At 37.9% G+C, this 288,358-nt stretch overlaps 11 protein-coding genes, 2 long non-coding RNA genes and 1 other non-coding gene across 28 annotated transcripts in view; 4 read left to right on the top strand and 10 right to left on the bottom strand.

The window, feature by feature from the left end:
• The window catches only part of gcdhb (glutaryl-CoA dehydrogenase b), a 7,350-nt gene extending 2,469 nt beyond the window's left edge, over nucleotides 1-4,881 (top strand). For all 3 annotated transcript variants that reach the window (XM_046866773.1, XM_046866772.1, XM_046866774.1), the window contains exons 5-12: nucleotides 1-45; nucleotides 252-422; nucleotides 891-1,020; nucleotides 1,595-1,811; nucleotides 2,111-2,214; nucleotides 2,411-2,536; nucleotides 3,561-3,721; nucleotides 4,220-4,881. The exon at nucleotides 1-45 is cut by the window's left edge and continues 18 nt beyond it. In XM_046866773.1, the coding sequence (XP_046722729.1) occupies nucleotides 1-45; nucleotides 252-422; nucleotides 891-1,020; nucleotides 1,595-1,811; nucleotides 2,111-2,214; nucleotides 2,411-2,536; nucleotides 3,561-3,721; nucleotides 4,220-4,293 (1,028 nt within the window). In that variant the 3' untranslated portion in view covers nucleotides 4,294-4,881. The remainder of the gene's footprint in view (nucleotides 46-251; nucleotides 423-890; nucleotides 1,021-1,594; nucleotides 1,812-2,110; nucleotides 2,215-2,410; nucleotides 2,537-3,560; nucleotides 3,722-4,219) is intronic.
• Nucleotides 4,882-7,371: 2,490 nt separating this feature from the next.
• syce2 (synaptonemal complex central element protein 2) lies at nucleotides 7,372-10,736 on the bottom strand. 5 transcript variants are annotated; one of them, XM_046866412.1, is made up of 5 exons: nucleotides 10,658-10,736; nucleotides 10,102-10,198; nucleotides 9,874-9,968; nucleotides 8,800-8,995; nucleotides 7,372-7,803 (listed from the first exon to the last, which is right to left on the bottom strand). In XM_046866412.1, exons 2-5 carry the CDS (start codon nucleotides 10,180-10,182, stop codon nucleotides 7,609-7,611), a joined length of 567 nt encoding a protein of 188 aa, XP_046722368.1. In that variant the 5' UTR covers nucleotides 10,183-10,198; nucleotides 10,658-10,736; the 3' UTR covers nucleotides 7,372-7,608. The 5 variants fall into 5 exon arrangements, with proteins under 5 accessions (XP_046722368.1, XP_046722367.1, XP_046722369.1 ...); XM_046866411.1 differs by having other exon boundaries at nucleotides 10,614-10,725; XM_046866413.1 differs by having other exon boundaries at nucleotides 10,666-10,718.
• An 11,459-nt stretch (nucleotides 10,737-22,195) lies between these two features.
• Nucleotides 22,196-31,151, bottom strand: farsa (phenylalanyl-tRNA synthetase subunit alpha). The gene is made up of 13 exons (XM_046866743.1): nucleotides 30,690-31,151; nucleotides 30,072-30,209; nucleotides 29,654-29,752; nucleotides 29,410-29,528; nucleotides 26,646-26,738; nucleotides 26,308-26,436; nucleotides 26,066-26,181; nucleotides 25,905-25,989; nucleotides 25,339-25,438; nucleotides 24,656-24,824; nucleotides 24,429-24,506; nucleotides 23,389-23,503; nucleotides 22,196-22,827 (listed from the first exon to the last, which is right to left on the bottom strand). The coding sequence occupies exons 1-13, from the start codon at nucleotides 30,834-30,836 to the stop codon at nucleotides 22,722-22,724; spliced, it is 1,494 nt and encodes a 497-aa protein (XP_046722699.1). The 5' UTR covers nucleotides 30,837-31,151; the 3' UTR covers nucleotides 22,196-22,721.
• Nucleotides 31,152-38,164: 7,013 nt separating this feature from the next.
• On the top strand, nucleotides 38,165-55,727 carry ilf3b (interleukin enhancer binding factor 3b). Of its 3 annotated transcripts, none has more exons than XM_046865754.1 (19): nucleotides 38,165-38,280; nucleotides 42,544-42,625; nucleotides 42,780-43,009; nucleotides 43,338-43,518; nucleotides 43,610-43,757; nucleotides 45,142-45,233; nucleotides 46,199-46,294; nucleotides 46,849-46,960; nucleotides 47,043-47,140; nucleotides 48,700-48,811; nucleotides 48,926-49,039; nucleotides 49,140-49,345; nucleotides 51,245-51,418; nucleotides 51,619-51,756; nucleotides 51,965-52,102; nucleotides 52,552-52,678; nucleotides 52,851-52,898; nucleotides 54,226-54,639; nucleotides 54,868-55,727. In XM_046865754.1, the coding sequence occupies exons 2-19, from the start codon at nucleotides 42,623-42,625 to the stop codon at nucleotides 54,996-54,998; spliced, it is 2,562 nt and encodes an 853-aa protein (XP_046721710.1). In that variant the 5' UTR covers nucleotides 38,165-38,280; nucleotides 42,544-42,622; the 3' UTR covers nucleotides 54,999-55,727. The 3 variants fall into 3 exon arrangements, with proteins under 3 accessions (XP_046721710.1, XP_046721709.1, XP_046721711.1); XM_046865753.1 differs by having other exon boundaries at nucleotides 38,165-38,311; XM_046865755.1 differs by lacking the exon at nucleotides 38,165-38,280 and adding an exon at nucleotides 42,313-42,456.
• Nucleotides 55,728-58,006: 2,279 nt separating this feature from the next.
• On the bottom strand, nucleotides 58,007-64,682 carry ptger1b (prostaglandin E receptor 1b (subtype EP1)). The gene is made up of 3 exons (XM_046865756.1): nucleotides 64,356-64,682; nucleotides 62,239-63,130; nucleotides 58,007-59,661 (listed from the first exon to the last, which is right to left on the bottom strand). The coding sequence occupies exons 2-3, from the start codon at nucleotides 63,085-63,087 to the stop codon at nucleotides 59,395-59,397; spliced, it is 1,116 nt and encodes a 371-aa protein (XP_046721712.1). The 5' UTR covers nucleotides 63,088-63,130; nucleotides 64,356-64,682; the 3' UTR covers nucleotides 58,007-59,394.
• Nucleotides 64,683-105,077: 40,395 nt separating this feature from the next.
• On the bottom strand, nucleotides 105,078-107,059 carry LOC124397048. The gene is made up of 2 exons (XR_006927880.1): nucleotides 106,799-107,059; nucleotides 105,078-106,666 (listed from the first exon to the last, which is right to left on the bottom strand). It is a non-coding gene; the product is annotated as an uncharacterized LOC124397048 (long non-coding RNA).
• Nucleotides 107,060-119,137: 12,078 nt separating this feature from the next.
• Nucleotides 119,138-125,556, top strand: LOC124396517. Its single transcript, XR_006927788.1, has 3 exons — nucleotides 119,138-119,236; nucleotides 121,062-121,130; nucleotides 125,288-125,556. It is a non-coding gene; the product is annotated as an uncharacterized LOC124396517 (long non-coding RNA).
• Nucleotides 125,557-139,445: 13,889 nt separating this feature from the next.
• Nucleotides 139,446-177,845, bottom strand: wizb (WIZ zinc finger b). Of its 6 annotated transcripts, none has more exons than XM_046865869.1 (17): nucleotides 177,377-177,845; nucleotides 176,634-176,788; nucleotides 175,103-175,262; nucleotides 169,872-169,956; nucleotides 169,598-169,743; nucleotides 167,028-168,533; nucleotides 161,798-162,316; nucleotides 160,541-160,909; nucleotides 159,050-159,157; nucleotides 147,721-148,305; nucleotides 147,014-147,490; nucleotides 145,054-145,545; nucleotides 144,391-144,927; nucleotides 144,016-144,227; nucleotides 143,515-143,749; nucleotides 142,098-142,263; nucleotides 139,446-140,487 (listed from the first exon to the last, which is right to left on the bottom strand). In XM_046865869.1, the coding sequence occupies exons 2-17, from the start codon at nucleotides 176,733-176,735 to the stop codon at nucleotides 140,124-140,126; spliced, it is 6,063 nt and encodes a 2,020-aa protein (XP_046721825.1). In that variant the 5' UTR covers nucleotides 176,736-176,788; nucleotides 177,377-177,845; the 3' UTR covers nucleotides 139,446-140,123. The 6 variants fall into 6 exon arrangements, with proteins under 6 accessions (XP_046721825.1, XP_046721823.1, XP_046721826.1 ...); XM_046865867.1 differs by having other exon boundaries at nucleotides 167,028-168,536; nucleotides 177,377-177,844; XM_046865870.1 differs by having other exon boundaries at nucleotides 167,028-168,506; nucleotides 177,377-177,844.
• Nucleotides 177,846-181,987: 4,142 nt separating this feature from the next.
• pglyrp6 (peptidoglycan recognition protein 6) lies at nucleotides 181,988-186,513 on the bottom strand. Its single transcript, XM_046866235.1, has 5 exons — nucleotides 186,360-186,513; nucleotides 184,032-184,856; nucleotides 183,437-183,647; nucleotides 182,191-182,485; nucleotides 181,988-182,074 (listed from the first exon to the last, which is right to left on the bottom strand). Exons 1-5 carry the CDS (start codon nucleotides 186,418-186,420, stop codon nucleotides 182,060-182,062), a joined length of 1,407 nt encoding a protein of 468 aa, XP_046722191.1. The 5' UTR covers nucleotides 186,421-186,513; the 3' UTR covers nucleotides 181,988-182,059.
• A 1,636-nt stretch (nucleotides 186,514-188,149) lies between these two features.
• Nucleotides 188,150-193,710, bottom strand: ddx5 (DEAD (Asp-Glu-Ala-Asp) box helicase 5). 2 transcript variants are annotated; one of them, XM_046866482.1, is made up of 13 exons: nucleotides 193,520-193,710; nucleotides 192,757-192,943; nucleotides 191,859-191,955; nucleotides 191,640-191,773; nucleotides 191,494-191,559; nucleotides 191,271-191,412; nucleotides 191,034-191,194; nucleotides 190,761-190,933; nucleotides 190,458-190,568; nucleotides 190,315-190,376; nucleotides 190,149-190,208; nucleotides 189,066-189,287; nucleotides 188,150-188,883 (listed from the first exon to the last, which is right to left on the bottom strand). In XM_046866482.1, exons 1-13 carry the CDS (start codon nucleotides 193,558-193,560, stop codon nucleotides 188,459-188,461), a joined length of 1,881 nt encoding a protein of 626 aa, XP_046722438.1. In that variant the 5' UTR covers nucleotides 193,561-193,710; the 3' UTR covers nucleotides 188,150-188,458. The 2 variants fall into 2 exon arrangements, with proteins under 2 accessions (XP_046722438.1, XP_046722439.1); XM_046866483.1 differs by having other exon boundaries at nucleotides 188,697-188,883; nucleotides 189,053-189,287.
• Nucleotides 193,711-196,991: 3,281 nt separating this feature from the next.
• On the bottom strand, nucleotides 196,992-234,574 carry smurf2 (SMAD specific E3 ubiquitin protein ligase 2). Its single transcript, XM_046865825.1, has 20 exons — nucleotides 234,031-234,574; nucleotides 217,847-217,885; nucleotides 216,225-216,333; nucleotides 212,639-212,772; nucleotides 210,935-211,000; nucleotides 209,753-209,837; nucleotides 209,517-209,600; nucleotides 208,147-208,349; nucleotides 206,929-207,013; nucleotides 206,157-206,315; nucleotides 205,658-205,702; nucleotides 202,408-202,606; nucleotides 201,299-201,402; nucleotides 200,788-200,902; nucleotides 200,315-200,493; nucleotides 199,880-200,017; nucleotides 199,631-199,751; nucleotides 199,303-199,504; nucleotides 197,871-197,946; nucleotides 196,992-197,767 (listed from the first exon to the last, which is right to left on the bottom strand). The coding sequence occupies exons 1-20, from the start codon at nucleotides 234,080-234,082 to the stop codon at nucleotides 197,668-197,670; spliced, it is 2,295 nt and encodes a 764-aa protein (XP_046721781.1). The 5' UTR covers nucleotides 234,083-234,574; the 3' UTR covers nucleotides 196,992-197,667.
• Nucleotides 234,575-235,090: 516 nt separating this feature from the next.
• On the bottom strand, nucleotides 235,091-239,839 carry kpna2 (karyopherin alpha 2 (RAG cohort 1, importin alpha 1)). Its single transcript, XM_046866928.1, has 11 exons — nucleotides 239,739-239,839; nucleotides 239,511-239,620; nucleotides 238,828-238,968; nucleotides 238,413-238,498; nucleotides 238,027-238,295; nucleotides 237,829-237,923; nucleotides 237,214-237,477; nucleotides 236,653-236,886; nucleotides 236,138-236,320; nucleotides 235,868-236,017; nucleotides 235,091-235,330 (listed from the first exon to the last, which is right to left on the bottom strand). Exons 2-11 carry the CDS (start codon nucleotides 239,574-239,576, stop codon nucleotides 235,241-235,243), a joined length of 1,578 nt encoding a protein of 525 aa, XP_046722884.1. The 5' UTR covers nucleotides 239,577-239,620; nucleotides 239,739-239,839; the 3' UTR covers nucleotides 235,091-235,240.
• A 7,261-nt stretch (nucleotides 239,840-247,100) lies between these two features.
• Nucleotides 247,101-276,774, bottom strand: bptf (bromodomain PHD finger transcription factor). Its single transcript, XM_046866689.1, has 32 exons — nucleotides 275,822-276,774; nucleotides 273,191-274,016; nucleotides 271,612-271,841; nucleotides 268,118-268,318; nucleotides 267,834-267,968; nucleotides 266,635-266,820; nucleotides 265,998-266,146; nucleotides 265,443-265,780; nucleotides 265,064-265,195; nucleotides 264,562-264,691; nucleotides 264,199-264,334; nucleotides 263,495-263,735; nucleotides 261,499-263,331; nucleotides 261,232-261,356; nucleotides 261,008-261,136; nucleotides 260,700-260,850; nucleotides 260,451-260,571; nucleotides 259,401-259,638; nucleotides 258,694-258,864; nucleotides 258,220-258,356; nucleotides 257,903-258,017; nucleotides 257,553-257,767; nucleotides 255,964-256,243; nucleotides 253,848-255,790; nucleotides 253,582-253,664; nucleotides 253,259-253,484; nucleotides 251,051-251,337; nucleotides 250,645-250,818; nucleotides 250,357-250,549; nucleotides 250,172-250,256; nucleotides 249,630-249,816; nucleotides 247,101-247,882 (listed from the first exon to the last, which is right to left on the bottom strand). The coding sequence occupies exons 1-32, from the start codon at nucleotides 276,273-276,275 to the stop codon at nucleotides 247,846-247,848; spliced, it is 9,888 nt and encodes a 3,295-aa protein (XP_046722645.1). The 5' UTR covers nucleotides 276,276-276,774; the 3' UTR covers nucleotides 247,101-247,845.
• A 2,589-nt stretch (nucleotides 276,775-279,363) lies between these two features.
• trnas-aga lies at nucleotides 279,364-279,445 on the top strand. Its single transcript has one exon. It is a non-coding gene; the product is annotated as a tRNA-Ser (tRNA).
• The last annotated feature ends 8,913 nt before the right edge of the window (nucleotides 279,446-288,358 follow it).

The raw sequence follows: 288,358 nt of genomic DNA, 5'->3' as shown, positions 1-288,358 counted from the left end.
TGAATGAGATGGGTGAGCTAGGAGTTCTGGGCCCAACTATTAAAGGTATGAAAAATTCTGATATGAAAAAACACTCTATAAAACTTGAATACTCATAAAATCATGTGACTCACCAGGTTGTTAGAGGAATAAACTTTGTCATCATCACCATTTAACCGGATATTTTCCTTGAAGTGTGTTTTATATGTTCAATTAAAAATTTCTTTGCATTTAGTACATTTTACTGTATTCTTGTTTCTTTCTGCTCCCAGGCTACGGCTGTGCTGGAACGAGTTACGTAGCGTACGGACTTATTGCACGTGAGGTGGAGCGAGTGGACAGTGGGTACCGCTCAGTGATGAGTGTGCAGTCCTCTCTGGTCATGCACCCGATCTACGCCTATGGCACAGAGGAGCAGAAGGAGAAATATCTCCCCAGACTTGGTAACACTGCAACTCCAAAACACTGTATTTGCAGAGTGGGTACAGATATACATAGACCTCTGGATCGTATCTGTAATTATAACAGGAAGTGCTGGAGAAAGATTTGTATTATAAGTGTTATGTGTTGTCAGCAAAAAAACGAAAGCAAATATAAATCCATTTTTTTATTGTTGTATGAATAAAAACAATATGTATTATTTATTGCCTGTTATATTTTTTTGATAGTTTCATTTCATAATAAGGAATTTCTTATTGACCATCTCAGTTGGTGGGCTTGAATATATTATAGATTGCATTGAACCAGGCAATTAGTTTAAAATTTTGATGTATTTTGTTGCATATTTTTTATATTGTTAATATATTATTCATTCAATGTAGTCTCTTTTTGCATGGGAGAAAGGAATTTTCTTTTTTTTATGTTTTGCATTCTTAATAATAATAATATTAATCTTTTTCTGATTTTGGCAGCAAGGGGAGAGATTCTGGGCTGCTTTGGCCTGACTGAACCAAACCACGGCAGCGACCCTGGCGGCATGGAGACCAGAGCCAAGTACAACGCATCCAGCCGCACCTTCACCCTCACTGGGTCCAAAACATGGCAAGTAAAATCTTTTAATACCCCCAATTGTGCCATGTTTATATACACTTGCATCATTCAGTGCTATAAAGACAAAAGCGCGAACCGAGCAAAGGTCATTGCCGTAAACCATCAGCATCGCATGTGTTTTTGTCCGGCGTATAAATAGACTGAGGATCGTATTACTGCCTGGCACGGCACAGAAACTTTAGACAGAAGCAATTCAAGTGTAGCTCAATGTTTCCACTTGGCATTCCAGACTGTTGTAGATCATTATGTAGATTCATTTAATGGAAATCGCTTTGAGTTGTTTGAGTCGAGTTTGAGTTGTCTTAAAAACATGCTGGTGTGATGCACTAAACACCATGTATACGTCAGTGAACTTGTATTCGGGTCACCTTGATGTTTTTTATTGCCCTTGTCCACTTGAGGGCAGTATTTCCTGGTGCTTGAGCTCCCTTGTCCTGAGCACTTTTGTTTTGATGTTTATTAATGTGCTGAGGTTTTAGAAGAGCATCCTTCATACATGGAATATGTTAAACAAATTTTAATTATTATCTTGTGAGTTATAGCCTCTCTCTCACTATATTGGCAGGATTACAAACTCTCCTGTGGCTGATATTTGTGTGGTGTGGGCCAAGTGTGACGATGGTAAAGTGCGGGGGTTTATTTTGGAGCGAGGCATGAAAGGTCTCAGCACCCCCAAAATCGAGGGCAAGTTCTCATTGCGTGCCTCCTCCACCGGCATGATCGCCATGGACGACGTGGAGGTGCCAGAGGAGAACCTGTTGCCCAACGTGTCTGGACTCGCGGTGAGCACCATACATTGTGGAAGGGAGCTCTTAAGACATGCTGTCATATTAATAAGTCTCTTTTCAAATCTCTCTTCTATCTGTGGAATTAAAGAGATACTAGAACATCTGTCACTCACATCTGCAGTCTTACAGGAGTGGACAGGAATTTTAAAACATTTTCCAGTGATAAAAAAGAAATTATTAACCTTTTTCCGACAGACCAACATGAGAAAATGTAATTCCCAAGCAATTATTAAATACATCATTGTACTCTGCTATATATAAAGTGATTATACCACATTTTTGTCTTTATCCAGGGTCCATTCGGCTGTTTAAACAACGCCCGTTATGGGATCTCCTGGGGAGCACTGGGAGCAGCAGAATTTTGCTTCCATGCAGCACGTCAGTACACACTGGACAGGTAAGACTGGTTGCTGCGGTGTAGTGAATAATGCTGGTATAAACTAGTGTTAATGAAAAGAAAAGGAAGCATGGCCGACTTTGCTTCATTCAGAACAAGACACCCTTCTACACACATAACTGTTCAGCACAAAGACTATTATCATCAGGCTTATTTTTAATCGAGATCTTAAATATCGTGTGTTCACATTCTCAAGGATCCAGTTTGGGGTACCACTGGCCAGAAACCAGCTGATGCAGAAGAAGATGGCAGACATGCTAACCGAGATTACGATCGGCCTGCAGTCCTGTCTGCAACTGGGCAGACTCCTCGATCAGAAGAAGTATGTCTGTCTTTTAGATTAAACACTTTTGTAAAGATTTTAAAAGGAAAACATCCTGAAACACAATGTCTTTACACTGAAATGAGTTGTGCTGCTATATTTTCAGGATTGCCATGAGAGGATCGTGATTATCTGTTGCTTTGTTACAAAGATGTTCAGTAGGAGAACAATGGTTTTGCTGTTAACACTTACAAACAAAACAGCAAGAGCTTCTTTTCCTCTTTCACAATGTATAAAGTCACATCAATAAGAAATCCACTGTAGATGTTGAGATCGCATTGGGTGGACTTTAAATCCCAGGATGCAGTGTGGCAGTTTGGAGGTGTTCACCCCAGAGCTACAATGAACCACTTAGCTAGAGTGCGAGTTATGGCAGGGGTTTGGTATCAAGTCACGCAGAAAGAATTAAAAAGGTTTAAATTCTTTTTATTTTATTTCTATTGTATTGAGTTTAACATATTTCTTGCACTGTCATATTTTTTTTCATTTTTCATTGATAAATTAAGCTCCCACTGATTCTGCATTACAGTTGTTACATTTTCATTATATATATGTAATAATTAAATAAATAATTAAATCATATCAACACCAAACATATTAAATCAACATAACATTAATATATAGATTATTACATTCAGTCATGTGTGTGACCACTCACCAAACGCCCACCTCCGGTCTGTGGGGAAACTGGTCTGTGGTGCAAAAAAAAAAGGTTGGGGGCCACTGATCAAGTTGACAGACAACAGTGGTGTTAGAAAGTTGAAAACTGATCTTTTTAGAACTGCTGCATTGCTCTCGCTATCCCATTACATCATTATTAGTAAGATAAATCAGTATTGTGGTTCATGTAGGAAATCATCAGTGAAAAAACTTGGACACCATTAAAGAGAAAGTGTTAATTATAAAGATTTATATGCAGGTTGTTCAGGGCTATTTTTCTATTCAGTTTTCCTTTTCCTTCATGTAGGTTGTATGTACAGAAAAAGGCTTGTGTTTAAATTGTATCCTGTTTGACTCTCTAAAGAGCAAGTCCAGAGATGATCTCCATGCTTAAGAGGAATAGCTGTGGGAAGGCCTTGGACATCGCCAGACAGGCGCGAGACATGCTGGGTGGTAACGGCATTGCTGACGAATACAACGTCATCCGCCATGTCATGAACTTAGAGGCCGTGAACACCTACGAAGGTCAGTGAATATTCTCTACTCCTTATCAGACTGTACATCTGTACAGCTCATGACTGTAGATTAAAAATCTTATTCTACCAACTATCTTCAAAAATCACCATACTGAATTCTCTGCATAGCATCTCTTGTTAGTAGAATATGAAAGAATAAACCGTGCATGCAAACTGTAGTATCTACATATTAACTAAAACAAACGCGGCAGTTTTTACCCGAACAGCATGTAAACCCTGTACCCCATGAGTGGGACTACACATTATTCCTCTACCAGATTAGGATCTGGTGCTGGACAATATTTAACAAAGCCTCATACCTCCTTTACACAGCAGGTCCCATCATGTTTTACTCCATTAAACCCAGCCATATGCCTTTGTTATTCCCAATCCTTTATTACCTGTACATTCTTTCACATACCACTACTTCTTGTTTCCACATTACATGACAAATACTTCTTTGGATAATATAGTTGATATGCCTGATTTTTTGCCTCTGATTTTGCAGGTACTCATGATATCCATGCTCTGATCCTGGGCAGAGCCATCACAGGCCTGCAGGCATTTACTGTGGAGAAGTAAATCACTAATCCACCGCCCACAACAGTACAGCACTTGTACCACCTAGAAAGCTACTGACTTGTGTAATGAAAATGAAGCTAAAGGATTTTTTGTTGTCTATTTAAGTAATTGACGTTTTCAAAATGTAATTATCTCCAAGTTCCTCTTTATCTTCAGAAGACATAGACAATATTTTTGTACTATAAACAATCCGTTTACCCGTTGATTTTGTATATAAATTATAACGTCAATTTAGAACCGAGAGAGAAGACGTGGTGTTTTAATATCAGTCATAATCTGAAACAATAGAAAAAAAATTGGAGTCGCGTGAACGTGTGATAGAGTACGCAGTAATATTTGACTCTGGTTTTGGTTTTGTTTAGGATACAGGAAACTGACAGCGGTTTAAAAAATGATTTGTATATTTCCATGTTTCCGTTATTCTGGCACAGTAAACTTCTTGTTTTTAAATTACTGTAAGGTTTACCCGTTACGTTACGCCACTTATCTTGGAATAAAATAAGCTAAAGCCAAAATACATGCATAAAGAGTGATGCTATATCCCAGTCCTTTGGTTTGTAAGAAGGCATTAAACATCCATTGAAATAATATATTGTGGTTTTTTGTTTCCCCATCCCCCCCCCCTTAATGAAAGCCTTTTGAAAGGAATGTTTAAAAATATGAAACTTAACAAAAAACCCACCTACCATTAAATAAGTGCGGTATTTGTAAGTTGGCCTGACACATGGCATTTGCTTGCCAGGACATTACACTTTTTTTGTGATCACTGACTCTGGGTAAGAAGATACTCATTTTTTTAATAGTGACAAATTAAATCCATACAACTCACACAACTCTCTCTGTGAACTGTCATCATCCTGAATTAGACACATACCATTTGGGTAGAAATATTTCATCACAATACTCAAAACAAGTTTATGGTGGAAGAACAAGTTTGTCCAGAGGGATAAGTGAAACCAAACCATGCCAGCTAAATGTCTCCCAGAATATAATGAATCCCAGACCCCTGCACCACATATGCATTTTTCTCCATTTCAAAAGAATATGGTCAAACACTCTTACCATGTTTTCTAACAATATTTTTCTGCAAGCCACAGAGCATGTTACCTTATATGGCCAAAGATATTTGGCAACTGACCTTTTCAGCCATATGTGGGTTTTTTCCCCCCAAACTTTCACAAAGTTGACGGCACATAATTGTACAGGATGTTTCAGGATGCAGTAGCATTGAATTTTCCCCTGCCCCTGTACTCTCAGAGAGCTGTTTGAAGATATGGTTGAAGTGGAGTGGAGTGGCCTGCTATAGAGCTCCTTAACCGTTCTTAACACTTTTAAGATGAACACCATGGTGCAGGTGACAAAAGGAACAATCCCAGGTTCCTTTTCAGTACAGTAGCTAAATTAACAATAAATCAGGTATCTGAAAAATGTTTCCCAACACAGTTTAGTAGTGAGGACTTTATGAATTTCTTCACTAAAAAAATGTATAGTATTAGAAAAACAATTGTGGCCTTTTTTCCCCTCATATGCCGAAACAAATTTAAATGACTTTGACTTGAATCGTACAGATAAGAGCAATACATCATTCGAATATGTAAAGGGTCTACTTTTATTATAAATAAAACAACCTGAATCTCAGTGAATACTTGCCTCACAGACATAATAAATATATTAATAGAAAGCTTGAAATGTCTACTGTTAATTAAACAAATAATCTCTAATTAGGTAATCCATATAAAAGTTGGAAGAGGTACAGTTTCTCTGGGGTCACCTCATTAACCGTCCGTGTGGAAACATAGCAAAGGTTCAGTTTGGTGTCCTGATAATTTACATAATTTAAAACACAATAATTACTTTAAAACCTAATAATACTAATTCAAAATTCACTAATAATAAACATACATTTGCATAAAGCATCCATGATTAAAGTATTAAAAACGTATTATTCATTTAAGGTACATTTAGAACAGATAAAAATGTATGATTAAGTTTAGTTTAATGTTGAGTTAACTCATGACAAGCATGCCATGAATCATGATTAAATGTTTAATCGATTGACAGCCCTAATATTAACATGAAGTGACGTCCAGTTACCAGCGCGGCAGTAAAACAGCCAGTAGTAATGGCTACTTTTTACTGAAGTACATGTCAGAGCCCAATCTTCTTTACTTTATCTTGAGTAAAAAAGTGTAGTACTTCAGCTTTTACCAGAGTATATTAAAACAGTATCTGTACTTAAGTGAAGGATGTGTGTACTTTTGCCACCATTAAGATACAAGCATTCATTGACAATAAACATCCTATGAGGAAAAATGTGACTTCAAGTGTGACGTCCATTGTTTTGTTTTTTTATTATTTCAGGCACTGCTGATCTACTGGGATTTTCACACAATAGACTTTAAGCTGAATAGTGCATTATTTGAGCAGCACTTTGTAGATGTTTGATGTAAGCATTAACTGAAGGCACCTGTATATACTTGATTTTGTGCACTGGGCTGCTGCCAAGTAATTGGATGGCTGGTGGATAACTGCATAGATCTGCAGGTGTTTCCAATAAACTGGATGGGTAACGAATATCTCCTCAATTCACATTTATTCTAGAAAATCTGATGTTTTTTATGTTACGAGCATGCAAGAGTACATGCAAATCTACTCTCTTCATCGAGTATATTTCTAATGCTGCATAGCAAGAGTTATAGCTTGAAAAAAATGCTCTGTTGTCTGCTTAAACGTGACATTTATTTAAAAAAATAATAATAATTTTGCAGTTGCAGCTGATGCATAACTGTGTACAAAAATATTTCATCACATGAAATTAAGTGAATTCAACAAACTCATAGGGTTCAGGACCAAGAGCATGTGTTCCAGAAGGAATTGCAATTTGCAGCTCAAAACATTTTAAAGTGTTAATATGTGTATATCAATTATCTGGACTGTTAGAAAGACATCTGTATTCCCTTTATGTTTACTATACTATATCATTTGTATACTTTTTTGAGTTAAGTATACTGATATAAAAAATTATTTGGTCCTCTTTGTAAAAAGGATTGTTACAAAAATTAAAAGGAAACAAATAAGTTACAGTGTAAATAGGTACAGCTTTAATCAAACAAAATCCAAGTTTAAAACACAAGGTGGACTAATATATCTTTTTTGTCTTTTTGACAGCACTGTCTAAACAACATTTTTGTTTTAAACATGTTTACCTTTGTAATAAGCTATTTTTATTATATCAACAAATGAAACTACAGTATCTTAGCTGCCATATGTCTGGTGCTATGGAAGTGTTTTAAGCACTGTGCGTGTGATTTGGAACTACTGGCCCGGAGTTTGTAGCAGCCCTTTGTTAATAGCTGCCAGCGTCTGGCTGGCTCTCTGGAGCTCAATGCTGAGCTGATTGCTGCGCTCTAACACTTCTGTGAGCTCTGTGAGCTTCGTCTCCATCCCTCGGCTGTGTTTGTCATAATACTCGAACATCTGCTCCTTCACCTGCTGGCACATCTCACTCACCTACACCATAACATACATCAGCACAGTGGAAAGAAAGAAATCCTACTTGGGTAGACACGTAGACTATGCTCTGAATGAAAAGACATGACTTTTGGGCAGATTTTACTTTTGTATTAGACCACAAAGCAGAGTTACTGTACAAGTTAGATCGCTATGCTGAATATCAGAGGAACGCAAACGCACAGAAAAGCAAAACCCCTCCGAGCATGTGCACTCTGTCTGTGGTGGACGTTTTTGAAAAGGCAGGAAGTTTCCCAGTGATATTATTGTATCTTTAAGCAGTTGCATTTGTTCTAAATGAACTTTGTTTTTATGAAAGAACATATTTAATTGTACAACCTTTCAGCAGGCCAGAGGGCCTGTACATTATTATTCAATGCACACATGAGTGCATTTAGGTTAAACATTTAAGACTAAATTTTAATTTATTTTATCCTGTGCATTGTTGCAATGTGCTATAAATAAATATTTTAATAATTTGTAATTGATTAATTCTTTGAAACTTTAATATTAATTTATGCAATTGAAATGCCTTGATTTTAGTAAGGTTAGTACACAGTCATAGACATAAATGCAATGGTAATAATAATTGCCATAATTTCTTTCGATGTTTCGTTTTTTTCGGTTTTCGGCCTTGCTTTCCTCCTTTTTCGGTTTTCGGTTTCGGCCAAGAATTTTTATTTCGGTGCATCCCTACCTTATATTGTGTTTAATAGCCATTGATTTGCTACTTCTGTCTTTAAATAATGTTTCACAAAATCTTTAAGGTCCAACTTGCCCCTATAAATGTGTAATGAAGCATTAACAAAAGAAGACTGCAAAGTAACATAGAAGACCATGTACTGTATGCTTCTGGAGTTTCAATATACCTTATTGCCTGGATGTACAAAGCAAACTCTGTAGTACAATAATACATTAAAACGCTAAATATTTTACTGGTGCAAGCAGAAATATTTCCTGAACATTAAAAATGTGGATATTATATTTGAACAATACCTGCTTCATAAGCTTCTCCTCAAAGTTGTTCATGAGTTTCTGGTCCATTGCCCGACTCTGGTTGATTCTCTCTATAAGGTCTTGGGCTTTCTTCCCAATGGCATCTATTCTTGTGTTGGTTGGGGTGGAGGCAACACCCTCATCCACCTCATGTATTGGTGAACTTCTTTGTGAGACGCTAAAGCCTGAATCCTCACTTTACAAACGTTGAAGAAAGAGCGAGAGAAGGAAAGAAATCAATTATATTTAATATGGTCAATGTCTAAACCACCAATAATAATAGCTTAATTCATATAGCAGCTGTTCATTATAGTGAGTTAGTTACAATTATAATGTAAGAAATAAGACATGCTAGTCATTATATACAAATATATATTTGTTTGTTTTCTCACTTCCTTTTAAAGTTATTCTAAAAGAAATGCAGCTTGTTAATTCGAGCTCATGATATACTCCATCCTGAAGATTTGTTCTGTATAGGAAACCTTAAAGGAACAGTTAACTCTTTCCATAAAAATGAACGTTTCCTTACAATAAACCTTTCCAATGATTAAAAACACAAGAATGAAACAGAATTATTAGCCCTAGATTAAACTTTTATTATAAAGGTCCCTGAGTATTAAGTGTCACTACAGAAAAAACATCATGTTACAGCCAGTGCTTTAATATAAACCTGTGATGTGACTGGCACTACTTCCAGAACTGAAAAATAATCACCATCCAATGAGGAACTTCAATTTAGAAACAAATCAATAAATGCTGCTGTAAGATTATTATGTTTAAAGTATTTTTCTAGCAGGAATGTACCTCTAAATCTGACCCACAAACTAATAGAAGCAAACATATTCTGTGAAATTAACTGGATGGTCGCAATCTGAGATAATTCTGGGACTGTGTGGTCAAAAAAAACTAGGGCAAAGGCAATTCGCATGAATGTTATAAATCTGAAGTTTAACTTTCAATCATATCCATGTCATTATCAGTATTTTTCCAAGTCGATCCGATAGATAAACGCGTCCCAGTGATGCTCACAAGCGCTGAATTATGTGGCACGTTTTTCAGCATCATAACGTTCACCTTTGCTGCTCATGGCTGTCATCCAGGGACACAAATGGCAGTGTTTCACCAGATGAGTCGTGATCTAAACTATGTCCATAACCTTGTTCGGACACCTAGAAAACAGTAAATGAGAAGAAATAGCACTTGACTTAGTCATGTGGACATACAGTGAGTCTTTGGGTAATATTTTGAATAAAATTTTTTCATGTTTTATTTTATTTTCATTAATTTATGTCCAATGTCTACCTTTGCAGACACGTGGTGATGAGTCGCTTTAGTTGTTGAGTGAATGGTAGAACCTGGTTGTCCAAAGAAGCGCTGAGCCATAGCCTGTTAGACCTACCTGGATACAAAAAGAATAAGTTTAATAACTAGTTAATACAAAAACAAAGCTCAGTTAACCTCATAATGTTTAACAAAATTTATCTGGATACACTTGCTATGATATGTTTTGTAAAAAAACCCTGATTTTTCGATATTCTTACCACCAAAGCAACCAACAATAAGTTTCCACCATTCGGGATGGATATATATATATATATATATATATATATATATATATATATATATATATATATATAACTTTAATAAGCTAAATCTCTAGTTTAGCTAGTTAAATGGATCTAAATGTGCATGCTAACAATTAGCAATAATTAACGAGCTGGATAACAATAATGAAACATAATTTACATCAATCCGGCTAACATAAAATCTTAATTTAGCATTATGAGAATATATTTTTTCAATAACTAATATACCAAAAATGTTCACGATAATATTAGCGTGTAGTTGTAGTTCACACCGGGGTACCGTTAAACGCATATCCAAACGGCCTCGCAAAAAAAAACCGCGCGCGCACACATCCACTCTGGTTGAAGTGTCGACTCTGTAACTCGCACGAACCGACTCTTTCTGGAAATTGTTTTGAGCGCTTCTAACACCAGCACTTTCCACCCCAAGCTCCAGTAGGCGAGTCCATTAGGAAGCTTCTTTGTTAAAATGGTCTAAAAAGAATTCAAACCACGCTTTAAATAATAATGAAATTCCCTTCTAGATCAGAACAGTCCTGGTTTTAAACATTTTACTGTATATATAGTTCACAATATACACGTATATATGTTTTGCACACCTCTTTTGGAAATATGTGATGCTCTTTATTGAGTGTAAAGGTCATTGTATGTATATCAGTGCCAGGCCTAGGCCTTCAGGTCTTCAAAACCATCAATATTATAGAGAAACACAGTGTAACAGAGTGCTGCATCACAGACAGGTGTCTCATGCAGTGAGAATGAATGCCATTACTAAAACAAGTAAACCAATTAGCACAATTCATCAATCTCCTTTCACTGCAGCCACAGCTGCACCAACCACATACATCATCTCTAGCAGAAGCATCAGTACTAATCTAATGAAATGATCCCATTTTTTGTGTGCATGTTGGGGAATTTTTTATGTGCATTAAGAGAGACTTGAAATGAAGGCAAATTGTGTTTTTTTTTAATGCAGACAATTATGTATGATTGGTATGCTGCAGTCACCCATAGTGTTCATTTTTGAAGGTCTCGGTTTTTGACCCTGGTAAGAGTGAATCTATGGCTGAAATGGCTGTTTGAAAACACCTTCTCCTTCAGTGTTTTTTTTTTATTTTTATTATTTTCATTGTTCATTGTACATTAATACTGAGGACATCTAGATTATAAAGCAACATTCATAATTCATTCAACATTTAAAGAACACAAGAATTCTGTAGTAAGGAAAACATTTTAAACAACCAGAACATGTTGAATATTTTCCACATGTATGTCCAATGTAGCTGCATTTAATTCCAGCTTTGCACACTCTTTGTTCTCTCTCATTAGATTTATTAGGTAGTCATCTGGAATGGTCTCTTAAGGAAATGAGAATGCCCAGAAGTGTCCCAGAGGTGTTAAGTACTCGCTAATTTTCCTTTATTTTCAAACCATCTCAAATGGATTTGGATAAGATGATTGTGGAGGTCAGGTCATCTGATGCAGCTCTTCATTACTCCTTCTGGGACAAATAACTCATAGAGTTTATGTTTGGGGTCAACAAATGTCTAATAAAGAACATGAAAACCAAAAATCTTAAATTTGGACACATCAGACCAAAAGACAGTTTTCCTCTGATCTAATGTCCATTCCCTGTATTTTTTTAGCTCAAGCAAGTATCTTCTGCTTATGATTCTTCTGAAGTAATAGTTTATTTGCCTTAATTCTACCATAAAGGCCTGACTCACACTGTCTTCTCTGAACAGTGGATGTTAGAAAAATATGTGTGCCACTTGAACTCCAAGAAGCATTTATGTGGGCTTTATCTGAGGTGCTAAAATCTGCAGGTTCTGAGGATGGTAATGTTAATAAACTTATCCTTTGCAGCAGAGAAAGCTGTTGGTCTTCTTTTCCTGGGACGGTTCTCATGAGAGCCGGATCTGTACAGTAGCTATAGTAGCACCGGCCTATTGACTCTGTACTCACCCTTTTCTCTACACAAGACAATTGATGGTCTAAAGTATATTAAGAAGGCAAGAAACTGCCTTTTGAATCTGATGAGAGAATGCCATGAGTGTGCGCTGTTGCCATCAAAGCTAAATGGAGCTACTTTGGGCAATCTAAAGCATAATACATATTCTGAATTGTTTGCTGCATAATTCCAGTATCTGTGTTCATTCATAGTTTTTATTTTTTCAGTATAAATGTGCAATGATAAAAATAAATAAAAAACAATGAAGGTAAAGGTGTGTTCAAAACTTTTGACTGCTGTATATAGATATATTGTATATTTCCTTATATTCTGTATACCATTGTGTGTTGCATTCATTTAAGTACAGGAAGCACCTATAAATCACAATACATTTTCATGCATGCAAAATCTCTGGCAAAAATCTAATCACATTTTTTTTCCAGATTTTTTTCTAAAGTGGGTGCATGTATGTGACTGCTCAATGACAATAAGTGACAATACGCCAGAGATGTTGGCCATCTTTGGCAACTTGTAAGTGTTGGTATTAATGTTCCATCATAAACATTTTCAAGAAAATAACATGGCAGTAAGGCATTTTGAAATCCTACATCCTACATCAAGCATTTATTGATGATATAGTTAATTAATAAGGATAGACCTAACAGTTAGGTCATGTGGTTTATCACCACAAAGGATGCATTTTTAGAAGAAATTGAACAATGATAATACATATAAAAGTTACATAAATAACTTTTGAATTATAGACATATAATTATTGTTTCTAGTATTAAGATTTTTTAAGATTAGCATACAGTGACTATTATACTGTCATCCTTTTTCTTTGTATTGAAATAACCTGAATGAGTTTTAGAGCTAGCTAATATAAATGGGTTATTTCAGCAGTGCTTCTTCAAGAGTTATGTAATTACATTACGATATTGCACTGGGAATTTGAAATACTTACACTCCACATCTGTCCTTACCATCCACAAGAAAGTGGACATTTCCATAGGAAGTGCATACCTTGCTGGCCCTAATGTGCATTTCTGGAATATAGAGAGCAGTAATCCCTAAATGGACAAAGCCGTGTACTGCTGTGTTCATGATAATACATGACTTTAATAACAATGAGAGAATCATTGTGCAAAACACGGATAATCCTCCCTGCTGTTCAACTGCAGAAGCATCCATAGGAAGTGGGATGAGGAAAGGACATTTGAGGAAAATGGTATTTTAAGGTAATTGGGACATTTAAAGGTTCTGGCCCTTGTAGTATTTAATGAAAATGATCGCTCAACAGGCAAACACGTCTGTTTATCCAAACTAAAATTCACATTGTCATGGTGGTTAATCAGGCAATCACAAAAACAACCACATGCAAAAGGTTTCATATCATAAACCCACTGTATGAGTCCCTTGCGATAAATGGGTAAAAAGACTGTAGTAAAGACATGGGCAAGGGCGGACTGGGCATCTGGCAGATCGGCCCAAAAAGACATACTTTTTGGGCCGATACATCTCATTTTGCTTTTGTCTGATCGGCCCATAAACCTCTTATCAGCCTATTTTTTATTCTGCTTAATTAATTGATGGCGCTGGGGTCTTTCCGGTTGTGTAAAGTATTTATCAAAAAAAGATTTTTTTTTTTCTCTCAAACAGACCGGCCGATGAGACATTTAATCAGCAGCCCATTAGTACTTTTCTTAAGTGACATTGGACTGGCAAATGCTCGAATTGAGCCCCCCCATAAGGCATTAGGTACCCCCTATGACAAGTAAAAAATAAAGGGGTCCCCAAGATTATTTTAGTAAAAAATATATGAATTACACAACAACTAGGGACCCCCATAAGACTCAATTTGAGCACTGGGTCTGGCCCAATCACATCTTTAAACAACTCCCCTTTTGGGCTCTGTCCGTGCGTGCAGCATCAGTGTGTATCTGTCAAAGTAATTTGGCTTATTACACTTACAGTATGTCTTCGGGAGTAGTAGCCACATTATAACGTCTCAGTGTTACCATAAGATGGTCAGAACAGCTAGTGTACACATTGTGCAAGCTGGCTAAGACAAATAGCAGATCTTTAAGCTAGTTTTTGATGTTTCCCTGTTTAGCTAAAAGACAGGTCCTGTGTGAAGTGAACACCTAGGTACCGGAAACTGTCCACTCTCTCCACTGGGGTCCCACTGATGTTTAGCGGTTGGTATGACCGCTCCTGCTTCTTGCTGAAGTCCACTATCAACTATCATTCACTATCATTCTTCTTGCACCATCTCTGCAGGTTTTTAACCTCCTGTAGGTAGGCCATCTCGTCATTGTTGGAGATCAGGCCCACCACAACAGTGTCGTCAGCAAACTTGATGATGGTTGTGGAGTTGGAAGTGGCCACACAGTCGTATGTGTACAGTAAGTACAGCAGGGGGCTCAGAACACAACCCTGGGGCGCTCTAGTTGTGAGGGTGAAGGTGGATGAGGTTATTATTTATGAGATAGGAGTTTTTTGTCCCAGTCCAGTCCTCGACATGAGTGACAGACAAAGTCAAGCTAGAGACCAAATTTCACTGGAATGCAAAAACTAAAATAGAAAGCAACAAGAGGAACAGGAATAGAGGAGGGCAGAACACAGTAGGGATAGAATAACACAGAATGGATATCTGAATAGACAAAACCTGATATTTACATAACAGAGAAAACCTCACTGCTGACATAAATAACGTCAATTAAAATGCCCTCTCTTTAGTGTGTAAAGCCTGCTCTATATGTACAAAGCCTTACATATCACTATACCTTTTGAAAACAAAATATGTTATTGCTGTGTTCTATATTTTTGTAATTCTTATTTAAAATTTGTGCTGGCATTTCTCTTGGTTGGTTTGTAATGTAACACTCTAAATTAACTAACTGATGTTCATTTAAAATAGGAATAAAGAGAAGATATTTTGGCATGAAAAAAATTAAATCAAACAATTTGCCACAAGCATTAAACCTTATTGGAAGAAGTTTAATATAACACAGTAATAAACAAGGAACAGGATAATAGACTGTCGCAAAAAATATCTCAACACATAGAAGAAGGTGTCTAGGAGGGTGAAAGACATGTTCACAGGAATGAACAAGGCTTCCATCTGAGCTCCATGTGAGCGATGTTTATAAAGTCTGTGGCTGACAAGTTCCAGGTGTTATAAATCAGGGTAGGAAATGTGATGATCCATGACAGTGCAGATCTGTGACTGAGGTACAGTACATATTGCAAATACTTCACAGCTCCAGAAATCAGGGGTTCAGTTCTGAGACCCCTGGTGCCTATCAAGAATATATTTTGGTCTTTTGGCCACTGTTTCTGCAGTAGTTTTGCAAACATATCTGTTTATTATTTATCAGGCTATTCAATCATTCAGTCCTTCATTTAATGTACCCACATTATCCTGGTCAGGGTGTCTGGAGACTATCCCAGTAGAAATAATTCAATTTATTCTAGCCACTCCACCTGCCTGCATATTTTTGGGAGGTGGGATAAATAGGAAACCGAGGTGAGAGTTAGCAATGCTTAATGCTTACAGTCAAGAGATAGTGGAGGATCATGTCCCCAAACACTCAATAAAGTGCAATCTAATTTACAAGCTTTAATGTAACATGATCAATGACAATGTAATGCACAGACAGAATTATTACATTTAAAGCAGGGGCCTAACTCCAGTCTTGTCGGGACAGAGTCCAGCCAAGATTATAGCAAAAGCTCTAAAACCCTTTTACTCTAAGTATCCCTTAGATATTAATGATGTGATTTTATGCAGTCAGTTCTGACTTTTAAATAGCACATAAACCGAATCCTTTTCTTCAGTATTTCCATAAAAAAACACAAGCCTATAAAAGAATATCTAAATAGAGATAAAGCTTTGTACTGGTAAAAAATAGAAGTTTGCATTATTGAGGAATTATTAAAAAATATATATATATATTACAACTATTGTTCTTAATTAATCCTAAAATTAAAGACTTTATTAAAAAGAATGACCACCAACAATTAATTCTCGCTTCTCCACAAATAAATTTAGCAGGGTTTTAAATCCACTCCCAGACTGCTTGGCCTTTAACTCCTAAAAGATCATCTCCTAGGGATTCTGGAGTGGCCCGATCTACAATAATATGGGAGAAATCCATCAATCCAGTAGTGTGGACTGAAAGAGATCCTTTATCTTTTGAGTAAATCAATCACACAGTATACTTTTCATCCCTGCCTTTGCTGTTCTCGAACAACCAAGAATGAATCAACCTCTTTTATATTAGACATACTGCTCAGAGCTCAGCTGTCACTTAATAGCTAGCTCAGACATGATAAGAGATGATGGTTAATACATAAGCAAATAGCATACAGCAGCAAATATTCTTTGCTGATATCTGCTGGTGCAGCAGCATTAGAAGCAGTAACATTAGGAAAATCAACAAATCCATCATAAACGTTAGCTCAATATTAAGGACTTCCCTGGAGTGCTTGGATTTGGTAGTGGAGAGTAGGACTCTACCAAAAAATTAATAGGAGAACACCACACCTCCCCTCCACAACCTAATGGCTGTACAGAAGAGAAATTTATTTTATTACCTTTATTACCATTTTTATGTGTAAAGCTGCTTTGAGACAATGTCCATTGTTAAAACAGCTATGCAAATAAAAATTAATTGAATTGACTTGAAATTTTAGCAGGAGAATACTTTAGCTTTGTTGTGATAAAAAACGCTACAGAAAGTCTTTTCTGCCAACTGCAATTAGATTTTACAATAAATCTGTTCTTTCAGGAGAGGTATATCCCTCTCTGACATCACTATCTTTCTATTCTGTATTTATTAACCAAAATGTTATGGATAAATATGAATGTTTATTATTGAAACCATACTCAACACAGAGCAACACAGAGACAAAATATTTAGATTTTTGTATTTTTGTTTTAAAGTAATTATGGTGTTTTAAATTACGTAAAACATCAGGACACCAAACGGGACTTCTGCTATGTTTCCACACGGACTGTTTTAATTGCCAAATGTGTGTATCATGGCGGCTTTTGGTGCTGACTGGCGCATCAGTAAAAGAAATGTTTACTAATTAAAAATAATTTTTCAGTATTAATTTATTTATTTATATTAATTATTTGAGTAAAGAAAGGACGTCGTGAATATGTTGCGCTGAAGGGTTTACTTTTGTTTTATTTTTATTTATTTATTCATATTTTTATTCAAAATGGTCAAACAGAAATGCACACTGCATTCATCGCGCGTTAATAAAACCAGTGTCATTAAAATGAATTTGCATTTTGACAGCCTTAATTAATATATCAATACAAAACGAATAAAAAAATGTGTTACCTAAAGTATGTATCCAGGCCGAACATCCACCATATAGAACACAAGCAGAGAGGAGATGATGATGATCATCAGGTGATCAGGAATGTCTGTTCTCAGTCGAAAGAAAGAATATTAACACTTCACCAAATAGATTAAAACTAAAGTAACGAGCCTGTTTTGAAAAGAAGTAAAAAGTACAGATATTTGTGTAAAAATGTAATGAGTAAAAGTAAAAAATTGTCTAAAAAATAAATAGTGAAGTAAAGTACCGATGCCAGAAAAATCTACTTAGGTACAGTAACAAAGTATTTGTACTTCGTTACTTCCCACCTCTGGTGAGGAGTACCAAAAATTGTCTTGACTACAGTCAAGCATGGTGGTGGTAGCATTATGGTTTTAGACTGCATGAGTGCTGCTGGTACTGGGTTCACTGGTACGACCCCAAACACCGGCTAGATGACAACTTCCTTGCTAAGGAAGCAGAATGTGAAAGTGAGAGTGGCCAAGTATATCACTTAACAGCACTGATATGATTTGTACTTTTATTTTTTTATTAATATTACAACTTGCTGGTGCACCTTATGTACAGTTACTTAAGTTATATAAATCATCATGCACATAGAATCAGTATATGCTAATAATAGTATATTATTATTTTGCAAAGTTTTACCTTTTTAATGCACCTTAACGTGATTTCCAATTGACCGCACTGTTATACAATTTTACCCTCTTTTTCATTGTGATCTTTAAATTTAAAGTAGCCTTAATATTCTTCTATATTCCTGCTGCTTTTACTGTGTTGTATATATGTGAACTGATTGCTGTAACAGGACAATTTCCATTTTGGATTAATAAAGTCTTTATCAAATCATAAATTACGAATATGATAAAAACATAAGCCGTTTATGTAAAAGGTAGTTTTGTTCACTAAATTGTTCATGGTTTCTGGACACAAATGGACAAATTGATTCACACAGTATCTTCTAAATGGGTCATGATTAGCTTTACCAAGCACCGCTTTCAGAAGGATTAGTTAGTTGAGTAAACAGATGCCTAAGGGAAGAAAAGCCTCAGTTCAGAGAGACGCCTCTTGTGGAGTCCACTGCCTAATTAGAGTCCTGCGCGTTACCGAACGCGCGTCCCTAGTATCCACTGCACATGCGCAGTAAGGAGGCGCTCTGGGCGCGCACAAGAGGCGCACCAGAGGACAAGCAGTTCGCACTCTTAAACAGTTGTGCGATATAGAAGAGCCATTCACATATCTTCAGAAATTTATCTTCAATTTTTGTTTTTTAATGATTAGAAACAGGATGGACAGGATGATGCTTCCATTGCAGGTAAGATCACAAATTGATATATTATATTTTATATTATATTTTATATTATGTTATATTATATAATTTAAAGTGGAAGTTGAGTCATAATGGTCTGACAGAATATCTGTAAATATCTATAGATTATGGGACTGACACTGCAAGGAGTGCATTAGTGAGGAGTAACAAACATAGAAGAAGCAGTTTTTCTTGGGACAAGACAAGAAAGCCTGATGTCTCTAAACATGACCAGTTTCAACATGACGGATGAGATTGGACATGCCTATCAGTACTCCTTTCCTGCTGAGGATGCTTTATACAAGGAATACAAGGCACCAACCCGGGACTTGATTCCACTCCCCAAAGCTGTGCTCTATTTGTTAATGGCTGCTCTGGTGGTGGTCGCAGTGGCATATGCCATAGTGGGACATCTGATCAAAGACCTGGCCAGTGATGTAGTAGGTAAGGAAACTTGGTACATGCAGTGCTGTCATGATGTCCAGGTTTTTCGACATGGGTTTAGAGAAGGGAGGACCAGAAAATGTTGAGGATTAAAGCTTATCTATATAACAGCAACCTTTTCAAAATATCTTGTTTGTTTGGCAACACTATGGCATTACTGTTTAGTGTCACAGTTCCTATAATTCATCATGTTCCAATATTTAGGTCAAAACTTATACATTTAAAAACTCGTACAAAAAAAATCAAGGTATATATGATTCACTGATCTGCATAAATCAAACACAGGACTTGTAGAATCCTGTAGAATGATCCTTTATGAATTGATCAAATACATATAAATCCTATTTATATAATTACATATTTGATATTTGTATATATTTGATATATCAATATTATTATATATAATTTATATATTTTACATGTGAAAGTTAATTGTTACCTGAAGTAGTAATCACAAATGATATGATAAAATGTAATCTTTTTTTACATTAATTAAAACGATATAAATACATTTTATCATTTTATATTGTATCCACATGATGTTACAAGTTCATGATACAACATGACAATTAACAAAAAAAACCCCAAAAATAAATAAATTAATAAAGAAATTAAATTAATAATCAGTTGAAATCACATAACATTAAATAATCATGTGTAAAGAAAACTATATAAAAAAAAAAAGAAAAACATTAAAAATAAATAAATAAAATAAAATTCACATTTGAAAATAAATGAATCATGCAAACATGAAAAATATATGACAATAAAATTCATTATGTATAACCCACATGAACCCCTCTGTGTAAAACATAATGTCAAGTGTGTGTGGGAAAAAGCATCTTTTCAATAAGAAAGACAAAAAGCTTTAATATTGAAAATATGACCTATTAAACATAGTTTAATAATTTTATTTGCCTGTATTACAAATATATTTAACTTCATTTTTATTTCATTAGGTTAAATTATTACCTACAAACTTTGACTCTGGTTGTATGTAATAATAGTTTTATCATTATTATTATTGTTGTTAAGAGTACAAAACAACTTTCAATTGCAATTTAGCAACCACATACTGTATATGTTTACTTTTTCCCCTCTAGACTGTGCACTTGGCCCAAATGAGGATGAGCTGGAGAAAGAAAATAATGTACGAAGCACCAGCCCCAACCCTGCACTGTCTCTCTCCCAAACCAATGCCTTCCACCTGTGGGACCAGGACGATGTTGTGATCCCATTAACTCCGAAGGAAAGCCCTCAGACAAGTCCTTTAGTGCTGACTGCTATCCCGTACATCCCATCCTTCTTTCCTCATATAGGACATTCGCAGCTCCCCACCTCTCTCAGTACCACTAACAGTCATGAGCAGCCCCCCAGCCCTGGCTTTACCTGCTCTATTCCACAAGATCTATAAAAGACCATGGAACCAACAATATTTTTTCACAACTAGTGTGTTTTGGGAAGGAAATGGCTGTATAATCTGAGTACATGTTGGACTGTAAGCTATTGGCTAATTATGATGGAGTTTCCAAAAATGGAGCATCCACACAGAAAGAGCAAAGAGTACCAATTTCAACTTTACCTTCAACAAATAAATTAATTTGTCATCATTCATATTTCCTGGAATTCCTATACCTGGATCTATTTAATGAAAATAGTCACTGTCATTTTGGTTGTTTTTTAAAGTTATTGATCCAAGATTTTTTTGTGCAAACTACCCATTAAAACGTTGCCAAATAAGTAAGGATTAGCAAACTGATTTAATTTAAGACTTATCCTTTAAATGATTTTCTTCCTTGTGCTCTCATTGGTGTGTATCACACAACCCCAAGCCTGACCTTTCAAATGGGTGTCATCTGTAAACTTGGTCAACGACTCAGACAAACGCAAAGAGAAATCTTTTTACATCAAGGTGTCTTTAGGATGATGAGATCAACTTTGTCATCCACTAGTCAGGTCTCTATCACATGACTACCAACTGGAGATGGTGAAGGCTTGAACATGCTTCCTCCAAGATAAAGGAAAGTTGCCAACCATGTATTTTTGAATATATGCATGCTGTGTAACACACTTGTAATTAAGGGCTTTCTGCCCTTGTCTGCAAAAAAAAAAAAAAAAGCTCTCAGATGCTGGCAGTTGGCTTTTGTCATTGTGATTGACAATGGTATGCCATCACTCCCACCTAGAGAGCACCATTGAGATTCAGACTGCTCATGAGTCTTATAAGTGTTTTTAAAATGGTAAGAAATCAGGTTTAAACGAGCTCCGTTCAAAGAATGGGTGAGTGAAAATCAGAGATTGCAACATATCACCTAAATTTGCAGCTATGTATTCACTTGTTAATAAACATGTCATTAGCAGGATTATTATTTTTTTTTTTACCTGAAATGGTCAGATATATAGTCAGGTAAGGAAAAAAATACCAGCGAGAAGTGTATTTTAAAAGCTAAAATTTTTTTTACCTCAGCATTACCCCTGTCTTGTAGGTCAGTATCTATGTCTTAAAACTGTTGATGGATGTAAACATTTAAGATAAACGGTCACGCATTAAGCCATGTGACGGCTTGCATCCCTCAAGCAAACGTCACCAAACACACTAAGCTTCTTCAGATGTAAAGACATTGACAGATTAGAAGGGGGATATTTAAGCTCTTTAATTACACAAGTAACCTTTAAGTAGAAACATTCTCTCTCTCTCTCTCTCTCTCTCTCTCTCTCTTTCTCACAGAGCATACAAAATCATTAAAATTCCATTTTTTAAACAGTTTCAATTTATTATTTTTACAACATAAATGTTTCCCTTTTAGCTGGTGTATTTGCAATAATGACCTGTGAATGAATATCAGCATTATAGTTACGAGACATGGGCCAGAGCAAATAGTACTTCATTAAATATAAGCACTAAATCAATAATAAAACACATACAGACATGCTGCTGACAGTCAGAATGCTAATCAAATAATCAGTATTAACAGTAACTCTGAGTGCATGCAGTATTGAGAGGAGAACTGCACCGTATGGGGAATATATATACGTATATTTCATAGCTGACAGCTTTACCTAAAGTGTGTCATTTTTTTTTTTTCACTCTCAGAGTCAGAGCCCAACATAGTCTCTTAATCAGTGAGATACTGAAAGTGGACCCCAGCAGAGTGTACGTCACTGGCGTGGCAATGTGGACTGATCCAGGACGATTGGATAAATCCATGAGATTTGTGAATGAGAGGATTCTAAGAGACAGATTTTCCTTCCTGTGATTGTTCCTGGTTGCAGTTTAAGAGTCCAGACGACACACTGGACTGTCGTACACCATCTGCAGATTTACTTTGTGCCCCACAAGCTCACGGATGTTGTTGATGCCGTACTTGATCATGGTGGGCCTGTGGTGAGAGGAACCAACTTCAATTTACACACACAATCAAACTCGAGTTAGAGGACATAGCGATCCCTGTCTGAAGCGATTTCAAAGTAGGACAAACATGTTGGTGTTTTTGTGTTCTTGAGATTGTAGGAGTGAAATCAAACACAGCTGGATTCTGTCAAGCTGCCAGACTCAAGTCTGATTAGAAAATGTTACATGGTTATATAGGGGGTATATATGGATCTTTCTACTCTTAACAAAGCAGTGGACCAATCAAGAATTGTATTATACATCTTATTTGTTAATTTAAAGCTTGATTGCCCAGTCCCATGTTAATCTATTATGCTATTAAATATAAAAAGCAATCAAAATACTGATCCTGTTTCATCCAGAACATCTTATTTGCTTGAGAATAATTTCCTTTTCCAAATCCAATTTGAACTTTTTGCCTTTTACAACAGAATCATATACCTGGTACCACTGCCTGATATCCGATCTATTTTTTCTTTTTGCGCTTCTCCGCCTGACACAGATTCTGGGTTTAAATTTCAGATGTGTACCATCTCTAGTTAAAACTCACCGCTCCAAAGAAAGTCCCCAGGCGATGACTGACACATCCTCCGGTAAACCCATAGGCAGCAGCATTTCGGGTCTAAAAACCCCAGAGTTCCCAACCTCTACCCATTTCTTCAGACCTAATTGTGAGACAGAGAGACAGAGTATCAGCTTTCTGCAGGACTTACTGGGGTGGGGATACTTGCATTGATTGCTGAAAAGCAATCTTCCCATCGTTGTAAAACTAACAAGCAATTACAAAAGCATGTTTTATATCAAACTGGAGTGTCAAGCAAAAAATGTTGAGTGCAGTTTTTTTTTTTAACATGCGTTTTAATGGTACCCTGCTCAATGCAATCAGTGAGGGCTTATAGCGTGAAATTGCTCACGTTTCTGCAACGAATTTAAATCTTAACATCATTTTTGTGAAACAAAGCAAAACCCATAAAAAAAAAGCAATCTTAAGTTGTGCTACTTTGCTGCTTTGTTTTTGCCACAAAATGAAATATCAAAACCATTTCACAGTTTGCATCACTGGTCTATGCAGTGTGGAGAAAACAGGAACTGATTCTACCATTCTGTTTAGTTTTAGTGTTTTGTTGTTTAGTAAGAAGAAACCATAAGCATGTGTGTTAGTCAGACTAAGACCGATAACATTATTAATAGCATTAATAAAAAAAAATTTAATTACCAAGCATGAAAAATTATTTAAAATAAATGATTCAATAATTTTAAAAACGATTTATTTTTATTTTGCAAAACACCATGTATATTATGATGTATTTTTACATATTATATTTCAATTCTTTTCCATTCTTCTTTTTCATTGGGCCAGACTCAGAACACTGCATTCTATGCAGCACTTTAGCTCTTTCTTATGGCTCAGTTTGCATCTCGGACGTCAGTTCAATGGGTCATATGAAAAAATTTATTTTTGCCCACAACTGAAAATACATGGCACATTTGGTTCACTTCCTGCAATTGGGTCGATTCAGGGTCGAATTGCTGTCTGGCTGTAATTGAAATGTGATAGAGTACACCTGGAAACATTCCAGTCTTGCTTACCTTCATGATAGCTGAACACCTCCATGCTGGGCTCAGTGTAAGGGTTGTAGGCTGGCTTAAAACGCAACTTAGTGATTCCTGAAAGATAGAATGGCATGACATTTTAAATACAATTTTTAAAGAAGCACTGCTACTAAATAATAATCTGATCAAGTTCTAGAACTCGCTCCTGCATTTTTAAATAGCGGCCATTCAGCTTTTCGGAGAGAGCTTGAAGTAGAACTAACCGAGTTTGGTGAAGAACTGATGCAGAATCCCCATCAGGTCACCCAGGGTCAGGCCGTAATCAGCCACCACGCCCTCAATCTGATGAAACTCAGCCAGGTGAGTGGCGTCCAGAGTCTCGTTGCGGAACACGCGGTCTATAGAGAAGTACTTCACTGGTGTAAATTTCTCCTGATTAATGGGTAGACACAAACGACATCTGAGTATAGAGGTTTAACATTAAACTGAAACAGATCTAAAACTAATACAATTTTAAACCAGTATAGAGAAATGGTATAAAATATTCTAAATCCTTTTAAAACCCTAAACACATGACAAGTCAAGAACATCCTTATTAGAAAATATCAAATTTCAAAGAATAAAGTCTCTCTGATATAATGCTGTTATATTGATCATTTTACTATGACAGCATGACCTGCAGTTTTATTCTTCGTACAAGACAGAACCATGCCATACTTCTTATAGTTACAGTTACAACCTATTGACGCTTTAATTTGTAGCAATTATGAACTAGCAACACCTTCTATACGATCAAAATTGAGAATTCAACAATGCTGTTTATAATATAATGCACTAATGTAGCTCACACACACACACTACTGTGGTTTAACCTTATTCGTGTGAGCGTTTTGAAGAACGGATATAAAACTAAGCATGTGGAGCGTAAATGGGAATGAGTGTTTACCTGCTGGGCTAGTTTGTAAAGCATGCGTGCGCTCACAGCTGTCGTGTGTGTACGGAGGATGTTCTTCTGAGCTTCTTCAATTTTCCAGTCATATTTGTACCTGTCATAGTTAACATTAAGTGGGAGAAAGCTCATCAACCCACTGAAAACAATATACAATTAAACAGGAAGTCAAATTAGTTAATTCATTACAGACCACATTGTGATGTTTTCTTTTCTTCCTTCACTTGTTTTATGTATATAGCTCAGCTTTATATATATATATATATATATATATATATATATATATATATATATATATATATATAAAATAATATATATATATATATATATATATATATATATATATATATATATATATATATATATATATATATATATATATATATATATATATATATATATATATATATATATATATATATATATATATATATATATATATATATATATATATATATATATATATATATATATATATATATATATATATATATATATATATATATATATATATAGGTCAGTAGGTATAGGTACTAGTTTTTTATAAAGAATACATAACTCACCCCTGTGATCCATATCCTCCCTCTGAATGGACCTTCTTCACCCTTTCTAGGTATTCTTGGGGAAATTTATGAGCTACTGCTGGATCTGAAATCACAGTTATTTTAGTCATTTGGTCAATCAGCATGACCTACACTGAAACAGATCTAAATAGAAATCCTACCAGACAGGAAGAAGGTGTCATGCTGATCTCTAGCAGGGTGCTGCTGGGGCTGGAACAGAGAGTCAAAGTTCCAGAAAGAGCTCTCGATGAAGTTATTGGTGGGCATCTCTGTGAACCTGCAAACAGCAGTTTATTATGTAAAATACTTGCATTACAAAAACACTTGTAGGACAATTACAACAAATGTAAAAGGTAACAGAGTATACCCTGACTAAAAACAAGCAATCTTTGGTGGAACTGACCCCATTTCCAGGAAGATCTGTCTGAACTGCGTGCGCACCTTCATCAGAGGGTGCAAATGGCCACAGTCTGGAGCCACACCCATTGCCTCGAAGTTATACGGCTTGAACTTTTTGTCTTTCCAACTTCCACTGAAACAAGAGAGAAATAAATGCGTTTTGAATAACATGCCGGAACCCTAGTTTATGGTCATATTCTTAGATCAGCTAAAAGTGACTAAAACCAAACCAAAAAAGCAAATAAATTATTTGGTTGTTTTTCTTTTGATCGCAATCACTACAGCAACAACCACCAAACTGATGTATTCTTCTTTTGTGATGTCTGATGGTGAACAGCTCACCTAGCAATCATCTCTGGAGTGAGTTCAGTCTCCTGTTTGGTGATAGTGGTGCTGAAGTTGCTGCCTTTGGTGATCCAGTAGGACTTTACTGTCCTGAAAATCCAAACGTATTAAACATAAGCTTATCAACCAGGCCAATACAGATCAGTGTATCTAATTTGAGGCTTAATTCATGTATTAAGTGCACTCATTCTCTACACAGACATTCATGCTGTACAAGGACAAGACCATGTTCGAGGAATCTTCATACTAGCAGAAAGAAGACCAATTCCGTTTGAGCACAACCAACAAGCTTATTTTCATATATAGTACCCGATGAACATAAGCATGGGGAACATTTTACACATTTACAGAAGAAAATGTTCTATGCCTACATCAGAAATGTACTTAATCTCCTAATACAACTACAGCACATCATAGTATGCACACAAGAGCTCGGTCTTCATTACAATGAGAGGACTTTATCTAAAAGACCATACAAGATGCAGTTCACAGTAATGCCATGGACAAATTGAATCAAAAGAGCGACCTGTACTCTGCGGTGCATCCATTTGCGATATTAAATTTACCAGAGCCAGGCAAAGCCGTGCTGCTGGACCAAAGCCAGTTAGGCCACACACACACACACACACACACACACACACACACACACAACAAACAAAGGCTTGTTCCTACTCTTATAAATCTGAGCTACATTTATTGTGCCTTTAAACTTAACGTATTACTGAAATAAGAATATATTGAGTATATCAATACCTTGTGTAAATGATGTATCATTCATGTGGCATAACAAAAATACAGTTTGTACCACATTTACATTTATTCAAGACAAATAGGTGAGCTGGGTTGTTTTATATGCAGCAGTCAAGTACAACTCATATGGGCTGTGATTACTTTAGACATAAAACAAGAGGTGGAATCATAAAATAATAGAAATAAAGCACAGGTAAATGCATATAAATGTTGTGTAACATATGAGATAATACAAAAACATGTTAAGATCCTAAAATAACTTTTCATGAAATTTGATTAGAAATAATACTCCTTAAAATAATAAAAAAAAATACTACTTTCTGCAATTCTGCTACATATGCTTATGGTAGTACACATTTTTAAGCTAAACAGAGAGGATTTTTTTTTTTACCTTAACTTTTGGGGCAGTCTACTGTACTACATTTACTTGACGTTTTAGTATGCGACACAAGATAAGATTAGCGCCATCTGCTGTCTCAAAACTATGAGAATATGCAAACAATACTTCTACAATCTAATAATTGAAACTGTTGCATGCACGCATCTATCAAATTACATATATGTATATAAATAAACAAAAAGCTAGTACACCCTCAAATTTCAGCAACCATTTTAATATAATATTCTCAAGGGACAAGACTATAGAAATGTAACTTGGATATATTTTAGAGTAGTCAATGTGCAGCTTGTATAGCAGTACAGATTTACTGTCCTCTGAAAATAACTCAACATACAGTCAATATTGTCTAAATAACTGGCAACAAAAGTGAGTACATCCTACATGAACATGTCAAAACTGTTTAAAATGTCAATATTTTGTGTGCTAATCCTCCTGGGCATGGAATTTACCAGAACTGCACAGGTTGTTGCGCTGATCCTCTTCCACTCCTCCATAATGACATCACTGAGCTGCTGGATGTTAGACAACTGGAGCTTCTCCACCTTCCGCTTGAAGGTGCCCACAGATGTACAATAGAGTTCAGGTCTGGAGATGTACTTGGCCAATCAATCACCTTCACAATCAGCTTCCTCAGCTAGGCAGTTGTCATCTTGGCGGTATGTTTTGGGTTGTTTTTATGATGGAAAACTGCCATTCGGCCCAGTTTCTGAAGAGAGGACAGCATTTTCTTCTTCAGTACATGTTGGAATCCATGCTTTCCTTAATGAACCTCGGCTCCCAGTACCTGCAGCACCACCATGCTTGACTGCAGGTAAGACACAATTTTCTCACCAGGGCTTATGGCATATGGTCTGAGCACTGACAGGCAGACCTTCCGCTTCTGCAACCTCTAAAGCAATGCTGGCAGCACTCATGCGTGTTTTTTGAAGCCAGCTTCTGCACGCACAGCAACTGGACTCAACTTCTTTGACCGACCCTTGTGAGGCCTGTTCTAAGTGGCCACTGTACTGTAACTGAGTTTTAGTGTGTTACCCTTCTTCTTATAGTACAGGCCGTCTTTGTGGAGAGCAACATCTAATTTTCAAATCCTCAGAGAGTTCTTTTCCATGAGGTGCCATGTTGAACATTCAGTTGTCAATATGAGAGACATGTACTTAAAAGCACCAAATTTTAACTGCTCTAATACAAGATACATGATGTATGTTGGCAGTTATTTTAACAATAATGGCTGTAGGTTGAGTTACTTTCAGAGGACAGTAAATCTGTACTGTTATACTAGCTGCACATTGACTTCTCTAAAATATATCCAAGTATTATTTCTATATTATTGTCCCTTGAGAAGATTAAACTTAAATGGTTGCTGAAATGTTGGTGAAAGGTGTACGCACTTTTGTGAGATAATCTGTGTGTATATATATATATATATATATATATATATATATATATATATATATATATATATATATATATATATATAAATTTTTTTTTTTCCAGATCTAAAAAAAAAAAAAAAGGTTCCAAGAATATATTATTTTCTATATAGATAACTATATATCTATCATATATCATCTATCTATATATAGATAACTTTGGGAGAACTGTTCCACTTACACCTCAGTGAGCAGCTTTCGTTTCTTCAGTTCATTCTTTTCCTTCTCCTCCAGTTGAGATGACTGGCCCTTCTGCACTAGCTGCAGTTTCCCTCTCACAGAATCCTCGATGCTTTCCACCTGTAATATGCACAAGCACTATTATAATACAGGCTGTCACCACCTACCACATTCTACTGAGTGGAAACTTGCAGCAATTGCTGTCAGCTGACAAGATTTTTGTATTAGTGCCAAAACAAACTCGCCGTCCTGAAGACTCTGGGGCCTCCCTCATGACCTTTATCCACACGAATCCATTTGTTGGACATGGCCTTGCTAAAGCCCACTTTCCCACTGGCCAGTTTCTGTAGCAAGAGAAAAAAGAAAGTAAGAAAATGTGTTTTAAAAAAAAAAAAAATGGTTTTTTTTTTTTTTATTTAACACAAACTATATGGTCAAAAGTATGCAGACACCAGACCATCACACCCAGTGACTGAAGGGGAAAATTCAACACTTCATTACTTAGTAGAAAGGCTTCTTAAAAGAGTGTATTGTGTATATTGAGGAGCAGTGTATATTTTATCAGAATGCCTGACTTGACCATCTCTTTGTATCTCTTTGTCACATGTAATGTATGTATCTATGATTGTGGTGGTTCATTCAGTCTTTCCACTCTTTGCTCACCATGAGCTGACTCTGAGGCAATCCTTCTTTGGGGATGGCGTTAAACACCCGGGCTTCATGGCTTCCCTGCTCGGCTATCTCACTTCCTTCTCCGGTCAACTCCCAGTGCTTGGAGGAGCGCTGCTCTGCATCAATAACCTGCAAATACATTGACACCAAACGTTACAGGCCTAAGCAAGACAACAGCAATAACACATTATACACTGCAGTAGTTAGTTAAGCTGCCATAACAAAGTAATATCAAATGATGTGTCAGTCAAGCTGATAAAAGAAAATACATAACTGCCTGAGACAATGTACATCTGAGCAGAACACAAACCCATCACTGACTGAGCCCCTTCAAAGGGGATCTCATCCCCTTTAATTCAGTGCACATACAGTAAACAAAGCTGTGAGGTACACAGGTTAATCACTACTGCTCATCACTATTAATAATTATACATTATTGCTTTACCTATTAGTCAGTATACAGTTTTTGTTTTCCCGGAAGTGATTGCCACTGCTTCGTAGCACACGCAACTAATGAATCAAGGCATTTGCGCAGCTATTGCATCAGTCCATGAATGAAAGCATGCTATGCTAGCGTAGCTTCCTTTAGAACTCCATAGGGAAACGTACCTCTCCCAGAGCCTGAATACTCTTCACGGCCCCAACAACGACCTGGTGGTCCACCGAGAGACTGACCGCCACGTCTTGACTGTCAATACCACCGTCAACCTTTTCCACCAGCCGCAACAGTGATTCTAATACACCGGTGTCCGCCATGCTTAAAGCTTCCGCTGCTTCTCGGGGAGAGGGAGAGACCGGATGTGACGTCGACGGGGCACGCTCACGCACACACTTCCCAAAACTGTTCTAGTTTTCTTCTCAGTTCAAAAGGCATTCAGTACAAAACAAGTATTTTAATTTCCACTTAGAAACGTCGTTTCCATTTTCTAATTCTAGTTTAAATGCTGCTTCGGATAATTAAATTATTCTTTTAAATAGTTTGAACTGTATACACTGTAACTAACTCTAAGAAAATAGTAAATAAGGTAATCCTTTTGAGCTCCATTTTGTTTGATCTCTTCCGCCCCCATACGGTATAGTCCTTTAACTCCGCCCCCATACGGTATAGTCCTTTAACGCATTAATATATGCATTAATATGTGGGTTAATCTATTTAACTGTGAAGAAGTGTTTTAATGTGTTGTTATCACTTATGTCATGTGATACGTCAGTGTCACATGACACTCACATCTGTGACATCATTGTGTGACATCACAAAAGGGTTTTCTTATAAATGGCCATTCGTGTTTGTTTGTAAGAGCTGATTGTATTATTTGTTATTTATCTGTTCTGTAGCTCTTACGGTGTTTCACTAAGAAAAGGTTTTTCATCAAGGAAAGGTAGATTTTGTGTTTCCCAAAGAAAAGGCTGACGGCTGAACACAAAATAAAGGCTTTTTGAAACATCAGTACGTTTCACCATTGTCTGGCTGGGGGTTTGCTACATACACACTGACCACTTTATTAGGAACACTAGAACTTTTGCATATTCATACAGTTATCCAATAGTAATGTGTGTAATCACCAGTGTATTGGATGTGTATAATGAAATGTGTAATCTGAACATAATGTTTACAAAAAACAAAAGAATAACAGAAAAGAGTGACCTCTGTGGCATTGTTTGGCATGTGTCAGATGGGCTGGTATAAATGTTTCAGAAATTCCTGATTTGTAGTAATTTTCACAAACAACAGTCTCTTGGTTGATAAAAAGAGATAAGGGTAGAAAGCCCAGACTGGTCTCAATTACCAAGAAGTAATTGTAACTTAAATAGGCACTTATTACATTTGAGTTAAACAAAAAGGTATTTCAGAACACATTTCAACCTCCAGGCATCTTAATCAACATAATCCACATAGTGTTCCAGTGTCTCTCAGTGTCTCTCAGTGTCTCTCAGTGTCTTTCAGTGTTTCTAGTGCCTCTGGTATCTAATGTGGTTTTATGCTGTCGTAGGTGCTTTTTACCTTTTAACCTTTTTCATTCTTGTGTGTTTTTTTGATGCATGATGATATATTTTTGTGGTGCACAGCCAAGTCAATATATTCAAAGAGGTGATTAATGCTGGATTAGAATCAGCACACTTAGAGCAGTAATGAGAACAACATATCTTGTTCTCAAAGGGTGAAATGTCAAGAGTAATAAATGTGTGAAAAGAACAGATTTGAAGTGGTGGCTAGGAGAGAGGGTCATGAAGCGGCCATATGTGAATTACATACGACTTTTTTATTTATTTATTTATTTCTATAATGATGAATGCATCATTATTGGACTGCATCATTATTGGAAAGAGTCTGGCCATTCAGGATAATGATCGCAGATAAAATGTTTGGGGGAGGGGGAGTAGTATATCAAGACTTTGTGTCGAAAGTCTTTTTGGGTACCTCCAGGGGACTGTCTGGCTTTATTTCTGCTGAATAAAGTCTTCTTTTTCATTCTATCTTTTTATTTCCTTTTTTTGGAAAAGCATTTACAATTGTACAAAACTTGTATGTGTATATATATATATATATATATATATATATATATATATATATATATATATATATATATATATATTACACATACAGTGAGGAAAATAAGTATTTGAACACCCTGCTATTTTGCAAGTTCTCCCACTTAGAAATCATGGAGGGGTCTGAAATAGTCATCGTGAGAGACATAATCTAAAAAAAATAATCCAGAAATAACAATATATGATTTTTAACTATTTATTTGTATGATACAGCTGCAAATAAGTATTTGAACACCTGTCTATCAGCTAGAATTCTGACCCTTAAAGACCTGTTAGTCTGCCTTTAAAATGTCCACCTCCACTACATTTATTATCCTAAATTAGATGCACCTGTTTGAGGTCGTTAGCTGCATAAAGACACCTGTTCACCCCATACAATCAGTAAGAATCCAACTACTAACATGGCCAAGACCAAAGAGCTGTCCAAAGACACTAGAGACAAAATTGTACACCTCCACAAGGCTGGAAAGGGCTACAGGGAAATTGCCAAACAGCTTGGTGAAAAAAGGTCCACTGTTGGAGCAATCATTAGAAAATGGAAGAAACTAAACATGACTATCAATCTCCCTCGGACTGGGGCTCCATGCAAGATCTCACCTCGTGGGGTCTCAATGATCCTAAGGAAGGTGAGAAATCAGCCCAGAACTACACGGGAGGAGCTGGTCAATGACCTGAAAAGAGCTGGGACCACCGTTTCCAAGGTTACTGTTGGTAATACACTAAGACGTCATGGTTTGAAATCATGCATGGCACGGAAGGTTCCCCTGCTTAAACCAGCACATGTCCAGGCACGTCTTAAGTTGCCAATGACTATTTGGATGAGCCAGAGGAGTCATGGGAGAAAGTCATGTGGTCAGATGAGACCAAAATAGAACTTTTGGGTCATAATTCCACAAAACGTGTTTGATGAGTACCATCCCAAGAACACCATCCCTACTGTGAAGCATGGGGGTGGTAGCATCATGCTTTGGGGGTGTTTTTCTGTTTTTCAAAATCCCTCCTGCAGTGTGTGCAAACCTGGTGAAAAACTACAGGAAACGTTTGACCTCTGTAATTGCAAACACAGGCTACTGTACCAAATATTAACATTGACTTTCTCAGGTGTTCAAATACTTATTTGCAGCTGTATCATACAAATAAATAGTAAAAAAATCATATATTGTGATTTCTGGAATTATTTTTTAGATTATGTCTCTCACAGTGGACATGCACCTACGATGACAATTTCAGACCACTCAATGATTTCTAAGTGGGAGAACTTGCAAAATAGCAGGGTGTTCAAATACTTATTTTCCTCACTGTACATACACACATATATATATATTGATTGAGATGGTTTGGACATGTGCAGAGGAGGGACATAGGGTATATCTGTAGGAGAATGCTGAGGATAAAGCCACCAGGAATGAGAAAAAGAGGAAGACCAAAGAGTAGGTTTATGTATGTGGTGAGGGAAGACATGCAGCTAGTTGGTGTGAAAGAGGCAGATGTAGAGGACAGGGGGGTATGGAGACGGATGATCCGCTGTGGGTACCCTTTTAATGTGTGAATGTCCGTCAGCCACCACTGGAGACCGTTTTAAACCCATGGAAAAACCTTGATTATATAAATAAAATATAATGTATATTTATGGCTAATTGCAAATGTTGCATGGCAAATAAACTGTTCAAGTTAAGAAGCTTTTATTGTAATTTCTACTATATATAGTTGACGCAGTACACAGTCAGATGAGACAACATTCCTCCAGAACCCTGGTGCTACATTAAACATCATAGAGCTACAACAGACAACATAAAGCTAAGAGCTAAGGACTAAAGTAAGTGGTCTTGCCACATAAAGTGCATCGTGTGCAACCAAGTGCAAACAGTTCAGTTTGTTTTAACAGTATTTTAATTTATTTGTAATGCCTATTATAATTATAATTTAGATGTTAGTATGCTGTTTGTATGTTTGTATTATTTTACCTATTTAAATTTTCTACATTTTGCCTTGTTTTGTTCTAAATAACAGTAAACAAAAAGAAATTGCTAACAACCTATATGTGATGCAAATTTGACTTGATTTTTATTTTTACTGTATAAAGCAAAAAAAAATGCAAAGATATTTAACCTTTTAACTAGTTCCTACTGTTGGTTGGGAAGCCATTTTGGCCTTATGAGGCATCTTACCCTATTCTACAATGGGGCAAAATAGCACTGTGAGAATAAAAATCAATAGAGCATTTTGACACTACCTTTGTTTTCTCTCTTCATTTTTCAGATGACCGCTATACAGCGTGTTCTTGAATATTTCTATTGTAAAACATTTGTAATCTACCTCTTGAATCTTTGATTTAATATTTGTAGTTCTCAATCCACAGATCCTAAATAACTTAATGGTTTTATTTTATGGAATGTCCTGACTAATTATTTAATTAATACCTTAATGTTTATTTTATTGATGGGGCGTGAAGAGACTGGGCATGGACCACAACAGTGCAAATTTTCTTTTAATGACTAGAGATCTTACTAGAGTTCTTACTGATTATTCTAAAATTTGAATAATATAAATCAAATAAATTTGTTAATATAAAATTTATATAAAAGTGTTAATAAATTGTTGCGTGTGACTGTTATGTTAATTTAAAAAAAATTTAAGTTCCTTAACATTTACTTGAAAAATGTTCAACTTTTAGAATTCAAATATATTAAACTAAACTTTGTAATGTTCTAAATGAATGTTCTTAGAAGGTAAATATTCTGTTAATATGGTTATTAACAAAATGTTATTCTGTTAATCTTGCAGAAATGTTGTACCAACCTTAAAAATGTTTGGTAACATTTTTGAATATTCTAAAATAACATTCTTAAAATCTTGTATTTTTAAATAATATTTAGGTGAAAAGAACATTGCAGGAATATGTTCACCCTAAAATAACATTCCAGCAACATTAAGCAAACTGGACATTTGAACGTTTTTGGAATGTTCCAAATAAATTTACATAGAACGTTGTATTTTTGATAAAATTTTAAGTTGAAAGAACGTTGCAGGAATGTTATGCTAACTTTAAAATAATTTTCCAGCAACGTTAAGCAAAATAAACATTTTCATGTTTTTGGAACATTTCAAATCACCGTTCCCACAACCAAAAGAGAATGTTTTGAAGAAAACATTCTCAAAACTTAAAATTGTTAGCTGTGTCCCAGGACTTCTTCCATGGTAAAGTCTACTTTTTTAACACCACAATCTTGAAAATAGTTTGTTACTTTTACTTGGTATTTTACATGTGTTATTAAATTTGTTACTATGGATAATACTTTGCCATAACACAGAAAGCAGTAAAGCATGGTGGAGGTTTCCTGCAGGTTTGGAGTTGCATTTCCGTGAATTGAGAAATTTGGTCAGGATGAATGGTGTCCTGAATGCTGAAACATACAGGCAGATACTTATTCATCATGCAATACCATCAGGAAGACATTTGATTGGCCCAAATTTTAATCTGCAACAGGACAACAACACCAAACATACAGCCAATGTCATTACAAACTATCTACAGCATAGAGAAGAACAACAAGTCCTGGAAGTAATGTTTTTAGCACCCATAGAGCCCTGATAACATCAAGTCTGTCAGGGATTACATGAAGAGACAGAAGGTTTTGAGGTAGCTTACATCCACAGATCTATGGTGCCTTCTCCAAGATGTTTGGAACAGCCAGGTTCCTTCAAAGATTGTGTCCAAGTGTACCTAGAAGAATGTATGCTGTTTAGCAGGCAAAGGTGGTCACATCAAATATTTATTTAATAAAAATTCCTCTCCTGATTGTTCACTTTCCACTTTGTTAATTGATAAATATTAATTATCATCTTACTTTTGAAAGCATTCCCACTTTTACACTTTTGAACAGTACTGTGCATTACAAAGAACAGTGGAACAGATGCATTATCAATTAATTCATTGCCAAAACAACAAAAAATGTATTAGCTGTATGGATCACAAACTATCTACACAAAATAGTAAATAATATTCAAACACATTTAGTCAAATTAAAACACTAAGTTTTTGAGTCAATAATCTTATAAAACTCTTAAATGAGAGAGAGGGATTTGTCAGTAGTTGAGTTTATGGGCCTGAGCATATTGCTTTAGATTTACAGCATTTGACAGATGCCCTTATCCAGAGCAACTTACATTTATCTCATTTATACAACCAAGCAGCTATGGAGGTAAGGGCCTTGCACAGGGGCCCAGAAGTGGCAGCTTGGTGTGGCTGGAATATAAATTTACGACCTTAAAAACTAATGTCTTAAAAACCAAACTACCACCTGATATGTTATCCAAGCACAACTCTCCAGGCAAAATGGACCAGTAAACAAAAAACATCACACTGTGACAAGAATGAGAGACAAGTAAGAGAAAGATGACAGAAATGATGCACCACCCCAATGCTTTTTTTCTTTTTATGGAAAAAAAAGTCTAGCTTTTTTTCCTCAATACAGTATTCCCCCGCTTTACCGCGGTTCGAATCTCACACCCCCAGTTTATTGCAGATTTATAACTATTTTGTGTCACTGTTAATACTGTACTGTACATGTACTCACTATAAATGTGATACCGTGTACTGTATTTCTACAAATTTACACAAAATACATCTCGCTATATTCTTGCAAATGTTTTCTGTGTGTTGAAAGTGTGTGGGAGGATGATTTACGGCTTAAACAATAATAAAAAAGGCATTTTGGAATGGTGTCCGTTTATCGCAGCTTTTTGTTTAAGTACACATTTGAACATGACCAGAAACTCATATATATCGAGACTCTGCTTTAGCACCATGCTATATCTTATTCCAGAGGGAAAAGAAATTGACAGTAGGGATGGGTGGATTGATCCTAAAGCATCTGATGATATTTTCGATACTGGCATAAAGGATTGATTTTCAAAAAGAGGTATTAATCCTGGTTTTTTTAAGCATGTAAGTTTAATAATAGTAATATGCTATATAAGTAACGATCCTGTTTTAAAAATGTAAGAAGTAGAAAGTACAGATATTTGTGTCAAAATTTAATGAGTAAAAGTTAAAAGTTGTACAAAAAATAAATAGTGAAGTAAAGTACTGATACCAGAAAAATCAGTGCAGTAACAAAGTATATTTTATGTTAACTCCCACCTCTGGCTATACCTTACACTGTGCAGATATGAAGATATTACAGTATTCCATGTGGAGCAGAATATTACACTGCATATGAGTATAAATATTTCAACTAGACATTTTGTTTTACATAGTATGATTTTTATTAAAACATTTCATACAAATTACATAGAAGTATCGGTATCGACATTGAAGATACTTGTCTTGAAAGTACTTGGCATTGGATCGAAAAGAAAATCATTTGTATCGACCAATCCCTAATCGCGAGAAGCTATTTTAATGCGAGATTACACAAGATTACACGAGATGATCATCAACTTTCCACAGCGACAACTATTTTCGTAACAAGGCCATGAGGGCAGCACAGCAGGCTGGTCCTGTGAGCGCCATCTACGGCTGCGCAGAGAGGAGTTAATGATTAGCTGAGCTGCTATCACGTGATTACGTCTCGGGCAATCGCGTACGCTGCTGTGGAGCATCTTGTCCCAGGGGTAGCTGCAGTATAGGCTGTGCGTTTAGCTGAAGGTACATATTACACCCACCGACCACAGTACTGGTGAGCTGGAAATGGTTTTCAATCATTTATAATTACTCGATGTAAAGTCTGGATTTTGTAATTGCATATTTATATCCCTGCCGTACGTGTTATTTGCCTACCGCTGCGTGCTAACGCTAGTGACTTAGCACGCGCTCACAGCTAGCTCTCGGCCTGCCTTTGTTTAGCTATAGAGTGTGTGTGTGTGTGTGTGTGTGTGTGTGTGTGTGAGAGAGAGAGAGAGAGAGAGAGAGAGAGAGAGAGGTGTGTTAGCATGCAGATTTGCTCATTGCGTCTGTTAGCCTATTCTGCTGTATATTATAACTATAAGAATCGTTTGTAGTTGATGAATATGATTTTTACTACAATCTCACTCGAAAGCAGTTTGTTTCGTTGTTGTGATTCCTGTTTCCGCCGATTTAGAAGCTCAGTACAGTGAATTAAATGTGTTAAGCGACTGGCGCGCATCAGAACCCCATCAACACCCGGGACCTGGATAAAGAGTTTATTAGTAGTGTGGGATTTTTGGTGTGTGTGATTGGGATTTGGCCCGCTGTTCAGATCAGCGGTGTAAAAATGGCCGCTTGATTGTTAATCCAGTGATTTTCAATCCATCGTCAGGTGTGCCGTGCGAAACTACAATTCAGTTGCACTTCTTTGGTCCAAAAGATGATCATTTATTTACTGGGAATTATTTGCCAAAGTTGTGCGCTTTTGATTGCTATGTAGTGACTGGCAGAGTCGTGTAAATACTTCTCCACGCCAGTAGGTGGTGGTGTAGGTAGCGCAATACCGACCTTGTTAATTAGAAAAGAGTGAATGATGAGCGGACATGTAATAGAGAAATATTTGATGACTGGGAAGTGGTTACTCAGTGTTTAAGGCTCTTATTATTAATCAGAAGGTCAGAGGGTTCATCCAGAGTATCACCAACCTGCCACTCTTGGGCCTTTGAGCAAGTCCCTTAAACCCTCTGCTTCAAGGGTGCAGCAAAATGGTGGACCCTGAGCTCTTAGCCCAATTGGCGAACATCGCTGGTATATGCAAGAAAAAAATTATTCCTAAATTATTATTAAACTTAGAAACATGCACAAAAATGCCAGGGGTAAAGAGTTAGTGCAGTGTCACTATGGCTGCTCACTCCGTCCTGGAAAGTTTTTTGTTGTTTTGGGCATGCATGAAAACGCAAAATAATTTATAGTGTTAGCGATATGGATTCTTTTGCATTCTGACATTTGTTAAAGTATGCTTGAGTTAAGTAGATCATATCTTTGGATAATGAAGTATTAAATGTAAAACACACCCTTACTTACATGCGTAACCCATTCGGAGTCTAACAGTCTATTTAATTATTCCATTTATTTATTTTTATTTAACTGATTTCATTTGTCTAATAAATTGATTACTCAGTTTGATCAATCAAATACATTTATTGCATTAATTGTATTCATATAATTTTGTTTTGTATAAAATATTATAAAACATATTTTATATATACAAATAAAAAGAAACCAATATCATGTTTTGGATTTCTTCCTCCTAACCGTGCTTTTAAAACCGCGGTACGCACTGAACTGTCAATTTTCTGTTCGTTGCACAGCTTATATCTATCTATCTATCTATCTATCTATCTATCTATCTCTCTATCTCTCTTTCTCTCTCTCTCTCTCTCTCTCTCTCTCTATATATATATATATATATATATATATATATATATATATATATATATATATATATATATATATATATATATATATTTATTTGTCCCGTGCCTCGAAAAACACTGCCTTGATCAATTCTGAGTTAGCATTATTGGAGAGTCTTTGATAGAACACTACTGGATGAGGGGGAGCAGTGCAGGTGTATACCACTACCACGTTGTGTACCCTTACCTGCTTCTGCTGTGGTCATGCTGCTCAGGGCTGTTTTTTTTTTTTCTTTATTTAATGTCGAACACATTTTAAGGTTATAAATCTGAATTCTTACATTAAATTTTCCTGATACCAGAGTGTACAGGTGAATTTCGGAGCAGCAGCTCATGATGTACAGTATTTAGCAATATCTATAAATTTGTGTAGAAGAATAAATAGGAAATCGACTAATGCCCCCTCCCCCCTCCACAGCAGTATATTTTAATTAAGTGTTGTTTTTATGTAATTTTTCTGCAAGATTGTTCTGGTTTATCTATGACAGTCTTTCACAGATAAAATCTTATCTGATAAGCTTTTTCCTTCGCCATCTAATCTGTAGCTAACGAGCATCTTAAAACGGATTCATTTACTGGTACCAATCTCACAAGCAGTACAAATGGTTGTATGGAAAAACACAGAATGGTTTAAAGCTGATTTGTTTTTCTTCTTAACCATTCTAATTTTGTATAGCACATCTTAATGTTATAATTGATGGCAGTTTATTGCTTCTGACATGTACTACTGATTCTGTTTTTGGATAATTTCTAGCAGAAAAACAGAATTCCCTACCATTTCTCAATGGGATTCAAGGGTTGGCGGTTTACTACATGTTGAAAAATGGCAGATGTGCTGTAGTCTTTATTTGTGCAACCACTATCTAATACTAAGCTTTTAAGAGTCAGTATTGAGATTTTGATTGTCAATTTTCAATATAAGTCTCTCCTGAGATTACATGCTGAAGTAATTGGAACATTTGAATTTGGATTGTTTGCATCTAATGTCTCCTTTTTTCCATTTGAAAGGATTTATTTGGTCAGTAGAGAATCTTTAAGGGTTAGTATAATACACCTGGCACATTCTGGATGTGGCTGCACCATCGAAGTCAGCATTTTTGCCTCCATTTTTAATTCTTTTTTGTTATTTCACACCAGCTTCGTTTGAATGCTGTGCATGTTATGTGCTTCATCCTTATTTTCCTCCAGGCAAGCAATTTTTTTACTGCAGTTACATAGCTGAACACTGGGCATGTCTGTAGTTACACTCTTACTTGAGCACATTATATAATGCTTCAGTCAATGTAGAGCAGGGCAGTATGTCCTGTTAATTAAATCTCTGATTGTTTGAGACACAATTTGATTTTAAAAAGATAATTTTTTTTATTTGAGCAAAAACATTATAACCAAACATGAACATTTTTTTTTTTTGTATGTTTATTTTTTTTACTAAAACCGCAATGTGCAAACTTACTTTCGCTATGTTTTCTTATTTTAGAAAAACAATAATCTATACAACATAACATTTATTTTTGGGATTAATAAAGTGCAAACGTTCACTAGTCTTTAAGAAAATAATGTAATATAACAAAATACGAGGGTTTTGTAAAGTGAATATACAGACTTAAATCACTTTTCATGAAATAAATACTATATAATAGTGTATTATCATTTTTTTTGGGTTGGGTGTCTTGGGGCCGCCGCTGTCTTGTTTAGCTCGCAGCGCCACACACGCCTCCCATTCAACAACGTGGTTCTCATTAAGGTGCTGGAATAAATTGGCCGTGCTGCGTCTTTGAGTTGCGACGAACTTCAGACAAATTTTACAGCGTGCTTTGGTTTGTTTAACGTCTGAATTTGCAAACCCGAACCATTTCCACACGACTAAAGAAATCCATGTTGTATTATGTATTTCCCAAGTGTGAAGGGGGGTGGGGGGCTGAGAGCGAAGCAGAACGACGGAAGCCCACTGTGCCAAACTGAAGTGAAATTGTAAAATCGTTTTTCCCATCAACGTAAACCATAATTTGGAATTAATCGATAATAACGATTAATTGTTCAGCTTTGGTTCAAAACAAGCAAACCATTTAATGGTGTTTTTCATCGAATAGTGAACAAAGGTAACGCCACATTCCTCACCAGGACATTTACTGAATTGCAGGTTATTTTTACCCTGTATAGCTGGGCTGTCTCTGTGAAAGAGGTGACGAAAGCAGTGGCGTTGCTACAGAGATGTGCTGCATAGTGCCGTGCAGGCTGAGTCACTCGGTGATGATGCTTTCCTAAAACCGCACCAAAGCTGCTTGTGTCTGTGAGGAGGCATTTAAGTATAAGTGGGGCGATCAGGTTCTAACAAACGACTACAGACCGAATGTCCGGGAAAGAAGAGGATAAATGAAAGACAAATGATGATGACCAGATTTTTATGGATTTCTTGCTAAACTTCGGTTTCTCTTTGTTCAGGGTTTCAGCTTTGTATGAGGTCTCAAAATTACACGCCACTGCATGGCTATTGTTAGTTTGGTTGCAAAGGATTGTAGTGCATTAATCTTTTTGATTTTATTTTCAGACAAAAGTGATACTTCCAGCTGCCTGATCTGAGATCAACACAGTCATTTCCAAACCCCAAGGACCTCATAGTTTCAGCTATGGTAAAAGTCAATACTGCTGCCAATTCCTATTTTATTTAAGGTGTATTTTGAAATTGTTCAGCCTAAGACTGTATTACCACTCACATTGCTTTACATGGCACATTTGCTGCTGACACCAAATATAATGTTTTTGTTTTTAAATCTCTCTTTGAAGCCGCCTCCACTACGTCATCGCTCTATGCGGATCTTCGTGAACGATGATCGCCATGTTATGTCCAAGCACTCCGCTATCTATCCCACACAAGAAGAGCTGGAGGCTGTGCAGAATATGGTTTCCCACACTGAGCGTGCCCTCAAGGCTGTGTCTGATTGGCTGGACGAGCAAGAGAGGGGATCTGCCAAATCGAATCCTGTCGATGGTGCAGGAGATGCACATAAAGAGATGTGAGTAGGAGAGTTTTCTGAAGCATTGCAACTGCAGCTGCAACCACCCAGAAAAAAAAAGCATAAGTGAATCAGTTTCTTCTTGTTCTTAATGTTTAAATGTGAGCTTTGCAAATTAGTTGTTTTTAGCATGCATTTAGTTAAAATTTTCTTCATATATTAGGGAAGCAATGCAGTCCTCCTAACGTTTCTCTTTTTCTTTCATCTGTTAATTCTAAAAATTATATTTCTGTTGCAATATTCATTCATTATAATTCTATTATATAATGAGTTTTTGCTTGAATATGAAATGACCTTAAATATGAAGTTCTGTTGCTCTGAATCGCAGTGAGCCCAAATCAGCGGAGCAGACGACACGCTCCCTGCGTGGTGTGATGAGGGTGGGCCTGGTGGCCAAAGGCCTACTGCTGAAGGGGGATCTGGACCTGGAGTTAGTGCTTCTCTGTAAGGACAAACCCACAGCCACACTTCTAAAGAAAGTGGCTGAGAATCTCAGTGTGCAGCTCAAGGTAGAGCGCATCATAAATACATCATAAATAACATCACGTTGTGCGCATTATGTTTTCCACAGTGCAAAATGTTTTGCTCGTCTCCTTTCAGCTCATCACGGAGGATAAGTATGAGGTGATGCAGTTTATCCGTGACGCCTGCATCATGATCAAAAACGCCAAGCAGCCCAGTCTCAATCTCACCATTCACCTGACGTCACCTGTTGTCAGAGAGGAAGCTGAGAAGCAGGCTATTGGAGGTAGGTTTACTCGTTTTAGAGACAAGACAACGCAAAGAAATGCAGTCTCCGCTAAGCCAGGAAATACAAATAGACTGGACTAATAGAGACAGAGAGAGAGAAAGAGAGAGACTAAATATATATTGTTTATTGGGCCTTCAATGGAGCTAGGGGATGTTGTGTGGCACATGTTTTCAAGACTTGTTTATATCTACTTAGAGCCTCGTAGTTCCATGTAATGTACATTTTTGATGGCCCAATATACAGTAAATTAATTAAAGGAGAGCAAACAGTAATGAAAGGATAGGAGGTAAAAAAAAAAAAAAAAACAGCCCCTTTTAAGGGTTCAATGAAGGCTTACTGAGAATTAAGAAAGAAATCACAAACCTAGTTGTTTGCATGTGTATATATACTGAGAAAGAAATGGAACAGTTCGCATTGCAGCAAAAATGAGCAGCGAGAATTTCCGAAAACTCTCTGGTTGCTAGAACCAGCAGTGACTGTTGACTTTGCCATTCTTTTAATAAAGAAGGGAAAGGGGTTATAGATAACGCTAGGGCCATTCAACTCCGCACCGTAGGCGTTAGTTTAGCTGAGAAATTTCAGAATATACGCTGTACGTCAGTAATGACCTGGTGGTGGTAAGGTGCCAAGGATATTTTCAAAGAATTGTTGAGCTTCAAGAACTGGGGTATTAATCCCTGCTGTACGATGAACCGGGTAGTTCAACATAAAGCCTAGCCCTATCTATGATCCCACTTTTAGCCAGGCCTGCTTTAAGGTCCAAGAAGCCATCAGTTTTGCTGCAGTGTGGACTCGTTTTTTTTTGTGCATCTCACTACTTCTCACTGTGGTTCAAAATCTGATTCTCTCTGTCAAGCCTTCTAGTCTGTCAATTTTAGGGACGCTGGACCTTTGACCAACTGGACGCTCTCTGTCTCGGAAGGGGCAAGGCAGCAATCTAAAAAAAAAAAAAAAAAAACCATAATAGAAGGGGATGGAAGGGGAGGGGTTTTGCCCCCCATGGTACATAAATGCACTCAGCCATCTCTAATTTCACTGAGGCATTACCTTATGCTTTCAAACAAACACCACAAAACCCTCGAACCACATGCTTACTCCCATGTACATTCCCGCATTCTTCAATTACTCACTGGGAGTCATGGGGTGGAAGTAGCCACTTAGATTGGGGAAATACAACAAGCCCACAATCTTATAGTCTAGTAGGCACCTGCTTTCTTTTATTTTTTCCACCAGCATAGGGAGGGCTTTTGTTTTAGTTGTTTCCAGTGGGGGAAGTTCCCCTCCCCTTTCTCCCCCTGCTGCCTCCTCCCCCTGGCCGTGAGACAGAAAAAAAACCCCTTGGTCAAACTGTACCTTGTCTTCTTATCCCACCCGCCAATAGAAACGCTATCAGTCAACGATCCCCCGGATGTACTGGACAGGCAGAAATGCCTGGCTGCCTTGGCGTCTCTTCGCCACGCCAAGTGGTTCCAGGTTTGCATCTTGTCTTTATTTGTATTCTATCTATTAGTCGAGTTTTCTTTTTTTTTTGTTGTTGTTGTTTGTTTGTTCTTTCATGTTGTGAATACATTGTTTTGGTGTGGATATTTCTCAGCCCCTCTCCTACATACACACACACATTCTTTGCTATATAATACATTTTGCTAGATGGATTAAAAAAACCTTTTGATGGTCTCATGTCAACATCTTATCGATTTAACTTGTATCGATGTGTCAGTGTCCAGATTTTTTGGTACAATGCCACATCCTAACTGTCTCATGTTTGAGCATTCCCAGAATCGCAGCTTTTTAGTTTTACATCAAATGGTTTGTATTGTTCTTTTACAGAAGTCTCATTTTTGTTGCCAGTATTAGATTTGCATTTAGGTGGGTGCAATATTTCTAAGTTTGTCAATCCTACATTTCTCACCCTTTCTCTATTTCCTTTAAGAGAAATTCATTACTTCTAGAGTCGCAGTTATGCGTATTGTCACTTTAATGCTTGCAGAAATGAGATTATCTTTGTAGTCATTTTTCCAGGACATTTGTATACTAATTATAGTATAGTAACACAAATATCCCAACTCCTCTCTATTTACCCCCTTCCTATACCCAAAAAGGAAATATTGCACCTCAGCCGAAATTTGGTGTAGCTATTACTCTTTAAACCTTTGTGTCAGATTTTTTGTTTTCCTTGTTGTATGTGTTGAACGAATTCTAATTCCCACACTAATTATCACAACTGCAGCCGTATTTGTCTCCTGCTGTTTGGCCTTACTGGCATAATCTGCTATTTTTATATTATTTTCCATAAATGTGGCTTGTTTAAGTCTCCTAATAATTTTGTACTTAACAAATGTTACTTCACCACAGCTATACAGTGTCTCTTTAAAGTGTGTTGTGATTCATTTTTTGATTATAAGGGGGTGTAATCTTCATTCACCTGCTTGTGTGTCTAGGCCAGGGCCAATGGGTTGCGCTCGTGTGTGATTGTCATCCGGATCCTGAGGGATCTCTGCACCCGTGTTCCCACTTGGGCCCCTCTTAAAGGATGGGTAGGTTTCTGAATGCTTGCTATTCATGTATGAATTAGAAACAATCAATGAATAATGAATAATTTCCATTAAATAGTTATTGAAATCAGCCTACCGTGCTTACATTATTAAAAAAAAAAAACTGGCTCATCGTCTACTTCAGCGGTCCCCAACATTTTTTGCGCCACAGACCGGTTTAATATCGGGCAATATTTTCACGGACCGACCTTTAAGGTGTGGCGAATAAATGAAACACAATAAAATGATAAGACCGGCATAAAAACAGGCATTTTCTAAATATAATAATGAACTTATATCCACTGTGATGTTTTTTGGTCATGTGACCGAGGCATCTTCACATGCATCGAGAGTGAGTCATAGACAGATGTGGCAGAGAGAATCTGGTAATTTTCCAAACTAAAACCTCGTTAATCAGATGATAAATATTGTGAGGAATATTGTTGGCTCTTATTGTAAAGAATACTAACGTAATGCTACATGCTTTTGGGTGGCATGTTTTGTATGTCAAAATTTAAATGTCACACTAATTCCTACATTTTGATAATCTCTTGAAGCCTCTTGAGCTACTGTGTGAGAAATCGATTGGCACAGGGAACCGGCCAATGGGAGCAGGAGAAGCTCTCCGCAGAGTTTTGGAGTGTTTGGCTTCTGGAATCCTGATGTCAGGTAACTGTGACCACTTTATTCTCCCACAGAATAATGGACCTCATTTCTTATATTTAATTAAATATGTTGGTTAACTGAATAGATGGTTCTGGCATCTCTGATCCCTGCGAGAAAGAGCCGACTGATGCCATTGGTCACATGGATTTCCAACAACGAGAGGACATCACCCAGAGTGCTCAAGTAACTTAGCAATATAAATATATATATAAGGGTGTAATGGTACACAAAATTCAAGTTTTGGTACAGGGCTGAAACGTTTCGTCGAGTATTTCGATTATAAACATTAATCGAGACAAATCATTTTAACTACATTTAACGCCATTTAACTACACACGGCGCACCGTGTTTCTTACGGATTATTATCATTGATGCACCACCACAAGTTTGGGATCATTTCAAACTAAACCATAAAGAAAACACAATACAGTGCAGTTACTGTTTTTAAAGTCATTTGGAGTAGATTTTTATATTTTTATTTATATGCAGTTCAAAAAGTTCCTCCACGGTGGCGGCACAGAGCAGGTAGTGGAGCAAGTTTTTAAAGATGGCGATTAAATACACCGATTTCGTGTGTGGAAAATCTCAAGCAGCTTTTCCGGAGACAAGAAAACCACATCACGATACTGTGCGAGATTTAATAAATAAATACATGAGTGAGAATACTAGTTTCTTTAAACGAATATCTTCCTATAACCTGCTCTACATGGCTGCTGCGACAGGAATTTTTGAAAACATTTTTTGCCTTGTATTTGTGTTTTGATGTAATATGGCAATTAAATACTCTAAATGGGGTTAGTTTTCACAATTATATTAGTATGCAAATTTAGCTATACAAATTACTTGACCCGTCCTATTTTCTCTTGTATATTTAGTATTGTAATTTTATTAAAGAAAAAGTACTTATCTGATAACGTGATTAATAGATGGAATAGTCGTTAGAATACTCGATTGCTGAAATAATCGATAGCTGCGTACCCTGGTTTTTAAGCCATTGTTCGATTACAGTACAATTAGGGGAAAGAAATTCAAAACATACAGTCGCTTGTCAGTTTTTATTAACGCAGTATATTAACATTTTGTGAAAATCAACATTTTAATTTTTTTTATAAAATTCCTGCTTGGTTAAATAATATATAAAATAATATTTTATAATCATTTATAAAAAAAATAAAAGCGAATACATCAAATGAAGCCAATAAACGTTTATATTAAATTGAGTAATAAATTGACACAAAATAAATTGATTAATGTAATTTTTTATTTATTCAATTTTATTTAAATAGTTTACATTTGTTAGACCTGATGTGTGTAATACAGATGGGTATATATGTAATAAATGTGTGTTTTACATTTAATATTTAATTTACTAAAGAATGTTCAAATCAACATACCACAAATGTTTCTGCGTATGTCGTATTTCGGTACTTTTTTAATAATATACCGGAATTGACTGTATTCATGCGTAATACAAAAAATAAAATAAAAAACGCCCAAAGTGTGAGGCAGAAAGTAAACAAACTTGCAGTCCACCACATAAGTTTTTTATGAAACTCAGATTTTAACTATGTTCCTCATTGCATTCGTTACACACGTGCACTGAACCAAAAGCCCTTTGCCTAAATTTTTCGGTATGAATACGTGTATCATTACACCCATAGTATTGTATGATTGTATGAAGAATGTGTAATTTATAAGTTATGGAATTTTTTTTTTCTCTTCCAAATCTTTTGGAATTACAGCATGCTCTAAGGCTTTCTGCTTTCGGGCAACTTCACAAAGTACTTGGAATGGATCCTCTTCCTTCTAAAATGCCAAGGAAACCTAAAACTGAAACCCCGATCGACTACACAGGTTTGCTTAGTGTGCTGTAATTCAAAATGATATGCTTTTAATCCCTTTTTCTTTTTTTTTTTTTTCTTTTTTTCTGGGGTACAGGTTGACATGACTTTTCACTTGTATTTATAGTTCAGATTCCACCAAGCACAACCTATGCTCCACCCATGAAACGACCAATTGAAGAGGAGGAGGGTGGTGATGACAAGAGCCCTAACAAGAAGAAGAAGAAACTTCAAAAGAAATGTAATTTTATAGTAATTATGCTTGCAGTAGTAAATTGAAGTAAAGTTGCAGCTAATGTTTGCTTTGCCTAGAATTGAAACTGATTATCACCATGTTGCAGCTCCAGATGAAAAGTCGGAGCCTCCTCAGGCCATGAATGCTCTGATGCGGCTAAACCAGTTAAAGCCTGGTCTCCAGTATAAGCTAATTTCTCAGACTGGACCTGTTCATGTGCCAGTCTTCACCATGGCTGTGGATGTCGATGGCAAGACTTTTGAAGCATCCGGTCCGTCAAAACGCACTTCCAAACTTCATGTAGCAGTTAAGGTGAGTGTTTTACTGCTTGTTATGGCTGATAAAAAGTGCTGACACAGGAGACTAAAAATCTCACAGAAAACCTGACCTTATTACATGCTTCATGCTATATTTGTGCATTAATATATGTGATTAATATATGATTTACCTTGTTGTCACAGCCACTGTCAGAGCACTGCTGTGCTATTGATTGAACACCTGACTTTTCAGAATTGGGAATTCAATGTCAATGTAGTATAAAGGAAAATTTGGAAAACTGGAACTCGACAGTTTACGATGTAGCAATTTTGTGTTGCAGCCTGTTACGACAATCGTTTTTTTTCCCCTTTTCACTTATCTACACTCAGTACCCCATAATGATAGTAGTGATAAAATTCTAGAAATATCTGTAAAAAAAAATTGAAAAAACCCTAAAATATCACATGTATTCAGTCCCTTTGCAACAACACATGAAAATTAGCTCAGGTGCCTCCCAACTCTCTTCATCCTTGCTGATATGTTTCTACACCTTGATTAGAGTCGACCTGCTGAAAGGTTTTTTGATTTTACACGATTTGGAAATTCACCACACCTCTATAGATGGCCTCACAACTGGCAATGTATGAGGTGGTACCAAAATGTTTCAAGACTTGCTCTGTTTACAAGAAAATAGTTTATTTATCCATGTTTACACACTATTGCCTTCAAAATAGTCCCCTTGCACTGCAATACAATGCACCCAGCGTTCCTGACACTTCTGGTACGTGTCCTGGAAGTCTTCTTTTCGAATAGTGTCAAGCACCTTCTGCTATTTGTTCTGGACCTCTGCACCGGTGTTAAAACGGCGTTCTTTAAACTGGCAAGTTGGGTGGGTGCTGAAGCAAAGTGTTGTTTCTGGTGAGAAACTCACACGTGAGGAGAGGTGACATGGAAAGCACAACTCCTTATGTACACAGTACGATGTCTTTTGCCGCACTGACTTATGATGGTCAGTGCTCCCTGTGACTGTGTATGCAGCCTTGTGCTGCCATCTGTTGGCGTGCTACAAAACTAGTCTTGGAACCTTTTGATACCACCTCACATATAGTAGTAAAAACCAATCCTTGTGCTCAGAGGAACTGCCTTCGGCGCTCAGAGACAGGATTGTTGTGAGGCACAGATTTAGGAAAACGCTACAAAAAAATTCCTGCTGCACTAAAGATTCCCAAGAGCATTGTGGCCTCCATAATTCTCAAATTGGAGTGTGGCACCAGCAAAGCTCCAGAATGGCTCCAAGAGCTGGTCACCCTGGCAAAACTGAGCAATCACCCGGGAAAGAAAGGCCTTGGTAAAATAGGTGACCAAAAAAAATCAGAGTGTCACGCTTACTGAGCTCTGAGAGGCTTCCATGGTTTACGGCTTTTTAAAAAAATTTCTAGAATTCTGTGTTCACTTTGTTATTATAGGGGTAATGAGTGTAGATTAATGAGGGGGGAAAATACATTTGAACGATTGTTGTCAAGCTGCCACATAAAATATTTTGTGAATGCAGTGTGCGTGTGTGCGCTTATAAACTTTGCTTTAATCGAAAAACCATTACACGCACTTAGATTAGTATAAAGTTGGAGACATGGCATTTGTTTCACGCAGTTAGACAGCTTCACATGGTGCTAGACAGCCTTCAATATTTGTTGGTAGTGCACCACATGGATGCATGTTAATTTCTGAAGACACCTGTAAGTGCACATGTGCCAAATGACTGAACTCTAAGCATGTTGGCCATTTTGCGTGCATGTGCGTATAATTAACAGGAAGTATAAATGAGCCTTAAATGTAGTGGTTTGGAATATAAACTGAAATAGTGTAAAAGATCCACTTGGTTTACACTGATATGCTGATGAAGTTGTGTCCAGTGGATTGATACAAACCCTATTAAACCAATGTTTGTGGTAGGTTCTGCAAGACATGGGCCTTCCCACAGGAGTGGAGCAAAAGGTTGCAGAACCAGTAAAAGCAGAGGTGGTACCACCCACTCCGGAGATGGAGGTGAAGACTCCAGTCCCGCCAACTGAAATGGAGGCTCCAATCGATGTGACCACAAACTCTGAGCCTGCTGAGAGCACTGAGGTAATGATCACTGGGAAAGTTCTGAGGTTAGGCTCTGAAATCTTGAGCTAAATTAGTTTTTAACTAACAGTAACAATGTTGTATTTATGGTGGGGTGTGTGTTTGTGACACAGTCTGTCTCAGCGGTTGCTTTTGGTCCTTTGGTTTTGCAAATCTGTTTATTATAATTAAAAGGCTACATTTATTTCTTTTTGTCACAGGGCGCACGGCAGCAGGGCCCCATTTTGACCAAACATGGCAAGAACCCAGTGATGGAACTGAATGAGAAACGTCGAGGTCTCAAATATGAGCTTATCTCTGAGACTGGTGGCAGCCATGACAAACGCTTTATCATGGAGGTATAGTTATATAGATGGATCACTTTATTTATTTTTTTATTAAACTCCTGGTTTGAAAAGGTTTCAGTAAGCATTAATGGGGTTAAAGGTTTCATTTGTTGATGCTCGTGTGCTGTTCTTTCTTGAGATATATTGAAATTATTTTAACTGAATGGTTCTTTGCCGCAGTTTGGTATGTGTTTAAATTCTTCTTTTATTTATTCTGTAGGTTGACATAGATGGACAGAAGTTCCTGGGTTCAGGCTCCAATAAGAAGGTGGCAAAGGCATATGCAGCTCTGTCTGCTCTGGAGAAACTATTCCCAGATGGCTCCAACTCTGAAGCAGCCAAGAAGAAGAAATCAATGGTAATGAACCTTCATCTCTTTCTTTCACAAGGTCATAATAGAGAAAGAGAAGGGCTTGTTTGTGTTGATTTGGCTTGGTGTCTTGACAGTTTTGAGTTGCATTGCAAATTAAAGACTTCAATTAGTCGTCTAATACTAGCTGTGACATTTTTATGCTTATTTTAGCCAACTATGTTGGTTGGGCAAAGATAGTTATACCCTGTCTAAAGGTTTCCTGCTCAAAGCTTGATGAGGTCAACATTAATATTGTACTAAAGAGAAATCTACTTTTATCATTGTGGGCTGAGAATTATTTTCAGGATTTGGGTGCAATGTAGAGCTTTATAAAATATGTAATTTAATGTGTCAGGTGTAGAAGTACTTCCTTTTCCAGCAAGCAAATGTTTAGCTTTTTAGCTCAAGTGATTTAGTCTGACATTCCTAAACTTCTGTTTTTACATTTCTTTTAGCACACACCAGGATTTGGAATGATTAGTGGAGCGCCTGCTGATCCAACAGCCAATCCCAGAGGTAGAGGACGAGGGCGAGGTAGAGGCAGAGGGAGAGGTTTTAATAATGGCGGCGGATATAATCAAGGTATACAGGATATAATCAAGTATTAGGACTTGCATCATTTTTAATGTCCTGATTAGGTAATAATATTAAAATGTTGTGCAATTATATTATTTTAGTAACAGTTTTAATTATTAAGTGTTCAAGATTTGTGAGCTTATTTGAATGATGTGCTTTCGAATGTGTCTCTTTTTAGGTGGCTATGGAAGTTATGGATATGGAAACAATGCTAACTCTGGCTACAGTGAGTACTTCCCTGTTTCCCCCTGGATTTATTGACCTTTTTCTCTTTTATCCTCCCCTTTGTTACTTTTCATTTTTGAGAACTACATGACCAGAATTTTAGTTATGGATTTGTCTTTTTTTTCCCCCTCTTGTGTATATATCATTGTTGATGTATTTTATATTGTTTTGTATTTTTGTTTTTTTATTTATGGTTTTGTGGGAATAATTCAAGCAAAGTTTCTTATGTTCTATCATTTACGTTCATGCATATTGAGATTGTCTGGACTGAATGTGCATGTGAAGTTTGTTCACTTTAATTAAGATCAAATGTTATGTTACATTTCTCTCTCTCTCTGTATTCTCTCTTTTTATTTTGTTGGTTTTTTTTTTATTATTTTATGTATATTTCTATCTGTAGAACATGTTACCTCTGTGGCAGTTTTTAACAAATTTTGGTGCAATGCACTTAAATAAACCCTAAATATTATTCCATGCCATATATTTGGTCTTCATACACCTTGAAAATCTGTAACCAACACTGGATTCAGCTGGGACTTAGCTGCTGCTGCACCTCTGCAAAAGCACAGGAGAAAGTCGTCACTTAACAACTGGATGATATGCACAGGCCTCAATTTTGTTTTAGATTTGCATTGCAATGATTAATTTTGTAACAGTGTCTCAAACAACAGTCAGATCCAGATGTTACATTTTATTTCAGTGTTATAATGTATAATGAAGACGTAATGTGCCATGCGGTGAAATGATACATGGTGACATGTTAATGTTCTATGTTTTCCTCTTAATGTGTATTTCCTAATAAAATTTGTGCTTTAAGCTATGCTTTTATATTTAATAATTGAAATGCTGCATCATTTTTGGTTGGTGGTTGGATGAACTGTGAATGTGAATTGTATTGAAACAAAAAAAATATTTGTTTTTTTGTCAGTGAGCATTGCTAACTGTTATGGTTCACTTAAGTGATTTTAAATGTAATCAAGGCAATTGCTTTTATTTTTATTGTTTTAAAACAGAAATCATTGCACACTAATCCTGAACTGCAAAATCTGATTGTTTTATTTGATGAAATTGTTGGGAAACAGTTTGGGAAATTTCTGGTACTAACTCCTGTTTCCCTTTTTGAATGTAAATATGAATAATCACACTTAAAGGCAAACCTCACTGTTGAATATATGATCACTATGTGCCCTATTTACCCTAGTCTGCCTATACTAAAAATAAAAATGTCAGGGTATATATTAGTTGTACTTTAAGTATGTATTTGTCCTAATTGAATCACTCTTGGCATTATTTCACCGTTTTAATTTCCACTGCTCGTTCCTGTTCAGATTACTACAATAATGGTGGAGCTAATGGGGGATCTTCAGGAATGCCTCCTGGACCAGGCCCAGCGTCCAGTGCCTCAGCAGGTGGTCCTCCAGATACAGGTGGCTTTGGCTCATATTACCAGAATGACTGCGGTTACTCCACCCCAGGTTCAGTGGGCAAAATCCCTGGGAAGAAGGTTCCAATGCACCAGGGAACTAAACCTCCAGGCACAGGAGCAGCTCCTGTAACCTACCCAAACCCCACGGGCCCGGGGCAAAGTTCCTATGGCCAGTATGGGCAGAACTACGGCCAGGGCAAGAAGAACTTTGGCCAATCTCAAGGTGGCCCCACAGGTGGAGGTTACGGCAACTACAGCACAGCTTATCCATCCCAAGTGACAGGAGGTCCAGGGTCTCAGGACTACGGCTATGAGGGTATGTTCTTGTTTGTTCTCTGCTTGTCTGCATTTATCTCTTTGTTCTCGATGGTAAAACACGTGTGCTTCACCAACCACGAGCTTATGCGAAAAACGGAAGAGAAAGTTTGCATTCATATTGTTTGTGCATTCAATTATTATTCCATAAATTTGCAAATAAACGAAATTATGCTTTTAAAAATATGTTGCATTCTCCAGAGCTAATAGACATGTCTGTTTTCTTTAGGTTATAGTAACCAGTCAAACTACAGCCCACAAGGATCCAATCAGAGTTATGGTTCCAATCCTGGACAGTACCATAATCCCGGAGTGGGCTATGGCCGTGGTGAAGGCAACATGAACTACCAGTACAGATAGAATAAACCTGACACTCACACGCTCTTCATCAGCATTGCGGTTTTTGCTTGGTAAACCATTTCCCAAGTAGCAGCCACAGAATTGTACTTTTTCAGATGTTCTCACTGACACCATGTAGTTGTACAAGATTAGGAAAAGTACTTGTGTGGGGTATTTTTCGTGCAAGTGTGCTTTTTTTTATTTTATATATATATATATCTATATAGATCCTCTCCTTAAGGACAAAGAACCACCACAAGCATGTTGAGACCCGATTTTGAATTTGACTTGGCAAATGTCATTTTTCCATAAAATTTCAAAGCTGGGTAGTTAGACATTCAAAGCTCGCACCCCCACTGTGTGTTTTTTTTTTTTTTTTTTTCTCTTTAATGTTCGTTTCCCCACCCCCCCATCTACCCATTTTTAATGACGTTTTATTTAAAGGTTTTCATTTTATCCCCCTTCCTTAAATGACTTTTGAATGTTTGTGTTTATTTCCCCGTCATTGTAGACATTTAATAGTGTCCTTTTTTTTAAATTACCTTTGCTTTGGATAAACTTGTGAAAGATGTGAAGTGTAAATTCGGCTCGTCTATAGCTGTTTTGTGTGTTTTTGGGGAAATTCTATTTTTTAGGAACAATGTCCTTCACTGTATATTGTAACTACTCCTCATTTTGGAAGGAAAGAAATTGTGAGGTCACTGGACTGTCTGGCTTTTGTGTCTTTTAATATACTACTCTTTAACACTTTTCCATGTCTTAAATATATGATGTCTTTTTGGGACAGGTGGCTGTGCTATTGGCGGGAGTGGGCGGGGTCATTGGAAATATGAGTTAAAAATGTGAAAAATTGAATTTAAATTTTTTGCACAAATTTATAAACCCTTTCCTTTCTGCCACTGAAGGAACTCAGGAACAGACAGCTTACTCCCGTTTCCTTCAAAGAGCCTGTTCTTCCTGTACACCAACAGTATGCATAAGGTTCATGTGGGTGGTCAGATTTATACGATATAGACTTTTGTCTGTGATGTGTATTTTTCCTCATCTTTTATAGTTGTGTATGTATGATTGTATGAGTTTGCATACAAGAGCAATTTTCTTTCCCCAGTTGTGGATGAAGTACACAAACCATGTAATTGAGTAAAAGTAAAGATACAATAGGTAAAATATTACTTCAGTAAAAGTAACTTTTCAAAAGAACTCCCTTTAAACTTTCACTTTATCTCTTTAAATAATCATGAGCCCAAAATTTCTACAGCTACTTAAAAAATTTCACACAAGGACATGGGTGTTGTGGCAAGTTCGAGTCAGGAGTTTCTTCATCATTTATTCCTCTCAAAATGTTCTGCTTGCTGTTGAACGGATGCTGAACTGTTGATAAGATACCACCAAGCACCAATCAAAACAAGTTCAAAACAGCGCAATCTCTACCCTGATTGGTGCTTTGCTGCGTACCTGACAGTTTTTATCCACTCATGAATAAAAAAAAGAACTGATTTCCATAAATGTAATTGAGTAAATAGTAAGAGATTTTATTTTGAAGTTAAGTGAAGTTAAAGTTTCCCCAAATAGAAATACTTCAGTAAAGTAGCCTTGTGTTGTATCTGTACTTAAGTACACTAACGAATACATTTACTTGGTTATTGTCCACCACTGGCTATCTCTTTATTTTTGTATAAACACTATTTTGAGGCTAAGATTTGTTTTTATGTTTTAATCATAATCTTCTAGCAAATAATTAAAGATTAGTTGGACTGTTATCTAACCTAGGCTATAAAATGAGCTACAGACTAGTCCAGTACTCTTGTTTTTTCAAAAGTGAGCGCTTCTTATTCAGTATCCATGAGACTGATGTTTTGTTTCATAATGTCAACATTTAAACCCTTAATTATAGCCACATACTTCTCACTAGTCTCGTTGGGGCAAAAAAAAAAAATCCTTTTCTCATTGAAATCCTCTGCATGAATGCAATTGTTTTTTGAATCTTGGCAAATTGATGCAATTGTATACAATTTATGTTGCTGGGTAGGAAATTGCATGGGATTGTAGACAGACAATCATATGGGTCATACTTGGGTTTACCATATAAATCATTCTGTTGCTAGATAGTGGGGAAAAAGTCTCATCCATGACCCTAACACTGCTTCAAAGATTAATATTGATGCGAATTTGTCTTTTCTTGATGAACAGGAGTTTTATTTGTTCAACACGCAGCTGCAACAATAAAGAAGCACTTCCACTTGGATCCTACTGAGACCAATGGAAGAGGGATTCATCAAGGTTTGCATAAATGTTACATCCCCCACCCGGATTGCCTTTTTTCCTGAACCAGTTTGACAATTAAATTTTCCCCCACTTTCTTTATGTATGGAGGATATAACATCATAAAAAATATTGCTATACCTAGCAATATGTTATTGGAAAATTAAATATTTTCTTACAGTAAGAAATTCATTGAAACGGTAATATAAGTTGCATTCTATAGTCTGTTAGCCTGACACTAGTGCATAAAGTGGGAAGAAAGGTCACACAATAAAGTGCTCAGAATGATCAGCTTCACATTTTGCATAATTTATGAACATTTTAGTTATTTATATACATTTTATGTAGTCTTGCTATTACTAATTTTAATATTCATTAAAAAAAAGTTAAAAGGAATTCAGTGTTTAGTCCAATGTTATTCATGAACTTATGACAGAATTTTTAGTCAGTAGTTATTGATCTGACCTTGTGAAGATCTGTGTTACATTTAGATATGACCCCCCTGAGCTATCCTCGTGCTACCTACAGACAGCAGGGGGCGGTGAAGCATAATAAAAAGCATAATAAAACATCTCTATTAACTCTCCACACACACACTGACTTGATATTTAGTTAGCATTTTTATCCACATCTGGATCAAATACAGCAGGTATATGGTTCAACATGTACTTAAAGGTTTAAAGCCAGTGTCAAGGTTTGTAAACATGGTTAGCTTGATTCAATTTAATACGTTTCACATTGTCATAGGTAGTTCACAGGGCAGGGCATCATCCTGTAATTGCTTTATTCAGGTCTGGGTTGAGTTGATTCAGAGCAAATTCCAGTAACACTGGGAAACAGAATAAATTTACTTCAGATGCCAGTCAATCACACAGTGCTGTGCATATGTGTTCACACACAAACAATCTAGCTGCAAACCAAAATAAACTGCATGCAGTTGGTTACCCGAGTTGAAAGCATGTTTCATCAGATTTAAGATATGATTTTTAGAACCTATACTATCAATTCTGTTTGCTTTTAAAAGCAACACAAATTCTTCCTTTTTTTACTTTCTGGAGGCAAGAAATGTATATATTTGAGATTTGACATTTGTTTAAAATTTGTTTACTTCATACTACTAGTTCAGACCACACTGAATGACTGCACAATTGCTGTATGTAACTATCCTCAACATATCTTCCATTTAATTTATGGCCTGAAAGGATTTCCTGATGTTTGTTTGTGTGAAACATTTGACACTCGTGGGAAACAAAAAAAAACAAACAAAAAAACCAAAGAACATAACACATTTCTTACATTCAATACATTTTATAGATAATTTTTCAGGTCACATAATTAGGGAAACAAAACAAGCAATAAATACAGACATATAAACATCTCACTGTGAATACACTTCAAGTAAAAGCTCGGCCATTACTTTGTCACTAAAAGTATATTTACAATATTTAGACCTTGAAAAAAGACAAGCATCTTCCAATTTAGTGTCAACTTCTGTTAAGCTTCCAGATATCCATGTGAATGGAAATATTTGGTAAAACTGCAGACATCTTTGAATGAATATAAGTGTTTCAATTGAAATGTTCTTTATATGGATCAGATCTAGTCAAGGTCATTCATTCTTTCAAGAATTTTATTAAGCATGTCTGATATTAACTTTATTAGCTTTATATAAACTTTATATTAAGTATGATATTCATTTTATATTTTCATAACTGTACTTACACCGTTATGATAATAATAACTAGTCACAGTCCCTTAACGTGTCCTCTTTTGCATGTTAGGGACATTTTGGGAAGCATACGACTCCATGTCCATAAAATGCAAATTTTCACATTTGTTGAGACCAACATTGGCCTCTATAGTCAAGGGACTGAAAAGTCATTATAAAAAACAAATGTGAGACTAAACCTTTGGCAGAATTCTGGATAAACATTTTTATTTATCCATAAAGATTTTGCTGTTGCAAATGTAGTGTGTGTCTCAGTGGCAGTCCTGTAATTTGAACTCAGGACCAAAACTTTTCAGTGACACCTCAGATTCTGTATATTCTCACTTCATCTGCTTTGGCAGATGCACACGGCACAGACACTGTACAGCACATGAATACAATTCAGATGCTGTCTATCATATTGACCATCTTTTGTCATCCTCTCTGTTAGATCCGTTTGATGGTGTTTTTCTCAGAGCTCTGTAAAGAGCTGATCTCCCAGCGGCGGAAAATACTGCCTCTCGTATCATTACGGCCCGTGGTAAGCTGATAGATCTTTCTGAGGACAGCTCGCCGCAGCAGGATGTACACCCATGGGTCCAGGATCTGGTTACATGAGGCAAGGCGTACACCCATTACCATCAGGTTCTTAAAGTACATGTCTTCCTCCAGGGAACCATTGTGGCGATTTGTGACTGACATCAAGACGAAGATCTGTAACACAGAACATAGTAGTGCTCATTAGACTGTGGTGGAAAACCATAAGCCACATATACTTGTGTGTAGTCAATTTGGCCCTATTTAAACATAAAGCCAATATTCTGTTGTTTTTTATTATTTTAAAGTAGATAACAATAAATGTAATACTGTCTCAATCTCTTTTTACACTAATTGTTAAAATAATTAGGGTAATAAATAAAGAACTTTTTTCAATCCTGTCTGAACATAAGCATCACACTCAAGAGCATTGGATAATGTTCTTATCAAGCAGAATGTATGCTTAGAGCGTGTTGTTTTTGGTGCCAGACAGGCTGGTATGAATATCGTACAAATTGTATGAACCCTGGGATTTTCACGCAATCTACAGCAGTCTAAACAAACGGGGTAAAATTCCTTGATGGAAATCAACAGAGAAGAATGGCCGAACTGGTTTGAGCACATAGGAAGGCTGAAATAACACAAACAACCAGATATAGTTGTTATGAAAAAGAAAACTGAAATCTATAGTGGGCACAAGGTGACAAACGGAATATTTGAAAATTGGTAAATGGCACAGAGTATATTATACACCATGTGTATATAACATTAAGTGGGAAAACATGTTTTAATTATGATTTAAAAATAAACCAAAATAAAGAGCAAGTAAGTACACTATATCGCCAAAGTGTGCAGACATGTTATGCTGATGTAATAACCTCCATATTTTATTAGATGTTATAGTATGACTGTGGGTATTTGACCATTTAGCCCCAGATGCTTTAGTAAAGTCAGGTGAGAAGACCTTTAAATATTTTTTGCAGTTCATCCCAAAGATGTTCAGTAGGGTTGAGGTCAGTAATCTGGGCAGGCCGTTACTATACCTTTATCTATAAGGATTTCACTTTGTGCAAAGGGCATGGTCATGCTAAACAAGATTTTGGGCTGCTTAGTTCCACTGAATCGAGACTATGCATATAATATAATGCAAAGAGCACACAATGACACATAATTGTGTGCTTTCAATTTCAGGTGTCCACATATCTTCAGCCACATAGTGTAATGGGTGATTTCTATCCTTAAAACAAAAAGGATTAATTTCAGCCAGTTTTAACAGTTTCAGCAGTAAATGAAACAAAGTGATATTAAATGATAGACAATAATCACATTAAAAGTCGACTACTACTAAAGCCTTAAAAACAAACACATTTGGAAAGAAAAAAGTTAACCTTATGAGTCAGTGTTTCCTGAACCTGGTCCTAGAAATACTTCATTGGTGCACATTCTAGTGTTTTTTTACTGCTCAAGCACAGTCATTTTAAATGAATGAAAGTCTTGTTAGTTAGCTGAGCTTATAGGGGGTGTGTTGAAAGCAGAGAAGAAAACACCATGTACAGTGTGGGGTAACAACAGGATAAGTAAACACTCTTGCTACTTTCCAATCTAAACAGACAACAACAGCCTACTAATAGTTCAATATTAGTCATAGTTACACATTTAGCCCCTAATTTGTAGATGATAAATAAATAATGCATTCCTTTCGGCAGCACATTTAGTGCAATAGAACTATTAAATCAAACATTAAAAAATTCAGCCAGGTGTCTTGTTAGTGGTCTGGCAAATCCTATAAATCCTTTGCACACACTCGGTGATGAGTCACATGCATTCCACCAGAGTGTGTTCTAATCAGTAACTGGAAATAGATATTCAGTCTGGTAATCTTCACATATTGCAAGATAAGTAGAAAACCCTGTTAAAACTGGTCACAAAGCAAGAGAACTCAAAGATGGGAAACCAGTACCCCCCTGGGCATCTAGATATTTATTATCACAGTGATATCATTTTAGATGTTCTTGTTTTTAACTGGTTATTTCATTGCCAGTTCTACGCTTTAGATCCCTTTTAAATTAGATGACCACATTTCCAGATAAAGTTCCATAAAAAATCAAAGACGCTGTTACATGGTTACAGAATGCCAAATAAACTGCCCGTTATTTCACACGAACTGTTTTTTTTTTTGCTATGGAGCACTGATTGACAAGTCATGTTAGTAGATTCTGTTAACGTTCTCAATTTTAGTGTCTATTTCTGGAATGTAAATGCAAAAATAATTTCTACTTTTATGCAATGATGTCATCCAATTAACAACAGATATTTCTGTATAGTTCTTAGATAAGATTACTTTCCACATCTATGGGATAGACTCCACTGAGGTTTTATATATAGATAGATAGATAGATAGATAGATAGATAGATAGATAGATAGATAGATAGATAGATAGGTAGATCGATCTCATCATTTGATTCCCATATGGTATCATACTTATATATAAACAGGCAGGATCAAAATATATAAAAATTGTTCAAATGTAAATGCAGTCTATGTGCTCATCTGTATTTAGTGTGGTATTTCAAAAATCTGTTTGTATTAGTTGTCCTGTCTTTTTAGTTAGTTGTACAATCTTCTTCGGTTGGTTTTTAATGAAATTCATTATCTGGTTTTATGTATAAGTAGGATTGTGTAAATACGGTAAACAATACATTCTAGGCTGTTGTGTATGTAGATCACACAACTCTAGAGCTACTCAAACTTACCAGCAGGGGGCTCCAACAAATGCAGGACGTGATCATGATTCCCAGGAGCTGCGCCACCATCTCTATATCATGCGATTTTGCTGTCCTGCGGTGGCAATTCCTTCTGCGCAGCCGTGCACGCACCAGGGTGATGCCGCTAATCGTGTTGCACACCAAGGACATGGCTAGTGAGCCCAATCCAAGTGCTGAGAATAACAGCATGAAGGCCACATCTGTGTTTGTAATTCCCCCTAATACTTTCATAAAACACCAGGTCCTTGGGTGCTGATAGATATATTCTCCCAAACTGAAAGCAGGCAGCAAGGCCACGGCAAGTGCTGCCAGCCAAATTAGCACCAAGGTCAGCTTGGTGCGAGTCCCTGAGACAAGACGAGCATGTAGAAGGGGCTGTGTGACACCCAGGCAACGCTCAGCTGCCATTGCGCTGCCCAGAAAAAGTGGACACAAGCCAAAAAAAACCATACTGCCACCTAGGAACTGGCAAGTGGCATCAGTATGGGTAGGAGGACTCGGCCCCACACCGTTCGAGTAAAAGCGTAACACAACAGCACCAGGGATGATATGACCAGCCAAGTCTGTGGCCACCAACGAGCTGGCAAAGAGAAGGAAGGTGGCCTTTGAACGTCTACGCAGTCGTGCATATGCCTTGGCCAAGATGAAAAGTGCTATGATGTTGGACAGGACACCCAGAGTCATGGAAAGGCCAGCAACCACAGGGTTATGGGTCGCGCTGGTAGTAAGGTTGTCCTTATGACTGACGGCTGCTACTTCCACCACAGCCTGGGTCTGATTGAAGAGGGGCGATATGGCACTGGGCCCCGAGAAGTTGCAGTGGTGCAGTGATAACATCTCCACAATGAGAGTGAAGTTATGAATCTCAAGAAAAACACAGCTAGGGAAAAAAAGGAACAGCACAAGATCAACACACAATCCCAGCAGCAGGGTTTGAAACCGAGTCGTTCAGTAAGATTAGGTAATTCGATTATACAGCTTTTTAATACACCATTCATTGTCTTACATTCATTCGTTTTTTTTTTTTTTTTTTGTGAAAATAAGTGTTAAGTTGATGAACCTTGCTTTAAAATTATATAAAAATTAACCAACCAAGACACAGTCAGGAAACTGCTGCAATCTTGCGTTTGCATTTGCATTTTTTCCACGTTCATAAATTCACCTACGTCTACGTCTTTCCCTCAAGAATTATTTCTTCTTAACAAACTAGATTAAAGCTAAATAAAAAGATTAATAAAGCATGAATCTTAAATGTTAGCCTCACAGGGTTTTTTTTCTCCACACATCAGGGCTACATATTTGTTGCAAGAGAATATTGTAATTCACTGTAACCTAGTAACTTTAGGTCTCCACAGATTCATCTTCTCAAAAGAAGTTTCTCAAGTTTTAGGCAGCTCCCGTCCCCACGGTTGACTGAACAGTCACATTATATAGGGTAGATTATTCTTTTATATGTATTGCTTTGGGGGTAATATTTAAGCATGTAATACAATATTTCTTAGACCTTTTTGAACTGAGTGTTCATTTCAATACTGTAAGACATGCATTTAAATTAATTTTGAAAGTATCAATTTTCATCTTGTTGTTTCATCATTTTCATTGTTCCATATAAATCCAAACTCTATTGGAACATCTCGTGCTTGCTATCGGGCCATCAGTCAAAAATGCTGAACAAGTTTCAACACCTCAGTGCCTTGCTACAGAGTACAACCTGGACTCTCTGAAATTACATTTACAATAACAGATCTGAATACTCGCTGTGTCTTTGCAAACAGATGTCTGCACTGTTAAAACTCTGTTACTACGAGCAGCTATAGGAACATATTTAAGGCAGTTAACCAGCATGATGCCTCACACCAAAAGGGTATGTAGGCTCTTAAGTGTCCAAGTGTCCAAGAAACTGTTTAGATTAAGCACTGAAAAATTATTGCAATTTATAGTGACGTCTAGACATTGTTCAGAATTACGAAATGGTGTAATTCGGTTTCACCACTGATTTGTTTGTTTGCTTATTTTATAGAGTGCACATTTGTACCGGTAAGTATCCAGAAATCGCTTGTATCTTATGATCTGACAGATGTAATGAAAAATCTATTTAAACCTACCATTTGTGATATTAATCAAGTCCAAAACTTCATCCCACCTGCAAGAACTTGAACAAAAATCCCACCGTGTTTCTGTTGTTAAATAAAAATAAATTAATAATGTCCGATTTTCTTTAATCCGTTATATAAAGTCCATCTTCTGGAGAAAAATGCATTGGGAAATGAACGAAGCGTTCTCCTCTGTAAAGCGATCTTCATTTTCGGGGAAATCTTTGCTTCTTCTCAAACAGCGCGATCCACAAACGAACCTTCAGTAGAACAGTTCAGCGGGTTCTCCTCGGCGCTCGTGCTCGTGCTCGAGCCGCGCGCGCTGTCCAATGAGGTGCAGCGTCACGAGCTCGAGCGCTTTTATACCAGCTGAGCAGAAGCACGTTATATATAATGAGTAGTGCTGTTACACACTAATGGTCCTGGCATGCATAATCGAAATACTATGAAAAAAAATAGTAATAGAGCTAAACTTTGAGCAGCATCTTCAAACCGGAAATAGATTAGGTTAGTAAAATAAAAACATAGGTTTTTTGTCATATGCACTTGCATGAATACACACACACACACATATATATATATATATATATATATATATATATATATATATATACGTGTGTTATGAGAACAATGTGTTTGTGATGCATGTATTTTTATTCTGAGGGGAAAAAATTTACAAGCCACTCTTTGTTTCTGACATTTTTTTATTAAGTTATTAAGAATATTAAAGTGATCGTTATTATCTCATTGAACTAGCCACTTGAGCCCAATGAGCATAAATTGCCTTAATGCATGGATTTTAACACTTGAGTTTCAACTTTGACCTAATGTGTCTAGTTGAGTCAATGATTTGAAATCAAATCTCTATGGATTCAATAAATAGCCACTCACAGGTCACAATATTTGGGACACAAATGCACATCTGCATTGTACATTACAGAACATTCATGCAAGTTGCTAGCCAATCTTATGGCAGCAGTGCAATACTTAAAATTATGCAGATCAAGAGTTTCAGTTTATAAATAAGTGAGTGCAAACAATATAGTGTGATACTCGGAAATGATCAGAGAGGAAAAAAAAGAGAGAAAGCCAGAATGTTTTGAGTTGACTGTCCTAAAGAACTGAAATAATTATAATACTGAGCTGAATTATTCTTTACAGCCATGATAGGCAAAAAAAAAGTATCTGGGAACGCACAACATGCCAGAAGAGCAGAAGACAATATCATTTCCTGTCAGCAAAGAAGGCTACAGAGCACACAAAATCAACAAAATAGAACAGATAAAGATCAGAATTTTCCAACCTTCAAAAGTTCAGTTTCTTGACCTGTATCTGCATGAGTTTATTCACTGCACTGCTGTAACATGAGCTGATCAAATTGAATGAGCAGTCCTTTTAAAGTTCTATGAAAATGAATGTTTCTACAACAGTTAAACAATTAACCTAATATTTGAATATAGATTATGCTCATTAAATAATTGTTTTGCGAAGGTCCATAGAGCTTATTTTACAGTTTAAGATGTCCTTGCCTGCAAAAGATTCAGAACCTCAATTTTACTACATATCAGTAGTAGTATGCCTCTATGATTGATGAGACTATTCAGTACTCAGTGTTCAGTAAAAAAAGGAATTAGGAAAAAAAATAATGTTCTTTTCATAAAAGCATGTACTGTAAGTGTAGAGGAGGAGCAGATGGGTATCAAGAGCTGGGAAGGGTTTTTTCCACTAGGTCAAAGGTAAATTGCCCAAAGGACTAAACTAGAAGCAAATGTGTTGTGAAAGGGAAGGATTCTATCTATGTAATTCTTCCATCTTTTTAGTGTGATAGACCAGTCACACAGGGATTAATGAAAACCAGATGTGGCTTTAAAAAAAACTCAATCTTCTTAGTTTGTCCACTGATCATTAATCACACTTATTCAGCAGAACTGACTACATTACAAAAGGCCGGTTAATATGACCTTTTCTGAAATGCTATGTTTATTCTCACCCTGTGTTTATATTTGCTGTTCTGCACACCCTTTAGCTAGTTTTATTTAACAGCAGGTTAATTAACATTATGGATAATGCATTCTATTCTCCTACAATCTCACTTCCGGAAATTAATTTTCTTAATCTGAGTCTACACAACTAGACGTTTCATTAGCCTGATTTTTTTTTTTTACTATTGCAGTACATCTTACAAACTGCTCGTTTATACTGTATGAATGTAGAGCTAATGTAATACAATAGCTACTACAACATTAAATCCAAAACAGATTTATTTCATACAAGTTATTAATGCATCACAAATCATAATCAACTTTTGGATGTCACTTTAACAGCAAAAAATGTTTATACTGTTTTATTCAAAGGTCGTTTGCGTTTTTGCCTTTGCGAACGCACAGTGACTGCCAAATTTCAAATGGAAAACCAAAGCCAATTTGCAACTGTATTTCTTGTGTCTAACACGAGTCTTATTAAGTTATGACTATGGCATATTTAAATAACAATATTATTTACCACATTTGTTTTTCACTTTCTCTGTGTTGCGTATGTTGCCTGCCAAAACTCAAAAGGAATCGCAAGTCTTTTTGCATTTGAATTTCCAAAGCCCTGCACGGTTTTGCGTTTGCATTTCAGATGCCTTGCTCTGAAAGCTGTCAATCAAGTGTCAGGGGTGGGACTATATTATTGGGCATGTTTGTATTGGAAAGTGACATCACTCACAGTCTATAGGCAAATAGAAATGGCAATAATAAAAATAATAATAATAATAATAATAATAATAATAATAATATAATAAAGCAATAGAGCTTTGTCATGGCAGCAACAGTAAGTAAGGACTGTAAGTTTTTGCAAAGGGTCAATTGCTTATATATTTATGAAATCTGTATTTATCTTAATCCGAGCATTAACTTGTAGCATGAACATGTGAACTGTGCAAGGCTTTGGGAATTCAAATGCAAAAGGAATTCCATTTGAGTTCTAACAGGCTTCATACGCGATGCAGAGAAACTGAAAAAGCAACCATGGTAATTAATATTGCTATTTAAATATGACCGTCATAACTCATAAGACATGGGAAATACAGTTGCAAATGGACTTTGCTTTTCCATTTTAAATATGTCTTCTCTGTAGATATATTCCACTCTTCGCCTATGACGACAGAAGGCAATCAATGCAGCCAAAGGTTCACTTTATAACTTAATTAAATATATTGGAGTCAGATTTTAAATTCCCTGACTCCAACAGTATTTTATCTGAAACAGCTTCATGCACAACTATCATTATAAAATGAGATTTTGATATCAGAGGCTTTCATTCAGCCTATTTATTAAACAGATTTTATCCTAGACTGCCATAGTGCCACATCTAACATGCTGAAACTTTAGATAGGAAACTATTTCTACCAATAATATAAATCTAACCGCTCATACACTTTTAATGCACTATACTCTCTTTGCAGTAAAATCATTGCATAATTTTTTTTAAGAAGAGACACTGTATTTTATGGTGGGATGGACCCCAAGCTGGGCAGCTCACTCTAAGGAACCTCATGTTAAAAAGGTTTCTGAGAATCTTATGAGTCCAAAGTTTGTGGAAACAAAAGCAAACCATATCGTAAACCTTACACAAATTACTGTAACACTTTCCATTTTTCCTACATTTTCCTTTTGTTTATTCCATCTAGCTGGCTCTTGAGAGCTTGATTGCTAATTCAGCTGAAAGTGTTGGTAGGTGTAATGACAGGAAAATCCACACCACCAGTGACATAACAATACAAAGCCCCAAAATACTGAAGCTGACAAGGCATACTTTCTACTTAAATGCTTGGCTTATTCATTAATGGAAACATGTACGGAAATTCAGGTGAGCAAACAAACAGGAAATATGATGGGCAGGTGGGCACCATGTACTTGTACAGGCCAATCATGTCCTGGGGTCTGAGTGAAACCTGGAGGTGAGCTAAGATCAACATGTTTCAATTAAGTTGTGGTAACAGGGGAAACATTGGAACTAGAGAGAAAGGGGGCTTTTGTGGGATGTAGTTCTGACTCCTGAAGCAGGATTGCATAAAAAACCCAGACATCATGCTTAGCAGGCATAAAGATTTTTGTTTATACAGCTAGAGAAACATTTTCCTACAGAATTTTATATTCCAAGTCTGAGATCATATACATAAAACATAATACTACATCTCTTTAGTTTAAAATGCTCCAAAAGAAATAAATCCACCAGTTGTATAACTTCTTGGAACCTCTGAACCCTGTATGGATGCAAAAATATGAATGCATTCAGGTTAAACCTATGGTTCAAACCCAACCCCTTAAGACCCCGCATCATATATGGAAGAAACTACAACTGCCAGGTGTCACTGTTTTGTGTCAGACAACATGCTTGCCTATGAATCTTAAATTACAAATAATCGACAATGCATTGTGCATATATGTCACATTAGCTTTATTTAAATAATAACCTCTGTCCAACATGAACACAGAGAATGAAAATGGCAGCTTTCCTCTTAAAATATATAATTTTAGTACTTCTGAGGACATTGGATGTCAATCCCTATCTCATAATATAATTCCCCTTTTGTGAAATAACCTCAGCCATCTGGCATCCTTCAAGTAGTATTACTCCAACCCCAAATCCAAGTCTTTGTCAAATCCAACTTTGTCCTGTGACCTTTTTCTGAAACAAATTCTTCTTCTTCTGTGTAATTGCTTTCCTGAGACACTTTTTGCTATACACACCCCTGACTTTAACAAAATCTGTTTTGCCAATGCCGGCAACAGAATACAGATAAGCACAAGCAGGTTATTTATGAAGCTGGCCCCTATTGTCTACTCTGTTTGAACAGCTGAAATCAGCTTGTTACAAAAACCAAAACACATTCTTTTAGGGATTATTTTAAATATTGAACAGGCAATAGTTAGGCATGTGACTATATTGAGTTGTGTTTCTTAAGCTTAAACAGTACCACTGCTTAGGGGGATGTCTTTGAAAACAATGTGTTCTCCAAATAAAAAATGTAATTTTATTATGGGTAAATGAGTTTTACATTATTTAATTATTCTATTTGCTATTTTTAAAGAAGGTTTCCTGTTCCTGTAAATAAACGAAACAGTCTGCATAATAATTGTTAATTAGAGTCTGCAATCTAATTATTATTAAATATTACTGCTATTTAACTTCTATCAATATACAGTTCAAGGGTGGTCACATTCATTTGCACACACTCCCTGAGCACATTGTGAGAACATGAGAAAAAAAATATCTTTCCCTTTTAGCAGTAAACCCAAGGCCTTCTGCAAACAAAACCACAATGACTACACTTTTACCCAAACATCCTTTTATAGATTTTCAAAGCTCTTGCTTATCATCTTTTGTTAATGACTGTTGCATTGAGATCTGGTTGCTTTCTATTCCTGAAACATTTATTTAAGATTATTCCCAGTAGCTGTCATTGGTACACAAGAACAACTAACAAGACAGTTGGCAAAATAGAGAACCATCATTAATAACAATTCAGCTCAAAACTCCATCTTAGTAATACAAATAAAAAAATTGTTAAAGCAACACTAGAGGCAATCATGGATTTTGCCAATCAACAGGCAGCATGAGTTGGCAAAAACAGGAATTTTTACATTAAAGAGAAAACAGGGACATGGATCCAGGGAAATATCAGAAGTCAAGATGAGGAACGTCACTCAGAGGCGATGGCACTCGTAGGAAGACTCTGAGCCTAAGGCACAGCGAGAGCAAATCAAAACAAAACAAACATATCTTGAACTAACTTGAACTAGGAAACTCAAATTTGTTTCTGCATTTCAATGCCCCTGTGCACAAAGCAAGCTACATGGTTGATTACATGGTTTGGAGTGAAAGATCTTGAGTGGAATCCTACTGAACATTTTTGGGAGTAATTGGAATGCTGACTGCACCCCAGATCTCATTACACTATGTGAGTACCTTACTTTATTAATGGCCTTGTGATTGAGCACAAATCTTCACAAACACACTTAAACATTTACAATATCTTCCCATAAGAGTGGAGGTTGTATCAATAAATACAGATCTTATGTTTAGGTGTCAAAAAACTTCTGTCCATATGGTGTAACTTTAACCATCACTGTGCTTCTCATATATCACAGTGTGAAGGTTCTCTGAGGAATGATTTAGTGATTGAGTCTTAGTGTTTTGCAGTTGATATCCTTTAACATATTAACAACTGAACTGAAAATCTTGCAGTTTATTTGTGAAACACAGTATGATGAAATGTCCTGAGTTGCCAAATCACAATGGACGAAACAAACATATCAGTTTTTGTATATCTAGAAGAAAGGGAACAGAAATACGGTTGCCATTGCTGCAATGTTCCTCTTTGAGGTATTTTGCCAGGACTACCCATTTTCTAGCAAATTGGCTTTGGTCTGACAGTTTGTGTAAAAACAAAGTAGCAAATACTATGTACACATACTAAGATTGGTTGACATGTTCTGGATTTGGCTAGACATCCAGCCTCAGAGTGTAATCTTATAATGTAGAGGGTATAAATGCATGATTTTTCTTGCATAATACTACCCCAATTCCAAAAAATCTGGGACACTGCATAAAATGAATGCAATGATTTGCAAATCTCATAAACCAATATTTTATTCACATTTAAACATAGAAAACATTACATGTTTAAAGTGAGGAAATGTACCATTTCAAGAAAAAAAGGTCATTTTGAATTTGATTACTGTCTCAAAGGGCAACAAAAATCTGGAAAAATTATTATTAAAATTAAACTGTATTATTCCGTTTCAGTTGTTTTGCAAGTGTTTAGCTAAATTGAACAGAATAGTAAAATGATAAATATTATCTTAGAGTCAAAAAAATTTATTTGGTCAGATTAATTCAATTCAATTCATTTTTATTTGTATAGCGCTTTTAACAATGAACATTGTCTCAAAGCAGCTTTACACAGATAATGTGGTGATTAAACGTAAATATGTTCTTTGTAAGTAAGTTTGTCCCTGATGAGCAACTGATTAACAAAATTTTTATTTCTTTTCGGAAACCATGGACACCAAATCCTCTGGACTAAAGAGGAGAGGGATCACCTTGCTTGTTATCATTAAACACAGCATTTGTGCCTGTGGAATTACACATTTGTAAAGGCTCCATCAATGCTGAACGGTATATACAGGTTTTAGAGCAACAAATGCTTCCATCTAGAAAATGTCTTTTTAGTGAAGGCCTTGCATATGTGAGCAAGACAATGCTAATTGCATACTGCATCTTTTACAATAGCATGACTTTGTAGTAGAAGTGTTCAGGTGCTGAACTGGCCTGCCTGCAGTCTCGACCTTTCACCACTTGAAGACATTTGGCAAATCAATAAACTAAAAATACAACAAAGGACACTCAGAACTGTTGAGCATCTACAATCCTGTATCAGACACATATGGAACGACAATCGTCCACCAAAACTTCATCAACTTTGGGAATTGGGATTGTGTATAAGGACTGGTTTTTTTTTTAAAACTGAACAAGTTCTTTACTACACTTTAAATATTAACGGTCAGAAAGGACAGCAAGATTCATAGCATAATCCCTAGTAAACTTAGCAAAATACGTGGTCTGATACTGTAAAGAAAGAAAGTTATTCACAAGTGCTGTTTCTGTACTTACTCTAAATGCTGATATATTTTTCAATTGAGAAAATACTCTAGGATGCTTAACCACCATGATTCTTTGCATTCCAGGATACAAATCAGAAGTTCAACAGCTTTTAGATTTCATGCCAACTTTCATTCATTAGTCATTTCTATTTATACTTATTGTTAAATTTAGTCCCCTAATCTCTTTGTTGAACATTCTACCATGCTACTGTTGACGATTCTATTTCATAGTTGTTTCTGATCATCCACTTACCCTAGATCAGAACATGCCAAATGTACAGTATTTAGAATGCACTAATAGTATGAATTTTATAGGTTTATTAGAGTTTTTAAGTACTTAATATCCACAAAATTAGCCCAATCATTAAGGACACTGAGGTGTACAACTGCACATTTGCTGAGAGGTATGCAAGATCATGGTTTGCACCCCTCCCCCACCCAAATAAGAGAGGTAAATACAAAAATTAATACACTACATGCAATGATGCCATTTTAGACAATTTTTTTTTCATTTATGATCAAATGTTAAAAGTTAAATCCTCAATTTTATAAGTAACAAACTAAACAATTTAATGGTATGAAGATTTACACTGAGAAAATAAATATATAAAGGTACTTAATTTTTTTATTGAAAAATCATCCCTTAGCATGAAAAAATCTTTACACACCCATGGCATTTAGACATTTCTTTTCTCCAAACACTCAGCTGACATACTTTACCATGCCTTTTGTAAAATCTGGCAAAGGTGTTCTTCACTAGCTGGATAATTATTTCTGACTTTCATTAGGACTTCTGACTTCATCCAGTTCACCCCAGAGCAGTTCAATAGGATTTAGGTGTGGGGACTGGGCAGGCCATTCTCTGAAAAATAACACTCCAGTCGACTGTTTGCTCTCCAAATAATATTTACAGAGCTTGGACATATGCCTTTTCTCATTGTCTTGTTGTATAGTGAAGTTGAAAGTATAGAATGGTAGTGATATTGGTTCAGTATTCCATTTACCCAAAATAAGTCTCCAACCTTTCCCGCTCCAAAACAACCCCAATTAAAGAAATTTTCACCTCCATGTTTGACTGTGAATATGAGGAAGTCTGGTAATGTATTCTCTTCTGTTCTCTGTTTTACATAAATCCTTCTGTTAGAGTCAAAAATGTCACATTTAGACTCCTTCTACTCCTTTCTTCCAGCCATTCACTATCCAATTCTGTTTTTGCCTGTTGTACATGTATATTTACATTAAGCAATTAAACAAAACTGCTTTGAAAATAGTAAACATTTAATACTAGATATTTTTAATAATTGTGGTCCTTTTGATACAACATTAATACAGGTAACATTCTTTGTTATTCCAAAAAACGGATGTCTTCTTAACTCTCCAGTATTTTGTATCAGAATGGACTAAACATTTTCAAAACCTTTCTCTCTTCAGAAGCAATGCCAGGGTTGCCCCTGCCCTTGGACTTAAAGGCCATTAAGGTTAAGTTTGTTTTTCAAGAGGTACCTAATCTATTATTAAATATCACAGACTCCCTTAAATTCATCATATATATAATATTTTCTAACTATTTTAAAGATTGCCTCGGCCCGATGTTATACAGTTGAGCAGCTAAGGTTCCAAAAAAAACTTATGGTATTATGTCAGTCTTTAATTTATTTTTTGATCAGGGACCTCATCTCATTTAGTGATATCTCTGCCAGATTTTTGTTGCCTGAATCTTGCTTATTAAAAATTTTCCCAATATGTATCTTTGTTCGTGCCTACTTTAATACTTTTTCTAATTTACCCCAGTGCTCACATATGGGCAGAATTATCATACATACAAAAGGTATTGCCTTCATCCTGTATTACTTAATAATAGCATCTGAATTGCAGACCATGGACGTATTCTTAGGAGCAGCTTGGTCTCATTTTGACCAAGCACTGTTAAAAGGTAATTTATTTAATGCTTGTCTTATGTTCAGTTAAAGGATCTACATAGATCAAATCTAATTTAATCCAAAGAAGGTAAGCTGTACCTTTACAAATAAGTCACCTGCAGCCAACACGCATACACACACAAAAATACCTTGTCCTAAACTGACACAATATCATCCTTTTTGATAATATCTTCAAATATTATTTGAGTCTAATATTTTAGACTTTGCTCTTTAATTGCATGACATTTATATACATTTACAAATATATACTGTAAGGCATTACAGGCTATTACTTCAAGATGGCATGGCAAACTTTCTTACCCATAGCAGACTATTTAGAGCTATGTTCTCCTTTGACATCAGATTGAGCAGCAGCTTCGTTTTAGGTGAGGAAATATGTTTCTATAAAAAAGAGGTACATTTATCATATGCTGATTTGCTGTGCCTTTTAATAAATTAAACAAAAAAATAGACTCATTATATACACTATTAAATAATAGATAAGACTGTTCAGTCAAGAATAATGGATGAGACAGTCTTTGGATGCTTTTAGTTTTCTCTCAACCACATGATTCTAAGCAGCTGCACAGGAGCTTTCAAAGCCACATGTGGTCTACCACACACAACTGAAAAAATGTGTATCTTGAGACTAGAGAAAGTCTAGAAAAAAATAGATAGAATATAAATGGAAGTTTGGATCAATGATTTTGGGTAAATTGCTGAAACGGAATGTTAGAAACCTGGCTGTTTCTATATGCACTCTCAGTTGTAGATGTTAGAAGATTAGAAGACTTGACTGCCTTGGTTAGAATAACATTAATGGCAAGAGATAAAGATACAAGGTGGATTTAATTAATGCTACACTTCCAAAACGAAAGTACTACTTCTAATACTAAAGGAATGTAAAGTAAATTGATTTGATAAGATAAAGTAATCTTATTTAATAAAAAAAACAAGCAGATAGCAAGAAAATACAAAACAACTGTTTTCAGCCAAGCAGTACTAATTTATACAATTACATTACTAACGTTTAATATTAAAAATAAAATATTTACATATTTCTATCAATGCAGTAGTTCATAATGCTTTTCCTAAAAAAATCAATAAATAAACTAATTTATAAACAATAAAAATAAGGAACAATAAAGATAAAGTTGTATATTTATCAGAAAATCACAAATATATTAATCAAATTAATGTGTTTTACCTTTTCCGTATCACTATTATTTGCCACTAAACAATCAACAATAAGTACTAAAACAGAAAGAAGGGTCTCTCATTTTTCCATGGTAGTGTACAACACAGGAAGAGTGTTTACGTACATAGAGAAAAATGTTTTTCCAAGCTGATTTCCCCAGTAGATCAAGATCAAGGTTGAAAATATTTAAGCCTTTTCCCTTTGCTTAGTTAGCCCTGTGTGCACTTCTAAATGCTAAACCGAGGTTCACATTTAAATTGACTTTAAAGCCTTAATTTAGTTTTTGCATTAATTATATTTAAAATTTAGAATGAAAAAACCCCTGTGTCAATATAAACCTTTTTAATGAAATCATTTAAAGAAGAGGTCTTACACAACTTCAGAGCTAATAATCTAGAGTCGAGAGCCTGATAAAGGATTTGTGTAGTTGCCAGAAACATGCCAGTACATTAGGTGAATTTGACTAATCTAAATTGCTGCAAGGTTGAACGTCTGTGTGCACGGTGCTCAGTCTTAGACTGGTGTTCCATCCAGTGTATATACAGTACATTCGAAAGTATTCACAGCTCTTCACTTTTTCCACATTTTATTAGAGCCTAATTCCAAAATGGATTAAAATGCATTATTTTCCTCTAAATTCTACAAACAAAACCCCACAATGACAATGTTAAAGAAGTTTGTTTGAAATCTTTGCAAATTTATAAAAATAATAAAAAAAAAATTCACAGCCTTTTTCAATACTGTGCTGAAGCACCTTGACACCAATTACAGCCTTGAATCTTTTTTAGTATGATGCTACAAGCTTTCTCCCATTCTTCTTTGCAGAACCTCTCGAGCTCCATCATGTTGGATGGGGAGCGTTGGTGGGCTGGGCTCTGGCTGGGCCACTCAAGGATATTCACAGAGTTGCCTCAAAGCCATTCCTTTGTTATCTTGGCGGTGCGCTTAGGGTTGTTGTCCTGTTGGAAGATGAACCGTCAAACCAGTCTGCGGTCCAGAGCAGGCTTTTAATCACGGATTCTCTGTACTGTACATTGCTGCATTAATCTTTCCCTCAATCCTGACTAGTCTTCCAGTTCCTGCCACTGAAAAACGGATGGTATTGGCCAGGTGATAAACGTTGTCTGGTTTCCTCCAGACATGATGCTCAAGCTTTGTTTCATCAGACCAGAGAATTTGGACCTTTTCCCCTGAACGCTTAGTTTGGCCTAGGACTGGTGGTTTCAAACTTCTTACATTTACAGATGATGGAGGCCACTGTGCTCATTGGGACCCTCAATGCTGCAGAAATCTTTCAGGGGTATTGTTTGTAGAAATTTAAGGAAAATAATTATTTTAATCCATTTTAGAAAATGTCTGTATATTTATACCTACCTTTTAACATACCATGTGGGAATTGTTATCACATGGGTTGAGTTACTGGGTTAGAAGGTTGTGACTTTAAATCATGTTGGTACAGCTAAACTGCCTCTGTTGGGTCAGAGAACAAGTTCCATAATCTTTATTATTATCTTAGATTAGATTAGATTAGATTAAATTTAACTTTGTCATTGCACAAGTTACAGTACAGGGCAACGAAAAGTAGTTAGTATCTTTCTAGAAGTGCATTGGTAGCAGTGTAAATTTTTTTTACATATGTACAGGTTGGTAAGGCTATGATATATGATACCTAAAAACAATGACATAAATGAACAATACAAATGAGCATTGAATATAAATAAACAGTACACAGAGACATAAATGAACAGTACATAGAGAGGCGATTATATACAATGTTTATGTGCAAAATGATATGGAAAAAAAAGACTAATATATATAGTGGGTGCAACATATGTATCAGTTATTATAGTACAATCTTGAGTATTACAGTGTGCATAAGGTATATTATGAGCAGTGCAACCTAGAGCAAGGTGATGCAGTGTATAGAATTCAGTTCAGTGCGTGTTTCTGGGTTGGGTGGCGTTGTAGAGAAGGGTGGAGGGTAAATGGTGCTCCTGGGGTGCAGAGTTCTGTGGGCTGTGAGCTGTTCATCAACCTGCTTGTCTTGGTCTGGAGGCTCCTGTAGCACCTCCCAGAGGGCAGATTGCAAACAGTTTATGGGCAGGGTGAGAGAAGTCCTTTGTGATGTTGTAAGTTTTTCTGAGACAGTGTTTCCTGTAAATGTCAACAGTCTTTGGGAGTAAAGTTCCCACAATGCATTAAACAGTTCTCACCACCTTCTGAAGCACTTTTCGTTCTGACACAGAGCAGCTGGTCAGGATGCTCTCAATGGTGGAATGGTAGAAGTTCAAGAGGACGTCTAAAGAATGATGGTTCTTTTTCAGAGCCCTCAGGAAGAATAGGCGCTGGTAAGCCTGGTGACTGGAGCTGTTTTTTGTCCAGGTAAGGTCCTCAGAGATTTGGATACCCAGGAATTTTTAGCTGGTGACATGATCTACCACCTCTCCATTGATATGGATGGGTGTGTACGCCACCCTTCTCCTTTCTGAAGTCTATGATGAGCTCCTTGGTCTTTTTGGTGTTAAGCAACAAGTTGTTGTCAGTGCACCATGCACAGTCATCACTCTAGTGCTAAGGATGAGGGTGGAAGAGCAGTGGTGGAATGCTGGAGCCTGTTTGTCAGAATGTCACAGTAGCCAGTTGCAGAGTGATATGCTAATGCTGAACTGAAGTCAAGGAACATAGAGAGTGCAGCACTATGGAAACTGTGTCCTCTGTGCTCCTGTTCTTATTGGTGTGGGTCCAGGGTGGTGGGAAGAAAGGTTTTGAGGTGTGCCAGGATCACCCGCTCAAAGCAGTTGGTAATGATGGGGGTGTGGGCTACTGGTGGTAATCATTGAAGCACATTGAGGCGGAGTGTTTTAGCACTGGCACGAGGGAGATGATCTTAAAGCAGGTGACCACAATTGCTTGGGCTTAGGACAGGTTAAATAAATCCAGTAAGACCCCCGCCAGTTCGTCAGCACATGTTCTGAGAACACATCCGGGAATGCCAACAGGCCCTGCAGCTTTCTGTTAAATGCTCTCTATTGTCACATCTGCTAAATGAGTAAATATAAATAAATCAGACCTTGGTTATGGTATTTTGTAGTTGTTTTCTACAGGAAACCTACTGTAGATACATTTGTTTGGTTTGTTGGTAGGTAGGTAAGTCAGCCACTTTATTCATTCCAGAGGGAAATTCACTTTATAACCTATTTAAATAATATCTACTGTTATATTGTCACAGTGATTCTAAGCAAATTCAGCACACACTTGCAGAGACTCTTCATGACTTCAAACAATGGCACAAGTTCAAATATTTGAAATCCTACTTGATGCCTCTGCCCTGTTGCCTGGAATGAAGCATCAACTATTATTTAGAGCAAGAACAAAAAAACAACTTGCTGGAAAACTTTCATCACTGCACGCTCAAAGAATGGGCAGTTATTTACAGTCAATAAGCAGGAGCATACTAAAACCCTAAAACCAATTTCTTATTATATACATCCCAGAAATCTGAATAATTTGCCTAACAGAGTATAAGAGCTTTCCCTAGACGTACCATCTTCCTTTTTATTTACAGTGGGCACATATGTCTGATGACGAAAACCATGACACCTCTTTGCTTCAAATCTAATGTTTCAGTCCATGACTTGCTTCTCATGTCTGAATAACGGGTCTATGGTTAAGTTCTATGTTGAATATTCAGTACAGTTTTCAAAAGACAGAACTTTATAGGAGGGAGGTGAAAGACCTTTAAAAATACAATAAACAAAAAGTAGTGTAGCTCAGCAGAATTAACACAAACAAGACCCAATCAGGCCCAGTATAGGAGACTTAGAGAGGAAAAAAAGAGCCAGTTGATAATGACCAAAACATTCATCTAATTCAGCACACAAATGTTTGTAGGGAAAAACTGTTATATCCTTTTAAATACATTTCACATGGATTACATTCTGCTACACTTTTAAATCAATTTGGATAAATCTGTGTACCAAAATATTGTCATATGAGCTGCTGTTCTACAGCCCTTTGGACCACTATTCATTGTTTGTTGCTGTAGTCAAGTCAAGTTACTGGAACAATAAACTGGAAAACAAGAAGTCATGGCTATGCAACAAACCATTTAAATGGGTTATTTCTTGCTGGCATAAAAGCCCCACTGTGCTGATTTGGCTTATAGCTGTAGAAAACATTTTTGTTATTGTACTACTTTTATATTGTACAAAATTGCATCAAATTGAAGATCTTGACTTCTATCTGTATGATTTTATGGATTGTGCTGCAGTCATTTAATTGCCTGATTAAACCGCATAGATGTACAGGCTTTCATATTAAAGTGGATGGTGAGTATACAGTCAGAAATACACCCACCAAAACGTTTCATTTCAGAAAACACAAGAAAGACCACAAAATAGCCAGCAGCATTTCTCTGTGGATAATAATAAGACAGTAAAATCACAGAATATTTTGTAAAAATCTAACTCTCAGGGCTGCAATCTAAACTATTCTACCCCTGCAACAAACTAAAATAGTGAAGTAAAATACTTTTACACAAGTATGACAATACTGTTATACTGTTTTGCAATCATGTTTCAGGTATTCAGAGGTGGACATGCAAGAAAGGCAACAGCTTTATCATGCACTGTAGGCAGTGTTTGCCCAAGGTGTTTGAACCTGCAGCTTATTTAAAACTTGACATCAAACCTGCACAAGCATGTTCATGTAAATTCAGCTGGCTGGCATCAAGGGGGAGAACTTGCTGCCAGTGTCCCCTAAAGAGGTTGTTGTGCCCCTACACAGATTTTAATTTATCGAATAGATATCAAGAATAATTGAAATAAATTCAACATTGAAAGTTTTATTTTGAATGTAATAAAAGATAGAAAATACAGGTACGTGTTACATTTTTTATGAAAATAAACCTGTTTCTTTGATTGGTTGTATTGCGGCATCTCATGCTCATTGGTATGTCTTAAGAATATTAATGTGTACGTGGAGTAAACCCTTAATGATAGCAACATGTTTTTTTCCACAGCATTTCATAGATCATGTCAAAATATGGATATAATTCAATTCAATTCCATTCATATTTATTTGTATTGCGCTTTTAACAATGAACAAGCAGCTTTACACAGATAATGTGGTGATAAAAATGAATAAGATGTTCTTTATAAGCATAAGTTTGTCCCTTATATAAGAAAATGCCTTGTCGGTTCTGCTTCTTTAAGCTCTTCTTTAGATTTAGAACATACTAGAACTTACTCTTCTTTCATAGCCAGCACCGCCTACTCTACCTGGCATCACGCTAACACCTGTTGGCTCAAACTCAAAGATTAGAGCTAATCTATAGGCTGTGGATCAATTAACCTTATCAAGTAATAATAAAGCAGTACCCTGCATGCATATTCAGTGGCAAAAACGTGCTTTTGTCTCTGGTTGGTACTAATCAAGACTGGCTTGAGTACCATGTAGAAGCTGATTCTGCACTTTGCTTTTGCTGTCATAAATTTTATGTTGGCGCGAGCCGTGTAAATGCGTGTAAACGCTGGCTAACCTAACTGAAAAAATGCAAATGAACAGAGAGGATTTTACAAAGTTAAGAGTTTATTTAATTTATGTAAGCTTAAATGTGACTATTAGAACGTTATCACAGCATATATTCATACAATGTTTTGATTTTGTCGCAACGTGATCGAGGTAACATTGTTTTATTTGTAATTTCCGTGTTCACTTTACAGGAAATGAGCTGACAATCTGTACCAGTTTTATGAGTGTGCACTTGCACTGTATTGGTTGTTTTTATGCCCTGTATTTGCAAGTTTTTGTTGCTAATTGAAAGCTTCGTTGGAAGCTGCATGCCGACCTGTTAGTTACGGTCTGGCGCCAGGTCTGTGTAACCACATAATAATTATATCTTTAGTTTATATAATTGTTGTAATGTTGCGTTGCATAACTGCATGACATTGCTAATGTTTCCAACCTGGGTTGGAAATGAATGGGGAGTTGGGGCAAAATTTTCAATGCACAAATAACCTAGCTCTATTACCAGTGTCACGATTTAATTATCATATAAAATAAATGAAAAATATTATATTTTAGAGTAGATCTGCTCATGTTGTATTAGATTATTTTATAACCAGCATTATTTTATAACCAGTTTTTTTGAGAATGCAGTGTTAAATCAAAATGTTTTGATTTGTCACTAAGGCAAGGATTTGTTCAATGCATGCGTTCACTGTCTGAATACTGAATCTGCATTTGCAACTTGTCTCATCGTCATAAATGAGATTATAACAGAAAAAAAGTCACATTAGACTAAAGTCATGGACTGTAGTGTTTATTTTATTTATTTAAATTTTTTATTGCACTTCAATTACAGTGGAACCCGGTTATGTCGATGTCCTAGGGGGTCGCCAAAAAGCATCGAGATAACCGATGATCGAGATAAACGAAAATCAAAATGGCGGCAATATATTAACGTGCTTGAAATTTTTTATGTACATGATGTGCGTTAATAAATGAGAATGTGCATGCATGTGTTTTTGAAGGGTTTTTTTACACAATAGCGTTGCCGCGATTTGTTTGATGAAGGCATGCTATAAAAATACATACAGTACATGTTTATCTGTCAGGAATCCACCTGCCACGCCCCCTTCGGCCCCCTTCAGCGTGTCAGGTGCTTTCTCGGCCGCTTTCTCTGAAGCTCCCGGCTTCAATCGCGCACATATGGTGCTCGTTTATCATCATCACCAGCTCCTATTTAAACTTCCACACTCTCATTGTGCGTTATTGTTGGTATATGTTGGTTCACGGCGGTCGTTGTTATCGCTCATGCGTATCCCGGTACGTGCCTTCCCACCGGCACTCTCTCAACGGCTGCTCTTTTCTTCCCAAAGCGCACCGTGGATTCCCCCCAATCCTGCCGGTGTTCATTCTATGATTTTGGATGGTCATCACACATTCACATGCACTAACTAACAGCAGAGATTCACCAGTATACAATACAACACCTGTAGCATCTGTAAGGCTTGATTTTTCCGCCACTTCCGCGAGTTCTTCTGCGGCTGTTAAACCGACGTTAAATGGCAAATCTTTCCCCCCTTGTGCTCGAGATATCAGGGTTCGGCGACATAAAAAAAAAGTCGACATAACTTATAAAAAAAATGTTAAGACAAAGCGAGAATTTGGCGGTTCCACTTCAAACACGTCGACTTAATAGGGTTGTCGAGGTAACCGAGGGCGAGATAACCGGGTTCCGCTGTACAATGTGTTCCTTCAATTAAAAACAACTAGTTTGAGATTTATATACCCTTTTTAACTACTTTAGAATCCCCCACCTTAACTCTGAGTAAATTTTAAATGAGCCACTTTTTCTTTCACTTGAGTAAAGAATTAACTAGCAAGTGTAGATATTCGCTATAAACCTCGGTTCTTACAGTATTTAAAACACTTGGCACAGAAATACAGAAACAAAGAAACAACTGCACACATTCCCTGGAACTGTGAAGCAGCAAAATTACCTGCTGTGCCAAAGTGCCACCCTAACAATAACAAGAATATCCGGCAGATCAAGCATCACGCTCCCTGTTTATGATGTATAGCACAACACAGCAGTCAGTAAGGGGATACAACACTGCTTCAAGCACTCATCTCTAAATCCTTTTTCTTCACTCTAGCTCTTGGTGCCTAGAAAGCAAATAAATCTTACCATGCTGTAGGTCCATGATAAACAGCTTATCCTCACACTGCAGTCATGCCACCACTCAACTTAAGTGTCTCTGTTGACAGTAATGAGAAACAATGGGTGATCTTAATGAAATGACGTCATACAGATGACAGAAGCAGTCACTTCAGAGGCCATAAGGCCTCTGTGTGGAAACAGATGGCCAGCTTGCACAAGACTGGAGCTAATTCACAATTCTCAGACCATCCGTATTGCAGTGGAGCTCATTTTGGCTAAGATTATTCATTATAGATTTTAGATAACATTTTGGGATTAACAGGCCATTCCATACTTTGGGAGTTAAAAAAAAAAAACAGCAACCCTTTTGTGGTTCACTTAATTTCATACAGCTTCATTAAAAATAAAACTTTGGCATCTAGACTAAACTGTGAGATGGTGTTTTTTTTTTTACACATTTTGTTCCCACATGAAACTCTCACCTAAAGTCACACAATTACATTGACAGTTTTACTGTTTACTTTTTAAAGATTAGCAGTGGACTCAGGGGAAATATTGTTAGGCCTAATTATAAACCTTAATGGATTTACCAGTTATTTAAAAGCATTCTTCTTTGTCCTTCCTGACAATAGCACACTGCTATTCATGCCTAATAACAACAACAACAACAAAAACAATTAGCTTCCTCTATGCACAATGTAACAAAAATAAACATATGTCAGAAATGACATGAGACAAGTCTAAACGATAAACCACTGGTCCATTGCTTTAGTGATTATAATTTAAACAGAATTCTATTTATAAATGTTCGCTAAATTCAAATCTTTATTATGCCACCAGTTGTTTGTAATGATCATAGAGCAAACATTTAGACTTAGTGACAGGCCTTTATAATTAATTAAGTAAAACATGCACATTTGATTTGTATGATAACAACTCAAAGTTCTGTGCACTGTTTAGAAACTGAAGAAGCTCCTTGTCAAACAATTCATTTTTAAGGGCAAAGGATAGAGAGGAAAGACTACATTATAAGCAGAGTCAAATGGACTCCAGATGCAGAATGTTAATATGGGCTCAGTATAACTCTGTTAATTATGTCAGATCTGGGAAGTAGATGACTGAAATCTAACTTAAGCTTTAAGTGTGTGGTTATTTAACTATTGTTCCATGCCGTGTAATGGCACCGTTTGGTTGACAGGTTATTACACTATTCCAATTTACTTAAACCCAAATCAGTGGTCTCAAGTATGTGTTTTCATTTAGTACAGTAGGAATCTGGGTTTAATATGAGTGATATCAGCAAATCAGCCGAGATATTACAACATCTGGAAAATATATTTAGTTTAAAATGTACCGCAGATTCGCAGTAGAAAACGTGGAAAAAACGTGGAAAAAATAAAAATAAATAAATAAGAAATATATATATATATATATATATATATATATATATATATATATATATATATATATATATGTAACCCTCTTCGCCGGTGTGCTCCCCCAATTGTCTCTGCGTTGTGTTTGAATAAGTGATGAACGAGGAGGACACCACGATTGTTGAGTCAAACAGAGCAGCTTTCTTTAATTAGGCTTCTTTATCCGAATCAGTCACTTTCACAGCAGAACCAACACTGACACCGCCTTTTCACAAAGGAAATAGAACTGGGGGAAAACAGCTCCACCCTTGCGAATAAGGGTTTATTCCACTAATAACAAAGAACACACAGCTCCCTCCAAAGGCAGGAAGAGCAAATTACACTATCCCTACATCCACCCCCACCTTAAATGATGTCGTCCCAGTCATCTGTAAACTCAGGTTAAACCTAAATAATTGAAATCAAGCAAATTTAGAACTTAAGACACTATCAAGTATGCGCATGACTAACAATGTTGCTAAAGCAGGTCTTCCTGGCCTTGGCAGCTTCCGACAATTTTCTTCCTCTCTCTAACTTCTCCTGGTCACTTTCACCATTTATGGCATGAATGTCTAAAGAGAGTCTACTTGGTGGGCACCTTTTCCGGTCAGGATATCTCCTCTCTGGACAGCCAAGATCTGAGACTTCCAGTGGTGTCTGCTCATTTTGCGCTGTCCTTTCTCCCACAATCTCTTCCAACAGACTCTCATTCTGTTTGCACTCTTCGTCCGCAATATCTGGCAAACCCACACTTGTGCACTGTGTAATTCTGCCACTTTCTCCACTCTCGCCAGTTTCCACCACTTCCACTTCTCCCTCAGCATCACTTGAGTCTATCCCAGACACTTCTGCAATGTCCGACTCATCTCCAGCTAGGTGCTTTGAGCCCACCGGGAAAAACATACACTGGGCCAGAAGATTTCGGTGGATAACTCTTTCCCTGTCACCATCTTCTGAATGAACCACATACACCAGAATGTCTGGCTGTTTCTTTACTACAATATATGGATGTGGTTCCCACCTGTCAGCCAGCTTCTGTTTTCCCTCAACATAACACAATTTCACCATCACTCTGTCACCAGGTTGAAACACATTACTCCTGGCTTTCCTATCATAGTGCTTCTTCTGAAGTTCCTTAGCATGCCTCGACATTCTGTCTGCCTCACCATAAGCGTATGTCAAGCATTCACGCAGCGACTGGACATATTCACTGTACTTACATGGCGGTTTTTCAGTTGTCAGCCCGAAAATAAGATCAACAGGCAGTTGTGGACGTAGTGTACAATCCTAAATATATATTGTTTGCAAAATTGTAATTAAATGAATTGCAATTTAGTAAGTGGATGTGTTTGTGTTTATCATGTGTTTTCTACTCAAAAAGAACTTTATCAACCTTTAAATCACACAGTATGAGAAAAGAAAAAAAATGAATAAATAAAATAAACAATGAAATACAATTAGCCACTTCAAGAGATATAACTATATACTAAATACTATTTAAATACAGGACATTTTTTTTTTCTTTTTTTTTACAAATTATCCGAAAGCTTACTTCCATTGACATAGAAAACCAACAATCCGGGTCACGGCACCAAAGATGTAACCCTCTTCGCCGGTGTGCTCCCCCAATTGTCTCTGCGTTGTGTTTGAATAAGTGATGAACGAGGAGGACACCACGATTGTCACAGTCACTTTCACAGCAGAACCAACACTGACACCGCCTTTTCACAAAGGAAATAGAACTGGGGGAAAACAGCTCCACCCTTGCGAATAAAGGTTTAATCCACTAATAACAAAGAACACACAGCTCCCTTACACTATCCCTACATACATACATATATATATATATATATATATATATACACACACACACATACATATAGATACATATATCTCTCTCTCTCTCTGTGTGTGTGTGTATATATTTATTTATTTCCAAAATAAGCACATAAGCAACAATTGTAATGGTAAACATTTTGTGTCCTGTGATGATTAATACACTTATTAAATTAGGCATTGACTATGAGCTAGTGTGAGCTGTTGGTGTGAACCATCAATAACAACAAAATAGGGCTACAACGAACGATTATTTTGATAATTATTATATGTTTTGCTTATTATAACTATATAAATTTAGGGTTTTTCATGTATAAAATTTTACTTAAAAAAAAGAAACGCCACATATAGACTTTAACCATCTTTAATTTAGACATTATAAAGCTAATAATTTCTCCTCTGTAATAAAAAATAAAATAAAATAACAAAATCACAAAAAACAAACAAACAAAAAAAACAAACAGCATTTGAGTATGCAAGGTGAAGCAATAAAACAACATTTGTATTGTATTTCGCGGATAGTACGTGGACAACTATGCTTAAAAATAACATTGTTTTGAAAATCTTTGTTAAAAAAAATAAAAAAAAAAAAATAACAAAAATTTACAAAAACACAGATATTTTGTTTATTTGTGAAGATAGTAGCATCTAGAATATATAATTTATATATAATTTACAATATAATATATAATTTAATGCTCCCATGCCATCACACTTTTCACTCTGCCGGTTGACCGTGCACTGTATGCCATTTTCACAAGCGGCTGTGTTATCTTACCGTCACGCTAACCCGTAACTTGAGCAGCCCAACTAATCGATAACGGCATTGATTGTTGTTTTCGATTGATTTACAACAAATTTTATTATCGATTATTATTCATATTATTTTTATTATATATTATTATTATTGATTAGTTGTTGCAGCTCTACACAAAAAATTAAGTTCATTACCACACAATGTAAAGGAATTCTCAGAGATTGTATGTGTAGTCGTTTTTGTCCACACAGGAAACAGGTTTTTGTTTACGATGCTCCAAAGATAGAGAACTTCAAAGTCCAATTATGTGACAAACATAGATGCTGGCAGAAACAACAACAAAGTTACAAGGCTGAGCTTTCTTAGGTTCCAAAAAATTGTTAATTACTGTAGTCCTTTATGTATTATATATGCATTACTGGTATTCTTTCACACAATCATATCAACTTTCATTTAAATTATATAGCAAAAACATATACCTTAATTGGTGTGACCATTACAACAAAAAACTGAGAACTGTCTAAACGCAGTACTACTATTTAATAGTCTGCATGAGGGAAAGATGAGTTACAGACTGTGTCTGGTGTGATGGTATATTTGTGTGACTATAGAAGAAACATTTCTGAACAATGCAAAGCACTAAATGTGAAGGCTTTATCCATAAAGCTTCAATAAATGTCTCTTTCCAAGAAACATTCAACATATCACTATTATTTTCAGTTTGCTTAAAGACATCTTTTAAATCTGTTTATAATGCTTAGATTAAGGGGGTCCAATGATGCATGCAATGATAACCTGTCAATGAGTTACAATTAAAAAACAATTTTTTGGAACATTTGCATTGTAGTAAATCTAGGATTTGAATGATAGCAGACCTGTAACTTTCAGAGCGAAATCGAGCATATACAAATGTGAGACATTAAATAAGATACAACAATCTTACAACTATGGTGTAAGTTGACAGGTTCTATTTAAATTACTTTCAGTATGGAGTCGAATTACAGAATGCTTTTCTCCAAAGAAACTGGGATAATTGTCTTGCACGAAATAAGACATTCCACACAAAAAAGGCTTAACTTTGAATGCCTGAAACTATTCCAAGAGCCTTTTTATCCTGCTGACTTTAGCTCGAACACACCTGGCTCTAATATAGAGAAGATCCTAAATCTGGTGTGGAGTGAAGCCCTGTAGGGAAACAGATCCTCAAGGCACAGGACTAAGTCTGTCATGGGCTAATTACATGCCGTTAGATTGATCTTTTTGAAGAGTCCTGCTGAGTGCTGTTAATTTAGGATGTCTGTACTTTAGAAAGCATGCATAGTAGGTCAAGATGTGTTTTTTTTTGCCAATAGAAAGTGAATTGGTGCTTTAGTAAAATACAGTAAAATACAGTTTAGTACAATACAGGCTTCTGTAATCTGTAAGGGAAGGAAAGGGTCATTCACATGAACAACCCTGAACAAATCAGGTCTGTGTGGTAATGAAACCACTTTCCTGTCTATGTCCGGTTTGAAGGTACAGATACACCCATTTTACCACTTCCTAGTACAGATTGCACTAAATGAAGCACTTTCAGAAAAAGCCTGCACACTTAGCATTCAAATAATTTAAATTTTCTCTGCTTTATTATTATACCATAAACATTGAACAGCTTTAAAAAAACCTAATACTCTGTTAGGGGGTTAAATATAAATAGTGTAGTAACTTTAAATAAATGGCATTAAATCACTAAAGGCTAAAGCAATAACTTTTTTTGTTAGTTCTATAAAATGCACCAGCTGGTGATGATTTTCACTAATTAGCTGTAATTTTCATCCAATTTTAGTTTGTTATACTGCAAAATTTTCCAGGTCAATTTAAGAATGTATTTAAACTTTGTATTTTATTCCCTGTAACTTTTGCAGAGTGGCATTCTGACATGAATTAGAATGAGGTTATTTTAAAAAGAGAAAGATTATGTGAACATTTGTACAAGTGTGTGTTTTACTCTTCACTTGTATGTGCTGTACATTTTAAAGTGCAGTGCATTTTCCTCGATTGGCTGGATCTTATGTATGCCAACCTGTTATTTAGATATACTGTACCTAACATTTTCACAGGCACAAGGTTAATATATTAGGTTAAATATACACCCATGTTTGCCATTAACATTTGTCTTTAGAAAAGATTTATAAAAAATCAAGTTTTCCTGCTATTCATTTTAATTTAAATGTTAAAAGGTACCCTTTTTTTTTTTTTTTAAAGACTTTCATAGTATGCAGCTTAAGCAACTCACAAACAGGTTACCTTTCAGACAGAAAATGTCCTTCAATTAAAGTGGGTGTGGTTCCTGTGTGCACAGAGCGCTATAGAGAAACCTGGGTCAGTCGAGGAATGTGAGTGCAAGCTAAGTGTTATGCAACGGTTCTAGAAGCTGTTTGGAAACTGTTTTCTTTTGGCTCCCAATCCCCCGAGAGTAGTCTGAGAGCTACAAGCACACAAGCTGCTGCACACATAGCACACTCTTTTAATTAATCAAGCGGAATAGAATGCAATTGCTTAGAGTGCAACTATCATGAGTCATGTAATCATTTAAATAAGTGTCTCCGGTATCGAAAGCCAAATCAGGAAACAATACACTCCTGGGCAATAAAACTTGCCAAGCCCAAAATAGCTAAATATTAGGCTTTTAATGGTTTAAACATAAAAGTATTGGTCAGAAAATAAAACAAATGCACCCCTGTGCTACCATTTGCTCATTTACTTTTGCTGCTGTGAGCAGTTTTTGGGCAAAAACTGGAGATTCACTTATACATTCTATAGTAAAATTATGATTATACATATTTGATGTAAAATTTAAATTAACCCATCTCTTTTGAGATGTATTTGGTTAACTACCACACCTGATGCAATCAATCAAGGGTGTGATAAGATCATAAATTAAACCAGGCTTATATTGAACTGAGAGATCTACAGAATAAATAATTTATTGTTAAGACCATGAAAAGCTTAATATTTTGCCAGAAGTATACATTATAAATGTTTTATGTATTACTTTTATTATTATTAAGAGTTTACAAAATTATTAAGATTGGAGTGTATAGTTAAAAAATAAAATATAAAATATGTAGTTATAAATAAAGTCATATGAAAAGCCAAACGGGTCACATTTCACCACAGCACAAGTGTGTTTGAGTATTATTGTAGGACATATTTGGTGTATGTTATGTTGTATATGTGGTAAATAAAAAGTTAAAGGATAAAACAGCTACTGTTTTACTGTTGGTACACAGAATTAATAGCTCACACTGTGTGGTCACTATTTCTCTTTTTAAAATCCGATTCTAAACAAAAATCTTGAGAATATTTGTTTTAGAACAGTTATGTTGGGCAAACAAGTTGTTTTTTCTTGCTCGTTTACTCATATAAACACTTAAAATAGGCACATTCTGTCTACACTAGAGTAATGACTAAAAGTGAATGAGCTCCCAAGGCAATTGCATATCTGATGCAGGAAAGAAAACAATTTACCCCTCAGCACAGAACAGAAAAGGATAGGAATGAAACTGTTTCTATGACTTCACAAGCTACATTCTTTCCCACCCCCATATATTGATTTCCAAACGTAATGACTAGAGAACATTTCTTGTTTCACCAAATACAGCTCTAATGGTTTATGTGCTTGTACAGAGGAATCGGATGAGGATAAAAAAGGGTAAAAATAGGGACTTCGGTATGTATGCTGTCTGAAATTATCATTTTTAATATACAGCCAAAAATATGCTTATATGAACAATTAATGTACAGTATATAGAGTGTATTATTTTTTTTTTATATATATAAAAATTAAAGAAATATAAGACCAATGCTTCAACTTTATTAGTATTACCATTTCTATTTCTATAAATGCTGGAGGCTGGTCACCCCAGGAATTGGCTTAAGTTAGTATGTATCTGTTCAGGTCTTTTGTTTGGTATTTTTTTATCACTGGTCCAGCTTAATTGTGTTTATTCAGTGCCAAACTTTTCCTCTGCTCTAGAGTCAAACATGCAGGACAAACTAATACTTGATTGATTTAACCACAATGCTATGCATTTACAATGCTAATATATTAAACACATCCTTGTTTAGATTTATGTCAGTTGTTTGTTTGTTTTTCATTTATTGCCAAAATATTTATTCCCTGAAGCACTTCATGTAGACAAGCATTAATGGTGGAAAAACTTGCAGTCAACATGACATTATACACTGATCTTTATTTATCTGTTGAATGTCCACTCGGTCAAAGACACATATTAGGTGTAAGAAGTGAAAAGTGAATTATTTCACACATGTATTTTTTATGCCTACAGCTGATAAAAGTAACTTAAAAAAAATTATTTTTTAGCAATTCTAAATGTTAACCAGCCAAATGAACTCAATTATCAGTATGTGAAGAAACATGTATGTAAAGAAATATAGCACTAGCTGTCTAGCTAATGTAGCCAAGTGTATCTATAAATTAGTAGCTTGCTTTGTTTTTTATTATCTTATGTTCATACATACATGATTCTAGCTACACACCACTACCATGATCGAGTCATTATCTATAGTTTAACATTTTAAAAATGCAAAACTTCAGAAAATGTGTTAGTTTGGTTAATCTAGCTCATTCAGCTAGTTAATGGCTTACCAATCCATGCTTCCACCTGTAAAATGCTGATAACAGCTTTTGGATCACATCATTTACAGATTAATATCACATTGTTGAGCATTGAAACACAAGATGTTTATTTGTCTCCTTGGTCTCAGACAATACTACTACTGACTAAGCAGCTAGCTTTATTTTGATTGTGTTTCGAACTTTAAACTTTATTTTTAATGGGTTTTCATATCTTTTAAATGCATTTTTATTTATGTATCTGAGTATATAGTATATTTTATACTGATTAGTGGTGTCATCATTTGTTGTTGTTTTTTGGAAATGTTGATCAACTGATAAAAGCTATTGTCAGGAACTGAAAACTGTTATATTTGCAGTTACAGATGTTTATTGGGAAACCTGTAGGCATCTAAAACCAATATAAGTACACAAAATAAGGCTTGGTAAGTCAGAAAATAATACACTGTTTCTTTGCAATTACATGAATGTCCAGGTCTGTAGTAATGCATTATGGGAACCTGGTGTATGCCATTAGTAATGAGGTGAGTGTATGTGACAGAGAGCTTGTGTGCTGGGTGTTATGCTTTGGAACATCAATGTTTGTATGTTGCAAGGTGTTCAGAGAATCGCACTCAATCAATTAAAATGTGAAAGTAATCAATAAGTCCTAATGTACAAGCCATTGGCCAAGGAGCAAAGAAAATATCTGTGAGATAACACAAAGAAGAGAGTTTCAGAGTTTTAATAGTGGTACAGAATAAGGCAAACAGTAATAAAAGATTTAAGGTTTGCAGAATGTTGGTGTAGCCAAGTATACAATGATTTTATCTTAGACTACTGCTCTCCTTTGACTAATAAAAGAAATAAGCATAAAGGTTAAATGCATTTTTTATGTTTAAGGCTTAAAGGTCCGATTCCAATATTAAATTTAGAGCAGTAATGAATGGCCAATCGGTGCCACCGAGATGACGTTCTTTTTCACCGCTTTAACTCTTTAAAGCTGCTTTGAGACAATTTATATTGTTAAAAGTGATTTACAAATACTTTACAAATAAAATGCTTTAACTTCCTAAAATTCTTACTTCTAGTTAACCGAAATAGGAAGGAATAAAGCACAAATACTTTGTTACTTAAGAATACTTTTCTGGTATAAGTACTTTACTTCTGACAACTTTTTACTTTCACACTAATTTTTTTACACTAATATCTGTTCTTTCTACTTCTTACAATTTTCAAAGCAGGCTCTTAACTTTAGTTTTAATCCATTTGTTGACCTGATACATTTTTTTTCTTCTCATTGTGCGCCATTTTTGGCCAATAGACCCATTTCTTGTCATTGCACTGCTTTTTCGATCTACCACTGACGTTTTAGTTCCTGGCTATTACACACTACAAACATAGGCCAGCCTACGAAGCTAACAATGAGCAGGGCAGAAGGCAACAAGGAGTCTGGCTATCATGGATGAGACAGAGGAAGTCAGTGATGTAAAAATGAATGAGAATAAAGACATTCCTGATCACCTGATAATCATCATCATCTTTTCTCTGCTTGTGTTCTATATGGTGGTTGTTCAACCTAGATACATTCATTAGGTGACAATTTTAAATTACTTTATATTAATATATTATAATGATGAGGTCCAGTTATCAGCATGACACTGAAACAGGTGGTAGTAATGGCTACATGTCAGAGCCCAACCTTCTTTACTTTAACTTGAGTGAACAAGTATAGTCAGTACTTCATCTTTTACCAGAGTCTTTTAAAAACATATGCATCTGTGCTTCTACTTGAATGAAGGATGTGTACTTTGCCATCTTTGCTAGTTAATGGGAGAGGTTAAGAAAGAATGATTAGAATGGTTTGACCTGCAGAATTTGGCATGCCTTGTGTCAAAAGTCCAAGCTGGTGGAAGTTCTGTAATGATGAAAGCTTTCTTGGTAGACATTGGAACAGTTAAAACCAATCAATGATTGCTTGAATGCCAGTCAATTTTAGTATTGTTGATGGACATTTGTATCCAACAAACTACTTATGAGCATGTTCACAGGTGTACACAGACAAAGATAACAGATTTTATAATTGATAGTGAAATGGTTCTAGTGAGGTACAAAAAAAATATATATACACAACACAAAAACCAACAATTATCAAGACAAGTGAACATATGATTACAGTAGAATAAAGGGCCCCCCACTCTGTAAGCGACCTGCACCTGGCCAACAGCCTAAATGAATACTGCTGCCACTTTAAAAGCCAATGGGACAGATCTGCCTCCCCCAGTCCTCCCCCACCAGCCATTGATCAGCCCTCCTCCTACATTTCCATACCTAGAACCCCCACACAGCTCCGCACCCCTGCGCACCACCCCCCACTTCTCTCACCATCAAAGAGAAAGATGTGAATACACTGTTTAAACATCTGAACACCCGCAAGGCTACAGGCCCAGACTCTATCTCCCCCTCCACCCTGAAACACTGTGCCATTCAGCTGTCCCCTGTGTTCACAGACATTAATACCTCACTGGAAACCTGCCATGTGCCAGCTTCAAGACCTCAGCCATTGTCCCAGTTCCCAAAAAGACAAGGATCACAGGACTTAATGATTATAGACCAGTCACCCTGACTTCTGTGGTCATGAATCTTTTGAGTGCCTTGTATTGTCCTACCTTAAGGACATTACAGATCCTCTCCTGGCTCCATCGGCCTCATCTCTGATGGGGACGAGTCAGCATATAGGAGTGATATGGACCATCTGGTGTCATGGAGCAGCATGAACAACCTAGAGTTCAACTCTCTCAAGACAGTGGAGATGATAGTAGATTTCAGGAAGGACCCAGCCTGACTCCCCCCGTCATCTTCTGTGACTCTCCGGTGACACCTGTCGAGTCCTTGCGATTCCTGGGAACCATCAATACCTTAGAGCTCAAGTGGGAGCAGAACATCAGCTCTTTCACCAAGAAGGCTCAGCAGAGGATGCATGTCCAGCAGCAGCTGAAGTCGTCTCTCCTCCCTGCAAAGATGTCGGTGAACTTCTACACTGCCATCATCGAATCTATCCTCACATCCTCTATCACGGTCTGGTTTGCTGCAGCTGCAGACAGGGAAAAGCCAAGCTGCAGCATGTCATCTGCTCTGTTGAGAAGATGAGTGGCTACATCCCTCCAGAAGCTGTACGTCTCCAGGACCCGGAGACATGCAGCCAAGATCGCAGCAGACCCCCCTCATCCTAAAAACAAACTCTTCCAGTCCCTTCACAAGGACCTCATGCCACAAGAATAGTTTCTTCCCCACTGCAGTCAGCCTACTGAACAATGCCCAACTTAACCCCAGATGAACCCCCCGCCCACATTATCTCCAAAAAAATTACGGACAAGTCACTTTTACATTCAAATTGCACTTCTTTTCTTGCAAACTCACTTCTGTATACAATATTTATTCCACTTTAGATTGTGTACATACATCATATCTGTATATATGTTTGGACAGTCACTTTCAGTTTTACATTCTAAATTGCACTACTTGCATATTTCATATCTGTATATGTTTGCACATGACACCAACATTCCTAGTACTGTAAAGTGCTCTTTGCCAAACCCTTTTCTGTCCCTGGCAATAAAACTTTTTCTGATACTGATTTTAAAATACGTATTATAAGAATGCAATATAGAAAAAAATATATAATATGGCTTAAGTGATAGATAAAAAACCTCTAGTCTAGTTCATTCCCCTATTTTTACTGATAGCCTGAATGGAGAGAATCCTTTTTGTTCATTATGCTCTGATAATTTCTGCCAGATGACAATCTGGAGAACAAATTTGAGTTTGTGAGATTTCCCTAGGCACAGTAACTGGTAGATGTCCTGTAAAGCTGGGAGTCTGTAATGAGTTCTACTGTTCACACTACTCTCTGGGGAGCCTTGTGGTTGTGGGTGGATCATAGAGTGATGCAACAAGTTAGGATGCTCTCAACAATATAACATGGCAGTAAAAGTTGGTGAAGATATTAGGGGCCAGTCCAAATCTCTTGAGATTCAGCAGAAAAAAACTATTTCCGATCTAAATGTTACCTGCTACAAGATGCCACTTACAGTGGCAGAGGTCTTTGATAATTCCCCTCATAATTGTTTAGTTTTTGTGTCTACTGTATTTTAGCTATTTTTTTTTTCTTAGCATACAGAATTATGTGCACTGTCATGTTATTCAAGGAACAAGTATGTGAGAAGCAGACAATTACAAGAACAAGATATCATTCCAAACCTGATGAGAGAACAAGATTAAAATGTATCAAGGAGGCTGCCAAGAGACCATCAACATTAAAAGAGCTGTGGGGATATTTAGTATTGGCCACGCCCTAAATCAAACAACAATTACTCAAAATCTTTAGATAGTGTTTCTGGGCTATAAAATAAGGCAGGTAGGCAAAGGTGAGTTCCTTATGAAAATTCTAAGGGTCAGACATCAATGAGACATCAGTGCCTGCCTAAATCTTCCAAAACTTTAGGTAAAATATGCAATGGTTTAAAGAGACAAAAGTAGAACCTTTTGGGTAAAGAAAAGCATACTCATTTCAGGTGGAACTGAGGCTATTAAAAGACAATGGAATCAGGAAGATTCGGAATGTGTGAGAGAGAGAGAGAGAGAGAGAGTCTGTGCCTCCATTGATCAAATGAGTCTGTTCAGCACACCTCACAGATGTTCAGTTGGATTCAAACATCTGTCTGGGGCATTCAGAGGCAACAGTCAACACAATTTTGTTTCCCAGACCATTCATGGAATGCTTTAAAGGGGTTGCTTCTATTAGAAAATTTCATTGCCATGAAAGGGAGTACTTTTGTCTGCAACAAATTTAAGGTCGGTGGTAGATGTCAAATTAACATCCACATAAATGCCAGGATCCAATGTTTCCCCTGAAGAACATTGTCAATAGCAACACACTGTCTCTGTCAGCATACCTTCTTCCCATATTGCATCCTGGTGCCATCTTTTCACCAGGTAAGCAATGCACATGCAAGATGCACAATACAAGATGCCCACATAATGCAAAATAAAACATGAATCATTAGACCAGGCCACCCTCTTCCACTGTGCTACACTCCAGTTCTGATGCTCACATGTCCATTGTAAGCACGTTCGGCTGACAGGGGTCAGCATGGCCAATGAAATGTAGTCACACAGACCCATAGACCTGAAACTGCAATACACTGTCTGTTCTGACATTTCTCTCATGGTCAGCATTATATTTTTCAGCAATTTGTGTGCCTCTTGAATCTCTTTCATGAGAACGGACCAGACTGGCTAGCCTTTATTGCACCTTGGACTCGTAATCGCCTGTGACCGGTTGGATTCATTTATTTTTAAATGCTAACCACTACTTAATGAGAACACCAAAAGACCTGCAGTTTTGAAGATGTTCTGACAAAGTCATCTAGCCAACACAATCTGGTATTTTATTAAAGTCACTCAGATCCTTATGCTTGCCCATTTCTTGTTCCAAAAGTATTGCATCTTTACTAATGCTTATGCGTCGTAGGGAGGTTATTGCAAGGAGTCAGTGCAAATGCAGAATTCTTAAAGAACTAAAAAAGGAGCCGAAACCAAAACTAGAGCAAACAATGAGCTAGGCTAATGCTAGGCAAGGTAAGCCATGGGAAACTCAAACATGAAAACAAAAGTTATACACAGTGCAAATAGTAGTAATCTAACCCAGCATACAAATACAGACAGATATTAGCATAATGCTCCAGCAAACAATGAGGGAAAACACGGAACATAAATAGAATTACCAATATGAAAATACAAAATAGGGGTATGAAAGCAAGAAAGGAAATAGGGCAATTAACAAAAGAAAGTGCCCCCCGGTGGAGACATCCTCAATCAAGTTTTTGGGGTGCAGAGTTGTCCTCAGTCTATTTAGGGGTGGAGCAATGCCCTCAGTTGTTTCAGGGATTGGGGCATGGTGGAGGAGCAATGTGGAAATAGGCAGAGCAAGGTCTTCAGCAGTGGGTGGAACAGGCTGCTTAGTGGAGCACTGTGGGAGGGGTGTGCAACTTTCTCTACAGGGCAGGGAGGGAGGTCAACAATGAGTTCCCCAGTCTGGGCTTGTGCCTCTCCTCCCACTGTCTCTGAGTTGTTTTCCAGTTGTAGAGCAGCTTTTCCAGCTGGAGATGGTTCTACTTAAGGAGAAGTCCTGATCTGCCAACTCCTGCCATAGTGCTGCCTGTTCTGCTGTATCCACTGGATACAAGCAATGGGTTATGCTAATACTAGCTGAGGCAATGTTAAAAAACAAAAAACAAAAAAAAAACAACAAGACCTTAACATGCATGCAAAAGCTGTGCATAGTGCAAATAGTAACTGATCTGAACCAGCATACAGACAAGCTTAATGCTCTAACAAACAAAGAGGGAAAACATGGAACTTAAATAGGATTACTAATATAGAAATACAAAACAGGTGTCTGAAATCAGGGAAGGAAATGATGCAGACACCAAAAGAAGATTAAGAACATGAGTAAGGGTGCCCTGTTGTGGTCTGGAGGGGAATTGTCCATGTTGGTTGACACACTTTGAATATGTTACATTTTGTTCAAATTTATGAGTACAAAGAAAAAAAAAAAGAAACAAAATTGTTTAAATAGATATTTCATTTTCAGATCCGATTGAGCAGTGTACGATCCAATAGGGAAAATAAAACGTATCGCCTCTGTCACAGAAAGGATCACTGTAGGGAAGTTCCGATTCATAGATAATTTTGCCATCATTTTTTTTTAAGCTCATCTGCTTGTCATTTGGATATATCCAGGTCATGGTTTTTCCTTCCTTCTAAACACAAACAGATCCAAGTCTTTAATGTTTAAGCTGCAGTACTTGTACTATACTATGTCATGTACTCTGAATCCACCCTGTGCTTAATATTAGGGGAGTGTATAGAGCATGGTATATAGCTCACAAATTTATATCATATACAGAAGTAGAGTACAGAGCAGGGCAGCTCAAATTCTCCTCACCATTTTGACCGCTTTAATCAGAAAGGAACACACTGTGTTTTTTGTCATTCACACCTTTGTGTTGTTTTCAATAAACTCTGAGTAGACACTGTTTTGCATTAATTTTTGGTTTTGAAAATCTCAGACCAGCCCATCTGGTATCAACATCCAGACGATGAGAAAACATTATTTTCCCCTGTTCTAAAAGTAAATAAAGATCTTAATCTTGATAGGAATTGTTTATTGAAATCTCACTAGCTGATTAGATTTTAGAACAACATATTAATGCTTGATCAACCTCAAATTTTTATGCCATGGATACTAGAAATTGGAAACATTTCTTTGAAATTCTAGTCCAGGTCTAGATATTTTGATTTGATATAAGCATCAGAAAAGCACCAACATTCCTTATATTTTTAATGCCCATAAATTCCCAGATATACATCTTCATCTAGAAGCTAGTGCCTTATGTAATGGATTAGGAGTCAAAATCAGTAATAGATAAAAATTAAAAAATGTTTTAATATTGTGATTCTTGTTTTGATGCTTTTATGCGTTCCACATTTGCACACACTTTGTTGTCTGCACTGAAATTGTTGACTATATTTGAAGGTATGATTTTATTAATGAAGTTGTCAAAAACCTGCAGCCTGAAATAAGTGCTATTTTTCCAGATGTTATTAAGCCATATGCAGAGTCACTGGTTTGGCTTCATCTGCTAAAATATTTGTCTGGCATGCAAACTGTACTGGGTCTAAAAGGTCAGGCATGATCCTGCAGATTGAAATATGAGGCACATTCTACAAGAAGATAATCATTCAGATATAATACTCTGGTTTTCTTTGAAGTCCAATATAGGACATCTGGTGAAATATATTTTAATGTCATATCATCAAAAGCCTGAACTGTTGCAAACACAGGTCAGGGAGCGTTGCAAACCGTGATGTGGGTTTAGTCCGAGATGCGGGTACAACCTATCAGGGAAGTATAATCCGTAAAGGAAAGTACAATCCATAAAAGCGGGTATAATCCGTCAGGGATGTACAATCTGTAAAGCAAATATAATCCAGTATGCGAGGGTAATCCTCAGGGAGGGATGAAGGAGCAGGAACCAGCGGGGAATGCTGGCAGTCCGGAACCTGGTAAATCACCGAAGCCATCAAGTAGGTTCGACAGCGCTTGAGATGGGACCAGGACCTTTTAAAGGGGAACGGTAATGACGAACAGGTGTCGGTGATTGATGCCGAGAGCAGCAGAGAAAGGCAACATGAGAACCTTCGAGGGGGCGTTGCAGGTGGATCCCTGACAGATTCTTTATTCTTCATCAATAATAATAATAAATTATAATTATTAATAATCATCCATAACCAATAATACAATTCATACTATCCCTTTTCCTGTGTAATAATCAGTGTGATTATATTATGTTGTTAATATCTCTATTAAAAAAGATGAATAAATGTGCAGCAAATATCTATTAAACCACCTTTACTGTAGTAATAATTATTTTGTTAACAGGACCTTAACATTATATGTTCAGATATCAAAATGTGACAAAATCTTTTGAATTTTTGAGAATTTCTGAGTGCTGGGAGCTGTAAATATACAATCAATTTCACAGAAAACGACAGGGAGACACTGTGCATGTGACAGGAGAAAGCAATCTGCTGTGTGTCTAAAACATCAGAGAAACAATTTTAATGTTCAACCTTACAAAGCACCATTGACTTTTCCTTCTTTTACAAATAGAAGAGTGCTTCCTAATACATTTTGGAAAAGTTTGGTCTATTTATTTGTGATTATGTTTATGCTCTATTTATTCTGGGGTTTAGCAATAATAAATCTAGCAAAATAAATAAACGCTTAAGCAACATGCAGATAAAAAGGAGAAGAAATTTAGATGGAGCCGTTTTTTCTGTTCCTTTGATGGAGGTCCCTGAAGGAGCCACTGATCACAGTCTGAACTAAGTGTGTATTTGTACAAATATCTGTATGCTTAGTTCTAGGATTCATTTAGTGTAGACAAACATTTTAAAAGTTTATGGGGAAGTGTCAAATGTATAAAAAAGCAACACATTACAGCACCCAACCTGTTAAAGAAAATGACCCTGATTCTTTATAAAAAAAAATAAATAAATAAAGTAGTAGGATTTAAAGAATATATTTGAGAGCAACACTCACTGGAGTTGGCCCTGGTCTTTGTTCAGTGGATTACTTTTATTTACTTCTCCTTGGGAACAACGTTGACATATGAACTGAGTATCTGCAACTGTATTTACTATGTTTAGCTTTTACAAGCACGGTTGTTTACACACACACACACACACACACACACACACACACACACAAAAGAGAAGAGAAAAGAGAAGAGTTGTCTTACACAAAGACTTCAGTAATCTTTACTTGTTCGTTTTGTGACATCCAATATCATGTAAAACCTGCAGTGTAGGCAGACATGTTATTGTTATAAATTGTATGCTATTTCTTTTCTGCATCTGCATCTACTGGATCAATTGTGTTTTTGTTTAACAGTTGCTAACTTGTCACTTTGCAGAAGAGGTGGTAATGGTGGAGGAAGCATGATTTAAGGCTGTGCCATAGACCAGGTTAAAGAACATAGTTCTAGGCAATAGTGGGCCATCAGGGTCAGCAAGGCCTTCTCTGCTGCCCTAAACAATATCAGAAGCACGGACCTACATTTACAACCTAAATTTTAATGTTTGCTAGTAGCGTTTCTCTTGGCTGCACTGCTTCCAGTATGTTGCACACATTAATTCAAACTAATTTAAAATGTTTTACTCCCACAATGGCTGACTGAGAAAGAGAAATGTATTTGGTCTCAAACATTCTTAAAAATCTATTTTCAAGAAAAGCTAGACATCGTAAGGAGAGGTTGGCTAACTCTGAAGCTAGCTATCTTAGCTACCTGGGAAATTTTTTGTTTGCCACTTTGCCAGATCAGTGCCTACGAGCGGTACCACTCGCTGAGAAGCGGTGCAATTATGAGTCTGCATGTCTGGTGAGTAGGTTGTATTTTATTTACATTTTAAATGTTTTTGTCATGTTATTAGACAAATATTGATTCTGAACTGCTCCAGATGATGTGGGTGGCACAGTTGCGGTGATAGTGTAGAGGTTTGGAGTTGTCTTTACCATTTTACTAAAGCAAGAAACCCAGTTTTCACCCTCCACATGCGACATGCCTCACTCTTTGTAATTCCATGTGTTATATTGCGTTTTTGTATAGTATTGATGGTTTCTATAATTGCGACGTGATTGTGGTGGTATTAAGAGATCGATTGAGTCGGGTAAGTTCTCACTGAAGGCACAGCTAACAAAGGCACTGCCCGCCACTGGTTCTAGGCCACTGGCGTATGCAGAATTACAAGGTTGATTTTCAAATTAGATCAATTTACAGTATCCTTTCTACAATAGTCACTATAATCTCCATCAAGTGTTCAGCATCAAGGAGACAACAAATCCTTTTTTGAGGTAACTGCCAAAATTGGTGATCAGCAGACACTAATGATTTTGTCAGGGAAGGAGAAAAAGCTGAAAGAACCAAAAACATGATAACTGATATGACTCATTGGTCATTCATAATGAATTAAGATTTTTCCAGCAAGATATCAACCCAACATCACTCTGACTTAGTGGTTTGGTCGACTTCAGCCAAAAAAGAGAGCCTCAATGACTTTTCCATCAATAGAGAAAGTGGAAGCCAACTATGAATAAAATTAAATAGTTAAATAAGAATGAAATGTCTGATTAAAATTGTATTTGGTGTTTGAAAAAAATGCATTTTAGCAATTGCATTTGTTTGAAAACAAAGCTGAGATAGGGCTCTAACCAGTTTTCAAGTGTTCAAATGAAGTGGTTTCTGGATTTTTTTAAAGCTTTACAATAAGCTTAATAAACCAGTAACTATGCAAAAGCAAATTATGATTTAATGCATAAATTCTGAATTACCATCTCTTTTTACCTCAAGTGCACATGTCAGTCAGCCCTCTTCTCCTGCCATTATCAGAAAAACCCAATTTGGGATGATTAGCCTTAACTAATCTAGGATGTAAAATAAGACAATGAATTATAACACAAATAAAAAAACGAATCATTGTCCAACAAACACTTTCACAATAAGTGTATAGCATACATTTTATACCTGCAAAATAAAACATATTATTTTAGTGTCTAAAGAAAAATCAGGCCTGCACTTGTGACACATTTAATCTAACTATAAATAAGTCATATGCTACTCATAAGAATTATGGTGAGTCATAAAGTCGCAGTGCAGTTCCCTGTAAATTTTTGTGAGGGAAAGTCACATAATGGAGAACACATTGTACTATACACCGTGTAAAAAATCTGGTCTGTGCTAACAAAAATGACGTGGCAAAAAGTAAAAGATGTTTCATTTGCAGTGTGGAACCTGCATTATGTATTATCTTTTATATGTAAAATTTAGTATTTTAATACACAAGATCTTTAGCACCAAACTACAACTACCCAGCTATATGACAGTTAATATTGGGGAACATTATATAAAATATTGGATGTTTTCACCCAACAAAGAGAATCACTGAATAGATAATGTAAAGAAGTTACAGAATGAGCAGAACCTGATGGTAGATCAGATAAAAAAAAAATTGCTGAGATTCTCCTCCCTGCAAGTGTCTCCATGTACCCATGAAATATTATAAAGCCCTGCTAAATTCTTCAAATAAAAATAGCAGTCTTGCCATTTATAGCATTGTTCTGAAAGGTCTGATATGCCTTTTTTTTAACATGGCAGACATTAAAGGTTTTTATGTATTGAATGAAAAGCAACATTTTAAAGTTTATTATTCTAAATTAAAAAAAAAAACTGGTTGATAGGACATGCGTGAAATATTTTAAAAGTTAAGATCATGTCAATAGCGGTTTATGAAGCAAAACTTTGAGTTTATGATTTCATGCTCTCTTTCATTTTGCAACGACACTTATAATATAACGAGAACATACAGTGAGGAAAATAAGTATTTGAACACCCTGCTATTTTGCAAGTTCTCCCACTTAGAAATCATGGAGGGGTCTGAAATTGCACCTGTTTGAGGTTGTTAGCTGCATAAAGACACCTGTCCACCCCATACAAATCAGTAAGAATCCAACTACTAACATGGCCAAGACCAAAGAGCTGTCCAAAGACACTAGAGACAAAATTGTACACCTCCACAAGGCTGGAAAGGGCTACGGGGAAATTGCCAAGCAGCTTGGTGAAAAAAGGTCCACTGTTGGAGCAATCATTAGAAAATGGAAGAAGCTCAACATGACTGTCAATCTCCCTCGGACTGGGGCTCCATGCAAGATCTCACCTCGTGGGGTCTCAATGATCCTAAGGAAGGTGAGAAATCAGCCCAGAACTACACGGGAGGAGCTGGTCAATGACCTGAAAAAAGCTGGGACCACCATTTCCAAGGTTACTGTTGGTAATACACCAAGACTTCATGGTTTGAAATCATGCATGGCACGGAAAGTTCCCCTGCTTAAACCAGCACATGTCCAGGCACGTCTTAAGTTTGCCAATGACCATTTGGATGATCCAGAGGAGTCATGGGAGAAAGTCATGTGGTCAGATGAGACCAAAATAGAACTTTTGGTTCATAATTCCACTAAACGTGTTTGGAGGAAGAAGAATGATGAGTACCATCCCAAAAACACCATCCCTACTGTGAAGCATGGGGGTGGTAGCATCATCCTTTGGGGTGTTTTTCTGCACATGGGACAGGGCGACTGCACTGTATTAAGGAAAGGATGACCGGGGCCATGTATTGCGAGATTTTGGGGAACAACCTCCTTCCCTCAGTTAGAGCATTAAAGATGGGTCGAGGCCAACATGACAATGACCCGAAGCACACAGCCAGGATAACCAAGGAGTGGCTCTGTAAGAAGCATATCATGGTTCTGGCGTGGCCTAGCCAGTCTCCAGACCTAAAACCAATAGAGAATCTTTGGAGGGAGCTCAAACTTTGTGTTTCTCAGCGACAGGCCAGAAACCTGACTGATCTAGAGAAGATCTGTGTGGAGGAGGGCCAAAATCCTCCTGCAGTGTGTGCAAACCTGGTGAAAAACTACAGGAAACGTTTGACCTCTGTAATTGCAAACAAAGGCTACTGTACCAAATATTAACATTGACTTTCTCAGGTGTTCAAATACTTATTTGCAGCTGTATCATACAAATAAATAGTTAAATTATACATTGTGATTTTTTTTTTTTTTTTTTTTAGATTATGTCTCTCACAGTGGACATGCACCTACGATGACAATTTCAGACCCCTTCATGATTTCTAAGTGGGAGAACTTGCAAAAAAGCAGGGTGTTCAGTTCCTCACTGTAACTTAAATTTGTACTGCTCCACATGACCTTAACACTTTCCAAATAAAATCACTCTTAGTATCAATATTAAATTACAAATATTTAAACATTACTAAAATATTGATTAGTCGAAACTGTACAAAAAGTTTGAAAAAATGTTTTGGGACTTTGACAAGAAAAGTGTACAATTTTGTAAAATAAAAAAGCAGGAGAATATGTATCAATGTGATCATGTACAACAAGAAAACTGACATTTTAAAAGAAATTTTCAGCCAACACATAGCAAACTTTCGCATCAGTAAAAAAAAAAAAAGATTAAACGAAATGAAAAAAATAAAATAAAAAATAGTTTCTATTGAGCATTTAATCTCCCTCAACCAATGTAGATCAACATACGCTGTGCTTCTATAGTGTATTTTTTGTCCTAAATGCTAGTTAAATATGTCTTAAATTATGGAATGCTCTTTATTTTTCATGTTTTCTACTTAATACCAATAAAATAATACAAATGATTTTCACAAACATCTCTCAATGGTATTCTAATTTCCTGATTAAGCAAACTAGCACGAGGATGTGTTTTGTTCAGAGACTACAAAGCACTTCTGTAATGCTGCAGTCACTTGAGGTAATTCACAGGTCAGAATGACGTCATTTTTGACCTTGGTGAAAGTCTCCTTGTTTATCAGTTGTTAGGAACAATCTAGCCAGCTACAGCTGATGTACATTTTTCTCTTTGAACAGCAAACAGTATTGTCAGTTTTATGAATAAGCAATTGTTTGTATTTAACAAGCAATTATGTTTGCTTGTTGATTGATATAAAACAAATACTTGTGTGCAGACATGATGATTTGCAATAACAAAAAATGAGGAAGGAACTCATAATTGGGAACACTATCCTGAGTTGATGAAAGGAAATTTTTTTTTACAAGCTGTAAAAACTTTACAGTATATTGCATAAACGTGAGGTAACCTATGCCAATAACATTTTTGGCTTTTAGTAGATGCCCTTATCCAGAGTGATGTACAAATGTGCTTTAAAAATCAATCAATGAATAAATCAACATTGGTTCACTATATTACAGACTTAAGATCCCCTCAGCCTAAAACTCTCTTGAGAGGATTTTTTTGTTAAATAAGCAAAGACAAAGCAAACTGGGAAAAGTGCTATTTAAAATGTTTTTTTGTTTTTGTTTTTAAAGGTAGGTCTTCACCCATTGCTTAAAAGGCAGCAGTGGGGTCGGTGTGAGAACTCAGGCAGGTTGAACTGCTTTTTTGATAATTCGCAGTCTACTAATAGCATTTAGAGCAGGGCTGGGCAATTCATTTCTATAGGGGGCCACATGAAAAATCTGAACTGTGTTGGAGGGCCGAACCAATGATAACTTGAAATTAATCTACTCAATATTCATTTTCTCCCATTGTAAAAAGCAGTAAATTTCACAAATACAAAAAAGGTGTTTTGCAGTACGTTAAAGATAAGCAAAAAGAAAAATCCAGTCTGTTTTGGGTTTGAACAAGTGCACTGAAATCTGGCTGAATGTCTGAGGTGGCTATGCGAAGGACAGCTGAGAGATGATCATCAGTTATAGAGGATCTTCATCTGGATTTGCAAAGTTTTCTTAGAAGCGTTTGTTGAGTTTGCAGCTTGGCTAGCAAAGCCTCCGACTCCTTTGCATGCTCTTCGTCAGATAAGCTCATATTTCTCTTCGTGTTTGGTCACGTAGTGGCGATTCAGATTGTAATCCTTAAACACAGTGACTTGTGTACCACAAACTAAGCACACAGCTTTACCTTTGACTTCTGTAAAGAAATATTTAGCAGTCCATGTCTTGTTGAAAACGCAGCATTCGGAATCATCCTTTCTTTTTTTAATGTCAGCCGACATTTTTTGGGGGGGCCCAGGGGTAGCTGGCTAGCATCACCTGTCGCAGACAGACGAACATACGTGCGACCGTACATAAATAATACGTCATGGTTTTTCAAAATAAAAGCAACACAGTTGTATTGCATGCACAGCATGAATACTTGTTCATTTGTGTTTATGACTGACATACCGTGGACCGGACAGGGATGCCCAAAGGGCCGTATGTGACCCGTGGGCCGTAAAATGCCCAGGTCTGATTTAGAGGTAGACCTGCCAGCAGAGAGTTACAGTAGTCCAGTCTCAAAATGACAAGTAACTGAACAAGCACCTGAGCAACCTGTGTTGATAGAAATTGCTGAATCCTTCTTATGTTGTAAAGAAGAAAACAGCAAAAGCTGGTCACTTTAGCAACATGTGAATCACTTTCATTTGTACCGTCAATATCTGCCATATGCATCCATCCCAGTATAGATTCATGTATATACATATATTTTCTAACGTTTATACTTTTTTTATCTACTGTATTTTATTATTCCTTTTTTTATGCTTAAATGTTGGACAGTCATACAAAGCATTTCACTGCATGTTGTTCTCTGTATGTATGTGTCAAAATTTGAATTTGAGAAAAAGGACAGTTGATTGTCCATGCTTAACACAAGGTTGTGAGCGGTAGCTAAAGGGGAGATCAGAGAGTTGTGTAGAGTTATTCTAAAATTGTGAGCTGGAGGTGAACCACCTGGGATGACCAGCAGTTCAGTTTTGCTAGGGTTGAGTCTCAGTTGATGATTAATCATCTCTTAAGATATGTCTGCCAGGCATGCTGAGATCCATGCAGAAGCTGTGGTATCTGAGGAAGGAAGGAGAAGATGAGTTGAGTGTTATCAGCATAGCAGTAGTAAGAAAACCCATGTAAGGATATGGCTTCACCAAGAAAGTAAAAATAAAGGGAAAAAAAATAAGAGGACCAATTATCCAAAAATCTTAAATAAATCCATTTGTATTAACCGTGACAAATAAGGCCCAGTCATTTGTTGAAAGATTATGTAAGAATGTATTCTAACATAGTTGAATATGTTTTTAGGTTTATTTATTTTCTCTTATACCAATATTAAAAAGGAAAATGTTTGAGAAGTTCTTGTCAAAGATAATTTGGTAGCAGTGTAGGTTCCACTCATATGGGGAGGTCTGGACAATGTATTTATAAGAATCTTTATTCAAAAATACAAATATGACAATGGCCAAGCTATTTGTGTAATTATATTAACACTAGTATAAATTTATCAAAGCCTTTAGAAAATTTTTTATATTTTCTATTGAATACATCTTGACATGTATACATCACCAAGCTGTTTAATGTTTTTGGGGGGAACCCAATAGTGATTGGTCCGTTCATCACCATCTGTAATTCAGGATTTCTCTTTTGCTAGAGCAAATTGTCATATATTTAGACTTCTTTCAGGATTTGGACCTCACATGGAGCTGAGAAGGGTTCAGAAAGGGTTGATTTATGCAAGTAGATCTGGATCTAACAAAAAAAAAAAGTAAGTGTTGTTCAAGCTTGGATGGAAAGTCTTTCTAGGTGACTGCCAAGACAGCTCATAGACAACCATAAGCACAGAGCATTTTTGGCCATTGTGTTGATTCTCAGCTCTGAAAGATCATCACACTGTACATAAACATGTGGATTGTGGGAAGTTTATTTCTTCTCATATTTGTTTGAAAAGAGGCTTTAGATAAGATGGATGAAGTTCGCACCACTAGTCTGTCTTTTGATGATCTTTAGAACTCTATATCATTCTCTCTGTTTCTTTTCACTTTTCACATACTTTCCAGGAAAACATTCCTCAGCTTATTCCTCCATTTAAAAACAGATCCTACTCTGCAGCTGCTGTGGGTAGAAACGCTTGCTTATAGCACTCATCTTGTCGAATATATGACCCACATGTATTTCTGCTCTTTATGTTACCAACCAAACTCAGATAGCAATCAGAGTGTGGCCGAAGTGAAAATGTGCTGGATGTCATCCAGTCTATTCTGTTTGTATTCCCCATTTACACCTGGACCTAATTTTAAAAATGAATTTGTTGACACTGACTATCAACAAGTTGATTGATTCTTGGTTTCTTTTACACTGTTATTAACTGTGTGTCTGCTCAGATCTTATTTCATAACGTCAATTCTTGCTAAGTTTGAGCGTGTTCATCCTATTCATTGATTACATAGTGTAATGCATTGCATAAATGTAATCAGACATAGCCCATGTCAGTGTAAATATCTGCTATGTGACCCTAAACAGGGTCTGAATATTACAAACAGAAAACATAAATAACAGAAGAAATTTATTATGGTCTCAAACACCTCTCCCAAATGCTCTAAAGAACTAAATAACATTCCCCACATTTGGAACACTTTTGTCTACCTCCTTCTGCATTTTCCATAAATTACATCATCTGAATGTACTGAATGTTTCTACTGCAGAGTAATGCAATTCCAACAACTCGCATGTATCTATAATTTTATGTATAAGAATGAAAGGTAATTAGCCTTTTGACCAGCATATTTTGGCTGTTATATAACATTGCATGTTATTTTATTAGTCCTCAACACGTCCCTTCTCATAGCTATCATATGCAGAATTTATGGAAGGGCTAGAAAGTAATGGCCAAATATGGAAAGAATGGAATAAATGTGCATAACAGAACAAAAGAAAGTGGCCAAATGAAACCTGAGTCAAATAAAGACCCACTTTGACTTGCCCCAAATTGAAAAGTACTTAAAATTCTACTAGCAACCTCCAATAGACAGGACTTAATAGCAAGGCTATTTATTATCAGTTTCTTTGTATACAACTGATCTGCACAGTGTGACTGGAACACTTGTTAAAAGTGTGTACTCATGTTTGACAGTGGGTTCAAAGAGAAAAAAGTTTCACTGACGTAATTGATGAGAAAAGAAAAAAAATGACACATCACAAAGCATTGCTTGAATGTAATCACACACTATTGCCGTACACGTCAGCATGACTAACTGATGACTTTAAACAAAGCACAAATGTTACAGTGGCTATTTAAAGTCTACACACCCCATTAAAATAGCAAGTTTTTACAATGAAATTAAGGTAAATCATATATATTTTTCCATGATTGTGTTGAAGCAACCAACAACATTTAAGTGAAAAACTAAATAGAAACAGTTAATGGAAAAAAAAAAAAAGAAAAACAAGAAACAAAACCCTAATGCATAAGTGTGCATTCAAACTCATGTAAAAGTAGTGATTCTGATAGACCTCAAAGATCAGCTGTTCCTATAAGTTTTTTATACATCATCTGTGTTTCATGAAAATGCTGAAGCTATGGCCCGCTAAGAGCTTACAAAGCATTATGCGTAGAATTTCACCTGTCAAGAGATCTCAGTGGAACACCTATTAGTTATAATTTGCAAAACATTACATACACTAAAATACTCATCAAATTGTGGAAAAAGGAATTGGACAGTGACCTCACCAACTCTGCTTAGTTGTATAAAGGATATAACTAAGTCGCTATTGATAGGGGCATCTGCTTAATCTCGTAAATATAAATCATGAATTTTGGGAACATTTGGGGAAAAGCATTCAAAGATCACCTAAAAATGCCATACCCATGTGAAACATAGTGGTGGCAGTACAATGCTATTAGGCTGCTTCACTTCAGCCCAGATCTACATAGTATCCTTGCAATGATAAGTTGCTAGATTCTTATACACAAAGACAGTGCTGTATTACAAGAAGAACGTCCTTTGACAAAATATTATTTAAGGCAAACTTTTGCAGTTTATTGCAGTTTATTGTTAAGGGTTTTTTTTTTCTAGTTGCTTCTCAATTTTTTATTTTTGTTGGTTTTCTATCTCTCATGGGAAACATGATATAAAGGCGAGACATTTTTGTTTCATTTTTTACATCATCCAGTTATATAGGTCTTACAGAGAATTTTCTAATTTACATTTACGACATTTAGCAGACACCCTTATCCAAAGCGATGTACAAAAGTGCTTTGAGTCTCTAGTAATGAATAAATCTACACTGGTATGCCAGATTACAAACTTAATATAAATATAACTCTAGAATTCTACAAACTTGGAAAGTGCTAATTTAAGTGTTTCAGGAAAAGGTAGGTCTTCAGTCGTCGTTTGAAGATAGCCAGCTGTACAGACTCCACTGTACAGACATCTAGGGGAAGTTCATTCCACCACCTTGGTGACAGAACAGAGAAGAACCTTGAAGTGTACTTACCTCTCATCTCGAGAGAAGGTGGTACCAGTCGAGCAGTGCTGGAGGATCTCAGACAGCGTGGTGCAATGCGAGATGTGATGAGGTCTCTGAGGCAAGCTGGTGTGGGTCCATTTTTGGCCTTGTATGCAAGCATCAGTGTTTTGAATCTGATACGTGCAGCTACTGGAAGCCAGTGAAGGAAGCGCAGCAGTGGGGTGGTGTGGGAAAACTTGGGCAGAATAAACACAAGATTGAACACAAGCAAATTGCAGAGCATTGTAAAGGAAAGTAGAAACATTTATTTTTCAGACCATCCTTGTCTATATTAATGTAATCTTGGTAGAGAACATTAAAAAAATAATATTAGTTCTATGATGCCTTTGTTAAAAATGTTAGATCAATTAATGGGCACAAACATAGCAATAACACACATTCATAAATTCTGGCAAAAGAGATTAGATCTGTGTCAGAGAAGAACTGCCATACAGAATAGTAATTAGTACACCCAATACCATTTTGAGTGCTAGATTTGCCAGAATGTCATCTTGAGTCTAATGGCTGTTTTCCTCTACAGTCATTTATATGGCCTTTAGAACACTCACTTAGTCATGCTTGATTGGATTATTGATTGTACAAAGCTCTGGGACAAACAGGGCTCAGAGATGTGGGGTTGTGAAATCTAGTTCTGGTAAGAATTCTTGTGTTCTTTTATTAACAGAGAGCCGGAGTGTGTTTGAGTATACAGATTAATTACAACCATATACAGTACAGGAAGCATTTAATCTTGACCTGTAATGTTTTAGTTACCTCCTCCCCTTTCTCTGTTTGCAAGTTCTGTTGTGTAGTGTGTCTGGGTGTGCGAGTGTGTGTTTGAGCGAGAGCAAGAGAGAAAGAAAAAGAGACAAATTTCAGCAGTCACAGTGGAGTCATTAGGAATGATATCAGCCAGCTGTGTGTGTGTGCGCGCGCATGTCTGGGCAGAAGAAGCTTGTAAGTACATTGCAGGAGTTGAGACTAATTTAACCTGAAGATGAGTTGAGCAAGATTGACCACGAATTAGAATGTGAATTAAAATAGTGACACTACAGCAACCTTTGGTATCTACTTGTAAAAGTCTTAGTCCACCATGGCACCACATTCACAAATTCATGGCAATTAAAACAGCTCGCACTGTGAGAAAAGATAAATGATAAGTTAAAAATTTGTTCTTTTTTCATGACTTCATTCACTTGGAATTGAACAAAATTCAATGACATCACAAGTACAAATTCATTAATTTGATGTTCTTTTCATTATATACTGTGTCTCATTATATATATATATATATATATATATATATATATATATATATATATATATATATATATATATATATATATATAAATACACACACGATTTTCAAGTTTTTTGTAGCCCCTGGTCATTTATTTTTTGTCCACTGTAGGACATTACTTTTTTGCTCTTATCACTCATGCTGTGTATGCACTCTGTTAAGTGCCATTGTCTCCTAAAGAGCACATTTGGCCCTCCAAAAACATATTACATGTGATGGGATGTGACCTTGCCACCCCTCATATTTTATCCTTTCAAAATTGCCACCATCGAGGAGCACATTTTATGGACGAAAAAAGGTAAAGCATAAGTAAAAAAAAAAAAGTTTGTTTCTAGTAAGTCAACTTCTCACCAATATGTGAGTGAATTATCAGAGCCAAGTATGTTTATTTTCAAAGAAAGAAACACCAGCTAATTTATAAAATGTACACTGCAGTGTATATCAGGACTTTATACTTCTGATTATTTTTTGTAGTAGGCAGTTCTATAACAGAGGCTAAAAAGATAATGTATAAAATTGAGGGAGTATACCCGGCTCAGGAGGATTTAAAGTAGTCTTTAATAATTGGTCTATTAGAGGGTTTTCAAATTTTCATATGTAAATAATCACAACTTTTTGCTGTCAGAATGTAGTGTAAACCTGTGTCCACTATGACACGATATGTGTCAGTTGCTTTTATCTGCACCACGTATATATAGCCAAATTATTAGTACAGGTTTTTAATTACTTGATATTTTAAATGACTGGTTTACTCCAATTTGTAGTTATAACATTGTAATTTCTAAAACCCTGACCAGAATAAAGCAGTTCTTGAAAATAAGTTAATAAAACTTTGTTTCTTCAAAATGTTGCTGCTGATTCATCCTATTTAACATCCTTTTCTGTGTGTGTGTGTGTGTGTGTGTGTGTGTGTGTATAAATACAATGATAGCCACATCAACAAATTTCAACTTTCAATGAATGACAGTAAAAAAAGATTTTTGTAAGAGTATTGCATAAATGGCTAATGAGTATAAGTATTGTGATGGGCCTCGAAAATAAACATGATCTGATGCTGTATGAATTACGGAGAGTCCTATTGCACTGATGATCTTCACCACATTGATTGCCCATCACAGTCAGGAAGTGAGGCAGCCTTTTTAAATAAAAGATGACCATCCATTTACATTTGCCTCAGATGGCAATTAAGACATGATCTAAATGAGCAGGCAAGGAAAGAGAAAGATCTGATGGCCACAAAGGGGAAAATTAGTGCTAGGGATTTCCCAGAAAACTAAGCAGGGTGGAGACATCTATGACGTAAAATACATTTAAAACATCATTGTAGAGTAACATAACCACTGAAGTGTAGCTTAGTCAAAAATAAGTAAATCCCACTCATTTCTTTTTACAATAATAAATAAAATGCTATAAAAATGTAATCTATAAAAAGATTTATTTTGCTTGAAAACAAACAAGTCTTTGCAAATTTGATGATTATATGCAATAACCAATGTTACATAATTAATTGCAAATTTTATATATTGTTGCTCAGATCTGACCATAAAAGTACTCAAAGCAGAGGTGAACAACTTTATATATATTATACATGTTGGACGTAATGTTTCATTGTTTGATATCCAGTTTGTGAAAAACCAGCAGCAAACCCCCAAAATAACCTAATCTTTCAGCAAAAGAAAATACAATTTTCAACTCCGGAAGGGTGGAGGTGGCAATCTTTCCTGTAAAAGTGTCCTAAACTATTTTTTTATGTGGAGACTGATAGAAATACAGAAAGCCTTGCCCATAATTTAATACCATTTGTTATGTAACTCATAATGAATATGATTTTAATTTCACAGTAAGAGAGTGGGTAATCGCATCATTAGTTGTACACGTATAATAATAAAAAAGAAAATTATTGCGAATGCATGTTGTGATTGAAATGAACTTCACTGACCAATCACAATTATGTGTCTTCTTGTGAAGTCTGTGGTTTTGAAATTTACCAGTAGCATCAGTAAATCTTCAGAGTAGTGTAATGCAGATGTGCAGTGTAAAAAAAAAAAAAAAAAAAAACCACACTACTTCCCAAGGACATATACACAGGAAATAAGCCTACATCTGTAAAAACATTACAGTTAAAGCAGTACGAGACACAAAAAGTGGTGCTCTGTCTGTAATAGAATAGTGCACAATGGTACTGATAGTCAATATAAACTTAATATATTGACATTAAAATTTAACAGGCTACAAAAAATAAAAGATGCAAAAATCCCTGTTCCATGTGTCTCATGTATTAAATTTACTTTGCATATTTGCTTTGTACTATGCACACTAAATTTATATAGTAGAAAAATGTAATTATCATAGACACTGATCATAAATACTGTTTTACCTACATTAAAAGTCTCCTGTTATCACCAACACTTTCATGTCCACTTTCATTTATTGCAAAGTCTTATGTGCAAAATCACGTTCTAAAGGCATCTCTACTCAGAGGGAGAATGAGATTGATTTGCTGTCAGGTCATTAATCAAGAAATTCTGTTTTCCAGAACACACCACAGCATATGAGGATAGCTGCAATGGACTACACTTCCCAATATCATGTTCACATTCACCAGAATTATAACCACACACCCCTGGACACAATCATAATAAAAAAAATATGCATAGTCCCATTTCCACACCAACTGTTTGAAAAAGAGCTCAGTGTGTACATGCCTGACTTACCATCCCTTAATCTTATTTAAAACCTTAGTTTGCTTCCTTGTTTTGTGATTTTGTTAAAAGTTACTGATATTCGAAAAAACATCTGTGTTATTTTTCTGACCACATTTCTTGAACATTGCATTTTATTTTTTATTAGGATTTGCCAACCTCATTAATACAACTTATAACTCCTTTTGAATCTGACCATTCCTCCATCTTCTGCAGTTGCTAAACTGCACAGCTTTACTAATAACTGATATTGTAGTTTTGGATATGTTCATGTACATAAGGTATATGCAGCATCTCAACAGCTGTCATTTACATCTGTGCAGCAACACAACCAACCTGTAAACAGATCTACCTATAATAGTATCTTTCAACCACTCTAGCACACAAATGGAAATTATCCAATTACATTTACTTTGTCCAAAAATGTTGTTACAGGGAGCTCTGGCAGTGTGTCAGAGGTTTTTGCAAACCCAAGTGCAGGCACCTCAGGAATATTAAAATCAAAGTGCAAAAAATAAATGTATATTATATATATACAAAGAAACTCTGAAAATTTCTTAGGAATAGAAAAAAAACTCTAAATAGAGAAAGCAGCAAGGCAAAAATAAACGCAAAAACAATGACTTACACTGGGCAACTGGAGTAAAGACAGGAGCCAAAAAACAAAAAAAAAAAAATACCACACTGAGGGAAAAAACAGACCACACAATGTCCACAAGCAAGAAACTCAGACAAAAGGGTGAAAAATACACAAGGGGGTAATAGGACACAGGTGGAAGCACTAGAAACTAATTAGGGACTCTGTATCAAAATTGCGACATCTGGTGGTAAAAACATGAAACAGAAAAAACAACAACAACAAAAACAACAAATGGGCAGAAACTTAGCCAGAAACCGCCCAGATCTGAACACCCCGATTCTGTCATGCTGGGTGTGTGTAAGGGGTGAAGCAATTTAACAGTGCCATGGTCCCAAGCAAGCTTGAAAACCATCTCCACATAAAACACCTATCACTTCACTGACATTTTTGTACGCCTTTTTTTATACTTAGAAACAGGCAACGTAAAAAAAATTTTAAAAATAAAAACCCTTCCAAGCTACCTAATGGCTAAACTTGTATTAAAATCTAAATAGATTAAATTGTTGTTATATATACTGTATTAGATTTGTGTCATTTTGTACAAATTTTGGTTGGTAGTCTGTCATGGGATTTTTTCAATGCTAAAAATGTGCCATGCCTCAGAAAGGTTGAAAAACACTGACCTATAAGATGTTTGAATAGATCTGCTGGCCTGTTTGCGTTTTCATTGCTGCCCTGAGAGAAAATTGATTTTCTTTGAGAATAAATTGTAAGTATTGTGGCAGAATAACAATCTATTCCAAAGACTGACAAATACAACGTAAGAGTTATTTTGTTTCTGTTTGATGGTTATCTTGTATATTGATTGGCCAAAATAAGCAATGAATCTTACGTAGATAACATCTACAGTTTTATATACTTAGTTTAAAACAAGCTACAGTTTTTATATTTTCTTTTGTTCTCAGAGTTTTTGTAACTCCTTAAATAGTCAAACCAACAAAACATAAAAGTTATAAAGATAAAGATTATGAGTGAATGTTATAGTAGGAGTGTAAAACACCTCTGAGTCAGTGCAAAGGAAAGCATGGAAATATTGGTTAAAGAAAAATAGACTGATATTTAAAGTTCGTACTGGTTCTCCTCAAAAAGCATCTGTGGAAGTGACAATAATAGCCCAATAAAAGCACATATTTAGACAGTAATGTATTCTGCTTAAGTTTCAGTGAATTGCGATCTTGGCACGGAAACACACAAATCAAACTGCATCTGTCCACCAGACACTACTTACATGTGGTATTAGGAGCTCAGTTTGGTTGTGGTCAAACAACACAAGAAGACTTGGTATAACACAGTGTGCCCTTGGTTTTGTTTAGTTTAATTTTGTTGGCATAAATCATGATGACTGTCTGGATGTTAATCCATGTCTCAAAATGTGGAAGAGCTTTAAAATGATTTCAGGAGTGTGTTGACTGTAATAACCACCTGTTTAGAGTTTTGCATGTATTTTTCCATGTTCACTTGGGTCATCTGGGTTCCCTAATTTCCTTACACCGTCCAACAATCTACTGTATGTGTTTATGTTTGTACGCATGGTGTGCTGTGATGACTGAAGAAAAAAGAATGATTTAAGTCAACAGAATATTATTATGTATGTACTATATATGTATAGCAGAGGTTTTGTTCACAAAGCGCTGGTGTGGCTTCAGGTTTAGTTTTTTTATTCAGCCAACCAAGTCACCCCTGTTTCCACTTGTTAATCAGTTCATCTTGGGCTCCAATCAAATATCAAATGTGCCTCTTATTTGACTAGAATGAAAGCCTATAGGCATGTGAGACGTTTACACTACATTTCATTCAATAACATTCAATAACTACATTACATTTAATTTCAATAAAACACTGAACTTATGCTTCAGCACCACCCCCCTTGGGAAGATCAGATCACAACCTAATTCATCTCCAAGCTGTGTCCAAACCCCTTATATGCAGGCAACCAGCTGTCTCCCGCACAGTGAGGACATGGTCTGATGAGACCAGTGAGGCTCTAAAAGACTGTTTTGATACAACTGTGTGGGAGGAAGTGTGCAGTCCACATGGGGAGGATATTGACAATTTAACAGACTGTATTACTGATTATATCAACTCTGTGTGGAGGATACTGCAGGTTCTCTGATGACTCTGCCATCGTCGGCCTGATCACAGCTGATGATGACAGGGAGAACAGAGGACTGATTCAGGACTTTGTGGACTGGTGCCAATGGAGCTGCCTCTATATAAATCTGGGGAAGACCAAAGAACTGGTGGTGGAATTTCGCAGGCACAAACACTTTCACCAGTGAACATTCATGGAAAGGACATTGAGTGAGTGGACTCTTATAAATACTTGGGTGTTTATCTGAGAAGCAAACTGGACTGGACAGATAATACAGAAGCAATTTATAAGAAAGGACAGAGCAGACTCTTTCTGCTAAGGAGTCTATGGTCTTTTGGTGTGCAAAGAGCACTACTGAAGAACTCCATGGTGGCCTCAGCCATTTCTATGGAGTGCAGCATAGGTGCAGCAGCATCTCTACTAAAGGCAGGAAGAGACTGGACAAGTTGATCAGGAAGGCCAGCTCAGTCCTGGGAATGCCCTTTGACACAATACAGGAAGCGGTAGAAAGGAGGATGGTAGCTAAGCTAACATCATTTCTGAAGAACGACACTCACCCCCTTTATGAAACAGTTTAATCTTTGCAGCTCCTTCAGTGTCAGACTGTTACAGTGTCTGAATAAGCGATACCGAAGGTCTTTTCTTCCTGCTGCTATTAGACTTTACAATCAGAGGTGTCAGTGAACCAGTCATCATCATGCACATTGTAATACTGTTTTTAAAACTGTGCAATAACAGTAATTACAATTTTTGTGCAATAGTGACTGTGCAATAAAAACAATGTAAACTGTGCAATAATACCATGGTGCAATTTGTTTGATAGTGTAAGTACTACTACTGTTATTGTGTTTTGTAATTATATACTGTACTGTATATATTTTGTATTGTGTTTCTGCTTAACATTCTTTCTTTGCTGCTCTAACATGAACATTTCCCCACTGTGAGAATTTACAGTGACTGCAAATTCATGTGCAGCATATAATTAGTGATGAGTTCTTGAATCTTACAAAACAAATTCTGAGGGTGCCATGCAGTTGTTCTTTTGTTTAATAAGTAAAACAAATATTTGGAAGTCATGTAGAACCAGTGATCACAATAATCAAATTTGTTGAAGGCTTTGAAGAAATAGATGGAAAGAGACTGGGGAAAATAACTAAGTTCACAAATTCACGAGCGGGAGGTCGATAAACAGAGAGATATACGGTCCTCTTGGGGCCCAAATAACCAGGGAAGCTGAAAAACAGTGAAGCTGAGAAGCATGCTGTCTTCCTGTCATAGTTGTTTAGATATTGGCAAATCTCCTTTAAACAGAGGTGGTTTTTGTGAGAGGGAAAAGCTTAACATGTTCCTTGTTGTGTTGTTCTCCAAACAAACTGTGGCATTTTGAGAAGAAGTCAGAACCTCAGCATGTGGCCAACATAAACATTTCCCAAATAAGCCAGAGTCAAAAAAAAGGGAGGACATATAATGAACTCAGGAGTGTGTGTGTGTGTGTGTGTGTGTGTGTGTGTGTGTGTGTGTGTGTGTGTGTGTGTGTGTGTGTGTGTGTGTGTTCGTGTGTGTGTTCGTGTGTAAGAGAGAGAGCTGGACCAGGTGGCTGACGAAGACAAAGGTCAGGTAGAAGTCAAAAGAATTTTGTTTTATTCTGGGTTTTTTGTTGCTTTTTTTTATTTGTTTAAACTTAGAACAGCTTCCTTTTCTTACATTACAGAATCATCTTCATGCAAATCTAGGACTAAAACTGCCCATGATTTTAAAGTGAAGTCTACAGTTATTTACACTGTTCATGGTCAAAAAATATATAAAAATTATAATTTACAATTAGTGAATAAACTTGATTCGCTTTAAACTATTAATGCATGCACAAGTAATATAATTATATGCAATTAAAATTAATACAATTTCAAGAAATAATTGTTATAAAGCGTTATACTGCAATGTCTAACAAGACACCGGAGTCATCGAAGACACTTATTGAAGCATCTTGGACCGTCCACAATGCAGAACATTTCAAGCCTTTATATTTTTGACTCGGACAGGAAGAGTTTCCTCTTCTTTCCTGACCATAGGCATTCATTAGGGTTCAAATCTAACATTGTTGTTCTTTACACAGAAACAGTTACAGTCAAGCCCTAATCTAAGGATGAGGACAGCTGTGTTTGGGCTTGCTAGTTGTTAATTGCAAAAAAATTATAAAAAGCTTAGCAGTGTCGTAGCACAATTTTACAGTGAATATACAATGTTTTTTTCTTTGTATGGTCTCTCTTTTTTAAATAAACATGCTGACTCTGTGCATGACCACAGGAGTTAATGTTTTAAAGCGTTTGAACATTTTGAACACATATGATATCCAAATAGTGCAGTCCTATGTAAATATTTGTTCATGAGGCTGCTGAAAGAAGACTTCTAACTGCTATATTGTCAGCCAACACTATATTCAGCAGAAAGTATTAACTGAAAAAAAACATTTGGCCACAAATATGAACAATACTCCCAAAGACCAAAAAGAGTGGAATTTGGATATATCCACATAATATGCTGAACATATATTCCACTCACAAGGGGTTTGCAAAACCTCATTTTTATTTAACAGACTTTATATTAATGAAGTTGGTGTAAATGATGCAAAACATGTTGGTGTATGCATGTGCAGACAAGTCATAAAATACATCAAACAATATCATTAGACACACTCTCTGTTTTTGGATATCTGTAAAATATCTTGTTTCACTAATTCATGGTTGACTAAACAACAAAATCTCCTCCATGACATACTGTTGGAAAAATACTTCTGCACAGAGTCAGTGCATTGAATCTTATAGTGAAATGGAAAGGGGAGACCTGCTGGAACAAGATCTGTACACAAATTTTCCCCCTTAACACTCGTTACTGCACAGCTGCACTGGTTTGTGCTTTTAGGCAATAGTAATGGCAGCGTTTGTGGAACTTTCTGAATACAGAGTCTGTTCCTCTGATGGAAAACATAAAATAGTTATTTTCAAGCCAAATAACTAAAGCCATTTGTTCAGTACTTGCATATATAGAAAACCATATGTAGAAATCCATTCACATACAAACTTCTAATTAATGGGAAAAAAATAAATACTGCTGGAAAAATAAATATCAACCAGTGTAGGCACTCATAATACAGCCCCTTTATTTAGGTATTTGCCCAACTGTCTATGCCAAGTGAAAAAATAAGCACACCTACAATGAACTCAATGCATACTTAATATTTTATGCTCAGAAAAAGACAATTTGGGTATGTCAAACAAGTCAGGAGTGCGAGGAAATAAAACAGTGAGGAAAGCGGACTAAATTACATTTTGTTAGTCTGAAGAATATTTCAGATTAGATTAAACCAATTCTACTGTAAACTAACAAGACAAGACTTCTGGGAAGTGTTTTTTTGTAAATTTTTTTTTTTGCTTTTAAAGGGCCAATTCCATAATGTGACGAGATGTATGCAAGGCTACTTTTTACTCCAGAAGGAATTCCCCCCACAGGTGTGTCGTCTTTTAAAGCTAAATTAAAGACCAAAATTAAAGAAGGCTAAATATAAAAGCTCACACCGTGTGGATCTATAGTGACCAGTGCTTTCCGATCTTCAGATTAAACACCACTATTCAATTGCATGCCAACTTTAAAGAGTCTGATCCAGAATTACAGATTTGGAAAAAAAACATCAGATTATTGCTGTAGACATCTTTCATATATTATCAAGTTACAAGAAGCTTCTGTGCCAAAACAGCCTTTCAATTAATCAACAGTTATATCTGAGTCACCATGCAGCCTAAAATGTATTAATGCTGTGAATTTGTAGCCTGTGTGTGAGACTGTTAATTAAAGTGCCCATCTGTTCAGTTTGCTTAAATTCAATTTATTTTTATGTGTATAGTGCTTTTAACAATTGACAATGTTACCAAGCAGCTTTACAGAAATAAATAGATAAAACTATTTATCTAAGGTTAGGTTTCCAAAAATGTCAAAAATAAAAAAAATTATAACAATTATTCAAACCATTTTATTTATTTATTTATTTATTTATTTATTTATTTATTTATTTTAATTACTGGTTGACTAGTAATAATGAGTTTTCATGCAACCCATATTTCCAAGTAAAACTTCCTTAGGTAATATATGATTACAAAGAAAGTTTTGGAAAAACTTGCTTGAGAGCAGCAAGCCTCACCTAACAACACTATAAATAAGATTTCTGAACAAACAAATCTTTTCATAAAAAAACTATCAAATTGTTTGTTCAGGAAGCAACTAAATGCAATTTCAGTCTTCTGTGAGGATAAACATATGGCATGCATGCTGAGACCACATGCTGGAACCTGGTAGTAGATAAAAGGATGGAAAGGTACAGAAAAAAAAAAAAAAAAAAAAAGTATGGGGGAATGTACGGAGGAGTTTACAGGAAGTCAAGGATGTCTAAAGTTAGAAACAATAGGGCTGTAGTTCTTGAAATAGTAGTAGTAGATGAACAGCAGAGAACATCCTGCTTCACAACACATTTAATTTACGTGATGGTGGAGCTTAAGCAGGATATGCTACCAATAAAATGTACAGTCCCAAAATATTTAAATGTTTTCATGATGTGAGAATAGCAATTGTGTTTGTTTTCGAAGAAAGTCGTTAGTTTCAATACAGGTTTACTGCTATACTGTTTTCAATAACAATGGTAAATACAGCAGATATCTGACATTGATTCTGTTATTAAGAGAGAAACTAAAGAGAAACTGGGAAATCTGAAAATTTTTTGAAAGTGTATTTAATGTTCAAGTCTAAAAATATTTAAGGCATCAGAAAGACTGCTGTATTTGTTCTTTTACCTTTTGAAAGTTCTGAAATTCAAAATATCCCAGCAACAATACTAGAACTAACTCATTTCCTACTGTGCTCTATTAACTCTAGACTCAGATATTTCTTTGCTTATTATGAGCCTCTCGATGGTGGTTGACCTTCTTTTCCAGCTCTTATAGGACCAGATCTAAAGTGAGTCCAGGAAATTAAACAAGAATAAAAAGTGACAGGTCAACATAGTCTATCATCATTTATAGTGGAAGGGGCTTGGCCTCACCATTTTCAGGCATGATAATACCCTATTCTCACAGTTCTAAGCTGTTCCCCCACCTGAATCATATCAAATGCACAAGTGTAATTGTGGCTGAATGTTCCACTTCTTGCAAACACAAAGGCATGCGTGTGTTCCTGCCATGTTTCTGAGTTTCTGAATAATCTGTTTAAAACAACACTGCCATTTTTTAAAAGAAGAACCATATCTGGTTCCAACTTCTAACCATTCTAACCATTCAGTAAAAAAGTGTAAGCACACACTAAGCCGATTTGTTAAAATGTTTTTAAAAAACAACTATATAGCCTAGCATTCTACCAAACAGCTTTTCCCTAAGTTGGATAACATTACATTTTCTAAATTACTGTTGATAATTGAGGTGGTGCTCACTTGGATAGTTAATATTATTGTACAAGAAAGAAAAAATTCTGATCAGTTCTCAATTGAAGACTGCAAATTGTAAAGATATTACTTGTGTATGTTTTCTTTTTAAATAGATGACTCATTTACTCTAGCTTGAGTAATTATATTGATGACAACAGTTTTTTATAAGTGAATTAATACAGTAGCACTTACTCAGATCATTGTGTTTTGAAATGACAACAGAGAGTTTTTTCACTTACAGTGATGTAGAAATCCATTCACATACAAACTTCTAATTAATGGGAAAAAAATAAATACTGCTTGAAAAATAACTATCACCCAGTGTAGGCACTCATAATACAGCCCTTTATTTAGGTATTTGCCCAAATGTCTATGCAAAGTGAAAAAATAAGCACACCTACAATGAACTCAATGCATACTTAATATTTTATGCTCAGAAAAAGACAATTTGGGTATGTCAAACAAGTCAGGACTGCGAGGAAATAAAACAGTGAGGCAAACAGTAAGGAAAGCGGACTAAATTACATTTTGTTAGTCTGAAGAATATTTCAGATTAGATTAAACCAATTCTACTGTAAACTAACAAGACAAGACTTCTGGGAAGTGGGATTTTTTTTGTGATTTCTTTTTTGCTTTTAAAGGGCCGATTCCATAATGTGACGAGATGTATGCAAGGCTATTTTTTACTCCAGAAGGAATTCCCCCCACAGGTGTGTCGTCTTTTAAAGCTAAATGAAAGACCAAAATTATAGAAGGCTAAATAAAAAAGCTCACACCGTGTGGATCTATAGTGACCAGTGCTTTCCGATCTTCAGATTAAACACCACTATTCAATTCTAATCAACTAATTAATAGTTACATCAGATGCATGCCAACTTTAAAGAGTCTAATCCAGAATTACAGATTTTTTACAGATTATTGCTGTAGACACCACATCTTTCATATGTTATTAAGTTACTTAACAGATTTGAGCCTGTTAATTAAAGTGCTTATGTGTTCAGTTTACTTAAATTCAATTCATTTTCATGTGTATAGTGATTTTAACAATTGACAATGTTACTAAGCAGCTTTACAGAAATAAATAGATAAAACTATTTCTCTAAGTTTAGGTTTCCAAAAATGTCTTACATGACAAAATTTTTTTTTAAGTGAATTAATACAGTAGCACTTATTCAGATCATTGTGTTTTATATTCTTTCCAAAGGTTATGACATGCTAGCTAGTTTATTTCATTGAAATGACAACAGAGTGTTTTTTTCACTTACAGTGAGATGACCAAAAATAGAATTTATTGATGGAAGCTGTTCTGACGTTTGTTCATTACACATCCTCTCAAACACTTGGACTGTTTTAGAAAACACACAATCCCTCTAATCTTGTATACAATTTTGGAAAATATCCAAAATTTTTCTATAGTGAGTCAGCACTTCAGAAACAGGACTCATCTCACTGACATACTTAAGAGGTTACTTGAACATAAATAATAAATTGACAAATATTTTATAAATAGTTCTTATAATCCAGCTGCTTTGACAATTTTTAACCATGACTACTAACTTGAATTGATTATGTCTGTTAAAATATACAGTATTATAGTTATTTTTACTGATTTAATACAACTTTTACAAGGTCATCTACATTTCCAAATGTTCAAGACAGTAACTGTTTTTAGAGATATTCTGCTCTGCTGTTAAATGTGTCCTTGTGGATTTACACTATATGGTCTCTTTCAGCCATATGCGGATCTTCCACAAAACTGCAAACAAAATTAATGCAGTGATATTAAATTTTCTCTTTACTTGAACTAGGAGAACAAAACCTGTTCTGGCTTCCTTTGTACTTAGCCAGCTCCATGCAGATATGTTTTACAAGGGTTGGAATCGAAGAGGTCTACGCTATTAAACACCTTCCAGATTAATTGGAAATGAAATACCTGGCTTTGCTATGTTGGTTACTCCTGATCTAGAGTGTTTTGGTGAACTGCCTTTTATTTATGCTGTCTTGTCAAAGTTCCCACTTACTCCCTGATTGCACAGTATAGTGACTAAACATTTAAACAATGAGAATGCTCCACAATCTGTATTTTCTCTCTTCCTGTCACCCCCCTTCTCTCCTTGTCTCTCCTTTACTTACACTCTCTCTCTCTCTCTCTCTCTCTCTCTCTCTCTCTCTCTCTCGCTCTCTCTCTCTTGCTCTCAGACACCCTACTTCTGGATAGAGTTCTCTTCAATTGGAGACTACTTTGTGCAGCTGGGGATGCTTTCAAATCTCCAGCCCAAAGATCCATGAAGTTACTAAGAAACTCAAGAATTTGTGGATGAATTTGGACTGTAATTAATATCATCATTATCTATTAATATAGATTTTCCTTGCCACATACACCACTGGCTTGCTCAAACAATCATGAGGAACAAACTTATGTAAACGTATACATTCTTATATACAACCTTATAACCGCTTTAAGCAGCTTTGAGACAATCTCCATTGTAAAATATGTTATACAAATAAAAATGTATTGAATTGAATTGCATTGAATGTACTCTTTTAGAGTGTGGTGTGAGTCTGCATTTATTGGATCTGTTCATCACTGTGAATTTTATTATTGTTTTTTCATGCTCTCCTGCAGTCTAAAAACACAATAACTTTTATCCAAACCTTATTATAGTGTAGTATGTCTAATAAGATCTTTATATAAATCAGAGCTGTAATAGAAGCAAAACAAGCATAGCAAACATGCCTTCTTTAATTTTAAATTAGCATGCAAAGCCAAGCAATATTTATTTTAGTTTTAATATATTAAAATGAATTAAAATTAAGGAAATGTTATCTGAAATGAATATTTCAGAAACCACAGAGCTCTTGGGAGTTTTACACACTAAGAAAAAACTGAGAAATGGAGAAACAACGCCTGGTGTTTTTCCAATTCTTAGCTGTTCAGTTATTTTGCATCATTGCCCACCCTAGCCTCAGATTACTATTCTTGTCTGACAGGAGTGAAACCTGCTGCAGTCTGTTAATGTTTTAGTCCACTTCAAGGTTTGACCACCACATTCTGAGGTGGATATTTTAGTTACCATGGCCTTCCTGTAAGCTTCAATTAGTCTGGACATTTGCCTCTGATCTCTCTCCCTCGTCAGCAAGGCATTTTCTTGCTCAATTTGTGTTTTTAGTAGTATTTTAGCACAAATCAGTCCAAACTCCAGATTGTTATTTAGGAAAGTTCAGCAGCTCTGCAATTCCTGAAATATCAGTCTGTCTACCTTGTCACTCTCAAAATCACCGAGATGATATTTGTGGTCTTTAAAGTGAATGTTCACAGAAACTTTGGATCTGTATCTGAATATGTTTCTACATTTCACTGCAGTCACATGATTGGCTGCTTAGATAAAATTATGAGTGTGCAGGTGTACATGTGTTTCCAAATAAAATAGTGGTGTAAATATTATACATAATAAATATGTATATGTATGTACGTATATTGTTGTCAGTCATCCACAGTTTTCTTATGTAATTAAATAGACATAACCTTGAATAAAACTGGTGCTGCTCATGAAATGCACAAAAGCACAATAATAAACACCTCTAAAACACTTATCATTCAGTGCTATATGGTGGTTTGTCAAGAAGTTAAAGAGCAGAGCTGCTGTGCTTACATATAGTCTGTTCATTAGGATATAAAGACAGGAGACTTGATCAGTACTGCCACAAAAAACAAGTCTACAGAATCTCTGTTGGCTAAAGCTGATTTGTAGTGGCATGTTATGGTGGTACTTCACCCACAAGGACAATGAAGCAGTGCCTTGGGTCCCAGGCCACTGTAACCCATCACGGTGGGTAGATTTGATGAGAAAGGTATGAATAATCAAGTGAAAACAGATGTTTATTATTGTGCCTTTGTGGGTTTAATGAGAGGGATAATTCAGCATCATCCAATGGTGTTTGTAATGTCTTTTAAATAGTGCATTTTTAATTAATATACTTTCTCACATAGCAAATTACATTTAGCTTAACCTAAAGTGTTAATACATTAATTAACAAACGTACTAACATTAATTAAGGTAGCTGTTGTTCACACATAAATTCATGTGACTCATGGTGTAGTAAAGGTTAGTTCTTGATTAGTATATGCCTTATCTCATCATTAGTTCATAATAAAATAACATTTAGTTCAAATATTTGTACATGCTCATTTATGTACTGTTTTTGTAGTGTTACCGAATAATCTTGTCAGTACTGTGTACAAAGTAACAGCTCTATCGTAATCTATGAAAAACTGAGAAGAAAATGTTGTTTTATGTCTGCAATCCACCCCTTTATTCAATTGCTCAATCATATGTCCATGCTGCTGTTCATTATTAACTGAATGCAAAGAACATTGTAAGGTCATTGAAAGTTTATTCACTAATGTTGAGGAGGTGATTGGATTTGGTTGCATGAGATGGCATGATGAATATTTAATATTGGCTTGGATGACATAGCAAGGGGCTGAAACTATGTTTAGAATAGAGCATATTGCCACTGGCTACATGAAAATGTGAACTGTTGTGTAAAAGTTATCGAGATGGTGTTGTGGAGTGAAGCAGATGATTGTCTAATAAATGTCCTAAAGAATGAAATGATATTATTTATTAAAGAATGATATGGGATACTTGTATCCATTTATAGATATGTTTATGTTGTGAAACATCTGTAAAACAAGATAGTTCCCTTATTACAGCTTTAAACATTTCCATCAATGGTCTAAAGATAAATGAAGTTTCTGAAAGTGAAAAAAATCTCATAGGGCATTTGTAAGTTTCACAAGCCTCTTTGGGAATTTCTTATCGGTAGCATTCTAGAGTATAATATTTGCATTAGTTGTGTTGTTAAAGTGAAAAAAAAAATTAAACTAAAAAAGAATTATATATAACAGCAAGCATCTGTGTATCAATCCCTGATTTATTAGCACTTTCCTGCATTTTTTCCATATTTACTGAAACTCCTGAAATCCAGATGTGAATTCTTTTTATTTATCGGCATTGACGCTGCTACATGAAATAGAATGTTTTGTTATCATGTTGCATTAAGTGTTTTGGACGTTTCATGCCTATAAAAACTTGGAAGGCCAACAGCTGGATTTAAGAACATAGCTTTGATTCCAAAGAGGCTGAGGAGAGACTCATGAGGCTTGAATCACATTTGAGAAAGGTTAACACTGAGCATCTGAGTAAACAGTCGGTATGGCAGAGTGTCGAAGAAAACAAACAATGACGATGAAAGGCAAACACTACCAGACAGACACTAGCATAAACCAATACACACATGCACATAGCGGTTTTCCTGTAGACTTGAAACTGTTTTGTTTGGACATTTGTGTTTTATTTGTTCATACAGTCTATACAACCTATGCATACATTATTTTATTTGTTTTATCTGTTGTATTTGTTCATACAGTCTATAATTCAAGTTTTATACAATCTAAATAGTTTTTTCTCAGACTACTAAGTTGTTTGCTACCACTGAATTCCTTACTTAACCTCTCAGCACAGTGATTGTGAATTACCTAATAAGGAGCAACCACTGTACAAATTGCTCTCAATACCTTTTGACCATATGGCCTCTGAAAAGTTTTTTTGATTAATTGTATGAGATCATCTACCAAACTATATGAAAATCTTCCAGTAAATGAAGAACAGATTAAATCATTATTTTAAAACTCAGTCTAATTCCAACTAAACAAATATCAAATTAAACGCTGTTGCCTTTGTGAAAATAATAAACAAACGAAAATCTACTTATTGTGCCCAAACACACGTAAATTACAGCATATTACTTAAAATGTAATTAAAACTGATACACTAGGTTAAACTATCAATAGAATAAAAGAACAAAAGTATTTGCCTTCAAATGTACTTAAGTATCCAAAGTACTATGGTTTATGTTTCTATTATCAATCTTGTTTAATCAACTCAGTTTATGTGAAAATATTAGCACCCAGATCTATTCATAGAATGATATTAATCAGTCAAACACTGATTGATATATATTAAGGGTGTAACAGTACACAAAATTCATAGTTCCATATGTACCTTGGTTTTTATATAATGGTTCAGTTCAATTTAGAAAAAGTTAGGGGTAAGAATTACAAAACATAAAATTGCTTGTCATTTTTTTTTTTTATGTTTAATTTTCTAAAGATTTGATTTATTTAACTATTTGACTTATTTCAGCATACTTTAACAAATGTCTTTATTTCTTTCATCCTTCATTCATTCACTCTCACAGTATGTGGAATTTTTTTTTAGAGAAATTCTTAAAGCCGGACATAAACCGCTAAAGAATCCATAGTGCTAGCATTAGCTACTAGATACTTCCTTGTTAGCGGCTTGCACAAAAGTGAGTAGCCACAGAGAAAGTGCACTAAATCTAGCAGTCTGTCACTTGATACGCTCCTGAGAGAACTCAGGTTTTATTTATATCTGCACATAAAAAGCATTGCATTTGTTACATGTATGCACTGTACCAAAAAGAAATCTGTGTGAATACATGTACCGTTACACCCCTAATGTATATAAGCAATATTATCATTAACTTAAAATTGTTACTACTTAAAAAAAATTTACAAGTAAGACCGGGGATGTTGAGTCAAAAATCTTCCATTCCTTCCAAGTGTTCTGCTTGCTGTTAAACTGACACTGAACTGCATGTTCATGTCAAATTCAAAACAGTGTGCATACATAAAAAGTCACGACCGACTATGCAAAAGTGAGTTGAGTCAAAAGTAAGATGTTTGAAATATATTGAAGTTAAAGTAAAAGTCTCCCAAAATGGAAATGTTATAGTAAAGTTCATATATGTGAAAAAGCTATTTAAGTACACTAACAATTTACATTTACTGTGTTACTGTCCACATTGGTGGTAAAAAAATCACACATTTAGAAAAAAAAAACAAACTTGAAATCATGTGTGCCACAATTATTGGCACCCCTGATGTTAATACTTTGTACAACCTCCTTTTGCCAACAAGACAGCACTTAATCTCCTCCTATAACATTTCACAAGATTGGAGAACACAGAGAGAGGGATTTTTGACCATTCTTCTTTGCACAATCTTTCTAGATCATCCAGTGTCCTGGGTCCTCTCTTATGCACTCTTCTCTTCAGCTCGCCCCACAGGTTTTCGATTGGGTTGAGGTCTGGGGACTGAGATGGCCATGGGAGGACCTTGAGTTTGTGACTGCTGAACCACTTTTGTGTAGATTTTGCCACATGTTTTGGATCATTATCCTGCTGAAAGACCCAATGACGACCCATCTTCAGCTTTCTGGCAGAGGCCATCAGGTTTTATTTAAAATATCCTGGTACTTCAAAGCGTTCATAATGCCATGCACCCTAACAAGGTTCCCAGGGCCTTTGGAAGAGAAACAGGCCCACAGCATCACAGATCCTCCACCATACTTCACGGTGGGCATGAGGTGCTTTTCGGCATACTCATCTTTTGTTTTACGCCAGACCCACTTAGAGTGTTTGTTGCCAAAAAGCTCAATCTTAGTCTCATCTGACCAAAGCACACGATCCCAGTTGAAGTCCCAGTACCGCTTAGCAAACTCCAGGCGTTTACGTTTGTGAGTGTTAGTGAGAAAAGGCTTTTTCCTTGCATGCCTCCCAAACAGCTTGTTGGCATGTAGAGAGCGTCTGATGGTTGTTTTGGAGACTCTGTGACCCCAAGATGCCACTCTTTGATGCAATTTTGTGACGGTGAGCTTGGGAAATTTTTTTACTTCTCTTACCATCCTCCTCACTGTGCGTTGTGGCAAGATAAACTTGGGACCTCTTCCAGCCTTGTTTGTCACTGTTCCAGTTGTTTTACACTTCTTAATGATTCCTCTGACTGTAGATACCGGCAAGTTAAGGCGAGTGGCTATTTTCTTGTAGCCATTGCCTGACTTATGAAGGTCGACACACATCTGCCTTACTTGAATGGTGTGTTCTCTTGTCTTTGCCATGTTGACAAATGGGTAAGAGAATTAGGCCTCTGTGTCACGTCATATTTATACCCCACCACAAAGGCAAACACTACCAGACAGACACTAGCATAAACCAATACACACATGCACATAGCGGTTTTCCTGTAGACTTGAAACTGTTTTGTTTGGACATTTGTGTTTTATTTGTTCATACAGTCTATACAACCTATGCATACATTATTTTATTTGTTTTATCTGTTGTATTTGTTCATACAGTCTATAATTCAAGTTTTATACAATCTAAATAGTTTTTTCTCAGACTACTAAGTTGTTTGCTACCACTGAATTCCTTACTTAACCTCTCAGCACAGTGATTGTGAATTACCTAATAAGGAGCAACCACTGTACAAATTGCTCTCAATACCTTTTGACCATATGGCCTCTGAAAAGTTTTTGATTAATTGTATGAGATCATCTACCAAACTATATGAAAATCTTCCAGTAAATGAAGAACAGATTAAATCATTATTTTAAAACTCAGTCTAATTCCAACTAAACAAATATCAAATTAAACGCTGTTGCCTTTGTGAAAATAATAAACAAACGAAAATCTACTTATTGTGCCCAAACACACGTAAATTACAGCATATTACTTAAAATGTAATTAAAACTGATACACTAGGTTAAACTATCAATAGAATAAAAGAACAAAAGTATTTGCCTTCAAATGTACTTAAGTATCCAAAGTACTATGGTTTATGTTTCTATTATCAATCTTGTTTAATCAACTCAGTTTATGTGAAAATATTAGCACCCAGATCTATTCATAGAATGATATTAATCAGTCAAACACTGATTGATATATATTAAGGGTGTAACAGTACACAAAATTCATAGTTCCATATGTACCTTGGTTTTTATATAATGGTTCAGTTCAATTTAGAAAAAGTTAGGGGTAAGAATTACAAAACATAAAATTGCTTGTCATTTTTTTTTTTTATGTTTAATTTTCTAAAGATTTGATTTATTTAACTATTTGACTTATTTCAGCATACTTTAACAAATGTCTTTATTTCTTTCATCCTTCATTCATTCACTCTCACAGTATGTGGAATTTTTTTTTAGAGAAATTCTTAAAGCCGGACATAAACCGCTAAAGAATCCATAGTGCTAGCATTAGCTACTAGATACTTCCTTGTTAGCGGCTTGCACAAAAGTGAGTAGCCACAGAGAAAGTGCACTAAATCTAGCAGTCTGTCACTTGATACGCTCCTGAGAGAACTCAGGTTTTATTTATATCTGCACATAAAAGCATTGCATTTGTTACATGTATGCACTGTACCAAAAGAAATCTGTGTGAATACATGTACCGTTACACCTAATGTATATAAGCAATATTATCATTAACTTAAAATTGTTACTACTTAAAAAAAATTTACAAGTAAGACCGGGGATGTTGAGTCAAAAATCTTCCATTCCTTCCAAGTGTTCTGCTTGCTGTTAAACTGACACTGAACTGCATGTTCATGTCAAATTCAAAACAGTGTGCATACATAAAAAGTCACGACCGACTATGCAAAAGTGAGTTGAGTCAAAAGTAAGATGTTTGAAATATATTGAAGTTAAAGTAAAAGTCTCCCAAAATGGAAATGTTATAGTAAAGTTCATATATGTGAAAAAGCTATTTAAGTACACTAACAATTTACATTTACTGTGTTACTGCCCACCACTGAACATTCCATAGCTAGTCATGTATTTAGCCCAGCTATAGCAATGCAAACCAGTACTGTAAACTTTTTAAAAACCCAAAATATTGATCATGTGCTATTTATTGATTAGTTAAGTGTTTCTAAGGCTTTTGGACTAATCTAATGCACATGTTTTTAAAATAAGGGCATTTTAATTGAATGAGAAATACACTTTCATAAGGTCATAATAATGTCATAAAGTGATGAAATTAAAGTTAATATTTAGCTACTGATCAGGAGGTTATAATTTAAAATTCCAGCAACACCAAACTGCCACTGCTGGGCCATTGGGAAAGGCTGTTAACCCCTAACTATTCAGTTGCTTAGATACCTGTAAGCCACTCTGGATATGCCAAATGCCATAAATGTAAATGTAATGTAAAGCTGACAACTTTCCGTTAATTCAGTGTTATTCCAGAATCACCAGCACCCAATCTCAGCAGTTATTGTAAAAAATAAAAATAAAAAGTTCAGTTAATGCATCTATAACCTTTCATGCTTTATTAAGCAAATACCCATACTCGTGTTACTCATTGCCCAGATGTTCGGAAACTATGAATATATTTTTAACATTATTAGCTATTTTCCAAGGTAACATTTTCATTTGTATTTGCACATGGTAACCTTAATGAACCTCATATTTCAGTACATTTGAGGGAAAATAGTTGTTTTGTGATAAGGTGGAATCCACCAAACATTAGACAGAATGCGAAAGACGCATGATTAAATTTTTGTGAATGCATTAAATTGTAGTTTTGCTAAAGTCTAAATTGCAATAAAACTTTTTCATACTATTTTCTAGTACAACACACTTTAATTTCCTAAGATTATCTGTAATCAGCAATTAGTAGTTAATGGCAAAAGCAAGAATTCAGCAAAAGTAATGGTCTCTACATCTGGACAAACTTCCATTTTCCACTACTTATAAAAAGGGGCAGCAGCCTCTATTAAAACTCAAAAGACTTGTGCTGTTTTCCTAAGATAAACACTCTGACACAGATTTGACATTGCTATATTAATTTATCTACCGCACATTAGAAAGATCTTTTATGTTTATGAGCAGTAACAAAGATTATTTACCAAAATTATAAAAATGTCCATTTATAGTAAAGAGTCTGGTTTTTACGCTAGTGTAATTACTGAACCTCCATTAATATGACAAAACGTCTGGCATCAAATAAGCTTTTAATACCAGAAAACTGCAGAATAACACGGAACCCTGAACAACTGAACTGCAAAAGAATGAGAGAGAGAGTGAGAGAGAGAGAGAGAGAGAGAGAGAGAATAAGAGAGAGAGAGAATAAGAGAGAGAGAGAATAGTCTGTAATTTGGTTTCAGTAATGACTAATCAATTTTTTTCCATGAATTTCCTTGCTGACATGTTGTTGTCTTTGAATTCAGTTTCCATGCCTGTACTAATCTATCTAATGCTGTTTACCCTATAAATGACCGGTATACTTCTATGTCCATATGCAGGTAAAATAAAGTAAAATATAAAACAATTCTCACTTATGTTTTTGTCATTTTAGTCACTGTAGAATTTCATATGCAACATTCAATTTTTAATACTACTTTAAAATTGTGGAATATTTGAAAAAAATAAAAATCTTTTCTATGAGCAGGTGTGCCCAAACTAGACTAGTATTCTGGGAACTGTATAACTTTGCATTTGTCAGCATCTCTAAAACATGTCTAGGTAAAATAAGACAGTGGGTTTTTAGATAAAACTTATACTTATGTAATCTACTTCGGTAGGTTAAGAAGAAAGAAACGAATTAGAAATCAACAAAATCAAACAAGCCTCACAGCCCTTTCTGCTGTATTGTGCTCTCATTAACTATTGATGTATTGATTGCTACTTTAGTGACCAGGGAACAGGAACTGACTATTTTGTTTTTACCTTTCCTTCCTTTCACAAAGAGCGCACTCTGTTTTTCAAAAGTAATTATTCCGGGCAGTGACTCTTTAGAGAGCTGTAATTAAACACAGCTTCACATTTCTAAATAGTGGTGCAAAAAGGATAAAATCCACTGACCTGAGTAAAAGTACTGCTAATATTATTATTATTATTATTATTATTATTATTATTATTATTAATATTTATATGCATTATTTTGTTGTACTAATTTTCCAAAATTAAACCCCTAGTGATCAAGAAAATTACTCAATAAAGAGTAAATAAATATTTACTAATCACATAAGGGAACACCACCACATTAATCTTTAGCATATGAACAATATAAAAAGAAATCAGCTAGCTAGAGCTTGTTAATTCATACATGTTTCTGCACTTTGCCCTGAGAGTTATAGTCTATAAGCTGTAGCACTATTATAGATATACTGCATATTGATCACAACAGGTAACTGCTACAAACCTTCAAGTAATTGTAAGTTTATTACAGCACTTTCATATGATAGCAATTCAAAACATAAGTATAGCTACAGTGCCCTCCACAATTATTGGCACCCCTGTTTAAGATGTGGTCGTGGACTTCTAAAAATTCTCCTTTTTTTTAAAACAACATAGAACCCAAATGCAAAAAAGAGAAAAATCCAACCTTTCATTTAAGTACATAACTTTGGTGGTAAAAAAAAATCATACATTTAGAAAAAAAAAACTTGAAATCATGTGTCCCACAATTATTGGCACCCCTAACAATTCCTCTGAAAAATTTAATTGTTTTTTTTTTTTTCTGTAGTTGCTAAGGTTGGTCAGGGTATCTAGGGACTTTTAATTAGTAATTCATGATTTCCTGTTTCCCTGGGGTATAAATATGACGTGACACAGAGGCCTAATTCTCTTACCCATTTGTCAACATGGCAAAGACAAGAGAACACACCATTCAAGTAAGGCAGATGTGTGTCGACCTTCATAAGTCAGGCAATGGCTACAAGAAAATAGCCACTCGCCTTAACTTGCCGGTATCTACAGTCAGAGGAATCATTAAGAAGTTTAAAACAACTGGAACAGTGACAAACAAGGTTGGAAGAGGTCCCAAGTTTATCTTGCCACAACGCACAGTGAGGAGGATGGTAAGAGAAGTAAAAAAATTTCCCAAGCTCACCGTCACAGAATTGCATCAAAGAGTGGCATCTTGGGGTCACAGAGTCTCCAAAACAACCATCAGACGCTCTCTACATGCCAACAAGCTGTTTGGGAGGCATGCAAGGAAAAAGCCTTTTCTCACTAACACTCACAAACGTAAACGCCTGGAGTTTGCTAAGCGGTACTGGGACTTCAACTGGGATCGTGTGCTTTGGTCAGATGAGACTAAGATTGAGCTTTTTGGCAACAAACACTCTAAGTGGGTCTGGCGTAAAACAAAAGATGAGTATGCCGAAAAGCACCTCATGCCCACCGTGAAGTATGGTGGAGGATCTGTGATGCTGTGGGCCTGTTTCTCTTCCAAAGGCCCTGGGAACCTTGTTAGGGTGCATGGCATTATGAACGCTTTGAAGTACCAGGATATTTTAAATAAAACCTGATGGCCTCTGCCAGAAAGCTGAAGATGGGTCGTCATTGGGTCTTTCAGCAGGATAATGATCCAAAACATGTGGCAAAATCTACACAAAAGTGGTTCAGCAGTCACAAACTCAAGGTCCTCCCATGGCCATCTCAGTCCCCAGACCTCAACCCAATCGAAAACCTGTGGGGCGAGCTGAAGAGAAGAGTGCATAAGAGAGGACCCAGGACACTGGATGATCTAGAAAGATTGTGCAAAGAAGAATGGTCAAAAATCCCTCTCTCTGTGTTCTCCAATCTTGTGAAATGTTATAGGAGGAGATTAAGTGCTGTCTTGTTGGCAAAAGGAGGTTGTACAAAGTATTAACATCAGGGGTGCCAATAATTGTGGCACACATGATTTCAAGTTTGTTTTTTTTTTCTAAATGTGTGATTTTTTTACCACCAAAGTAATGTACTTAAATAAAAGGTTGGATTTTTCTCTTTTTTTGCATTTGGGTTCTATGTTGTTTTAAAAAAAAGGAGAATTTTTTGAAGTCCACGACCACATCTTAAACAGGGGTGCCAATAATTGTGGAGGGCACTGTATATGGTATATTTTACTCAGCTAGCTAATGGGTTACTGTGAACATTTCTGCAGGTTGGAGTTTGCACTGTGGGATTTAGCTAGCATGTTTTACAGATCTTTATCACACGTTCCTTTCAGCTAGAAATGCTCCTCTGTCTCAGACATAAGTCTATACTTTTGACGGGAAACTGCTTTATTTTGATTGGGCCTCGAAATGGAATGTTTTTAACTATGTGCATCCTGTATGTTAATTGGAAAACAGTTTCCCAGGGTTAAATCTATTATTATTTTTCACTCTGTAACAGTATTCTAAAGGAAATATAGCAAAGTTGCATATTTTATGTTAATGTAGAATAAGAAAAGTAATTATGCTACTCATGATTACTTTGTGCATATTAGGCATAACAACGTTAAGGTCCAGCATTGCACTATAGACATAAACAAGCAACCCCACTACACGATTAAGTTTGCTTTTATGTTTCCATCAGTTATTAAATGGCACCCTCATCTGGTGTATGCTTATAAAGCAATATGGTAATGATTAAAATAAATCCGGATGCTATGCATGTACCGTCAGTGCAGATTAACAAAAGAAAAACATTTTATATATATATATATAGAGAGAGAGAGAGAGAGAGAGAGAGAGAGAGAGAGAGAGAGAGAGAAGCATCCAATTATATGTGTTTATGTTATTGAGTTTAATAAGTTAGATTGTAACCTGAAAATTTCATAAAATTGTATTATTTAAATCCTGTGTATACTGCAGAAGGTAATATTCAGATTTTGCTATCCTGGTAAATAAAGAGTTTGAAACATTTAAGAAGAAGAAATAATGTGACTCTACTACTGCATGTTTCAGATCACATTTAATGATTTGTTGATTCACATGAATCGTTCTAATGCTTGTGCACAGTATGATTCTTCCATGGCAGCTTAGCATTCCTATCTTTCTTTCTTACACTCATCTCTCCCTCTATTCCTATCTCTCTCTCTCTCTCACACACACACACACACACACACACACACACACACACAGACAGACAGACAGTCAGACAAACACACACACACACACACACACACACACACACACACACACACACACACACACACACACACACACACCTCTTACAACTAGTCCAAACTGAAGAAAGTCTTACAGGGGTCAACAACCTGCTACTTTCAAACAGCAGCCCATCTTGAAGTTTTAAAGTCCCCTTCAAGACACATCTTTTAAGTCCTTTGGGTTAAGGACATTTTCATGATCAAAGCATTGAACATTACAAATCCATTCATATCCAATTTAACTCATGAGCACCAATAATAAAAAATAACACTTGTTCTAGTTCACTTATCTTGGACTGCAAGTACAGAAAGACAAATGGCAATAAAAAATTACACAGAATTATTGTTGAAATAAAATCATGATAAATTGAACAAGATCATATTTCATGACTCATACTAGTTGACTAGTTGTAAGATATAGTTATATACTCCACAGGAATGCTGCAAGTCTAACAGTCACAGAAATGCGATGAGTAGTGAAACAAACCGCCATCGTTTGTGTCATGTGACCATACTGTTATTGCTTCACCGTGTCGCAATGGATTACCATCTAAAGTCATGTGAAGCTACATAGTTCTGTCAGAAGCATGATGTATCCAAGTAGTCCCTTCTTTGATCAAGCAATAACCATAAATGTCCAGAGATGAAGATCCAGCATACCAAAGATTTGTGGTGTTTCTCAGATGTAGTTTTATCTACGGTGTAAAATACAATCCAAGAAAATAATTAGGATTTTCTCAGTCACCACTGTCCAAAGTTTCTGTCAGCTGAAAGGACAAAATCTGTTCCCTCCATTCAGTCAGAAACTTGCGCATTTCTGCTGTAGTCTAGGAGACTATCCTATGTCACACTGATTCTTTGGCACATTCTGCCACAGACTGATGGGTGCAGTGCATTGAAGTTCTTGGCAGGGACGCAAATGTGCTATAGAAAAAAATGTAAAACTAGATTTACCGCTATATGGCAAAGACATACACATGACCTTTTAAGTGCATGCACATACACGCACAATTACATACACTTCTCTAACCAGCCTCGAGTAAAAGTGCATCAACTCATTGCTCATATGCTGAACATTCGGATTCTTGTCATCTTTCCAAAACAGGGCACATTCAAAGTGCAATACATTAGAACAGGGATTTGGGATTTAGTCAAGGCAGGCAAAAAGTAGATTCAGTAACCCAATTGTAGACCATCTTTCCATTCTGTAAATCCGGGGCAGTTTCTTTAATAAAGCAAATGGGAGACACAGATCATGAAAATGGGTGCAGTAAGCTAACACACTTTAGCACTTTAAAAATGTCTAATCTTTAAGTTCTTGCTTGTTCTGGTACCTTGCCATCATCCTGTAGTACCAAAAGAAATGCTCCGGCGTTTAAGAAGCCAACCAACAAATAGTAGTCAGAACATTAAAAAATATATATATGGTATGATGATCATTTGTTTTGTTTTTTCTAATCACGATTATATTCAACACAAATGTACAGTATTTATTAGCTTATTTTAACATTTATAGAAACAAAATTAAAAAGTATCTTTTTTTTGCCATTTACTAAAAACAGGAAAAATGTAAAAGAAAAATCCAACATATTTACTGTGAAAAATATGAGAAAATATTGACATACATTAGATTACAAATGAGAACATGTATGGTGCATTATTAAATTTTGAGCAAGGGCATATAAGCAACAACAGCTCATACTTTATTATGGCACAATTGTGTTAACCGTCAAATAGACGTCTGTCATGACAAGCTTATTTTGAGAGGGTTAAAGGCTTAGTGTATACGTGTTTTGGGGGAAAAGGCATTACAAGAAAGTGCTACAACAATTTCGGATGGACACAAAAATGTGTTTCTATTTTGATTGTGCCTTTCATTAGCAAATACTAGGTAGACTTTCCATGTCCAGTACAAAGAAAAATTTTCATATGCTCTTAAAATCCAACTAAGCTTTAAAAAAAAAAAAATACACAGTCAGCAAGTTAGTTACACTACACATCCACATACTTCTATAAGCACCACTAACTTGTTAACACCTTATTCCACAAACAAATGTCAAACAAACGTTGGCCAGCAAAGCCCAAACTGAAATAGCAACAGTTCTATCTCCTTTTACTTTTGTGTGACTTACTGGATAAAAGAAATTCATGGGTAGTTGGCAATGCTTTTCCAAATGCCTGTTTTTAATAACAAAAGGAGGTACAAACATATTTAAGGAACATGAAAGCAAAAACAAAGACTAAAGAATTATGTGGCAGGAGTGTCAACTTCCTGCTCAGCCTTGGTTGGAATTTCAGGGATGGCAAGTGTGGGAGCTGTCAAGGTTGGGGTTGAAGTGGGTGTACCAAGAGAAACTGGTGGGCATGGTGTAGAAACAGATTTGGGGTTAAGACTTGTGGCTGAGGTGGGAGTAGGAGCTGTAGTAGCTGTAGTAGAAGTGGAGGTAGTAGCTGAGGCATGTATTTCAGGAACAGCCATGTCAGATTTGGCTGGAGTGTTGGTTGCACTGGGAGCTGGCTTGTGGTAATCAAGTTTCAGAATGTGCTGCTGGAGGTGCCTTATCCAGTCCTCTTGCACTGACAAGGGGCCATGAAACTCCACATCGCAAAACCTAAAAGGGGGATGAATTGAATCAATATTTGTTGGTTCATGAATATAATTACTTGGGCAAGGATTTTAAAGGAATGAATAATAATACTGTATAAGTAATAATATAAAAAATTCTTCTCCATGAAAGAAAGGAATTTTGGCAGGCAGCGTGCAAGTATTCTTTAAAAACATTTCCAAGTCTTCTTTACAACATTGATTCAGTTTGCGATCATTTGTTTATTTACAGCTCTCTTAAGAGAGTATTTCAATTGGGTTGAAGTCTGAAATTGAAATGGTCCAATTTAACACCTTCATTCTGTTCTTTTTCAGTCCTTCTCATGTCTAGTCATGTAGATTTCCTGGTGTGCTTTGCATCATTGTCATGTTGCATGACTCAATTTTGACCAAGCTTTAGCTGTCAGGCAGATGACTCCACATATGACTCTAGAATGCTTAGGTATTCAGAGATGTTCATGGTTGACTTAATGACTGCAAGGTACCCAGGTCTTGTGGCTGCAAAACCAACCCAAAACATCTCATCTCCACTTTGTGCTTGACAGATATGCTGTATTTGGATTTGTCACGTGTTGTGCTGTGCATTATGGCCAAACATCTTCACTTTGGTCTCATCTGTCCAAAGGACATTGTTGTTCTTGAGGATTGTTTAGATGCAACTTTGCAAACATATGTCATGCTGCCACATTCTCATTAGAGAGAAAAGAGGCTTTCTCCTGGCAACCCTACCAAATAATCTATACTTTTTCTAATTGTACTGTCATGAACTGTAACACTTAACATGCTAATTCAGTCCTGTAGAGTCTGAGATGTAACTCCTAGGTTTTTTTGCACAATCTGGCATTGGGGTGAATTTGCTGGGATGATTAGCAACTGTCTTAGATGTTTTCTAACTGTGAATAATCTTTAATACTGTAGAATGATTTAAATTGTGTTGAAATTGCCCTATAATCAATACAACCAGACTGATGGGCAGCAACAATTGCTTTTCTAAATGTCATCTAGGATGTCTTTCCACCTTAACATTGAGTTAGTGCATACCTGAATGCTCCAGACCAGCAAACTCCTAACACTTCAACGTTTATAGAAGTAGCAACACTTGCTGATCATTTAATCAAAGGCGTTTGATTAGCAGCACCTTCCTGCTACTTAGCCTCTTACTTTCCTATAGAAGCAGTAAGAATGTACTTAGTTTTTCACACGTCTTTTCCAATTTGTCTTAATTTCTCTAAACACATGCTGTAGTGTATCTGGGGTTGTATTTACATAATTGTTATGAGCACATAAAGACCAGATCATTTTTATTATGTCCTGATACATAAAGCCATAGAATTCAGAGGGAGTACTTTAGTTTTCACAGGAGTGTACTTACAAAAGAAAGGGAGTTATTGTAGGAAAAAATCCACCCTGGCATTGACCCTATCCAGATAATTTCCAATCGGTTTTATCTGCTGGTTACAATCATAATGCTATAAATCCTACATCATTCAACCATTCTTTCATGAGATACTGCCTTAAGAAAATCTCACTTGGATGGACATGCACATAAAGAAACTTAAAACATAATTTCCCCACCAGCTCGTGGCAGCAACCTAAAAAAATATACAAACAACTCACCGGCACTTCAGGGAGTAGATTTTACCAACAAGTTTGACCAGAGGGGTGGAAGGGGGCTTTGGCACGAGGGCAGGAACAGTACTAGTGCGAGGGGGTTTGGGAGGACAGCTTTCTCTCTCCCCTCCATCAGCATGTGATGGATGTTTCAGGGGTCGTCGTTCAATGCCTAGTTAAAAACAAGCAATTATTTGTACATAAAAATATGTACGCATGTACATAATTTAAATCCGAGTACAATCCAGTTTTATTCAAATAGAAAAGCTAATTAGAGCATGCAAATTTACAAATGTAATTGCACGAGTTTCAAATTTGACAATTAAATGGAGAACTACCAGAAGGGCTGGAATGTGTATTTCAGAAACCGATCTTTTGTGATTTTCACATATGATATTGGAGCATTATAATTTACAACTTAACACAGAATGTCACAAAAAAAGGAACTACTGAGCAGCAATTAACAAGGTGTTTAATCTGCAGAATGAGAGAAAAATTGGCATAGTTGACAGAAAAGCTATGGTCACTCGAAAGGAAAGAGTTGACAGGAAAGCTATGGTGACTCGTATAACCATTTTTGCTAACAGGGTGATCAGAAAAGAATTTCTAAATCTGCTGAATACTTAGTTTGCTACAACAGCTGAAGACCACATTGGGTTCCATTCTAGTAAACATGCAAATAGGAATCTGAGGCTAAAGTGGGCACCTACACTGAACAGCTGCACACTGACCTGAAGACCACATGTTTGCTTTTGTTTTTTTAACTATGGTTATATGATTTACTTGAGACCTGAAACTCACTGTAAATGTCATCTTATTATCAATGTGTAGCTCTTTACAAAAGTGTCTTTAATGTCTTTTGCACCACTCTGGGTAAACTCTAAAGACTAAAAATCCCAAGACATCAGCAGTTTCTGAAATATTAAAAAATAAACACCATAAGTTAAAGTTATTGAGATCATATTTTTCCTCATTCTGTTGTTTGATGTGAATAGTATCTGAAGCTTTTGACTAGTATTTGCTTGATTTTATGCATTGAACTGCATAAAATGAGCTGCATTAACGACAGGGAATATTGATATAAGTATATTGCTGGAAACAATGGCTGCCAAATTGAGAATGAAAATGTTAATTGATAGTTCATCTGTAGTAACTCATATTTCTAGTAATGCATACAGTTATAACAGTACCCCCTCAGTTTTACACTTCAAATTGAACTGCTCCTTAATTTTTTATCATTTCAATTTTGGAAAATCTGGTGCATGTATTCAGGACATGGTTTTGAAATGGCTTAGGGCTGCAATTTATACAAACAGATTTGCAAGTCTATACCATTGAACAGTCGAAAAATTACTTGTGAAATGCAATTTTCCATTCAACAGAAGAGCGCATTTGTAAGACCATAGCATTGAGGTGTTCTTACCTCGTGTCACCCGGACATTAAGTTCACTTCGCGCGACCTGCGCATGCGGAATTGCATTGCTAGAGTGATGTCCCCTCTCTTGGGTACTGATGCCAGAGTGAAAAGAGGTGCCATTTCGATTTTTTACCTCTTCTGTCCGTGATAAAGAACTCCATGAGCTGCTCATGATCTGCCGTTCAACAGTCCTGCCATGCGACAGTGTTAAAGATGCCCACTGCCCAGCTGCTGACTGCTTCTGAGGTATAGTAGAGCAAGTAAAACAAGTTGAAAGACTATAGCAAAAGCCATAATTATATTTGATCTTATTTGCCCTCTAAGATCCTGTATTGTCAACTGAACTTTTTTACACAATTATGCAGCATGCTCAACTACATTTCACGAATCAACTAATCTGCATAAGAGCATTAATGTACAACTGTTCATCTTTGCAACAAAAAACAAGATGATAATACATTCATTGCACATTTATCCATGCTACCATTATGCATGCAAAATTTTTACCTTCTTTTGGACAATGTGCCCATCTAGTAGGTAGCTACGATGTAGCTCAGCCACTGTTTGTGGCCGGCTGCGCATCCAGGCACTCAGTGTCTCGATGGGTGAACCGTTCACAGACCATTCTGTCACACCAAACTGTCGTAAATGAGCCCGAGCATGGCTGGCCAAAGCCTTCCGGTTCTCGAAGGCAAAACCACACAACTCACAGCTAGCATCTAAAAAGTTTTAAATTAGGAATGAAAAAATACTTGTTTTGCCAGATAAAAACACTAGAAGTCATTGATTAGATGCAGATATTCTTGTTCAAAAATGTAAATTCTGTGGAAACGTAATTCGAAGAAAATACAAGACAATATAACAATACAAATACACTCTTACCCATGCGGCCTACCCCATACTTCTCTGTAGACATCCTTCCTTTAAAAGAGAAGTCCTGTGGTGGGGGTGAAAAGGTTTTTGACTGGGTTGTGGTTGACCTTTGGCTAAGGTGTCCTTCATTTCCCAGCAACCTTTTTCCTGTCGGTTTCATACCAAGAAACTTTCCTGCTGGAGGGGTATTGGACAGTCCTGTTAGCCTAAATCCATGCTTATGATGGCGTGGGCTGGAGTGGAGCAGGTTAACGGATGCCTTTGGTGAGAATCGTGATGAATGATACCCTTGACTATCCCAGGGTGAGGTTCTTTCCTGCCCTGGTTCCTCTTTTACACCTAACACAACAGATGCTGATGTGTTGCCCTGATTCCGCATAATCTCCCACAGCGTGTCGATAGGCGAGCCATTGACAGACCACTCAGTGATACCCATGTGGCGTAAGTGTGAGCGAGCATGGCTGGACAGACCTTTGCGATTCTCAAAAAACTCACCACAGAACTCGCAACGGATATCACGGGATGGTTCCCTCTCCTGGGTCATTACTGGAAAAGTATAAAGTCAAGGAGATTAAAAATGTCTAGACAATTTATGGATGCTGATGCCTCAGATGTTCACTGTGGCACTTAATTTTTCCTATTATTTAGAAAAAAGGTAAATGTATTACTCACATTGGTTGATGGAATGCGTATTATCTGAGCGCATCCAGCTTGGATGCAGTGACTCAGAGCTATAAGCATCACGCTCTCCTCCAGTCACCATAATTTCTACCTGCTCAGGTTCTGGTTTGGGCTTAACCATTTGCACTGCTAGGGAGGTGCTGGTGACAGGTGCAGATACTGCCATCTTTGCAGACTGGTGCTGATTTAAAGAGAAAGTCTGACGGCCAAGGACACCTCCTGGAGGGGAAGAATACTGATGTAAGGTCCGAGGAGGTCCTGGGCTTGAAGAGGATGAGGATGATTTTAAAGTTTTCAGAGGCATGACACATGGCAAACCTCGTCGAGTTATGAGGTCTCGTAGAGTGTCGATTGGCGAGCCATTCACAGACCATTCAGTGATGCCCAGCTGACGCAAGTGGGAACGAGCATGACTTGAAAGGCCTTTGCGGTTCTCAAAAAGCTCACCACAAAACTCACAACACACATCTTTCATTGGTTCAGCTACAATTACAACAGAAAAAAAGAAAGAAGCTGACATTTAATAAAAGCAAGACCAGTTTCTCTACAGCAATGAAAAAGATATATTTGATAAGACACTTTTGAAAAGTCTGTGATATACAGTAATTTGCAAACATTTTATGCAGAAAAAATGCTGTAATGCTTTAAAATTCAAATTGTAAATAGCTTATTATGATCAATCAACAAAATGGAGATTAAATGAACAGGAGAAAAATTCTAATTAAATTAATATTTGGTATGAGAATCATTTGCCTGCAAAACAGCACCAATCCTACAGGTACACATGCACACAGTTTTTGAAGGAATTTGGCAGGTTGGTTGTATTTATTTGGGGTCTTTGTCTTCCTGCAGAATAAATTTGGGGACTGTCAGATACCTCCCTGATGGTACTGCATGATGGCTAAGTATCTGTCTATATTTCTCAGCATTAAGGACACCAGCAATCCTGACCAAATCTCCAACTCTATTAGCGGAAAAGCAGCTTTAACTTGCAAGGAACCTCCACCACGTTTTATTGTTGCCTGTAGACACTTTTTATTTAACTGCTCTTTAGTCCTTTGGAAAACTTCCCTCTTGCTACAGCCAAATATTCATCAATTCAAAGCCCTTCCTGCTATTTTTCGGCACCCTAGTTCCTGTGTTTTCATGCATGGTTGAGTCGCTTAGCCTTGTTTCCACATTGGAGGTATGGCTTTGTGGCTGCAATTCTTCCATGAAGACCACTTCTGGACAGATTTCTCCAGAGAGTACATGGGTCTACCTGGGTTCCACTGGTATCTGTGGTTATTTGCTAATGGCACTGCTTGACATCTCTTAATGGTGAAGGAAAGTAAGGATGATACATTGTTGTTAGTGTGCTCAGTCTTGCCATGGTGTATGAACTGTGACATGAAACTGTGTTCCATAACCTCACCTTAGAACCAGTGTTTGGCTGTTTCAAGCCGCATTCAACTGCTGTTTGTGTTTCAGTTAATGACTGTTTTAACCTACATATGAAATTGATCATTAGAACCTGTTTGGCATAAGTGGTTAATCATACACCTGACTCTCACCTCCCACCAAATATTTATTTAACTTAGATTTTTCTTCTGTTCTCTTTATTTACATTTTGGAAATTGATTAAAAAAAAAAGAAAAAAAAAAATTTAAATATATATTTCTGAAAGCATTCTTACTTTACAGTATTTCTTCACACCTGCCTAAAACTTTTGTACAGTACTATAGTTCCCCATTTTTGGTTCCAAAAGAGATTTAGTCTGTTCTGATAACTTACAATTTTATGAAAGCTACACAACAGATTCAAAAAGCTCAATTTATCGCCAACTTGAAACTATCTCAATATTTTACCTCTTCAAAAGTCTTACTTTATTTATTAGACAGGAATTGTTCCTTAACACGCTTGTTTAACATACAGCTATATTTGCATAACATAATATAATATATCAAGTCACCTAGTGGGATGGACATCATCTCCCTGCCACTCAAACGGAAGACCTGCTGTGAAGTTTTCAGCTTCTTGGTGGGTGGACTAAGCATGGTGTGAGTGGAGGAAGAAGAAGATGAGGAGGTAGCTTTGGAGCCAACACCACTTTTAAATGATGACTTCTTTAACAAGAAAGAATTGGAGGGGAAAGGCCTCTTGGAAGTAGCAGTAGCAGTGGATGTAGAGGGAGATAAAGAAGCCATGCTGTGTCCATGGACCCTTAGGTCCTCTGGGCTGTCAGAGCGAAAAGAGGTAGCTCTACGTTTAAAGTCATCAGTGAGGATGAGTGTGTTGAGCAGGTCAATGGGGGACCCCTTGGATTCACTGTATTCAACTCCAAAGTGACGCAGATGGGCTCGTGCGTGACTCGAGAGGCCTTTGCGTGTTTCAAACCAGGCACCGCATAGCTTGCATATTATGTCTGTGTTAGAATCCATGTCCATTGCTATGAATAGATTGGGAAAGAAGAAAGGGAAGAACAGAGTTTATGATCATTTTAAGCAGTCTGAAATAGCATTTAAAGCATTTTTTAATTTGATTTCTGATAATTGATCCCTTGCTTTATTATCTTTATTAGCTAACCTTTATTAGATAATATTTACTTGTTAAATACAAAGGGTTGGGTAAACTACTATCATCAACAAATACAAAAATGGAACATTAATGCATTCTCACTGAGATTCAGGGGAGCCTCTGTTTCTTGTGGTGCCCAGAGTGGTCTTGATGCAGCAGTGGACAAGGCTGAATTGTGGGCCCTTGACATAGTCCTGTGCTCATGGGAGCGCAGTGGGGAAGACACAGGCAGCAATGAGGAGATTGGGGCCTTCCTTAGCACTGGGGAAGGGGAGGCAGACAGAGAATGTGAGGGGGACGGAGATCTCCCAAATGGAGACGATGTTTGAAAGCCAGATGGTGAGGGGCTGCTTGGGGAAGGAGGAGATTTTGCTACACTATGTAGAAGTGAGAAGGGCTTAATATCTTCTGGTTCATCTTCAAACTCTGTGCTCCTGCTGGGGCTTGGCATCGGAATGCAGAAATCATTTTTGGGTGATGGTGTTGGTGAGTGCAATCGGGGTGAGGCAGGTAAGTGGGAGTCAGTGGACCGCTCCTTCGTTATCTGGTAGAGGAGATCTATGGGTGCTCCACTGCTTTCAGATACCCCCACGCCTAGTTGCCGCAGATGAGATCGGGCATGGCTGGATAGACCGCGACGTGTCTCAAACAGAGCACAGCAAACCTCGCATTTTAGCAAACTGGAGCCTGAAGAAAATGACATTGTGTAAGATTTTAATAACTTCCTTATTTAGGACATGCAAATATAATAAATAAACAAATAAGCAAACAAAAAACATATATACAGTATATATATTTATATATATTAGGGTACACGTATTTGTACCAAAATTCTTCGGTACAGGGCTTGCAGTTCGGTACATATGTACCAAATGTAATCCTTTTTACCTGCGGAACATAGTTAAAATCTGAGTTTCCTCCAGAACATATAAAATGACAAACCACAAGTTTTTTTAATGCAGTGTCACTGTGCCCACTTACTCCGTATCGGAAATAAGATTTGTTTTGTGCATGCATGAAAACGCTAAAGAATCAATAGCTCTAGCTTTAGCCGCAACCACTTCTTGGTTAGCGGCTAATGCTAGAGCTATTTATTCTTTAGCGTTACCACTATGGATTCTATGGAGCTTGAATCTTGAATTCACAGCGCTAGCATTACCCGCTAGCCACTTCCTGACTGAAATTGCAATCTGTGAAAACTAAATCCATTTAGCGCATTTAATTGCCCCATAAAATTGCAAATACAAATATATAAATAAAATTTTTTTTTTAAATATAAAAATTTATTTCAAATTACTTAATTACTTAATGTATGGTGTTTTCTTTGTTTTAGTTAATGATCCCAAACTTTGGAAACTTTCTGGTTAGGACTAATGCTAGTGCTATGGATTCTTTTGTGTTTTATGTCCATCTTAATGTCAGAAAGTGTGTTTACCCTTTTTAAAGTAAATAGAAATAGATTTTTATATTTATATATTTGTATTTGCATTTTTATGTGGAACTTAAATGCAATAAATGGGTTTAGTTGTCACAGATTTCTTTTTCAGCAATAGAAAGATACATTTTTCAAAAAAAGAAACAAATTACTTGTTCATTTTAACTAGACCCATCTTATTTTCTATATAATGGACTAATTGGTAAAATACTCAATTACCGCAGCCGCAGCCCTAATACACACACACACACACACACACACACACACATACACATACACACACACACTGCATTCAGAAAGTATTCAGACTCCTTCATTCAGTACCCCATAATGATAAAGTGAAAACAGAATTGTAGAAATGTCTGTAATTTTTACAAAAATTCTCTTGATTGTTGCTGAGATGTTTCTACACCTTCAGTCCACCTAGAGTCCACCTGTGGAAATGTTTATTGATTGGACATTATTTGGAAAGGTGCACACCTCTCTATAGAAGGCCTCACAGCTGACAATGCATACCAGAGAAAAAAAACAAGATATGCGGTCAAAGGAACTGCCTGCAAAGCTCAGAGACAGGATTGCTGCAAGCCACAGATCTGGGGAAGACTACAACAATCTTTCTGTTCCACTAAGGGTTCCCAAGGGCTGAACTGTTTGGCCACAATCACCTTTCATCACCTGCTCAAAACCAGCCTAAAAGTGAAGCATGGTGATTGCACAATCATGTTGTAGGAGTGTTTTTCTGCAGCAGAGACTTGGTCAGGGTTGAGGGAAAGCTAAATAGAGCAAAGTGCAGAAATATCCACAATAAAAACCTTCCATAGCACTCAGGACCTGGGCTGAAGGTTCACCTTCCAACATGACAACACCTCTAATCACAAAGCAAAGAAAATTATATTTCTTAAGGTGCTATTGAAATTATATTTTTACCATATGTTGGTAACAACTCATACAATTCACACATGCAAATAAATCAAATCATAGATGTCCATAAATCAAGTTATGTGTAATAATGTAAAATAGAACAGTATTGAACACATGAAGAAAGGGAGGTTAAAAAAAAAAACACATGGGAGGCCAAGACACCAGCTGAAATCAATCAGTAATTAGAAAGCAATCCTGCCCTGTGTCAGTGCAAATTACAGTTTTTCTCAGTTGCTTTGGACCATTTCTCAAATCATTCTTAATATTTGCAAACCAGTAAGTGCATTCTCAAAACAATGTGTAAAAACAGCACAACACATTGGATTTCTTGCAAAAGCCTGTACTTTTCTCAAAATCCTTAGTCCATCTCTCAAAAGAAATAAATGTCAATAAACATCACATTACCATCAGAATAACAAGATCTTTTGTTATTGTTCACAAACAAGATTGTCAAAAAGTTCAGGCATTTTGTCAGTATGACGGTGCACAGTTTCAGTATTTCTTGATATAAACTACAGCTTGGATTACAATAATAGAAAATGCACAAAGTTTAATTTCTTTTGTTTGGCATCTATGAATTTCAACAGCCCAAATTTATTTATTTGATTGCATATATGATTTATATTGGGTGCAAGAGACCAAGATTCACACTTTTACTGTACTGTATTAGTGTCTGTTTTTGCATTGTCACCATTTGAAGGTTTCTGAGATTCACCTTTGACCTGTTTAGAGAACTAGTTGATTTATGTGTTGATCTGATGCTGTTCACTCGCCTTCATTAGTGACATTCGAGATTTATCTGCACAATTTATCAATTCAAAAAACATTTACAAAAAATGTTCAACAGAAATTTAAGCTTCACAGATTCTGGCAACTGGTTTAACCATTTTGCATTCAATGACTTATACAATAAACTGATGTCGAGATGTCTGGGGGTTAAAACTGTTCAGGTAAAAGTATTATAATATATTTTGATCAACATGACATAAACAACTAATAATGTAGGAAACAGCATACAATTGTACACAATTGATTAAATTAATGTACAAAAGCATTCACAATTTAATCAAAGCAACAAGAAATGTTTTTATGGTGTGCACATGTGATTAAATGATGTGGAGGTTGAATAAAGTAGTTTTGAGAATTTAATTACTGATCTATGAAACGCTCCAAAGCAACTGAGAAAAACTGAATATCAGCTAGTTCAGTCCCAACTGATGGCCTATATTAAGGTGTCCCATTACCAAGGTGTCACAAAATAAACATTTTATAATGGGTAAAAGCAAAGAGCTCCCTTTAAGAGCTTCACAAACTTATTGTTGCAAAACATACTGATGGGATTGGTTACAGAAGGATTTCAAAACTTCTGAATGTTCCAGTGAGCACTGTTGAGGCCATAATCCGGAAGTGGAAAGAACATCATTTCACAATAACCCAGCCACAACCAGGTGCTCTTTACAAGATGATGGACAAGGGTGGACATTTCAGCAAGACAATGATTCCAAACACAGAGCCATGAAAACTCTCAATTGGTTTCAAAGAAAGAAATTAAAGCAGCTAGAATGGAACAGCCTCACCTGACTTGAATTCAATTTAAAATCTATAGAAAAAACTAAAGATCAGAAAAATCACACCTGAGCAATGCATGCCACTAGTTTCTCCATACAGGAGGTGTCTTGACGCTTTTGTGTAAAGTAATAAATAAATTAACGCAAGTGTGTTCACTACTTTTGTACCTGCTGTACTGTATGTATGTATGTATATATACATGTGTATATATATAATGTATATGTGTATATGTATAATATATATATATATATATATATATATATATATATATATATATATATATATATATATATATATATATATATATTAGGGGTGGCACGGTTCACAAAACCCACAGTTTGGTTCGTATCACGGTTCGTATCGTATTTTAGGGTCACGGTTTTCGGTTCTGTATGGTTCTTGTTATTTTTTCTTTTAATCTTCAACACTCCAGAAATTCCCTTCAGCATTTGATATATAGCTTATTAGCTTAATTATCCACAATTTAGAATACAGTATTAACATTTTTGTAATGTAATCATGCACTAACTGAATTTGACTTGACTTTAATCACATTATTGGGACCATATCTGAGTAAAAGCTAGGTGAGATTTTGATACAGCAAGAGAGAAGACATTGATGATGACATGCTTTTCGTTTATTTGGCAAAAAAAAAAAGTGTTGGCGAGAAGGAATATTAAACCGCAGCTCGAGTACATTCATCAGCTGACGAAATCCTTCACACTCAATCACGCTGCACGGTTGCATATCTTTTGCTATAAACATCCCCAATGCTTTAGTTATGGCTATTGCCCTGTCCGACTTATCACTGAGAGGTTGCTTTAATGCTGCGGACAGTAGAAGTTGTTTCCTAACCGGCTCTCTCCTGTTTGTGCTGTTTGTATGCACAAACAGGCGTGATGTCTTCTCAAATAAACTGTCATATTAGAAGTGCTGGCATTAGCATATTGAATGAAGTTTGGTTAAGAGAAGACGCTAGCTGGCTATCTCTCCCCGGGTGCTGCATCATCCCTTAAGGCCCGGCACTGCCCACCAAGCCCCTCTGGACTTCTTTGGCCTTGGTGGGTAAGGCTCACATGCCGGCAGGCATTAGGCTGACCTGCTGTGGGAATTAAACGAGGGAGTTACTAAGGGCACTGACAATGTCCAGGAGTTATGTCATGATACGGAGCTAGTCTTGGGGCAACCAAAAAGACCGCTAGGGCCATGGGCCAGTTTATGTCAGCCCTGTTGGCCACAATAAGGCATCTTTGGGTCACACTGTCAGATCTTCCCAGAGCTTTCCCACTGGATGCCCCAGTAGTACCCACTGGCCTGTTCGGCGATGCCCTGAATACTGTAGTTGACAGGTTCCAGGAGGCGAAAAAAGCAGTCGCTGGCGTTCCATTGCTACATCCATCACCATTCCCACCTGGCTGTTTGGCAGGTGCCTCCCCAGACCAGCACAAGCAGGTGCCGTATAGCCCAGAAACAGAAGCCCAAAGAGCTGAAGGATCTTAGGACCGTCATCTTTAATTATAGGGCTGCAATAAGATGACAGGACATAAGTTTCTGCTGGGGGGACCCGAGGAGAGGGCGATGCCCCAAGGAGGATGTCTCGTTAACACTGCCATTAAAAGACTGGAAACGCCTGCCAGACATGTCTCAGTGGGTCCTGTTCACTGTAGAGACGGGCTACTCAATTCAGTGTGGGGTATGGATCCAAGATGGCAGCGCGGCAGTAGCTCGCAGCGGCCTCTCCGGATCCAAAAATGGTTTGCCCGACCATATTTAGCCCGACCTTCCACAATACATGGACACCAGAGTCAGCTGTGTTCATGCGTACGACTACCAGACACTGCTACAGTACAGGCATCATGCAACCAATAATCTGCATGATGATATTATCAACAACCTTCGCGACCTCGGCTTGCTGCAACCTCGGCCACAAAGACCAGGCCCCCAGCCCTCGGTGTTACCTGATGCCGGTGGCCGGGAGAGGAGACGTCGAAAGCACTGTTCGAGGAAGCGGAAGCGCGGCAAGCGGGCGGGTGTCCGTGCTAGGCTAAATGCTAACCCTAGCCGGCCGGCTCTCCCGTCCATTTTCTTTCAACGTCTGCTCCTGGATAATAAACTGGACTACATCCGACTCCAGCGAACCACACGGCGAGAGTTTAGAGACTGTTGCGTCTATGTTTTCACGGAGACGTGGCTCAGCGACAGAGTTCCAGAAGCCGCCATCCAGCTAGACGGGCTGACCGTGTTTCGAGCCGACAGAAACGCAGCTCGCGGTGATGGCGTGTGTGTTTATATCAACACGGAATGGTGTAAGAACTCTGTGCTTGTTTCATGCTACTGCTCATCGCTAGTGGAGTTTGTGACTGTTAGATGCAGAACTTTTTATTTACCACGGGAATTCACCACTGTTTACATCGTCGGAGTGTACATTCCTCCCAGTGCTAATGCTAAGGAGGCACTAAGTGAACTCTACGGCACTATTAGTGACCTGCAGAATGCTCACCCCGACGGATTGTTTATTATTGCCGGAGATTTCAACCATGTGAATCCCAGGACTGTGCTTCCTAAACTCTATCAGCATGTGGACTTTGCAACGAGAGAAGCGAACACACTGGATCTTGTTTACACAAACATCCCCGGCGCGTATCGTGTGAAGCCCCGCCCCCATCTCGGATACTCAGACCACTGCTCTGTTATGTTAATTCCAGCATACAGACCGCTCATCAGACACTCTAAACCGGTTCTGAAACAGGTGAAAACCTGGCCAGAAGGAGCTACTTCTGCTCTTCAGGACTGTTTTGAGTGCACTGACTGGGACATGTTTAGAGAGGCTGCAACCAACGGCGATTCCATCAACTTGAAGGAGTACACATCATCAGTGACCAGCTACATCAGCAAGTGCGTTGATGATGTGACCATCTCCAAGACCATCACTACATGCTCCAACCAGAAACCGTGGATGACTGCAAATGTGTGTGTGCTGCTGAAACAAAGAGACTCTGCCTTTAGATCAGGGGACAAGGCGGCCTTAAAAACAGCAAGGGCCAAACTGTCTCGTGCCTTTAGAGAGGCGAAGCGCGCACGCGAAGAAAATCCACAACCACTTCCAAGACAGTGGAGACACTCGGCACATGTGGCAGGGCATCCAGGCGATCACGAATTACAAGACCACATCACCTGCTTGTGACCATGACGACTCCCTCCCAGATGCGCTGAACGACTTCTACACCCGGTTTGAGGTACAGAACAACATGGTGGCGAGGAAGACATCCCTCCTCCCACTGACCAGGTACTCTGTCTAACCGCAGCTAAAGTGAGGAAAACTTTATGCAGAGTTAACCCATGGAAGTCTGCTGGACCTGACAACATTCCTGGCAGAGTGCTCAGAGAATGTGCAGAACAACTAGCAGATGTCTTCACCGACATCTTCAACATCTCCCCGAGCAGCAACGTTGTTCCCACGTGCCTCAAGACAACGACCATTGTTCCTGTGCCGAAGAAATCGATTGTCTCCTGCCTCAATGACTATCGTCCCGTCGCACTCACTCCCATCGTGATGAAGTGCTTCGAGAGGCTCGTCATGAGGCACATCAAGACACAGCTTTCACCCTCCCTGGACCCCATGCAGTTTGCGTATCATCCAAACCGTTCCACGGACGATGCCATCTCCACAACCCTCCATCTGGCCCTCACCCACCTGGATAACAAGGACTCATCTGTACGAATGCTGTTAATTGATTTCAGCTCAGCATTCAACACAATTATTCCTTAGCACCTGATCGAGAAGTTGAACCTTCTGGGCCTGAACACCTCCCTCTGCAACTGGATCCTGGACTTCCTGACTGGGAGACCTCAGTCAGTCCGGATCGGGAACAGCATCTCCAGCACCACCACACTGAGCACTGGAGCCCCTCAGGGCTGTGTGCTCAGTCCACTGCTGTTCACTCTGCTGACTCACGACTGTGTACCAACGCACAGCTCAAATCATATCATCAAGTTTGCCGATGACACGACCGTGGTGGGTCTAATCAGCAAGAATGACGAGTCAGCATATAGAGAGGAGGTGCAACGGTTAACTGCCTGGTGTGGAGCTAACAACCTGTCTCTGAACGTGGACAAAACAAAAGAGATGGTTGTGGACTTCAGAAGAGTACAGAGCGACCAATCTCCACTGATTATTGATGGATCCTCTGTGGAGATCGTCAAGAGCACCAAATTCCTTGGTGTTCATCTGGCAGACAACCTCACCTGGTCACTTAACACCAGCTCCATCACCAAGAAAGCCCAGCAGCGTCTCTACTTCCTGAGAAGGCTGAGGAAAGCCCACCTCCCTCCCTCCATCCTGACCATGTTCTACAGAGGGACCATTGAGAGCATCCTAAACAGCTGCATCACTGCAGGGAATTGCACCGTCTCGGATCGCAAGACCCTACAGAGTATAGTGAGAACAGCTGAGAAGATCATCGGAGTCTCTCTCCCCTCTATCATGGACATTTACACCCCACGCTGCATCCGCAAAGCAAACAGCATTGTGGACGATCACACACACCCGTCACACACACTTTTCACACTCCTACCATCAGGAAAACGGTTCCGAAGCATTCGGGCCGCCACAACAAGACTGTGCAACAGTTTCTTTCCCCAAGCCATCGACTTCTCAATACACAGAACTGAAACAGAACTCGCACACACTCACTCACTCACAAACACTCACTCAAAAGTGTGTTACCAAACTGTACAACCTGGACTAAACACAATCATCACTCATCTCGATCCACTCCACCACCATTTATCTATTTATTATTATTTATACTCGCACCTTGTACTACAGTAGAATGTTTACATGCTGTCTTTGCACCTTTGTATTCAGTAGAATGTTTACATGCTGTCTTTGCACCTTCTTGCTGCTGTTTTTTTGCACTACATTGTTCTGTTCTGTTCTGTTTGTATTTTCTCCTGGGTATAGTTTTTACATTTCTCCTTACACAGAACTGTATAATCAAGTATACAGTAGGTTTACTAGTCGGCGCTATACTTGGTTTTTTGTCTTTTTGTCTTGTGTGTTGTCTGTCTGCACTGTCTGTCTGTACTGTTTTTTGTTTGCACTGTTTGCACCAGGTTGCACTCGATGCACTTTATGTTTGTGTTGTAGCTCTATGCTGTTGTTGTTTAATGTAGCACCAGGGTTCCGGAGGAAAGTTGTTTCGTTTTTACTGTGTACTGTGTACCACTGTGTATAGTAAAAATGACAATAAAAGCCTCTTGACTTGACTTGACTTGACTTGTGGGTCTCATCCCCCCGGTTCAACGAGGTGTGTCCCACTCTGGTGGGACCCGAGCAGGCCCTGCTTATGGAAGAAGAACTACACACTCTCTAAAGGAGGGAGGCCATCAAGGTGGTCCCTCTGCAAGTCAGAGAGTCTGGGTTCTACACCTGGTACTTCATAGTTCCGTCTCCAGGCCACACTCCCTGCATCCCTGCAGTGCTTCCTTTCATTGCAAAAGCTAGCGTCGTCTCCACCGCATGTGCTTTTTATAGCTTCCTTATATTACAAAAACAGCCTTCTTCCACCTTAAAAATATATCCAAGCTAAGAAACATGTCTATATCTGATGCAGAGTGGATCGTCCATGCATTTATGACCTCCAGACTGGACTATTGTAATGCATTACTAGGTGGATGTCCTGCATCATTAATGAACAAGCTCCAGTTAGTCATGCAGCAGCCAGAGTCCTCACAAGGTCGAGAAAATATGACCATATAACCCCAATCTTATCATCCCTACACTGGCTACCTGTTAAGTTTCAAATCGACTACAAACTACTGCAACTTACCTACAAAGCCCTAAATGGTTTGGCTCTCGTGTATTTATCCTGTTTTCTAACACGTTACGCTCCTTGAAATCTCAAAACTCCTGACTTTTAGTAGTTCCTAGAATAGCAAAGTCCACTAAAGGAGGTAGATCATTCTCACATTTAGCTCCTTAACTTTGGAATAGTCTTTCCGGCACTGTTCGGAGCTCAGACACACTCTCCCAGTTTAAGTGCAGAATAAAAACATATCTTTTTAGCAAAGCCTACACATAACACACATCACATATCATAACCTTGTGCTCCAGTACATTTGATCACATGCAAATTATCAACTTGTGCTTGTTAATATCATGAACAGCAGCTATGCTAATTCCTCTCCACTGCTTCTCTTGCTCTACCCATCCTGAGGCATCCTGAGATTGTGCCAGCTTCAGTCACGTCCCACTTCATGAAGATTGTGGACCTTTAAGTAGATAAGAAGTAGACGCTGACCCCGCAAACATCCCGAACCATATATACGACGTACCAGCGCCATTTGGATCCCATTTCATGTGGAGTTTGGACATTGGACATTGGACCTCTTTGAGTGTTAAAAAGGCTCTGGCATGGATAAGCTGGTGTTGGATCTTTAATGATCGCAAATGTTGAGCTATTTTATGAGTTGCTTAGTAGCTCCTGGTTCCATAACCTCAAATTACTTTATATGAGAGGAACGGACATTATTCATAATCTTACAATCCAGTGCTCATGTTAGTTCTCACTCTCCAGTGTTCTGAATTGTTTAAGGACTATAATCACACTCTTGATATCACCAAAATGAGGATGGGTTCCGCTCAAGGTTTTTTTCCTCACATCATCTAAGAGAGTTTTTCCTTGCCACAGTCGCCATGGCTGCTCATCAGGGATAAATACTTAACTGTTAAATTCTGTAAAGCTGCTTTGAGACAATATCTGTTGTGAAAAGCGCTTTAGAAATAAACTTGACTTTACTTGACTTGATAGCTTCCTGGTTGTGACGTCACCCCGCTGGGGTGCATGATGGAGCTGGCGTTCATGATGGAGCTTTAGCTTGCATTTGTGAATGACACAAAAAACTAAGTTCATTTACAATCATTTTCAATGCAGTGCCACCTGAGGGGGCCAAAAATCACATTGATTTCTGCCCTTGTCCCTTGATGACAGAGATTTTGCCAGATTCTTGAAATCTTTTGATGATATTATGTTTTGTAGATAATTAGATATTCAAAGTTTTGGCAATTTTAGGTTAAGCAACATTATTCTGAAATAGTTCCACAATTTGTAGATGAAATTGTTCACAGTTTGGTGAACAATGCTCAAGTTTACAAGTTCCACAATTTGTAGATGAAATTGTTCACAGTTTGGTGAACAATGCTCAAGTTTTTTGGAGAGACTCTGCCACTCTTGGATACACTTTTTATACCTAGTCATGTTACTGACCTGTTGCCAATTATATTTGCATAATTAATTCCAGCTTTTCCTTTATAGTAATAATTACTTTTAGCCTTTTGTTGCGCTTTCCCAAGATATGTGTAGCCATAACATTCAAAATTACCTTATTTATTCCTTTAAATGGAATATATATAGCCATCAAATAAGTAGACCTTTTTTTCAGAATCCACCTCTTCTTAAATATTCCCTTAACATAAAGCATGGGTGTAGGAGTAGGTAAACATACCTTTTGGGTTAGTGTCTTCTGCAGCAGCTGAGCTGTTTGATTCTGGGCTGGAGCTAAAATCATCCCGCAGTGGCATTCTTTCATCACCCACCCCCTTGTTGTTCCCACCTACAAATTAACATAGACAAACTTATAATAATGCAGAGTTTAATCAAAGAGGCTGTATAAAACCTATTCAGCATTACCCATGAGCAACCCAACAAAAGGGCAACACATTAGCCTACTTTTATTACAATAAGTAAAGGATTATTAAAAAATAAATAAGCTGCACAACTACTGATGGCTTTAGTAAAGACATTAACTAAACTTCATCATATTACATCACACATTTTTAAATAATTCTACTTATAAACAACAGTAAATTATTAGATAAATACATTAAATGTAAAAAGTAGGAATGTAAAACCTTCCATGCAGATTTCATAATCTAAAACTCAGTACTCAACAATTTTAGGTAAGTAATTTATTGATATGCTTTAAAAATAAACCGCTATCAAAGCAGATTTAAAAAGGTTCTTAGAATTGTTAATGAATTAAGATGCACAAGCAAACTCATACTACACAAATTGAGGGGGATAGTGAAGGAGGACATTGTGTTGTTTCTGTTTAGTGTTGTCTATTTAAAACCATTACACACTACTTCCATGGCAAGCTTTTTGGAAGGTTTGCACTAAGCCCATTCTGGGAGCATCCCACACAATGAAGCTTTCAACAACTGACCCTATTTTCAACATAATGACCCCAAACACAGATCCAGACCAATTCAGAAATGGTTGCTGAAGAAAATGGCTGTTTTCTGATGGCCATTTCATAGTAGAGATTGAAACCCTCTTGTTCCTCTATATGTGTCTTTAGCAGCTCGGTATTTCTATTCTTTTCATTGCAGTGATAAAAATATGAATTTCTGAAATAATGAATCGACTAGTTAAAGTCTTTTATCTTCAATAAGCACTTCATCTTGGTCAAGTGGATCAAGTCTATCTTTAAGTCTATGAGTGTTTTACATTATATAATATATATATATATATATATATATATATATATATATATATATATAAGGTAATGTGGAAAACACCTATGAAACTCCACAAAGACCGCAAAATAGGTCTTGTATCAACTGATATTGCCCCAAGTAACCTTAAAACAAACGTTGTCTGATGTTTTCTTAATGATGACAGACAAGTCAAATATGATTACATATTCAAGGTTCTTAATTATAACACCTTGCAGTTGCATGAAAACAGAAAGGACTAGAGTCTGTCACTTTTTTCATTACTTTTTGTTTGCCAATGTAATAGCAATACCATTTGAGTTAAAGATATAAGGCAAGCCATCAAATATATTGAATAACTTGCATCAATTATATCTATTATTGTGAAGGAAGGACATGGAACTCAGTGCCAAATAATACTAGTGAGACAGTATCAATTGTTTAAGTCATTAGTTTAGACGAAGTACAAAAACACATGTGAAAATATCCATTTCACTCACCGTCAGCTTCACCTTCATTCTGGCTTTCTCTCCATGGCTGAGTTGGAGATGCAGGCATTTGTAGCCCAAGTTCTGAAGTTCCATTTTCTTCATCATTTATTAACAAAGACTCTTCTTCTTCTTCTTTGCATTGTTTCTTGTTTGGTGTCTCAGAGTTAGAAGCAGGGGTAATGGATAAAGCAAGTTCAGGACGCTTAGAAAAGAGCTCACGGAGGACGTTAATGGGCGAAGCTGTGACCTCCCAGTTGGTGATGCCAAAATCTCGTAGGTGTGCCCGAGCATGACTGGAAAGGCCAGCCCTGGTGTCAAAGCCAGCACTACAGAACTCACAGCGCATCACACTGAAGGTCGCTGGGTCAAAGTTTGCAACTGGTCATGGGGCATCCAGATGAACAGGGCCAGAAACAGAAGGATACAGAAGCAAAAACTAAAACCAAACCTCAAAAGAAAAGAAAAACCAAAGCTCATCTAAATATGGAGTGTCTGAAAATTATCTTAAGAACTCATGATAATCAGTGAAAAATGTATTAACACAGAATAACCAATCAAATGTATGTAATTTTATTTATTTATTTATGTAAACAAAACCTAAATGAGCATGGTCAGTGATGTGCAACACATTCAGATTATAATTAAATTGCTGCCAGGTACAGCAGTTGAGATTGTGTCACCCAAGTGCACACAATCTTTGACAAATTCCCCAGCAAAAGAAACAATGGACTGTGATGTCAAAGTGATCTAGGCAGGCAAAGAATTGCACATCTATAGTCAATTTGCCTGTAGCAGTGACATAATCCCAGTATTTCTACACTTCCTGGATGTCCTTTTATTTTTAATACATTTTTTAAGATAATTGTCAGACACCCTGAATGTAGTGGCAAAAAAATGACAGTACATCTACTTTACCATCATGTATTTTTAGAATCTGTACTTATGTATAGTGTGGTCTTTTGGGAAATAATAATATAAAACATATAAAATATATATGTATTATATTTCAAAAATGAATGTCAGTATTGTTGATGGGAGTCAAACAAAATGAGTGGGTAACAAGTAACTGGTTACAACTGTGTGCAATTAATGAAAGTATTTATATTCTGTGTTGCTGTATGACTAGAGAGAGACAAAAACCCCAGACCGAAAGAGACAACACAAACAGTTACCTATGTCCTCACTCCACCCCTCACCTACTGAGTTGTCATAATGTATTTGATAATAAAAATATATACTTGATTTTGGTTAACTGTTACGCCTTACCTTTTTTCTTCTTTTTTTGGTAGGAGAACTTCTTCTCAATGGCATTAACCTCTTCTGGAGATATGAAGTGTCGGACCTTGTAACTGACTCCAACTCTGTTTAGGTGACCCCTAATATGATTGGCTAGTCCAATTCCATTATCAAAACAGTCTTGGCAGTAGGGACATTTCTTTTCCACAGTCTTCAATAACATGCCCTCTTCATCTTCCTCATCCTCCTCTTCAGTTAAGACCTCAAGAAGATGGTTGACAACATCCTCATCTGCTTCTTGGTCACTGACATTATTATCCCCATCATCATCAACATCCCCATCATCTTCATCGACATGATCTTTTTCCCCATCATTTTCATCCTCATCAACATCATTATTATCATTATTTTTTTCATTAGTGGTGCTTTTGCTACATTCATCCTTCTCACTGTCAGGTGTGTTCTCTTCATTCTCTTCTTTGGAGTCCTCAGGAGCCTTTGGTGGGGTAGAGGTGTCTAGGTCTAAAGCTAGAGCTGATGTTTCTACTCCTGCAAGACAGAAATTCGCCAGTTATGTACAAAACCACATCACAAAAGCGATGTTCATTTAATAATAATATTAATAGTAAATATCTGGTAAATGCTGGCTGTCGATTAAAGCAGTGACATCAACAACAGGATGCTTGGTCTTCTCAGTTAACTACCAAAATGTAAGAACTGTCTTGTTTAATTTTTACATCACAACTTTTATATTACATATACAGTGCCTGTCAAATGTTTAAAACCACCTACTCTTTTATTATTTTTTTAGTCTCATGCATGTATCTTTTGTTTATATGTGACAAACTAGGTAAAAGGCAAAACCACAAGAATTTGACAGGAAATGACTGGAAGAAAGTCCTGTGGACAGATGAGTCCAAATTTGACCTTTTTAGCTGTAACAGATGAACTTATGTAAGCCAAAGAACAGAAGTAAAGATGTGACCAGACTGCCTCACACGCACAGTCAAACATGGAGGTGGAAGCATAATAGTCGGGGATGTTTTGGACAGGGCTGGTTGAAGACTTACTGCAGGTGAAGGAAATATTAAATGAACATTTATGAAACAATAGACATGAAACATCTAAGTACACGTTATAAATCAAAAGCTTTTAGAACCACCATTCGGAGAGTTAGTTTCTCCAAACTTTCGGCTGAAATACTTTGCCATGCCTCTTGTAAAACTTGCCAAAGGTGCTCTTTGCTAGTTGGATATTTCTATCTGGCCTTGTGATCCAGTTCACCCCAGAGCAGTTTAACAGGAATTAGCTCTGGTGACTTGGAAGGCCATATCATGATAGATAACACCTCAGCTGACTACTTGCTCTCTAAATAACATTTACAGAGCTTGGACTTATCCCTTGGGTCATTGTCTTGTTGTATGGTGAGGTTTTTTACGATTAGCTGCAGTCCAAAAAGTGCATGCCGCTGATGTATGGAAGAGCAGCCAGGTTGGTCCATTATTCCTTTCACTCGTAATAAGTCACCAAAAATTAATTAAGTCTGGAAACATCTTTTCTCTTGTTCTCTGTTTTACATATGTCCTTTTGTTAAAGCCAAAAATGTCACATTTGGACTCATCTTTAGATCTTTAGATCATTCACTGTCCTAATCTTGTGTGTTTTTTGCTTTTTACCCAGTTTGTTGCATATAAACAAAAATAACATGCATGCGTCTCAAAAACAATAAAATACAAATTGTCTTCAAAGTTAATATACAGTTAAATTTTTGAATTTCTATGTTTTTTTTGTTTCAGGATGTATTACAAATCATCTGGTCCTTAGCAGGTCTTATAATTAGGTCAAAACCACCTCAGATCTACAACACTGGACATATTAGACTGTCTTTATTAATTTTATAATAATAAAGCCAAATTGGAGAAACAACTTATAAGTACACCAATACTGCTTCCATAGGATTTAAGAGACTTAGTGGATTGTTGAGGCCAGGTGCTGCTAATCAATTGCTGTGATTAGTTAATCATCAGCAAGCAATGATCTTAGACAAGCAACTGTTGCTGCCTATCAATCAGGGAAGGATTATATGGCCATTTCCAAACAATTAAAAGCTCATCATTTTACAGTCAGGAAGATAAATCACAAATGGAAAACATTCAAGACAATGTTCCAAGAGTGGACGTTCCAGGATCAGACAGTAAAATGCTCATAGAAGCTATAAAAAAAAAAAGAAGAAAAATTACATCTCATACTCTACTCTTCAGTTAGCATGAAAAATATTACAGTTAATTAATGCAACAGTTCAAATACTGAACAATTACAGTTTCATTGAAAGGGTTTCCAGAAGAAAGCCCCTTCTCTGTAAAAAGAACATGGCAGCATGATCTACGTTTGCATCTGAACAAATCACAAAACCAACGGAGCATAATCCAAGCACAGTATAACAGCACAAACACTAGCAACTGTCAAGCATGATTGTGGAGGGGTGATGATTTGTGCCAGGACCTGCACACCTTGCAGGCTTTGAATTTACCATGCACTCTATCCTATAATCAAATGTGAGGCCATGTGACTAAGAGCTAAAGCTTGGCTGAAATTGGGTCATGCAAAAGGACAATGATCCCAAGCACACCAGCAAATCTCCAACAGAATGGCTAAAAAAAGAACAGCATCAAGGTGTTGCAATGGCCCAGTCAAAGTCCAGACCTCAAAATTCTTCCAAATCAATTTAAGACACTGACAAAGTCATACAGAAATCATTACTTCAAGTTACTGCAAGTGCTGCTGAAGGTGATTTTACAAACTACTGAACAAATTTATTTTGCTTTATTTTTGTACAATAAATAATGACATGGTAATATGTCACGTGATGTACATATGAGGCTATATTTACCTGCTATAATTCTAATCCTGCTATCCTGCTAAGGACTAAGAGAAAGGGGTTGAACTTATATTATAGAGGTTAACTTTTTTGCCCCACTGTGTGTGTGTGTGTGTGTATATATATATATATATATATATATATATATATATATATATATATATATATATATATATATATATATATATATATATATATATATACACACACAGTGGGGCAAAAAAGTATTTAGTCAGCCACCAATTGTGCAAGTTCTCCCACTTAAAAACATTAGAGAGGCCTGTAATTTTCATCGTAGGCACACTTCAACTATGAGAGACAAAATGATCTGCAATAGGTAAGCAGCTTGGTGTGAAGAAATCAACTGTGGGAGCAATTATTAGAAAATGGAAGACATACAAGACCACTGATAATCTCCCTTGATCTGAAGCTCCACGCAAGATCTTACCCCGTGGGGTCAAAATGATCACAAGTGTGTGCAATAATCCCAGAACCACATGTGAGGACCTAGTGAATGACCTACAGAGAGCTGGGACCAAAGTAACAAAGACTACCATCATTAACACACTACGCCGCCAGGGACTCAAATCCTGCAGTGCCAGACGTGTCCCCCTGCTAAAACCAGTACATGTCCGGGCCCATCTAAAGTTTGCTAGAGAGCATTTGGAAGATCCATAAGAGGATTGGGAGAATGTCATATGGTCAGATGAAACCAAAATAGAACTTTAGAACTCAACATGTCCTGTTTGGAGGAGAAAGAATGCTGAGTTGCATCCAAAGAACACCATACCTACTGTGAAGCATGGGGGTGGAAACATCATGCTTTGGGGCTGTTTTTCTGCAAAGGGACCAGGACGACTGATCCATGTTAAGGAAAGAATGAATGGGTCCATGTATCGTGTGATTTTGAGTGAAAACCTCCTTCCATCAGCAAGGGCATTGAAAATTAAACGTGGCTGGGTCTTTCAGCATGACAATGATCCCAAACACACCGCCTGGGCAACGAAGGAGTGGTTTCGTAAGAAGCATTTCAGGGTTCTGGAGTGGCCTAGCCAGTCTCCAGATCTCAACCCCATAGAAAATTTTTGGAGGGAGTTAAAAATCCGTGTTGCCCAGCGACTGCCCCAAAACATCACTGCTCTAGAGGAGATCTGCATGGAGGAATGGGCCAAACTACCAGCAACAGTGTGTAAAAACCTTGTGGAGATGTTTAATCTCTGTTATTTTCAACAAAGGGTATATAACAAAGTATTGAGATGAACTTTTGTTATTGACCAAATACTTATTTTCCACCATAATTTGCAAATAAATTCTTTAAAAATCATGTGATTTTCTGGATTTTTTCTCTCATTTTGTCTCTCATAGTTGAAGTGTACCTATGATGAAAATTACAGGCCTCTCTCATCTTTTTAAGTGGGAGAACTTGCACAATTGGTGGCTGACTAAATACTTTTTTGCCCCACTGTATATATGGGGGGGGGTGTTGTGTGCGTGTGTTTAGATAAGATATTTTATTAAATTGTAGATTGTTGTTGAAATATTACATTTATAATTATTATCAAATATTTATTTTCACTTAAGATGATCTTTCCCAGGCTTCATATTTTTCTCAAGCATCATGTGGCCAGAACTGTATTTTCATTGCAAAAAAAAAAATTTGGTAAAAAAATGAACATTGAAATAAAAACAGTAACACTGCTATAATGTTTTAGAGTTATGTATAGTCTGCCTTAAACAGATCCTCCTACAGGAACATAATATACATACAGAAGAAATAAGAGACCCATACAAGGGGGGTGGAGGTGGGGTGGAGGCAGAGCTGAGGGCATTTTTGTGGACAAGGCAGAACTTGTGTCTAAGCTGAGCCTGCTGTCTTCCAGCCAAAGCTATCCTCTCTTTTGCCCCTCAAAATTGAGCACAGAAACTATGCTGCAGCTGCAACAGAAAGCCAGATGCTTCCCAAGAGTCTGCAGCCGAAGCTAAGACCATGTCTCTGCAGGAGGCCATGCTTTAGACACCATACACTTTTTTATTTGTAAAAGAGTACATTTTATATTTGCAAACATTTAAATAGATAGATAGATAGATAGACAGACAGACAGACAGACAGACAGACAGACAGACAGACAGACAGACAGACAGACAGACAGACAGACAGACAGACAGACAAAATGTTCAAGATGCCTAGAGAAGCCTACCACCTAATTTCTTTATAGAAATGTACAGCATGCTGTTTTAAACACAAAAGGTTGTCACTGCAAATGTTAATTTGATTTGGTTCTCAGACTTTACAGCTCCCTCAATCTTTGGTACAAACCATGGTATTTAAAATACAATGATGAAATGATACTCTAGTCAAAGTTATTCTGTTTCTTGTCTTACCCGTTGTCTGGTTGGTCAGCATTAAATCACCCTCGGGATGTGGTACTTCAGAAACTCTTTGGCTCAGCTCTGTGGTCTCCTCTGTGTTTTGCATATGGATTTTTGTATCACTAGTATCAGTTGATGGGGGATCCAGTCTGCTACTTGCTCGTCTTCGTCCTACTACACGCCTCACAGCTCGTCTTGAGCGGCGATTTCCTGTGCCCTTGAATACAACATACTTTTGCTTTGTTTTAGCCTTTGTGTTTGTAACCAAAGACTCAGGAGATTGGAGCTTTGATACATTCTCTTCTCCAAGCCCATCCTCAGCAGACCCAGACTCCTCCTGTAGGCTTGGATTTGCAATTGGAGCAGCTTCAGTCTGAGCACTTTCTAATTCTGGCTTGTCTGGTGGTTCTGCTGGATTTGCAGATACAGTGTGGTTCTGGCTAGGTTCTGAAAATTGATCGGTCTTATTCTCACTCTGTGGATCACAGTCAGTGGCCTGCAAATGGTCAACTTCATGCTTACATGCTCCCATTTGCACAGAAGCTCTGGTGGGGTATCTATCATTAACCACTGTGGTCGATGCAACATTACCACAATACCGTGTCAATCCTTTTCTGTAAGATTTATGCTGGAATCGGGGTGAGACACGGGACCCACCAGCCCTGGTCCGAGCTGTATGTGTCTTGGCATGATCTGCAAGCTCCTGAGGCAAATCAGAGCTAAAGTTGCACTTGAGACAAACAAACTGTCCACAAATGGCCATGGACTCATTAGGCTTCCGGGAATTTTTGCGCCTTGCTCTCCTCCCTCCCTCTTTTAGCTTTCCCATCTCCTCCAAGATCTTTTGCCGTGCCTCCTGATGGCGCCTATGATGGTCCAACAGCAACAAACTCTCTGTGAAATTTTGTCCACATTCCATACACTCAAAGCCACCCTTCTTGGCTCGCCTTCTTCTTGAATTATCTTCTCCACATTGTTCCTTTGTGCCACTGTCTTGACAATGTTCTTGCATGTGTTCCCTCAGGTGCGCTGCTGTTTTAAAGTATATGCTACATTCGACACAGGTGAAAATCTCCTGGCAAAGTTCTTCACTAACTTCTTCTGACTGCTTCTTGCCTCGAATCCTCTCCTCCTCTTCCTCCTTAAACTCAAACACACTTTCTTTATCATTCACAAATTTGCTGCAGTCTTTTGCCCTGGAGGCGTTCACTCTGGTCTTCCTGCCTGTACCTGGTGTGCACTGCCAGGGATTTAGTCCAGAAAAAGGTCTAAGTAATGCTCTCTTCTTTCTTCGGCGCTGGATGAAGGTACAGTGTGCCCAAGGACCTGGTGGTGGGCTTTCAGGATCTGAATCACCAGGGAAGGTATAAACATCACGTTCAGGAGCACGCTTAATGTCCTTCCTCTTCTGATCAATCCCTGCCTTGTCATCTTTCTCTTTTTGGTATCCCTCTTTTGGTTTTATGTCTGAGAAAAGTGGCCCAACTTGATCTGAAATACATCCACCTGATTTGTTTTCTACTGTAAATAAATGGAAAGACTACATAATTCAGAACCAAATACTGAAATGTGATTTATATATATATACAGTGGAACCCGGTTATTTCGCCGGTGTAGGGGTGTGCCAAAAAGTGTCGAGATAACCGATGATCGAGAACGAAAACCAATATGGCAGCAATATATTAACGTGCTTGAAATTTCTTTATGTACATGATGTGCGTTAATAAATGAGAATGTGCATGCACATGTTTTTGGAGGGTTTTTTACACAACAGCATTGCCGCAATTTGTTTGATGAAGGCATGCTATAAAAATGTACATACATGTTTGTTAACAACAAAAGGCATATGTGCACCGACTAACAGTATACAGATTTACCAGTATACAATACAAACCACCGTCGATTCTCGATACAAACCTTTATTATATTCTCCAACATTGCAAACACGAAGATCGCTCACAAAATCACAAAAAACGTGCGGGGTGTAGTTCGTTTTTACAAAAAGCTAACCATGGTCAAAATAAAATTTTCGAGTCAATTCACTCTGACACAGCTCTGAAAATTATACTACACTTCCAACATAGCATCTGTAAGGCTTGATTTTTCCGCCACTTCCGCGAGTTCTTCTGCGGCTGCACAGTGCCGTCTCACTACCGTATTTTCGCGTATATAAAACGCACCCTGGGTCAGGGGGATGTAAAACTTTCTATAAGAAGCGTCTTATATACGCGAAAATACGGTAGTGAGATGGTGACGTGGTAAAAGCCGGCGATTGGTCATGCGGATCAAGATAACCAACGTTAAGTGGCAAATTTGCCCCCCTTTTGCTCGAGATATTAGGGTTCGTCGACATAAAAGAATCGACATAACCGATTAAAAAATGCTAAGACAAAGCGAGAGTTTGGCGGTTCCACTTCAAAAACGTCGACTTAATAGGGTTGGCGAGTTAACCGAGGTCGAGATAAGTGGGTTCGACTGTATATATATATATATATATATATATATATATATATATATATATATATATATATATATATATATATTTCTCTCTGCTAAAATTATGATGAATCATTTTCACAAACCATCTTGTTGAGTGCTGAACTGTATCATCCCTGGATCTCTGCATGCATCGCTGTCCTGACCTTGTGTGTCCAAAGAACTAGACGGGTTTTTGTTTAACACTATTTTCTTGGGCTTTTCAGCTGTTCGGTAAACTCCACAATCAAGTCTGCACACAATGGCATTGAAAAGGGCATACAAAACAGGATCAACTAAGACTATATGTCTACATAATATATAAAAATCTTTCAGAAAACCTCTCTGACCACTATCTTTTAAACCAAATATCTTACTCACTTGTCTTGCTCCTGTTCACAGGTGGGACTTCCTGGACTGTGAGCAGCAAGGCCATGAGGATTAGAAAACTGCTGAAGTTCTTCTTCTAACATACAGCAATGAGAACACAGACACCAATACAAATGACAACAATAAAAATTATATAAAAATGCATATTGTGCCATCGGTGAGCTAATAGGGGCCGGAGCTGTAAGAAACACCTGCAGCTGCAATTTTGTAAAATTATTGGCACCCACATATAGCGATTTTACATGCATACATGCAGGGGTGCTCACACTTTTGCGGCTTGCGAGCTTCTTCTGAAATGCCCCGGAAAGGTAATATGCATTATATTTACAATATATGTTGCCGTACCTTGCATAACTGCATGAACCCGCAAGGCACAATACAATCCAATACCTTTATGGTCACTACCTTACTCTGATGGCTTGAATGGAGTCCGGCAAGGTTGCATAGTCTGAATAGTAGCAGCTGGTAGCCAGCCTTAAGCAGACTTCCAAATAATGATCAGTCAATGTGGAACAGTATTTGGACTTAATAATCTTCATTTGGGAAAAGCCTGACTCACATAAATAAGTGGAGTCACTTAGCTCGTTCGAGTTTTGCAGTAGCTCGCACACATTTGACCGTGCATGCGTGGTGACCAGTGTGTTAGAAGAGAAGAGATCTCAGGCTGGCCGCCCAGTATATCAATCAAGTGGCAAATGACACAGAGAGGATAGATGATAGATAATATCTAAAATGTTTTTAAATGGCACATGATCTACACATACTACCTTTGTGATCTACTGGTCGATCGTGATTGACATATTGGGGACCCCTGTTATATAGCATTTTATATAACAGCATCCATTTCATGTAATAGTATGTTCTCTCCAAAATGTGTGGTACAATTATTAAAATCCTTAAAAAATATTTTAAATGCAAACAAATTCTACTGTTGCATTAAACCATGCCCTGTTCACATTATGAATCTGAAGCTGAACAGGTTTAAAATACCTTGATTTAAACCCTATGAAAATCTGTGTTCAGAATTCAAAAGTTCCAAGATCCCACTATAAGTGTCTTCAATCTTGGTAGATATACATTCATTTGAAAAAGAAAGTACATCCTTTTGAATTAATTCTATAGTTGTTCATATCAGGACTTATTCAAAATCTGGTAACGTCTCCTGTTCTCTGTCTTATATAAGTTTTTTTGTCATAGGCAAAAATGTCAAATTTGGACTCACATGTCCAAAGCCGTAGTTTAAGCAGTTAGTTGGTCTGGAGCATTTAAGTGTGTGTTAACACAATGCCAAGGAGGAAAGACATCAGCAATGATCTTAGAAAAGCAACTCTTAAAGCCTCCCAATCTGGGTAGGGTTATAAGGCCATTTGCAAGCAATTTAAGGCCAAACGTTCTACAAGTGGGGAAGATAATTCATAAGTGGAAAACATTCTAGACAGTTGGCAAGGGTGGACATCCCAGAAAAATCACCCCAAGGTCAGACAAAACAATGCTCAGAGAAATTGCAAAAAACGCAAGAGATACATCTTAACAAATCTACAACAGAATGTGTTGCAATGGCCCAGTCAAAGTTTAGACCTTAACCCAACTGAAGTACTATGGCAGGACTTTAAGAGAGCTGTGAATAAACAAATACCTGCAAAACCTGAATGAACTGTAGCAACATAGTAAAAATAAAATTCCTTCACAGTGATGGAGCAACAGAGACTGATAAAGTCATACAGAACACAAATACTTCAAGTTACTGCTGCAAAAGTTGTTTCTACAAGCTACTGAATCATAAGTGTAAGTTTTGAACATGTGGATTTTTCATTTTAGCTAGATTTTCGTAAAATAAATAATGACACAGCTCGATTTTTCTCATTTTTAAAACTGCTAAGGATCAGATCATTTGTAGGTATAAAATGCTCAACATTTTGAGAATAAAAATAAGTTAAACAAAAAGTACAATGTCCTAATTGAACCTAAAATATCTCATATTGCTAATGGTATTCTTTTTAGGGTTCCAAGCACCAAAGATGCTGTAACCGTACTCTTATTCCCTTTGCTTAAATCTTTTATTAATATTTTCTCCCCTAAAAGGAATTGTGCAGCCCAAACTGTAAGTCATAGTGAAATGAAATTTGATACTCCCTCCTGCTACTCAGTCAAGCAAAATAGGCTCAACTGTCCTAATGGTGGTGCTACAGCACTATACTTTATGTTGCAGCACATTCAGTATCTTGAGAACCCGAACGCCTACAACCACAATTTTTTATCTCATTTCACTGCAAAATGAACTCCAGTTTGGACCATTAATCTATGGCCACTTAGATTTGTAACTAATTTCAGTTGAATGCAAAAATGTTTTTTGCAAACCAGTCAAGATATTCTTGTCATATCTTCAGGATAATTGTGTCAAACTTCTCTGTTGAGTGGAAACTGCAATAATTAGCATAAACACTATAAATAATATGTCCACTACATACATTTAAATAGCTGTAAATAATAATTGGCTGCAAAATTTGGACATACATGTGCAGAGCTAGCTAATTTCAGATAGGATTTTACCAGGAACCAAAAGAATGAACAAGCTCACATTTGGCATACTGCATCTTTGAGGCAGTCTGTAAGAGGACTATTTTGGGAGATGCTTTATTACTTAAAAAATATTGCTGTGATCAGAAATTCAGTTTAAATGAGGCATATGACACTGTTAGCCCTGACCTATACTCACAAAACTTGAATGGTAAGTCCTTCTACAGATGCTACAGTAACTGATCCAAACTCACTCACTATTCATGTTTTTGCTTATAAAAACAATCTGCAACAAGAACAATCTACAAGTAAAATAAAACTACTGTGAAATAAATTTTAAAAAGCCTTTGCTACAATTGGGTAATGATCAAAAGCATACTAGCAAATCTACAACAGAATGGCTGAAAAACAACAGAATGAAGGTGTTGCAATGGCCTAGTCAAAGTTCAGACCTCAACCCAATTAAAATACAGTGAAGGACCTTAAGAGTGCTGTGAATAAACAGCTGCCCACAAACTTTAATTAACTGAAGCAACTGAAAAGTGAGTGACATTCCTCCATGTGGGAGACTGATAAAGTCATATAGAACACAATTACTTTAGTTTATTTCTGCTGAAAATGATTCTACATGCTGTTGAATTATAAGGTGAAATTAAATTTAGACATACAGACTCTCCATTTTGGCTTGAAATTTGTAAAATAAATAATGACACAACGTAATATGATGTGTTGTTCACCTTAGGTGTATTTACCTAATTCTAAGAACGGGCTAGAACCAGGTATTTGTAATGATGTCCTTGTATATAAAAAACAAATGATTTAAAAAAGGGTTTACTTTCTTTTTCACATGACTGCGGTTATATTTTGTTCTATGTAACTTGGTAAGAAATGGCCAGAAGATATTTAATATTTGAGTGCTTTGAACCTACAGATTTATAGCTATATCTATATACAGTGGGGCAAAAAAGTATTTAGTCAGCCACCAATTGTGCAAGTTCTCCCATTAAAAAAGATAAGAGAGGCCTGTAATTTTCATCATGGATACACTTCAACTATGAGAGACAAAATTAGAAAAAAAATCCAGAAAATCACATTGTCTAATTTTTAATGGTTTTTCTTTGCAAATTATGGTGGAAAATAAGTATTTGGTCAATAACAAAATTTCATCTTAATACTTTGTTATATACCCTTTGTTGGCAATGACAGAGATCAACTGTTTTCTGTAAGTCTCCACAAGGTTTTTACACACTGTTGCTGATAGTTTGGCCCATTTCTCCATGCAGATCTCCTCTAGAGCAGTGATGTTTTGGGGCTGTCGCTGGGCAACACGGATTTTCAACTCCCTCCAAAGATTTTCTATGGGGTTGAGATCTGGAGACTGGCTAGGCCACTCCAGGACCTTGAAATGCTTCTTACGAAACCACTCCTTCGTTGCCCAGGCGGTGTGTTTGGGATCAATGTCATGCTGAAAGACCCAGCCACGTTTCTTCTTAAATGCCCTTGCTGATGGAAGGAGGTTTTCACTCAAAATCTCACAATACATGGACCCATTCATTCTTTTCTTTACACGGATCAGTCGTCCTGGTCCCTTTGCAGAAAAACGGCCCCAAAGCATGCTATTTCCACCCCCATGCTTCACAGTAGGTATGGTGTTCTTTGGATGCAACTCAGCATTCTTTCTCCTTCAAACACGACAAGTTGAGTTTTTACCAAAAAGTTCTATTTTGGTTTTATCTGACCATATGACATTCTCCCAATCCTCTTTTGGATCATCCAAATGCTCTCTAGCAAACTTCAGACAGGCCCGGACATGTACTGGCTTAAGCAGGGGGACACGTCTGGCACTGCAGGATTTGAGTCCCTGGCGGCGTAGTGTGTTACTGATGGTAGTCTTTGTTACTTTGGTCCCAGCTCTCTGCAGGTCATTCACTAGGTCCCTCTGTGTGGTTCTGGGATTTTTGCTCACCGTTCTTGTGATCATTTTGACCCCACGTGGTGAGATCTTGCGTGGAGCCCCAAATCAAGGGAGATTACCAGTGGTCTTGTATGTCTTCCATTTTCTAATAATTGCTCCCACAGTTGATTTCTTCACACCAAGCTGCTTACCTATTGCAGATTCAGACTTCCCAGCCTGGTGCAGGTCTACAATTTTGTTTCTGGTGTCCTTTGACAGCTCTTTGGTCTTGGCCATAGTGGAGTTTGAAGTCTGACTGTTTGAGGTCGTAGACAGGTGTCTTTTATACTGATAACAAGTTCAAACAGGTGCCATTAATACAGGTAACAAGTGGAGGACAGAAGAGCCTCTTAAAGAAGAAGTTCCAGGTCTGTGAGAGCCAGAAATCTTGCTTTTTTTGTAGGTGACCAAATACTTGTTTTCCACCATAATTTGCAAATAAATTCTTTAAAAATCAGACAATGTGATTTTCAGGATTTTTTTTTCTAATTTTGTCTCTCATAGTTGAAGTGTACCTATGATGAAAATTACAGGCCTCTCTCATCTTTTTAAGTGGAAGAAATTGCACAATTGGTTGCAATTACTAAATACTAAATACTTTTTTGCCCCACTGTATATATATTTTAACTTTGCAAGTTTACCAGAGTGCCAATAACCTGGCAAGAACTATGTATATGTACATATATCTAGCTTTCTCCTTTGTTTAATTATGTACCTTGATATTAATCTTTTTAAGAAAAGCAAAAATTACCATCAAATGTTTCTTTCTCTGAGTCCGAGTCAAATGTTAGAGAAGATGCGAAGGCTGAAGATCTCTGTTTTCTCTCGCTGTTTCCATAAAATGCAGTTTTGTGGAGAAGGTTTACATCTTCATCATCCCTCTCCAGATCACCACCTTGAGACAATCCTGCCTGTGTACAGGGGGTAAAATAAGCATTGAACATGTCATCATTTCTCTCCATTAAATTAATTACTAAAGCTGTTATTGACATGAAATTATCACCAGATGTTGGTAGCAACCCATGCAAATAGAATTAAACGATAGATAAAGTTATGTGAACAATGCGAAATGACACTGTGAAAAAGTATTGAACACATGAAGAAATGGAGGTGCACAAAGGCAATGAAAGCCAAAACACCATCTAAAATCAATCAGTAATTAGAATGCAATCCTGCCCCTTGTCATTGCAAATTAATATCAGCTGGTTCAGTCCCAAATGACTATTATTATAAAAAAGTGTCTCATTTCCAAGGTATCACACAAGAAACATCTCATGATGGGTAAAAGCAAAGAGTTCTCTCAAGACCTTCGCAACTTTATTGTTGCAAAACATACTGATGCCATTAGTTACAGATGGATTTCAAAACTTCTGAATGTTCCAGTGAGTGCTTTTGGGGCCGTAATCTAAAAGTGAAAAGAACATAATTTCACCATAAATTGGCCATGGATTCAATCACCTGACTTGAATTCAATTGAAAATATATGGAAAGAACTAAAGATCAGAGTTCATAAAAGAAGCCCACAAAACCTTCAAGCTCTATAGACTGTTTGTGTGGAAGAATGGGCCAAAATCAAACCTGAACAATCCATGCAATTAGTTTCTCAATACAGGAGGTCATTACCAACAAAGAATATTGTACAAAGGATAAAATTTCAGTAAGGTTGCAGCAATACTTTTTACCTGTCATTTTACATTATTGCACATAATTCATGAAATCCATGGTTTACATATGTAGATTACCTGTTGTAATCAACATCTGGTGAGGATTTCATGTCAATTACACCTTTAGAAATACATTTGCTGAAAAAAATGGTGACATGTTCAATACTTGTGTATGTGTATGAGTGTTGGTTAACAAGAATTTTAAAAGATGCTTATGCTATAGAAAAAAATGTAATTAACTGAAATAACACAAGAACTAGAACACCGTCTCTCAAGCTTCATATCACAGCCCATATGGAGTTATTGAGATGCAGAATTATAATGTTATTATACACTTATTAAGCATGCATACAATCAATTGCAATAACTTCATCCGCCAACTTGCAAAGCACAGGCCATGTCGTTTCATTGGTTGTGGAAGTCCAGAATGGCTCCAGTTGAGATTTTACATACAATGTCAAAGAAAATCATGTGAAGTCTCTGGTCTGTAGGTCAACGAATGTCTATGGATTTTTGATAGAAAGTGCTGACGAGAAGAAGGTTAATAAATGCTCAACGTGTGTGTGTGTGTGTGTGTGTGTGTGTGTGTGTGTGTGTGTGTATATTTTAACCTCTCACCATGGAGCTGTTGCTGAGTAGAGGGGGGGATCCCGAGAGCTCCCGGATGGATGTTGGATCATGGGGGTCCATACTAGAAAGAGGACCTACGTCAGGTTCCATGATCCGGTGTTGCACCGTGTAACCTGCTGAACTCACCTACATGATGTCCTCCCCTGGACACACAGATGGACACAAACATGTATAGACGTAGATGCAACTACATGCATATGCGATCCTCATTGAATGATCATCATAATTATAATAATAAAGGACAACAAAATATCTGGACTCCAGGAACTGCAGTGAACCTCCAGAAACGGAAGAACGTTTCAAGAGCACGGATTAAAGCAACTTAACAGAAGTGTAGCCCGCTTCATTTGATAACATGAAAGAAGTTGTTTCAGCAAAATGAAACAAAACAAAACCAAAAAAGCCACAAAAGTGTTGAATTCCTGTGCTCATTCGCCCCACCTGCCCGCTGCAATCTCGTACCGTCTGACCTATTTCAACATGTCTGGTTTGGGTAAATTTAGCCCCGTCCTTGTCATGACGAACATCGAGAAGACAACGCTTATTTTTCTTTCCCCCCTTCGCTAAGAGTGATGATGAAGAGCTGAACACTGACGCCCAGACACAGCAGGATTAGTCTTGTGTTTAGTTGTGGAAGGGTCGCTGTGGCAGCGCAGGGAAAAAAAACGCGAACATCCTGGGAATGTTAAATACCGCTTTGGGGAAGCAGGGAAAAATCGTGTCCCGCTCACCGTAACGGCCTGCCCGCCCCGCTGCTTTACGGAATGCCGCACGCCGACCTCTCCATGCCGATTCAGGCTTGAAGTATGGAGTCTACACGCGGCAGCTTTACTGCATGAATATGTCGCGTTTGTGTTGTTCTTGTTCCTTTTTTTTTTTTTTTTTTGCCCGATCAGTGAAAGCTCAGGCGCTGAGCTTCAGCGGTGCAGTCGCTCCGACTCCATGTTGTTGGCTCCAGAGGGACGCCACGGCTGCGCGGGTGACGTTAGCGGGGAGGAGAAGACTATCTGCTATTAAAGCTGCTCTAAGCGATTTTTTTTTTCCTCAATAAATTTTTTCCACCAAATATCCTGACTGCTATCACTAAAATAGATGCATGCATTGAAATAAGTGTGAGCGTTCTAATGCTCATATGCATAGCCTATAAGAAAATGTTCAGGCGCTATTAAAGGTACACTACCCATCCAAATAATTACACTTCATTACCCTACTGTACATCTACTGGAGTACTGTAATCTGTTACACACACTCAAGATAGATTTAGCAGAGTTGCTACTTTTGAATTATGGGGTCCCTCCATTGCTTCTGTACGGGATCTGAAGCAGACTGGTGTGTGTGTGTGTGTGTGTGTGTGTCTGAACTTCTACATTACTATGATGTTTAATATTTGCCCATCTAGAACATCAGCTGTCTGATAAAATAGTCCCTTAGCAATGCCAGACTTTTGCTCTCCTGCAATTGTTTATTTTTTTCTGCAAATATCAACAAATGGTGCTGAGTTATCAAATGACATTACAAATGGAAAATAATAGCTCTATTTTTCTCATAAAACATATCGAGTCATATTCAGAATGAAGGAATTAAATGCAAATGTTATGTCAAAGATGTATGCATGGAATAATTCATTGTTTTCCTTGTAAGTCAGCACATAGTGAAAAAAGTGTAAAACGAAATTGATAGATTTGCTTATTCCTAGCATTTTCTTTCTAGGAATAAGATATACTACTACCCAAAAGTGCATTATAATTCTTTAAATATGAAATATATTTTATGATACATTTTTGATCGATTATAACCTGTTTGTATCATGTTTATATGTAATAATGTCATATTGAAGTGTACATATCCTCTGAGGAATATTGCCAATGTTAGGGAAAGAAAAATAATTAAGTCAAAATAGTAAGTATGTATGTATTTTGAGTTTCAAAATGGAGCAGAGCAATTCAAGAATTATAAATTATACTCGTAAATCTATCCTGCATCTTCCAACTTTTTTATTTATTTTGAAAGATAACAAATGAGTGTTGTTCAACACATGTCCACATGGAGGCGCTTTCAGGTTTTTAAAATACCTTCTTTGAAAAGGTCGTGAACACTGGACTAAATTTTACCAGCACTGCTCTTCATTCATCAACGTACCGAGCCAAAAGATAAAAAGTAAACCTACTTTTATGAAAGTGAAATATTTATAGTCAAACCTACTATGTGTGTGTGTGTGTGTGTGTGCAGTATGCATGTATGTATGTATGTATAGTCGCACTTTAATGTTTCAGATCATCAAACTAATTTAAATGTAGGTAAAAGATAACAAGTAAACACAACGTGCAATTTTTAAATGAAGGTCTTTATCATTGAGGGGAAACAAAAATTAAAACTACATGTCCCTGTGGGAAAAAGCGTTTGCCCCCTAAACCTAATAACTGTTTGGGCCACCCTAAACAGCAACAACTGCAATCAAGCTTTTGCCATCACTTGCAATGAGTCTGTTACAGCGCTGTGGAGAAATTTTGGTCCACTCATCTATGCAGAATTGTTGTAATTCAGCCACATTGGAGGGTTTTCGAGCATGAACCACCTTTTTAAGGTCATGCCACAGCATCTTAATAGGATTCAGGTCAGGACTTTGACTAGTCCACTCCAAAGTCTTCATTTCAATGTTCTTCAGCCATTCAGAGGTGGACTTGCTGGTGTGTTTTGGATCATTGTCCTGCTACAGAACCCAAATTTGCTTCAGCTTGAGGTCACGAACAGTCGGCCGGACATTCTCCTTCAGGATTTTTTGGTAAACAGCAGAATTTATGGTTCTATTTATCACAGCAAGTCTTCCAGGTCCTGAAGCAGCAAAACAGCCCCAGACCATCATACCACCACCACCATATTTTACTGTTGGTATTTCTTTTTCTGAAATGTGGTGTTACTTTTACACCAGACGTAATGGGATTAACACCTTCCAAAAAGTTAAACTTTTGTCTTGTCAGTCCACAGATTATTTTCCCAAAAGTCTTGGGAATCATCAAGATGTTTTCTGCCAAAACTGAGATGAGCCTTTATGTTCTTTTTGCTCAGCAGCGGTTTTCGTCTTGAAACTCTGTCATGCAGACCATTTTTGCCCAGTCTCTTTCTCATGGTGGAGTCATGAACACTGACCTTAACTGAGGCAAGGGAGGCCTGCAGTTCTTTGGATGTTGTTGTGGGGTCTTTTGTGACCTCTTGGATGAGTCATTGCTGTGCTCTTGGGGCAATTTTGGTTGGCCGGCCACTCCTGGGAAGTTTCTCCACTGTTCCATGTTTTCGCATTTGTGAATAATGGCTTTCAGTGTGGTTTGCCAAAGCGTTAGAAACAGCTTTATAACCTTATCCAGACTGATAGATCTCAATTACTTTCTTTCTCATTTGTTTCTGAAATTCTTTGGATCTCAGCATGCCGTCTAGTGTTTGAGGATCTTTTGGCCTACTTCACTTTGTCAGGCAGGTCATATTTAATAGATTTCTTGATTGTGAACAGGTGTGGCAGTAATCAGGCCTGGGTGTGGCTAAATAAATTGAACTCAGGTGGCAAACATTCATTTCAAAACTGCTTGTTGTGTTCACTTGTGATATCTTTTACTACTATTTAAATCAGTTTGATGATCTGAAACATTAAAGTGTGACAAACATGCAAAAAATGAATATAAGAATATAAGAAAATAAGAAATCAGGAACACCTTTTCACACCACTGTACTGTATTAGTTTTGACTTATAAGTATATTTTATAAAAACTATGTAAAATCAGTTTTCTAATTGTTTGTATGATCTGCAGTATGTATTACTTTCATATTAATGTTGCCTTTGGATTTTGATGTTTGATACCAGGTAATAATCTCCTTGTGTATAGTGTGATAACTAAAATATTTGGTTGTAAACAATTGAGTTAATTGAGATATTAATAGGTAAAAAAATATTTTGTTAGCTTTAAATAATCCATAAGTGTGGACACTATACATAAAAAGTGTTATAAGGTTTGAATGACGGTGAGAAGGCAATAAGTCTAAAATCAAATTAACTTCTGTTTTTTCACCTCATTACTAAACATGTTCACCTTCATTTTTCTTTACCTCATATTTCATCTTCTCCTTGAGATGTGGGTTTTTTTTTGCAGAAGTCTTGGCTACAGGATTTACACTGCTCAGAACACAAAAGCTACACAGCAAACTAGCTTTTACGTTACTTATTAACTAACAAAAAATTTGACCGGATTGTGTAGGATAACAAGGGCAAACAAAAAAAGTAGCCCAAAATAACAAACTGCATAAACTATTTGAAATAAATGCCTTGTTAATTCAGACCTTGTTAAATATCCCTTGTTCTTCTTATACATTCTCAAAAGTTGTATTCATAAGCAACATAAGAGAGAATGTACAAGAAGGACAAGAGGCATTGGACATGGTCTGAATAAACAAGGCATTGAATCCAGTTCAAGTTGTTCACCCTTTGTGCTATTAATCATCATCCTCATCATTGTTCTTCCACCAAACACGTTTAGTGGAATTATGACCCAAAAGTTCAATTTTGGTCTCATCTGACCACATGACTTTCTCTCATGACTCCTCTGGATCATCCAAATGGTCATTGGCAAACTTAAGACGTGCCTGGACATGTGCTGGTTTAAGCAGGGGAACCTTCCGTGCCATGCATGATTTCAAACCATGACGTCTTAGTGTATTACCAACAGTAACCTTGGAAACGGTGGTCCCAGCTCTTTTCAGGTCATTGACCAGCTCCTCCCGTGTAGTTCTGGGCTGATTTCTCACCTGCCTTAGGATCATTGAGACCCCACGAGGTGAGCTCTTGCATGGAGCCCCAGTCCGAGGGAGATTGACAGTCATGTTGAGCTTCTTCCATTTTCTAATGATTGCTCCAACAGTGGACCTTTTTTCACCAAGCTGCTTGGCAATTTCCCCGTAGCCCTTTCCAGCCTTGTGGCGGTGTACAATTGTGTCTCTAGTGTCTTTGGACAGCTCTTTGGTCTTGGCCATGTTAGTAGTTGGATTCTTACTGATTGTATGGGGTGGACAGGTGTCTTTATTCAGAATTCTAGCTGATAGATAGGTGTTCAAATACTTATTTGCAGCTGTATCATACAAATAAATTGTTTAATAATCATATATTGTGATTTCTGGATTTTTTTTTTTTTAGATTATGTCTCTCACAGTGGACATACACTTACGATGACAATTTCAGACCCCTCCATGATTTCTAAGTGGGAGAACTTGCAAAATAGCAGGGTGTTCAAATACTTATTTTCCTCACTGTATATTCCTGGACAGATTTTCAGAAAAGGTGATGACACAGTAGACCAAGGCGGTGTATATGATTTCTATTTATTGTGCAGATTTATTATGTTTATTCTGCCATTGTCTTCTTCATGTCATCTTTACTGCTGAACCTCCTGTACAACATGAAGACACATGCAGACACAGACAGATCAATCAAGAAAATCTAAAATTTTTATAAAATAAACAGAGACACAATTTATAACTTGAGTTCTGTGACGTTATCTTTTACCCTGAAGTGCTCCCATCCATTAATTTCACTGTAGAGGGCATCTCCAGGGCAGGAGGTGTTTACCAGCTGTCTGTGCCCATGTATGGTGAAGTTTGAGACCAGCTTCCCTCCATCTGTGGCACAGTTTGCCAGCTGTTCTCTCACTAGATCCATAGTGCGTTGGGAAGGGAGGCTGGACATGTAGTCTCCTATGAAGGACACGCCGTAGCCTTTAGAGTTGTGGTTTTTGGTGTGGGCACCCACCCAGAGCCAGCCACGGCCTTCATACACGTAGCCATCAGAACCTGCCACAAAGCTGAAGAGGCACAAAAAGAGTAGATTGGAAATATGGGACTATGTGACTGCTAAGTTAGAGGTAAAGATAAACCAGAAATTGTAAAGAACCTTGGGACCTGTCTGCTTTTTATTTATAAGTATTAATAAGTGCTCATCATCAACTGTTTTACAGTTGACAGTGTTATATATTTGCATACTAACATGATTTTAAAAGCATACTATTTTGACATTTTCATTTTTTAAAGTTGCTATTGTACTTGTGGGAATGTAGAATAATGTTTTTATTGGTGTACCATTACGTGTCAAATGATTGTGGAAAGATTGATGAGCCAGTGGACCATCTGAAATATTTTCAGTCTTATCATAAATATAGTTAATAGCATGCATTTACATTCAAAACACCACTGTTATTTTTGTTTTAATTACTAAATGATAGCCAAGGGTACATGGACACCATAAAATATGTGCTCTTCTGTTCAGGTTTCCCCCTGAATGATAGAATGATTTGGAGGGAGATATTTGACCCTTTCTGAGATAAGAGCATTAGTGAGATCAGGTGCTCATGTAGGGTGAGGAGGCCTGGTGAATTGTAGCCATTCCAGTTTATCCCAAGGGTATTCCTTGGGGGGTGAGGTCAGGGCTTTGTCCAGGCCACTCAAATTCTTTTACTCCAAACTTGGCAAATAATGTCTCCATGAGGCTTGTTTTATGCACAAGGGAAATGTAATGTTACACCATACAAAGACATCCTATACAATTCAAGCTTTGAGGAAACAGTTTGGAAATGACCCACATATGGGTGTGATTATGAGATATATACATACTTTTAGCTTTATAGTGTATATACAGCAGAAAAAAAACATTTAGGATGTATGGTGAACCATGACATGACTATGCTACTTCTCTTATATTGTACTAACCATCTGTTCTTATGCCAAATATTTTAAATATCAGTGGTTTCTGCTCATACCTGTATCCAATATCGTCCCAGCCACGATCATCCTGGTGGAAACGCTGCATAGCCCTCATGTCTCGAGAGCACTGCTGGAAGGACAGACATGGCTGGGATGGTTCATAAGTGTGATGGATATATAGGAAAGATAAAGGCAGGGATAGCAGAGTGGGAGTGCCCCGATAAGGCTGAGCTTCCCACATGCAACGTGGAATGATGGCTGGACAGTCTGAGAATAAGGCGGAGACATAATAGTTAATCTTATAATGGCATAATTAAAGTGACTTCATAATACAAGAGAAAATATATGATAAAGTAGCTTCAAAAAACTTGTGCTTACTTCTAGCCTATCTTATAACATGCTTACTTTGTGCCCAAGTCTATTTTTTACTTCAGTGAATAATTTCACTTGGACACTGTAGATTTGTAGAACATGTCGACTTTTATGCTGTAATTACAACTTTTCTGTTCTCATTCTTTTCTGTTCTACAAATGTTTTAAAATGCTTTTAAATAACCTAGAGTCATTTAGACTAGAATGGATCAGCATTTGCATCAAATATTTCTCTAGATCTAGGGTTAGTGACAATGTCAAATGTCATAAAGCAACATACCCATGTAACTGTGGACAAATTCATTCAGCCCTTCATCTATCTCCACCTTTAGTTTTTTCTTCTTCTGGGATTCATCCAACTTTTGATATCTATTCAGAGACCTAGCTAAGTGCTTTTTCAGTGAAGCAATGCTGACAAGCTTCCTGAAGCTGCTTCTGCGAAGCTGGCTGATCAGAGCAGGTGCAGCATCGAGTCCTGAACTGTTCAACTGGTAGGTGTAGTACTGTTTTAGCAATGCGCTCAGTGTTAGCATTTGTTTGTTAGGTTTAGCAAAATGCCTCCCTAAAATCACTCCATCCATGCCTCCATTTATTAGAGAATCTGTAGCCAGGGAGGCCACACCAGAGAGAGTGAAGACCTTAGGTTCTGTCACATTGTCCCAACATCCGCCAGGGCCTAGATTTGATGAGGTGGAAGTTTTGTTAATGGAATGCTGAACGAATGAAAGAGCTAGGTTCTTGGTGAGGGAAAGAGGGTAGAGACCAGGGATACGTGGCCAGGAAGTGGACATCAAACCGGCTTCAAGGCCCAACAGAAGAGGAGTTAGAGCAACAGTGGTTCCATCTGCTGTTAGTACTACACCTTCTTCCACATTCTCCACCACCTGGTGTTTAAGAACGCTGGAGATGAACTCACTGAGTGTTGACTTTAATTGAAGACTCGGTGCATTACTGAGGGGACCAAGATAATGCTGAATAAATGGCGTATCAATGCCAACAGCTTTACGCAAACCCCTCAGCACCGCTAGAGGCCCAAGTCCAGGGTTGTCTGATTCAATAATCTCCACCACTTTAATGAAGTTGTCCATGTGCTTTGTGTAACGGTCTAACCAGAACAAAGAGCAGAGAAGAAATTAGTATTAGCATTAGTATAATAAAGTTGACAATATAATCCATTAGTTATTTTATAACCCCAAATAATAACTAAGTTAAATGAATTATATGATTCATTGACAAAGATTCTAATAATGACCTTGGCAATGTTTTGATCTCCACCTGTTTTTTAAACATTTGCTCTTTGTGTCCATGCATTTTCTTATCTACTTCTAATTCGGGCTAAGGCAAACATCTACTGTTGTTTTAAGAAAACTATATCCTGAATGCAGTAAAAGAAACCTTAAGATGGTTTCAATTACTCGGCTTACGACCGAAGAAATTGTATCACCTTTGCATTCATTTAACACAACGGGGAAATATCTATTTACCTACTCAGCAAAATATTTCTAATTATACCAATGCACTGGTGAATTGTTTATAACAGTATTTTGAAATTAGTGCTGACTACAAAGTATATAAGTAGTAATAAGTATAAGTAATAAGTAGCAATACAATGGAGTCACAATGTAATGTAATTCTGATTAACTGATATTTAACACAGAAAAAAAATGTATATGCTGATGTGTATAAAAGATTTATGGAAGAATGCTTGGGAGTCTTGTGTGTTTTCTGCCATGGTGGAGTCTTTAAGACAGTATTTTTTCAACATTTCCCAGTAACATAACAAGCTGCATTTTTGTGTCAGTAACACTAAGGCTGGTGCTGCAATGAAAATAATAAGAGGAACCTACAACCTACATGAATCCTAGAATAATGCTAAATATAACTATTATTCTATAAACAGTACAAGTGTTTTTCGATACAATTCAAAATGTATAATGAGTGGTAATTTCTGTGTTATAAAACAATCGACTTTAAAACCAATTAACTTTGGGTAACAATGATAAAGTCACAATTCTTTAGCATTGAACATTTCCAGAGAAGCACTCTCTATATTTAATAAATTATTAGACAAGAAAAAAAAATGCAGAAAGCTAAATATCTAAAAAATAAAAATGACAACTAGAGATTGATGAAATTGCTAAGCAGGCTAAACCAGAGAATATTTGGGGCAATAGACTGTAAAAAGGATAAAAACAATTTTTTTAAATGAATGAAAAAGAATGAAAAACAACCAGACTGACTGCTGGGAAAAACACACAGGTAAATTCCCCAATTTAAATATCATGGGGATAAACATAATAATGCTTGGAAGGGGTAAGATCATATCTCATCTCATGTATCAGACAATACATAGACACACATACACCACACACACACACACACACACACACACACACACACACACACATATATATATATATATATATATATATATATATATATATATATATATATATACAGTGTGTGTTTGCATGTTTAAAACATATCCTATTGAAATAGCAATACATTAAGGTCATGTGATCGGATGCTGCAGATTTAGTATTTAGTAGGTTTGTTTTAAAAATTTAATAGAAAAAGAAAAAAATGCCATGACAATAAATTTACTTACCATCTGTGAAACATGTGACTACCAGCACACACAAAAAAAACCATCTGAATTTCAAATCCATGAGTACGAACCTCTCAGAACACAACAGCTTTAAAAAAAAGGGAACAATACACTGCCTGCGGTATATATATGCTGCCTTTTATATCCACATCCCCTTGATATCCTGTTACATAAGAGTATATACTGATAGGAAAGCCACGTGAAACCGGATTCTGGCCACTGAAATCATGGGAAAATGCCATGTGCAAAATGGGCCCTTCCAGCTTAAACATTCAACTCCCACAATATTTATTTTCCACTCATAAAAAATAAGCCTAAAACTTATTTTCCTTAGCCTAGCATGAGAACATCATCAACAGCACTGCAGCGCTGCAGTGAGTATTTATTAACCAGTCTGCCAGAATGTCATTCTACAGTAGTTTTATTATGTGGTACCACTAAATCATTCAAATGCCACAGCATTGTTCCATGTCTGAAGATGGAGTGAACCTATAGATGTACATACAGGAAATCCCACCAATTCAGGATTACAAGGACACGATGTATACGAGTAAGAGTACTGATTCATTCAATTATTTGATTCAACAACCTGAACTAGAATACAAGGCATGGAGTGTTTCTTTCCCCCAAGCAGGACCAAAGCCCAAACCCAAGTGATTAAGCAAGTGAAATCATGCAGCATTTATCACTGGAAGGTTTTCAACAAGTCAACAGAGGGAAAAAAAATTAGAACTGCCCTAGCTTCTTTTTTTAAGCATTCACATTTGATTTGTGTAGTTGTACAGTGTATTGAAGACACAGCCATTTATTTACTAATTAGACATTACAGGCACTACAACAGGTGGTGGTTGTGTGTTAAAGTTGCATTAAACTTGCTGAAATATTCACAAAAGTATTAAACACTAACTTGCTGCACAGCCATATGATTTTTAAGGGAAAGGTGCTGAAGCTGTGTGAACAGCCCCAGATAGGAAGTAGGAAACCCAGTATGGACTATACACAAATTCAGCATTAGTTCCAGTTCTGCAAGCTGGTAAAAATCAGACTGGACATTCCAGTTATAAAATTAGAAATGGAGTTTTAATAATATAAACAACAGAACTGTGAAAACATTAACCCTGTGAAGCTTGACATATGAAATAATTACCACAAAATTCTATATTGAGGACAAGTCTCAGATTGTATTCCACAGGTTTTTGGGAAGAGTATTGTTTATATCAGTTGTGCAGAGTTCTCAGAAATTGTGTAATATATATATAAATAAATAAAAATGATATAGATCTTAAAAAAAAAATCTGAATACTTTATAGAACAAAAAAAAAAAAAAAAACATTGTTAGTGAATTGTTGTCCTTCTGGAAAGTATGTTAATTTACTGTATAGGTATTCAATACTTGGTAGGGGCTCCTTTTGCTTTAATTACTGCTTAAATTTGGCATGGCATGTAGGTGATCAGTCTGTGGCACTGCTGAGGTGGCATGGAAGCCCAGGTTTCTTTAACACTGGCCTTCAGCTCACTATACGAGTTTTGCTTTTTGTATTGTATTACTAACTTAAAAATAAAAAACTTTGACAATATTGAAATACACCTAAAATGATGCACTTAGCATGTGCCAAAAACTTGCCATCTTTTTTCCAGTGGTCAATTATAAGACACACTTGGCAACATTTACCAAGCTCACTGAACAAAATTAAATGTTCCAAAAAAAATTGTATTTGGTAACACAAGTCTTAAAGAAAAATCACTTTTATAAATAAAACATGGAAAAAAAATAAAAAAAAAAGGCAATGTGGGGTTTTATGTTCTTTATTTAAGGGCCATGTAATGGCCCAGATATCTTTACAGGTGTAAAGTTATAAATGTTTGAAACTTGTACAAAAAAAGTAGTGAAAAGTATGAGCATAATGGAATATATATTTATATATAAAAAAAAATCCCCAAAAAAAGTGCATCTTCACTACTGCAGACTTCAAGACATGAAGATGGAAAACCAGTCATAAATTTTTACAGGGAGGAACATTAACAGTCATAACATGAAATATAGAAGTTACGCAAGGCAATAAATTATACTGTGCATTTGCAGGTGTGCACAAATTTATCTAGGGGAAGTTAGGAGGGGGCATGGAAAAGGGCATCATGGGTTGCATGGACTGCTGCTGAGGGGTGAAGGGAAACTGTGCATTGTGATTTACACCATTCTGAGCAGCTCCCTGGCTCGCACCTTGGAACGGTTTGTTCTGAAAACCCTGATTACTGAAGCTACCAGCCTGATTGCTATTAAAGCTGGACTGTCCATTGTATGCCCCATTAAAGCCATTACTGCTGGTTCCAATGTAATTGCTGGCCCCATTACTGTATGTTGCCCCATTCTGTGTCTGGCTACTGAAGGGTTTCTTTGGTCCACTGTCGTAACTGCGGTCGCTGCTGTGACTGTCTTTGCTGTAGTTATAATCCCGTCTGCCTCCGGAGTAACGATCCCTGCGATCATCTCTATACCCGCCACCTCTCCCGCCCCTTGAACGACCTGCAGAAGAAAAGTTACATTTAAAAATACATGTGAGACAGTCCTTATTTTTTTATTGTTTGTATAAAACTTTCGATGCGTTGAACTGTCTTCTTAAAAATTGCTACATTGTAGACTTAGTGAAAAAAAAAAATGTGGCTGCAGAAGAGCCACAGTTCCTGTATCTCACCAATTGGATTTACCTCCTCTGTCTTCTGCCATCTGGATGAGTTTGGGATTGATGGCCTGGTTGGCTTCACGGAGGACAGACACAAGGTCTTGTGCCTGCTTAAAGTTGTTGGGCGTGAAGAAAGTGTACGCTGTTCCGGTTTTCTGGCTCCGGGCTGTGCGGCCAATGCGGTGGATGTAGTCCTCGGAGTTGTTGGGATAATCGAAATTAATTACAAACTTGACATCCTCGACATCTGTGGAAATCATTGTGATGCAGTGTGGTGGAAAGGGAGCAAAGTATGCACACCACCACAGCAAAGAGACATTAATATATAAATCAACATGGAGGTAATAAGCAAATTAAAAAGATAACGCTAAATTATAAGGAGCCAAGCAAAACACGCCTCATTGTCCCATGAATCTCTCCGGCTGAGTCTTGAAGCAACTACACTGCTCCCTCTACAGGTTTAACTGAATCAAGTGCTGGGTCTTGCTCAGACAGATGCAAAGACATCCTAAAGTCCAAGTGTTACATCTTGCTTGAATCAAGCCATTAAAAACTCAGATTTGACCATATTAGTCAAGACAGTCTTTACAAATCAATCAGCAGTCACTTGACAAGGTCTCTCTTTGGCAGGACTCGACATGATCGAAGCCAGAACAGGAGGGAACTCCTCAGCTAGCCTGGGAATCACATTCAGTACAGAGGCATGCACATAACCAACAGCTGCTCTCGTTTCAAAAGGCCAAATAGTGTGGAAGTGGCCCCATTGAGTGAGACCTCAAAGTCTTTCCACAATGGCAGCTGAAGATATGCTAGAGGAGTCACCGGAGCTATCCCACAATGCCGTGCTCCTCGGTGGCCGGCCAGCACACCAAGGACACGAAAACTCCGACACCTCTGTACACGATTTGATTGGCTGGCAGAAAAGGCAGAACTCCAGCAAAGGAGCTCCAGACCCCTCCGGAGACTCTGGACACGTCATGCCAAGGTCCTGCCTCCAAGACTGCACCTTTAGGTGAAGGATAACTCGGAGAGAGGGACAGCAGTTTAAAATCTCCATGAAAACTACTAAAATGTATTACAAATCATTGAGTAACAAAAACATACGTACCCAGACCTCTCGATGCCACATCAGTAGCAACGAGAATGGGTGCTTTGCCAAACTTGAATTCTGTGGAAGAGGAGAGAAAAAAAAAAAATAACTCGGCAACTAAACCCGATGACATACATACACAGATCATGTCATATGTAAAAGGCGACTAAGTAATTTTTCATACCATTGAGCACCCAGTCTCTCTCCTGCTGGCTTTTGTCTCCATGTATACCCATTGCAGGCCATCTAAAACAAGATTCAAAAATGTTGAGTGCTATATGGAAACCACATACAAAATTATACTATGACAAGTGAATGGATACTTACCCATCCCTGCGCATCCTTCTTGTGAGGTCATCACACCGCCTCTTAGTTTCCACAAAAATTATGGTCTTGTTCTCTTTCTCGCTCATGATCTCCTCTAGAAGGCGCAGCAACCTGAAAGAACATGGGTGGTTTATAAAGCAGCTCTTCGAAATCAAGAAAATCCAGAGCTCTCCAAAACCTCCAACTTTACATTTTTCACAAGCTTAACAAACGGGTCCTAATGACTTACTGCTCTAAGGGAAATGCTTCACTAAAAGCTAACAAATGTTAAAAAAAATAAAAAGAATAAAATGGCCCACTCACTTGTCCTCTTTCTCTCCATCATTGCATACATCGACTATCTGTAGGATGTTGTGGTTGGCGCTGAGCTGCAGAGCTCCCACATTGATCTGGACGTAATCTTTCAAGAAGTCCTCAGCCAGCTGACGCACCTCTTTGGGCCAGGTAGCGCTCCACATCAGAGTCTGTCTGTCCGGCTATGAAGAGCACAAGAGATACATTGTAGAACAAGCATTTTCCTTTTAGCCTAGGAGCTTGATTACAATAGAGCCAAGGCTGAAGTATACAAAATCATACCCTGATCTGGTCAACAATTTTGCGGATTTGAGGTTCAAAGCCCATATCCAACATTCTATCAGCCTCATCCAGCACCAGATACGTGCACCTGCGCAGATTTGTCTTTCCGGCTTCCAGGAAGTCAATAAGCCTTCCTGGAGTAGCGATGCAGATCTCGACCCCTGAAAAACATTACAGGAGGTGAACACAGAACCAGGTGCAACAGTTTTATGTATTAAAAAGATGCAGTAAACGTACCTCTCTCCAGGTCACGAATCTGTGGTCCTTTGGGAGCACCTCCATAGATGCAGGTGGACTTGAGACGAGAAGCTTTGCCGTATTCTGCTGCAACCTGCTGGACTTGTTGGGCTAACTCACGAGTGGGAGCCAACACCAGGCACTGAGGAACAGACCACAGCTTAGCATCTCAACCAGAAAGGCAAAAATATGAGATTAAAAGAATGATCAAACCATCACTTACGATTGGTCCGTCACCACGCTCCAGGAATGGTTGGTGGTTTATGTGCACAATAGCAGGGAGCAAATACTAAAAAAAGAAAAGAAAAAGATTAACACCACATACTTACAACACATACCGGCAATCAGTTAGCACGAGTTCTTTCTTACCGAAAGAGTTTTCCCAGATCCAGTTTGGGCAATGCCAACCATGTCTTTACCACTTAGTGCCAGTGGCCACCCCTGAGATTGGATTGGAGTTGGTTCAGTCCAGTTCTGTTTATTAATCACGTCCATGACATAGGCTGCAAACAAAAGCAAATCTAAATAAATCAAGAACATTGTGCGTTAAGGCACCATCCTACTAAAAGGGCAGTGTGTTCAACTTACATGGGAAGTTTGCTTCATGGAATCTAATCGTCGGTTTGGGGCAGTCTCTCCCTTTGACTGTGATCTCTTTGCTCCTCCTGTACTGTTCGACTTCTTGCTATAAGTAGTAAAGCAGAATGATGAGTTCTGGGTGACCACAGCACAAAAGCAATAAATAAAAAATAGAAGTCAGTCAACTACGCTGTCCAGGGGCATGCCAGGACACCAATTTCTTATTAGGGGTTGACAATAATAGTAAATCTGTTTTTTTTTTTTTTTATTCGGCAAACACAATGTTTTTTAAACTGTTTACATGTATATATTGATTACTATATGGACATCATTTGCACAAAAGAAATCTACTGTACTGGTCAGTGCTGCAGTGTCCTGTGCTGTTATAAGGGTCAAAGCACAGGGTCAACCATGATATAGCATCCCTGAGAGAGGGACACTTGAGGGCCTTACTCAAGGGCCCAACAGTGGTCCCACAGACCTTCTGATCAATAACCCAGAGCCGTAATCACACTTTAATTCAGAAAGTGACTTCTGCTTCATTGACTGTACTGTAAATACGTGAAATGCTAATTAAAGCTTATTAGATGACTGAACCATGTGAAAATGATCGATTATATTCCTAGTACATATATTCACCTGTATATTATGTTCATAGTACATATACATCTGTAAATGTAAATTGTCCTATTATACCATTCTATTTAAGTTATGTAAATCATGTAAACACTGTATATCCTGCACTTGAGGATGTTGCACTCTGAATAGACCCAAACTGCATTTCGTTGCCTTGTACTTGTACATGTGTAATGACAATAAAGTTGAATCTAATCTAAAATGAAGATTGATGAGATTTCTCACAATCACCGCAAAAGAACTGCACCAATGTTTCCCTTGATGCGCTTACCGAGGACATGTGCGCTACATCCGGGTTCTCTTGGTAGAAGTTCTTCTCGAATTTGGGCAGCTCGTCCAGGTTCCAGTGTTTCTTGCGCAGCCTGTCTCCGGGACTGCCGAACTTCTTCCCGGAAGGTGGACCATTTCGACTCCCACCAAACCGCGGAGGGCCGCTGCTGTAACTGTTGCCATAACCCCTGTATAACACAATCACGAACCATTAAAAAGCTTCATAAGAACAAATAATCAAGCATGAAAATCACTTGAAAAACGGATGAAAATAGGTAAAAAGATGAATCCCGGTGAAAATAGTGCTCATGGTCTGAGTCACGCTTTAAAAAACCGCTGCCATTTTACCAGCAGGGAAACAAAGAAAAAGCCGGCCGGCATTTTGTATTAGCAGCAGCAGCGCCATCAGCCACATGGTGAGGCCTACAAACATTTCTTATAAAAATACAAGCGACGATCAACAGATCTGAATCAAAACATTTAATATGAGCAGAATTCGCCACATTTACACGATCAATCAAATATGACCGTATAACAGGAAATTATAATTATTTTAATTGTTAGCTTTCACGGTTATTAAACTAACGTTATATAATCTGAATAGGAACTAAAACACATATCCTACTCGGGATTCCACCGTTGCTTAAACGCAAGTTTGTAAAGATAAAACCGATACATTTTTATAAATAATCGTTTTTTTTTTTTTATGAAATGAGGCCGCCATGCCGGTGAACCAGCATCCGAGCGGGGAGAGAAAATCTTACCTTCGGTCGCGGTTTTGGTCTCTGTCAGAATATCCGGGCATTTTTTAACGAACGAGGTTAACAAATGAATACTCTAATAAATAAAAAAAAATACAATAAAATATGACTATGGACCGAATTTGATGCCTCACTCCTTCCTGGATCAGCAGTGATGGCGTCTTCAATGCCGGCAGTAACGCGCCCTCGACCGAGTTTTATACCAACCGGAAATGACATCTTGGAAAATACGTCACTTTCATTCACGCGCCTTGGATTATTTCCTGCTTTAGGAAACCCCACCCCCTGTCCGTCATACGAACACATTTCACCGACATGTTTAATGCGTGTTATCATTCATCAATATTATTGACTCATGTTTTATTATTTAGAAATAACTTTAATACAAAATATAGACCCTCAACTGACATTTATTTATCTGGATAAAAAGGAACCCTTAAAGTTTCATCATGCTGAGACTGAATAACAAGTTAAAATCAGGAAGTGTATAACCCTTCTTTTAAACACTAGCAGTTATCTATCTATCTATCTATCTATCTATCTATCTATCTATAAAAGGATATATATATATATATATATATATATATATATATATATATATATATATATATATAAAATCTCATGAACTACATCATGAACCTTTAAGTGTTCCTTTCTTTTAGATAATGATATAATGAACTTGTATCAGATCATACCATCCTATAACAAAATGTTGGCTGGCTGTAGAACCTCTTGGATTTTTTACTTTATGACCATGAAATGGACGAATTGACATCTCAAAAGTACACTTTGTTCAGCTGGTATTCAGCAAGAGGCATTGTCACAACATAGCTCTACATTTCAGAAATCCAGATATAAAAACCCAGACACAACATTGTCATCAGTCTTTAGGGACAGCATCATATCTTTTTTGCTTTTGCTTTGAGGTTATCAGTGTCCATGTGTATGACCTTTTTTTCTGTCCCACATGCTTTAACGGCTATATGATATTTTTTTTTTTTTTACTTATACAGCTTCCTTATTGTTGCTGTTTCACCAAGTAATAACTGTGTAATGTATTAAATGGTCATTAGATAGGTCACACTCAAAACTGGCTGCCACCTGCCTCTGTAACTATTCACGAGGGGCTATTTGCACCCCTTATCCTCTCACTGAAAACAAAAGCAAAATCCTTTATTATTTAAACAAAGGCAATTGCTTTCTTTGTGACAGACACTGAAATATGGCACATTGGAACACCCTGATCTACATTAGAATAGGCAGTCATGCTCATTCAATGTGCGTGTAATCTTAGAGGTGATACTCAAAAAAAAAAAAAAAAAAAAGGTCCTTAAAATTGTTTTGGGACTGTTACTAAAACTCTATAGGCACATACACAATCACACAAAGGAAGATAAAGACATATTATTGGTGCCAAAGGCCAGATTTAATCAGAACTAATTACACACAAAAATAAAATACTCTTACAAAAAAAAAAGATGTTACATTAAACAAATTGCACCTGTCAACTATGAGATTATAGTCCTGATAGTAAGTCATGCTGAAATAAACCAGAGATGCCTCTCATTTTAACAGAGCAGTATGACGTCCAGTCCAACATCCGGGAGGCAGCTGTACATCAAAAGTGACAGAAAAAGAGAGTAAAGACTACAAGGAGAGAATCCGTGTGTGTGCACTGGACTTGAGAGTAAACACATTATTTAATCAAATAAAAAAAAAAGAAAGAAAATCAGTCCATTCATTAAGAGTTTGGTAAATAGATTTTGCCTATTATTTACAGCAATTACAGTCTGCATGTGTGCAAAATGTACTCCCCCCCATGTATTATTATTTTTTTTTTTTTACATCTTTCTATTTAAGTTAAAGATATATGACATTTTGTGAGCCACATAGCTGTATAAGGACAATATTTTATTACTGTACAAAGCACCTTCTCAGGATATTTCTGTTGATTTACCCAGAGGCTTATCTTCGTTTTCACACACCCCCCCCACCCACAACCCCTAATGCGCACGCACACACGCACACACACGCGCGCACACACACACAGTCTATTAAAAAAATGTAATACAAGAAGTGTAATTCATTTTCAGCATATGCAAATTTTTAAACAACAGTCCATGGTCATAGAAGATTGCTATAGACAAGGAGCATTTCATTCAACCAACTATACGAGCTTATAAAATAAAATAAATATAATGTTTGAATAAAAGAAGAAAAATTGAACCCATTATATAAGAATCGAAAATGTTGATTGGGAATCCTATAATGGAATAAAAGCGTTGCACTATATTTGAAGCTACACGTTTAAAAGAATACAAATGGTACAAGGGACATGCTTTTGAGGCATTCCGCTATACTGTTAACATTTATTTTTATATTTAATCACTGATGCTTTTATTTTCCCAAAAATTACATACCCGATATCAATTCTAACTTTTTAATTACATCAATTTGAAAATACTTCATTACTCAGCATCATTTGCCCACTTGCTGCTCAAATTGACAAAACTATTAAAAAATATAATTGGATAAAATTTAAGATGCATGGGTCAGTGTAGGCAAAGTTAGTGTTAGAATTCAGCTGACCCATTCAGTCTAATCCAGACGCTCGAGTTTTACGTCTGCACGGGCTTTGTTAAAACATAGGTCAATACTCAACCAAGATTCCATGACTGAGAGACAGAAAATAAGATACATTAACACCTCGTCAGCATGCTCCTACATATGCATCTGCATACATGCACATTTGGTTAGGCCGCAAGAGATCCACATTTGTTGGAATAAAATCATTAATAAAAACAATAATAATGGCGCTAAAATAAGTTCCTTAAAAACATTCAGCTTTTTTGTAAATAGCCACGACCCAAATCACCTGGTAGTCGTCGATGACATTGCAATGTACATATTCTACTTCATTTTCGCATTGTTTCTGCAGTATGAGTAATAAATAAAGTATGAGATACATCTACAGGCGGGTGACAAAGAGGGAAAAAAAGCACTAGCTTTTATGCAGGGAAACATTCCTGGCATGGTTTGCAAGAGAAGCAGGGTTTTTTTTTATTATTATCATCAATGAAGTGATTCGGACTGATTCCTTTTATCCTATGATGAAACATTTCTATCTTGATGGGAATCGTCTCTTCCTGGATGACCCCACCCCTCCAGAGTGCACAAGAGGACACTGAATGGCTTGAAAAAGATAAAAATGAAGCAAATAATATGCTTTGGTGTTAATAATCACTGGTTATCAATGATTTGATCACCAATGGGAGAGTGTTGGAGTTTTCTATTGCAATCATCGATACACCAAAAGAAGGAGAAAAAAACAAACAAAAAAAACTATATTCATTCCCTAAGTACAGTTTCAGAAACATGTAGACAAAGACATTGTTGTTTATTCCCTTATCACCGGTGTATCTTTTGTTTTTCTCTATTTTCCCAGCCAGCATCAAATACATGTGAAACCGGACCATCGACCTAATCAGATCATTTATTTGTTCTATTAAAGACACTTCTACATCAGACTACTGGTGAGATTTATTAGGGAATGGAACACAGGATAGTGAAATAGTGTGTGGGAGCTTTAAAAGTGGCCAGTATGACACATCTTTTGACTGCCTTCATCATAGGGCCCACAAATGTTTGCTTTACAAAAAGATATTTGCTCACAAAACCTTGCACTACAGATGTAGCTGCCACTGGCATATTTCTATTTGTAGTGCTACTCTGTATGCTTATGCAGCAATGTTCTGCTGGTATCTCAACGGTGTCTCTTTTTTCCTCAGTCAGTTGGTACAGACGCTACATGAAATACTGTCTTTTTTCCCCTTTAATGCTTTAAAAAAAAAGACAAAAGAGGAAAAGCCAACATTTTCGCATGTTCCAAAAAAGGTATAAAGTCAAAGAGTTACTAGCAGCTGAAACATGAAGTCCATTCTTCAATAAGAATGAAAAAAATAAAATATACAAGGAAGCAGAGAAACCAAAATGGTCCATCCTCAATAACCTATTCCTAAATTCTGTCCCTTCTTCTGATAACAGGGGCAGTGCTAGAGATCCAGACGCCACACCCTAGCGGTGTAGAGTGACTGGTTTACTCCTTCCAAAAAAACTGCTTCCTCATGTCGCATGCCCTCTAGTGGCAGGATTCACTCGACAGCAAAGCCGCAGGTCTCCTCTATGGCTGTCAGGAGTTTGTCATAGAGCTTGTCATAGTGCTCATATGGAGGAATGTCAATGCGGTTAAAGCTGTAGAGAACAGAGACATGTGTCAAATGTAATACTTTACTGTGGCAAAAAAAATCTAATAAAAAATGGACATTTAAATAAAAGGTTTTAATTGTTCACTTACCATGTGTGAGCTTTAGGCAGGTTATCGGTGTTGGCATCAATCTGATGGATGGTGAACAAGCGTGGACCGGCAGCTCCTGGACCACCAAACATGAGGAAGAGAAAACGTACACAAAAAGCAATATTACTAAAACAGTAGTGTTACAACAAAACACGAAGCAGCATTATATTCTGTATGACTTAAATGTGCGGACACCTTACCATCACACCCATACGTGGGCTTCCCCCTAACTGTAGCCAAAAAGCCGAAATCACACAACTTTCTAAGAGATCACTGTATGCTTTATCCTTACCATTTCCTAGCATAGAGCCCTGACTTTAAAGCAGTGTCCACTAGATGGCACATCAGAGCCAAAACAGCTGTCAATGCGATTGCAGTCATTATCTGCATCTCAATCAAACATACATAAAAAAGTTTGTACTGATCTAGAAAATCCAGAAAAGTCTTACTCATAACCGACATTATGAGACCTTAAAGAAGTTATAAAATTCAACCACTAACCCTAATAAGACAACCTTTAATTATTCTATTCCTATTCTATCCGGCACTATGTGATTTGAAACACACTGCTACCTTATTTGGTTAAAGACAAGGTGTCAAATGCTGCTATACTTCCTCTATTAATTAGGGTCCTGTAGAATTTAATAATTAAATAAAGTAATCTCCAAGTACATGCACGAGCTCCGCACACCAAAGGACCACAAGATAGTTTATTTGCATAATATACAATATTTCTTCCATTAAGTCACAAATTTGGTGTCAGACTATTCAGCAGAGAGTGAATTTCAGTGTCGCAAATAAAAAAATAAAAAAATTGTTAAGATTTGTGGATGATGGGGCCACCACATGGCTATCAGTGTTAGCAACTTGAGTGTAGCTCAATTCATTTATATATTTACAGCATTTTACAGGCAATCAGAGCAATTCAATTATTAATAGACTTGCTTAAGAGCCTGGCAATAGCAGCTTGGCAGTGCTGGGGTTTGAATTCATACCCTCCTGGTGAAACATCCAACCACTGAGTAAACACTTCTCATTTATCCACATTCAAAAAGCTGATTTTTTGAAAGTTACATTTCTTGCATGGTTCAGTTGTCCCTTAATAACAAGATCACAAAGAATGGCTCAAAAAGGTCAGTTCACCCTGCCACGTTTTATCATTACACATGAAATATGCAGATGGCCAGTGTAAATATTTTAAATGGTAAATCCAAAAATAATGCCACAGTCACGAAAGCACAATACCACTACAGTAAGCAACCATATTCATAGTTTATCCGCACACGTTAAGGTAACTAATGCTATATAACCAAAGCGGCCAGTAGCAGTCAGTAACATTTATCTGGTCGTGTTCAGAATGGGCAGTAGTGTTACTCTAATCTTATGCAGCGAAGTTTGTACACTGGGGACGAAACAGACAGTTCTCATATACCTTGTAGGGCTTTGAAACCCTGCAGTGGGACTCTAGATGAACCCGTGACAAACTGCAATAGTCGAGCTCTGCGCTCCTCATCAAATGACTCAACAGCACGCCAGAACCACTTCACAATGTTGCTGTCAGGGGTGCAGTGCTTCAACCGTGTGTTGGACTTCCAGTCATTAACATCAATCTTACCCAGGCCACAGACGATAAGCTGAGAGAGAGCAAGAAGGATATCATGGTAAGCGGACATGCCGGGATAACGTAAAGGTAAATCATATTTGCACATCACATTCGTTACAATTTCATAAAGGAATGAATATATGTAGGATTTCAGTACCTCTAGCTCTTTTTCGTCGAAGGCTTTGAGCAGATGTTGCGGTATGACCTCATTAAAGCCTTTTTGCAGGGCTAAAAACTGAGCCTCGATGCCTCTCAGGAAGCGCCAGTTCACATAAAGCCTAAATGATGCCCAGACACATGACATCAGCATCACAATGTGGTGAGGGAATAATCAACATTCATTTCGCCTGTTGCATCGCAGGAGTTCAGTTTGAGTACAGGAGCTGTGCTCGCTTATTAAATGTACCTGACGTATTCCTTCTTGGTGTCCTGAGTGACCGCAATGCTCTTGCCATTGGGTTTCAGCTCATGCTGAATGATCTCGCCATATGCATTGTGTTCAACACAGAATGTGTGGTCTAAAACCCCTGTGATGTCGTTGTCACTAAGAACAAAGAAATAAAGGGCATGCTTTTATGTCACTGTGAGGAGGCTCATTTTTATTTCAATCTCATCAAACCAGGATAAATTATTGCTTTATCCATATTTTGATGAAATCATTTAAGCCTCTATGGTTTAAAATATATAAAGAGATTCATAACATCATAACATCTATGGGAAGCCTCATATTACTATATTAGCTTAAAGTGTGTAAAACTGTCTCATACCAAATAACCATTTCACAAGCTACGTATTTATATTAACTGGTGTACAGATGATGCCGTGATCAAGGGACACTTACAGGATCCAGACAAGACTATTGTGGAGATCAGGATCCACAGACTCCATATCATCCAGAGTGATGGGTTTGCCAAGCAGCTGCTTATAGAAGGGTAGAGTGAAGCCGCCATCGATGTAGTGCCCGTGGAACACGGCCATACCCATTATGCGGCCCACAAAGTGAAAATAGGACAAGTGTTCCTAAAACAAAAACAGTCCTACAATTAATTAGAGCTTTTTGGAGTAAATAAAGAGTACACACACATAAAACTTATAACAGCACTTACAGTAAAAAATAAAATAAATAAAAAAAGCACGTCATTTTTTTATGCACAAATTGTTATATAAAAAAACTGCAGACTAAAATTGTACCAATCCTCATGGAGCAATCTCCTAAATAAATTGTAAAAAAAACAATTGTTGCGACATTTGGACATTCTGCAGTCATAAACATTTAGATGCTTTAACCTAATATCAATGTACAGTGCTATTTACCGGATTAACAGCAGAATCTGGGTTGATCTGTAGCGTGTAGATGTCATCACGTGAATACTGGAAAAGTCCATAGTATGGGTTCAACATCTCATGAGACAGAAGGTATAACCACTCTCTGTAAAGACGAACACAAAGTAGACATCATGAAAAGGGCACCATTCTCAATGCTGGCACTGGATTTTCTCATGAATAAATACGATTAAAATGTAGTTCAGGGAACAGTATTAATTCTGCTGTACTGTGACCTGTTTGTGTAATATCAGTATGTCACCAGCAGAGGGCAAATGAATTGACCACAGACACAGGTGAACCAAACAGATTAAATGACGGATTCTGTACAAGTGTTCCCATTAGGGATTAACTTTATGTATTTAATGATCTGATAATACTAAAAGACTCAACAAATAAGCCTTTACAATATAATAATAATAAAAAAAAGTGTCACTGTAAAAAAAGTCACTGCATTACCTGCTTATTTGAATAAAGAAGTTTCAGGTTACGATTATGATACCTTGCTACGCCTCCGTAATCCAGTCCTTCTTCTCCTCTGAACTTCACCATTAGTCTTTTCCAAAGGTCTTTTGGCCTCATCTTCATTACCTGTCTATATGACTCCTGGTGAGGCAGAGTGGATAATAGTAAACATCTCAGAGTATTTTACTCTCACAGTATCCAGTATTACAGGTTGGTTGTGAAATTTGTGTCGAGAGACAGAAGTTCACTGAACGAATTTATGCAAACATTGTGTTCAGCCAATCAGACAAGGGTGTTCACCTGTAGCAAATGGACACATGCTGACAGAAGGCTGTAATGAATTACCTGTGGTTTAAAAACACTATGAAAAACACATTTGCCCGTTTTTACGAGTAAACAAGTGCACACTGACGTATGCGCACGCAGATGTGGACACACAGACAGACTTTGCTCTAGGGGTCTATAATCTGTCTCCTGCAGCCCTGCATGCCTTTCTAGCTCTGGAGGGAAACGCAGAGGAATGAAGGAATGCTGCAACAAAAACAGCCGCACACACCCAAAAAGACGGATGAGCACAAACTCAGGCAAAATCACTTCAAGCTGTGAAGGCAAAAGAGCACACTCAGAAAGCTCCAAAGCCTACCACAGCAGCTTCATGGTTAGGGACAAGATGTCCATGGCTGTGCATCACAATGGGAGCTAATGGCCACCAGGCTAGTGTATCCTTCCCACGTGAGTTCAGACGAATAAATAAAGGCAGCTGGTGCACTGAGGACAGTTTCATTAGCGGATGAAAGGATTAATAACAAGGCAAGTGTACAGGTTTGTTTATCGGTGATTAAAATAGCTGGAAGACTCCGATTGACTGCCTTAATCTGGACTTTTGCCGGTTGAGGGTGTGAGACAACAGAGACGGCCATGGAAATGGAAGCAACAGTTTCACATGGGGCTAAACAATACAAAATATCGCAGACGCAACCTTTTCTCTTGTGAGAGCTCTTGGATACTCTTCCTCAAATATTTTGCAAAAATAAGTGACTGGCCTTTAACTCAAAAAGTTACGGTTGTATATCTTGGACTTGAAGTGTCGCCATTAAATAAAGTTGACTTCACTATTTTTGTTTTTATTCGTTTGTGGGGTTTTACCTCGAAAATCTCCTCACGGGACACCTCAATGCGGCAGTGCCCTGCCTGTGGCTGCTGCTGGGAAAGCTCCTGCCGGAGGATCTTCAGCTTCTGCACCAGGTCTCTTTTGTACTTGGGCACAGTAAGACACTCGGCATCATCTGGCAGATTCCCGGGAGACAGCACCGACTGGGCCTGCTCTTTCAGCTGACCCACACGACTGCACAAACACAAACACAGAAGCACAAGTTCCTTGTTAATGCTGATTTTTCCTACTTAACACTGACTTTAAAGTAAAACTGAGTATTTTATTTGAATTATAGATTCGAAGATGTGATTATAGAGTAGACACTCCTCAGAGTCAGTGATTCACACTCAAATTGTGCAAATAATCAAAAGATCACCTCGTCCATTATTAAGAAACACCCAGTGTGACAGCATCTCTTTACTGTCACACTGCATTTATTTTTAAGCTGAGACTAAAAATGATCCTCATCTGCTCTGACAATTTAATCTTTCTTTTATTAGTCCAGACAGTTAACAGCTAGTTGCTATATGGCTAATTCATTGGCAATGATCATTAGCTAGCTTATGCCCATATTTACTAGTTTCCTAGCAACAATGTTCTCACCACTTGAACTGTGGGTGTATGTTCTGTTTGCCTTGCAGGTCAAAAGTAACATTTCACTGTGACCGTTTTAAAACCAGTTTTGAATATTCTAATAAAATATTCAGTTTCCTGTTAGCTAAAAATATGATTCATTGTAAAGACCTCAGTGAACTGTTTATTTAACCTTATTACTGTAAAGAAAAAACTAATTTCTAAATACCTAAAAAAACAAAAAAAAAACAATCAAGCATTAATTTGTCATTCAGCAGCTGTGTGCACGCATGGGATATGTGTGAAGCGCAGTGGAGTGCACTGTGGTGCTCTGTGCTCTGCATTGCCCAACTGAGCATAGAGCTGAGCTGTCATGCACACATACTTCAAATACAGACTACACCCTGTATTAGAGGGAGAAACAGGCAGGAGATGGGATGTGAAAGACAGAATGAGGAATGGGAAAAAAAATGGGGAAATAGCAAAGAAGAAGTAGCACATGGAAGGACGAGCTTAGGCAGAGGGACTGAGGGAAACAGGAAATGCTATTGTATAAGGACACGAGGGAATCAAAGTTAGAGGAAGGCTGAGAAAAAGAGATGAATAATGCCCCAATGAACAGAAGGGTGAAATCAGAGGAACCTGGGGCCTCTGCTACAAAGATGCCTAAATTACTTCAGGGGCAGAAGATCAATTCCACTTAGCAGTTAATAACCAGCTCATAACTCATTCTATATATTGTGTGTTTAGTGCATTCTTGTCTCACGAGACATCGTAAACAACTCATCACTATACATTAGGAGAGTGCCTTCAATGAAGTCATATACAAGTTGAGGACACATGGGTCACATTAGCCCTATTTGGATTGGATTCATTGTGTCTCAGAGGATAGTATTTTCTACTTACCTGGAGGTGTGCACCCTGGTGGTGAGTTCCTTAAATGACGTGGTTTTACTGTTCAGACTAAGCATATAAATGGGTGCCTCTTCTAAAGCATCTAGGTTTTATTTTGTGATTTGGAAAGTGTTAAATATCTGGGGTTGGTGTTGAAGATGTGTGCGACCTTTAATCCAGAGGGGACTACATTTATCAGATGATCACTGAATTGGCTAAAAACTGCCTGATTCGGCCTGTAATTTTTTCAGTGGCGTTTGGAGAAAATCACTGAAATGGCCTTTCCAGAGGAAAATTACTGAGTGGGTTCTGTAAAATAGGAAATTACCCCAAATACCCTATGTAAATGTAATCTTGTCAAGAGAGGGATATTGACGCATTTCATTAAATGTGTGTACCGAATCAGATTCAGAAAGTCAGAAAGGAGCACAGCTAATCCTTTTTATTCCAGAACATGTTACTAATGCAAATCTGTATTGTTGTAGAGACTTATTAAAAAAAAAAAACATCACCTTATAAACTATAAACTCCCACAACAGTGGCAACAACGAAGGAGCTTCAAGGTCTAACGTCTATGTGGATGCAGCGGGGCTAATTTTTTCCGGTTCGTTTTCTCCACTCTAATCAATGAAAATGTTATCAGATACTATTAGTGAAGACTGCCGTGCCATATGGTCTGTTAGAAACCTGAGTCATGATTCATACTGATTCTGTTCGGACTGCACTGGAACAATCAATAGTCTACGCTATTTCCAGTTTTATCCTCATATCCCCGCTTGTACTCTTTGTACCCTGGATAAAGAGTGCTAACCAAATTCAGCGTGCATTCTTAAATATGGTAATGAATCTTAAATATAATAATTCCTAAATCAGGGCAATGAAATAAACAACAAAATATAGAATCTTTCTTGTACTTTGCACTACAGCATTGTCCTCTAGAAAAAAAATAAAAATAAAACGTGTTTATACAAGTGCTTTTGCGAGGGAGATGTGCACCCACTGAGCAAGATTCCTCTAATGTTTTTACCAGAGTGTGTCCGTCACTAGGAATGTCCAGCTGGAGAGCTTTTAGATAGCGAGTATGGTCAGGGACTCAAATGGAAACGTCTCATGACTTTCGCGCTCATACCTCAGATAACAAAATGGAGTTTGTCTGGACAGTTCTGCAACCATGCAGTGAAATCCTTTCTATCTGCTCAGGAGACATGCTCAGAGAAATGATTTTATGTGTTATAACATAGCTGCTCTCCATGTAGTACATCCTAAATGCTGCTAATGATAACTATAATCTGTAAAGCTGAAAGTTAACACGTCAATTAACCAGGTACGTTACTAATCATACATGTTTTTCTGTCGTTTTCAAACATGCAAAAACTAGAGTAGAGTGTGTGGCATCGTATTAAGACATTACAACATTCTTTCTTAACTGGGAGGAGGGGGTGGGGGGGTCTTTGATCTGTCAGAACAGGAAAAGGGAAACCTGATCTCTTCATCACTGCATTCTTCGGACACGCATTTACACACACACACACACACACACACACACACACACACACACACACACACACGTAATTTAAGCACACAGAGATTGCAGGAGAGGAGCTTTTAGACAGAAAGAAAATACTGTGCAAAGCTTAATGACCAATGCTTTTCACATCTGTGCATAATAGCTGTTTATAACCACCCTTGTTTTATTTTATTTTACGTGCTAAATACTGACATGGGTATGTATAGGGTATTTTTAAACAAACAAATGATTGAGGAAGACGGTCATACCTGTTTGGAGTCTCACCAGCGCTTCGTGAACCATTAGGACTGGGACTGAAAGAGCAAATAAATGTGCAAGATAAATATCTAATCCAGATGTGCCACAAATCTTTTTGATTTAAGTCCAAACACACTGCAAATTAATTTGTATATCTTTGGAGTCGAGTGGAACGTCTTCACCATGTATTAATTAAGAAATAAGACACAATCAAGTGTATTGTTATATGCTGCTTTGCCACCCTGAAGTTATTTTTTTCAAATGACAGCTCTGCCTATAATGTTAAATTCTTAAACATCCACAGCAGTTTGCCAATGGTTGCAATTTCTTTATTTTTTTAAAGCAATGTGTACTATTTTTCATTTAGTTTGTTTGTGAATGTGTTGATTATTACACTTAAATTAAGCCTCTGTGAATTAATAACTATAGAAACTGTAAAAGTTTCAAATATATTTAATATTTTAAAGTCAGAACTACTGTCAAAATTGTCAGGACATGAACAACTCTCACTTGAGGACAAGGTGAAGGTTGGCAGAGAGCCGTGGGTCCGTAAATTGTGTCGTTCTGTTGTTGTGGTCAACAAAGTAAACACGGCCCGTAGCTGTGTTCCGAATCTCCCAACCTGGAGGCAGTGGACCCAGCTCCTCACAATTCACATTACTAAGATCCCTAGAGAGAGAGAGAGAGAGAGAGAGAGAGAGAGAGAGAGAGAAAGAGAGAGAAAGAGAAAGAGAAAGAAAATGAATATAAAATAATCACAGCAAGTGATTCTTAGCACAAACAGCGAACATACATCAGACCACCACTAAGGACATACAGACACTTGGACAAAAGGCCCGAAGATGTCAATGTCCAATCCCATAGTTTTGGGATGCATTATGTCTCTATTGACCCACGACCACCCCCACCCCATATCAACCCACCACTTTCTCCCTTTCTATTGCTCGCATTATCCCTCTATCCCACCAATAATGTTGAATGTCCTCACAGCAGATGGTAATACTGTATTAAGTGAACATGGTCCACGAGTCTCTCCAAAATCCGGTACTGACGGCTTCATCTTGTGAATGAGCTTTTAAAGCTAAATTAGAGTTTGCAATTTTCAAGGCATTACTGGAACATTCTACATCTTTCTAGTCTCCTCTTTACCCAAACCCACAGAAGTCAGGAAAGACAAAAGGCAAAAGCATAAAATCTTTGGAATAAGAGGAACATTGTGCCGCATGTTTATCAGACGCATTTAACATGGTAACGACTGCATTAAATCATTGTGAAGTTTTACCTCGGCACTCTGGGGTCATGCCACGTGCTGACGCCCGTCTGAGTGTGCAGGAAGTACACCTGGCCCTGCTGTGTGGTCCGCTGCTCTGTGGGCCAATCAAGGAGAAAGGATGCAGGATAAGTCAATTGCGATTAGTCAAGAGAAAGAATGAGAATAAAAAAGCTCACGTAATTCACGTTTTCACATTTACATATTCTTCAGCACTGGTAATATAGTGTTTTGGACTGTGATAGCAAACCATATGTGATAGCAAACCATTTGATTTGATGCCACTGATAACAGTATAATAATATAAGTGTAATAATAATACTAATACATACATATAATATAAGTTACATAGTAGTGATTACATTCATATTCGGACACACACACTACACACAAAACTACATCTATGTTCTTAATCCACACCCTGTTCTGTCTCTTTGGACACATGTGTATATATACACACACACACACAGAATGTCCTTATTTTGTCACATGCACACACACTTGTCTAACCTGTAGTGGTGTTGACAGCAATCAGTGTCAAACATTTCAGACAACAGCTCTCTTAGCAGTGCTGACATCCAGAGAAAGCACACAAAGCATACTGCTTTAAATTGCATCTGTAGGTACACTACACCTGCCACGTCATTTCTCTCTGACTAAAGTTCTATCAGAACAACAAATCAGCACAACTGACTGTGGCTGAAACGATTCCTCGAGTAACTCAAATAATTCAAATAAAAAAAAAGCATTGAGATAAAAAAAAAAAAAAAATTGTTTAATCATTTTAATGACATGGAGCACTGTTTCCCCAGGGACCATTATTACTGACGCACCACCCGCTAAACTCTTGACCACTCTGAGCAGGTAAACGCAGAAGACGCTGCAGAATGAAAAATGGAAGAATGGGGAGAAAACGGCGAGGGGAAGGTTCCAAAGTTTTTGGGATCATTTCAAACTATAAAGAAAACACAGTACAGTGCATTTACCTTTGTTATGTTAATTTTGTTTACAAATAAAACAAATGACATTCATTTTAAGAGACCTGTCTTATTTTCTCTTGCATGTTAAGTATTGCTTTTTAATAAAGATAAAGTACTTCTTATCTGATTAGACGATTAATCGATGGAATAGTTGGTGGAATACTCGATTACTCAAACATTCCCATAGCTGCAGCTCTACAACTAATCCTCTGATATCACATGTGTCTTAGTGCATGGCTTGTGAACTGACCGTAGCCCTCTGGAAGATCTGGTGGTGTGTGCAGGTGAGTACGGCTCATGTAATTTCGATGCCGCTGTGACCGCACACGCCGCTCCTGCACTCGCAGCTCGCCTGCCTGAGCAACCGCTGCCCCATTGGGTGTCATAATGGGTGTGTTTTCATCGACCAAACAACTAAGAGGACGACCGGGACTTGAGTATTCTGACGCCGGCCTGACAGAAGGAGAGAGAGAAAGACAGACAAACTTATAAGTCAAAACATTTAGTGGTAAAATTGTGGTCAGTAAATGTCTAGATTAAAAAATAAATAAATACAAAAAATAGTAAAAATAATGAAATAAACAAGCATAAATTCGCCTATCACATATAATGCATCACTTCACTAAACACATCTCCGTCTAGGCTCTATATTCAAAGGTTTAAATGCTCAGACTGTGCTGAAGACCAGACATATTTGGTGTATACAAAAGATCACTTTAGAGTCTTTCATCACTGCCGTATTCAAAATGCGCACCGGTCTTAGAAGTGATCCAGCTGGGTATGAGTTCATTTTTAAAAACTGGCAATCTGAATCAAATCTGCTTTTCAACTGCTTTAATCTCGAGTCTCCACTCTTGCTAAATAACATCTCATTTTGGCTTTTAGGCTTTCATAAAGCAAATTCTTTTTCCTTGGGCTAGTTAAAGGCACATGAATTCACTTTAAGGATAGACCTGACCTGTGTCCTGAAAATGCACTACAGGAAAAACAGACTGTTGCAGGTTTTGCCTGATTTTTTTGAAAATATTCTTTTAGAAGCACCTGACCCACACACTGAACATGTGACAAGGCATAGTTTGTGTGTAAAACTGATTTGTAGGCAGGCTGCCTAATATTTTTACGAGTTGACTTCCTAAATAATAGTAAACTGAAGGAAGCTTAAAAACCCAACCAAAATTAATAGTGCATAAAGCGACATCTGTAAAGAATCATTAATATATATGAAAATTTGCAGTTACAATACTGATAACCAGCTTCATAAGATTTATGTGGCAGGAATTACTACCGCAGTGGCGGAGCCGACTCTCAAACGAGTTTCATATTTACTATTACACACCAATGTTCATATATCTGACAAGAGTGAAAGATCTAAGACAGCACTAGAAATTATGACTTAACAAGAAGTCTGCAGTAAACCTAGTTTTAATAAAGCAAATTATGTGATCAGTGGGACAAGATGCTTTCAATGCATTTTCTAACCCTGCATTTCAAAACCATGAAAACCTGTGGTGCTATTAATTAAAATAGCATTATTATGGCATTATTGATTAAGTTATTAGAGAAGGAGGTGGTGCCACATTAACACACTTCCCAAATATAGGCTCATGTCCAGTCACTCACCTGGTTGGTCTCTCCCACTGCGTGCTGCGTGTGATATGGTTCAGGTACTGAATTCGACCAGATGCTGTTCTCCTTTCCTCCCAGCTGTGCCCCACACACACACACACACACACACACACACACACACACACACACACACAGACACACAATTAACCATGCAACTTATTAAAAGCATGGCACTATAAGCACAGCAAAACACAGCAATGGCATAAGGTGAGGAAGCTACATTTACTTACCCATCAGGTAGATCATTGTCAAAAAGTCGGCTGCAGTCCACCACAGGCCCACCAGTGCCAATCCTGTCTCGAGATTGAAGACTCACTGCATGTACACAGACGGGAAAATGCCACATATAGAATTTAAAATACTCTCTGGAATGTTTTACAGGAATAAAGGCAACAATTTAGCTTTACATTTTAGTCTGCGGGCGAATAAGAAACGCCACATGAAAGTCTGGCTGGCTCTTTATGCCTTACGATCTTTTTTTTTTTCCATACAATCTGGGACTGTCAGCTGAGGGGCACAAACGAGGGCAACATATCAAGAATAGGGCTACTCTTAGAGACTTTATTACAAATAGGCTTTACTACTGTAATTAAAGAGCGCTACCAAAATCAGAATAATGGAGAGGATTTGATGCGCCACAAGAAAACGAAACCGTTTTGTGCGACGATGAAAGGTTCGCACGTGAAGCTGGGCACCGAACCAAGTTGGGTGTTTCGACTGCCCTCTGGGCCATGCAAACCGTTTAATTTTCTAATGATTTCTCAGCAAACTTGTTGCTGTTTTTCTTACAGATCATGGTTCAGATCAACTTTGACTTGTTTAGGAAAATATCCATATCTTTGGGAGACATAGGCAAACTACTGACCAGTATAATTCTTGTTTGTCTATACACAAAAAAATCCCCCCCAAAAACATACACACATGAAAGGCCCTTGTTTATGCAATTAATGATAATGATACAAATATTTCCACATGCAACACACAATATGCAAAACATGCTTTGGAACTTTTACATGTAAGAACATTATCTATTAAGGTGTATTGGTAAATGAAAAAGTAGGATTACAACACGCAAACAGAATGTATAGAATTTCTATAATCTGATTTGCTTCAACCTGTTAGTCAGTCGACTCAGGTGTCTGCCTCATCCAGTGACTGTGCTGAGTGAACCGTCATTACAGAGAGGCTCTGAGCCTCTGACTCACAGGAAGACATATTTGAGTGGGAAGAGAAGGAATGCTGTGCAAATTTGGCCACTTCCAAAAAGGAGAAAAGAGGAGCAAATTTTCGAATGGCTAATCATGCGTCACAGGTAGCGAATGCTACCTTTTAGATTTGCTACTCTGTAAATGGCAAGAATGTGAGCACTGGATTAGTCATGATAAGCAAAAGATGAAAGAAATGGTACACACCTACTATCTGACCCCTCACTGTATCACTGTCATTGGGTCCCAGCTTGTTTAGATCCAATCTCTGATCTGTGAGTCAAGGAGAGGGACAGAGAGACGGCGAGAGAAGGAGAAAATCACAGTTAGTGTTATTATTACTGTAGCAGTAACGACATAAAGGTCGCTCACCATTCAGTTGTGGCCCAGCTTTTAGCAGACAATATAAAAATAATATAAAATTAATTAATAAGCCTGAAGCTTTTTCACAATACAGGATTGAGCCAACGAAAGGATCCGCGCTTATACCTGTGTGGTATTTCCTTTGACTCTCGGTCAGACTGACAGCCTAGGGAGGCATGTGTGTGTCTGTGTGTGTGAGTGTGTGTGTGGACGCGCTTGTACACAAAGCTTGCTTTATTCTTTGTAGTCTTTAGAAGAAGAGATGCTAGATCTCTCTGTTTCTGTGCTGCAGGACGGGAAGAGAGGGACAGGAATAACAAGTAGGACAAACACACACACACACACACACACACACACACACACACACACACACACACACACACACACACACACAAGATATATGACTAAACAAGTGGTTCAAGTTAGAAGTACGACTGCAAATAGAAGAACAATCGGCAAGCTTGAACAAAGCCAAAACAAAGTCTAAGTAGTACTATCTGGAAGAGACGTGAACCGCACTTTACAACAATTTATACGTTTTAAGTTGAACGATGGTTTGTAAAATATCAGTTCGTATCATATCAGTTCGATGAAGCAATTAAGATGCCTGGGATCATGCAATTATGAAAAGATTTTATACAATAAATACATAAATAAAGTGATGACAGGATGTAACTTGTTTTATGGTCCTAGGATATAACCAGCAGCTTAAACAATACTAGGCTTCTATAAATAAGAAACTGCTACTTTAGCTTCAGTATTTCTTTCGATAGCTTGCAAGGAAATAAACCACTGAGCAAGAGGTTACAGGAAACGCGAATCTATTTCTGAGACAGATCACACCATACCCCCTTGGACATTGAGACAACAATATCTCAAAGTAATAATGAAGCTAAAAGAAATGTCTGAGAGAGATGCAGAGATATGTAAAAAGAAGAGGGAGAAAAGACAGAAAAGGCACTGAGAGAAACAAAGAGAAACAGACAAAGACAGAAAAGCAGACAGACGGCAGGAAATGCAGGGCAGAAAGAAGAATCCCTCCCAGCTGTGGGAGAGGCCCGTGGTTTCCTGTACTTCTTCAGGAAATGAGCCTGAGGGTTTTCTAGGAAACTGGTTGCTTTCAAATTCTCCCCAGACTGAACTGTGTGATTCTGCCTGCTTTTGCACACTGGAAACAATACGTGGAGACACTACAACCGCAGCCATGTTGTTGGGCATGGGCATGCTGGGCATGGGGACAGAAAAAGAGTTCTGTTCGGGTAGTCTGGATTGCGACGCAAGAAGAATGTGGCCTCCAATTTAAGATGGAACAGAAGCAGACTCAAGCATAGACAGTGCCATTTACATCCAGACATTGATAATAGTCTTCTGTGCTCCAACATGCATATTATTTTCAGTAAACCCTTTCTGAGTGCTGAGTTCTTGTAGACAAGCACTCATACATACATACACACAGAAACTAGTTCTAGTCCCCTAAATAGTAGTAATAGTAATAGTAGTAATAGGAGCAACACACACACACACACACACACACACACACATACTTACAGCCTGTATCTTTGAGACGGTTGATAGAGTTGGAGAGGAGCCGTACACAGCCCAGAAAGCCAGCGCCCTGCTTTTTGTGAATTTTCTTATGGTTCCACACGCTAATAGTGATGGAGTCCAACTTCCCGATGTATCTGTGCAAAAAGACAACATGGCACAAAATCAGATTCGCTAAGCGACGTATTCTCTTAGTCAACCAAGTATTACTGCAGTATTTATTGAGCAAAGGCATAGATCTCTTTTTGTATTACACTCGCACTATGCACTTCCGGATAGTTATTAAACCACAGATATTCTGTTTAACTAGACAGACGAAGCTCACAAGACCTCGTCTGCAAGCTTTCCAAACATGTCTGAAATGTCAAAGGTCTATAAGAGGCTGCCAAGGTGAAAGAATCCTCTGTTAGGCAAGGGAGCGTGAAAGGGAGACCGGCAGGGGGATGAAAGGAGGATAAACTAAAGGGAAATGGATAGCATGGCTAGACGTTCAGACAAAGTCAGGCAGACCAGAGAAGGGGGGAAGAAAGCCCAAACAAAATGCTGCTTCTCTAGAAACAAACATTTATCACTTTTCCAGCACCAGAGGATTTAATAAAGGTCTGAGCTCAGGGGTGATCCAAATTATGTGGAATGCTTGTCTATGCCAAACTATGCTTATTTCCAGACATTACAACAGCTTGTAAAAGAACCATGAACAGAGTCCAGGCCAAAAACCTGACCGACATGTAAAAAGCACTGATAAGCTGCCTGAATGGTCATTTTACTGCCCATGAGTCAAAAGAATCGTATTGAATTAGCACAAGATATGTTTTCAGATAAACCCAAAAAGTAGTTCTACCAACACAAATTTCGGAGAGTCTTAACGGTTCACAAAATGAATCGTCAAGCTAAAGAAAGGCCCTGAAAGGAATAGGTCATCACAAGCAGGTGTTTACAGTAAGCAGACAGTATGGAGTTCTTTACATGCTGATCTGAGTTCAGCTGAAGTGAGCAGGTGTTAGGCAGTGAGAGCTGAGCTGAGAATCGGTTGGTGCACTGAGGCTAGAGAGAGAAGCCTGCGAGTGTTTGGCATGAACTGCATGACTTTTACTGAGCCAAAGATTCTCAATGAGAGGGCCAGCTGCACCCCGGGAACCCAGAGTCCACCTGCTTCCCCCAGTTACAGAGCAAAAGAGACACTGAGGAAGAGAATACAGACATTAATGAAGAAACTCAGTTAGTCAAAAATGAGCATAGCGCCCATCGACCTGCGTCCAGCTTCGCTCTGCATCTGACGTTATATTCTCACTCTGCAGAGTAAATATAGAAGCGCTGACCAGCAGAATTGTGCCAGCATTCATTTCCACCCGGTATCTACATGAGCACTCAATCCACACCGACATGACTCATTAGAATCCACAGACATTGCAAACTGTGCTTTTCTATCGATATGAAACCACTCTTTTCATCTAGCTTGATCATCTAGTTTGTACTTAACTGATTGTTTTACCCGCTTTAGAATAAACTTAAGCACAAGTTTTCTCAGACTGTTAGTGTCAGCCATGTTTTACACTCTCGGCAGCGACACATTCCTCTGATGGGGTGTTCTGTCCCCCATACCATAGCAACCAAACAAACGGAGACGTGGGCTTCCTCCTGCGTTTTGGGCCACATTGAGAAATTGCTGGAAAATTTCTCCTTCGTTCTTTCCTTCGCATACACTCTCAATTAGGACTCTGGGAAAAGTGACACCGAGTGGCGGAAAGTTACTATTTTTATTTGAAACCTCATCCCACCATCAGCAGACAGAGTGGTGTGTGTGAGTGCTGAATGTGCTTATGGTGACACAGTTAGTAACTTTTAAGCTTCTTTTGAAAGTCTAGGAAATATATAAAGTAGCATGACCTCTGCTCACTGCTGTTAACTTGTTCAACACATGCCAGGGGTGGCCTAAATCACCATATCTCCTACCTACACTACAGTAAACACTTGTTTTGTAGGGAACACCTTTACACATCCATTCTAGCATTTATCGAGTGACCCAATAAAGTGGCACCAGTGCAGGGTATAAACTTATACAGATGCGGGCCATCAGCTTTGTGTAATGTTTACATCAACCACCAAAATAATAGGAAACATGACAACTAAGTTATTTTGACTATGGCATGGTTGTTGGTGGCAGACGAGCTGGTTTGAGTATGTCTATACCTGCTGATCTTTTGGGTTTTTTACGCACACCATTCTGTCCACAGTTTATTGAGAACCGAGCAACAGAACAGAAACGCTTTGTCAAAGGCAAAGGGTCAACAGATAATGGTCAAACTTGTTTGAGCTGAGAGTAACTCGGATAAATACAGTTTACAATTGTGGTGAGCAGAGAAACAGCAAAGAATAAACACATTTAACCACGAAACAGATGGGTTACAACAGCATATGTAGCCCACGTGGGGTTCTTCTTCTGTCAGCCAAGAACAGAAAGCTGAAGCAATTGGTACACCTCGGCAAACCTGACCAGCTTAAAACTACAAAATGCACCCTGGACTCATTTTCTGCTGAGGTACACAGATGATAGAATCAGAATGTGGTGGTAAAAGCATGAATCCATGGACCCATCCTGCCTTGTGTCAACAGCCAAGGCTGGTGGAGTTGGTGTAATGATGTGCAGAATGTTCAAACCAATCAATCAACTGAATGCCACAACATATTGTTGCTGATCATGTCGATCACTTCGTGATCGCAATCTAACTTCAAACTTCTAATCACCACATGAAAATGCACCATGCCACAAAGCACATTTGGCCTTAAACTGGTTTCAAGAACATGACAGTAAGTTCAGTGGTTTGAGTTTCCAGTCACTGGATCCAAATCCAACAGTACACCATTAGGACGTGGTAGAACAGAAGATTCGTGGCATGAAAGTGCACCTGGCGGAATCTGCAATAATGTCAAAATCTCAAAAGAAAATCTTATAGAACATAAAAAGAAGTGATGCTTATTTTAAAAGCAAAGGGAGGCCCTAATAAATGTTAGTATAGTGTATGAATGAATGTTAATGGGTAAATACAGTTGAGTCACACATACCTAGGAACATACAAAAAGGGCGGTGGTGCATTAACCCAAACAATGAAAGAAATAATCAAATAATGATAAAAAGGGGAGAATAAAAGGCAGACAAGCACGACATGGACATAACAACAGCAGAAGACAAATAAGAGAAAAACAAACCAAAATCTAAAAAAGAAACTGCCAAAGTTGTTAACACTACAATAAATGCACTTTTTTGCATTGATTAAACTTGATACTTCTGTATATGATTTTTGCTGTGGCTATGATTAACTTGAAATGAATTGTATATTCAGGGTTGCTTTTATATATAACAATGCCATGACGGTTCATGGTGTTCCAGTGACAGTGCCTAGCAACACCGTCTGGATCAAGGCGTGTGAGACTACAAGGAATTGTGTGATATAGTATCCATGTGTGAGACAGTGTGAAGTGATAGGGTGACAGGGATGATGTGTGTACTCAGCCAGATGCTAAACGTGTGTTTGATAAAGTAAGACAGTACAAGACATGGACAGGTGTATGACCCCTGTGTAGTACTCACAAGTCATAGTGTTGGTTCCATTTGGGGTCAAGAGTGTTTCTCACAGTGTCTGTGGAGTGACACTGCCCTGAACCATCCACCACCACTTTGGCAAAAGGGTCAGGCAGGCCTGGCATAAAGAGATTACACAAAATAAAATCCATTCATTTACACACACAAATTCATTACTGCAATGCTTTCAAAAAGTCCAGTATACTTTTATTCACATGCCATAATGTCCATATGACAATGCTTAATATCATTGTTCTTCTTTTATTTATCCAACTTGAGCTAATATCGAAAATAGGAATTGAAATACGAAAAAGCACCAAATAAAATTGACCATATGACACTTTATTTTTACATGTCTGGAGGTCTGGGAAAAACCCCTCACTTGATGAAATTTCCACATTTTCACATGTACATATTTCTGGCATGTACAGAATTCACAACAACAGACTTCCTGGACTAAAATGTTTATCTTACAGTTGAACCTCTGCCACAACTAAAACGAATTTCCTCGACTCGGAACTGCAGAACTCGAGTCGGTCTTGCAGTGGAAGTCTTGAGTGTGCTGCTAAAGGGCTCCGAGCTCAACCCTATAGAACACAGTCAGGAGGACTGCACCCTGGCCTTCTCACCCTACATCGGTACCAGACTTTACAAATGCCCTGGTGCCTGAATGAGCGCAGATCCACAAGAGTGGACGCCATTATAACAGCAGGTGGGGACTAAATGTGGAATGTGATGTTCAAAAAGCACATGAATCTTCAGTTGAGGTGTCCAAAAACTTTTCTCTGTATAGTGTAGGTTTTATGTCCCCCCCAACTTGGTTAATTTCGGGGTTTTAAGTGAATCTCAGAGAAATCTAAATATCAAACCTTAGCTAAAAAGTGTGTTTAGGTATTAAAAACAAAATCTGAAAGCTTATGATAAATGTAAAAAACGTTGGCTCGTTATTTCTCTTTGCTTAAAGCAGCACAACATGACCCAAAAGAAACATGTATTTCTAATATCTGTGCTGGAAAAATATGAATAAATATTTAAATACTAAACATTTTGTGTGATTGAAATTTGAAAGCCCTAAACACACAGAGCTGTAAACAGCACTATTATTAGACAGTACGCATAAACTGGCACCTGGGTGGCTGACCCTGACAACTTGTTACTGTGATACCCAGAACCCAAACAGCTCCAAACACTCACCCACAGACACCCACACTCTAATCTCCCTCCTGTGCAGTGTATGGCTATGCCCTGTGGCAGTACTGCGTTATTATAACTCTGCGCACACGTACACAATCTGCCGACTCGCAGTCCTCACACTACTGTTTTTCATCTCTTTCCCTCATTCTTCCTGGCTTTTTCTCTTTGCCCCTCTAGGCGCATCGGATCATTTTGCACCGTGTTGTGTGTTGGAGCATGACGGAAACACAAGAAAAAAAAGACGCATTATGTTTTTCTATGTAGCGGCCTGCAGTCAGGGGTGCTTTATCTATAAACCGACCCACATTTCTGACGTCTCGTGAGGGAAGAATACTTATCTCGCTCAGCGCACTTCAAACAGACAGAATGACTCAGGCGCAAGTAGATTTATATAAAGCTGCAGAAATGGAGCACACGCTTTTCGATGGGTTACTTACGAAAGAAGTCTTTCTTCGCTAGATTCTTCGCACAGAGCACTGCAAAACAAAAACAGAAAAAGGGTGCTTCGTTTAATCGGCAAGCCACAAACATCATTACAGCTTTCAGATAGTCACGTCATCATCTTCATTACCCATCACAATCAAACTCAACGCAGAAGGTCAGTACATATTCTTTAGTCTGGCTGTCAGTGGGGTGCAGTTACAGGATAAGTGTGAAATGGGTCAGATGTTCAGATTTATGCTTAGACTCACACTGAGCTCAAAGCGCTCAGATCAAGCAGACAAGTTTTGAAAATGCTTCCTGATAGTCAGCAGATGTAGAGGCTGCAGCTGGTCTCCATACAGCCAAACTCCTGAAACACGTCTACCGCACGCCATTGTGTCAGAAAAGCTTTCAGTAATGACACAGTCCTGTTTTTTATTTATTTATTTATCAAAAAATACTCATACAGGATCAAACTAAAATATACCATTTTTTTGTTAGCTACTTATTTTAGGCAGAGTAAAAAAAAAATACAAAATATCTAGAGGGAAAAAAAATACAAAGTATATAAAGGCTGAAAAGAGGGACTGGACCAATTAAGAGTCAACCTGCAAATATTTCATGCAACATAAACAAGATCAGTCAGTGTTAGAATCATAAGACTGACCCCATCTTCTGTTTCATGAACACTACTGTGAAGTCCAACAGGAAACAAGTGATGAGATTATTAACTTTGACTGAACCACTATTTATTTATTATAAAAAACTTTTATGTTTGACTATGAGTAATTTGTTTCACTGTTTTTATATCCATACTTTTTCTTGATTCACCCAATCATCTGTCATCCTTCTGCAAATCTGAATACTGCATCCAGAAAAAGTATTAGACTCTTATATCGTCCAGCACCAGAAGGATTACACGATTCGTACAAAGTAATGCATCAGCTGCTCGAGGGGAATCTGCTTGTTGAGAATTTGTGTACTGGGAAACACTTCAGAGCTCCTTAAATGCCCCTTAAAGCAGGTTTCTTTTGTCTGTGACAAAACCATGTGTTAATGAGGTATGAGCTTAAAGGCCCTTGTGTGAAGTGAAGTGCACTTAATGAGAACTTTTAAATCTTACTACCATTTACCCAGGAGCATTTGAGAAGGACTTCAATAAAAACAGGTAGGTAGGAGCCCAAAGGAACCCAAGTAAGAACGCATGCGGTAAAAAAAAAAAGACACGTGTATGCTACACAACTCTGAAAAGCTCAGAACGGCTGCCTGTTCATACTACACGTTTAGTGGTTTGTTTGGTGGCTGTAAGAGTGGGGCATCAGGTCCAGTCTTACATTTCAAAATCTATCATTTTAGACGTGCAAAATAAATGCTGCCTGTCCGATTTTGTAAGTTTATTCTAAAACATAAAAACAAAAAAGAGAAACAAAAGAACAATGTGTAGGTGTGGAGAAAACACTCTGTTTTGCTCATTTAACCAGACACGTAGTGTCAAAAAAGTACATATTCTTATAATACGAAATTTTTGTGAGGAATAATATAATTGTACATGGCCATGTTCCTTTTTTTCCCCACTGACAAATTGAATAATTCTCTAATAAAGCATTATTAGGGGGCTTACAGTTTGCCTTTGCACTCAAACAAACTGATGATAAATTGATTTCAGGGATCTGCTGCACATAACGAGACACAAATTTCCAATCGGACTTCCATTTACATTCATTGCCCTTTTCTCAGCACTGTTCTTGCTATTGAAGCAAAGGGTTCCAGACTACAGAATTACTCTTTTTTTTTTCTTGGTCTTGAAACCATCAGGGCTACAGATTGTTTAAAAACTGAGAAAATTCTCAGAAAACCATTCACACAGTGGCAAGTAGTCTATGTATTGTGTGGTGATCGTCACAGTGCCCTAAAATCAGTTACTGATTGGCAACTTACGGCTAAAATGTTTGTTTGAGCCATATGAGCTCTAACACATGAATCCTAGTTCATTGATTCTGTCAGATTCTGAATGAGCAGGGCTTCCCAGTAGCTGCAGTACACGGCAACGTTAGGCTGTATGTAAGGATGTGGGAAGGGCTGTATGTAAGGATGTACCTACTTGCTTCACATATTACGAAGAATTTTTCTCTACAAACACCCCTAGGAATGTGTAACGATCCAGTGAAAGCCACCTCATCGCTTAAACATCTGGAAGGCATCTCTCTCTCTCTCTCTCTCTCTCTCTCTTTCTCTGCAAATGCCAGTTTCACCACACACATGGCCCCTGAGAGGGGCTTTAACAGGACTGTTCTGTAGTTTGTTTCTTCCATTAATTATTCACAGACTGTGTGTGTGTGTGTGTGTGTGTGTGTGTGTGTGTGTGTGTGTGTGTGTGTGTGTGTGTGTGCGCGCCTGTGTGTAGGGGGAAAGCAGACAGGTGAGAAAGATGCAGTGCCATTTTTACTCTCTTTCCTGAGAGAAAACGAATCTCAACCCAAAGAAAGAAGCTAAAACAAACCCTGTGGGTCAGTTGTAAATCATAGTACTGGCGTACAGGATGAGTGCTTCAAGAGTGGGCCAAGATCATTTTTACGGTTTAACGCTTAGGGACAGGCTCTAGGAAGGGAAAAGGATTTTGTAATATTAAGGCAAGATGACATCAGAGCAAAAAAGGCAAAAGCCATCTTTTTTTTCTATTCACAGAGGAATCCTTACCAGTGCAGTATGAACACAGAGAATAGAGACATTGATGAGTAAGTGCAAGTTACCTGCTTAAAACAAACCAGATGTTTATTAGCATACCTTTTTTCACCTTTATTTTGGACTGAACTGACCAACTAGGTTACTGATCAGAAGGTCCGGGTTTCATGCTGTATAATGGTGACCCCAGCCGCCTAATAATCTGGAATATGCAGAGAAAGAATTTCACTGCTGTAATGTATATGCGACGAGTAGAAACCTCTTTCCGTCTCTGTCCGTCGTAAACCAAACACAAGCCATAGCCACGTTTCCTCTCGCTAGCAAAAGATGGCAGGCTAAGATTAAGTGATTTCTAAGCATTCTAGTTAGATCTGAATGAGCTCCATCTGTTGTGTCATTTCTCACATGCTCGAATCCCAAAACACTTGGCTTGCATTCTGTCACTCCTCTCAGTGAGAGACTGGGCACTATACTCTCACTAGCCAGGCTGGCAATGCACTCACACCATCTGATGATTCCATATGTACAGAGATTGCAGGTGGGCTTGCTCATTGGTGGGTTTCCTTGAAATGTGTCTCTTTGACTGGTCAAAACAGGGAAAAGCCCATCCAACGCATGATTCAGAGTCGGTACAACTAGTTCTGGCCAAGGTGGCCCTAGAGCAAGAGCTTAGAGCTTTATAAAAATAAAATACAAAAATACACCACAAAAGCAGTTAAAACATTTTGTTTTCTGTGGTACGTCTATACCATGCTCAGTCCAAAATGTATTTTTTCCCCCCTTTACCTCTAACAGCTAAATTAAGACATGGAGTCTGAAAGCAGCCAACTTAGACAGACTGAATGAATGTATTCGGGTATAAGTGAGCAATTTTTATGCTGTGAAAGGAAGCGGACAGAGGCAAAAGCCAGTCACAGACGACCACAAGCCACAGTCATGACGGGGACCTTGAGCTGGACAAAGTTTGGAATGTATGTGTGTGCATTTCAGAAAGCAAGAACGGTCCTATGATCCAAACACTACTAGGACTTTCTTTTTTTTTTATGCATGGGCTGTTAAATCCCAGACACTTTAACTGGGAAGTACCCGGCACACCGAACTGGCACAAGAGACTACATTAAGAGAGGAAAAAGCTCGTTTTTAAAAGGAAGTTTGTTACTTCCTTCAATACAGGCAGACCTTAAAATGTGCCAAAAGAACAGAGACGTTGGTGTGGTGTTGGTACTAGACTAGAGTCCACCCTGCTTGATTTCACACAGTAATTGCATATAACTCTGGAATTAGGGAGTCCCTGTCTGTCTCGCACTGTGGCGCTTGCCTATGAGATTCCTCACGCTGTCTCATCACAGAGAGATGTAGAAGATAAACGAAGGATGAGTGAAGTCACATGGAGGGAGAATGTGAGGCAGAGGAGGAAAGAGGACGTGCTTATGTGGTAGAGTGGCGAGACCAGCAGGAGACAGAAAGGATGCTTAGTCCAGAAAGAAATTAGTGACAACTCCATCGAATTTAACCACAGTGGATCAGACTGAGTGATTATAAACGGCGCTACACCTCCTCTCCAGATGTACTGCAACTGTACATATATCCATAAACATTCTCACAATGCTAGTCATCACTAAACCATCTTTCAGTTTAATGCAGGAAACAGCAGATTTACACAATGCATACTGGCTTCTTTGCGAGCTACACTTACTCATAAACCCTTTTTCTGCATGGGAATCTCTGCAGAATGAATAAATAAATAAGCAATTACTCTTTCTTCTTCTTACAGGAATACAAATAAAGTTAAAAATATGACATCAAAGCTTTTCAATCACTGTCCATAGAACACATTTAGGAATGATCGTGGGCTTGTAAGAAGAGGTTGGTGATGACAAAAACCTTCCCAGAGAAAAAGAAATATGATGGCTTGAACCTGCTGGGCTGTGCCGTAAATCTGATTTTATTGGCCATAAGGGGAGTGCATTCTCACGTTGCTCTGCAGTGCACAATGGCCTACATACTTGCAACAAGCGCATACTTGCCCACACACAGCAGGCACACAACCACGCACTCTTCCTGGATCAGTGCTGAGAGAACCGTGGAAGCACTCATTTGGTAAATCAGGATGGAGATGAAGGGGAGAAAGCCTCGCAGGATGCGAGCATGCACTGAGATTAGCTCGAAGGTCAGAGACATAAACGGCCAGATTTAAAAATCGCCTGACTAGTGGCTTTAACCTAAACACAATGACAATATGACAGCTCTGTATTTCCAAAAAAAAAAAAAAGTTTGTTGCTACTGGACTTCAGCCAGTCCCAAGTGCAGCGCTGCCATAGCAACGGCAGACTTGAGTAGTGTCTGGGGGAGAAGACAGAAGCCTCTGTGTGTGTTTCCGTGTTACTCACTGAGAGCATGATCCATGTGCCATGCCAAAACTGCATGAATTGACAAACAGGAGACTTACTCCAAGTAAGTGGACAGAAAGTGAATACGAAAGGGATTAGAGGGAGGAAAGGCTGATCAACAAAAGTCAGGCAAAGTAAGTCCAAGAAACAATTATAAATATTTCTAACAGTATGTTGGGTTATTTAATATTATACTTAACAAAAGGAACAACATATCGGTCTTAACATCTGACATTCAAACCAGTATAAAGTGGATAAACTTGTATATTTACATCACACCATTAAAAGAAAATTTTCTCTCCTGATGCACAAGTGAAGTGAGGCTATTTTTAAAACATATCTATATTTATTAACAGTAGCCTCAGCTTTTATAGTATATGGAATACAAAAAACAAAACAAAGAATCTATACCTTGGAATGCATCCCAATTGAAAGGCCTTATACCAGTTTCCCCAATTCTGAGCCTACATAATGGCACAACTGAGATTTAAAAAGAATGTGTCTTAACCAACTTTTCTTATTTTCAAAATATCTGTAGGTGTCTACATCCTGGGTTATAGTTAAATAATTGAATCACTTTGCAGTCCAACACCTCACATGCTTCTGAGTAATTTTTTACATGTGTAAAAACTTACTGGAGGCAACAAATAGGTTCCACATATTTGAACCTGTGGTTTAGAGAGGTCACGATACTACAGCTTAAACTCTACACATTTTTAATATACTGAGCAGTTTCAGTGTTTTGCACTATTCTACAAACGTCCAATAAAACGAGGCGGAGTTCGACACCAGTTGCTTGGATGGAACAATGTTATTCTGAAGGATCAGCTTTATCCTATAATAAAACATTTTTAATCCTGATAGAAGAGCCTTGTTCTTACTACAGGGAACATGTAGTGTCTCAGGCTTCCAATAAGGCTGTGAAAGAACTGTTAGTTGTAAATAAATTAAATTGTAACTGAAACATTTACTGTTCCTCAACTAAAATAAATGCAAAACGATATTTATTTTTAAGAAGGTTTGTACAAACAATAACATTAAGTGACACACATACCAAACTAAGCTACAACAATGCTTCAACAGCCTAATCAAATCAAAAATGAGGTTCTAACCCACAGTGTTGCAAAAATTTTCTATGGCCCACCTCTGTCATGATGGCACACGTGATGCATTTTTATAAACTCCAAATACATGAATTAAACAGAAGATTAAAAAAAAATACCTCAAATTGATTTTCTTTAATGACTACAATATGTAGCTCATGAGCATAAAAATGATTTTAAAAAATGAGTGCCGTTCACCACTGAAAGAAAATGCACAGGTTTCTGAAATGTGGTTCATAGTAACTTTATTTTATTTATTTTATGTTATTTTATTCTACTGGTTAATATCACAAATTGTGCAAATTTTTTAGGAAGTGGATGAATTTAGTTCTACAGAAACAAGGTGTTCTCTAAGAACGATGGTGAAAAGATTAATGGTCTAATAGTTTGACGGGAATTCAACTGACATGCACCTCACAAGAGAGAACTTAGTATAAAGATGCAAAAGTGTAATACCGATTAAAACTATTACATATGGATGACGTTTACTGAAAACCTTAATACCGAAACCTACCATAGTATTTGTATCTTTGGTACAGAGGGAGCTGAAGTGACCATGATAATAAAACCATTTTATATATATATATATATATATATATATATATATATATATATATATATATATATATATATATATATATATATATATATATATACACACACACATTACTGATCGGTCATATAATCTCTATCACTATTTAATACTCATACTGTCTATATTGTCTCACATTGTCTGTTTTGTCTTGTCTGTTTTTGTCTTGTCTGTTTTGTCTTGTAAAGTCCAAGCTGAATGTTTAGTTTTGTCTGTACTTTGAGAGTCACTAACAGCTGGAACCAAATTCCTTGTGTGTCAACACACTTGGCCAATAAACCTGATTCTGATATGATTTCTCAATATAAGGATTCGTGTTAATTACTAAAGAAATAAATCACTAAGCAGTATAGAGTGACAAAGGCTGTATGAATAGAAGTTCCTTAGCAACTTGCAGCTATGAATACTGATTTGGACAGATGGACATATATCTTAACACATTCAATCAATGAGGAAGAGATTCAGTGTGTTACTAGTGAAGTACCGATGACACTTGGTGTAACGGAGAGCAAAAATTCCCATTCCAAGCTAAGAATAATATAAAATACACTTACACTTAGTGATGCTACATTTTTTTCTATAGCCTTCTCTAGAGAGGCAACTAATTCACCGGTTTAATTTACAGAATATAATTTTTTTTCAGGTTTCTGCATTACCATTTATCCCGTATTTTATGAAGAGTTTAAAAATATAAATATGTAGCTATAAAAAAGGATTTCAACTTGCTCCCTATCCTTCTTTGACTCTCACATGTACAATGGTGAGGTAAAAAGGGTTCTCACGGTTTTGTGGGGTACAGGGCTGTGAGGTCAGTGGTTTTGTTGTCCACTTCAGGCTGTGCAGCATAAGCAAGAATGTGGGAGTGTGAGAGAGCTGGGCCAGGAAAGCCAAAACTTTCCCAGCTCATTAAAACGGGTGCTTCGATCATAACCGAGCTTCTAAAGAAAACTAGGTCTGTGCTTTTCCCTCCATGAGGTCGGTCCTCTGCGGGTGACTTTTGGTAGCTTATTCAAGCCACAGCATGTCTAGCTAGCAAAGACATGTTTTCTTTCCCCACAAAATGTCTCTACGGCAAATGTACCATCATTAAAGTAGGATTTATTATTTGATTCAATGCTATTGCAATCTGTCCAAGGCAAAAGGACGAGTGATCTTGGTGTAATGAACTGTTTACATTCTGATTAGCCACATCTCTGGTATTGTCCATTTCAGGAACTTCAAACAGAATGAGGTATCTCACTGGAATGTGTGCCTCCTTCCCATCTCTCTTTCCTCCCCCCTCCCCACTTTACAGTTTGGCATAACTTGTGCTCCTTGCCGTGCTTTGAGTCAAACCCTTACAGGTTACACTCTCACCGGCAACATTGTTCTTCTATAAACAAAACGCCCCTGGGAGAGAAAAAGTGCATGTTTGAATGTTATTGGAACACTGTACCTAATCTCAAATCTGCTTCCTCTTCCACTGCTGTCTGATCACCCTCCTTGTTAAAAGCTCTTTGGGTCCACCCTCTGTCATTCATTAGCTTGGGGTGAATATCCTGAATGTCTGCGGTCACGTGAGACTCGGGACAGACGCTTATCTGCACCGGATTGCCGCTGCGTCAGAAAGGCACGAGGGCTAAGTGGAAGTACATTCTCAGGGAAGTACCCAAATGTTGCCCTTAAAGCCTAAGATTAAAGAGCAGACATTCTCTGGAGTGTAGATGACATCATTGTTTCATGCCACTAATGTACATGTATACGAAAAAAATGAGGACTTTCACAGAGAGGGGGTGCTTAAGATTCATACACCTGATCAACATTCATAAACTTCTTTTCAACTTTTGAATATGGCCTACCTCCACAATCATGACTCACAGGAAAGTTTTTTTTTTTTTACTTCACATTGTGGGCAAGCTTATCTGTTACCTGCTGAGAGATTATTATAATGAAAGCTGGGAGGCTTTAAATAAGTACAAAAAAAACAAAAAAAAGATAAAAATAAAAAAAACATGGTGAAATAAACTGTGAGTCACTATGTGCATTGTGTGGGCTGAAAGTTTATGAGGAAACACTGGCTAAAGCTTCATTAAAAAAAAAAGTTATAAAGTTCTTTCTATTAGTTCCAGCTTGAGTAAAATAAGGCTTGAAGGAATCTTCTCTTCCTTTCCCAACATCCCTGATGGAAGGCCCCTTGACACTGGCCAACGGACAGAAAGCACAAGTAGTTGATGAAATGGCCAGCTACAACACACAGCTGAACACGTTTCCCACCATACACCTCCATAGAGAAAATAATTAACTAGAGGAAGTGGTTTCACAAAGTGTGTAAGGACGATCAAAACCAACATGAAGCCATGCTTAAAAAAAAAACTGTTTCAGAGAAACTGCCAAAACCCTTTTATCTAATCTAGGGTTAGACAAAAAGATAGCCAGACTGAAACCCAGTGAAGAACATGCATGCCATGCTTAAAATCCTCATTGTGTTTTGCTGAAAATGAAAGTGTCACCTTGCCAGAGGTGTGAAGTTACAATAAGGCCTGTCCCACACTGTGTGTTTTGTTGCAAGGTGAAAACACATCCTGGGTCCTATACTACTTTCTTAACCACCATTATTAATCTGACAACTGTATCAGTTACTCAAAAGGAAACAGATAACGTAGATCCCAGTGCAAGACACATTCCACTCCTGATTTGTGTTTCTGGCAGGTGTTTTCAAATCTCATAAGTTACACCGAAATCTGCTTAGTTAAAGCAGCGCTATGTCATTTTGGTTAGTTAGCAGAAAGCCAGCACAAAACAAAAGACCTTAATTGTTCAGCTGATGGGTTGAAAGAGTAAGAATGCAAAACATTGTAGTACTGGGACTCTATGAATGCAGCCAGTTACATATCAGAAAAAAAAAAAAAAAAACAAGGGTGTGCCCTTTGCCTTTATTTTAATATTGGAATAATTTCAAAAGTTATCAAAGAGATATTTGATGAAACACCTTGGATAAAAAAAACTTTCAATGTACAGGTGTAGGCACATGTACAATGTGAAAGAATGAAATTATCACTGGGGAAAGAAACGCTAAATATAAATGCTCTATGCAAAAGGTGTGTGCGCACGTGTGGAAGAGTTACTTCTGCTGTATATGTCTAATCTATGGATGCGAGGTACTTCATTTGTTTACATTGTAGACCAGGTGCAAATTTAGAGGTCAGGAGTACATTCCGGCGGCACATACGTTTGTCTGTTGTCTGACTAGACTAGATTTTAGTCACCAATATGAGCACCTTCGAGCCAGAGTGAGCGTGAGAAGTGAAGACACCCTGGATGAGGCATGCTTCTTTAACATGTAGGAGGACGTGCAAACAAAGCTAAATACAGAATCATAATACGGAATAAAGATTTCGGGCGTTAACGCAAAAACTTTCACTCTAATAGCCAACAAAAGTTCTCTCTATATCAAACAGAAGAAAATACACAATACTCCTGTTAATAATATTGATTTGCCATCCATTAAGCGCCGTCACTGAACAATTCATTAATCGCTATATTTAGGCTGCTGCATCCTGACATCCGTCTGCTGTACTTGTTGAAAATAATTGAAGATAAAACATATGATAAAATATACCAAATGTGTTAACTGGACATGAGTGACCCATAAAATATAAATAGCCGTTATAGTAGACCTGGCGATACCCAATTCACCACACTGTTTCTGCAGACAGTTTGTACTGGCTATTTATTCCATCACTCAGCAAGCCATTTTGAATGCTGCTGCAGGTTGAACTGTAGAAGTAGTACAGATCATTTGCTCTGTTTTTAATGCTAATCGATCAGGAATATTTCCGTCTCTGAAAAGGTTGAGGTCCGTCATGTATTCAGCTGGACATTACACAATGTAGCTGCAGTAAAACTGCAATAGATAGAACAATATATATATTCGGGTTAATTCCGCTCTTCGGTCTTATATGACGTAATCGCGTAGAGCTGCAGAGAAACACGAGGTAACTAATGTCTTTACCAGAGTCCCAGTCTTTGGGGAGGCAAGTGATGTTAATGGCAAAAGACATTCCTCCCCTGAAAGAGAACAATTTTTACAGTTTATATTTCATGCCATCATTCCCAGATTTTCCCCCACACATGAGAAGAGAGCAAAGAACACAACTGAATAAACGAGGAGAGAAAGAGGAGACAACCGGAGTGCAAGGGAGAACACAGAACAGCAGAGAACAGCAGAGCAGAGAACATAAGAGTAGAGAGGAGAGAAGAGAGGAGAATATGGAATAAAAGAGCACAGGACGCTGAGGACAGGAAAACAGTGTAGAATGCAGCACAGGAGAGTAAACGACAGGAGAGAAGAGCAGAAAAGTGTAGAGAGTTGGAAAAGGAGCAATTCAGATTAAAGGAGACTTTTTTTATTCTAATGGAAATGTGAACTAAGAAAGTGTACATGTTAACCTCGTGAGAGTGTGTGCGTCATCGTTCTACTGTCCCCTCCATCTATTGCTGAAAGACGAATATTAACACACTGGCTTTGGAGCGGTGTAGGCCACTGAATGGAGGCAAGAGGTAGATATGGACAGATATACATAATTTGTGTAGTGTACATGTTTAAACTGGTTGCTGGTCGCTGGCATTGCGTAAGAACAGTACTGTTGTAAACTTTTGTCATGCTCAATAATATTATACAGGCTGCACGTGTGCATCATAATGAAGAAGGTAAACAATCACAGCAACTTAATAAGCAATTAAGTTGGTAAACTGTGCAGACATGGCGTCCTTGCTGTGGTGCGCTGAAGTAAAGGCTAACGAGAGCTTCGCATCGGACGTGCATTTCATGTCGTCACCTCGTCTGCTTCTTTTTCTCCTCTGCTAAAAAATTTTATAAGTTGAAAGGAAAGCTGGCAACTCCCCTCCCACATTACAATGAAAACAGCCTACATCATTCACCACAGAGCTACACCTATACGATCATTTGTTTTTTGGAGATTAGGGGATTATGTGTATTGCATCAGGTGAAGGGCGAGATGTGGATTTACAATCCTGGATGAATGACATGATTTCATAATACGTCTCTACAAAATTCTCATCAAAGCGGTGGTTACAGGAGAATGGGTGCTGGAGCGAACCAACACAATAATGTCAATAATATCTCAGAAGAAGTCTGTTGAAGAAATGAATCCAGGCTGAAACAGGGTCTTTCACATTGGGAGCGGAGAACACCGGGGGTCTGTAGTATCAGCTGCTTAACTTCGAGTGAAAAAGCTCTGCTCGGCTGGCGCCAGACTAAACAACACAGGCCAGAGGAAGTGGGAAAGACTACCTGGGTGCTCCTATACCTACTGCACATGGAAACTCATGATTGTCTGTGTTTATATAAAAATCACATGTAAATTCTCTGTTTGGTCTATGAATGAAGAGCACCACACATGTAGATAATAAATAGTAATTAAAATAAAATAAGCAGATTATTATAGACAATATCTTGCAATATATTGAATTCTCAGTGTATGCAACATAGGTATAAGGATGTGATAGTTTGGAGAAAATATACTAAAGAACATTGAGCAAAGACCTCGTGATAAGTAGCAGGCCATAATCGTGCACATTTGAATACATTCAACAGGACAAAGGGAATGTCGGGCAAGTGATTTTCTGTGCATTTCCAGCACTTTGAACACCTTGGGTTTACGAGCACAGATGCTGGCGGCAGGAACTCTACCTCAGCATCTGCAGAACATTACAGAGACGGGACTCAAACAGAAAGAGGCCTTCAAGGCCTCGCTCCCGAAATGAGCGAATTAGTCTGTGCTCGGCAAACGTCTACAAACGTTATAGCTCTCGGCTAGACTTGTGGTGAAAAGGCAGACAGACTTGACACAGCTGGTACAGGACTGCGGTGCAGTTATGAGGCTGCATTCATGAAGGGGCTCCAAAGTGCTGAGGTAGGACTGCGTTCCCCCATCGTATTCCAGGACATGCAGTGTGCTTAAGTGCAACACGGCTTTCAGGAACAAGGCTGCTTTATACTGGACCAATATGAGATGAATAAGAAAAGAGCTCTGTGTGATGATACCACTGGAACAGCAAAAAAAATAAATAAATATGCACAGCGTCTCTCATTAACAGAGCTTTGCAAAATGAAGGCATGCAAAGTCATGTGCATTTCCATACAGCACAAGAGGAGAAGAGTGAGAAGGTTCACTTAGCCACAGAATCAAAAGACATCAAAGAGCTAAATTAGAAATGAGCATGGGAAAGGATAAAGAAAAAAAAAACCCCTCTGTATTCATCCTAAACAACCATTCTTCATGCAATAAATATTTATGAACGGGTCAGCTACCGTATTCATGTTGAGTGTTTAATAAGCAGCTATCAGACATCGAAGAAAATGAGAAAACTAAAGACATGATAGTAATCTCAAAAGAGAGATATTGGAACTTTGAATGTAGGCTGAAAGTGAAGCTGCTGTGATATTTTTACGCTTTAAAACAAGTGAATAGAAGTGGAAACTTCACCTGAGGTTGCCAGCTAAACTCTCAGTAAATGACACTAAGCCACTATAGCACATGAACCTGTCACAGAAACCGATGTGTTCCATCTAATCCGTTCATAAAACTTACTGTAAACAATAACATTATGCAATCAAATACACACATGCCAATCGCAAAATAGCGACATGGAATGCACGAAGCGCAGCTGCAGCTCTACACGATCCTAATCCCACAGCCACCATAAAGTCAAGCATTAAATAGCTGATTCTTAATAGTGAGCTTTTCACCCAAAACTGTACAAATCAGCATTAAAGTAACAAATAGACCTCCAGTGCCGCTCAATCTGCTGTTCGTCTGCCACATCTGACCTTTCGTAAAAAAATTCTTGTTCAAAATGATCGCATGTGAAGAGTTCTCTCACAGTTTCCCCTCTCGACGTCTGGCCCTCACGGCACGGCGGACGGTTCGAAGGTGAGCGTCGTTCCCTTTGTCCTTCCCACATGGCAGCTGAACCAACAGGAAATCCAGTCGCACTACATTAATTTGCGGAACCATTTCGATCATTTAAGAGCCTCTCGGTTGGAAAAGAAAAACGTTTACAAATGACGTGCAATTATGCCGCTTTTTTTCCTCCCTAGGCATGCTTCGGTTTTTGCTTTCGCTGCTGTTTAAACAGAACGTGGAACTGTTTGGTCAAATGCACTTGTGAAATTTGGCAGCCAAGTCAGCTCAACAAAACTAATGGGTATTTTTACTACACATACTGTGTCAACACCGACATAGCCAAAATCACTTCCATACTTGAACGCCATTAGCAAAACCCTAAACTTAAAATTTTTTTGTCGTTTTTTTTAAACGGCCAACTTAAACTTCACTGATGCTCCTCAGGCATCAACCAAGCAGGCTACACACCTCAGTGATAACTTGTCATGTCAGAATAATGTAATAAAAAAATCAAGGTTGCCTAACTAATAAAACATTATAAACATTATACTCCATAACCCTAATTTCCGCATGGGAGAAAAAAAAGGTCATGCCCCTGGACGATGCATGATTAGAAATTAGTCACGCTGCGTAAGGATGAATGAACGCGTGTGTGATATATTTAGGAGGCGGCATATTTTCTTAATGCTAATAAAGATCACATGCAAATTTCAGCGGACCGAGACACATCAACAGTGATTTAAATGTGCGCATGTGCAATGTTAAGAAGAGAAAATAAAGAAGGGAAATGTGCAAAATTAATGCGACAACATTTTCACTGCTTCTGAGCTCATGGTGATGTTTAACAGAGAGTGAATAATTAATTTTTTTATTATTTTAACTTCAAAGAAAAAAAATCAGAGAAGCATGGTTCAGTCTGAATATACGCACCCATGTAATCATGACATTACCATGCACCATTTTCACACACTGCTTCTGAACGGCACACCAAAATATATTCTGTGCACTTTACAAAAATGTAGTTAGTTTGATTATGTATGTTGAATACTGGGCAGCAGCACCAGTGATGCCAAGTTATAGCTCCAGGATACTGGAGAGTTCAATCCGAGCTCAGGTTACTGTCTGTACAGTTTATACATCCTGCCAAAACCAGGCATGTAAGTGAAGGTGGACCGGCTATAATGCTTGTGTGTCTATATGACCATGAGTGTATCGTGGACATTATAATACACTGGTGCCCCATCCATGGTGTATCCCTGCCTCACACCCGGTGTTCCCGGGAAAGGCTTCAGTTCGGACCTGGATTGAGCTCGTACTTTAAACAATTCCGACTCGTCAGAACAGGCCACCCCTGTTGTCTACTTTGTTTCATCACTAACATTACAAGATTAAATATTTCATTTGGCCGCTTTAGAGATGAGTGGTGGTCAGGAGGGGGGGAGAGTTGATGCTGGAGATATATCAAACACAGCCGGCTCTCGTCTCCCTTTCCTGGTCAAAAGAGCAGGCTCTCAGAGGACGCAAGGAAACCAAAACCAATCCAAAGCACAGGTTGTGTCCTCTGGAGATCCTGCTGTTTTGACTGGGAGACACGATGAGAACCGGGAGTACTGGAGATCTGTACTGATACAAGATTTTTCCTAACATAATACAAATTCAAAGACTAAAAATTATACCTGGCACCTGAAAACAGTTGCAAATAGATGTTTATAAGTATATGACAATGTTTACACACATACATATATATACACAATATATATATATATATATATATATATATATATATATATATATATACAAATATATATATATATATATATATATATATATATATATATATATATATATATATATGTGTGTGTGTGTGTGTGTGTGTGTGTGAAATAATAGTGATCAGGCTGAGAGAAAATGTGGCTCTGTGATGCACAGGCTTCCTTCAACTACACCAAACCTCCTCACCTCATTCAAGCTGTGACCCTTTACATCTTAAGAAAAATACAGCGAAAACACGGTCACCTTGTAGAATCAAAAACCTTTTTCACACTATAATCAAGATAAAAAAAATTTAATTAAGAGATCAAGAAGTCGACTGGATGAAATAGAAGATAAAAGGTCCATCCTATGCGAGCTAAGCAGCTAACCAAAAGGCGCACTGCTGAACGCCTATTGTAGCAAAATATCTAAAGAAATACATAGAAAAAAGAAGACTAAATAAACTCTATATTGCGACCAATTTAAAGCGAAAATGTTCATATCTTTTATTCTAATTTCATTCCCTTGAGCTCCTAGCTATTGTAGGCTAGCTAGCATAAACAAGTTAGCTCATTATTCCACACAGTTTAAATGAAATAAAAGAAAACGCTTTCAGTAAAAGTAATTGTACGACTTACTCAAGAAGTTAGGATATATATAATTAGTTGTATGGTTATAAAAACACAACAAAAGTAGTTAAGAATGGTGTCTGGGAGCAGGCTAGTCAGTTTAGCCGCGCTGTTTGTATTGGCTAAAGTACAAACTCTTTACCTGTTAATCGCAGCTTCACGGGTCCATTTCTCCTTCCCCCTTGATTCGACATCTCCTTTAACTTTCCACTTTGAGAGCAGAATTTCCGCGTTAAATTTTTTGTTTTTAATTATAGATAATACACTGTCAGATTATTTTTCCCCTCGTCGCTCCGGCTACGTTATGCTATGCTAGTGTGCTAGCCAGTTACTTTCAGAGTTAATTCACAATAATGGAGTCCCGACGCAGTGGCCCGGATGTGCGCAGATCTGCCGAGTCCATAGTCGCGATTTCCCGAATGCGAATTTCCTCAGCAGGCGCGGCTTCCCGGGTGCATCCCGCGGTGCTGAAACCAGGCTGGAGCGCTAACGGAAGGAGGGAGCGGGAGGATGATGCGCTTCTCTTTCTGGACTATAGAGGTTGCACGCTGCGCTCGGTATTTTCCGCACTGCAGAAGAGTGCGCGTGTGGAAAGTTGCGCTGCTCGGAGAACGAGCTCGTCCTCTTAGCTGGCAGATGTTCAGCTCAGCCGTGACGTCAGCAGTCCCCTCCTTTCTTCTGTGTGTAGTCTTTCCAAAACTTCTGCACGCTCCTAACTCCCTCCCTTTTTCCACTGACCCCCCAAGAATTCGGAACAAACGCCCCACTATCCCCAAAGAACTCGGCACAACCCCATTGCTCCAAGAACACCCCCGAGTTCAGCACAACCCCACACCCATTAATCCCCATGAATTAAGCACACATGCCTCACTCCCATTAATGCCCAAAAATTCAACAATAATGCCCCACTTACCAATAACTTCCCAAGAACTGAGCAAACACCCCACACATTTCCCACTCCCATTAAACCCTAAAATAAATAAAAGATAAAATCAAAAGCCCTGCATTCTTCAGACACAAAGAGTCAACTTTATCAAATCAGCACAAACACCCCATTTACCACCAACCCAATAATTCAGCACAAATGCCCAACTCCCACGAATCCCCAAGAACTCACAAATTTCACTCTTTCCTAAAATTTCAGCAGAAATCCCAAACTGGAGTAAACTCCACTAGCCCACAAGATTAACACAAATGCCAAATGGTTTATACTTACTTTATTTACAAAGTAATAAAACAGACAGTTCCATATGTACAGCTTCATAGAACAGAAGATTGAACTACAGACAAACATACAGAACAGAAGTACATGAAAAGGGGAAAAAAAAAAAAAAAAAAGACCTAGAAAGCATCTAGAAATTGAAAGTGCCTTGGTTATCATTGATCTGAAATGCATAGCCTTCATCTGTGACTTCAGGGGCAATAGATTCCTCACAGTCCTCCTGGAGAAAAAAAAAAGAAATTTATTTATTATTTCATAAAATAAAAAAAAAAAAATCAGCATGGTTGGGTTTTCAATTTAGCAAAAAAAATAATTACCCACATTATTAACAATGTTTAACTACCATATGATCACTGCCACTTACATACATATTTCACTTCATTTCTAACTGAAGAGAGCAATAAAAATGCTCACATTCTAGCTCTATAGGCCCCAAAGCTTCAACTTTCATTTGTAGGGTCCAAAATTCAGCATTCAAATTCAAAACATCATTGTGTTGCCCAAAAAACCCAAATTTATTTTATCATACCTTTTGTTTGATTTTCTAAATATTTTCTCCTTTTATTCACCATTGTAACTGCCATAGACGGCAGCACAGCTCACAACATGGGCATAAACAGGAGTTACGAGAGCTAATGCTAAACATTTCTATATAAAACATTTGATTGGTTTAAGGGAGGACTTTGCCCTTAATGAAAACGTAAAGCAATAGGATCGAAAAGGCACTCAAATGTTCAGCCCTCTTTAATGGACTCACCTCTCCAGTGAAGTATTTCTCAATTATGTTTAGTGCTGCCTTGTACACCATTTCGTTTTCATGTGTCTGCAGAGCTTCGATTTTATCCAAACCACCGCATTCTTCAATCATCAGACACAGCTTATCAGTCTCCCCAATCTTCTCTCCAGCCTAGTGATTAAACGAGGAGTTAATGCACGCAAACAAAATCCACCATATATATTTATATACACATGAAAGATCTACATTATATTAATAGTATTACATTATATTTGTGCATAGGTGACATACCAGGAAGATATTACTGACTGCATCCAAAATGACCAAAATAGTCTTGCTGTCCTTGACAGTCAGTAGATTGAGCAGTGGCTCCAGGACATTGGCCTGCACAAGATAGATAACTTGCTCTATGGTGCCCCCACTGGTGAAGTTAGTCACAGCCCAAACTGCCTCCTTCTGAGTCTTGTAATCTCCCTGCACATGGCAAGATTCAGTGATTCATTTATTCATTTCATTCATTCCCTTTTAATGAAAAATACAACTGCTTTGCAAAAACTCCTGCAACTGAAATTATACATGGCGCAAGCTGAAAAAAAAATTATAATTGCATTTTTTAAAATCACCCATCCCAACCTACTGGATTTCTGGTTTCGAAAGGAGTTCATTATTTCAACTTAAAACCAAATGCAAGCTTTTGCGTTAAGTTGAAGTTTTAAGTTTGTGTATTAATTCATTGTGTCAAAACCACTAAGGTTCTGCCAACTTATTTAGCTTGTGCTCCCGACCAATCACAGCACTCAACATACCCTTCTGAGTACATCCACCAGGCATGGGACCAGTTCGGCATTAATGACCTCCTGGATCTGAGAGTCTTTCCCGGCTGTGATGTTGGACAGGGTCCAGGCAGCTTCCTTCTGAATGTTGCTCCTGTTATGCTGCAAGAAGCCTTTAAATAAGGGGAGGATCCCAGCATCCAGCACCATCTGTGTCTGCTCGTCTGTGCCAGTCACAATATTGCCGATCGTGCGCAAGGCAGGAGTCTGAAGATATAGATATATAGTCTGGGGTTAAACGCTGTACTTTTTAAAGAAATAAATTGTGAATTATTTATTGATTATTTTATTTTGTGTGCATGTGTGGTGGTGGTGGGGGCGCAAATAAACTACAATAATCAATGTACTTTATAATCAATTATATTTAACCACTTCAACGTGATATAGCGATACAAGGCTAATGCTACATTAACATGCTCATTCTAGCATAAACTGAGGTATTGTTTTCTGGAAAATTAAACACAAGGTTAACCAGACTTGAGAATTTAATAGTGATTTAATATAAAACAGGTTTAGACCCAACAGTTTACCCACCACAACAGAAATCGCTCCATGTTGAAGCAGGTACATGAGACTGGGAATCACACCAGTCTGGATCACCACTTCTATCCGTTCATTAGGACCATCAGTCAGGTAGGACATGCCCCAACAAGCATCTGCCTGCACCTCAGGGTCTTTATGACCCAGCAGGCGGAGTATGAGGGGCAGCATCTGGATCACAGCATCAAGAGGTGGCGCCGGATTCTTGTTGCGACACAGGTTAGACAAAGTCCAAGTGATGTTCTTCAGGTACACAGGCTGTCCCCCAAACAAACAAACAAACAAAAAAAAAAAAAAGAAAAGAATTATAATAAAATCACTGGAGTTTTGACACAACCTAGTGGTAAGAAGCAATTACTACAGTTGCAATTGCTTGTGTTATGAATTTATCAATTACAACAATGGAATTTTAAGCATGACATTCGAGAATTATTTTAAAATTCAGCCTAAAGGATGATTAAACAAAAAAAAAAAAAAAAAAAAAAAAAAAAAGGTACAACATGCAGCTTTACATAAACTAGAACTGTGTGCATCCCAACCCTGCTGAAATTTGCAAGCAGCAATTAATGTGCCACTGAATGGTCTTCAAGAGTAACTTTTTCAACTTACATTATGGACGTCAAGGTCATTCACATAAAGCAGGTGCAAAAGTGGCTTGAGCGCACCATGCTTGATTATTAGATCTCTATACATAGCACCATCACCTAAAAAGGACAAGACAAAAAAAAAATTTCAAAATCCAATAGAAAAATAAATAACCGTTTGTTTATTACTATTTATGTTGCAGATTTGCAATTCCTCACTTACCAGCAATATTCCCCAGGGCCCAGATAGCCTGTTCGCTAACATCAGTATCACTGGATGAAATTAATTTAATAAAAGCTGGAATGGCGCCTTGTTCCACCACGGCTCTAGTCTGTTCCGTCGTCCCAGACGCAATGTTAGTCAGAGCCCAGGCTGCTTCAAACTGAATAGCTGGACACTCAAACATACCCAGGAAGGTTACAAACTTGGGGATCAGGCCTGCACTGATGATCCGTTCAATGGGTGGGTGTCTCTCTCTAGACAGCAGCTTCCTAAAAATGGAGAAATAAAAAAAATTAATAAAAACACCATAACAAAAGACAGACAAATTGGGGGTATGGTGGGAAATGGATTTTCATTACAAAACTACAAATTATGAGCAGACTCACCTTGCAGCTCGGGTTGCCTCCAGCTGAACTTCAGATTTAAAGCTGTTAATTCCAACAACAATCTCCTCCAATGTCCAGGTCTGACCCTGTCGCATAACACATTTTAGCCAACTCTATTTTACAGTACACCATACTGCTAACAATCAAAATGGGGAAAGGCATCATTTAGTTACCCCAGAGTATACATAATGAGAAAACCTACATTTATATTAATTATATAAGTTATAAAATGTTTTATAAATAAAGTTTTACACATACAAGTTTTCCTATGGGAAATGAGTATCTGGGATTAATATCCATGGGCATGGCTTAAACAAAGTATTGAAAAACAATTAAAACAGAAAATAAATGGCGCTTATTTACAGACTAAATCCATCTACACCTCTACAGGTCTCTTTCTAGATTTCTTGGTTACCTGGCAGTTCTGGAGTTTCTCTTGAAGAGGTGAGGTGGCATCATCAGGCTTAGTGCTCACATGCCTCCTCTTCAAAATCTGCTCGTCTTTCTTCGCTTTACGAAGCTCAACGTTTACTTCCACCCTCCGTCGTCGAAGCTCCTGCAAGTACATGTACAGAGTTGATCAGAAATCTCACTGCAAGCATTTTATGATTCCTGAATGAAAAATCACTTGATCACAATAGGATAATCTGAGGATAATGAGAGAACTCTCCAAATACTTTGCAACTTTTAGCTTGAACAAATTCAACTCTATTAATGACCTCAGCGATGTTAAAGAATTTATTGATCATTACAAAAGATATCAGGAGGAAAAAAAAAAAATTCATTCTGGGCACCCAAGGATCAGACCCCCACCCCCAACACACACAGATTGTCAGCTCAGAGGAGGAGACAGAGGAACAGGCTGTGGAGGAGACAGCAGGGGATACAGTATGGGAGAAAGTAGAAAAGACCATTAGAGGGGACAGTGGAAGAGGCAGTGGACAGGAAAGAAAAAAATAAAATAAAAGCATGATGTCCCCTACCCCTTTTTTTTTTTTTTTTCGAAGCACCAAAATGCGCCAGAAACACTTACAACGTAAAAGACCATTTTGAGCTGAAATTCATCAGTTTTACATCCAAAGAAATTTCACCACTTACCGCTACATCTTTCCCTTTGTTTTTGAACTGATTCAGACGCGCGCCGCACTCGTTAACTGCAGACATTTTCAACACGAGTTTCCTTAAGAAAACCGAGTAAACATATAAACCTGAAAAGAAAAAATCAAAAATTAGCAACTTTAGCACAAATAAAAGATTTAGAAATAAGACTGTAACATATAAATATATATATATTTTTTTAAAAAGCGGTGTAAACCAGTGACATGCCTCTAACTATGACCGCAGAGAAAATGTGCGCTAGAGCGGCGCAGTAAAGACCTTTAAATTGCCGGCAAAGACCGCTCCTATTGGACAATTTGAGCAAAAGCAGCGCTCCATTGGTCTGTTTGAAAAATCACATGTCGCCCAGGAAGCGTGGCGTACGCGCAAGTCACGTGTATTATCGCGACATTATATATGACTTTTTTTGACTGAGTTTGACTTTAAACTGACCAAAGTAGAGATGTAGAGAAATGAAAATCAAAGAGAAACTAAAGCAAAAAAAAAAAGGGTTGATTTATTTTTTCTTACAAAAGCAATAATATAGAAACAATACGTCACAGCAGTTTCAAACAAAAACTGGGCGGAGCTTCTACAGTTCAAAAAGGTTGTTGCTTTACCTAATACTGTACGCGTTCTTTTCTTTCATTAGGTATTAGCTATTTAAAAAACTATTAAAATGGTTTTAAATAAGGTCACATTTCAATTGATACATGCATAAGATGCACACGATAAGCAATATTTTAAAACATTAACCATATATATATATATATATATATATATATATATATATATATATATATATATATATATATATATATATATATATATCCTGCATAATGGCATCCTGGGGGTAAAATAAATTTAGGAAAATCCCAAGTTGTATTCTTGGATACCGCACAACCTGTTAACTCACAATGTCCCTTTCACATCACTTTTTGTTTCTCTATTTGGGCATACATATAACCTCTGAGTTAAATTATTTATTCTCTAAAAACTACTCACCCTTAATAGCAAGATATAAATAGGTGGACCCCTTTACCAATTTCTGTCTTTGGAAGAATTAACACATTGAAAACGAATATACTCCCCCATTTACTCTATTTATTTCAGTGTATACCCTGTTATTTAAATCAGAACTTTTTTTTAAAGATCTGAATATGGCTATTGGTAAGTTTATATGGAATACTAAAAAATCAAGGATCAAACTTGCTTCAATTCTCAAGCCAATCGAGTGTGGGGGTGTTTTTTTGTCCAACATGCAGCTCTATTATTGGGCTGCTCAGATTTAACAAATGCTTAGATATTTCTTAAATGATACAGACTCCTTGTGAGTCAGTATGGAATCTTTTGGATGCACGCCAAGAATGCTTACATCCACCCATTTATTCATAACGTTAGGGAGGTCTACTCAGTAACTGGAAACTCTTTGTTATTAATCACTCTTTTGGCTTGGAAGATGCCAGATCTCAACGTCCCCAAGAATGTGTCCATGCAATCACCAATCGCTTTAAACCCTGATTTCCCTGACTTATTAGCCAAGGTTTGTAAATCTTTTGAGAATAGATTTCCAAATTTGCAAACAGATTTTTTTTAAATCTCTCCAATTACATAATTTTATTCAGTCTGAAATGAGAGTGGAGAAAAATCACTGGGAACTTTCTGATATTGAAAATAGTCTTTCTCTTCTTCTGAAAGCACTAAGGCTTAGATTTCCTATCTGTATTCTCTGTTATCAGAAGCCCTTTAAATCCTTTAAGAAAGATTTGGGAAAGGAATATGGGCCAACCTTTTACTAATGTTGAATGGCTCTCTATATTTGAGTGCAGAGGCAAACCTTCAAATTCATATACAGAATATATCTTACCCCAGAACACCTCCATAAAATGTACCCAAATGTATCTCAGCTGTGTTTTAAATGTAAATCTGAAATAGGAACGTTGCTGCATTTATTTTCGGACTGTAAGAACATCAAACCTTTTTGGCATGAGGTACATGTTATGGTTCAGAAAACGCTGGCTGGAAAATTTACTATGTCTCCAACTATATATTATATACTAAACTGCAAAACATCATTAGATTTCTCTACTGACTCACACTCTTTATTAAATGTCAACTTATATGGCAAAGAAATGTATATTTATTCTATAGTCATCACCACAGGTACCAACTATGAAGATGTATTTTCTTCTCCCTTTGAAAAAACTTACATATGACTTGCAGAACAAATCTGATTTATTCTTTTGTATATGGGCCCCTTTGTATGATTTACTTGAACAAGCATGACCATAGCCCTGACTTTTTCTTTTTCACCCTTTGCCTTTCCATAGTAACTTTCTTATAAACGTTACTTTACTTTAACAATATATTGTTGTTATATTGTTATTAATAAGCTTGAATGCATGCTGTGTGTGTTGACTGATCGGCTCTGTTGTTGTTTTGTTTATGTTTTAATAAGAAATCAATAAAACTATAATAATAAAAAAAAGAAAAACGTCTGTGGAAACATAGCAAAAATTCCATTTGGTTTCCTGATGATTCACGTAATTAAAAACACAATAATTACTTTAAAACATTTACAAGGATATTTTGTCTTCATGTTCTATGTTGATGATGGTTTCACTAATAATAAATATACATTTGCATAAAGCAGCAATATTTTTCCATGCCCATGTTAATTTGAGTATAAATAACTTATTCATTTAAGTTACTTTTTTTTACAATTACACTCAGAATGTTTTAATTTATGTCATGAGACTGTAACACATTTTCCTAAGCTAAGCTTATTTATATCTTTTTGTTAGGGCCAGATTTTTCTGTTGCTCTTTTAATACGACAGTCCTGCTATTGCAAGTCTTCAGATAAGATTTGCTCTTGTCTTGTTTTTTGTGTAACGTCACCATGGTCCACCATCCTCTACTTACATTTACAGAATTTGGCAGACACTCTTATCCAGAGAGACTTATAGTTATCACAGTTATACAGCTGAGCAATTGAGGGTTTATGGCCCAGCGGTGGCAGATTAGTGCTGGGATTTGAGCAAATTACCTTCTGATCAGAAGTCCAACATCTTATACACTGAACAACCATTCCCTCCTTCTTGTTAAAGATGTTCATACAGTGTTCAAAGTACATTTAATGTTTTGAATATTTATTTATATTCCACTCCCAAACTTAAATCATATTAAAATAGAAGGATCGAAGGCATGGGTTCATGTGGATCTGGAGCCAATTCTGGTGATACAGGATGAGGGCACAAGATCACACTCACTCACACCGAGTGGCCAATTTATCATTGCCAGTCTGGATGTTTTGGATAGTGACATTAGGGGGAACTGGACACTCAAAAAAAACCAACACAGAGTAAGAACAACACCAGATCCCACACAGACAGTAACCTGAGCTTCAGTTTTCCTCCAGGAGGTGGCATCTCATCTTAAGGCATTTCATCTTAAAATAAATCAGTTTATCAGTTTATCATATATATATCATTTTTTGATGCATACTCAACACAATACAATAATGTGTTTAAACTTTTTTTTATGAAATTTGTTAGTAAAAACATTTAAAATGTTATTCCTAACGTTCCTGAACATTCGGGGCCGCTGCGGATTCCCGGGGTTGACTGTGTGTGTGTGTGTGTGTGTGTGTGTGTGTGTGTGTATATATATATATATATATATATATATATATATATATATATATATATATATATATAAAAGAGAGAGAGAGAGAGAGAGAGAGAGAGAGAGAGAGAGGCACTATTATAGGTGTTGGATTATATATAAAATGTAAATTAACAGTGTTTGTAAAGGTTTTCTGAAATAAAATGCAAAATTTATTAGGATTGCAGGCTATATGAATACGAGTTAAGAAGAAGGTAATAATTTTTTATGGACTTCTGTTACAAGAAAACATTAAACACTGGGCTGGAGGATGTGGCCAGATGTGTAGCAAATTTTCCTATAACAGCTGGTATTGACATGTTTTATTACTCTTACAACAGAAATTTGCTAATGATTCAAATTAATTTATTAATGTGGGACACCTCATTTTAAATTATGTAAAGTTAATGTTGCTGATCGACAACAAAACAATTTTGTTCCTGTTTTGACTTTAGTAATAACTGCTATAAACTGGGACTGTTCCTCTAGATACTACCATGGAGGAAAACTGAAACACAAGGCACAAGGAATAAACAATTTCTTACAAAATAAAGCATAATTTAAATTGTTAAATAAGAGCACAGAAGTGCTATGTGCTTTAATAAAAACCTGATTGTACCTGGAGTGTAAAAAATGTGTTAAAGCTAAATTAACTTCATTGTTTGTTAAATACTCTCCAGCAAGTAAAAAATAATCTAACATTTTATTATAATGACAAAAATAGTCCAAAAGTGGCACATTATTAATTTATTATTATAAACAGTTATTACTTTGGGTACATTTTTAATAACTTAATTCATAACTAATTTTAGTAAACTTGTGCCTGTTCAACGTATGGACGTAATTTACAGACATATTTATAAAGCAAAGAGAAATTAACTATACCAAATTGGCAAAAGTTTGCGGACACCTGGTCATAAGTTCAGTATGTGCTTTTTTAGCATTGTATTCCACATTTAGTCCCAATTTGCTCTTCTAATTCCCTTCACTCTTCTGGGAAGATGTGAGATTTTGGACAGTGCTTGTGGACATTTGTGTTCATCAGCCACAAGGGCTTAAATAGTCAGATACAGATGTAGGTGAGGAGGCCTGGGGTGCTGTCAGTGTTCTATTTCATCCCAAAGTTGTTCAGTAGGGTTGGGACATCTGATTTTTTCTTTTTACAGTTTTTCTCAAATGCTAAAAACACAAAAGCCAATCCTCTAAACCAAATGACCAGTTGTCTAAACACATTTACTAAATCTAGCCATCATTTTCCAATATCATAAACACATTTCACATGAAGACACAATTCACTAAACACAATCCTCCGTTCTCATAAATCTTAACACATTTTTTTTGGCTAAAACACAAGTTGCAAAAGAACTCTGCTCATATTCTCAAATGAAAGCTCATGTGATGCAAAATGCTTGCCACAGTCAGCAATATTTGAACACAATGAACACACCCGGCGTCATTCATTACACACAACGACTCAAAATTGAAGACACTTGTTGCTAATGCTGTGACCACATGTACAAAAGCAAGTTCAGAGTGCACAGTTTGCTGAAGATTCCAAACAAACACAATGGATGAAGGCAGAGTCAGGGGAAGAGGAATTCGAGTCAGAGGAGGAGAAGAGCTGGCCATGGAAGAAGAGGAGCAGGCCTACGAGAAAGAGGAGTTCAAATCAGAGGAGGAAGAGGAGCAGGCCAACGAGGAAGAGGAGTTCAAATCAGAGGAGGAAGAGGAGCAGGCCAACGAGGAAGAGGAGTTCAAATCAGAGGAGGAAGAGTAGCAGGCCAACGAGGAAGAGGAGTTCAAATCAGAGGAGGAAGAGTAGCAGGCCAACGAGAAAGAGGAGTTCAAATCAGAGGAGGAAGAGGAGCAGGCCAACAAGGGAGAGGAGAAGGTCCAGGAGGGAGAGCAAGACAACCTCGCAACATCATTACGGACGAGATGCGAGCAACAGTCATTGACCATGTCATTGTCCATGGCATGACAATGGCTGAAGCAGGACTACGCCCTCATTGTGGATATGGTTCGTGAGAACAACCTCATCAGACTCCGGGAGATCAGAGACAAAGTCATTGCCGATAATGTCAACTTTGAGAGCATTGATGATGTCAGCTTGGCCACAATAGACCGAGTTCTCCGGCGCCAAAAGATGCGGATGAAACAGGTCTATAGGGTTCCCTTTGAGCGCAACTCTGCGCGACACAAAGACCTACGTTACGAGTATGTGCAAGTAAGTATACATCCATGTTTACAGTACAGTTAGTAGACATACTGTGTTGCTCAGTGGCCTACATTACTTCTGGACAATACTGTGCTACCCGATTAACTGTTGTTCTGAACACCTGTGCACTTTCACATTTTCACAGAGGATATTACAGTTGGACACGATGGCCAGGCCTTATGAGTACCTCTTCCTGGATGAGGCTGGCTTCAACCTGCAGAAACTAAGGCAAAGAGGCCGTAACATCATTGGCCAAAGAGCCATCACCGAGGTTCCTGGCCAACGGGGGGGGTAATATTACTCTTTGTGCGGCCATGGGTTTGGAGGGGCTTGTCTACCGGCATGCTGTCCTTGGGTCTTACAACACCCAACGTCTCCTCACCTTCCTAGAGAAGCTAAAAGACATCCTCCTAGACCGCCAACAACACCATCCTGGGCCCGCACATCAAATTTATGTGATCATTTGGGACAATGTACGCTTACACAAAACAAACCAAATCAGAGAGTGGTTCACCACCAACAGTAACCACTTTTTAAACGTCTGTCTGCCACCATACTCCCCTTTCCTGAACCCTATAGAGGAGTTCTTCTCATCATGGAGATGGAAGGTTTATGACAGACAACCATACACTAGATAGAACCTCCTAAGGGCAATGGAGCTGGCCTGTGTTGACATCCCAGTGGAGGCCTTCCAAGGATGGATTCGCCATTCCAGGGCGTTTTTCCCACGGTGCCTGGCAAGAGACAATATAGCCTGCGATGTGGATGAGGTGATGTGGCCCGATGCAGCTCAGCAACATGATGCCCCACAGTGATCGTGGTGTGTGTGTGTGGTGTGAATAAAGTAAATAAAAAAACTTCACACCCTGATCATGTTTTCAAGAGTACTGTTGTGTGCAATAGATCCTGTTTTTGCATTGAATTGTGTTACAGTAGTGTACATGCAGAATTTACTATAGATTTATACTCTTCATATGAAACTCTCAAATCTAAATGCCTAATCCTCTGCAGAGATCTAAGAACATCCATTACTGTAAAGTTTCAAAAATATGCATTGGCAGTTATGAAACAAATACCCTTCTCACAAATTATGCATTGTTTTCAATTGTTTTGCTGTAGTGTGTAATGATGTGTATAGTGTTTACATTTTTGAAAATGTGAGAATGTGTGGTTGTGTTTATGTAGCTTTAGAAAAGGGTGTTGTGTTTAGACATTGGGGAACATGGAGGAAACGTTTGTGAAATGTGTTTTAGCGTTTGAGAAAAACTGTAAGCTCAAATAGCGAGCTCCATGAAGATACGGTGTACATGGGTTGAAAGGAATCTTGATTTCTTGAAAGGTATAGTGGCCTGCTACAGAGCTCTGATCTCCACCTACTGTACACCTGTACACTTACTAATGCCCCTGTGGCTGAATGGTCACAAATCTCCACAAACACACTCCATAGTGAACCATCTTTCCAAAAGAGTGAAGATTATTATAACAGCAAATGTATGAATCATAAAGCACATATGAATGTGTTTACATAACTCTTTGATCATTTGGCCACGTACAAGGCTTTTAGCACAATTAGTAAAATATAATTTGAATATTATCATATTTGAAACATAAAAGCTTATGATCATAAGACCTCAAGAAAACCATAAAAAGTAGCAGATATTTAATAATAATATAATAAAAAAAAAAAAAAAAATGAAGAGACATTCATCAGTGTGGGAAAGACAACTCTTTCCATTTATTTACGATTCATATACATCAATAATTCAACTGTATTACAAAAGGAAAAAAAAAGAAAAAGGAAGAAGAGACATACAAACAGAATGCCTTTTAACTGATCTTGGTTTTTCAGCTGTTTCAGTGAGTCAGGCATGAAACAGCAAAAAACCTGCACCGGAATAAAGTTTGCTCTTTTTCAGGCATCCTGACCTCTAATCCACCACAAAACCAACTGCTTGTCAAACACAGTCAGTCGTGTCCAGGACCCACCTAATTCTTGCACATCACATGAAAACATGTCTATTGTCATGAAAGGTATATGTAGACCTGGAACCTCGATTATGCAAACAGGATAAAAAAAAAAAAAAGAAAAAAACAAACAAAAAAACAGGAGGTTCATCCAAAAGTCATTGATTTGAGGTAACAAATGTTACAAAATGCTTCATGTAATCCCTCCGCTGCCCGTTCACTCCACAGTCAGAGAGCAGGGGGAGTCAAAGAGATGCTGCTTTAAACACTGCAGTCATGTGCGTTGCTGGTCGACTGGGGAAGAACCGTCAGTTTGTGTCGAAAGAGAAAGAAAATGGAGAATGTGTAGGGCATATCCTTGACTTGGAAGATGCCTGGTTCCCTTGGATTGACTGTTCAAAGTTTACCACCAATTCCCACTCAACCCCACCCCCCTCAAAAAAAAAATCCTTTAGAGACGTGCGTTAGCACCACGTGTGGTTGTATTCTATGAAGCTGAAGACTGTAGTTTGTTGTTATGAGACCTACAGAATACAAAAGAGAGCAAACTGAAGTGAAGCTGTTTGATGTTTTTTATTGAAGAGCGGACATGACACGAGAAAAAGAAAAAAAACAAAACGAGACAAAAAAATGAAATGAGACAGATAGCAAAAGCACACGTATGCAATGACTGAAGGGTGATGAGCTGAGACATGGCAGCCATGGTGGCATAAAATCAGCAAGAAAATCCTTTTTGTCCCTTTATTTTTTGAACGGAATCTTTTCTGTAAGTAATTTTGTAGATAAATATGGGTCACTGGCATAAAAAAAAAAAAAAAAGATGTGAAATATCATGGTATAGCAACACTACACAAAATATTCAATTATCCAATTCTTTATCACCATTTTTTTTTTTACAGTAAAATCCTTCACAAAAGGAATTCAAACCAGAATCTGCCATGTTTTAAATACAAGCTTTTTATTACTTTTCCACTGTCAAAATATTGCAGATGAATAATGAACAAGATTTGTTCTCCTCTGAGAACACATGTCGGAACCAACTCACTGATCCAGGACGAGCGGATGAACCGGAAAAGGCTGCATCAGAGACTAATCCACTTCATCTTACAATAAAATATACAAAATATTTCACCGGTGCCAAAGTAAACACATTTGAGGAAAACAAGGCATTGTTGTTAGGCATATACAAATAAAATATCATAATTACCAGTACTTGAACATTATTAACAAGAGCGTTAATAAAAAACAAACAAAAAAACAAACAAAAAAACCCCATTTGAAATAAAAATGATTAAGACATATCTTTTGTTTTTGTTGTTACACCACATGGCTGCCATTCTGTGACTGTCAATGTAGCCATGCTTGGGACACTTTTGGGTTGTAATGATTCATCGTCTCCCCCCTACCCAACCCCCCCTAATGAAAAATATTACTGAATTAACTTAAATATAAAAATCGTGGAGTTTCAGCTGCTCATAAAACAGCAAGTTCCTTGAATCTATAAAAGAGAAACTCCACCCCTTCAGCATAGACTCCATCTATACGTCAGACTCAAGACATCAATCTGCAAAAGAAGAATGAGTGACGTGAATGACGTGCACAACACCGAGATGGAGCAAAAGCGCACGGGACATTTCAGACGCTTAACTACGCACGATGTCGGCATGCGGATTCGCGTTGAGCCCGCAAATGAGCGCAAACGGTGAAAGTAAAATTACTAATGAGAAATCTGCTTGGTTTTAAAGTGCCCTGTGTATTGGTATGAGAACTGTGATTTGATTATATACGTCAACGCAGTTCCTTTTGAAACAGAAACAAATATTTCACCCTCTAAGCAAATCGAAGCAGACTAAACCAACAGGAGCTTATCAAATCTGCTAAATACGAGTATTAGATTGAGCCTGTAGTTGAATCCAATTATTCACATATCAGGCTCATTATTTAAACGTGTACTAATACAAACTACAATTATATCCATCCCATTATTAATTATGAGAGGGAGGGACAAATGCATTTGAGAGAGCAAACTGATTGGACACAACCTGTACAAGAACAAGATGAAAGAAAATAAATAAATAAATAAACAAATAACTCCAGACACTGTAATCTGAAACACATTCGTTATAAACGTATATAAAAACAAGGCGTATTTTTGCCTACGGTGCTAAATAAGACTATAGCACTAAAACACCAACAAGGGCACTTTAAAACTGCATCACCAGTTAAAACCCAGCGAGCACACACATGCAGTGAGATCTAAGACTTTCCTACCTGCTTGCTTTGAAAGCTTTGAGCTTCTGTACAAAGAAGGATTCCAAGAACTCGGCACACTGGTAAAAAGGTGAGTCGCTGGGGTTGTAGTAGCGGCAGTTGTCGAAAATTTTGGTCATGTCCGCTACAAATTCAGTTAGCTTGCTGTAAAACCGTTTCTGTATCCTCTGTTCCATCGTGGAGAGATCTATAGGCGAGAAAGGAAATGATTTGGCATCCTGGAAGTTGCAGTTCACATACAGTGATGTTGGAACGTAACCTGGATCATGTTCACAGACAATTCTAAAAAGGTTTATCTGCTTATATCAGCTGCACTTTTACATCGACCAGAGTAAGTTTTCTTTCTTGCCCAATTCATTTCTATGCACAGGAGCAGCTAAAAAAGTGGAGGAAACCCCACAAACAAACAAGAAAAACTGAATATGCGTGTTGCTGTGCCAACTATGTTGCTATGGGCTACAACAGCGTAACCTCACAGTTTTGCCACAAGACACAAACCCATTGTGTGTTATGAGATTAAAATGCATGCCAAATGCTCTTACCCATTGGTTCCTTTATGACCCCATAATAATCTGGAGCATCATTAGGGTCCACTGGTTCCAAAAACGGCCATGCCATTTTGTGGGCCTAAAGGTCAGACGAATACAGACTTATTTTCAGCAACACAAAACAACCACAGCATTTACAAAGTGTAAAAAAAAAAAAAGAATTCTGATTGTTCAGTCACCTGTAAGGAGCGGAGGATTCGCTTCAAACCCTCGTAATCCTTATCTGTGAGCGGGGACAAGACGGTCATGGCCTCCTCTGTAGACTGGCACTGAGGGCACACATATTCATCAATGTGCGTCGCCTCACTCTGCAGAATGCCCACGCAGCGTCCATGGTACCAGTTCTGGCAGCGATCACAACCAATGTAGAACCTAAACACAAAATCAGAAGCGTGTATCAACCTCAAAAATGCATAATGATAATAGTCAATTTTTGCAATATTTAGATAAACAAACAAATCACATACTGGGATTCATCGTATGGTGTTCTGCAAATGCAGTAGAGCTCCTCTGAGCTGCCTTCCTGTGCTCGTTTACATTCCATACAGATGTAATCATCCATCTTCTTGGCCTCTTTCTCTGTGATGCCCACACACTCACCATGGTACCAGTTTGAACAGAGATCACAGCCAATATAAAACCTGTAACCAAAGAAAGATATCCACAATGTTTTATCACCACATACTGACAATAAGTGACAATATAAAAAAAATGTATTGTTTATGATCGCATAAGAATATGTGGCTTATTTCAAACCGGGTTTTGAATTTCATTATGAACTAGAAGTTAATTTTTTTTAAAGAAATCATCACCTGACGAACATGCAAAACTTTGCTAATATTCAAACTAAATGCTCCGACATGAGGTACTTACTTGGATTCGTCGTAGGGCGTTTTGCATACGCAGTACAGTTTTGTGTCTCTCTTGCTGTCTTTCGACGAAGTGGAGATCATCTTCTTTTTCTTGCTCTTGGACAAAACGGCATCGCGATCCTCGTCTCGTTTGCGTTTGTGGCTGGAGGGGGGTGAAGTGACCGTGGAGGAGTGCGTGGAGAGTGAAGCTGCCTGAGCACTAATGGCTGTGGCGGCTGCTTGAGATGCTGCAGCCTGAGCTTTCTCCTTCTCTTTCCTAAGCTTGTTTAGATCTTTTCTTAGCTCCTCCTGAAAGTAACAGGGAAACAGGAATGTAAGCGGAAAAAAAAAAAAAGTCAAATACTGGAGCACTAATTAAAATGGCGAACAACTGTCCAGTTTTTTACTACATCAATTAACTAAGGATAATAATTCTTCTTTCAGCTGCTCCCATTAGGGGATAGCGGATCATCCGTCTCCATACCCCCCTGTCCTCTACATCTGCCTCTTTAAAACTAACTACCTGCATGTCTTCATTCACCACATCCATAAACATCCTCTTTGGCCTTCCTTTTTTCCTTCTTCCTGGCGGCTCCATTCTCAGCATTCTCCTACCGATATACCCCATGTCCCTCCTTTGCACATGTCCAAACCATTCCCCTTCTCTCCAGCACGTACCTGTCCATCACCACTGCAAACAGGAAAAGGCTCAGAGCCGATGCAGTCCAACCTCCACCTTGAACCAGTCTGTCTTTCCTACTGCACACTTCACTGCTGTCACACTGTCCTCATACATGTCCTGCACCACCCTCACATACTTCTCTGACACACCTGACTTCCTCATACAATACCACAACTCCTCTCTCGGCACCCTGTCGTACACTTTCCCTTAATCCACAAACACACAACGCAACTCCTTCTGACCTTCTCTATACTTCTCCATCAACATTCTTAAAGCAAATAATGCGTCTGTGGTGCTCTTCCTTGGCATGAAACCATACTGTTGCTCACAGATGGTCACCTCTTCTCTCAGCCTGGCTTCCCCTACTCTTTCCCATAACTTCATGGTGTGACTGATCAACTTAATTCCCCTGTAGTTACTGCAGGTCTGCACATCTCCCTTATTCTTAAAGATCGATACCAGCACACTCCTTCTCCATTCCTCAGGCATCCTTTCACCTTCCAAAATCTTGTTAAACAATTTGTTAAAAACTCCACTACCATCTCTCCTAAACATCTCCATGCTTCTACAGGTATGTCATCTGGTCCAACCGACTTTCCACTCTTCATCCTCTTAATAGCTGCTCTCACTTCCTCTGTACTAATCCTATTCACTTCCTGCTTCACCATCTCCACACCACCCAACCTTCTCTGTATTATTTTCCTCATTCATCAGCTGCTCAAAATACTCCCTTCATCTTCTCAACACACTCTCCTCACTAGTCAACACATTTCCATCTCCATCCTTTATTGCACTTGCAGCACATCCTTCTCAGCTCGGTCCCTCTTCCTCTTCCAATTGGTATAAATCCTTTTCTCCTTCCTTAGTGTCCGACTTCTCATACAGCTCCTCATATGCCTTTTCCTTGGCTTTCGCCACATCCCTCTTTACCTGCTGCCGCATCTCCTTGTACTTCTGCCTACTTTTCACATCACTCTGCAGATCCCAATTCTGTTTTGCCAACCTCTTTCTCCTTGCGCTTTCCTGCACTTCCTCATTTCACCACCATGTTTCTGTGTCTTTTATTTCGATTTCCAGATGTCACACAAGTACCTTTCTAACAGTCTCCTTTATCACTTCTGCAGTAGTTTTCCAATCATCCAGCACCTCTTCGCCACCACCGAGCCCCTGTCCGACTTCTCCCCTTAATCTCACACTACAGTCTTTCTCCTTCAGTTTCCACCATCTTATTCTTCTTTTAGTCTACACTATCCTCTTCTTCACCTCCAAAACCATCCTACAGACCACCACCCGATGCTGTCTAGCTACACTGTCCCCTGCCAACACCTTACAGTCTCTAATCTCCTTCAGGTTGCATCTACAGCATAGAACATAGTCCACCTGTGTGCACCTTTCTCCACTCTTATACGTCATAACTAAGGATAATAATTAATTTCAATACAAAATGTTCTTACCTCTCACTTATATCCTACAATTACACTATAAGCCTTTATTTGAACTGTATGTATTGAGGGTTATCTAATGTTAAGAAAAAAGCAATGCTCTCACCTGGACCTCCACCTGTAACTCCTTATCCAGCAGAGCTCTTTTCTTCAGGATCTCAGCTTTCAGCTGCTCTTTGTGTTTAAAGAGCAGGGCCGAGAGCTTGCTGGCGTTCTGTTTGCTGCGCTTTTGCTCCACGGACTCCTCCCGCTTCCGTTTTTTGGCTGCCTGCTTTTCATTTTTGTCAATCTTATCCAGTATGAACTTCATCACCTGGTTACACACGATCATCCTGTATAGAGGAGCATACACCCCAGAGTTAAACAACAGATCAAATGCTTTGTCATAATGATAATAGATGCGAGGAGCATGATATAGTTTTTTTTTACCGCTGATTCTCCTCCCTCTCTGCAGGAGTCATTGCTTTCTTCTGCTTTAAGTGCTCTATGACTGCATTCTGCTTCATGACCACCTGGAACCAGAGTCAAATCATTACCAGTAGTAATCTAAATCAACACTGAATTTGTTTTGCAAAATACCCTACATCTTAAGGCACCACAAAAAGTTTATTTTTTTGCCCTATTAACTTTTTTTAAAATCTTCTGGGTGCAGATGTTTTAGTTACTGTTCATTAACACATCTCCCAATTCCGTACCTGTTTCTGCAGCAGTTCGCTCTGGCTGGCAGCCTGCTGAGCCTGCTCCTTCTTAGCCTCTTGCTGCTTCTTCTTCTGTTGCTGCTGATCTCGCAGCTGCTGGATGCGCTGGAGTTGCTCCTGGACACTGGTTGTTTGAATAGTCACCACATTTTGGATCTGATGCGTTTGAACCTGGCTTGCACCCTGCTGCTGGATCTGTATAGGGAGCTGCAGTTTAATTTGCTGGGGAAGGGTGCCATGCTGGGCCTGAAGCTGCGCTGCCACTTGGTTCTGGATGTGGGACAGGACTTGCTGCTGGATTCCTGGAACATTAAGGAGCTGGGCAGGGAGCTGGATCTGAGGATGAACCTGAGATACTGTGGTCTGAGTTACCTGTGGGGCTACAGCAATGGAGGCTACTTGTGTTGGGGGTGAAGTCACTGGGGCTACATGAGACACAGGTAAGGGGGAAGTGGGCTGGACAGGGGTTGGAGCAGGCAAATGAGACTGTGATTGGGTTTGTGGCTGTGTCTGAAGTTGTGGCTGCTGAGTTGGATGTTGCAGCTGGGAATGAACCTGGGGTTGCTGCTGAGGCTGAGCATGGAGTTGAGGTTGCTGTTGGGGTGGAAGTTGTGGTTGGGAATGGAGAAGGGGGTTCTGTTGAGGCTGAATCTGGAGTTGGGGTTGTTGTTGTTGAGGCTGGAGTTGCTGTTGTTGGGGCTGAAGCTGGGGTTGTTGTTGGGGCTGAAGCTGGGGTTGTTGTTGGGGCTGAAGCTGGGGTTGTTGTTGGGGCTGAAGCTGGGGCTGAAGCTGGGGCTGAAGCTGGGGTTGTTGTTGGGGCTGAAGCTGTGGTTGTTGTTGGGGCTGAAGCTGGAGTTGGGGTGGTGGTTGTTGAAGCTGGAGTTGGGGTGGTGGTTGTTGAAGCTGGAGTTGGGGTTGTTGTTGTTGTTGAAGCTGGAGTTGGGGTTGTTGTTGTTGTTGTTGAAGCTGGAGTTGGGGTTGTTGTTGTTGTTGAAGCTGGAGTTGGGGTTGTTGTTGTTGTTGAAGCTGGAGTTGGGGTTGTTGTTGAAGCTGGAGTTGGGGTTGTTGTTGAAGCTGGAGTTGGGGTTGTTGTTGAAGCTGGAGTTGGGGTTGTTGTTGAAGCTGGAGTTGGGGTTGTTGTTGAAGCTGGAGTTGGGGTTGTTGTTGAGGCTGAAGCTGGAGTTTGGATTGCTGATGGGGCTGAAGATGGAGATGGGTTTGCTGCTGAAGCTGAAGTTGTGGTTGGGACTGGGTTTGCTGCTGAAGCTGAAATTGTGGCTGGGGTTGTGGCTGCTGTTGAAGCTGAAGTCGTGCCAGGGGTTGTGGCTGCGGTTGAAGCTGAAGTTGTGCCTGGGGTTGTGGCTGCTGTTGAAGCTGAAGTTGTGCCTGGGGTTGTGGCTGCTGTTGAAGCTGAAGTTGTGCCTGGGGTTGGGACTGCTGTTGAAGCTGAAGTTGTGCCTGGGGTTGGGACTGCTGTTGAAGCTGAAGTTGTGCCTGGGGTTGTGGCTGCTGCTGGGGTTGAAGTTGCTGAAGGGGTTGGATTTTGGCTTGCTGTTGAGACTGGATTTGAAGCTTTAATTGGGGTTGTGATGGAACTTGGTGCTGCAGCTGGGTCTGAAGTTGGGGTTGGGACTGGATTTGGGGTTGTTGCTGTAGCTGGCCTTGAAGCTGTAGTTGGGTTTTGGCTTGTGGCTGGGTTTGCTGCAGCTGCGCTTGGGGCTGGCTTTGTGGTTGGGACTGAGTTTGGGATTGGATTTGGGATTGTGGTTGCAGTGGGGCCTGTGGTGAAGAAAACTGAGTGTGCAGGGTTGGAACTAGAGCAGATGATGTTGATGTTTGGGATGTGGTAGCTGGCTGTAATGTGGGTTGGGATTTAGAAAGAATAGGTGGAGATGAGGGAAGGCTGGAGAGTTGAGCGACCTGGGCTGCAGGTTGTATTGCTAGAAAAGAATCAGACACAAACACTTGTTTTTTTTTTTTATCTTGAAGCCAAGTACAACTTAAAATTTCCCTGGCCGTAAAACAATTTCCCTCAAAGAACAATATCCATCTTTGTCTCTGAATCCCTCATTATAGAGAAAAAACACCTACATAGACGTATAGCATATCTTACCTGGACGTGTTGGAGTGGTAAATCCGGCGGTGGTAGTAGCTGTGCTGCTGCTTGCTGGAGTGGCTGAGGTGCTGGGTGTGGACACAATTGGACCTGGAGTAGCTGGTGCTGGTGCCATAGGAGTGAAGAGAAAGCGCTGCACCTGGCCGTTTGGCATAGCTGCTTGCATAAGCTGCTGACCAGGGCCTGGGATCACAGTCACACCCTGTGGGATAACCTGCAGCTGCCCTGTTGTCTGCCCCTGACCCTGGATTACCACAGTCAGACCTGGATTTCCACCCTTTATATAGAAGAAGAAAAATAAGGTTCAGATCAGTTGATTAAATGAAGGATATTTTAAATAGGTAAGTGAATAAGTAAATAAATAAAAGGCTATGGGAACTCCAACAGCTATTTAGGAGGTATTATCCAGGATGTTACATTGTCAAAAGCATAAACTGAATGTGTCTAATACAAAGGTTATAAATGTAAAATTTTAAAATAGGGAAAGAAAAAAAAAGAAAAGTTACTCTTAGGAAGGATCACTATATGGCTCGTCGGAAACAAAATGTTATTAAGTTCAGGATTTGCACGATGTTGAATGACTACTGCTGCTCAGAGTTCTGGCCTTTTAAGCACGCGGCACTGTGACGTCACAGCGGTAACTTATTATGAATGGTAATCTGTGAATCTCCCTCTAGTGGTGAAGCGTGGAAATACAACGAAAGGGGAAAGCTTTCCTACAGTTTCAAAAATATATACAGGTAATATATAAAGCACAGCAAAAACTCCAGTTATATTTTATGGATGTTATGCACCTATGTTAAATCACCATTTAAAGTGAATGAATAAATAACGGGAAATAGGAAATAAAAGTGACTTGAATTTAATTTCTGTTATCCAGTGCTCAACACTAGATGATTAATGTTTGAAAGAGTTTTGCTTTGTACTCAAAGTCATGCTACTTCCAGTGAACTGCAATGAGGAATAATTTAAAAGCAAAACGACAATATGAATAAATTAATCAGTTAAAAAAGCACAGCAACAAAATGTCTTTAAAGAGTCATGTATTGAAAAATACGAGATTTTTTTTTTTTAATCAACAACTTAGTTTTTCACTACTGTAGTAGAAGAACAATCGCTTTGGTTTTCCATTTTTATCCGAGCAATAAACTAAACATCACTACCTGCCTTCTACAACTATATTTTGCAAGATCTGATTTTCAGAGTTGTCTCACTAATGTGGGATTTAAAAAATATCCTTTTTGTAAGCAAGATATCTTTTGTCTCTAGTACATACTGGCCTTAGTTTGAGTTAACTGTACAATTCTCTCTCACTCTCACACACACACACACACACACACACACACACACACACACACACACACACATATATATTATATCTCATAATATATTAACCTAATTCTCATACTTTGATATACTATACTTAATACTTTTTTTATTTACTTATTTTAATCCTTATATTCAATTTTTTCTTGTTTACTGGTTGGACAGTTCCAAAAAGCATTTCACCACACATTTCAGTACTCTGTATGTATGTGTATGTGGCAAATAAAATTTGAATTTGAATCATAAAAACATATACAAACCTGAGCGCCTTGTGTGAGCTGCGTTAGCTGGGCCAGGGTTAGTTTAACTTGGCCTTGCTGTGGTCGTGTGCTGCTGGGAGTCTGTGGTGTCTGGGACTGCCCAGTGGTGGAGGGTCGAGGGGAAGAACCCACCACCTGCGTTGGGCCACTGCTGCTCACAGCCTTTGACACCGGTGTTCCTCGGATAATCTGAGTTACCACCTGCTGACCCTGACCTGAGAAACAATTAGACAAAACTAGAAAAAAGCTGGACAAAGCAACAAGCAGCTCTCGATGACATCATCATACTGGACTTGCAAAGCCAATATGACATGCAACTATTAGGGGAGGAACAAACAAAAGAAGAATACCTTGTTGAACCATTAGAGGTGTGCGAATGATGGTCTTGCCTAAACTTGTGGTCTGTTGGAGGGGCGAACGAACAACAGTCATCCCAGGTCGAACAGGGGTTCCAGTAGTGGTGACCTGTAGAAAATAAAATTAGTTTAGCCATCAGTTTTCATCATCTACAGCAATATAATGTTATCAGAAGTAACATAAATCAAGACTGCCTTCAATAGATGAGGCCCTTTTACAAACCACTATAGTGATTGTATTAATTGTAAAGTACATAATTCTATGATCACTGAAATATGCTGCAAGGTTTTAGCAACATATGCATAGGGACCTGCTGTGCGGATGTGCTGTTGTTGGGTCGGATGTTGATACTGCCTGAGCGAGGCTGGAATGAAGAGAAGGACTGAGCCGTGGCTGCTGTACTGGATGGAATGATCCCCACAACCTTCTGCTGCACCTGGACAACACCTGCAAAAGATTTAAACTCCAAATGGTTAGCACTTTGACAACGTGGCACCAGCTTTCCACAACAAAATCGACAAACAATTTTTAGTTTCTATCTAAATAAAAGCACACAAACCGTTTCCATCTGGGCTGAACAAAATTACAATCCTACAAGCAGACTCACAACTAAGAAAAAGCAGGTTTCCCAGGCACTACAAACTTACAATTTATCACAATATCATGCAGTAACCCCCGGTGCATCATCACTTGGTTGACAGGAGCTGTTATTATGAGCGTGTGTTTGTGTGCGGGCAGGCCTAATTAAAGAAAGCATGCCAGGATGGGCAGAGGCCTGCCCTACCTCCTTGCGTGGTTGGCACGTTCACTGTGACTATCTTGCTGTTGGCCGGCAGAGGCAGTTTGGCGGTGATGACATTGCCAGTCATCAAACCTGACGCAGCAGCAATCTGGAACGTTTGCCCAGACGCGCTGACACTACTCGCCGCCACTGTGGTAACGGAAGCAGTGGAGGCTGCAAGACACATGACCAGTGGTCACCTCCATAAAAAAAGCCACAGCAAAATTGGTGTGTGGCAGTGATGCCCACAACCATCCACTAATAAAAACACATTATCCAAAAACAACTCATTAGAATGTTTGAAGCTTATTTCAGCCATAGACTTATTTTAGCTCATTCTCAATGATAATCTATTTCTAGAAGTTTCTCTGTTCATATAAGATCGATGCACATACTGGATGAGTGGGCATCACTGATTAAGGACATATGCATTCTGCCATTTAAAACTGCTTTGATTGCATCCATGCATTTGATGACCAAACAAAACAGAGATGCAAAATATAAAGCCAAAGCAAATAATTGTTCTGAACAAAGAAAAAAAAAAAATAAGTGCAAACCAAACAAAAAAGTGCAAAAATAAAAACCAACCAACCAAAAAAAAAAAGAAAAACCTAAAGCCAACAAAACAAAAATGTGCAAAGTCATAAGACAATAATGAAATAGTTTAATAATGGAAACTTCTTTTAAATTTTAGCCACTAAATCACTGACCTGTATTGCTTTGGCCCTGCTTGACCCAGGAGGCAAAGGACTGCTGGAAGTTCTTGCCCTGCTGAAACTTGACTGGAGTACCTAGCTTGGTGGCAAGAACTACTTTTGTCCCAGGGGTGACTGGACTGGTCAGAGAACCTACCACCACCTTCTGGGTGGACGATGCAGTGATGTTAGGTGTGCTGCCCAAGTTTGATTGGGTTATGGTTAATCCGGCTTTCTGCTGCTCCAAACGTTTCTACAATATATTTATACAGAAGTTTGGTGATAAACCCCCCCAAACAAAACCACAGCCAGGTTATAGCCATTTGCCCAATCAATTTACAACTTCATCAGTAATTATCTAACATGACAAAATTTGGTGAGCCACAGTTTTAAAAGGTTAAATTTTGAATGCCAGACTTCAAAGGTTTCAGATCCTAAGAGGTATTAAAAAAAAAAATGTAAAAAAATAAAAAAATTGTATTTATTTATTATATAAATATATATATATATTTATATAATAAATAAATACAATTTTTTATTTTTTTACATTTTTTTATATATATATATGACACTACTCACTACTCATTCAGAAAAAATGTGTGTATATATATATATATATATATATATATATATATATATATATATATATATATACATATATATATATATATATATATACACACACACACATATATACATACACACACACTTTTTTTCCTTTCTTTCTTTTTTTTTTTTATAAACATTATTCCACATTGTCAACACAAAGAGTCTGTTGTATCCAATGTTTTATATATTTTTGCAATCATGGTTTTCACTTTAAATTTACAGTTTTAAGGCACTAGAAGGCTAAAACTTCTCTCATATTAATTCTTTGCTTTGCTGGCAAATGTGTTTTGGAAAGGAACTGGTAGAAGAGTTACTCTGAGAGACGGAATTACAGTAAAAATAGCAGAATATCGAAGCATGCGTCACCAAAGTCTATTTTAACAAAGGGCTATATAAAAAATGTATTTTTAAAAGTTTAATTTTTCTAAACAGATGGGCATATGTTTAATTTTCTACCTGCTGAGCTGCCAATCTCTGTTGCTTTAGTTGCGATTCCAACTGGGCCTTGACCTCCTCAGCTGTCTTCTGCACACTAACCTTAGTTGGATCGGTTGCCTGTGCCTTCTCCCTTTCAACCCTGTAGAAAAATCAGTATACTAAGTATCCAGAATTCTATATATTTATAAAAGTATCAAGAGGATTAGGTCAAGGTCGTCTTTAACAGATGTATGGAACGGAGTGTCTCATTTAGTCAGACAGAATCACCTTTCAGTAAAGGCTCGTATCTCCCACAGCTCCAGCTCTTCCTCTGGCACCCAGTTCTCAATCACAACAGGCCCCGTCTGCTTAGAAGGCTCTGGTTTCTTTGGCCGCAGCGCACTTGAGCGCAGACCTTTTCTTTGGGGTGTGGGGGTCTCTGAATGAAGGTGGATGAGAAGATATGCATAGTAGGTAACTTAAATGGATCAAATATTCAATTTGACAATAAAAGGACATTTTAGTGAGGACCAAAGAAGAAAAAAAATTAACAGCAAGTCAGTATCTCATATCTTATTTATTTTAGTTCGCATTACCTTTGGGAGTCTCAGGCACACCCAGGGGACAAATGATTTTCCTGATGCAATACTCTGAGCGGATACCATAAGGTCCCACGTCTCTTCGCTTAATAATCTCGGTTGTTGTTATTTCAGTGTCGGATGTTTCTGTTGATGAAGATATAAGAAAGTAATCAAGTATTTTTAGCTCTTTTGTGTAATTCTGCGTTCAAAATATTCAATAGTAGTTAACCTTTGCTCACCTGTGCGTGTGGTTCCAACAGCAGGAGAGGGCTTCACTGACATGTCGTCCCACCTGAGGCATGCCCAAAGCAGGCGTAACATCAGACTTACTCCAGCCAAAGACTTTACCGTCTGAAGTCGGTACCTGTGGAAAAATAAAAAGGATTCATGATAATTAACAGAAAGAACAAGAACACAATGAATATGTTAATAAAAACCCTTCCAATCCTGTTCCAGGAGTTCCCCATGTCCTGCACATTTTATTGATTAACCTGTTGCCAACATACCTCCATGTGATTCCAAATGTGGGTCTCGGGGACGGATAGGGCCAGATGTCTAAAGCGGGTTTGGCATTGTAATTAAAGACAGGCACCTCGCGGATACCCGCTCGCCTAGCAAGTTTCTTTAAATCATCGTTGGGAAGCACAAAAATGCTCTTCTTGCTGCTCTTCGTTACAAACTTTCGATATGAAGGAAGGGCTGTACCAGAGCGCGTTTTCTTGCAGCGGGAGAACTTTAATAACCGCACTGTGTCTCTGGTGGTGTACTCTTTACTCAGGTTGATTGAGGTCACAATAGTACTTGTGGGTGCCGACTTGGCATCGGTAAACGTTGCCGAGACGACGGTCTTACTCTGCTCTGTAACTCGGGCTCCATGGGTTAGGTTTGCAACCTTGGTAACTGTGGTAGTGGTTGTAGTGGAAAGAGTTGAGACTGACAGTGTGGATTCCACTTTTGGTTCAGCTGATGTCAAGGCTGAAGGAGCTTTGATGTCAGTCGTACCATCAGGCAAGCTGGATGCTTCAACACTGTGTGACTCAGTGGACACTGTAGTGGTGGTTGTAGTAGTGGTGGTGACTTGCGTAACTATGGTCTTGGCCGCAATACTACTGTTAGTGCTATTCTCAGCAACATCACTGCTTAGGCTGGACTCCTCTGTTGACAGAATAGGTGATGGGAAGAGAGTTTTCAACTTAGCCTCTTCAGTCTCCATTGGTGATACCTTGGTACTGTTACTAATCCCGACTGACTTTACAGTTTCAACGTGAGAAAGTTGGGAAGGAGAAGAACTAATCGCTGAATCAGCTTTTCCCTCACTGCTGCTGTCAAGTTTGGCAATCTTAGAGGGCAGATACTCCAAGTTTGACTTCTCCACATGACTCTCCTCATTAGGCTGAGCTTTCTCGTTCTGACTGCCTTGAGTCAGGTCACCGTTCATTAGCGATTTTATAGGATCCTTGGAAGGAAGCGTTTTTGCCTCCTCCTCCTCTTCATCTTCCTTTGAGTTGATGTTATTGGTCAACTCTGTAGGCAGAGTGTCCATTGAACCATCACTGCCATTGACATGCAACGGTAAGCTTGTTTTTAAACTTAGGCCATTCTCTGCCATGGAAGAACTTGTTTCGGTTGAACCTTCCTTCTCTGTATCCTCAAATTTAGGGCATGCCATTTTGCTGTTTGAATTAACGCTGCCTTCCAAATCTTTCAGAGAACCTCCATTAAGCTCAGCGTCTGTTATTAACGTGCCATTCCCTGTTTTGTGCTCCAGTTCTGGTGCTACTTTTTGCTCCGTTTCTGCAAGAAATGCAGCTGCTTCAGTCTTTACATTGGATCCCAGCCTGACGTCAAGATTTTCAGCTTCAGGAGAACCACGCGCCACCTGTTCGTCTTGGTCAAAATCGAGCTTTTGTACTACAGGATCTTTTTCCTTTACCATTGGGTTTGCTGCGTTATCAGTCCCAACAGTTTTTGTTGCTTCAAAAGCAGGTCCTTCAGTTTTAAGCTGTTGGTTCAGAGATGGACTGGTTTTCTCCTGATCCTTTGTCCCATTTTCACTGATGGGTTTTGAGGCAACAATTTGCTTAAGCTTGTCCAGCCTCTGTCTCTCCTCCAAAGCGAACTGCTTGACTCGCCGCTCCAGAAGACAATCGAGCTTTGATCCTTTGCCCTTCTTCTTGTAAGCTGTGCGAAGCTGAAAGCCCTGGCTGACATTAACAACATCTTCAAATGATGCCCGAGGCTGAACTGCAGCGGCGGCTTTGGACTCCTCTGAATCAACAGATTCCGCTTTTACGCACGGATCATTCGTTAAAGGTAAAGGTGGGCTTTTAATGTCACCTGCAAACATGAGACAAATACAGGAAAAATAATAAGATAACAATTAGTAATAACTACAGTGATTTTTCAAATATAGTATTTCTCTGTATTCCTCCAAAGCATACTGACAATCCAAACGATTAACAACTGATGAAACAAGAAGCCACTTGTTTGTATATCAATACCTTTTCTTCACTGGGGCTAGTTAAATCAGAGGTGCTTGTGTCCATCTTTTCAGAGGATTCATTTTTGTTAATCTCATCACTCTTATCCACAGCCTTCTCATCCACCTCCATCTTTTCTCCCTTTTGTTCATCCTCTCCTTCGAGTGTTTGCTCCTCTATAGATGAGTGTTCTTTTGGGGTTTCGGGGATTTGGCATTTCTCTGAATAAGATGGCTGCCGTTTAACGACAGCATTAGCTGCTTCTTTGGAAAAAAAAAAAAAAAAAGAGAGGGAAAACCTTCAGCTACATAAAAGTATAAGACAAGTAAAAACTCAGTCTAAGCCGTTAGTGCCTTTACAGGTATTAGAATTTAAAGTAAATTTATGCAACTTAAATATGTACTGTACTTGACAAATGTACATGATGCTCAGGAAGAGATAATAAAAATAGTAAAATAACAAAAAACTGGCACAAAGCCCAATAGCATAAAATAATCGATATGGAATATGAATTCCAAGAAGAAAATGAATACAATTATACACACACACAATAAATATATATATATATATATATATATATATATATATATAAATATAAATAAGAGGATTGGTAAAGTAGTAATATTGACTTAATGGAACAAAAGGAAAAAAAAAAGAAAAACTATCCTCTAAAGTGAATGCGACAGGAAAGTGTGAATAGATTTTCCAGGGACACAAAATACGTACCTTCAAGTGCTTTTCGGTAGTTGACATTTGTGTTTCCAGGTAATCTAGGAACAAAGCGTGGGACATGGGTCTTACTGACCCAGCTCCATCCACCATAACCAGTCACTCTGTACTCCTCACCCTTCTGTTTCCACACCTAGTGCATGATAATACAGACCATTTAGAAAACTGCTGAGATCTTTCATAGTACAGTAACAAAAATAGACTTGAATAAAATGGAACATTTAGTCCTTTCCTTGGAACAGGCCAATATATTTATATTTTCAGTTGATTCTGCTGGTCCTCACAAATGTATTTCAATTCTAATGGACATTCACATTTAGCAACCTCAATAATATTACAAGGCAAAAAAATTATAATTACCTGATGCTTAATGGGAAAAGTGTATTTCACCCATGTCGCCTGCTGCATTGTTTCTTCATCCTCCAGCTTTTTTTCTCTCTTTTTCACCTTCTCCTTCTCCTCCCTCTCCATAGCGGTCATTCGGTGGAGCCTAAAAGAGGATTTTAAAAAAACAAAACAAAAACAGCCCAATGACATCCGAATTAAAGAAAATGTTGACAATGCAATTTGCTTAATCAGCATCGTCTAACCTTAAACATTAAATCAGTATGCATCCTGGGGCAAAGACAAATGGGAAATTATTAGAACAGGACCAAAAAGCGTACTCTGTGCCTCTTTAGAAGAAATGGTTCAGGAAATTACAAACATCCACTACAAAATGATTTCAGCAAAACACACCAGTAAAACTCGTGTTCACATTTAAATAAGCAGGTTGGATTAAATACTCCAAAAAAAACAGGGTGCAAAAACAAGTTCATAAGCTAATTTCGAACAAATCCAGTGTACGAATGTGACTGCTCACCTCGTGTGACCGAGAGAATCCTTCCATACTGGGAGCATGACCACTGGTTTGATCGCACACTCCAGAATGGCCAACGCCAAGGCAAATTCTCTTGCTTTGCTGCACATCTGGACAGCTTTTATCCAGTTGGACCTGCAACAACAAAAAAATTGCAGCGTAGACATATAAAAGCTGCAATGACTGTCTAGAACTATCCTCCCATTACATGCAGTGGAGTCACCTCTGTGTGGTGGCTGTAATATATTAATAATAATAATAATAATGATTAAAGTAATCATTATAAAAATGTGTTGTTTTTTTTTATTATCACAACCATCCAAACTAGTAGCTATATATCTTCATTAAAAAATAATGAAATACATGTTTTTAGCTCTACTACCTGTGTGATGCCCAGTTGGGATGCAGGAAAGGTGCAGGGATGTTGTTCTCCAGCTGGATGATGGTGAGCCTCAGTGTGGACACGGTCAGCATTTTCGAGCCGTGCACTGAGCCGTTCCACTTAAACTCACCGGCAGGTGTCATGCAGAACTTGTGCGAGAGATGCCGCCGCTTGTCGTGGTCCTCGCGATGCTGGTGTTTGTTAAGTGCCAGAGCGTTGGTGCTGTACTGGTTGTGGTAGACACGGAATTTGCCCTCCTGGCCAAGCTTAAAATACCCATTGCTGGAGCTGGTCTTCAGGCCTAGGTCTTTCCGGACCAAACTGGACAGCAGAGGAGTCTAAGGAAAGAATCGCAGCATGTGATGATTTGAAATGCAGACCGATTCATATAGAAAAAAAATGTATGTCCTGGAATATACTTTGCTGTATAGGAAATGTTTATAATAAAGCATTAAAAACAATCAATGTACATTCAATGTTCAGGTTAGATGCTAGTTTTATTGACTGCACTAAGTAATGTATAAGTGCTAGGAGAAATAAATGTGCTCATTTTACCTCTTTAAGTGCTTTGCTCTCCTGTGAGCTGGTGTCCTTGTCCTGCATGACTTTGCGCTGACTTAACTTGCTGTCCGGGTTTCGGAGACGCGTCACCATACGTGTTGCCGACCCTGTTTTTCCGCCATCGCCATTCCCTTTACCCTCACCTGCCACATACACACAAGTCAATTATTTTGGAAACAACACAAATAAAACACAAATAAAGCTTCATCATAAACTTAAGTGTTTAGATGTATGTTTGGATAGTGTCTCAACCGTCTCCATGTGAACCGTGTTTAATATGTGAAATTGTATATTTGTATATTGTAAGAATTGTAGTATATAGTAGAATATTTGAAATTGCAAGAAAAATAAATATAGAGCTACATCTGCTGTCTCATTTCAAAAGTATAACAATTAAAGCCCAATCACACAACTATGCTTTAACACACCTTTTATAGATATATTATAATTTCACATTAAAACGTCGAGTAATTCGAAATTTCTTATAATTACAGAGTTAAACATTTAGTTAAGATTTCGATAACTGATGTTTATGTAGTATGTGTGTGACTCGTGTTTGGGAAATCTGTGTTCATTTGGATGTCAGTATGTGTAGCACGTGTTATCTGTTTGTGTCTCGTGCTCAGGGTACCGGCATCATCCTGGCTGTTAAGGGAGGACTGAGACGAGCGGTCTGCGAGATCCGGCTCCTCAGGAGCCCTCAGACAGTCAGATATTGAGAAGTGACTGCTGCAGCTGTTCTCATCAGCAATCTGAGGTGGCTCGCTCTGCAAGACAGGCTCTTCATTGCCTCCGCAACCTGACTCCAAGCTTTTATCTAGCGCACACAAAACAGGGCACATTCGGGTTTCTCATACAGAACGTATCAAACAGTTGTTAAATTGATTTTTTTCAAATGTTTTAAAATAACTTTTATATCAAATCATTAAATTCAGCATTGCTGACAATATTCAGACAAATTAAGGCCAGTAGCATTGAAACCAGGAAAATAGTTAAAATATCTGCTTTTGTTCATATATTTGATTGTGTTTTTATTTTATTTTGCTTGTATCAATTTTCATTCCTATTTTTCTGACTTCAGTGACATATTAAAGAAAAGAATCACAATCTACGACAAATACGTGTGCACATCCCAAGCTAGGGGATGGAAGGAAAGCATGCCAGCGACTCTCTTAACACTCACAGTGGAGATGGCACCATGCCAGTGCTTCTCTATGGCACTATTGTCAGGCAAAGCTAGCTGGGAGGAGCTAACTCTATTGCACCAGAAAGAGTTTTAACACTCCCCCATCACCCCAAATAGGACCAATGGAACTCAGCTCTCAGCCTGGTTAGAACAGGGTTGGTGCAACAGTGAAGCTAGTCGTGGCAAAAAAAGAAAAAAAAGTGTTCCGTTCCATGAGTGCCCAATCCCATGCCATGAGGCTTTGGCAATGCATGCAGCCAGACTGAACTGTACAAACTAAATGGAAGAGACTTGCAGAATTATCCAAGCAAGAAGCAGTTAGGGCAGCAGGCCAAATCCAATGCTTTTTACTGTCTTGTGGACTTAGTCAGACAGACGTGCCCACAGAGTGCTTAAAAAAACAGGCCAAGAAAAAATGAAAGCAGGCAAAATGGATCTTTTTCAGAGAGTATAAGCTGGTATGCGGATGCATTAAATAAAGGTAAAATAACCAGAACAGCAGCCCAAATGTTTAAGTTAGAATTTGGCATGCAACAAGTCTCAAAGAAGGAAACGGAGGCTGATTCAAGCTCATAAGAGCCCAATGAATTTGCTATGTGGCACAACAAGGAATCAAAATAACTTCCAGGACCACGCCTCTGTACCTGCACATTCCCTCTGCACTCCTTCTCCAGGGTCCTCTACAGTGGACGAGGATGTAGGATCTCCTTTTGACGGGACAGAAGAGTCAGTCTGAGGGCGCCCACATGCACTGTTGCTCTCCTCACCAGCAGGAGGCGCTACACAGGCACAACAAACAAACATCCATTCCTGCTCACCTCCCAGTCCAAATCACCCAGGTTCCTTTTTATCTCACCATTAATCTAGAGTTCTTGCACCTTCGGGTGTCGCATTGAAAAGCAGTGGCAAACACAACGCTTGACCTTACCATCAACCGCAATCTTGTTGCTGGATGAATTCCGGTCATCGGAGTCTGGTCGTCCAAAAAGCGGTTCGGCAATTGATGAGGCTGGGTTATCACCCTCAGATCCCTCGTTGACCTTTAACCCAAGGGTATCCTTTTCTGCAGCTTTCGGTTTCGTCTCATCAAGCTCCCCCTGATGAGCCTTCTGCTTTTCCAGGATCTCATCTGAATAGGAAAAAAGGATGAGGCATGAACAAAGAGGGCTGTGAAAAAGAGAACTACAAATATAGAGCAAAACATTTTTTTAAGCTAATTTACACTACAGTTTCACAACTATACAAATACACACAGTATTTCCAGGAATCATGTGTTTTCTTTTTTTTGTCTGTTTCTAACAAACATCTGGGTATGGCATGCGAAATTATTTCTTATAGCTGCATTGGTATGTGTGGTTTACAACAGAGCATGTGAAACAGCCCAAAATTAGTCTCGAACAGCAAAACCAGGGCTAAAATCATGCAGTGTTCATTCAGCATAAACGGTGCGAATGCAGCGAGAACCAGATTCAGCACTGAATCGACCCAGTTGCAGGAAATAATCCAAACGAGCTGTGTGTAATGGATGACCGACTCAATTTAGCCATAGATCCGGACTGATAAATGGATTTTCAAGTGCTATTAGAGATGCACACCTGATCAGTCAATGGTTCTCTGCTACAGTACCATATGCTGCTTCTTTCTTCCAGACTGAACCCAAATCCTTAACGAAGTTAAAAATAACCGCACCGAGTAACCTATCCATCTGTGTTAGCAAAAAAGAACAAAAAACCTACTACACTGCCATTTTATAGTGAGTAAAAACGAGCACTCTTATTTTGGTTTCAGGTACCATATACAATGGAGAAGCGTACATAATCTTGACCAATACTATTTGTCTTTTGATGTGGAATCTCTCAGGTGACCTCTACAGGATGAGTTTTCCTCCTACACACGACAAGCTGCTTTCAAGTCTCCTTAGCTATAAATAGCGGCGGGAAAATATTCCCTCAATGGTACGCATGGTACCATTTATTTTCAATATCCATTATATTTGTTGGATTTATAAATGTTTCACTGCTCACGTGCGAAGCAAACCAAAAAACGCACGTAATAAACATGACAAATCTGCTGCCTAAGCAGAAAAAAAAAGTGGCTTTTAAATACCTTATTAAAAGGTCAGAAAATTGCCTAAAAACGACGACAACTTATTTTGTTCATCTTGTGAATACGAGTGCGTTACCGCCTCCCTGATCAGTCGCATTTGTCATTACACAACAAGTCAAAAGAATTCAAAAATTCACCTGCAATCTGCAACCCAAGTGCTTGATGTTCACAAAGAAAATCTGTATTTCTTGAAAGATTTCTCCTGGTGTCTCATATATTACTAGAATTACTTATACACAGGAAAACACCGAACTGACAACATGCCTAAATGTCTCAACACTCTTTACGAAGCAGCAGAAGAAAGAAAGTGTGAACTCTGCCTTCACACGTTATCTGTGGAAAGTATGAACGTTCCAAAAACTGCACTTCTGTCTTCCGCACTCTTGTTATTCGAACCGCCGTCAGGAGGAAAGTCGCCCGCTAAAGAACATAAAGACGCAAACTAACAGGTATGCGGGGAACCGAAACTTTTGGGCTGCATATGTGACCGGCTGAAACGAGACACCAAACGTTCTAATCACTCAAGAGCAATACAAGAGCAACATGAAGAACATAATGTTTGTCAAAAGCATTAACTTAATACGAATTTTTTCCAACATTTAATAAATGCTTTGACAAAGACAACATAATTCCATCCACACAGTGTTTGTGGTTTAACCTTGAGGACTTTTCCTTTTACTTTAAGCCCCCCACCCCATATGACTCTTGGTTGAGGATTTCTTTTTTTTTTTTTTTTCTTTTTCATTTTCTTATTCCTGAAGAATAAAGTCTAAAAGATTTTCCTCTCATGCATAATGCAAGGCATTACAGCCTCGATAAAATCAGCGATGCCTGCCTGCATATGCACTAGCTTTCGAAGTAGCCTTTTTTTAAGCCTTTACTTTCGTTCTCAGTTTCCATTCACATCAACAGCACAGACACCACACGAGCTATCGCTTCTCTGAGAACTCTCTCTGTCTGTCTGGATGTCCATCTCAACATCTGCATGTCCTTTTATCTCAACAATCAGAGTGAATGATTTTGAGGTTTGCATTGCCCGTTTGTGTCTCGACAGACAAAAGATTAATCAATATTTTTTTAAAAACAAAGCCTACATGCTCTGATGTTCTCGTTACTTTCAAATCACTCGGTGCCACCAGCCGCTAAAAGAAAATGCGGAGCTGTTAGCTGCTAACACGTCCTCAAAAAGCACTTTGGTGTCGGCTTATCGTAGGCACACACTCGCTCACTAATGCGCCCATGTTGTCAAAAGCATCTCCGGTGTATTTCTAACCTCAAACACTTTCACCTCTCCCCCTGTCTTTTCACTGCGTCTGGAGTGAAACAGTGCTTCTGCGGGGTTTGTAAAAAAAAAAAAAAAAACAAGAAAGAAAAAAAAAGATATCTGGTGAAGTGTGTATTTGCTCAAACAGGTGAAACATACAGTGTTGCTCTGTTTAAGGTGCACAAGTGGCATACTGAGCTCGCTATATGTTCATACCTTGCTTTCTAAAACAACAATTACTCCGTTTTATTTGCCGATGTGAATGCGTTTACGCTGTTATGTGCATCTCTAAGGAACAACTCAAACATTTCCTACTAAATAGGAGAAAAATAACAGCCAAAAGCATTCATTCACTCATTCAATTAGAAACTGTTTTTATGCTGGTCAAGGCTGACCAAAACTTCTAAAGGAAAAAACTATGAACATGAAAATTCCTGTGTGAGGCATTAAGACGTGGTGAAACAACTGCTTAATGTAACACTTGGATCTTATCCAAAAATCTCTGCTCGCAGTTGCCCTTCTTACTGATGTTGGAGCAGTGCACTACGTAATAATAAATAACAGACAACAAAATAAGAACCAGACCAGCAGACATGAATCCAAGCACATTCATAACACACACAGTGTTGAAATGGGCATAGGGCATGTGTCTTTAGATCAGGATTTTCACAACAAAGCGCTAGAAAACGTCATTTTCAGCTGTGCCCAAAACTCAGACAAATTTGTTTTCTAATTTGTTTTAGGAACAAAAAGGATGAAATGCACCCTCTTCATAATGACTGTTTAAAGCAGCGATAGTGTGGCAACCAGAATGAAATAATTAAATTTTCACCTCAAATGCAATGATAATTGATAGACAGTCATGACATCACATTCATTCATGTTTTAACACTTACTTACAGAGCTCGATATACAGAAACAATCATCAGCCCATGAACCAAAGAGAAAAAGGGTTTAAATCCCATATTATACAAATAAACAGATGTGCTTTGAATGCATGAATAACTAAAGAGCACTTTATTCTGTGCACCGGTGATTTTCTTGGTGCTTACCATTGGCGGCAGCGAGGTAGGCCTTGTTATTGCCGCGAGCCTTGTTAGTGAGGTCCTCTGTGATGTCCATGTGCACGTAGATCTCCTCTTTCAGCTCCTCCAGCATAGCACAGAGGTCATTCTCCCAGAATTCCTTATCCAGAACCTTGATCAGCTCCCCCAGCTGCACTTTAGTGCTGTAGTACCAGATCCTCTTCCCTTCCTCTTCCTGCTCATCACCATCTTCCTCCCTGATAATGCAAAACAAACAGAGCTTCGGGTTAATCCATACAATTTTAATCTCTCATTGAATTAGGACAGAAGTTTTGTTCTAAACCCAGACTACTAAATGCCTGTATGTTTTTAAATCTAATATGAAAACGAGCAAGTGTTTTGAAAAAGACATTTAAAAACAAAAAAGAAAGAATTTTTACAAGAAAGCTTCTTTGGCATGCCGACTTCCATTAGGAGGCATCAGGATTTTTTTTTAAACAAAAGATACGCTGCCATTAAAGCAGCACTGTAATTATAATGCCTCTACATATCCTGCACAGCTCTAAAGAGAAAAGGTTTTGCCTTTAAATAACAAAAATGTGAACAGAATCGATCATTTCGTTTAAAAAGGATGTCAAAAAGGTAACAGGGAATTTATTTTACTGGTAACCCGAAAAAGCTTAACAACTTATATTGTTACAACATCCAGAACCGAACAGTGCATTATAATAAGAACATGTCAACGCTTTCAGCAAAAACATGACCCAAACCATATCCTGCTGCGCTTCTAGAAAAAGACCACCGAGCTATTCAGCAATAAGAATGTTTTTCCGGTTACAGAAAAGGGGGACATTATTATTCCAGACCAAACGGGAGGCCGGTGACCTCAGTTTAAATTTCATTTGATGTAATGCGGTACTACAAGAGGCTGCTTGCTCAGAAAACCCACCCACGTGCGAGATACACCAGCAGTTGGCTCGCTGATGGCAAACACTAAACTCAACTTTTCCTTTCGTACTGAACACCTCCACCTGGCAACTCTCAACTAAAACGTGTGAATATAATAGAGCTGAATCGGGAGTGTTAAAACCTACAGTGTAAAATGTTCTGTGCTCCCTCAGGACCCAAAGTGTCTTCTCTAAGAGGTCTCTAGGTGTGTGCTGATAAACACTACTCAGTTGAATACAGAGTCCCCTGTTATCTTGCCGGGAAAACACTGTTTTGTTAAAGGCAAACCAATAAGTCACTTGTTCACAAGATTTCTGCATTTTTTTAAGAAAAAGGACTTCCAGTCTCTGTGGATTAACCTCAGAACCTGGAGGCAGCCTGTCAATCACGGTCAGAACATTTCCTGGAGTTCTAGCCTAGGCCTAACTGAAGCGGCTGTATTTGTGTAAACATTGCATTTCAAAACGGATCGCTTCAGTCACCTTTTGTTAAAATTCACTGACTGTGACTTCAGTGTAATGCAACATGGCTGGAGGCACAAGTGCATTCACACATACTAGTAATATTTACTCATGTTCTATCTATAAGTATGAAATATTACAATATGATTCACATCCTGGAACAACTTATTTAAATTATAAGAGATTTAAAAACTCACACTATAACTCTGCGATTGAGGAACCAGTATTTCCGCTGGTGGCGGTCGTAGCCAATGGGCTCCTGCCGCAGGTATGGACGACTCCTCTGGGCCTCTGTGATGCAGTCGCTGACGCCGGGGACACGATGTGCAACACAGATCTCACACTGCCACTCATCCTCGGGCACGGCTTCCAGAGGCGGCCGCACGCACTCCAGGTGATAGACGGCAGAGCACGTTTCGCAGCAGAGCAGGTCGCCCAGACGGTGGCAAGCGCGGCAATGGTCGTCGTACTGCACCGCTCCTTCGCTCATCAGCTCCTCGCGGGCCATGTTGGTGGTGAGAAAGCGATCCACTAGGAACTGCAGCACCTTTACCTTGCTCTCGAGCGGCCCATACGGGTACTCTTCAACCTCCAGGTGCTCAAGTGCGGCTCCGCCGTACTCGGGTTCGCTCTCGCAGTACGCTCGCACCACCTCGGGCCACGTCATGCCGTCCACGAAGTACAGTGTAGAGTTGACGCTGTCCTTAAGGTCAGCGGGCCCAAATGTGGTGTTGGAGGAGTCCTCCTCACGCAGGATGGCCTTGAGCAACGCAATGTGCGTCTCGGCCAGCAGCGCGCACTGCTCCAGGCCCGCCAACGCCGCACAGAAGTCCTCAAATCGGAAGGGCGAGAGACGCAACACTGTGCTGAAACTGCGCAGCACCTCGTACACGGCGGAAGCGCTCAGGAGTTGCTCGGGGGGGATGAGCAGGTCCTCTGAGGACTTGGGCAGCTCCAGCAGAGGGATCTCTTTCTGCTCCAGGACAGGAGACGGAGGCCGCCGGGCTCGCCGTCTCCTCCGGCCTAATACAGAACAAGCACAGACATAATAAGAGACAATCCTCTGAATTTTGTAGCATGTAAGCAGCAATGCAACTAGCCATCTATGTTGTATCTGAATCCCAATAACACTATGCATTTACACTCATAGCCAAAAGTGTGGCAACTCAATGACCTTAATCCTATGTCATGCTTTATTGTACTGCATTGTAAGAACAGTCGCTCATCACTTCATCGCCATATGTTTCGTGCGCTGTCGCTGCAGTATATTGTACAAAAGTCCAAAAGTAACTTTATCTTGTTCTGCACACTACTGCTATATGCACTATCATGCCTTCTCACACTTTATGTACATTACTGATCTGTCATATAGTCTGTATTTTGTGGTTTCATTTAATCTGTATAGTGTCCAATAGTCTGTATTGTGTCACCAACAGCTGGAAACAAATTCCTTGTTTGTCAACACACTCGGCCAATTAACCCCTATTCTGATTCCGACATCCTGCTACAACACATTCAATGAAAGAGACACAATTTTGAGTCTTTTCTTCTGCACACAGGATCCCTATGTGTGATATAAAAGTGTATTCTGAGACTGTCGAAGTTGGCATTGAGAGCATGATGCGTTTATACTTATTTAACGTGATATATTTATGTGATATAATTCGAATGTCTCGAGTCTCCTGTAGAGATGGAATGACAGAGTTGAACCTGTGAACAAATGTTTTTCCTGGGCTGTCACACAGATTTAGAGAGGAGAGACTGATTCGCATCAGGCAGGACGGTGCAGTGACACTAAGAAAGCTGCATAAGGTTTGTCAAACACACATGAGTGAGTGATGGAAGGAAACAGCAAAACGTACAGAAAAAAAAACATTTTAAAAGACAAATCTCTATGCTTTTATCGAGATGCATCAAGAACTTCGGTGATGTCAGTGGGGTATTGGCAGGCCTTCAATATGAAACTCCCTCCATGTGTGAGGTGAAGCGCTACTGGCGCTCGTTTTCAAAACAATCCAACGCATGGGATCCTGTCATTAGCCGGACTAGCTTGTTAGCTACTCAGCTAATGAAGAGGAGCCAGGCTGAGCTACTTGGGCACCTGTTTACTACAGAATTCACAAATAATATGAGAAGGATTCCTTCAAATAAAAAGGTTATATTCCACATATATAGAGAGAAAGAGGGTCAAATACGTGTTTCAGACAATAGTGAAATACAGAGAGAGCTAGCTCATGAAGCTAACACGGTTTTTCTATTAAGCATCATACGCTTTCTGTTTAACTCCAGCCCAAACACTAAGAAAGTGTGAGGAGATTGAGTTTAAAACTTACCAGGATGAACAGACTGCACAATAATGTAATAATATGGTAATACTTTAAGTAGTTAAAAACCTTATTTATATTATGTTTATGTTAGCGGTACCTGTGCTAACGTCAGGCTCACGACTGAATGAACCAGGCTAAGGTAACTCAGCTAAGCAGCTAGCAATTTTCCTGTAATATTCAAGAATCAGAGGCGACATTATGCACAAAAAGTGAATTAATGAGATTATTCTGTAACCTGTCACCTGATTGTTCTTTTATAGGATATTAAAAACATAAACTAGCTCTTTAACTCGGGTAGCCGACACAAAGTGTGCTAAAAGTTAGGCCTGCGTTTACTTAGCACACAATGTACTCCATTTTGAGATCTCCAGTCAGGTTTAGGATGAGATTTAGCAGAAATCGCACACATCAGTGATGGGGACGAGGGGATTTTCTGTCTGCAGGAGCAGTTTCTGGACCTGAGGGTTGAGCTGAACTGTGCTCGGTTAGCTGCGGTACTACCTGGAGTGCTGCCGTGGCTGCTCTCTGTGCAGAAGCTGGCATCGTCTTCTTCTTCCTCTTCGAGGTAGTCCGACTCGTTGTCGATGACCTCATCTTCTTCCTCGGTGAGGGGTTCTTCTTCCATGTACTCATCCTCCTCCGAGGCTAAACTCACCGCGTCCTCATCTTCGTCGCTCTCGTGGTCGTCGTAGACCACGGCGCTCGCGGCGCTCCGTCTCCCCCTGCCTCTTCCAGCGCCTCTGCCCCTGCCTCTACCCCGCGACGCCACGGACCCAGCTTTCCTCTTCCCGCGCGATGAATGAGGGTTTCCCCGCTTGGGGGTCACGAAATCGTCGTCGCTGCCCCCTCTGCGCTTCCCCTTCAGTCCTTTCCGGGGTCTGAGACCGCGCACTGGCCCTGGAGAAGGCTCCTGCATCAGCAGGGTTTTGGGCGGCCTGCCTCTTCTCCCCCTCATTACACATAGAAAAACCTATTCTTTCCTTTCTCCGTCCTAGCGCGCACCGGAAGTGCGGAGAACTCGGATTTTCGGGCGCCGACGCAAAGATAATCTCGCAGAGACGCGGATGCGGTAGTCCGGTGAAGCCACGGAGTCGGTTTACACGAGGAAAGCTCAAAGCGAACGGCCGGCGTCCCGCTTCGGGTCGCTCGCAGTCGCCATGTTGCTTCCTCTCTCTCGCTCGCTCTCTCGCTTTCTCTCTCCGTGTACTCCAAACACAGCGGGCCGCGAGCCCGGGTCACGTGACCCCCCGCTCTACACAACTGCCTGCGCTCTCAGTGAATTCGCTGCACCTTCATACTGAGAGATACCATCACTGCTCATCAGCTGCAACCTTTTACTCTTCTCCTTTTTCTTCTCTTTTCTTTTTTTTTTTAAATTTACTGGTTTGGTGCAGTGCAATATGCAATTTCAGTTTCTTAAGTCACTTCATTTGCGGTCACATTTTTTGCAGTCTGAATGAAGTGTTTTGGAAATGTGAAAACTTGCATTTTCATACCCTTCTATGCTCATTAAAAAAAAAATAAAGTTGCAATTGTTTACTTTTGAATTGTGTTCTTTTGAATCGGTTTGTTTTCTATTTTCACCTGCAAATTTTGATATACAGTAAACATATGTGAACTAATGTACATTTAAAGCTTTACTCTAAACATTATTTAATTATACGACACAAAAGAAAAATCGATATTTTTTTACAACATTGGTCCAGATAAGGGGGTAAATTGAATGAACTGGCAGCTCTTCAATGGTGCCCCCCTGCCTCGTGCCCTCAAATCACTGTGATAGGCTCCAGGGATATTAATCAACATATTAAATAATAATAATTGAATAATAAATAGAATATTATATAGAAATAGATCTATAAATAATAGAACAACCTTCTGGGGAAAACTATAACTATTTGCTGTTTAACAGTAAAAATCTCCAGATGATTTATGGAAAGTTTTCCAATACACAGGAAAAAAAACAACAACTTGGTTATAAAACTACACAGCATGGTACCTAGGAGAACTTATATATTTTGTTGTGACATCGAAAGCGAGTGTTAAGTTCAAGATCACCTTCAAGATTGAATCAAGATTATGATCATAGCCAGTGGACTGCGAGTCAAAGCCATGTATGACTGGAGCAAGTCCGAGACAAGGCCAAAGCCACAAGAGGCTGAGTCTATGTCAAAACGGAGACCTGAAGCACTGAGGTGTTCATTTGCTGGCTGCAGTCTCTTTCTATATGTATCATTTTGTAAATACAAGTAATGAACAAACGACATGTGAAGCATAGGCCGTTCTTCCAGCAAGTGCTACAATATAATCCTGTTTTACTGCTATATAATGCAGTACAATACATATAATGTAGGGTTGGTTTAGAAGTAATAGAGATGCAGAGAATAACACAGTTAGTCAGTTATACAGAAAACCCAAAATTATTTAAAGAGTTGAAAAAGTCAAATTTTGCAGTGTAACTCGACTGTTACAAACTATTTGTTCACAGAAACTGTTATTGTCTCAGGTCCTCATCTTCGTGTGTGTGTGTGTGTGTGTGTGTGTGTGTGTGTGTGTATTTATATACATACATGAATTATAGCATCAAACAGGGTTTTATCATGTTTCTGAGACCTCGCTGCTAGAACAATAGCAAACTTCACGCAATTTTTATTCGTTATAATAGGTTTGAGTTTTAACTCTAATAGTACCTGTGGGTCTCTACTGATAATGTGTTGTCTACTATTGGTAGCATATTTATTTCTACTGGATATCAACTGGAACCATTAGGACATCATTAAATGTACACTTTCCAAAGTTCTCGATTGTTTCTTTGGTTTGTTTATAATGATTTAAGATTGATGATTGACGTAAACACATCATCAAACTGGAAACTATTTGGTAATTGTTTAAACAGTAGATCATTTGTAGTGGCATATGTATTGAAAACCATTACAATTTCTGTAGTAATTTATATTTTTTAGCAGGATTTATACATTTCAAGTCACAAATCTGGCCACATAGCTGCTCATAGAAATTTTCATCATTTTAATATTTTGTTCTATTTCAAAACAAGAATGAAGGCTCTGACACGTATATATGAAATTATGCATCGTTGAAGAAAATGTAAAATACCTCAAAATGATTTAATATTTTAACTTCCTAACAGTGTTCGCCAAGAAATTCATCCCTAATCAGCTTCATGAGTCACATACAACAACCTAAACAGAGCAAAGCACTTACTGCATGCTTCAAGTTACAAATAAACACTACTAAAAATGTTATACTTTAACTTTATTGATGTGTACGCACAATGAAAATACACAGTCAGACTAGCGTTTGTAAAGCTGTTACTGGTGTGAGGTCCTGATTTTGTGAGATGTTTTGGGGTCTAGAGATATCAGAATCAGAATCAGAATCAGGTTTATTGGCCAAGTGTGTTGACACACACAAGGAATTTGGTTCCAGCTGTTAGTGACTCTCAGAGTACAGACATATATAAAACTATACATTCAGCTTGGACTATAAAAGACAAAAACAGACAAGACAAGACAATACAGACAATGTGCGACAATATAGACATATTCAGGCGATGTTCACATTTCACAAATTAATGTGAGATGATATGAAAACAAATTTGCCCAATGCAAAGCACAGGAGTCTCTTTTCTATATACTAGATGTTTTTGTTGTTTTTTCTCTAATCTTTTGTTTGGAACACATACTAGGAACACAGCAGCTTGAGATTTGGCTATGAGCCAAATCATTTTAAAAAGGCCTCTTTGCTAAACACGTGGTTTTACTTTCGAAATGTGAAAATTAAGATTCGGTTTCAGTCGAAGGTAAAAAAAAAAAAAATGGTAGAACAATGTCTTTTTCTTGTCAAACTGAAAAAAATGTATAACCATTTTGTTATACCGCACATCCATGATCAGCCATTTCCAGTTACAGAATAAACCGCATTTCATGACATTTCACTGTACTACAGTTGTGAAAATTAAAAAAATATATATACAGTGAGTTCTTCCATTTTGTATACGCTGTAAGAAGGCGGTTCGCCTATCAGTAGTCGTGGCCGAGTGGTTAAGGCGATGGACTAGAAATCCATTGGGGTCTCCCCGCGCAGGTTCGAATCCTGCCGACTACGGTACCATTTTGCTCCATGACTCCTTAATACTGACATCGGAATGAAGCCTATGAATATCAAAAGCCTTAGACCAATGAGAAAAAAATATATAAATATATTTAATTTCAAATTGTAAATAAACCGATTTTATAAAATGTAAATGTAAAAATGCCAATTTCTTCAATATTTTGTCACTTTATCTAGGCCATAGGCTCTATGAATACTCGATTTTGATTGGGTGAAAGGTGTGCGTCCATGCCACTGTATGCGCATGTAGTTCCGGTCAGTTTAATCACCGCGTTGTATTAATGCGCTGCTTTATAAATCAATGCACTAGTAGTCGCAGTCTAAAACCGAGCGTGGAAGCTTGAACTTCTCTTAATGACTTTAACTAGCTAAGTGGATTATTTGTGCGTGTTATTTAACGTATATGCTAAATACATTCGTGTACAAATTACAGTACACCCTCTTTGATTTCTGTGTTTTAAGTGTTAGAACAGTAAAAATGATATTAGGTCCATTTCAAGTTTTATAACTAAGTAAACAACACGGTGATATTTTTATTTTCTTATAAACGTATCATTATTGTATTATTGTATTATTATACAAAAAGGTGTAAAAGGACTAAGTGCAGCCTCACTACTTCCATAAGATTTCTATACTCTATAAGAGTAGCAGCTGCTAATATATTTACTATTGATTTATCGATCCTCAGTAAGTGTGACCATCTTTATAAAAGCCCAAGTTGTAGCAGTTTGCTGGTCCTTGTGTGTGTTAGGAAAGACATCAGGAAAGAGATTAAAGGACTGTTGCTGCGGATCACTTTGGGAAGAGTTTTATATACAGACAAGTTGAAGCTCATCATTCTCTGGTCAGAAAGATTATTATGCATGGAAAACATTCAAGACAATTGCAAGATCAAGATCCTCCCAAAGGTGCACGCCAACATCAGACTATGCAATGCACAGGGAAACTGCAAAAAACCCAAGAGTATCATCTCAGACTTGAAAGGCCACAATTAGCATGTTAAATGTTCAATTTCAGAGCAGTACAGTAAAAAAAAAAAGATTAAACAAGTACGGTTTGTTTGGACTGGTTGCCAGCAAAATGCCTCTTCTCTCTAAAAAAAAACAAAAAAACCCAAAAACCATTGCAGCATGACTTACATTTGCAAGACGTTTGGAGACGATTTTGACTTTATTATTGTAAAATAAGTAATGACGCAGCATAGTATGTCATGTATTGCTCACCTAATCGAGCTGCTACTGTGGGGCCCTTAAGCAAAGCCCTTAACTCATAACTGCTCAGTTGTAAGATGCTCTGGATACTTTGGAAGGGTGTCTACAAAATGCTGTAAATATAATTGCAAGTGATAAAAGGAACTAACAGGTTTCATAGATTAAATCTAACTATCATCAAATAACAAGAATAGAAGCACATGCTGTTCTTTGTATCAAAACATTGCATTTTTGCTCTCTTTCCCATGACAGCACACCCCAAAGTCTCTGTGTATGAGCTGGTACAGTGGAATCAATTATTCTATATATTTTGTTCGATGTTTATGCATTTACTCTACATATTAGTAGAAGTGCATTAATATAAATCTGTGATTTAACTGATAGATAACACTTCCTCTTGAACTGCTATTATAAAAGAAAATGAATCCCCCCTTTTTTTCTGACCAGTCAGAACGGAGAAACTCAAAACACCTGAGAGTAGCAACACAGGGTTCCAGTATAAGGTTACACATTACGAATGAATACACACAAGAATTTGGCCTAAAATGTTCACTTGTACAAATAAATAAATAAACAAATCAGGTACATAATAGGAAAATGTATAATAAAATCATTGTACGATTATTCTTAGATGCGAATAAAATAAAAACATCCAGTAGGTGGCAGTGTTACATCATTGGACTACATTCCAGCATGTTGAGAAAAATCGTACCTACAGGCCATTTTTGACTTCTGAACGTTCTGAATCTTGGATATATTTTAGAGTAGTCAATGTGCAGCTTGTATAGCAATACAGAGTTACTGTCCTCTGAAAATAACTCAACATACAGCCATTATTGTCTAAATAACTGGCAACATAAGTGAGTGATAACAGCTGTACGTCGTGTAACCGTGCATGTTCTATTCATTATGTTCATGGGTCTGTCTGTATCTTTTATTAGAGCAGGTAAAATTTGGTGCTTCTGAGTAAAATTCTCTCATACTGACCTCAACATGGCACCTCATGGCAAAGAACTCTCTTGAGGATTTGAGAATTAGAATTGTTGTTCTCCACAAAGAGTGTCTGGGCTATAAGAAGATCGGTAACACCCTGGAACGGAGTTACAGTACAGTGGCCCGGGTCATACAGGGGATTCCTAAGACAGGTTCCACCTCGGAACAGACCTCACAAGGGTCCATCAGAGAAGTTGAGTCCTCATGCTGTGCGTCAGGTGCATAAGCTGAATTGCTTTAGAGGTTGCAGAAGCGGAAGTTCTGCTGAGGTCAGTGCTCAGACCATGAAGAAAGAAGGAAGCTTTCTCTGAAGCTGACTTACAAGAAAGCCTGCAAACCATTTGCAGAAGACAACTTTTCCAAGAGCATGAATTACTGGAACCATGTCCTGTGGTCTGATAAGACCAAGATAAACTTGTTTTGCTCAGATGGTGTCCAGCATGTGTGGTGAGGAGTACCAAGAAAATTGTGTCTTGCCTACAGTCCAGCATGGTGGTGGTAGCATCCTGGTCTGGGGCTACATGAGTGCTGCTGGTACTGGGGAGCTGCAGTTTATTGAGGCATGTGATGTGACATTTTGAAGCAGAACATGATGCCCTCCCTTCAGAAACTTGGCTGAATGGCAAAATTTCCAACATAATAACGACCCCATAAACACTTAAAGAAGCTGAAGGTGAAGGTGATGAAGTGGCCAAATATTTCTTTAGGCCTGAACCCTATTGAGCACCTGTGGGGATACTCAAGCGGAAGGTGGAGACGTGTTATGTGTCTAACATCCAGCCGCTCTGTGATGTCATTATGGAGGAGTGGAAGAGGATCAGAGCAACAGCCTGTGCAGTTCTGGTGAATTCCACGCCCAGGAGGGTTAAGGCAGTGCTGGATAACAGTGGTGCTCGCACACAATACTGACACTTTCACACAGTTTTGACATGTTCACGTAGGATGTACTCACTTTTGTTGCCAGTTATTTAAAAAATATTGACTGTATGTTGAGTTATTTTCAGAGGACAGTAAATCTGTACTGCTATACAAGCTGCACATTGACTACTCTAAAAAAAAATAAGCAAGTTTTATTTCTATATTATTGTTCCTTGGGAACATCTAAAATGGTTGCTGAAATGTGAGGGTTGTACTCACTTTTGTGAGATACTGTATCTTTAGCATTACACAGCATAGAGAAGCACAAATCCTGGAAGTGATGGTTTGACCCCAAAGAGTTCAGATCTCAAAGTATTTGAATCTGTCTGGGATCTCATGAAGAGACAGAAGGATTTGAGATGTGCCTACGTTCCACAGAAGATGGTTAGTTCTCCAAGATGATGAAAACAACCACGTTCCTGGAAAAACTGTGTGCAAGTGTACCTTGAAGAATTGATGTTGATTTGCAGGCACAGGGTGGTTGATTACTGATTTGCTTTGGATTTCTCTTGTGTTTATTTAATCATTTACAGACACGGAGTTATACGCTTATTTATCTAGACGTGCAACCAAGATTTTGAATGTCTTTTCTCCAGGATGGTGAACCTGCAGAGCAGGACACTACTGCGCAGTGTGTCTGTGTGCAGATCAAGATAAAGTCTGACGCTGGAGTACAAAGAGCTCTGTGTGTGTGCATCTTGGGACAACATTTGCATGGGGTGCGGCTGAACAGTTACATCTGCCGGGTTTTTTAACCTGATGGCAGAGCACAGGTTTGCATGGAAATTTCTAGTACTGTTTGTAAAGCCCTGGTGTGACCCCAGACGTGTTACATGCACACGCTGGCAGCAAACAGCAAATATACTCCTACCAAGAACGAACATAGAAGAAAGAATTATTTTGTAATTTTTTTTCTGGCCAAGTACATTAAATCATACCATAGGAATTTGGGTGTTAAGTGCTTATAATAGTATTGATAAGGATATAACAGATGTGTGCAGACTGTACAGCTCTCTGTCTTGAACATGTTCCCATGTCAGAAAAGCTAGAGCTCTACCTCTGACAAAGCACTCACACTGGAGACTCCTTCCAAAAGCACAACCTATTTGTCAAGGAAAACAAACATTATATGCGGCGTCTACCATCAAAGTGTGTAATTTGTTACTATGTAAAGTTTTATAAAGTGTTCAGATGAGCACATATATAAAATCTACGTCAAGACTCCTGTCAGACATCAACACTTTCCAGCCAATCAGTGTCAAGAATTCCACAGCGCTATGGTGTAATATGATGTCCTGGGCAACTCCTAACGTCTACCGGTTGCACATGTTCCAGGCCGTCGTGTGTGCGCCAGAAAACCAGCTGCACAGACACGTCACCGTCTCGGATCAGACAGATGACTCATGATGCGTCACCTGCAAACATCAGGGCTTTAACAGAAGGAGGGAGCTCTGCACCAGTGCTGATATACAGGTTTCCAGATGTTAGTTTCCCTCAGCCAAGATGCTGGAGGCGGTAATGCATTAACCGTATTAAACGCACTGCCAAATGACCTGCTGGACCGCAAAATGATGGACAGATGGTCCAGCCAGTAATGACCTTCACGTTTAAATTTTTTCCTCCCTTGAAATGAAATGTAGAGCATAGTTTTTATTGTCTGTTAAATATATTATTTATCTAGGCCATAGGCTCTATGAATACTCGATTCTGATTGGGTAAAATGTGGCATGTGGCCTATCTATAATATCTATATAATTTTAGTTATTTGTTATGTATAAAATGTATGAATAGAGATACTTGCCATTTTCTTCCCCACTTGAACTATACTATACTATGAACTTAACTATGAACTTATTTTAAAACTTTTGAATATTTTCAAGTGCTACCATGATTAAGAACAATTAATCGATCACTTTAATACTTATGCTTGCTAGACCCAATCCTGCATCAAACATCAGAATGGGGGGTAAAATGTGTTCACAGTGACATTATCTGTGCCGTGGGTGTTGGCGTCACATTGGCTGGTTTGACTATTTTAGAAAGAGCTGCTCTACTGGGAATAGTTCACTTTTTAGAGTTTACTCAAAATGGTGAAGAAAAGGTTGTGTGTTTAAATGGCTTGTGGAAGAGAGAGAGGTCAAAAGGACTTGGAATGACCAGACTGGAAAGCTATGGCAAGCAAAAAAAAAAAAGAGAACTAACCAGCAGTGTGAGCAGAAAAGCATCTCAGAATGCACAACACATTGAACCTTGAGGCAGAAGAGCAACAAGAAACAGAGGACTACAAGCTCATGCGTGAACTTGGTTTTCAACAAGGCTTAAATACGTTTAGGTGGTATGCGTCAAAGCAACGTCAGGACGCAAGGTTTCTCTGTCCAAGTTTGATGCACATTGCCCAGTGTAAATGCTTTCGGCCGGGGACAGGATTCAGCAGGGGCACTGCAGCAATGTATCATGAACTTTTGCAGCAATTTGAGCTACAGTAGCTCTTCTGTTGGATCGGATCGGATCGGCGAGCCTCTGTCCCCCACTTGTATCAGAGACCCTTCAGTGCTCAGAGATTTTTCTCAGGTGCAGTGTTTGCGAATAATAAAACGAAAATGTGCTTATTAGCTATTTTTAATACACAACCAATGTTAAAGATCAAAGGATGCCAAGCATGGTTATATTCAGCACGTGTCCTATAAAGCTGCTAAACTCAATTTCAAAGGGAAAATGGAAATAACAAAATATATGCTACACTCGACCATAAAACCACTTGCAGGTGGTGTGGTTTAAACAGCCTGAACTCTTATCAGCAGCAGCAGCGCACATGTAACGGGAACCAGAGTTCTAACTGTTTTTGCATATTTTATAACCACCACATCACCCGGCAGAGCAGGCCACACTGGTAAAACTCAACTATTTTAAGACACAGCACTCATCTCACACTTCACCACACTTTATGCAATTTGAATAGAAAAAAAACAGAGTGCTGCTCCGAGTTATGTGAAATAAATAATAATTACTTATTTGATTTGAGAACAGCCATGAAAACCATGAACACAAATTACTCAAATAATTAATAAATTCCTGTTCCAGCCTGACAATGGTTTTGTTTAATTAATACACTATAAGGACAAAAGTATTGTGACACCAGACTTTTCCAGCTATACATGGTTCTTTCCTTATTTTTTAGGGGTAGAAGCATAAAATCTTTTTCTTCTTAGGAGACCCAAACCTGCTTCAGGATGGCAATAACCCTGTGCACAAAACAAGCTCAATAAAGATATGGTTTATATGAGCTGGAGTGGAAGATCTTGAGATGCTGGATTTCTGACTAGAAGGTTCCAGGTGTGCAAAACCCAACACTGGCAAGCTGCTAATATTGAGCAAGACCAATAACCCTCAACTGTTTAGTTGTATAAATGAACTCTAAGGCAAGCAGTACAAAAATATTAGAAAATGTATTATAAATAATACTAGATACTGAGAGAACTAGAATACTCTAATGATGTGAATGTATGGCATTGGCGAGGTAATTGCTATCAAATGATAACTCATCATCATCTTTTGGCTGCCCCTATTAGGGGTCGCTACAGCAAATAATCCATCTTCATACCCCCGTCCTCTACATCTGCCTCTTTCACACCAACTACCTGCATGTTTCCTTTACCACATCCATAAACCTCCTTCTTGGTCTTCCTCTTTTCCTCCTTCCTGGTGGCTCCATCCTCAGAATTCTTCTACTGATATACCTCATGTTCCTCCTCTGCACGTCCAAACCATCTCAATCGCACCTCCCTCAGCTTGTCGCCAAAACGTCCTACATGCACTGACCCTCTAATAAACTCGTTTCTAACCCTGTACATCCTTAACACTCAATGAAAATCTCAACATCTTCAGCTCTGCTACCTCCAGCTCCGCCTCCTGTCTTTTACTCAATGCCACTGTCTCTAATCCATGCAACATCGCAGGTCTCACCACAGTCCTATAAACTTTCCCACTCTCTCCTAATCGCAATCTGTTGGTTCCAATCACGATGAACATACAGAAACCCAACATCCGTTTGAACCCAGAAATCATAAACAAATGTCACCCTGTTAAGGAAAAACATGCAAAATTCCACATAGATCCAACGACCCTGGAGCTGTGAGGTGGCAAAACATATAAAATCTTTAATATTTATTAAAAAAAACACTGCCTTATTTGGAATTTCCTATATAACAGGTAGTGCTGGTGACTCGAGGTCTGATCCTGAGCTCTGGTTACTGTCTGTTTGGCGTTTCCAATCCTGGGTGTGTTCATAGTATAAGCTCCAGATCCACCATGACCCTGACCAGGGTAAAGCAGTTACTGATAACAGTGAATAAATATTTTTTAAAAGCAGTATTTATCTCCCTAGACAATGTTGGCAATCCAAAAGCTACATGTGATTACTAAAATGAATCACTTTTTTTTTTTTAATAAAAAAACCCCCAAACAAACAAACAAAAGACCCTCCACAATTGAGCATGTTAAAACAACTTATTAGAAATAGAACCTAGCGCACATTTATTTTAATCATTTGTTCTAAAGGCTATTATTAATCGAAAAACAACAAAGTTCTATCAACCTTTTTTTTTTCTTTCATCTTTACCAAAGGTGCCAAGATTTGGCCCCGACTATAAAAACAGACATTTTAATGACTGGTGAAAGAGTCAAAATTCAAAATGAGAAAAAGTGATAAGGAATAAGATTAAATACCGAAAGCCAGCAGAAGTCATCACCCTCCTTCCTTGTTGAAGAAGGGGGAAGAAAAAAAAAGAAAAAAAAAAAAAAAGATGGAAGATTGATAACAACACAATAGGGAATAAAAGGAAATGATCGATAGTGAAACGGTCCTCCTTTCTGACACACCGAACGAGCTAATCAAGATTTAATGACCAAGTAGTGCAGACTGACAAAAAGCCAGGAAACAGATTACAACACATCACAAGATTTTTGAATTTCATTTTATTAATTTGAAAGAAAAAAAAAAGAAAAAAGCAAAGAAAAACAAAAACCAAAACATAATACCCCCGCCCCAAAAAAAAAAAAAAAAAAAAAAAAGGATCGGTCAACACATGTCCAAGAATAAAAAGTAAGAGAAGGTGAGATGTTTAAATAGTAAGGATTGGTTCCATGTAGACACTGGTGCAAAGTGTCGATTGGGGAAGCGTTTACAAGGAAATGTGCTGAATCACCATCTCTCACTGTGGGAACTGGTGAAGACACGGATACACCAGAGAAAAAGGCACTAATCCAGAGAGAACAACAATAACAAAAACAAACAAACAAAAAAAAAAAAACCTGTGGGGAAAAATATATTTATAAAAACATAAAGGAATCAAAATGGCCGACATAGAAAGTGCTCAAAACACACATTAAGAATGGAGAGAAGGGGGAAAAAAAAAAAAACACGGTTACATCAGGAAAGCTGATATCTCTACTATTCACATACAAAAAAAACTCTATGGTTTCGCATACTGGTATTATTGGTGCCAGTTTGGGGCCTGGCGAAATATGATGAAAGATCAAAAATCGCACCACTTTCAATCTTCTGTTTAAAACGTGTATACACGCCTAGTGCATATTGTTTCGTGTGTATGCATACATGGTCATACGTTGTTTTGACACCGTAAATAGACGCGCCTCTGAAATCTCCAGCGGGTGTGTGGTTCAGGACAGTGACCATACGTCCCTCGTGCTCGTTTCTAAGGTCTAAAGTCAGCTACATTCAGGGCCCGAGAAAAAAAAAAAAAAAAAAAAAAGAAAAAAAAGTGGC

Source organism: Silurus meridionalis, chromosome 14 (genome assembly GCF_014805685.1).
Source record: "Silurus meridionalis isolate SWU-2019-XX chromosome 14, ASM1480568v1, whole genome shotgun sequence".
Classification (NCBI taxonomy): domain Eukaryota; kingdom Metazoa; phylum Chordata; class Actinopteri; order Siluriformes; family Siluridae; genus Silurus; species Silurus meridionalis.
The sequence above is the reverse complement of the archived record's forward strand: the minus strand, read 5'-3'. Positions and strand labels throughout refer to the sequence as shown.

What these genes read in the sequence shown, in the direction of transcription:
- farsa (XM_046866743.1), bottom strand. Translation starts at nt 30,836, where the DNA reads ATGGCGGACACCGGTGTATTAGAATCACTGTTGCGGCTGGTGGAAAAG. An exon ending in GTATTCAGGCTCTGGGAGAG is followed by an intron (nt 30,210 to 30,689) that starts GTACGTTTCCCT and finishes ATGTATTTGCAG; the next exon opens with GTTATTGATGCAGAGCAGCG. An exon ending in CAGATCTTCCTGGAAATGGG is followed by an intron (nt 26,182 to 26,307) that starts GTCAGTTCCACC and finishes TGCTGTTTGCAG; the next exon opens with GTTCACAGAGATGCCCACCA.
- pglyrp6 (XM_046866235.1), bottom strand. Translation starts at nt 186,420, where the DNA reads ATGGATTTGAAATTCAGATGGTTTTTTTTGTGTGTGCTGGTAGTCACA. An exon ending in ATTTGTCCACAGTTACATGG is followed by an intron (nt 183,648 to 184,031) that starts GTATGTTGCTTT and finishes CCTTATTCTCAG; the next exon opens with ACTGTCCAGCCATCATTCCA. An exon ending in TGGGACGATATTGGATACAG is followed by an intron (nt 182,486 to 183,436) that starts GTATGAGCAGAA and finishes GTGCCTCTTCAG; the next exon opens with CTTTGTGGCAGGTTCTGATG.
- smurf2 (XM_046865825.1), bottom strand. Translation starts at nt 234,082, where the DNA reads ATGTCGAATCAAGGGGGAAGGAGAAATGGACCCGTGAAGCTGCGATTA. An exon ending in CCCGTGAGGAGATTTTCGAG is followed by an intron (nt 201,403 to 202,407) that starts GTAAAACCCCAC and finishes CTGCCTCACCAG; the next exon opens with GAGTCATATAGACAGGTAAT. An exon ending in GATTACGGAGGCGTAGCAAG is followed by an intron (nt 200,903 to 201,298) that starts GTATCATAATCG and finishes TCGTCTTTACAG; the next exon opens with AGAGTGGTTATACCTTCTGT.
- wizb (XM_046865867.1), bottom strand. Translation starts at nt 176,735, where the DNA reads ATGGAACCTGACGTAGGTCCTCTTTCTAGTATGGACCCCCATGATCCA. An exon ending in AGAGAAAGAAACATTTGATG is followed by an intron (nt 169,957 to 175,102) that starts GTAATTTTTGCT and finishes GCTGTATGTTAG; the next exon opens with AAGAAGAACTTCAGCAGTTT. An exon ending in CCAAAAAAAGAAGAAAAAAG is followed by an intron (nt 160,910 to 161,797) that starts GTAAGGCGTAAC and finishes CCCCATGACCAG; the next exon opens with TTGCAAACTTTGACCCAGCG.
- syce2 (XM_046866412.1), bottom strand. Translation starts at nt 10,182, where the DNA reads ATGGCTCAGCGCTTCTTTGGACAACCAGGTTCTACCATTCACTCAACA. An exon ending in GACAGCCATGAGCAGCAAAG is followed by an intron (nt 8,996 to 9,873) that starts GTGAACGTTATG and finishes ACGTTTGTAAAG; the next exon opens with TGAGGATTCAGGCTTTAGCG. An exon ending in AGGAGAAGCTTATGAAGCAG is followed by an intron (nt 7,804 to 8,799) that starts GTATTGTTCAAA and finishes GTTATGGTGTAG; the next exon opens with GTGAGTGAGATGTGCCAGCA.
- ilf3b (XM_046865754.1), top strand. An exon ending in AACCCCGATCGACTACACAG is followed by an intron (nt 48,812 to 48,925) that starts GTTTGCTTAGTG and finishes TTGTATTTATAG; the next exon opens with TTCAGATTCCACCAAGCACA. An exon ending in GAAGAAACTTCAAAAGAAAT is followed by an intron (nt 49,040 to 49,139) that starts GTAATTTTATAG and finishes ACCATGTTGCAG; the next exon opens with CTCCAGATGAAAAGTCGGAG.
- ptger1b (XM_046865756.1), bottom strand. Translation starts at nt 63,087, where the DNA reads ATGTTATCACTGCACCACTGCAACTTCTCGGGGCCCAGTGCCATATCG. An exon ending in TTTGTTGGAGCCCCCTGCTG is followed by an intron (nt 59,662 to 62,238) that starts GTAAGTTTGAGT and finishes TCTGTGTTACAG; the next exon opens with ATCTTCGTCTTGATGTCAGT.
- bptf (XM_046866689.1), bottom strand. Translation starts at nt 276,275, where the DNA reads ATGAGGGGGAGAAGAGGCAGGCCGCCCAAAACCCTGCTGATGCAGGAG. An exon ending in CCCAACTGGGCATCACACAG is followed by an intron (nt 265,196 to 265,442) that starts GTAGTAGAGCTA and finishes TTGTTGTTGCAG; the next exon opens with GTCCAACTGGATAAAAGCTG. An exon ending in GCAGGGCCAAAGCAATACAG is followed by an intron (nt 258,865 to 259,400) that starts GTCAGTGATTTA and finishes TGTGTCTTGCAG; the next exon opens with CCTCCACTGCTTCCGTTACC.
- ddx5 (XM_046866482.1), bottom strand. Translation starts at nt 193,560, where the DNA reads ATGCCCGGATATTCTGACAGAGACCAAAACCGCGACCGAAG. An exon ending in GATCTGGGAAAACTCTTTCG is followed by an intron (nt 191,560 to 191,639) that starts GTAAGAAAGAAC and finishes TTCTTTTTTTAG; the next exon opens with TATTTGCTCCCTGCTATTGT. An exon ending in AAATTGTTGACCAGATCAGG is followed by an intron (nt 190,934 to 191,033) that starts GTATGATTTTGT and finishes TGCTCTTCATAG; the next exon opens with CCGGACAGACAGACTCTGAT.
- kpna2 (XM_046866928.1), bottom strand. Translation starts at nt 239,576, where the DNA reads ATGTCTGCAGTTAACGAGTGCGGCGCGCGTCTGAATCAGTTCAAAAAC. An exon ending in AGAAACTCCAGAACTGCCAG is followed by an intron (nt 238,499 to 238,827) that starts GTAACCAAGAAA and finishes GTTATGCGACAG; the next exon opens with GGTCAGACCTGGACATTGGA. An exon ending in CAGTCAGTAATATCTTCCTG is followed by an intron (nt 236,018 to 236,137) that starts GTATGTCACCTA and finishes TTTAATCACTAG; the next exon opens with GCTGGAGAGAAGATTGGGGA.